Raw genomic sequence first — 242204 nt, forward strand, 5'->3', positions numbered from 1 at the left:
CCGTACGGCCGCCGTAGAGCTATGAACGAGGTATAATTTTTTTCGTGCGTCAGAGGCAAATTGAGTAGCACTTAGCCAAGAAGCAGAATAAGCTTACTTTACATTTTAAGAAATGAAAAGAAAACTGAAAAATTAAAATCCATATTTTATTTTTCGAAATGAAATCTGACATATCAGTATTCCTTGTGCCCAATTGATCGTGGGCCCGGCAGCCACTGTGCAGCGCCAGTTCGAAGTGATTCTATCCCTTGACTTGTTTAATGCCAAACAGGGTAGCAGGAACTCCCATCCTTTATTGTTTTGCCCCCCCAATAATTCCGCATGTGCAAAAAATAAAATAAGATTGTAATGTTACACGAAAATCAGCAAGCGAGATTGAGATACACAACTCGTTCTTTATTTAAAATCGTGCTCAAAATGTCAGATTTTCAGATTGGAATATAAAAAAAATTTAGCTCGCGCTTCGCGCTCGCATCATTTCTGTAGCAAAACCCATACTTTTCATGATTAAATAGGTGAATAGAATGTCCCTTTTTCAGTTCTAGACCTCAAAAGAACTCCCACTTCGATTTGCAATAATCTTTTGTTGGATATATATCTTGTTCTTTATTAAAAACGTCCATTAAACTCAATTTTTTCAGATCGAAATATCAAAATTTTCAGCTCGCGCTTCGCGCTCGCATCTATTGTTTTTTAGATATCCATCTTAATCATTAGTACCAAAAATGCTTAGAATATCAAGCTTTCACGTCAGAATATAAAGAAATTTCAGCTCGCGCTCGCATTAATTTGTTGGTGAAATATGTGTCTCTATCTCATGAGTCATATATATATATATATATGCCTCATTAATATATATATATATAGGCATATGTGTGTGTGAGTTTGTTTGTTTTGTGTGATCGAGTGCCTTTGGAAAGTTGATTCATGATTTTGCCCCCCCCCCCAATCTGAAAAATGGATCGACGCCCCTGCTAATACCACTTGGTCTACCTATCAGATCGTCCAACTTCACATAGTCTAAACCCATTTCGTCTACAACCAGTTCGTCTAATATCAAATTCGTCTAATTCGCACTTGGTCTAATATCCAATTCGTCTAATTTGCAATTGGTCTAATATCCAATTGGTCTAATTTGCAATTGGTGTAATGACCAGTTGGGCTAATTCCTACTTGGTCTAATATCCAATTCGTCCAATTCCTACTTTGTCTAATATCCAATTCGTCTCATGAGCAGTTGGGCTAAAACCATTTAGTCTAATTTCCAGTTTGTCTAACATCACTTGGTTTAATTTCCACTTCGGCTAATTTCTACTTCAATCCTGAAATGTTTTCTATTTTTTAATTTTTTCCCCTTTTTTATTATGCTTTGTTTTGTATTTTATTTCCATTTGTATATAATATGTACAATGTATAATGATTATGTTTGTTATATGTATATGAAGTTATGAAAATAAAAAAAATCATTGAAAGAAAAAAAAATGTATGCAAAGGGGATCATCTCAGAAGTTCAACCATACATAAAATACGTACATCAGGAATCCGTACGAAGAGATATGGATGTTGGAAGTACAGCAAGTCGTGTTTCGATTTTGAAAAAAAAATGAGCTCGAAGAGAAGTATGTGGGAGAACGTTTACGGTGGTGCCTCGCAGGGACCTTAAAAAAATCTCTGACCTCAGATTTTACGAGCGGGCTTATCGCGTTATGTAAGCGGGCTCTAACTTTCGCCTCGCGGCTCGCCGATTGATGTTAGATATCGTTCCTTCGCCCGAAGGAAGCGATGACAAAGGATTAACAGAGGAATTGGAAGATGGTTCTCCTTCTGTAATAGCTCTATGATTAGACCAAGTGATATTAGACCAACCGTCAGTAAACCGAGCCAACACATCGGTTGAAATGGCGATTTGATACATGACTTTAGAAGATGTAACCTGATTTTCACATTCGTTTTACATGTAGGCCTTGTTACAACCGATAATGTCGCAGCAACGCATAATGTCGCAGATTGCGACATTATGCCAAGAGCGTCCAACGCATAATGTCGCAGTCAACGCATACGTCGTAACTTTACTAACGCATAACGTCACATGTCGCAGCAAATTGCTAACGCATAACGTCACATGTCGCAACGCATAATGTCACAGCGGTATTTTCTCCAGGACTCGAGTTACAGATAAGATATAAAATATGCTTTCACTAAGCATGCTACGTATTTTGAGACACGAGAAAGAGAATTAAGTGATTTGTAAATCAGGATTACTCTTTGTATGGATATTTATCGGTTATTGCCATTTCGTCTACTGCCTTTTTTCACCACTATCTCATGGTCTAATATCATTTCGTATACCATTAGTTAGTCAACTATCAACATAGTCCAATAACCATTTCGTCTAATTACCATCTCGTCTAATAGTCAGTTGGTCTAATTGCCATTTTGTTTATTATCATTTAGTATTTTTGTATTTTTTCAATTGGTCCAATATCCACTTTGTCCAATATCATTACGTCGATTAACTTTTGGCCTAATAGCCATTTGGTCTAATAACCACTTGGTCTACTTTTATTTCGTCCATGGTCCATTTGGTCTAACTTCAGTTGGTTCACTAGCTATCACTTTGTCAACATCCATTTCGGCTAATTATCATTTGGTATCGTTGCCATGGATCCAATCACCAATAGGTCCAATCACCGGTATTTTCTTCAGGACTCGAGTTACGTAACTAAACAATTGACGGCATTTTATTTACTGTTTTCCGTTTCACAATGTTGTTTATAATAAGCATATCATAAAAATAAAGAATATAACAAAACATAACATCTAATAAAACATAATAAGGCTTATAGATTTGATAAACACAGTTTAATAACATTGAGCTGCCTTAAATGACTTTTTTGGTATTTAGAGTAAAACGGAGGGGCTGCCGAAAAAAGCAAAGCTTGTATGTGAGGCCAGCCCCTAATCTTAGTTTCATTACCTAATTTCACACACAAAGTCATGTATAAATATAAGTTCGTACTAGTAAAAACAATAATAGTAATAATTATCGATGTACACTTTGCAAAAACAATCAGAACTGAAAAAACATTAAAATATAAAGGGAGAGCGAAGCGCGAGCGAAAAATACTTCATATTCCAGTCCGAAAAAGGGGTAAATTTAAGCACCTTTTCAAGCACTATGTATGAAAATTCTGAAGTGGATGTGGATGCGAACGCGAAGCGCGAGCGAAAATTTTAGGCGATATAGTACATGGGGATTTTTTTTTTACCTGATTGCTAAGAAAGCATGAATGCTTGTAAGCAAGCAACCAGAGGACAGACGGCTTAAGGTCCTATCCGAGGGACCTATCTGAGGGACCTGGTAGGCGCAATTTAAAGACTATTATGCCTTACCAAGGGGCACTGACGCACCAATTGGGAATCCTCTTCTTTTCCCCTCCTCTCTTTCCCCTTCTTTTTCCTTTTCTTTCTTTCTTTCTTTCTTTCTTTCCCCTCCCTTTTTTTTGTGATGGGGGTGGGGGAGCCGGGCTCTTACCCTGGATCCGCCTATGCCCTATCGGCGGATGGTAGAGGGTTTTTTTTGCGCGCGAACTGATCTGAGCCACAAATCAGGAGTAGTACTACAACAAGTCGGCAATGATACATAGAGTCACCGTAGGGGTCTAGTGCCAGTAGACCATTATGGTTATAAGATGAATGAATATGCCTATTGGACGAAATGATGATTGGACGAGATGGATATTGGACCTATTGGGGATTGGACCCATGGCAATGATACCAAATGATTGTTAGTCGAAATGAGTTTAGACAAAGTGATAGTGAACCAACTGAAAGTAGACCAAGTGGTTATTAGACCAATTGGCTATTAGACCAAAAGGTAATAGAAGTAATGATATTGGACAAAGTGGACATTGAAAAGCGGACCAATTGAAAAAATACAATTGAAAAAATACAATTTTTCAAAGACTATATGATAATAAACAAAAACGGCTATTAGACCAACTGGCTACACGAGATGTAATTAAAGACGAAATGGTTATTGGACTATGTGATAGTTGACTAACTAATGGTAGACGAAATGATATTAGACCATGCAATAGTGGAAAAAAGGCAGTAGACGAAATGGCAATAACCGATAAATATCCATTCAAAGAGTAATCCTGATTTCCAAATCACTTAATTCTCTTTCTCGTGTCTCAAAATACTTAGCATGCTTAGTGAAAGCATATTTTATATCTTATCTGTAACTCGAGTCCTGAAGAAAATACTGCTGTGACATTGTGCGTAAGCAATTTGCTGCGACATGTGACGTTATGCGTTAGAAAAGTTACGACATTATGCGTTGACTGCGACATTATCCGTTGGACGCTCTTGGCATAATGTCGCAATCTGCAACATTATCCGTTGGTGTAACATTATGCGTTGCTGCAACATCCCCGACCTTTCGTGAACGCTTATTTACGACGGCAGTTGATTTTGGAAGAGACTTTTAGGCCCGTCGTCATGGTCGTAAAACTGTCCTGCAATGCAAATTGTGTGACATGATATTTTTTTCGTTTCGCATCTGGAACGGAAACATTTAATCTGCGTTTCGTGTGCAAAATTCTGGTTGTTACTATGGTAACAGCGATATATCCGATTTTTGACGACTTTCCAGAGCCACATTTGGTTCCTCCCAGAGCTCGAGAGGCCGCCCGTGGGGCCAACTTTCATTGAAGAGTGGATACCAGGCGCGACCACGCGTAAAAAGGGAAAGAGTGGGCAAGCACGTTACGTATAAACCTATGTAACATAAGGGTGTCAAAAACGATGTTCAAAATACTGAAAAGGGGGATATGTTTTCAATACTTGTAGGGTTTCACAAGCTTAATACTTGTTAAGAGATGCGTTTTCATGATCTGGAAAAGACTTGCTTCCCTTGTTTAGGGTGCTTTTCGAAACCCCATGGTCGCGCCTGGTATCCACCTATCAATGGAAGTGGTCCCCCCGGGAATTTGAATCTAATCCCCCATTTCTGGGGAAAGTAAAACATAATGCCCATTACATTGTGTGCTAGAGGCATATCGTTTGTGTAGGAGTAAGCAAAATAAAAAACCCCGCAAATTTGGCTGGTGTTCAGACGCGTTTAATAGCATGTTTAGGCCTATTGCCTATGCTGTGTACATATCAACGCATGCGAAATGGTTTCGGCTGGAGACATGGGAGAGGTGATCTGACCCATGGAATCGATTGCCAGTGATCCACCAATAATCCACATTAAATGCAATATCGATTCGATGGACTGTGGAGGTGCCGTGGCCGAGTGGTCTAAGGCGCCTGGCTATACATGAAAAAGTCCGGGGTTCGATCCCCGTCCGCGGCAGCTATGCCCGTGAGAAAGGCATTTAATCTACAATGCTCTTTTACCCTGCTTTCAAATAAATGGAAATGCTATATACAATAATGGTAACTAGGTGTGAACTTGTTTATTAAAAAAAAAGTAATGATCTATATCAAAGCTTTTTTCTCACTCAATATGTACTCGATCTGTTTGAAAAACCACTTTCTTATCCATGTCATAATCTATTGTAGGCCCTGCATTTCGAATAGCTCCAGCCAGCTGTCATAGTAGAGGCTCGCCGCCGGCTCAGGGGGCATATACGACATAGGCGGATCCAGGGGGCCCGGCCCCCCCCCCTATTGGCGGAGCAAAAAAAGAAAAAGGGGAAAGAAATAAAAAAAAAAAGACAAAGAAGGGAAGAGAAAAGAGAAAAAAAGAAGGGGGAAACAAAAGAGGAAGAAGACTAGTGAATAGAATAAGATGAGGAGAAGATTTGGAAAATAATTAAGAAAATCTTTCATGTCATTAAATAAAATTTTCGCTCGCGCTCGCATTGCATTTGAGGTGATTTACATATCTTGATCAATATGGAGTTTAAATATCAATATATAATATACAAAACATATTTGATCTCGGAAATCGAAATTTCATTATTTTGTGTGATTTACAAATTGACTTTTAAAAAGTGCTCTATAAAAATGTCAGTTTTATGGTCTGAAAGCCGGGAAGCCTTCGCGAAAGACGTTGCTGAGAGTGACATTATACCTTCCTTGTTACAGAATGTCGACACTGCAGTGAGCAATTACAACTCGATTCTATCTTCTCTTCTTGACAGCCATGCTCCTGCTAGGACCCGTAAGATCAAGAATAGGGTTGACAGTCCATGGTACACTCCTGAGATCACTAATGCTAAACGAAAACGTAGGCAACTTGAGCGTAGATGGCGGTGTAACGGCAAACTTCAGTCTGATCGTCTGACGTACTCGGCACAACGCAATCTCGTGAAGCATCTAGTGGAAGAATCCAAGCGTGCGTACTACACCAAGTTAATCACGGACTGCGGTGATGACGCCAAGAAACTCTTTTCAACAGCTAATTTTCTCCTGAACCGGAAGCAGTGTTCTCCTCTTCCTTCACATGTCGACAGTGAAGAGATGGCACAACGCTTTATCAACTTCTTCCACTCCAAGGTTCATTCTATATGTGACTCCCTTATTCCTGATGAGTCATTACATGATCCTCTTACAGCATCATCGTTTGAGACGATTCAACCAACCACGCAAGATGAAGTTCACAAACTACTCCGTAGACTTCCTGCCAAGTCATGTCTACTCGACCCGATCAACACCATTCTTATTAAAGATTGTTCTTCATCTTTGGCATATATTTTTTCTCAGATTGTAAACCTAAGTATTGATCATGCTCATGTTCCTTCTGTGCTGAAAACTGCCCACATCATTCCTGTACTTAAAAAGCCTAATCTTGATCCAGAAATTCTGTCTAACTATCGCCCTGTCTCCAACCTTCCATTTTTGTTTAAATTGCTTGAAAGAATAGTTTTTGCTAGATTAACAGACTACTGTCTTGAAAATAACCTACTCGACCCAGTTCAATCTGCCTACCGTCCCCACCACAGTGTAGAGACCCTCCTTCTTAATGTATCTAGTTCCATTCTCCATGAAATGGATGTGGGAAAGGTAACTGCCATGATACTCCTCGATCTGCCTTATGCCTTCGACACTGTTAACCATAATGTTTAGTTGAATTCTCTTAAATCTCTCGGAGTAAAAGGTAGAGCCTTAGAGTGGTTCAGGTCATATTTGTCATGTCATTCACAAGCAGTCATGATCAATGGCTGTTCTTCTGAGTTTTTACCTCTGACCTGTGGTGTTTCGCAAGGCTCTGTGGGCGGGCCGGTCCTCTTCTCATTATACCTGATAGGACTGAAAAACGTTTTCCGGAATTACTCTCTGCATTATCATATTTACGCAGACGATATCCAGATTTTTGTATCCTTCAAGCCCCATTCAGCCGCTGGCGCGATTTACAATCTTGAAAGATGTGTAAGAGATGTTTATACTTGGTTAAGTTCACATTCTTTGAAGTTAAACTTTGCTAAATGTGAATTCTTATTGTTCGGTTCGAAGAGTCAGTTGTCTAAAATAACTGTTACATCTATTAACATTGCAGGTCATAATATTGCCGTATCTCAAGCTTGTCGTAATCTTGGCGTGTTCCTCGATTCAAGCATGACTAGGTCAAAGGTCATTTTGAGGTCAATGATATGACACATATCTCTGCAACCGTAAGTCACTTATATACCATACTGGGGTTGTAGGTGTACTTAGGATACCTGCATCTTATTGTGTTCGGTATGGTCATAGTTCATTTTGAGGTCAACATTAAAGTTTACGTTAAGACTTATGAAAAGTGTTATTTCATCCCAGTCATTTCACAATGAAGTTTCGATACAATTCTGTTGCGTGCCCTCGCAGGTCACGTTATTTCTGGTTATTTTCATAAGTGGGCGAGACACAAAATCGCTTATGCTTTGTTTTAATTTTTTTTCCGGTGAAATTTGCCAGGGGGCAGCTTGCCCCTTGCCCCCCGCCTGTTTAATACGCCACTGGTGCCTTTTTTGAACTTGTGGAATAGTATCTTGCATTCATTATTTTTCAATATATAAATATGGCCTTCTTTTGGGACGACAAATACACGAACACTGCTGCCATAATATGTTTATATGTAACCGAAAATAATTTCAAATTTCACCCAGCACTTTTATAGTCTTTTCATTATATCCTGTCATAGGTTTTTTTTTGTATAGTTTTGGGGTGATGTATTCGTATGGCCCAACTTGTTGTTTACAAGCAGAGTTCGTCCGGCTCGAAACCAGATTTAAAATTAAAACAGTTCCTTCTTTCTATGTACAACATACACAGAATCACTTGTATAGGAACTCACCGTGTTCAGTGATGTGCTTTTTGCCCAAATAAAAAAGTTTCTCTATAAATACCCCCTTATACGGGAATCATCCGTGATACGAAGTATCTGATCATTTGGGGGAATTCCAAGTCTATGGCCCGTATTCTGAAGTCAGGTTTGATTTAAACTCTGGTTTAAAGTTGTGGTTTAAGTATGGGAAGCCATTTGTGGCATAATTATAACAGTAGAGATTGAATATATCAGCTCATTATAGTCTCAAAATAATTCTTTATTGTCTGGGAAGGATGAATATTAAAGATAGTTGTCTTCACCATAAAAAATAGGAAACACAGTAAACAGAAGCATTCAATGAAAACATAATTTTGACATATTTGGCCTCCCATAATTTTAGCACAAAATTAAAAGTTTAAAGTTAAACCTGACTTCAGAATACGGGCCTATACCTTTAATCCCACTATTCATATCTGTGTATGAGCGCATGACTAATGCAGGGCCCCGTAAAATGAAGCCTAGCAACAAATCGTTTGGCTGATTTCTACCATTGATCGCATTGGTTATTATGTATGATCAGTCGTAAAAAATAGCCCCACGATCAATCACCAAGCTTTATGTTACCAGACCCATATGTGTTTTTCGCTGAGTAAATACATCCAGGTGTTCAGCCACGAACAGTGAACAATACAATATTCATTCAGAAACGATGACTATGAGTATGATAATGGTTTCTACACAGTCATGCACGAATAACGGTGATAACACACAGCGTAGATTAGTGCATGATTATAATATAGATGCAGGGTCGTACAAACTGGGGTGGGGGTTGTCGGATTTGAGAAGGGAAATGCTACCCATGGTATCTTTATGGGTCAACCCTCTTCGTTATTGATTACCATTTTTGAAAACTTGTTCACGTACTCAGACAAAAATCACGCTGAGAATTTCAACACTATGCATTTTCAAAGTTTATTTTCCAAGTTACATGTATGATTTTTCACACGTTAATCATGATGATTACACGTTAACACTAATAAAGACGATTCTAATAAATTCGGAACAGATATGAATTTCCAAACATAACAAACTTTTCGTTTTTAGCTTTTTAATAATCAACATACAGTAGGCCTAGGCAAAACCAAATATTTCACACACAATGGGTGACTTCGTGAATGTAATTTATTTTCGCAGTTATTTTCTCTTACAAAATTATAAGATTTCGCCTATTTACCCCATAGTTACATGCACAACACAGTGATATATGCAAATTCGTGAGTTGATGATGTCATTCACTATTCCTATTTATTCTATTATTTGAATCAAATAAAAAAATATTTGTTTCAGATTTGACAATAATGAGGTCCTTTATCAATTTATTGACAATATTGACAATTTCCTTACATTTAGGGAGAAATAAAATAACTTGGTTTTACATTATAATGGTAGAAAAACAGTCATAGAATAAAATGCAAAATAAATAGTGAGTGGATGACATCAAAGTGCAACTTTAGAATGGCATAACTTTGTCACAGGAAATACGATTCCGATGATTTCTTTTTTTCCCCTTTTAATGATAGTTTGGGGGTAGACTTGACCTTTAATATTCATGCCATGCGTTTGAAAGAGACGAAAACAAATCTCGTTTTGTAAAACATTCAGATTTGTGGACTTTACTGTGAATCTCTGGATAATAACAGTACAGGTTAAACTCTGTAAACAAAGAAACCAACGCGGCATAAGTCTCAAGGTATTGTTCAAAATGGCGCGGCACTGCCTTTACACCTATTGTCGACAACGCAAGATATATATGATTGTTATTATTGTGAGTACAGTTCATTCCTATCCCACCTTTCAAACCGGATCAACAGTCATGCATTACTGAAGTTGGGCGGTTTGTGTGCTGTATTTCAATATTATGTATTGTGATTGAAAGTAAAATGCTATTAAAATGTAGTACCGTAGTGTGATACGTACCGAGGAATTGTGGCTAACCGGTCGACACGGTGGACTTGATCGTCCATTGACTTGCAGCCTGGCTTGATTCAACATGGCGGGGCTGTAAAAACGGAACTATTTCCTGTACAATTGGACTTAATTCGAATGGCTTGTTTTCTTTATCTAAAAAGGGGTGGGTGCATGATTTTAGTTTTATACAGCTGATCTGGATTTATTTCATTTTTTTAACAATTCTTTATGAACCTGAATATTTTATCTTACCGCAAATAAATAAATAGTAAGCCTGCAATTATTTAATCCTTAGCATTCTTTAAACTTAAATGTTTAAGCACCAATAATAGCTTCAGAAGGTAAGATTTGCATTTTTGAAATGTGACCTTCGAGGTAAATTCAAGGTAAGAAAAATTCAATATTAAGGTTATTGACATAATTAAGAGTTGAAATGATGACTAATTGACATTTTGTAGGTGTGGTCACTCGCAGTCCTTTAAAATACTTGTAGTGACGATATTTAACCATGAAGGTTCCATGATACACACTTCGGAGGTGACCCCCTTATGCACCTCAGTTATATTCACAGCTAGTTTCATCTTAGACCTGGTATAGCGGCCATAACGGGGGATGGCGGGGAGTTGGTGTGGCGGCTTCCAAGAAGCAACGAATTTTAGCACACTTTGTGTGAGCCAGGTGCGTTATGTCAGTGCATAACATTTTGGGTGTGACATCATTGAAACCCCGCCCCCTCACAGTTGAAAATTTTACCATAAATCCTAACTGGTGCATAGGACTACTGCTGGGTATGATCCCCCTTTCACTTCATCCGCTCACCATGTATTTTGTAAGTAGTGTATGAAACATTCCCATTCGTGTCATTGCCTCATCACATGAGTATCTCTCCGCCATGTGAATAAGCTAGGTCCCTTAAAATAATGTTTAGGCTAAGCTCAGCGAATTCAAAAGGAATTCCAATGTTCAGTGGTTCGAAACATCGATTTAATGATATTGAAAACTGTATGCTGCTCTTAACTACGACATGATCGACATTCGGCATTAAAACGAGATATTTGACATAATAGCAATACACGCTTTGTCGGCATTAATCACTGCCACTCTGACGTCATTCATTTTCATCCCCCGGCCTGGAAATTCTCAAGCATTCGCATAGCATGGGCTTAATTTACAGTACGTACATGTATCTAACTGTAATGTTCAAATTGAATGACAATCTTCCTTTCGCAAAATACTCGATGCTATTCATTTCACTCGGACATGATCTATGTTTAGATACATGTAGATGCCGATTGTCAGGAATGTCTTTGAGCAGAGGAGTCTGATAAATCAGAATAGACGGTGACGTCATGATCCATGTACCAGCATCGTATAGGATTTCCATTGATGGTTTGTGATCACACCACGTACCCTGAGGATGACCTCACTTCAGGTTCATGGCCTACATTGTGAATGCGTTTTCTCGCTCTTGGTCTTGAAGCTCATGCCATTTGACAACATCTAATAGAAATGGGAAACAACAAAACTGTGAAACCGGCAAAGTAATGAACTCATATTTCGTTGTTGATGTTTGGAAGCCAATTTTGTATCCGCAGAGCAAATGTAAAAATTTCCACAGGAAGTAATGTATGCCCATGTTCTTTAGTAAAATGTATTCAATCCGTAGTATGACTGAGGTAAAAAAACAATACAATTAGTTTTTATTATATTGAGTGTTTGTCTTCAAACGACAATTAGTCGAAATCGACATGAATTGTATATTGACCAACTGTAATGTCTTGATGAAACACAAATACACACTATTGTCATCTACAAATGCTTCCTATTTCTTGATTAACTTTTTAGAAATATTAAATACATCATTTTCATATAAAAACAATAATGGCCCCACTGAACCTTTGGGCACTCAACATCTTACTATGTCCTTTTGAGACTGAATTTATCTAATAATACATATTGCTTATGATTATCTTACTGACTTTTAAATCATTCCATTACAATAAATATAAATAAAAAATTTCCATTCCAATAAACTATATGACGAAGAGAATAAACCTAAAAATAATCCAATCGTTATTTTTTTAATCTAAGGTTTATTGTAATTTATGTATAAATTAAGAAATGACAGAAGATGTGAAGTGTCCCGCATCCAAACCAAATATTGTGGGAGAAATAATACTAAGTATTGCATTTATTAAATAATGTATATACACGCATATATGATTCCCCCTTAAATATGCCAGGCTTGAAACGAAGTCTGTTTCATCGGGTCGTGTTGAAGGCTGTTGGTGTTTTGAGGCAACATAAACTCAGTCACAACACTCAACTTGACGCGAAGCCGGTGTTAGCCAAATAATAAAGTTTGCAGGAACCTCATTGGTACATTTTGTTCAATTGACATTTCATTTCTTCTAGTAGGATAGGCACAATTCAAAGCAATATATTAGTTAAGCAGGTCTGACTTAGCAGGATACAGATATTGCATAAACCAGGTGACTAGAATAGCGCATCATTGAACACTTTATGAAGGTATTGATTGCATATCTACTTTCAGGGCATAAGCATTCCCTTTTAAAATGTACTTTGAAAAGTGTTAAAAACAGTAGCTAGTGGATGCATTGTTGTTTACAGTGCATCTATTTCATGAAAAGCACTTCTGAAAAGAATGAATGAATAATCAAGACATCAAAGCTGGTGATTATCTCATTGAATATTAAACCAAAAGTTCAAATTACCTCCTTCTGGTCATGCGCAGAATGGGACTACGAACCGACCCATTTAGTCAGATGCATAGAAAGTAGCAATTGCTTTTGCTAGGCTTTTGCTTGGCTTTTGCTTGATGCCATAAGTATAAAAATTAGTGAGCAAATGCTTTTGCTCCTAAGTTCAAGCAATGGAGTCAGGTCAGTGGAATCCAATTGTCAATGGAAGTGCCCCCCGGCCCCTCGGGCTCTTGGATGAACAAAATGTGGCTCTGGAAGCTCGTCCTAAATCGGATATATCGCTGTTACCGTAGTAGCAACCAGAATTGTTGCACATGAAACGCAGATTGAATGTTTCCGTTGCGGATGTCACACAACTTGCCTTGCAGGGCAGTGTTTTGCGACGCGCCCAAAAGTCTCTTTCAAAATCAATATACCGTCGTAAAGTCCGTCCGCGTTGCACAGCGAAAGTGGGGATTATAATTATAAAACATGAACGCCTCGATCAAGCAAACGCTCTAGCTGATCTGACGTAGCTTGAAAAAAACCCCAAGCAAATGCTTAAACTCAAAGCAAAATGTTCGCTTTATGCATTCGCTTTTTAGCAATAGCTTAATCGTCAAGCAAGTGCTACCAGGCAGTTAGCAATTACTTGAGCTTACTAGCAAAAGCATTTATTTGCTAGTTCATTTTTATGCGTACGGAATCAAACAAAAGCCTAGCAAAAGCAATTGCTACTTTTTATGCATTTGACCCATTGATAAACTGTCGGGTCACGCAGGACTGTTCCAACTGCTCCATGTACTTTGTTTTTGCCCGGTCTTTGAGTTACATTATTTTTGCTAAATTTGTCAAATTGCATGCTGTTATCGTTAAATTGTGTTTGGTTTTTTCGCAATGCGAATGTGGGGAGCTCTCTGTATCGACAGTGATTAGTATGTCTCGATCTGAGGTCTAAATTAAACAAAATCAGCTTGCGCTTCGCGCTCCCATGAGATGCATATCTTCTCCACAGGTTTCCTTCAAGTTAGACAGTGCATACAATTTCCCTTTCGGGTCAGCATACAAAAAATCAAAAGATTTTAGCCCGCGCTTCTATACCGCCAGCGAATATTACGTCCCGGTTTAAGGTCTAAATTTCCTAGACTATATATAAAAATATAATTACTATTGTTGTTTTACTTTATATTCATTGTTGTTGGGGTTATCATTGTAATAATTATTTAAAATACTCTCTCTCAATTTGTAGTCACTTATTCGTTTTACTTTGATATTTTGTAGAATACTTATTTTAAGCTCATTTTCCTTCCGTCTCCATTTTTGCATATACCGAAGTTTTATTAATCAGGTATTGGAACTCAGTTATAGGGGCTTGCCTTTCTTATATGCTTTGCTTTTCTTGGTAAGTTCCATATACTTTTTACAGCCAAAATAATTGCAGCTCACTTAGTTCCTGTTTAATTTATCTTCAATATCTTTTTAATGTAATATTACTCAACTGCACTGTAAGAACGCTGTTTAAAATTTCAAGCGCGTTGGTCAAGCCCATCACTCTAAAAACTATTGTTTAAACTTTAAAAAAAAATTGTTTAAAAAGTTTAAACAATTACAAAAAGTTTAAACAACTTGTTGTTAGAGTGACAGACTTAAACAATCTGCTATTTTTTTTACTGTGTGTTTTTTCTAATTTGAATAAGAACTGTTACTTCGGCTATAATTTGTTTATTTTGTTTAACAGAAATGAATGAAATGATAATCCAATCTAAAAATCTGCTCGCGCTTCGCTTGCGTCATATATTTAGTGAGATCCATATCCTCTCCATAATTTTCCTTCTTGTTGGGCAGTGCTTAAGGCAGTAAATCAAATATTTCAGATCGCGTTTTGCACTCGCATTATGTTTATTGACATACACAGCTTATAGAATTACAGACGCGGAATCTGAGTTTGTTAATTCTTTATATAAAAAACTATGCAAAAATGTATAGTTTTCAAGTCAAAATATTTAAAAAAATTCAGCTCGCGCTTCGCGCCTGCAATTTTGGATTGGTGAGATATTCTATTCATGGATCACTGCAAACAGTCTTAAACATGTCTTTTTGCAGGTCAGTACATTTTATTACATATATATTATACAAATTCTATTTATCCATATTTTCATTTTTAGGTTGTAAAATGAAATAAAAAAAAATCAGCTCGTGCGTCACGCTTGTTACTGGGTGTTTTTTATTTATCCATACAAAGTGCTTAGAATGTACAGTGTTCTGATCGGAATTACAAATTTTCAGCTGCGCTATGCGCTCGCAATTTTGGAGAAAGGTGAGATATTATCCCGTTCATAGATCACTGCGAACAGTCTTTACCATGTCTTTTTGCAGGCCAGTATATTATATTTTTCAGCTCGCGCTTCGCGATTGCATGGATCATTTAGTTAGATACGCATCTAGTTCATGATTACAAAGCTGCTCAAAATGTTCACTTTTCAGGTTTAAATAGATGAAATATCCACGTATTTTGGCTAGCGCTTCGCGCTCGCATGGTAATATATATTTAGACCACATGAAATGCGTGTCTTGTTTCTAAGAATTAAACTTTTGTAAGGACTTACCCCTAAAAAAGGAGAAATCCGAATTTGGCGGCCGCGACGGGGAAAATGTGAATGAAAATATTTTTTCGCTCCCCCTCTTGATGAAAGCTGAAACTGCCCCCTGTCGTATTCTACACCACCACAATCAGTTTAATCCCGAATTGAAAATATACCATGGGAAAGAAAATTACACGATATTCTATTATTTCATTATTAATGAAAATTAAACAGTACTCACCTTCATCGCATCCATCATGAGCAACAGCGAATATTTATGCCATTCATGTTTATTGCATTCGCGGCTCCGTTATGAACATGCCATTGTTACCTAACTTGCCTAAGATACCATTTTGAACATGTTGAATACTGGTTGCTACGACACTTCATAAGCAGATCCAGGGGGTCGAAGCATAAAGATTCGCACCAACGCTCGTGTATAATCATGCACAATCCTGTTCACATTAGGATATGACCGGAAAATGTTTGTCTCTTGCCACCCCCCCCTGGCTACCTACCCCTGTTAGGCCCCTTTCCCCAATGGCGGCAAAAAAAAAGGGAAAATAAAAAAAAGGGAGGAGAGGAGAAAAAACCTCACAAATATAGAAGAAAGATGATGAAGTAAAGGGATGATAATTGGAAAACGAAAAACTTTCAGGTCATTATGTAAAAATAACATTTCACTCGCACATTGCCTGATGTGAGAGATAATGATCTACTCAAAGGGATAATACGGGACTTGAATGTCCCGTTTTACGCTGAATATGCACAAGCTATTCTGCTGACGATTCGAGTTTTCATTATTTTTTTTGAGGGAGATGTGCATCCTGCTCATCAATAAAAGCGTGCTGAACTTTTTCACCATGTCATCAAGTTATCCTATTCAAGGTTAATGTCAAGGATCACTGATCGTTTTGCACGGGTTTTAAACTCATATGTATAAGTTCAAACGTCCTTTAGGACCAATGAGCTTTGACCATAACATTTATTGGGGTATCAATATTGAAACGTTAATCAAAGATTATTTTTTCACAAGTTTCAGGTCAAATGAGCAAGGTCAAAGGCCATGTAGGGTCAATGAACTTAGTATTTTATTGTGGATTTGGCCTCATCGCGCCGCCGCAGAGATTTCCTTGTGAGCGCTCTACCAGCTGCATTTCTTCTCCGATTATCTTCAATTTTGGCATGAAGGTCCATTATTGTAAAGCAAAGCCGCCTATCGATTTTGGTGTGGGCGGACACATCGTTGCCATGGTAACGAGTTTTTGTGGAGATAGCAGAGATTTCCTTGTGAGCGCTCTACCAGCTCCATTTTTAGCTCCGATCATCTTCAAATGTGACAAGAAGGTCCATTATGGTAAAGCAAAGCCGCATTTTGGTGTGGGCGGGGACATCATTGCCATGGTAACAATAGTTTTTTTTTTGGAAATAAAAGAGATATGGCCTTGTGAGCGCTCTACCAGCTGCATTTCTTCTCCGATCATCTTCGAATGTGGCATGAAGGTCCATTATGGTAAAGCAAGGCCGCCTATTGATTTTTGTGTGGGCGAAGACATTGTTGCCATGGTAACAAGAGTTTATGTGGAAATAGCAGAGATTTCCTTGTAAGTGCTCTACTGGCTGTGTTTCTTCTACAGTCATCTTCAAATGTGGCATGAAGGTCCATTATGGTAAATCAAAACCGCCTAATCATTTTGGGATGGGTGGTGACTTGGTTGCCATGGTAAACACATTTTATGTGGAAAATTTGATTAAACCTGTAGCCTCTGCTTTTTTCAGTTTGTCATAAGAGTTGGCACATAGAAGCAATATCAGAAGGTACATGTAAAGCGAAGATGCCTATCATTTTGGTGGGGGAGGGGTGTTCTTTATTGCCATGGTAACAATCCAAGTGAGTGTTAACAATAACTATGACAATCCAATTTATCATGCTTACTTCATTCCAAAGTACATGTATCATAATACCTTGCTGTTCCCATATAGAAAGTTTGTCATAGCAGTTGGCACACAGAAGCAATATTAGAAGGTAAAGCGAATATGCTTATCATTTTTGGTTGGGGGGGGGGGTTTTAGAGTTAGGTTTACAAAATATATCCAGATTATTCCCCAACAGGTGCTACTGGAGAATACTTAAGGTTTTGCAGAGTCACGCTGCTGCGTCATATTATTATCATCAAATTTAGTACCCAGATGCAAAATGAGGGCAGGGTCATTGTTGCCATGATAATTGTATAAATAATGTGTCACTGAGCTCTATATATCGCATTGATGGATGATGCGGTGGGTTCGGGGGATACGTCTGCTCGGCCGCGCCACCCGCCGATCATTTTTAGTTATCACATGAATTTTGTTTTTTGTGAATATTATTCATCTTAGTTTTTTTTCAAAGTCATCACTGCTGCTAGATGTACATGTATAATTATTCACCTAACGCAGGCGAGACTGCCAGAGGCGTCATCTTATTTGAGAAATTTCTTATATCAATAATGCCTAACATGAAAGTAGTACTACATGTTAGTGCCATTCCCTAGTATTTTCTCAAAGAGGCGAACCGAAAAGTCGATATCCTTCGCATGTCATATTTATCCTTCGCTTACCGTTCGTTGATAACATTTTACAATAGTTACTGATCGCATGTTTTGACTGAAATTTTATTTGAAGTCATTGAATTCGCGTGCATTTTGTTCATTTTTCCCATTCGTCACCCTTCGTCCGCCTACATTCGGTCAGGTGTGAGGGGGCTTTTAACTTGTATATAGTTGCAAAAGAGTATGTAACTGAACATAAATGTGTAGCCAAGGTAATAAACAAGAACGAGTTTCTGAAAGTAGTCGCAAGGTTAAAGCATGGAGCTATAGGTTTGAACGTCACTGGAAAGGGAAATTGAGAAGGGTTGAGGATAGTAATACTTCTGGAAGTAGATGCAAGGTCGCAAAGAAGGGAGCGCTGTTAGAGATTTCTGAAAAACGAATGAAAGTCAGAATGAGGAGAATACCGAGTGGACAGACCAGAAGAGTTTGACCCTGAGCAAGTTAGATTACAGTACAAGAGGGTGCTTGGCTGTGTGAAGGTTACTGGGCAAGTTGGAATTGACATTCACAAGTGATCTTAGCAAGATAATCTTTACCTAAATGAGTAGAATACAATTTAATATGAATAATAATTAAAACAAAAGAATGGAAACATATACATGAACATGATTAGAGAATATCGATCATCATAACCAAAATGCGTGACAAATATGCTGTCCCCTGTTCAGCTCTCATAATATTTTTAGTAGTATCATTCTGTTATGATCTATATATAAAGTCTAACGATGGTACAGTGACTGGAATTAATTATTATTTTACCTTTGTCTCGGCCCTTTCCTTCGAAGCTTCAGACTCTCCGGGTGTTCTCATGACGATTTTGATATACATGTATATCAAGACAAATTAAGAGCGTGATCCGAAAACGGGCAATAAATTATGGTATGTATAACTAATTGTTAAATACGTTTCCTTTATTCACTTAACAGCAAAATGAATAGAATCGAAAGACAAACTTAGATGGAAAGTACTTTACTGCAACATAATGTTATGGACAGCGCTTAAGTATGTGGGGGGGGGGGGGGGGGGGTTGCATGCCCTATTAAATGAAACATTTTTTTCTCCTCATTGCTAAGGACAATGGTTTTATTTAAGTTCATGGCCCATTCCTTATTTTCAATATCATTCTTTGTTATCTTCCTCTGACTTGTTGATTTATTTTTCATTTATGTTATTAACACCGTGCTGCTCCTACCACACTCTGAAAATATTGGGTAAAAATATTCCAGTGTGATGAAAATTTTGCCCATTCTAAAGTAAGAGCTGCTTCTGTTTACCTTACTGCCAAAAATTGGTTGGACACATAATTACCCTCGTGCTGGTTAAAATATTATCACCAAGTTTTCTACATAATTTTGTTTCGTATTGTCTACTTCTAGAATATGATTAAATAATAAAACTTAAAACAAATCATAATTTGCTAGAATACTTTGTTTCCTGGGGAGGGGCCCCATTCTTCCCCAACTTTCACAGACATGGTAGATTTTGGTTTAGTTATGTAAACAACACTTGAAATCATCATCATCATCGTCATTTTATTACTTTACGCCCTCTCTTCAATATGCAGATAATGAAGTACGTACTTGTGAAATATATACACATCATAAACTGAAACCAAACACTTATAGTTGATGTTTATCAGTTCTTAACACAACAATATCAGTTTAACCCCTTGCATTTCATGATGATGAGTGGATATTGCGTAATAAGATTGGTTTCATAATTCTTTTTTTTTTTGCTTAATGTCGCAGCTCAGGGAAGAGTTAATACAAATTTGGTATGAGTTTATTAAAAAAAAAACGGCCGAGATTTCATCTACGAGCGCATTATTTTCATTGATTAATGTTTCGTAAATCGTATCATTCAAGAAACTCATCGACCGTGGTCAATTCCCGCTGAAATCATAATTTATTCAAACAGTTTTTCCTTTAAAAAAATATTGGTATAGGCAAGCGTTTATAATCGTAGATAAAAAATCAGTCATAGATTCAGAAAGGTTCAATCAAAGATCCTGAAATTAGTGAAATCCAATCATTTTATCGAAAAAATATCTCAGATACATACTTCTTCCAGAATATATTTTCAACATTTTTGACAAGCTAAGAAGTTTATGACCCCGTTCATATATCAGCAAAAATCTGAATATGCTACTTTCGATGACGTATGCTCATATAAAAAATAACAATACATGTACTTTGCTTCTTCGTTTAAAGAGGCAAATTTTAAATATATTTTGGTGAATTAATCAAGACGTATCAGCTCGTATAAAATTAATGCGTATTTATCTCTTCCCCTTCTTTGAAGGCCACCTCCAGTATATAGGCCTACACTTTTTTTTTCAAAGGAACAGATAGATTAGTCCAGTTTGACCCATCGCGACCTATCAACCTTTCTCATAGCCCAACAATTACAGTGGGCGACTCACAAGACTCCCCACCTAGCGCCAATGAGGTTTAATTGGGATTGATTGGTTGTCTTTTTAAAAAATCTTAATTTGCAGGGGATAGCATATATAGGAACATAGAAAGAATGAAAGCCAATAAGCTCTTACAAACTTTAAACTTTATCTCCATATTCCCTGTCTGGATGTCTGTTCATGCCCCCCCCTTCTCTCTCTCACTTAAAAAAAAAAATTCCTTCCCTTATAAAGCGTAGTAACTGTATATATACTTTGCCTGCAAAACACCATTTACAAAGTGTATGTGTTTTTCTTAATAGATATAACATATATGCATGTAGTAGAAAAGGGGATTAAATAAAATGGTGTCAACTTACCTCTATTATTAAACAAGGTATGAAATTAATCCAAATATATGATATTCCTCCTAGAGTATTTTTTTATACAATCATTCGTTCCTTTGGCCAATATTGACTTGTACTTTTCATACATTAACACACCACATGTTGAATCGAGAACTGCCAAAACTGGTTTCATTGTTACCATCGCGAGTTCGTTCTTCTTTCATGAGTAATGTACGACCATAATAAGCTGGGGAACAATTTAATTTACCGCCAGTTACTTGCGATGTACGTAGAGCGCGCCAGACAAGTTTCTAATCACCTGCCGTTTGATGTAAACAAACCAAACAATAGAATATTGCTACAAATTCACCGTGCATGCTGTCCAAACAGGTGATCTCAAGAACAATGGATTAAAGGTTGATGATAACAATACACGCTCCTTTTGTAACAACATGAATGAACGAAAAATTCATCTGGGGCCTGTCTTAGCTGTCTTACAAAGAGTTACGAGTGATCCAGTCAATCGTAACTCTATGGAAATCCATCAGTGTCATAAATTTTCCACAGGAAATTTTCACAATGTCCTTTGTAAACAAAGAGAAGGCGAGAAGCGCAGTGATTTTTTTAAAGAAAACAATGCATGAATATACATCATAGCTAGAAAATATTTTGAACAAACATGCATAATACATGTAGACATTGCTGGCCGTCCATAGTTGTGATTGATTTGATCAATCGTAACTCTTTGTAAGACGAGGCTCTGTACAATTAAAGAAATTGTCAAACTGATCTTTCTAATGTACACGCACACAGGCATTTGACAGTAGATTTTGAACGCAATGAACCGTATTTTGAGAAGAAAACAAGTGTACAAATAATTTGCCATTGCTTGCCATTTAATTCCATACGAGGCATCAAAACACATAGGCAATATGCCTAAATAACATAAAAGGTAATGAACATCAACACAATCTGAATAATGTCGTGAGACATAACAAAAGACTACATATGCATTAGAACTGTGGCATACTGAAAGATATGGTCACGTGAACACCAGGAGGGTAGTAACTCCTCCCTGGGGCTGTTGATCACGTGACCCACCCGCAGGATAGTAGTTCCCACGGGTATTTCCCCTAAATCTTGGTAATCAACATCTTTGGAGCATATACTTTGATATTAATATTGGTGATCTGTCAGGTTTCAAACAATTTGTTTCTGAACACAAACCTTCTATATATTGTATAAGGCTATCCTTTCATGCTTCTTACCATTTACGTGTAACAACCAAAATTAGCCACATTATGTAATATGCTTCATTAAGTCTGAAAATACATATGACATGTATATCTATATATCCATACTATGGTTGTATCCGCAACTATCTGTGCACGCTTTCTTGATAAACGCTGTAATTGCCTGCCCAACCTTCCAACCTTATGCAGGCCAAAGAGCTACGTTCAGATTTCCTGTGCTCCTAATTATCAACATAAAATCAATATCTCTCCCAACCTCCCAACCAATGCTGACATAATTCTTCCCAACCTCCCAACCATGTCCTGTTTCACAGGAGTATCATAAATCTTGATAGACAAAATTTCCTAAATATTTTCCATGTAGCTTATTCGCATCATAGAGCTCAAGGACTCAATGTCTCTCCCAACCTCCCAACCATGCTGACATAATTCACCCCAACCTCCCAACCATTAGGTGATGTCTCACAGGAGCATCATAAATCGTGATACACAAAATTTCCTAAACATTTTCCATACTCCTAATTTCCCTCATAGAGCTCAAGGACTCAAAGTCTCTCACAACCATGATGACACAATTCTGCCCAGCCTCCCAACCATAATGCAGAGCTGCCAACATGAACAAGAACATTTCAGTACTGTATTTTCAAGGCTGAAAATCATTATTTTGGTGAGGAAATTAGTATTTTCACAGGAATACCATAGGACAACACATAAACTGAAACTTAAGAAATCAGTATTTTGCATGAAACCACCAGTATTCTTCTCTATTTTCAGTACTAAATACGGAAAATCAGTACTACTTGGCAGCTCTGAAAATGTAACGTCCCACAGGAACATTATAAATCTTGATACACAAAATTTCCTAAACATTTTCCGTGCTCCTTATTTGCATCATAGAGCTCAAGGACTCAATTTCTCATCCAACCTCCCAACCATGCTGGCATAATTCTGCCCAACCTCCCAACCATACATTAAAATCTCACAAGGATATCATAAGTCGTGAAACACAAAATTTCCTATTTATTTTCCATGCTCTGTCGCTCCAAACTTCACAACCATGCAGACATAATTCTGTCCAGCCTCCCAACCGTGGTGTCTCACAGGAACATCATAAATCCTGATACACAAAATTTCCTAAACATTTTCCATGCTCCTTATTTGCATCATAGAGCTCAAGGACTCAATGTCTCTCCCAACCTCCCAACCATGCTGACATAATTCTGCCCAACCTCCCAACCATAGACTTAAATCTCACAAGAATATCATAAGTCGTGAAACACAAAATTTCCTAATTATTTTCCATGCTCTGAATTCCATCAAAGAGACTCAAAACTCAATGTCGCTCCAAACCTACCAACCATGCTGACCTACTGTCGTAATTCTGCCCAGCCTCCCACCCATCATGTCATATTTCTTATGAATATCGTAAATCGTGATACACAAAATTCCTGGATATGGCTATTCTCAACAGTAACTCAGCTCTACGTGTAATAGTCCGGTCTGTTAGCGTCAAAAATGCCCTACTTGTGGACACGGTGGACAAAAGCATGATTTTTTCTCCAGACCTTTGTTTATGTATAAGAATTAAGAATGGGGTATGCTCCAAAAAATCTGGCTGCAGGAACAGTGAAAAAAATGGGTGAAAATGTCCAAATTTATGAGTCTAGATTTGTCTGATATATAGACTAGCGCTAGTGCAAAACTCAATAGCAGTGCATTATTTTGCATTGGATTAGTTCTTGAATTCAGACCCTTCTTGAACAGATCTTCTGTTTGTCCTCACATCTCAATGCACCAAATATTTGAATGCAGATGCTTACCAAGCCGAAGGGTGACGGTGGAGGGGGTTGAATGTTGGTGTGTATGTACATATTTTGGTCTCGGGGTAAAGATGTGCGATACATATTTTTTGCATGTGTTGGAAATTGTGTTGCCATGGTAACAGTGTATCATTGCAAAAATAAGGTAAAAATCTTGCTGTTAGAACTACTTCCTCTGTTTTCATCCGATTCTCATGAAATTTGGCACACACATTGGTCTTGAGGTGAAGATGTCTAAGACACATATTTGTGTGTCTTTCAGAAATCTTGTTGCCATGGTAACAACATATCATATGGTGAAAATTGGGAAAAAACTTACAATTCAAACTGCTTCATCAGTTTTCAATCAATTGTCATGAAATTTGGCACACACATTGGTATTGAAGTAAAGATGTACAAGGCACTTTTTGTGTGTGTTTCAGAAATTGTGTTGCCATGGAAACAACATATTATATGACAAAATTTAGGTAAAAACCTTGCAATTTGAACTACTTCATCAGTTTTCAGTTTTGAACCAATTCTTATGAAATAATTATGGCTCACACATTGGCCTTGAGGTAAAGGTGTGCAAGAATCTTTTTTGCATTTGTCAGAGAGTACATTGCCTTTGTAACCACATATAGCCAGAAAAATGGGGATAACTCATTGTGGATCAATCTACTTCTCAGTTTTCAGCCTGTGCTGATAAAAGTTGACACAAATATTCATTTTGGGTAAAGATTCATATTTAGTGTTAAAAGGGAATTCAGCCTTGGTCATAATGTTATGTGCATGGAAAAGGAGAAAAATAAGAATGGTGAAAGTTTGAAAGAAATCGGACAAGCAAAATAAAGTTATGGCTGCTTTAAAATTAAGATCCCTAAGGCTATTAGTATGTAGAATTCAAATTGGCAACTGGGTAAGTATAAATTATGACAAGGGATGAAGCCGCAAGGAAAACTTTCCCATAAGACGTACTTGTACTTAATTATTAGGATTTTTTGTTTTCTCCTAAATTCCTATTCCATTGGGGCTGTAATATAAACCCGGTAGTATAATGTTTTATGTCCTCATGAAAGAAAGATATAATTTGAAGTAAAACTTTTGAAAAAAGAAATTTTAGCCAATTAATTATTCCAGTACATGGAAGAGTGGTCCTTGCCTTACATCACTATGACATCACATATGCGGTCAATTTGAAGTCTTCATGGGTATAGTGATTACCAATGTTTACAACTTTTATATATTCTTATGGTTTGTCCGATATTGTTCAGACTTTGACATAAAAACTTGTCTGATTTTTAATTTTCCTCTAAAAAAAAATGTTTATTTGGGTTGGATTCCCCTTTATAACGTCATATAATAGCGAAGCGTATTAATCACCTTCAATTGGGGGAGGGGGGGGGGGGAGCGGAGAAGGTCCTTAAAAACTGACAACATAAAAAAATAGAAGGTTAAAGTCCATGAATATTAGGAACTTAAACACTCTTAAAAAAACACCCCTTCCATTTTTTTTTTGGGGGGGGCGGCTTTAGAAAATTGCCACATAAAAGAGTAAAAGGAAATTATTACGACTAGGAACTTAACCCCCCCCCCAAAAAAAAAAAAAGGGGGTGAAAAATCCTTTACACTTCAGCATATCAATTTAAAGCCTAAAACATTCTACTTTGAAAAAAAAAATGTTTCCGGTGTCCAATTAATCAATGGGTTATTTAGCTTCTTCTACTCAGTCTTTGTTCATTTCAGTTCCTACTCTGACTGTCTTTCATCACCTTTTGCACTCTTGAGCTTTACCATGCCTTCTTGTTTTGTTCCCCCCCCCCCTCCTCTTTGCCTCCCTTTCTCAGTACATTTTTCTTTGCTATTTTAATTCATTATTATCTAACAACAATTATTCCATTCTGAATGCTTACACCTACACCTAAATATAATACCATGACATTTGTTTTCCTTCATAATCATTTTTGGCTACACTCTGTCGATACTATTAGCAATATTCAATGTCTAGTTTTGAAGAAATGACTGTCATGATATTATTTTTTCGGGGGGATTAAGTTCCTAGTCATAATCCTTTAACTTTTATGAGGTCATTTTCTAAAGACCCCCCCCCGCACAAAAAATAAGAGTAATGTTTAGCTCTAAAAGTGCAAAGACCCCTGAGGGGCAAAGGTGTAGACTGGTTTGAGCATGGGGAGGTAGAACTACAAGTGGTATGGGGAGGGGTGAACATCTTGAGGAGGTAGAACTAAGGTTTGGAAAATCAGCTGTTGAAAGTAGAAGGGGTGCACATTTCGTTTTGCTTGCCAGTGTTCTGCCTCAGCGGAAGGTTTCACATTCACCCAGTGTACTTCCAGCCTATGCCTTGAGGGGATGCGTTTTTTAAGAGTGTTTATCATTTTTATGTTTCTAATGGCCACCGCCTTTGACCTTCTTTATTTTGATGTCAGATTTTAAGGACCAATCCCGCCCCTCCCTCCAAAACCTAGAAATATTAATGAAGGTGATTAATACCCCCACACTCTGGCGTGAACATTTTAATGCACAGAAGACATTTAGAATTTAAAATAAATCTTTACCTCAAGATGAATATTTCTTCCAACTTTTATGAGCACTGACTAAAAACAGGGGATGACCGAAGTAGTTTGATCCACAATGAGTTTTCCTGCATTTCTGGCTATCATATGTGGCTACCCTGGCAATGCACTAGTCTGACAAATGCAAAAAAAAAGGTTCTTGCTCATCTGTACCCCAAGGCCAATGTGTGGGCCAAATTTCACGAAAATTGGTTCAAAACCTAAATTTTGCCATATAATATGTTGTTACCATGGCAACAAAATTTCTGAAACACACACAAAAAGTGCCTTGTACATGTTTACTTCAATACCAATGTGTGTGCCAAATTTCATGACAATTGATTGAAAACTGATGAAGCAGTTTGAATTGTAAGTTTTTATCCCAATTTTCACCATATAATATGTTGTTACCATGGCAACAAGATTTCTGAAAGACACACAAAAATGTGTCTTAGACATCTTCACCTCAAGACCAATGTGTGCGCCAAACTTCATGAGAATCGGTTAAAAACAGAGGAAGTAGTTTCAATCTCCAAGATTTTTACCTTATTTTGCCATAATACACTGTTACCATGGCAACACAATTTCCAACACATGCGAAAAATGTATCTTGCACATCTTTACCCCATGACATGGGGTTGGTGTGCATGTACATCCACACCAACATTCAACCCCCTCCACCGTCACCCTTCGGCTTGGTTAGCATCTGCATTCAAATATTTGGTGCATTGAGATGCGAGGACAGACAGAAGATCTGTTCAAAAAGGGTCTGAATTCAAGAACTAATCCAATGGAAAATAATGCACTGCTATTGAGTTTTGCACTAGCGCTAGTCTATATATCAGACAAATCTAGACTCATAAATTTGGACATTTTCACCCATTTTTTCACTGTTCCTGCAGCCAGATTTTTTGGAGCATACCCCATTCTTAATTCTTATACATAAACAAAGGTCTGGAGAAAAAATCATGCTTTTGTCCACCGTGTCCACATAATTTCGCTAACAGACCAGACTATAAAGTCAGTTGGTGTGGTAACACACAACAATCAATTATTGTTACACTGCAATGCTCACAGTCATGTAGCCCCTACACACTGTAACCTCGTGTTTCTATATTTTGTACTGACGTTAGGTCCTCTCCTCTCGATATTGTAAAACCCTGATATTATAAAACAAAAATACATAGGGTGGGAGGGGAGGGAAACTTGTTGCCTCGATGGGATTTCAAACTGCAATGGCTTTATACGAGCACATGTCATTATAGAGCCGGGGTAATAGTATGGAGCGCTTAGAATCATTTGTATTAAGCGCGATATGAATGCTGCATATTATAATGCAAGTTCCCCGCTGTGATTAATTTACATGATATGCAACTAGTGATCAGATGCACGTTCTAACTCAATTTAAACTATTTACATAGTTAAGCACCTGACTTATTCTTCAATAAAGCTAACACTTGTCTCTCTCAAAATTTTACTGATCACTAACAATGATCATTACCTTTTAAGAGAGGTTTTGTTCAAAATAAGCGGGAAAAGGTTAAATATAGGTTTTCCCGTCCAATTTCGTCAAAATTTCAACCGATTTAATGATGTAATAATTCAATTTGCAACTAATTTGAATGACCTATGAGATCAGCATTTAAATAGCCTAATAATTAATTCAATTTAATTCTATTGGCACGCGATTTCATAGTTATCTCATTTAAACATTTATAAAGAACAATCAAATTAAAATAGCTGAAGAAGTGTTTTCAAATTCGCACCGGTACCTTCCTTGCGAACGTTTAGGAATTCAAAACCATTAATATGCAATCACTTATAAGATAATGACAGTGCTTTTCGTTGTTGTTGTTTTTTACTTCTTTTGAATAAATATGGAAATGGGTTTTACTTCTAAATTAGATGTTAAACATTTTACTGAAATGTATCATCCATCTGTCAAACCATCATCGGAACAACAACTCGTTTTTGTTCCACTTTCATAACTATAGACTGTGGTCAATACCATGTTTCTTATCCCTTCCCCAAAACGATATAAATTATAAAGAACAAGATGATGAAGAAAAATTACCTATCATTGGCATAGGCCACCCACTCACTCACTGGCGGATCCAGGGGGGGGGGGGCACAGCCGACTCGTGCCCCCCACCCTTTGAGAGGCACAATTAATTTTTTATTCGTGGACGAAATACCCTTATTCTTTAGTTAAAACGCTTTTTTTTTGCTCGTCAAATTCCTCGGGAAAATGTGCCCCCCCCTTTTGGGAAATCCTGGATCCGCCCCTGCACCAAATCATCAATCACTAAAAGAATAAGCGTTTACAACCATATCCTATAAGTGTTACATGAATTACGTCTTTATCAAACATAATGGAATAAAATGATTCTAACTGAAAAGATCCGGAAATAATAGAAAGAGGTAAAGTTTGAAAAAAAATTGTATAAAGTAATAAAAAATGAACACAGAAACATGTTATCTGAATTTGGACGTTTAAAGTGCAAATATGTGTGCCGATAGATGAAATTGAAAATGGTATTTTAGGCGAAATTAAACGATCAGTTCGTCGTCGCGAAATTAAATGACACCTTTGGGCCATTAATTTGAACGAATTTCTCTCTAAATTGCATTTCTACAAAATTCAAAGGAATGATATAGAACGGAATTGAATGCTAAATAAATGAAAATGAACTATGTGTGCAGAGGGTGGACGAAATATTTCGAATTTGAACGTCCTTTCATTAATTTAAATGAAACTCTGATGAAATTGGACTGGAAAACCTATATGTTCTCTTTGTTCGACCATTATTGATAATATACTTCTCTTAAAATGTAGATATATTTAGCTGATTCGCTTCGCCATTTCGACAATAGTCCTCCTAGATTAAAATAAATCAGTTCCTCAAACAACTGGATTTGATTATGAAGCACCTTTATTTCAAATAGTACTAACAGAAAAGAATTGTACGATCACACGATAATAATTTGAGTAACCAGGATCGTCCTATACCATGCACTTTATCAAATTTTGTCTGACACTTTCTTTGGTTTAGATTGGCTAAGAAGCTCAGATACCCGGTAATTGTCGGATATTAAAAACAGAGTTTGTCGGATAAAATATCCGACACCTCTTTTAATAAAACGCTCCCCAGGTAATAATTCACAACTGCGAAACATACAGAATAATACAGATGAAAATAAATGACCTTCTCACAGCTATGGAAGTAAAATGTGTTTACGCCACCCCCCCAAAAAAAAAAGCAAAAACTATATATGATACATGTATCAAGCGGAATGGCTATTCAAATGATAATGCTGATTCCGATGGAAAATGTCATTGTTATATTTGAGAAAATATTTTGGTGAACTTAATCATCATTAAAACTATTATAATGCAGTTGTCGAAAATATTATATTACCAAATGAACACCACTGTAAATAACATCCCGTCATGAACGTCTCAATGTTGACGGTTATTCATAGTTATTACAGCCTTGCCATGAGCAATCGCCCTGAAGACGGACAGTCAACCTGCCCGAAACGTCGAGTCTCTCTACTACTCATCATCTCTACTCGCCGACTCAAGCCAGCATCTCCTCACTAGCTCTACTACTCAAGCTGTTCTCAACTCATCAATCTTTCCTGGTTTACAGTCCTTTTCAGGACTACTTTCAAGAAAGAATACTCTACTCTCAAATCTCCACTTTCTCGCCTATCCATTTCTTCTCTTCTCCTATCCACTGTTTCTACAACACTTCACATGGTGTACCGTAAACCACATCAGCGATTGTACATACCACCATGCAAACCTTCAAACAACATCCAATCGCCCTTTGTACTTTATGGACAAGAAAGCATTACAAAAGTGCCAATTTATCGAGGACCCCCGTAAAAAAATCCTTTATATACAGGCAGCCCTGAATCACTATAGTATATGAGTGTTTAACTCTGAAAAAGGGGGGAATCCCAAAACGATGGAACCTAGTGCTCCACAATGTTGATTTGCCATTGTCTACTCCAAGTTCAATAGTATATAATGTCAGTTCACTGAACTTAGTCTTTATATTCCTCGGGTTTCAACAAGTTGAAAAAAAATCGTAATCATATACTGACATGAAACATATTAGTAATTATTATCAAAAGCTTCTTCACCATAATTATCATTGTTCTAAACATTATAATTTTAGGTATTTTCATTATTATAAATATTATTATTACCATTATTATTATTATTATAGTTATGCATTATTATCATAAAATTTATTATTATAAATATTATAATCATTGTTATCATTATAGTTATGCATTAAAAAATTCAACCAAGTCAGAAATGTTGGGTTTTTTTACTTCCTCGCTTCGCTTGCTCTCGATATTCTTCCGTTAATATATTTCATAAAAGTTGGAGGGTATAACACATTTACATTATTTTATGTTCATTATGTTTAATTGTTTTATATTGTCATAAGCATCATTTAATTTTGTTACATAAAATCCAAAAAAATTGTTTAGTTTACGTAGACAAGTGTTGACAGAGGAAATGTGATAAATGATGTTTTGAGTGTTTTGTATAATACATTTAAGAGAGAGAGAGAGAGAGAAATGATGTAAAGCTACTATGTTGACCTTGTGATGGCAGTATTTCTATCTGGGTACTGGCAAAAGGCCTGTGGGTTTAGTTTGTTCATGGCCTTAGTTGAATTGGGAGGGGTTATATAATGTATTTAACTCTTTCAGGTCCTTTTGTTGTCGGTCCCAGATTCTTGAAACAGGTGGAATAAATAGTTCCGCCCGAGGTCTATTGGTTGTAATGGCAACTGATTGCTGTGCGCAAAACATTTCAAGAGTGGACTCACTTTGATTTTGTTACTGCTCTTTGAATGCCTGTATTCTGCAGCGCAAGCAAGACATCACCCTCTTTTTGTTAACTTTGGAGGACTTTTAATACCCCAAATAGCGGTGAGTTTAGTTAATAATCTTATCAGTTTTATTCGAGTCAGAAAATGAGATTTCTCAATCTAAGTCTATTTTGATATGGATTTTTAGTCCAAATTTTGTCTGTACTAATCCTGATAAAAAGTGCATGTTTTCTTGTTATTAGTAAGCTAGGAATGATATGCTGTGATTTTTTTCAGAGTGATTTACAGTGATGCAATGAATGTTGTATTTTAATATTTTACAGAAGTAGATTAATGTGTAGACTGTTCATGGTTGATACAGTATGCTGCTAAATTAATACTGTTTTGATAGATGCTTAATAAATGATAAGGAAGACAGGTAATATACAAACACGTGCTTAAACAAATTAGCCTTGAGAACTTCGTGATCATATTTTTTTATGATTTTGATATTGTCATTTGATCAAATGACAATATCAAAATCATAAAAAATATGATCACGAAGTCCTCAAGGCTATAAACTATTTAAGATGTTGATAGTTAGGAGTTGGAATTTTTCATAATGGGAATTTATTCGATTTTCAAGGGTCCATTGGTCAGGGAGGTCACGGTACCCATGGGCAGCCCTTTTATTTCCATATAGAGCTATACTATAGACGACTTCAGCAATCCTGGACCATGACCATGTTAAGCTGATGTTCTTCAACGTTTGAGTTCTTGTAATACTGTAAGCTATTTCATACAGCGTCAAATATTAGGTTGACAACATTGGTGACGTGTTCTTCGACAGTCTCCGGACATCGTCAATTTTTCGTCATCGGTCACCGGTTCTCCGATTCAGTGGGAGCCATTTTTTGTCATCCTTTGGAACTCCACCCATTTTTATTCAGGGAAGTCGTTTAATTTGATCAACCCCCTTAATAATAATAATAATAGTATATATATATATATATATATATACACTGTTTATCCACCCACAAACACGCCTGTGCGCAATGTTTATTCGTTGATTTTTGTTATGCTTGTCAAGTCTTGTTTTCATATATGATCAACATGTTGAAGACAAGGAAACTGTTAGTTAATGCTAAATTTGTTGATGTGTCAATATTTTTGGCATATGTTTACGTTTTACTGAAATTTCGACGTGATTTATCGCGCAATAAGTGACAAACTACCATCTTCCTTATCTCTCTATGTAAATAAAGAATATCAGAATGGAATATGAACTTTGAAATCACAAAACTTCATTACACTACATGTATTTCAAAGATGGAGATATCTTTATAATGTAGTTACCTGCACATAGCTTGGATTTGCAGTTTAAAATCGGCTCAACCACTTAGGATTACTGTTCACGAGGCCATTCTTATTAGTTATAACTGCAATAATGGGTAACGGCACAGTGTTCTTCCAATTTTGTATTTGATACTATTGCTTTTTTTGTCGATATTCCAACAGAGGAAATGTTACATTTGATGATTAGATAATTGTGAATCCATCTTTGCGATGAAAACAGTATTATACGCCTATTGTAATCGTAGGTGTGCTACGTAAGTCTATTTAAAACGACAAACCCCCTTCAATTTGCTCATGTATTTCTGTATATTCTTTCTGCTTTAATGCTTTTTGTCTGCAGATATTAAGTTTGATGTTTCCCTGCCGCTCCTTCGAAAAGTTGACAAGGTAATAATCAACTTCAATTACCCTGTGTTATTCAGAAAATGTTTAAAAAAAAATTGATGTGGATTCTAGAAGAAGGATTTTATTTGTCAATTCAAGTGTTCTTTATAATATAGAGGATAGCCTACAATGGTAAGAAATAAGAACAATACCTTTTTATAGCGTTCATGTTTGTCATACTTATGCAATACTTATATCGCTCCACAATTATTAATATAGGCCCTGCTTTTTACTTTTCAAAATCTTTTTCAATGGGGAAACATATTTCTTTAATAATCCAAACATCACAAAACCAAAAGGGAAAAAATAATCGACCCCATATACGATTGTCAATATTATTTAATTAATGTCTAAATCGAATAGACGAAGGTAAATAAATCGTGCTGAAGAACACATATTAAAAGTGCACTTCTCGTTAACCAATTAATTTAGGGTGTAGATTATTTTACGCCCTCCAAGATATAGAGATATTGATCATTATTCGACTATATTTGATGAAGTCACCTGAGTTGGATTGGCCTGGATCATAAACCGAACTTTCATAAGAAATGGAGTCTTCTCTTTGCCCTCAAATTCATGAATACATCCACACCCACCTATATCTCTTTCTACTATAAATATATACACACACATATGTATATGTCCAGACCAGTTAATTTCTAGAAAATTTAAAAAATCTCTGTATGTCCAATATGGAATTCGTTCATATATTTTTTCATTTATTTCAGACATATTTTTGGGGTTGGAATTCCGGGACATAAATTACACACAGGATGAGCTCTTGCATATCCAACAATATTCCATATTTAACTCAAGAGGTGGACTTGGGTCGATCTTTGATTTGATTTCCACCATATCAATCACAATAGTATACAAGTATTATAATTTTTCAAAATAACAATAAGCAAATATTCTTCGTCTAGTTCAAATACAAATTATACATGAAAATGTTGATGTTGGATACAAATATGAACAAATGATAGTAATATTGTAACACTGTAAGGAGCTTGATAAATTTATTTCAAAATTGTTTCAGATTTTACAGAGAGATATCATCTTGAAGATAAGTCATTATTCTTTGATTCTTGAAGTGCTACACACATGCAACCAAGGCTCTAAGAAATTTCACTCTGAACGTGGAGCGAGGCTAAAGAAACCACCGACCAGAAGTGTAAGTCATTCTAAATAAAATTGGTACATTGCTTAAAAAAAAAATCGTACGAATATTTCCCTTTTCTCCAAGAAACTGAAATAAATTTTCAATAGAATTCAAGAGAAAGGATTCGTAAAGGAAATCAACCAGTGTATGGCCGTCAAGGCATTTTCGTTTGAAGAGTCACCCTCCACCCATTTGGAATACATCACTAATGTCAGCGGAATTATATATGAAGTACGCATGTCATGAAAATAAGATTTTTGTTTATTACGTCTTCAAAATAGACTCGATCATATTTATATGAACAAAGATGAAACCTTAAGTTTATGTATAAGTGTACCTGAAAATGTACCGTTTCGTCATTTCAAAGACTTAAACAAATTGCATGTGTGATTGCAGTTTCTAAACTATTCTTTCAGTATGTAACTAGGGCAAAAAAGGCAGGACAATATTGAGATATTCACAATATATGTTGGTTTATTATGCCCATGTCAGAGGTCCAAGCTACATCTTCCAATGAAAGCAAATGAAGGGTTTTCATCACTGACGGATTATCAAACCGGTACTCAAAATCTTACCTTTAAAATCAGAGATCACTTCTCAGAGGTAAGCTTGGGCTTAGTATTTTAATGTAAACCATATCTCAAGTCTTACCCCAGCGGTATAGAAAGACAATCGTCTCCGAACACACTCTGAATGGCTAAAAGTAAAGTTATGGACAATTTGTCTCGTTCTACTATTATTATTATTTACTTTATTTGTTATCATTATTATTACTTTTTGGGGGTGGGGGGGGGGGGGGCTATCGCTAGGGACAAGTCTTCAGATGCAAGTCCAAAAGTTGTTGGGGTGCGTGCGTATGTAGACTAAGACCTCTTAGATGAGAGGCAGCATTTGAACAATTAAGTGGAAAATGGAGTTTAAAATATGGCTGCGAGTTTACTCCAGCGTTGGTGCAAGATTTTGATAGTAGGTACGGGCATCTGACTTGAAGGTACATGTAGTTATAGAGGGTGTGTGTGTGTTTGTGTGTGTGCTAATGCAGAAGAAATTTATCAATTCTTCCCACAGTGAGTGGTGACAATCGAGATGATGTTTGTAAACTGTTCATTTTAGTCTGTTCATGCGAATTGGTTATTGCTTGGCGAGTAGGTTTCTAAAAACCCAGTTCTCTCTGATGTTTATGCAATTGTTCCAACAATAATATATATCTGTCATTCCGTACATACATTAATTCTTTCATAATGGAAAGGCCAATGCTTATCACTCAGACTGGATCTATTTTTTTGCAGGACTTTCTGCATTTATTGTAAAGCCCAAAAATAAATTAACAATACATAAACATAATCGTAGTATGACATGAAAGTACATTGTAATGTGACAAATTTATAGTAGTGTCATAACAAAATTTAGACATGAATACAATTTAAGGATAATACAAAGTAGTGAAAAACAAATGCAGTGGCAAACTATATAAGTCAAATATATGCTTGAGTAATAGCAGCCAAAGGGGGAAAGGGGCTACATGGAAACCAATTATTCTATAGGTCTAGGTCTGGAAGAAAATCTTACGTCACAAATCATCAGAAAAGGAGACAGAAGAAAAAAAAAATGAAGAAATGTAGTGTGCGTGTGTGTGCAAGTGGGTGAACGTGCAGGTGTGATATAAAGAATACTTCGATAAAAGATATTTTTTCAATGAAGCTTTAAAAGAAAAAATAGATGCAGTGAGTTTAATATCATTGGGCAAATCATCCAGATGTTTGGGCCGTGATGTCTGATCGTTTTACGTGCTAATATTGTTATCGGGTTTGTGAGGTGGATGTTGGATGAGTGGCGTGTAGGATATGAATGAATGTTGCTGTTGTAAACAAAAATATCTTGAAAGGGTGTAGGTATAGATTTAGTTGAGAACTTGTACTTGAAAATGGCAGTTTGGAAAGTATGAATGTAATTAATTTTTAATGTTTTCAGGTTCCGAAAAATAGAATCAGTATGTGCTAAAAATTGCGAGTGGGAGCAAATGCGGAGTGCTTTCTTTTGGAGGCGTAGAATTGAGTCTATTTTCGTTTAGTTGCAATTACCCCACAATATGTTGCAATATGATATATGTGACAAAATAAAAGAATTGTAAAGCATAAATAGTGATCTTTGGGAAAGACAATATTTCAATTTGAATAGTATGCCAATACCTCTGGCAACAAGTGTGCTAATATAACGAATGTGGCTATTCCAAGTTAAATTAGAGTCAATTAATACACCTAAGAATTTCGTTTCTTGTTTTTCAGCAAGATGGATGTTATCAATGTTAATGGAGCCACGAAATATATGCTCAGAATTGATGTGTTTAAAGTACATGAAATAAGTTTTGTTAATGTTTAAGGAGAGTTTATTTGATTTAAACCACATGGACAATTTATTTATTTCATTATTGAGTACTGCTACAAGCGTGTCGAAGTAACTGTGTGAAAAAATACATTGGTATCATCTGCGAAAAGAACATAAGTAAGGGTGAAGCATTGATGATATCATTCATTTAAATTAAAAATAACAAAGGGTCTAAGATAGAACCCTGTGGTACTCCACACTTTACATTACAAACTTCAGAAGATTTAGAGTTAAAATTAAGCAAATCTAGAAGCATTTCGTAGTAAATAATTTACATTCCCATCAATTTTTATATTATCAACTTTAATTTTGATTGTTAATTTTATATTATCGACATTAATTTTGATTGTTAATTTTATATTATCGACATTAATTTTGATTGTTAATTTTATATTATCAACATTAATTTTGATTGTTAATTTGTTCAGGTGATTGGAAAGGTGACTGAATATCTGGGACAAAGTGATGACCAAAGTAAGCCAGAAATCTGGGCATCGTATGAAGCCCTGTTCTTCTCTTCAACAATACCAGATATTGAAAAGTTTTATGTGGTGAGTTACGTTATCCATTATTTTTATTTGAGGGGGTGGGGTATGTGCACATAGTTCTGTCGAATGGAGAGATGTTCACATCAATTTAAACATAGGTCATTTAAACTAAACGGAAAGACGAAGGGAAATGACGTCCAATGATCATTTCGATATCATGAACTTAGTACACAGCCACAGACCCAGTATTAATAGTGCACAATACACGTTAAAAACATTTGGTAAAAATGCTCCATGAGGGTAATTATGTGACCAACGAACATTGGGCATTTCTATTGGGCATTTTTAATTATCCGGTGTGATGAAAATGTTGCCCATTCTAAAGTAATTGCTGCTTATTTTTTAAACCTTACAGGACAAATGCTTTCCGAATTGGGTAAATTACTGCCCAAAATTGATTGGACACATAATTACCCTCGTGCTGGTTAAAATTTTACCAAAAATATGTTTTTTTACAGTGTCCAGACAGATCCTGAATGAGACGAAATTTATTAATGTATTGTGGCTGCTTCTTCCAAGGAAGCGAAAAACACACTTTCCTGATTCTAACAAAGAAACAGAGAGTTCGGAGTCTAGTCTTTTCTCATGGCAAAGTGTAATATTTGATTCCGTGCTTGCAGACTCTCATGTACTCATGAACTTCAAGAAATCTCATTCGACAATCCCAATATATATATATATTTTTTTTAGCTCGCGTATGATGGTGAAGCCAAGCTACTGCAGATGCTCCTTCCTACGGCCGATCCGAGGAACATGAAACTGAGAGGTGAATGGGTCATTGATATCCTTGATCCTGCAAAGACCTCTACACCAGGAACTGCAGAAAAGGGTACTCAAACCGATCCAACATCTTCAGATGAAGACGATTCCAGTGTGTCAGGTAAAGACTGGACCTCGATACCAAGCCACGTGTTCGATAGGCAGAATTTCTACGGACAGATAAAGTCAGGGAAAGATCTGGATACGGACTGGTCGAAACATGATCAAGATGAACGCGGTAACCAGGTATCCAAGAGGGGTACAGATGCCGATACCTTAGTGGAACATCAACTTGAATGTGTAGGTAGTGCCTCACATGCATCTCTGGCTTCGAATCTGGTTGAGGAGATGGAAAACCTCTATCCATTCCTGCGTGATGTGACTCTTGGTTCGGTGGGTCTAAGCAATCTTCCTGCCATTACTCCAAAACCCCATATCGACCAACCCGTACAGAAGTCCAGAGCCAAGTCTGGGAAAGGGCGTCCCTCTACTAGTTCCAAGCCTCAGAAGAATCACAATAAGATTGTCTCACAAGGACCCATTAGTTTTGAAGACATGTTCAGCCGGGCATATGGGTGTTTAAGGATGGTCTTGCAAGAAAGGTTTCCTTTGGTAAAGCTCCGATGGTTGGTCATGTGTCTTCAGGCTCTTTCTGACTCAGTCAAAGAACAGGTCTCAAGTGAGTGTTTTGTGATATTATTTGGCATTTCGACATTTCAGTGATATCAAAACAGTATTGACCAAAGTTTTTTTTTAATACTACAAGTGAAATGAGAGCATTCATCTTCCGTCCTGACATTAACAATTCTTCTCATACCATGAACGTATGTCTGAACGTTCACCCCTTCAAATTAACAGAATGAAATGCCCTGAAGAGGGCTGAAGAGGTAAAGATTACGATATTTATATAAAGTGTAGGATGTTATCCAGTGATTACACAATACTTTGGAACATCCACTTCTTGAGTAAAGGGTTGTTGGTTCGATCTTGGCCAATTCTAATTTTTGATTCAGAAATCCCCCCTTCCATGTGTTTGTAGCAATTTCTTCAGTATGTTTTGGGGTATTAGACAGTTGGTAGTAACTTAACTGGATTGATCCCCAAAGCTGGTATTTGGATGAAAATCATAACTACTACTATTTTCCTTTATCCTCAATAGGTAAATTGTCTGGTGAAAATCGTTCAATTGGCACAGACGATCTGCTACCATCCCTCATATTCTTCCTCATAAAGGGAGACCCAGGACAGGTTACAGCCTTATACCCACAGCTCAAATTCCTCGAAGACTATCTCCCCGACATCGTTGCAAGTGGCATCATCGGTTTCACTGTAGCTCAATTCAGCACAGCATTTGCGTTCATTATTCAGACAGATGATGGCGAATCCTAAGCATGATATTTTATACATGTATTGATTCGATTTACTACATATACAGTCAAATACTAAAGGGAGACGGGACAGATTGTTTTCACATTCATACATGTTGTCCTACTGAAAATTAATCTTTATTGAAAATCAGTTGCTATATAGTTATGGCAGATTAAGTTATTCATGATATCGAAAGGGAAGCGTGCTGTCCGGAGGCCCGTAAGCATGGAAGTCGTCAGTGGAGTAATATTTGGATACTTATACATTTTATAAAATAGAATGTTAATATTAGTTTTGCGGTGATCTCATATTATAGTCTAATGAAATATGAATGAATGGAGGAGTTCTGTAAATTGTTCCTTCATGTAACTAATGTTGGGGTACGGATGCTGCAAATTCGCAACATCGTATATTGATTACAATTGATTGACTTTTTATGTCCATCCAAGCTGATGGATAATAATGCAGCGTTGACAGCTTGTTTGTATATCGTGTACTGGATCCTGTTTCATAGAGTCTTTTTTATTTACAACAAATACATCATTTCTATTACATGCTTAATATAAGCCAATCAAAATGTTCTCAGTAGTATTAAACTGTTATGGTAACAAGATTTATGAAACGATAACCTGATAATCAAGATGACCAAGATGCAAAGTGATTTCAATCTGGTCTTTTGAATGTGGAGGCCTATCGATATGTATCAATAAATAGATAGATAAATAACTGAACACATAAAAAGATTTAGTTTGGCCTATTTCATCAAATTGGATGAAAACTTAATAAACAAAACAGCTGTAATGCAAATGAGAGCCGATAGTGTCACTACTCACTATTTCTTTTGTATTTAATTATAATTAGGCCTAGATATAGGACAATGCACAAATGTAAAGATTTTGATCAGGAGCTGCGAAACTGCCTTGAAAGTGTGTTAGGTTGTCTGTGTGTGTATTCAGTAAATGCAATGAGCCAAGCATTTTGAAGGATACAGAACATATGTCATTTCAGGTTAAAAAAAGTTTCTTGAGAGCGAGCGAAGTGAGTGAGCAATCAATTGGCCATTTTAAAATATAAAAAATATCAGTTTGTGACAGATTCTGACAGAGAATGCCCGAATAATTTTGAATAAGGACTATCTTACTCCCAAACATGGATTGTTGTCTACACTCAAATGGCAAACAATGGAGGAACGTATTAAGTATCAATTTTGTGTTCTTGTTTTCAAAATACAAAACGATTTAGCCCCAGCCAATTTGGAACCACTTATCTGCAAACGTAATGTAACTTATAAAACACGATATTCTGAACCATGTCCCCTTCAAATACCCTGCCCTAGGACAGATTATAAAAGAAAATCTTTTGAATATGTTGCTGCCGTCGTATTTAATATCTCCCTTGCAAAAATGCACGTCCCTCCATGCATTCGAAAAACACTGTCATTAAAATTACATGTAATTACACTGAATAACTTGATGTAAATGTGATGATTCCATGAATAATTGTTGATTTCACTCTATATGTATATGATGTGTTCTGTTTTTACTTTATTATATGTTGCATACATTGAATTGCTATGATGTTGAGTTATTTGTTAAACTACAGGGCGCCTTTGGAAAGCAGTTTTGCATAACTGAACAGGCCTACCCTGCAGTATAAAATAAATAAAACCAATAAATAAATAAATACATAGATAAATGAATAAACAAATAAATTGCAAGAGAATTGCAAATTTCACTGATTTTTCTTTTCGTTTTTGTCTCACCTGCAAAGCTGAGTGAGGCGCCGCTTTTCCGACGGCGGCGGCGGCGTCAACATCAAATCTTAACCGAAGGTTTAGTTTTTGAAATGACAGCATAACTTAGAAAGTATAAATACCTAGTTCATGAAACCTGGACATAAGGTTTATCAAGTGCTACTAAATATCCTGCCTGAGTTTCAAGTCACATGGTTAAGGTCAAAGGTCATTTAGGGTCAATGAACTTAGACCATGTTGGGGGAATCAACATCAAAATCTTAACCTAATGTTAAGTTTTTGAAATTTCATCATAACTTCGAAAGTATATGAACGTAGTTCATGAAACTTGGTCATAAGAGTAGACAAGTATTACCTATTACATTGCCTGAGTTTCAAATCATACGAACAAGGTCAAAGGTCACTTAGGTTCAATGAACTTTGACCAAGTTGAGGGTATTTGTTGAATTACCATCATAATTTTGAAAGTTCATGGATCTGATTCATATAACTTGGACATGAGAGTAATCAAGTATCACTGAACATCCTGTGCGAGTTTCAGGACACGTGATCAAGGTCAAAGGTCATTTAAGGTCAATGAACTTTGGCCAAGTTGGGGGTATTTGTTGAATTACCATCATAACTTCGAAAGTGTATTCTAGTTCATAAAACTTGGACATGAGAGTAATCAAGTATCACTGAATATCCTGTGTGAGTTTCAGGTCACATGACCAAGGTCAAAGGTCATTGAAGGTCAATGAACTTTGGCCATGTGGGGTTATTTGTTGAATACTCTTCATAACTCTGAAATTGTATAGATCTAGTTCATACAACTTGGACATATTAATCAAGTATCACTGAACACCTCGTGCGAGTTTCAGGGCACATGATCAAAGTCAAACGTCATTTAAGGTCAATGAACTTTGGCCAAGTTGGGGGTATTTGTTGAATTACCATCATAACTTCGAAAGTGTATTCTAGTTCATAAAACTTGGACATGAGAGTAATCAAGTATCACTGAACATCCTATGCGAGTTTCAGGTCACATGACTAAGGTCAAAGGTCACTTAAGGTCAATGATCTTTGGCCATGTGGGGGTATTTGTTGAATACTCATCATAACTCTGAAAGTGTATGGATCTAGTTCATGCAACTTGGACATAAGAGTAATCAAGTATCACTAAACATATAGTGCGAGTTTCAGGTCACATGACCAAAGTCAAAGGTCATTTAAGGTCAATGAACTTTGGCCATGTTTGAGGTAACTATTAAATTGCTGTCATAACTTTCAAAGTTTATGTATATAGTTTATGAAATGTGATGGGGGTATATAATAAAGTATCACTGACAAGTCTTAGGTCACATGATCAAGGTTAAATATTTAGGGTCAATGAACGTAGTATCATTGTATCATTATATGAATGGTTTTTGTGAAAAATTATTTTATAGTAGTTTTCAAAGTCAGCACTGCTGCTATATTCAATCGCGTAATGCAGGTGAGACTGCCAGAGGCGCTCCCCTTGTTTCTTGGTTTTGTCACTTCTTTGTAAAAAGACGAGTCAACATTGCATGCGGCTATAGCATGCAGTGATGGGTTCAGTGAAGAACTCGGAGAAAAAAAAAACGGGAGTGAGATGATCCCGAGATGCTTTGCCAGTAAAGCAGTAGTCCAGATGCTTGTTGGCCCTTCGAGACTTTTTTATCCCTGCGCTCCATTAACTGCACGCTTTGCCTCCACACTGCCATTTGAGGGTCGCGCTATCAGTGGGTAATTAAGTGCAATGTGGAGGAAAAGAGCGTGCAATGGATGGCGCGCAGTGAGAGTGCAGGATTAAAAAATCTCGAAGGGCCAGCATCTGGACTAGCATAGCAGGCGCCGAACCATCTTGAACATTGAACTGAACTTTTATATTGTTAGACTATCGATATCAAGAAACTGGATACAACAAACAACCCTTTTGAAAGGTCAAGCGCTCGCACAAAATTCCGCACCTTTTCTCTTGCGCGTGCTTGTGTGTGTGTTATACCATAAGCTATGCCACATCGTTCAGAGTGAGCCTTTCGTGCAACTTGTGGGTAACTATTTCTGCTACCCACAGGTTGCCCGCCAATTTCTCGCATGTATCTTTCATGCGGCGGCGGCAGCGTCGGCACCATTGAAATCTTGCCTGAGTTTCAGTCCACTTGACCGAGGTCAAAGATCATGTAGGGTCAGTGATCTTAGACCATGTTGAGGGAATCAACATCAAAACCTTAATCAAGGTTCAGTTTTTGAAATGTCTTCATAACTTTGAAAATTTATGGATCTAGTTCATGAAACCTGGACAAAATGGTAATGGTGTATCACTGAACATCCTGCCGTAGTTTTAAGTCACATGACCGACGTCAAATGTCATTTAGGATCAACAAACTTTGGCCATGGGGGGGGGGGGGTTGGGGGTAATGTTGATTAACCATCATAACGTTGAAAGTGGATGGATCTAGTTCATAAGTTTTGACATAATCGGGTATCATTAAAAATCTTGCATGAGTTTCAGGTCACATGTTCAAGGTCGAAGGCCATTAAGGGTCAATAAACATATTATATTTTATCATATGAATGGTGTTTTTGTGAATTACTATTCAATAGACCTGTTGTTAAAGTCAGCACTGCTGTTATATTGAATCGCGTAATGCAGGCGAGACTGCCAGAGGCGTTCCGCTTTGTTTTTAAATAAATAGGGGGATAAGGGGGAAAAATCATATTCTACCTTTTTAAAATCATTTTTGTCTCGCCTGCATTATAGCAGAGCGAGACTATAGGCGCCGCTTTTCCGACGGCGGCGGCGTCAACAATAAATCTTAACCTAAGGTTAAGTTTTTGAAATGACATCATAACTTAGAAAGAATATGGACCTAGTTCATGAAACCTAGACATAAGATTAATCAAGTATTACTAAACATCCTGCCTGAGTTTCAGGTCACATGATTAAAGTCAAAGGTCATTTAGGGTCAATGAACTTAGACCATGTTGGGAGAATTATTTTCAAAATCTTAACCGAAGGTTAAGTTTTTGAAATGACATCATAACTTAGAAAGTATATGGACCTAGTTCATGAAACTTAGGCATAAGGTTGATCAGGTATTAGTGAACATCCTGCTTGAGTTTCAGGTCACATGACTATGGTCAAAGGTCATTCAAGGCCAATGAACTTTGGCCGTGTTGGGGGTATTTGTTAAATTACCATCCTAACTCTAAAAGTTTATGGATCTAGTTCATAAAACTTGGGATATAAGAGTAATCAAGTATCACTGAACATCCCCTGTGAGTTTCAGGTCACAAAACCAAGGTCAAAGGTAACTTTGAAAGTTTATGGATAGAGTGAATGAAATGTGGACATGGGTGTAGTTGACAAGTCTTTAGTCACCGTTCAAATGTCATTTATGTTCAAAGATCGTGATATCATGTCATTATATGAACGGTGTTTTTGCGAATGATTATTTTATTGTAGTTTTCAAAGTTAGCACTGCTGCTATATTAAATCGCGTAATGCAGGCGAGACTGCCAGAGGCGTTCCACTTGTTTTTTATTTTACTAGGGGAAAAACTATTTCCATGGCAACGGTTCAATTCTAACTATGGTGATGACTTTAAATATATCTGTATTATCATTCATTGAATTTGAAGTTTAAAACTGTAAGACTGGGGCATTGTTGTCATGTTTATTTACCACAATAAGGGAATGTATGTTATTTGTTTGAGAAATTATTCCTTTGCCATTGCAACGACCAAAGACGTCATTTATATATTTGGTAACGAGCATATTCGCGCTCAGCACCCTCAAAATAGCGGAAATGAAAAAAAAAAATCAGACTCTATAGAATTATTAAAGAACTTTAAAAAAAAAATGACTAGGAGCTGTTCTTGTGACCGGTCAGGTACAGTTGCCTGGTTTGGTAATGGCGGACGGTCTCTGGGGTCGGCTCGCGATTTGCCTTGAGTCAGCGCTCTAGCTTTAATTTATCCACCTCTATGGTTCAACCCTTCCAGTTCGCGCGTTTCTGGATAATTATAAAAGATGACAATAACATACATAATGCAGATAGATTGGCGCGATAGAAAAAACAACATCACAAACATAAATCCAGTAAAGTACTTCCGAATGAGAATAACATTATTGGAGAACATGAAACATGAACAAAAATACAGTATAAAAACACATACAGACTATCAATAAGGCAGGGGAAGTTTTTTTTAAGAGGAATAAAAGAACACTTACAATGAAATGAAACTTCAGAAGAAAATTAAAAAAAACAAAGGTGTTATACCAAAATGAGCAAATGGGGATAATCAGCCGAGATTTGTTAAATGAAGAATTATTTCCTCACTGGTTACAGCTGACATGAGAATGGAAAAGAGGGATCATATCATGGGGAATATGACAAAAGTGCCTATTGAAATTATTAATATGAATTGTAATACATCAAACACCACAATATAAACTTCCAAAAAATAGAAATTAGTTCGATGATGCATTTGAAAAGGAAAAGATGACAGGAACGAAAGATTTTGAATAATCTTCAAAGTCATATTCAGTGAAGATGCAAAATTAGAATTTTGGACAAAATTTAATTTAGCTTTATACGTTGTGTGTATACGATTTTCATTCCCCTCTAAGATCGTGTTGAGAAATGGGAAATATTACTATAACGGCATTGATGTGATCAATATCACCAGCAACTCATTTTAAATTTAATTAAAGTATTGGTAGACATGTATTGGTACAAATTACCCCTCGCCCGTTCCACTAAGAGGCCAGAATATGACCCCCCCCCCCACCTAATTCACGCCGGTGTCTTTAAGTCACTGGAGTCATATAATAATTATCTGAAATCGACTAATTATAACCATAGTCCGCGGATGTAAGCTTTGTAATAAACCCGAACGTGGAATATGTCATGCAAATTACCCTTGTAAGATTGAGATGAAGACCAAGTTCATTGAAGTCAGATTCAGTCCATTGCAATTAAAATTTCCCTTTTTATAATTTTTTTTAAAGTAGCCAGTATTTGCGGGAGATTTTCTCTGACGTTTCGATTTCATAGGGGTTTAACCCTTCTTATTTTTACCTTTACCATTTTTTACCCCTGCAATTTTCACCTCAGTCATTTTTACCTCTGCCAATTTTTACCTCTGCCATTTTTACCTCTTCCATGTTAATCTCTGCCATTTGTACATATGCTATTTTCTCTTCTGCCATTGTCACCTTTTGCCAGTTTTACCTCTGCCATTATTTACCTCTTCCAATTTTTCCTTTGCCATTTCCATCTCTGCAATTTTGACCTTCCATTTTTACAGCGAACCGAGAAAAAGAGAGGAGGGGGGGGTGGACTTGACATTTAGCTAGTCAATTAATTTTGGTTAATCCAATCCACAATCTCGTGATCACCTCAAGTTAACAAACTTATATCCGATATGTCTGTGAAACACTCTTTGCGATTTCTGCTGGACGTTTTTGCTTCCTAATAGGCGATCGATATCCTCTCGAAAGCGTCTCTAAGAATATCAAAGCAGGTCGGCAAGGTTAACACTACCAGTGAGATTACCATATTTAGGCAAAGACGACCGAAAATTAGAAAGAAAATCATTTTTTCTTTAATCTATCCCAAACAGATTTTTATTTGGAAAAGGTTAAACATTTTGCTCGCTTGCTTTAATCTCTCGCAACTGTAAGGAAAGTTTGCTTCATATGTCTGATTTTCGTTATTGTATTCATCATAATATACATTTTACAATTTCCAGTCAAAGAAGATTTCAAACTGAGATTTTAATTCAAATTGTGTCCCCCATGCCTTGTTTGTACCACTTAAAATGTTTAGCTCTTTACTTGAGGTGTCTGTATATTATTTAAATCTTTCATAATGACGACTTCTCTCACTTGCCTATAGATGAGGGGGGGGGGGGGTGGTTTGGGGCCATGCTTCCCAAAAAAGTTCCATGATCATGAACAGAAAAATCACAAATGTAGCATTTCATTTTAAAATAAAAAGATGACAATTTTAAGTTTTATTAACTTTCATGAAAAACATATATATTTACATCCCTGTCGGTATACAAAAGTGGGAATAGATTATATTTTTATCATATGAATGAAACACGCCAGTTGTATCCTCAACAAATGCCATTGTTGTAATATTGTGATTTTATGAATTGTAAAATCTGCAAAAAAATAAAAAATGCATAATTCGTACAATAAGATACGAGCGAAAAGATGAGGTAGTAACTTTATCGATTTTATTATTTGTATATCACTGGGTTGTGCATAATAATTGTTTTGTAAAATTTCTTTTAAATAAGTTTGTTTGATTTTTCTCTTTTTATTCAACTTATTTTCGGGTCGACTTTACATTTAGGTAGCCAATTAATTATGGTAAACTGAGTTAATTTACTTCACAATGGCGTCGTCACGCACATGTAGCATGTAACCTTCATTCGATATGTCTTTGAAACACTCTTGGTGATTTATGCTGGATGTTTTTGGTTCCTAAAAAGCGATCATTGTCCTCTCGAAAGCGTCTCTAAGAATATCCAAACAAGTCAACAACGTATGCCATTACCAGTGACATTGCCCTTATCAAGGCATATCGATTCTTCGTGAGGTAGGATTCTGCCTTTAACCCATAGCATACTGGAACCTGATGATTCCTGAATAAAACCTATGGGAATAACAAAAATCAGTAGTCAACACGTTAAAGCGGAATTCAACCCAAATAAAAACTTGTTTTTAGAGGGGAAAGAAAAATCAGACAAGTTGATAGGTGAAAGTTTGAACAATAACGGACTAACAAAAAAAAAAGATTTCTTTACAGTTGTAAATATTGGTAATCATTATACCCATGGAGACTTCGAATCGGCAGCATAGGTGATGTCATAGTGATGTACGGCAAGGACATCTTTTCCATGTAGTCCAATACATAAAATGGCTAAAATTTCAAGTTTTACTTCAACTTATATTTTCTTTCATGAGGACATAAAACAATATACTTCCTGGGTTTTATTCAGAATACTGCCCCAGGGAATGGGTACTTATGAAAAAACGACAAATCCCTGAAAATAAATAGCCTGTGGGAAAATTTTCCTTGCCCCTCGTCATAATTTACTCTGTTGCCAATTTGAAATCTACATAGTCTTAGGGATCTTGATATTGAACAAGCCAGAACTTTCTAGTTGCTTGTCCGATTTCCTTCAAACTTTCTCCATTATATTTCATTTATTTCAAAGGCGCGATTCCCCTTGAATCTATTTGTGCTCTTATATTCAATCTATCACAAACTGAGATTTTCTTTTGCTCGCTTGTCTGGAACGTCCACACCCTCCTATGACGACCTGTCTCTGCCACTGTTTTCCAGTACAAAGAACCCCTGGCAGCGTAATGTAATGAATGTTTCTTCCCCATAGTATTAGGAGTTTCCCCGTCCAATTTATCGTAATTTCATCTGATTTAACTATGTAATCATCCAACTTATAAATAATTTGAATGATTTTTGTATATATATATTTCTTTATTTCAACACGGCAAGACCTATTCAGCAAAAGCTGTTTTTTTTATTGGTCCGTGCATAAAAATCACAAACATTGAAACATAAGGTCACATATTATAACAGATAAACATCCATGAAAATAATTATGATATCAACATTTTAGAAAGCCAGATACTGTAGTACATTGAATTTAATCGTGTAAAAGAGCGATAGATTAACTGTTTTAAATTTCGCACCGGCACCCTGTTGCACCCACAAATGTAATAACGCCCACAAATGTAATAACACTTAACCCACAAATATAATAACGCCCACAAATGTAATAACACTTTACCCACAAATGTAATAATTTCACCCACAAATGTAATAATGCACTTTACCCACAAATGTAATAATTTTTGATCGCCCACAAATGTAATAATGACTTTACCCACAAATGTAATAAATTTGAAGGGATTTTTTGGCGAATCCGTTCTAAACTAAAATCCTATAGTAATGCGTTCATATAGCACAAATGTGCAAAGTCTTTTTTCCAGACCCAGTGAATAAAACATTATAGTACAAGTCCAAAGTCTTTTTCCAGACCCGGTTGTTTCAAAATTATAATATACGTCCAAAGTCTTTTTTCCAGACCCAGTTAATTCAAAAATTATAATGCAAGTCCAAAGTCTTTTTTCCAGACCCAGTTGATTAAAAAATTATAATATACGTCCAAAGTCTTTTTTCCAGACCTGGTTAATTCAAAATTATAATGCAAGTCCAAAGTCTTTTTTTCAGACCCGGTTGTTTCAAAAATTATAATATAAGTCCAAAGTCTTTTTCCAGACCCGGTTATTTCAAAAATTATAATTTAAGTCCAAACTAAGATACGATAATGATATTCCAGTGGAAAAAAGAGAATTGAGCTTAGTCTTTTCTCCAGACCCAGTTAATTAAAACTGGCGGAATTAATGTCTTTGTTGATGTTTGAACTTATACAGCGTATATTGTGAATATATGTGTTAAGAGTAAACTGAGAATCAAGGGTAGTCTTTTCTCCAGACCCGGTTACTTAAAACTAAAATCTAAACCCTATACAATGCGTCCATATAGCACAATAGTGCAAAGTCTTTTTTCCAGACCCGGATAATTAAACAACTACAATATAAGTCCAAAGTATTTTTTCCAGACCCAGTTGTTTAAAAAATCATAAGATGTGTCCAGTCTTTTTTCAGACCCGGTTGTTTAAAAAATTATAATATAAGTCCAAAGTCTTTTTTCCAGACCCGGTTGTTTAAAAAATTATAATATAAGTCCAAAGTCTTTTTCCAGACGCGATTATTTCAAAAATTATAATGCAAGTCCAAAATAAGATAAGATAATGATATTCCAGTGGAAAAAAAGAGGATTGAGCTTAGTCTTTTCTCCAAACCCAATTGATTAAAACTAGCGGAATTAATGTCTTTGTTGTTGTTTCAACTTATACGGCGTATATTGTGAATATATGCGCTCAGAGTAAATTGAGAATCAAGCGTAGTCTTTTCTCCAGACCCGGTTACTTAAAACTAAAAACTAAACCCTATAGCAATGCGTTCATATAGCACAAAAGTGCAAAGTATTTTTTCCAGACCCGGATAATTAAAAAAATTACAATTTAAGTCCAAAGTCTTTCCTCCAGACCCGGCTATTAAAAAATGAATAAAAAAACTTAAAATCTAAGACCAATTTTCAAAAGTTTCACCCAGTAAAAAAATATGTCTTTACCCCACACCCAGTTTTTTTTTTTTATAATACTACGACCCCTATAAAACATTGTAATAATGCATGGGTAAAGCAAACATCCTTTCTCCAGACTTGGTTATTATTTGAAAAAAATAAAACAGTTTTTACAAATATTCTAAAACGAATACCTAATAATCTAATTACTGTGGAATAACATAAAGACCGACTGTCAAAGATCGACTTTCCTTCAGACACAATTATTTCAAGAATAAAAAATCAATAAAACTCAACCCCCCAAAAACGAATCTTAGAACCAACAATCCTCCAAATTAAGACCATGCATGTAGAAAAGCACATGTTTAGAGCGTTGTGTTTATTCCAGACCCAGTAATTAAAAAATGATTTAAGCAATCTTAAAAACAAAAGACTTTGTCATATTCTTATGCTTGTGGAATAACACGAGTATTATGCTTAGTCTTTCGTCCAGACCCAGTTATTTAAAAGATAACCAAATATTGAAAAAAAATCACAGCTAAGACCAATCTTCAAAATTAAACCCACTTAAAATGCTTGGGCTTAAAGTGTTGTCTTTGCCCCTCACCCAATTCTCTTTAAAATACAAATTAAACGAAACATTAATCTTAAAACTTAGACCCCAGCATCTTCGAAACTTGTGATAACGCATACTTAATTTGACCAGACCAGTTTATTAAAAAAAAAACAGAACAAATTTTTTTTAACCCTCTTCCAGCCTAACATTCTGTAATAAAGAAATTTATAATAAAAAACAACATCAAAACTTAGAGCCCGGGGAGCATTTTATGAAAGTTGTCTGACGTTTTATCCGACACTGGTAGCACTGCTTCTTAGCCAATCAACATCAAGAACAGTTGTCAGATCTGACAACTTGTCGGACATAAATGTTGATGAAATACTCCCCCAATCATCTTATTCATGTTGAACAGGCACACGAATATGATTGAGTCTTAGTTATGAGGATTTAATTTATCTTATTTTTGAAATGACAAGGTCTGGAATAAAGAAAACTCTCTAAATTTTTATTCATTGAAGGTTCTTAGTTTGAAGGATAGTTGGGCCTTAGATTCTGTTATTCTTTTTTTAATGATTTTGGTTATTTTGAAATAATTGGGTCTAGAGGAAAGACTACACCATATTTCCATGTTATTCAATGTTGATAAGATTGCAGGGTCTTTGTTTTGTTGTTGTTGTGTTTTAAATGACTTTTATAACTGGGTCTGGAGGAAAGACTACGCTATATTTCCATGTTTTCAACACAAAGAGGATCGTGGGTCTTCGTTTGCTTTTTTTATTATTACTTATTTATTATTCATAATTTCTTATTTGAAAGATCTGGGTCTGGAGGAAAGACTACGCTATATTTCCATGTTATTCAACATAAACAGGATCGTGGGTCTTTGTTTGCTTTTTTATTATTACTAATTTATTATCATTATTATTCATTTATTTTAAAGATCTGGGTCTGGAGGAAAGGCTATGCTATATTTCCATGTTATTTAACATTTACAAGAGAGTTGGGGTCTTTGTTACTTTTCCACCAGTTTTAATTGACTGGGTCTGGAGAAAAGACTAAGCTCGATTCTCATTTTATTCAACTAGAATATCATTATCTTAGTTTGGACTTATAATAATTTTGAAACTACCGGGTCTGGAAAAAAGACTTAAGATGTTGTAAGGTATGTGATTGTCATGGTTACCGACATAGCACCAACAGGTGTCCGCATGATTGAATTTACTGTGTAGCGTTAGCGAAGTCGCATTGCGCATTAAACACACTTGAACTGGCAGAGCTTGTGTCATGACGTGTTCTTCTGAGTATGTTACAAATTGGCGACGAGGATGCTCAGAAAAGAGTCTACGAAAGCCTTAAAGTCTTAATTTTGCTGGTCAAGGGACTGCTAATCTGTGAGACGAAAGTTTGATCCTAATTTTGAGGTCATAAAGTGACATTTTCTGGTTAAAGTTACCGTCGTACAGTTGATGGAACTAGGAAGGAAGTCTTCGTGTATTCGCACATGGTATTCGCACGTGTATTCAGTCAATGCGTGATACAACATGGCGACGCCCAGTGGCTATATTGGACGGTTAGGGAGCTTTGAGAAGGCTCGCGAACCTTTTACTTCATATGTAGAACGTATGGAACTGTTTTTCATGGCCAATAACATCGTTGAAACTTCCCAGAATGCTGAATTCGTGAAGGAACGGAAAAAGGCAATTTTACTAACTGAAATTGGAACAAAAATCTACGTAACTCTCGCAAATTTGTTAGCGCGCAGCAAGCCGAAAGATGCAACATTTGACGACATCATCGATAAGTTGAAGAATCATTTCGATCCTAAGCCGTTAGAGATAGCTGAAAGTTACAAGTTTGGAACAAGAAATCAGAAACAAGGTGAAACAGTTGGTGAGTTCATCATTGCCTTAAAGAATTTATCCTTACATTGTAACTATGGATCTTTCTTGAATAGAGCTTTGCGAGACAGATTTGTTTGCGGGTTGGCTGATGAACGAATTCAGAACAAACTGTTGAATACTCAAGATTTAGATTTTGATAAAGCCTGCCAAATTGCTTTGTCGATGGAGATGGCATCAAGAAATGCTCGTGAACTTCTTTCTGTTCATAATGCTGGAAGTGTGAATAGTCAGAAAAGTTACACCCGTAAAGCTAAACCAACTAGTCGTGAAGGTAAACCCAAACCCTCTAATGCTGAAAGTAAAAAGCATGGAAACTGTTATCGCTGTAATTCCAGAAATCATCCACCTCAAGAATGTCCATTTAAAGGTTCACAATGTTTCAAGTGCGAGATGAAGGGACATATAGCTAAAGCTTGTAAGTCAAATAGAGGAAAGGCTAGTGTACCGAGTAAAGGTAAATCGCGTCGAACTGGCGGTAATGCTGAAGTTCATGCGTTGGATGAAACTGATGATCTAGAGAAATCTATGCAGCATAATTTGAATTTGTATTGTATGTATGCTACAGATTCGATCAATAAGTTTGAAACAGAAGTTGTAATCAACAAGAAATACTTGACTATGAGGATTGACACCCAGGCAGATTGTTCTATTATGAGTAAGGACACATATGAGAGAAACTTCAATGATGTACCTTTGAGACCAAATTCATTAGAACTCAGAACATATTCTGGTCAGCAGTTGGACTTGTGTGGTGAATTTGAATGTGAAGTCACCTATGAAGGGAATACATTGTTGTTGCCCATGATGGTAACAAGCTACCCGAATCGTCCTACACTGATGGGTAAGAACTGGCTGACTAAGTTGAAGTTAGATTGGAATAACGTGTTCCATGTTGAGTCTTCAAAATTGCAGAGTCTACTCCGACAGTATAGCGGAATGTTTGAAGACAGCTATGAAGGGATTTCTGGTGTGGAAGCGCACGTAAGAATCAAGGAGAATTCAACTCCAGTCTACTGTAGACCGCGACCAGTACCGTACGCACTGAAAGAAGAAGTTGAGAAAGAGTTAAAAAACCTTGAGAAAAACAAAGTCATCGTAAAGACAAACTACAGCGACTGGGCAACTCCGATCGTAGTGGTGCCGAAAGCCGATGGAAGTGTTCGTCTTTGCGGAGATTATAAGACCACAGTCAATCGAGCAGTTGATGACGAGTGTTATCCTCTTCCCACATCGCAGGATTTGTATGCAGAGTTGGGAGGTACCAAAGTTTTCTCGAAGTTGGATCTTTCTCACGCGTATGCACAACTCAACTTGGATCAGCAAAGTCAGCAGTATCTTACTATCAACACGCATATGGGATTATATTCCTACACAAAACTACCATATGGAATTAAGTCCTCACCGAAGATCTTCCAAGCGACAATGGATAAGATTCTTCAAGGTATCCCCCATTGCTTGTGTAATCAAGATGATGTATTGATAGCTACAACCACAGTGGATGAAAATCTTGATGTGCTCGCGCAAGTATTGAAGCGTTTGAATGATCATAATGTGAAGCTAAAAAGGAGCAAATGTGCCTTTGTGGAAAGTGAAGTAGTGTACCTAGGGTTGAAAGTAAGCTCACAGGGGCTTCAACCAGTCAAAGATAAAATTGAGCCAATCAATGCTCCTAAGCCAAAGAATGTGACCGAGCTAAGATCATTTTTGGGGATGGTTCAGTTCTATTCGCGATTTCTACCGGATCTTGCGTCAGTGTTAGCACCGCTCCATAAGTTACTACAGAAGGAACAGAAATGGGAATGGTCGAAAGCCCAACAGGAAGCATATGAGAAATGCAAGCGAATGTTAACCAGTGATGCACTTCTCGTTCACTATGATAACAGGCGTGAATTGAAGATGTCTTGTGATGCATCTGGCTACGGTGTCGGAGCAGTGATAAGTCATGTGATGGATAATGGAGAAACAAAGCCAATCGCATTTGCATCACGCACCTTGACGAAGAGTGAGCGTAATTACGCTCAGATTGAGAAAGAAGCGTTGGGTATCATTTTCGGTATCAAGAAGTTTCATCAGTATCTGGTAGAAACTTTACGCTCATCACTGATCACAAGCCGCTACTTCATTTGTTGGGTCCTAAGTCATCGATTCCGACGATGGCAGCATCAAGAATGCAGCGATGGGCAATACTTCTTTCGCAGTATGACTACAACATAGAGTATCTCAGTTCTAAGGAGAACGCTGTCGCAGATGCGTTATCTCGTTTGCCTCACGAAGATTCTGAAGATGGTACAGAAGGTAGTATCTATGTAACTGATGTTGTAGACAGTAACTTTCCAGTAACAGCAACAGAGATTGCTGCAGAAACTCAGAAAGACTCTGCTTTGAAACAAGTGTATGAACAAACTTTATATGGTTGGTCAGAAAGAGAACCAATGAATGATGAGTTGAAACCATATCACAGTAGAAGGTTTGAGTTGTCATGTGATCAGGGTTGTGTCAAATGGGGACATAGAGTGATAATACCCAAGTCATTGAGACATAAGTTACTTGATGAACTTCATTCTCAGCACTCAGGTGTTGTAGCGATGAAAGCAGTTGCTAGAGGATTTATGTTCTGGCCTGGTATTGATAAAGAAATTGAGCAAATTTCTAGTAGATGTTCTGTTTGTCAAAATGTCAGAAGCAAGAGTACCGTTAGAAACATGGCGTTGGCCAGCTAGACCATTTCAGAGAGTCCATGTAGATTTTTGTGAGTTTGATAGTGAGCATTTTCTTGTTCTCATAGATAGTCACTCTAAGTGGATAGAAGTAATTCATATGGGTACTAACTACTAATACAACAACTGAGAAAACAATGAATGAACTCAGGTCCATTTTTGCTTGTCATGGTTTACCCGAACAGTTAGTTTCAGACAATGGGCCTCAATTTCGTTCTGCAGCATTTCAAACTTTCATGAAACTAAATGGAATTAGGCATATTTTAGTTCCCACTTACCATCCAGCATCTAACGGAGCTGCAGATAGAACAGTAAGAGTAGTGAAAGAAGCTTTGAAAAAGCAAGTGTTTGATGGTAGTTCTAAGTTTAGTATGAAGCGAAGACTAGCCAATTTTCTGTTGAAGTATCGTACTACTCCTCAATCAACTACTGGTTTTACACCAGCTGAGCTTTTGATGAAGAGAAGGCTTAGAACAAGACTAAGTTTGATTTTACCAGATCTATCTCAAAAAGTAGAAAACAAACAATCGAGTCAAAAGAGATATTTCAAGGGTAGTCGTAGGTATCGTTCATTTGATGTTGGTGAGAACGTTCGTATCCTTGCTCCCCCACACAAAGAAGGTAAATGGGAGTTGGGAGAAGTTGTTACTGTTTGTGGAAGTAGAAGGTATCTAGTTGATATAAGTGGTAGAGTTCGAAGTGTTCATGTAGATCACATGTTAAAAGCAAGTGATAACCAAGAGTGTTTGCCAGAGTCTAGTGATCATGCAGATTTGGATGATAGTTTTGATTTAATTTCATTGCCAGACTCCGCACAGTCTCGGCAGTTAAATTCTGAAGTGGGAATAGAAAAATCCCCAGTCAAAAGTACAAGCGGCCCAAGTACAGATGTACAGCCAGGGGCTACACCCGGGGCTACTCAAAAACTTTCACCACATCCACCTCGAAGATCACATAGACTCCGTAAACCAATCGAAAGGTTAATTTATTCAAAATAAAGCATGAGTTAACAAGTGTTAACACGTGTAATTTATAACACGACATGCAAGCAAGGTGAGATAATTATATGTGGAATATTTAATTTCAAGTACATACAACAGTATGATTATTTTCCAATACATACACAGACTTATATCTCTGTTAAAATGTATTGATCTATTAGAAGGGAGGATAGAGAGGTTGAAAAGTTAAAAAGTTTTATTCAGTATATTATTACTATAAAGAATTAACCGTGAAGTACAATGCATTTATACATGAAACTATGATTTATTTGATACTCATAAGCATTAATGAAGAAATGTCAGATTGCGGATATTATAGACTTTAAAATAATAGAGAAATTGAAAAACCCTTTTGATTTGCAAAACTACTTTATCAGACGAATCATACTTGCTACTTTTGAGTCATATTACCCTCAATAACCAAAAGAAACTATTGCTCTTCATGTTAAACATTTTCTAAAACAAATAGCTATAAGATGCATAGCCTACTTAACAAAAAAGGAAACATGATATTGAATTGTGAAATTTACTGTTGAGATTACTTGCTGGTATATTATGTTATTTTCAAAACATTGCGAATTTATACAGTGTCAGGGAATCCACTTGTTAAAAGGGGAAGCAGTGTAAGGTATGTGATTGTCATGGTTACCGACATAGCACCAACAGGTGTCCGCATGATTGAATTTACTGTGTAGCGTTAGCGAAGTCGCATTGCGCATTAAACACACTTGAACTGGCAGAGCTTGTGTCATGACGTGTTCTTCTGAGTATGTTCCAGATGTATATTATAATTTTTGAAACTTTGGACGTATATTATAATTTTTTAAACAACCGGGTCTGGAAAAAAGACTTTGGACTTGCATTATAATTTTTTAATTAACCGGGTCTGGAAAAAGGACTTTGGATGTATATTATAATTTTTGAATTAACCGGGTCTGGAAAAAAGACTTTGGACGTATATTATAATTTTTGAATACACCGGGTCTGGAAAAAAGCCATTGGACGTATATTATAATTTTTGAAACAACCAGTTGTTGAAAAAAGTCTTTGGACGTATATTATAATTTTGAAACAACCGTGTCTGGAAAAAAGACTTTGGACTTGCATTATAATTTTTGAATTAACAGGGTCTGGAAAAAAGACTTTGGACGTGTATTATGATTTTTAAACAACCGGGTCTGGAAAAAGACTTTGGAATTGTAATATATTGTTTTATTAACCGGGTCTGAAAAACAGACTGGACTTATATTATAATTTTTTAAACAACCGGGTCTGGAAAAAAGACTTTGGACTTGCATTATAATTTTTGAAACAACCGGGTCTGGAAAAAAGACTTTGAACGTATATTATAATTCTTTAAACGACTGGGTCTGGAAAAAACACTTTGGACTCATATTATAATGTTTGAAACTACCGGGTGTGAAAAAAGACTTTGGACTTGCATTATAATTTTTGTATTAACTGGGTCTGGAAAAAAGACTTTGGACGTATATTATAATTTTTTAATTAACCGGGTCTGGAAAAAAGACTTTGGACTTGAATTATAATTTTTGAATTAACCGGGTCTGGAAAAAGGACTTTGGAAGTATATTATAATTTTTTAATTAAGCGGTTCTGGAAAAAAGACTTTGGACTTATATTATAATTTTTGAAACAACCAGGTCTGGAAAAAAGGCTTTGGACGTATATTATAATTTTGAAACAACCGTGTCTGGAAAAAAGACTTTAGACTTGCATTATAATTTTTGAATTAACCGGGTCTGGAAAAAAGACTTTGGACGTGTATTATGATTTTTAAACAACCGGGTCTGGAAAAAGACTTTGGAATTGTAATACATTGTTTTATTAACCGGGTCTGAAAAATAGACTGGACTTATATTATAATTTTTTGAACAACCGGGTCTGGAAAAAAGACTTTGGACTTGCATTATAATTTTTGAAACAACCGGGTCTGGAAAAAAGACTTTGAACGTATATTATAATTTTTTAAACAACTGGGTCTGGAAAAAAGACTTTCGACTCATATTATAATGTTTGAAACTACCGGGTGTGAAAAAAGACTTTGGACTTGCATTATAATTTTTGTAATTACCGGGTCTGGAAAAAAGACTTTGGACGTATATTACCATTTTTTAATTAACCGGGTCTGGAAAAAGACTTTGGACTTGAATTATAATTTTTGAATTAAGCGGTTCTGGAAAAAAGACTTTGGACTTATATTATAATTTTTGAAACAACCAGGTCTGGAAAAAAGGCTTTGGACGTATATTATAATTTACCTTCAAGTTCCGACGTCCATTAATTCTGTATATACACTACCATGGCGGCAGCCCGAGGAGGGTACATCACTGGCGGATCCAGGAAGGGGGGCACAGCTGGCCCATTAAAACATAGGTGTGGCCCTGTTACACCCACAAATGTAATAATCGCCCACAAATGCAATAATGCCCACAAATGTAATAACACTTTACCCACAAATGTAATAACACCTTACCCACAAATGTAATAATTTCACCGACAAATGTAATAATGCACTTTACCCACAAATGTAATAATGACTTACCCACAAATGTAATAAATTTGAAGGGATTTTTGGCGAAATCCGTTCTAAACTAAAATCCTATAGTAATACGTTCATAATTTATAGCACAAAAGTGCAAAGTCTTTTTTCCAGACCCGGTTAATTAAAAAATTATAATATAAGTCCAAAGTCTTTTTTCCAGACCCGGTTAATTAAAAAAGTATAATAAGTCCAGACCCGGTTGTTTAAAAAATTATAATATAAGTCCAAAGTCTTTTTTCCAGACCCGGTTAATAAAAAAATTATAATATAAGTCCAAAGTCTTTTTTCCAGACCCGGTTAATTAAAAAGTATAATATAAGTCCAAACTAAGATAAGATAATGATATTCCAGTGGAATCAAAATAAGAATCGAGCTTAATCTTTTCTCCAGACCCAGTTAATTAAAACTGGTAGAATAAATGTCTTTGTTGTTGTTTTAACTTATACGGCGCGTACTGTGGATATATGCGCTAAGAGTAAATTGAGAATCAAGCGTAGTCTTTTCTCCATACCCGGTTACTTAAAACTAAAAACTAAAACCTTTTACCCACAAATGTAATAATTTCACCCACAAATGTAATAATGCAGTTACCCACAAATGTAATAATTTTTGATCGCCCACAAATGTAATAAATACTTTACCCACAAATGTTATAAATTTGAAGGGATTTTTGGCGAATCTATTCTAAACTAAATCCCTTTAATAATGCGTTCATATAGTGCAAAGTCACAGTCTTATTTCTCCAGACCAGGTTATATAAAACATTTAAACAATCTTCCAAATAAAGATGCCAAAATTAGTTCTTCTTAATGTTGAAAAACATAGAAGTTTAGCGTAGTCTTTCCTCCAGACCCAAATATTTAAAATACCAAATAAAAAATAATAACTAAAAAAGGCCCCACGATCTTATTAATGTTGAACAAAATGTAAATATAGCGTAGTCTTTCCTCCAGACCCAGTTATAAAAAAAATCATACAAAAACAAAACAACAACAACAACCAAAAACAGACCCCGCAATCTTTTCAACATTGAATAGCATCGGTGTAGTCTTTGTTCCAGCCCCGGTTGTTTAAAAATAGCAAATCATAAAGAACAATATTAACAAAGACCCCACAAACTCATTGATGTTGAGTAACGGGGGGGGGGGGGGGGTTCTTATTTTTATTTGGCAACCAGTCAAATTTGACTATTTTTGCCATCATAAATATTATATTATTAACGTTTGTTTTCTTTAAAAAAAATATATATATGAGTAAAGTAAAATTCAAATATTTATTTCTTTTCCTTTCTTTTTTTCTTTTTTCTTTTCTATGATGACAGAGAAAGAAATTAGGAAAATCACAGCTCCAATCCTACACCCGTACCGGAGTATGGGGATACGTCTGTCCCGTTGATGTGAACATCAACATCAGTGAAGTCTCGATCTTTCCCGGAGACAAGACGCCTTTGAATCCTACCTACTTTGGGAGACAAGCCATTGTAGGATGGAATGTGATTTTGGGTGAGTTTGGGAGAAAAAAAAAATTTTGTATGAAAAAAGAAATATATATATATATATATATATATATATACATATATACACACACATACATATCCATATGCATACGTATTCATCATTTAAGTATAAGTAAACCGTAAGGCAATTATCTGAAGGCTATACATGTTTGGTTAGTCATGACCATATAAAGATGTAATTGCAAAATTAACAGTACTTGGCTATAATATAAAGTAATTAAAAGTAATCAAGAGCAGTCCAACTTGTACATAAAACTTTTTCAATTTTTTCTGTATTCTTCTTTCTCAATTGGCTCTCTTGTAATTTTTTTTTCTTTTTTTTTGATCGTGAGTTTGAATAACCCCCATGAAGCTTGGCATATGGATATGGCAAAACTAAGCAAAAAAGCTCAATTTTTTAACTGCTCCTCGAATAGCTGGGTAACTGATGAACTAGAAGGACATGGTGCTTTCATCGGCCGTTTTCCTCGAGTCACCTATGACTAATCATCAGCCGAGAAGGAGACTTTTTCCAACCGTTGACCAACATAAAAACATTGGCCCCAGTATCCGATTTACAGAATTAATTGAGGAAAGCATCCGGGCTTTCTGTGCATATTGCAGTGTTTTCCAAAGCATTATAGTATATATTTTAAAACAAACTAGCCGAAAAGGCATGCAAATACATATTATATATACATAAAACATTCTTCCTTCAATATTTTTTCTTTTGTAGTATATTTTTCAATATTTTTCTTTTGTTCTTTTAGGTAAATTTTGAGAAAATCGAAAATACCATAATTCATGCCATTCTTTAAAGGGGCCATGTTTATTGTTTCAGGATTGTTAATTTATTTCGCATAATTCAACGAGTTGTACAATTCAAACTGTTCTGAGGAGAAGATATATGTATTACTGTTTGTTATATATTCGTTTCGTTCTAAGGACGAAACGTACGAGTGATTTTTGTTTGTCGATGTCTATGCTTTTTAGCAGGGAGGGAATCTCTAGAGGTTCCGTCAAATTTGTTTCAGCGAGCAGCATAGCTCTTTGAATGATATAACGTGGGCATTTCACGAGAAAATGGTCAACAGTTTCCAATATTTTGCAGGAATCACAAAAACTAGTGGGATGTAGTTTTAATCGGAAAAGATCAAAGTTAAGACCTATTATTCCGAAACGAAGTTTATGTAGTAGACTTTCGGCAAATCTGTTCAGGTGGCATTCGTATAAAGAAAGATTCACTTGTGGTTGTATCTGTCTCATATTACAAATGGAATACTTCCACCTGTTTTGCCATTCCTGTGTATATTTTTTTGTTATCAATGTTTTTGCTTCATCGGAACCTAAACTATTTTGAATTTCGATTCTCTTCGTTAAAGCTACTTTTGCATGAAAATCTGCTGTTTCGTTTCCACTTATACCACAATGGCTTGGTATCCATTCTAGAAAGATTTCTTTACCCTGGTATTGAAGCTTAGTAGTTAAAGTTAGTATTTCAATTACAAATTATATGTTTTTCATATTTTGTATAGCTAACAGCGCACTTTGTGTGTCACTTAAGATAACTGTTCCTACATAAACATTAATATTTTCTAACCACTCTAAAGCAAGTACTATTGTAGCCAACTCAGCCCGGAAAACTTAAGTATTATAATTCAGTCTTTTTGATTGGTGGTAAGACCATGTGGGTACGAAGAATGAAGCCGCAGAAGCACCTGTATTGGGTGCTTTTGATCCATCTGTATATATGTGTAGTTGATGAGACCATTTCTTGTTAATTAGTCTGAGACTTTCTTGATATTTATAATTTTGGAATAACAGGGTTTGGAGAAAAGACTAAGCTCGATTTTCATTTTTATTCAACTGGAATATCATTATGGTATCTTAGTTTGGACTTATATTATAATTTTTGAAATAACCGGGTCTTGAAAAAATTACTTTGGACTTATATTATAATTTTTGAAACAACCAGGTCTGGAAAAAAGACTTTGCACTTTTGTGCTATATGAACGCATTAATATAGGATTTTAGTTTAGAACGGATTCGCCAAAAATCCCTTCAAATTTATTACATTTGTGGGTAAAGTCATTAGTACATTTGTGGGCTATCAAAAATTATTACATTTGTGGGTAAAGTGCATTATTACATTTGTGGTAAAGTGTTATTACATTTGTGGGTAACGTGTTATTACATTTGTGGGCGTTATTACATTTGTGGGTGCAACAGGCCCCTCTTTTGAAATTGAAGATAATGTGAGTTAAAAAAAAACAGGACGTGATAAGAAAATAAACTTAATTTTTTTTCTTCTGAATTTGGACGTTTAATTGCAAATGTGTGTGCCTATGGATGAATTGAAAACGGTCTTTAGACTGAAATTGAATAACCGTTCCGTGAGCAAGGAATTAATAGGGAGTTTTCGCTCTTACTACGGGGAAAATCTACAACGCATCGATTTCGTTGAAAATGCAATTCAAATCACAATGGAAAGCAGATTATCCGAAAATTTGCACAGTACGAACAATTGCAAATATATCGTTGTCCAGAGTTAAGAGATTCCGATGCTGTCCCGGTCAACCAACTTTCGACAAAACCCTTTCAGCTCTCCATTGTGATTTCACTTGCACTTCCAAAGGAATTGGTGCGTTGTAGAGAGTTTCCCCGTAGTAAATGCAAAAGGTCCAGAATGACAACTTTTGGTCATCAATTTGAACCACTTGTTCTCTTTATTTATTTTGAAAAACGAATTATACGAAACGGAATTGAATGATAAATAAATGAAAATGAATCATGTGTGCAGAGAGTTGAAAAAGAAACAATCGTTAGAATGTGAATACAATAAATTAAATGCACATCTGATAAAATCGGACAGGAAAACCTACAATGATCTGGACGTGAAGACCTGTTTAGTAAACGTGTAATCAATAAACTCATCTTAAACGAGCCAGAAATTTATTCTCGATTGCATGACTTTTGATAACCCCCCATACACATCAACCATCATAAGCTTGCATGCAGCCCTTTGGTTTCTGATGTACCGGCAGTGTTTTATTGCATGGAATACACGGGTCGTGCGGTCCAGTGGTTAGAGCATTGGACTCATAATAGCAAGGTTGCGTGAGTTCGAATCCACACTCTGCCATTGTCTCTACTTTGATGAAAAGGCCCGAGAGTAAGAGCTGTCGTCTATAAGGTCACCCAATATGAATGATAAACCTAGACGTAAAATGATTCCTAGGTAATTGGTTTTATACCAGCTTTGCGTTTTAACCCGCAAAACGCTGTACTGCCGAGTTCCCGCGAGAGTTAGCATAAACAAGTCCACAATTGGGTGGTTTCCACAGTTAAATTCACCTTCCATAATTAACACGTATGCACTTACAATCATATCAAATCACAATCGCACAAAAATTATCTTTTATCCTTTTTCTCGGCAGAAGCATAGTCAAATGTATATGTAAATACTTTTGTAACATTTATTTTAGTATCTGTTATTAAAATCCTTCCGTCATCGGATGAGTAAATGGCATCACTATTTGGGTATTCTTTCTCACTTAAATTGAAACAATTCTACAATGAATGCTACAAAAGTGGTAATATTCCAGTCTCTTCTAACAATGCGCCTTAGATTTTTCTATTTTCGACCAAAATAAAATAGTAACCCTTTTCTTTTCCCTCTTACATTGTGGGACGAAAGTGAATCGCATTTAAATCATTTATTTCTTGCTCGTACCCTTCCCATGCCTTGTATTGTTTTTTTTCTTTTACCTCTTTTCCCTCTGACTACCTCTTGAATCATTTAATTGGTCGGAATTTAATTCAAATGCTTGGCGATCATCGGTTGAATGATCTACTATGCGACTTCTCTTCTTAAACTGAAACTTGTAATGCATTTTCTCGATAGCATAAAATATCGAAGTATGAATAGCGTTCACAAAACCAAACATATTCACAATCGGGGGATTATGTTTCGATATTTAAACTACGAGGAGTGATCAAAAGAATACTTCTGTGTTATGAAATATAGCAAGTCGTAACAATAATTTGAATTGTATCGGAAATGGAACCAGTAGCCTTTTGATTAAATGTCGGTAGCTTGTAACCACTTGACCGTTTTGCGTTGAATTGACACTCCCAGTACTGGATAAATGGTCCTGGTACAAGGGTAGTCAAATAACCGTTTCGTAGTCAAATCATGTTAGTAAAAAGTTTAATTATTATTATTTTTTTTTTTTAACACTCCAGACCCTGGCTCACCTTGCAGATACTTATATCAATTTCAAGTGTTTTACACCTCCGGGACGCCCTTACGTCCTCGAAACATGATTTCATTTCACTTCTGCCATATCCGCACAAGCATGCTGGTAGCTCTTAATCTTGATCGCAAGAGGCAAGTGTTTTGCGAGAGTCTGGATCTTACGGTTTTTTGGAAGACCCGCTAAGAAGATAAAATGACGCGTTCGGCTCGTGAGGTTGTCATAGTTGGCATTCATCGAGAGAGGTTTGGCGGAGCACTACTTGGCCTACGAATAAGCTACTGTCAACTACAAAGGTCTTCTCTTCAGTCTCAACCTGTGGTGTCATCTCCACATCAAAATGATGTTTGCAGCTTATCTAGTCCTGTGCTTTTTGGCAGCATCAGCCAGAGCCCAGACTGAAGGTGATGGTAAGTAAATTGATATTAATTCACTGTGTCTTTTGATTAACACTCATGTATTTGAGACGGATGGATCGAGGCGCGTGGGGCCGGGAGTGTACTACATGTAGCTTCATCTTCGAAAGCTGATAATTGAAGGGGAAGTTCGCCTGCTGTAGATATTGGTTTTATCAAAGCAATATATATATATATATATATATATATATATGTATATATATGCTCCAAGGGGGCCGAGGGGCCCGCCCCCCTCCTATTGGCGGAGCTAAAAAAAGAAAGAAAAAAGTGAGAAAGAAAGAAGAAGAAGGGAAAAGATAGGAGAAAAAAGGGATAAATATGGGAGCATAAAGACGAGTGAATAAAATAAGATGAGGGGAAGAATTGGAAGAAAAAATGTCACTACTTAAAATTTTTGCTAGCGCTTCGCGCTCGCATTGCCTTTTATGTGATTTACAGCTTAAAATATAAAATATTGAAGTCAATATACAAAACATATATCAGCTCGAAAATCGAACTTTCGTTATTTTGTTTGATGAACAAATTCAATGTTAAAACGTGCTCTGTAAAAATTTGATTTGTCAGGTACCTATTATGTTATTTTCCTGTATTTCATAAAGTTCTCAAAATATCCCTATTCAGGACGGATTGTCAAAACATAATCAGCTAGCGCTGCACTTTCGCATTTCGATCGGTGAGTTATGTATGTCTCAATATTAATCCTGTAACAAACTACTTGAAATCCCAATTTTATGACAGTTTATCAAAAATTTTGTCTCGCGATTTGCGCTCGCATTGATTGTTGAAACTCATGCTTTTTATTCATTATTACAAAAGTGCTTTAAATGTCCAGTTTTCAGGCCATAATATTAACAGATTTCGCGTTCTCGATAGGCTTATTAGATTAATGAATAAGATAGTAATTTGATAATCAAATTGTCCCTTTTTCAGAATGGAATATTGACGAATTTCATCTTGCGCTTAGGAAGAGAAATAGTAGGAAGATAGTCATCGTTTTCATATGATGTCATAATATTCTTAGAATGTCCCGGTCCTATGTCAAAATAGTAATAAAACATATCAGCTCTATTTAAACTGTGATCCATATCCATCTCACAATTTTCCTACAAAGTGCTTGAAATACAGAGCTTAAGTTTATCCCTTTTTAAATCAGAATATTAAATGAGCTTTATTGATTTTCATGATAAAAAAGGCATTTAGAATGCCAAGATTCTAGGTTGAAATCTAAAACACGCCCGCGCATGTTTATTTCAGGTACGCAGCTTGTTCTCTATTTAAATCGTTATCAAAATTTTTCTGCTCGCGCTTTAAAGCCCCCTCACACCTGACCGAATGTAGGCGGGCGAAGGGTGACGAATGGGAAAATGCACAAAATGCACGCGAATTCAACAAATTCAAATAAAATTTCCGTCAAATCATGCGATCAGTAACTATTGTCAAATTTTATCAACGAACGGTAAGTGAAGGATAAATATGACATGACATGCGAAGGATATCGATTTTTATGTTTACCTCTTTGAGTAAATTGCAGCCGAAGGCGAGCGAAGGGTTGATATAACCCAATAAGACGAACGAACAGTGAGCAATGGTTTGATATGGCGTGCGATTAGAAACAAAGACGAGGGAATAGATCGGGCGCTCATGTACGTTTGTGCCATCGTGTTCTTTCGAGATCGGTCCACTTTGGCAAAAGCGCGATGAGGGACTATGCGCGATAATTACATTGTTTACACGTGGCTTTTGGTTCAGAACAAAAAGCTGATCACATGTAAACACGGTAAAAAAAAACACACGAACGATAACCGCAGACTAAATAAGCAATGCGAATTCAAACAGATGACCAACGATTTTTCAATTAGTCGGGAAATTTCAAAAAAAAAAAACTTCCGCGCGAATTTGAACAATTGCAGCTGTTATTTCAGAAGGTTTACGAAACCCAAACACGAAGGGTAAATATGATTTACTATCAGTTACCATCGTAAACGATTTTTTTTTTAAAAGCCTTTCGCCAGTCATCGCAAGGCATATTTCAGGCAATTCGGTTAGGTGTGAGGGGGCCTTTACGCTCGCATACGTTGAAAGATATCCAATTACTCATTTTTTATGATTTACAAAACGTGAATAGAGTGTCCCATTTTTAGATGTAAATCTCGAATTTTTCCGCTTGCGCTTAGCGCTCGCATCAGTTGTTTAGTTATATACTTATCATTTTCACGATTACAAAAAAATGCTTAGAATTACCATTCTTTAGGTAGAAATGTCAAAAGCAGCCAATAACAGATTATTTTTTTATCATATCAAAACGTATATTAAAAGCTTATGCTCTCGCTTCGCGCTCGCAGTAATTATTTAGTTTGATACACATCTCTTTTAGGATCACAAACATTGCCCAGAATGTTCAAATCTAGGACAAAATACATGAAATAAAAAGTAGCTCGCGCTTCGCGCTCGCACTATTGAAATTTTAAAGAATAAAGCTTAAAAGTGACTATTAGGTCTACCCTTTCAAAAAACAAAAATTAACTTCGAGCTGCAGATCGGGGAAAATGTGGATAAAAAAAAGTATTCCGGGCCCCCTATTGGCGTAGGCTGGATCCGCCCCTGTAAATATATATATATATATATATATACATATATATATATATATATATATATATATATATATATATATATATATATATATATATTGGTTAAATTTATAGCAAAAGTCTGTCAAAGGTGAGACACCCCCACTCATGTGAAATAATTTCAGTAAAGTGCATTTTTATTTGAAGAGTTTTATTCCAAATGGAGATAAATCCACTAGACATTTTTCTGTAAATCAAGTTTTTTTTTTTAATTCACCACTTTTCCCTTATCCACTGTTGGTTCATTTTGATATATATGATAGTGCTATCATCCTATATTAATTAAATCATGTTTTCACAAATCTAGCATTCATAATGATTTTTTAGATTTTTTTTTTGTATAATATTTTTCATCGATTTAGCTCCTTTTGGAACAAAACCATAGTATATTGCAAATTTTTTTATCAATTTAAACATGTTTAAAGGACATGTCCACCCCACCAAGAATTAATTTGAATAAAAAGAGAAAAATCAAACAATCATATCACTGTAAATTTCATCAAAATCGGATGAAAAATAAGAAAGTAACAACAGTTTCACTTAATTTTACAAAACAGTGATATGCACATCCTGGTTGGTATGCAAATGATAGGGCTGATGACGTCATCCGCTCACCTTTTTTGTATTTCATTGTGTGAAATACGAAATATTTCAATATTCTCATTGTGAGAAACAAATATATATCCTCCCCCCCCCCTGAACATGTGTAATTACCATTATGTGGTGCAGTCAATTTGGTCCTTATTGTCAAATCTGTACAAATTGAAATATTTTATAATTAAAACAATAAAAAAAAACATGGAAAATAGTGAATGATGGACATCATTGACTGTCTTATTTGCATTTCCCTGAGTTGTTCATATAACTATTTTGTGAAAAATTAGGGAAAGTTTAAAATGTCATAACTTTCTTATTTTACATCTGATTTTTATGAAATTTTCAGCGTTAAGCTTGTTTGATTTTGCTTTATTCATTCAAATAAACATTTTTCTGGGTTGGACTTGATCTTTGATATTGAAAATTGAACACGAACCACATGAACATGGGTAGCAGAGTGCATATCACATATTTTCTGATGTTATCCATTGGAAAAAAAAAATCAACTTTTCTAAGGAATGTGACTTTTCAATATCTAATTGCAAAAGGAGCTTAATCCTGAAATATTCATAAACAGTAAAATTCTGTTTATAATTTCATCAAATTTGCAGTGATGGTGTGAAATTGTATCCACATTATACCTTAAAGAATTATTGCATAATTAATCAAGTTTAAATAATCATGTAGTGGATTTAGCTCCTTTTGGAATCAAACTGTTTTGGATTTAGCTCCTTTTGGAATAAAACTCAAATTTGCAATCAATTTTTACCAAACTTCCAAAATAATTCAAATGCGATATGGTAAATTTGATTCCCACGTCTAAGATACATATATTTATATCAAAAATAAATTTTGGTCAAAAGTTGATTTAGCCCCTTTTGGAATATTTGAACTCTTCATTTACAGAAAATAAAGAATGGTTTGAATTGGGCATTCATTGTATCATCTGACACATCGTTTTCATGATTGATTGTTTAAGAGAAAATATTACGAAACATTACACAAATGGATCGCTTTTTGTTAAAACTACTGCTCGCATTTGACGTCACAAATATTCAAATCTTTAAGATAAAACTCTCTTAAATTTGAATTCCGTTAATCCTTCACCCATAGCCCACTTTATTTTGCTACTTTTATAAAAAAAAATATGGTTTTGGTTGAATTTTAAATACGTACAGGATCTTAATTTTGTAATCATCAATGCAAATCATCACTGTCACTGTCGATTAGCTCGGAGCTCCGAGTCTGATTTATTATTATTTTTTCCAAATAAATTGCTTGTTGAATTTCGGAAAAAAAGTTTTTTTGTGTGACATCAACAATACACAGTAAAAAATAGCAAGTTGTTTAAGCATGTCAAGTTATTCAAACCTTTAAAACATTTTTTTTAAAACTTTAAACAATTTTTTAAATAGTTCAAACAATATTTGTTTGAGTAATGGGCATAAATAACACACTTAGAAAAATAGGTTCAACTTTCCACCTTTGCAGACCAGGGTCCCGTAACACAAAGGTTAGCGATTAATCGTACGCTTGATTTCTACGATTGATTGTACATTGTAGCCAATGGAATCAATCGTAGAAAAATGTTCTACGATCATTGCTAAGCTTTGTGTTACGGGCCCCAGATGTCACACTGGGCGCACGTTTAAAGTACAACTTTGTACCTTTTTTTGGAAAGGTGCACATTTGCACCTCTCTGAAAGTTGCAAATTAGGGAAAGAGTTCTATTATGTACCCCCTCCAAAAATAACAAAAGATAACTTTCTATGGATTCTTAAATGTTGCTTACCTTGCTTGGGACTCGAACTCACCTCGTTATAATTGCAGCCAAGACCTCTTCCCCCTATGCTAGCGAGAAGCGCTGATAGTTTTTTATGCGAATATGTGCCGAGAGTTTGACTAGTTTAGACTTAAAGGCCCTTTAGGGGCGCACCATTAGATACCCAGGGGGAGGGGGCTGGAAGATTGGGTTGATACATTATTTATTTTGTTCTTCGAGTAATTTTTCCCATTATTCCACTGAGACAAGTTTTTTTTCTACACCTATCAGATGATTTGTCAGTGGACCAAGTTTTTTTTTTACTCAGATGGTGAGTCATTTTTGTTGTTGCTCTAATAGCAAGTCAAGTTTTTTTTCTAAGAAATGCCAGCCCAATGGATATCTAATGTTGCGTCCCTTACTGACTAAATAAACCGATGTCTATGGACAATTACACGCACTCGTTCTTGCTCGAAAATTTGACGGAATAAACCCATATTTTGGTATTCAGTGAGAACCTCAAAAATATGGGGAAAAAGTCGTTTAAGTTCGGGGTTCAATCAAACATTAAATGTGCACGCTTTGCAGTCTCTATATGAAACTTCCAAGTTGTCCGGGGGGAAAATAGTGTCAAAATCCTATATTTTATAATATTATTACGCAATTTCAAATTTTGACAGTATGGTGAAGCTATTTCAGCTATTGGCTAATTTCCTTATTTCAGACACCTTTAACTAATTCTTGTTACGTCTTGACACTTGATAAGTTTTTTTTTCTTCATTTCATACCCAATTTCACAATTGCTTCTACACGCGTTCCCAAGCATTTATTTAAGTAATAATAAACAAATAATCCCCGTTGGTGAAGTTGGTAAAGGTGATGGACAAACTATCACTTACGAGGCAAGCTGGATGTAGCTATCTTTCCGAAGCGAAGCTGAAGAGAGATAACGAGTAGATCCAGCTTGCCGAGCAAGTGATATAGTTTGCCTCGTCACCCGAAATCAAGAAGCGATTATATGCTTTATATTCCTTATCGGAAATCGCTAGAAAACGAAGAAACCGATATCAGTACATTTCTATAATAAGAATTTCGATTAAAATAAAAATCAAGGTAGGCTTTGAAAAAAATCTATCCAGAAGTATCTTATTTAATGCCAGCGCCTCTGTAAAATGTGCGCAATCATCCGAGATCTTGCTCCAAGAAGATTTACTGTGACCTCACGAAGGAATTTTACCGTCACAACAAAACAACCAAGGGGCATGCAATGCACTTTTAATTTGCGCAAAGTTTAATGCTGTTGTTAATTATCTATTATTACCGTGTTTACACTAAATCGGCTTTTGAATCGGCTCGATGCAGCATCGGCTTTCTCATAACGTGTAAACGCGATTAACTTGCATCGGTATATGGCTAGCGCGTACACTGCACGCGCGCATCTCGATCTTGCACGATCGCCATTGCAGGTGATGCATGGTATACAAATAATGAATGTTTATGAGTGCAATGGATAGAATACTTCATGAGGTGAAAGATGAATGATCCATTCAACGAGGCTTAGCCTCGTTGAATGGATCATTCATTTCATCTTTCACCGAATGGAAAGGACGTTCAGTATTTGGTTTATATGACACCTACAAACGGATTCTCTTTCATATGAAATTCATGAATTTCGATGCAAAATATGGTCATGCAGTGCGACCTCGGTCTGCTGATTATCACGTACATACAATATGCAATAAAAAACGAGTGGTTTGTGGTGCCTGCTGCGCTGTCTCGGTGCGCCCGTGCAATGACAAAAAAAGTTGTATGGATTCAAAATTGCACGATAAATGGATCCAAAATTGCACAGTTGATGACGTCATTGTAAAATGGGCGGAGTGATTGTTATCAAACAACCAATCAAATGATAAGGATTTATCTAGGTGTCATAATATACACACGATGCATGTACATGAGTTCATTATGCGATCTATATGACTCGAGTTGCCTTTGAGGCTCTGTTCGATCCATTGCGTGAAGCCGTTAGGCTGAATGCAATGGGTTGAACGAAGCAATGAGAGTGGATAGGTCGCATAATGGACGAATGAAGACATGCATCATGTGTATATCATATTTCTATATTTTTTTTTAAAAAAAGAGGTACATTATTATTCTATTTTTAGTATATATTTTTTCTATTATTTGAATCTAGCGTTGTCATAATCTTTTAGTTTATCTCTATTTGTATAGTAATCACCAACGAACGTAGAGGGCAGCAACACACAAGCGTGTTGCTCTAAGGAAGGTCAACTCCGCTCGAATTTTGTGACCACTTTAAAAATTAAGGTGGGGTTTTGGGAAATTTGTCGAGTTGATTTTGTTTCATTTGTTAATTTCAAATATTTTTTAATGAACAATTATTAGATCGGTTATTCTGGGTATAAATATTTAAAATATTACTTTTATTTTTAAAGAAAATATTTAGCTTAAATAATCATGATTTTGACATTTTTCCTCATTTTGGAATATTAAGCCTGTGACGAGGATACCTCATATCTTTTATTTTCTTCTGCTGAATTTCGCTGCACCACTAATAAATGCATAGACAACCACCGTAATAATCGAGGTCATTTTTCTGGCCTGGGTGCGCCGAGTCTGGGCCGGTCGCGCAGCTAGCTAGTGACGTTGATGATGCGCTGGGGCTTCAGGCGACTCGTCATAGATCTAGCAACTTAGACAATGACGTCTAATTTGCCTGGCCTGATTTGAAGTGTAATGGCTTCAGGGCTGATGTTTATCAACGATGATTGTTCAAGGTTAGATTTCAAATTTTAAATGTCATTTGACTTTTAAGTCTATAAATCTGAAATAAAGGCGCTGTATCCCCGAAATCCGGGTCTAAATTTCAACTCTGAGTCCGAGACCATGGCATGGACGGCGAAAAAACAACCCATGCATCGGATGCATTGCATTGGCTGCGCGCTGCGCTGCAGCTGCACTGTGATGATGGGTTCTGCGAAGAGCTCAGAGAAAATAAGGTGGTTATATTCAATCCCGAAATGCTTTGCGAGTGGTCACAAAATCGTCTCGACGCAAATCACCTAATACAGCCGTCTGGTGAAATCGCTGATAACAACAATCACCGATTTGGTAATGATTTTAGTTTCCTGAAACTTATATTTGTAAAGTTTTAAATATCAAAGTATGTTTTTATATGTATGTATATTCCTCAACATATTTTTTAAGTTATCTTTGATATTGTTGTAGTCATATTCTTTCATATTCGTTTTTTGATCGCTACTAATTTGTTGTTGTATTGGATCGGCATTTGATTTCGTTGGCATGAACAATAAAATACGCGCGCAGCTCAGCTGCATGCGCGTATCGAGTTGACCTTCCTTATAGCAACACGCTTGTGTGTTGCTGCCCTCTACGTTCGTTGGTAATCACTGAGTGTATTATGTCGGTTCGTAGTTTCGTTGGCGTGCCTACCAAATTGTGCGCGTACATCAATTGTATGCGCGTATCGAGTGGACCTTCCTAAAAGCAATACTACAAAGTGTTGCTGCCCTCTAGTTACCAATAATGCATATAGCATTTCCATTTATTTGAAAGATAAAAGAGCATTGTGGATTAAATGCCTTGCTCACGGGCATATGTGCCGCGGCCGGGGATCGAACCCCGGACTTTCCATGTATAGCCAGGCGCCTTAGACCACTCGACCACGGCACCTTCATACATACCTCCATACACACATACATAAACCCTCTCACACACACGCACACACACGCAAAATGTACATACACATGCCCAATGGTACACACTGAGGAAGAGAGCTCACCGTTCAATTGAAATATAAAAAATGCACAGTCGCCGTGCGGTGGAAAATAGAATTTTCATGCAAAACAAAATGAATCAAATATTGAATGGCTTTCAACCAACCAAATTACAAGAATCGTTGTATGAGCTTTATAAAGTAAGATGGGCCAAAAAAATCGAGTAGCAATGACCTCTTCATTTCGCGCGTAATAAATTTAACTCATAACCCTATGGGCTGCAAAAGATCAGCGAAACACGAAAGTTCCATCACGGCGAGTGATAAATGATGGGGGAACTACCCTTTAACACGTGACCTACTTCTGACCAATCCCATGGAAAGATTCTTAGTATGCGGAATATAACAAGAAATAAGTCCTTTTTCATTTCGTAGTTCAGGGTACATGTAGAACATATGCTTTTTGATTGATGGTCTAGGTGTGAGGGAGGGGGTGGGGTGCAATGGGGCTTGAGCGAATTTGTAAAGTAAGGATCAATGCTTTAATAAAAAGGAAAACATTTCTTCAAATCAATCTTTTAAAATAAATGCAATTGCTCTTCATAATGATTTGCATTCCCTTGCATTATAATTCTTTGTTTTTTTTTGCGTAAGTCATATTTTACAAACTTTATAAAAGGAAGTGATGCTCACTGAAGCGTTTGTCTTTATCCTTAGACCTCTGATATATGCGTCAGGAGTTTGAAGCCGGTTCTGACGCCGCCTTCACGCAGGTGTTGCCAGGTTGCCAAGCTGAAGGAAATCCTCAAAAGGCATTTGAAAAATCCCTAAATTGAACCCCATATCCCAAAGATTTTTTTTTTAAGGTTTCGATGCAATCGATGTCGCTTGGCAACACTACCATTATATTGTACAACTAACATGACTAAGTTCAGTTTTAATACTAAATTCATCGGCTGAATTGCGTAAGACATGCGCTGAAGTACACTATATGCATTAACTATCTACAGTAGATCGTATACGTAGAGATACGTTATACTTATTATAATAATAAGGTGCAACATTTATATAGCGCTTAATACAAATGTTTCTAAGCGCTGCATATCTCTATAATCTTAATTTGTTAGCGTTATATTACTGAAAAAAGCGAATTTCACTGTTTTTCACCAAAATCTTTAAAAAAAATCCCCGAAAATTGACAAATATCCCAAAATTTATGTAAATCCCCAAAAGGATTCTAAAAATCTCAAAATTGTTCTAAACGTGGGGATAGAAATCCCCAACTGGCAATACTGCTTCACGCTTGCAACAATAATATTAATCAGTGACAACGGCTCAAGCATCTGCTTAAACTCTCATACCACTGCGTGTCTGTCACTTTCGTATAATCATTTATGTAAATGATCATAATCATACATCTTTTTATGTAAAATTTAATGTATTTACTTTTGTAATGGTCACATTTTGTACATTTTCATGACATGCAGAAACGACCAAATGAATAAATAGATAAATAAATAAATAATGAAAAAAAAATATTGGAAGCCCCCTCGAGACCATTATATCCCCTTTTACACATGGTCTTAGGCCTGCAATAGTGTGTCTATACCTAAATAGCCGGCGTCACGTCGCCTACTTACGTTTCACGTGTCACCCGACTTCAGGTGAACATTTTTATTGTTCTTCCATCGTTAGCTGTATGTCATGTGTCATTGTACCCACTGAGACTGCATTTAAACATAGTTGTGCATAGGGGACATCCATGTATATTGCAAAGTTTCATACTGATTATTTTCAATGCATTTTCAGTGCAATATTACAACCAGTTATTGACTTCGGTATTATCATGATTTTACACTGTAGTTGCTTTGTTAAACGTGCTTCTTAGTGTTACTATGGCTGGTTAAATCCATTGATTGGGTCAGTGTAAAACAAATGCTTCAGATGTCAAGATATGGAAAAGGAAGTTTAAATAACACGGTGGAATGTGGTTGCTAAACATATTCATGGTAATGTTTGTCACCTCGAAACTGTTGTTATAATTGGGAAGCTAAGGTTTCAGATCACCCTGCTATTATGTGAAGCAGTGCGTAAAATAGGCCTACCCGTCAGCCATTTTTTTATTATTCTTGTACCATGTTATGAACAGTTCGTATTTGTATTTTTGCACCGATTACCTACCCATTTTGTTCAATGTTTCATTTAGTGCGACTTGTTGATGGAAGTGCTTCAAACGAAGGAAGAGTTGAGGTCTACGCCGACGGAGGATGGGGTACTGTGTGTGATGATTCGTGGGATGATACAGATGCTACAGTTGTTTGTCAAAGTCTCGGCTTTGGGTCTGGAACAGCACACTCTAACGCTCTCTTCGGAGAAGGTTCAGGTGATATCCTGCTCGATGATGTATCTTGTGATGGAGATGAAACTTCTCTTCTGGAATGTTCTAATTTTGGAATCGGCGTTCATAACTGTGGACACTCTGAGGATGCGGGAGTCACTTGTTCATTAGCAGGTATTTCCAGAATTGTTTCACATACTTTGATCGAAGTTGATAAAAATTAAGATGATGATAGTTTATTCAATCAATTACTGATTAGCCATTATGATATGTCCAAAATAATCCCCAATGTACTGTTATAAACTAACTCATCGTACATGATCCGAAGGGGGGGGGGGGGGTAGTAATGTTTTACATCTAGGAAAATCAATTATTGGTCCTAATTGTCAATAAATAAATCAATCTAAATGCAAGACATCCGTTTTGGGGGATGCGCATGGCTTGTTGTGTTCTGTCCAATTGCCCCCCTCCCCCGTGTGACGCCCTATTTGTTGAAACGATTGTCACTAATTAAATCACTAGCTGGAAATGACAAGGGTATTATATAAAAGAGAAAGTGGCAATGCATTCCCTAAAAAAAAAGCATTTAGGGGATATTTAGAAGATGGATGATAAATGAGCCCCTGGACCCTTGATGCAATGTCGTTCTTTAATGTGTGCCTCTTTCATTTAGAATTAGTACGACTGGTCGATGGAAGTGCCTCAAACGAAGGAAGAGTTGAGGTCTACGCCAACGAAGGATGGGGTACTGTGTGTGATGATTCGTGGGATGATACAGATGCTACAGTTGTTTGTCAAAGTCTCGGCTTTGAGTCTGGAACAGCACACTCTAACGCTCACTTCGGACAAGGTTCTGGTGATATCCTGCTAGATGATGTATCATGTACTGGAAGTGAATCTTCTCTTCTGGAATGTTCTAATAATGGAATCGGCGTTCATAACTGTGGACACTATGAAGATGCGGGAGTAACTTGTTCACCAACAGGTATTTCCAGAATTATTTCCCATACTTTGACTGAAGTTGATAAAATAAGTTGATAGTTTATGCAATTAACTGATTAGCTATAATGATGTGCCCAAAATAATCTCCAATGTACTGTTATAAACTAATTGGACACTTAACTCACTTTTGTAAACATGAAAAGAGAGCTCTTCTAATAAAACAATGAGGCCGCTATGTAAGTGTTATTTTTTGGGGGAAATACTTACGTCTACTGTTAACGCATAAAAGAATAGAACAACAACATTACATACGTATTTTTCAATCAGACATTTCCATTTTATTCCTTTTGTAAAACGAATTCTTATGTTATTATGTATTTTAATGTTTAATGATTGTAATCGGTGTGATATAGGCTACTATGGAAAGCGTATGATGGTAATTATAAAAAATGAAATGTTTCGAAATCTGTTTCTAGGAATTCATCACGAAGATACGTGTCTCACAAGTCAAATAATGCGAGCGCGAAGCGTGAACTTATTTTATTTTGTAGTCAGCCATAAAACAGTTTGTATATCTCACTTAATAGATAATGCAAGCGCGAAGTGCATGAGACTTCTCATACTAGGTTCTTACACGACACGAACAATTGAGCTTTAAGTATTATTTGACATGTAAGAAAATTACTATCTGGATGTATAGCCGATGTCAGTAAATGAATCAATCTAAATGCAAGACATCCATTTTGGGGGATGCGCATGGCTTATTGTGTTCCATACTCTATGTTTTTGTGTGACGTGTCCAATTGCCCCCCTCCCCCGTGTGACGCCCTTTTTGTTAAAACGATTATCAGCAATTCAATCACTGTCTTGCTAGAAATGACATGGGTATTGTATTAAAGAGAAAGTGGCTATGTATTCCCATAAGAAAAAAAAAACATATTGGGGATATGTAAAAGATGGAGGATAAATGTGCTCCTGAACCCTTGATGCAATGCCGTTCTTTACTTGGTGCCTCTTTCACTTAGAATTAGTACGACTGGTTGATGGAAGTGCCTCAAACGAAGGAAGAGTTGAGGTCTACGCCAACGGAGGATGGGGTACTGTGTGTGATGATTCGTGGGATGATACGGATGCTACAGTTGTCTGTCAAAGTCTCGGCTTTGAGTCTGGAACAGCACACTCTAACGCTCACTTCGGACAAGGTTCTGGTGATATCCTGCTCGATGATGTATCATGTACTGGAAGTGAATCTTCTCTTCTCGTATGTTCTAATAATGGAATCGGCGTTCATAACTGTGGACACGCTGAGGATGCGGGAGTAACTTGTTCACCAACAGGTATTTCCAGAATTGTTTCACATACTTTGAAGTTGATGAAAATAAGCTGCTGATACGTTATGTAAACTAATGTGAAATTTCGATATAATGCATATCTATTTATGTAAAACGCCTTTGCACATACCTCATTATATTGCTATTACGAAGGGACACAATACATTGCGTAATTTCATCATTAAATGAAAATTACTTTGTATTGAAAGAGAAAGTGGCAATCTATTCTCACAAAAAACAACACATTAGAGATATTTACAAGATGGAGGTTAAGTGTGACTCTGAACCCTTGATGCGCTAGCGTGCTTTATTTGGTACCTTTTTCATTTAGAACTAGTGCGACTGGTTGATGGAAGTGCCTCAAACGAAGGAAGAGTTGAGGTCTACGCCAACGGAGGATGGGGTACTGTGTGTGATGATTCGTGGGGTGATACAGATGCTACAGTTGTCTGTCAAAGTCTCGGCTTTGGGTCTGGAACAGCACACTCTAACGCTCACTTCGGAGAAGGCTCAGGTGATATCCTGCTCGATGATGTATCTTGTGATGGAGATGAAACTTCTCTTCTGGAATGTTCTAATTCTGGAATCGGCGTTCATAACTGTAGACACGCTGAGGATGCGGGAGTCACTTGTTCATTAGCAGGTATTTCCAGAATTGTTTCACATACTTTGAAGTTGATGAAAATAAGCTGCTGATACTTTATGTAAACTAATTTGAAATTTTGATTTAATGCATATCTATTTATGTAAAACGCCTTTGCACATACCTCATTATATTGCTATTACGTAGGGACACAATACATCGCGTAATTTCATCATTAAATGAAAATTATTTTTTATTGAAAGAGAAAGTGGCAATCTATTCTCACAAAAAACAACACATTAGAGATATTTACAAGATGGAGGTTAAGTGTGACTCTGAACCCTTAATGCGCTAGCGTGCTTTATTTGGTACCTTTTTCATTTAGAACTAGTGCGACTGGTTGATGGAAGTGCCTCAAACGAAGGAAGAGTTGAGGTCTACGCCGACGGAGGATGGGGTACTGTGTGTGATGATTCGTGGGATGATACAGATGCTACAGTTGTTTGTCAAAGTCTCGGCTTTGGGTCTGGAACAGCACACTCTAACGCTTACTTCGGAGAAGGCTCAGGTGATATCCTGCTCGATGATGTATCTTGTGATGGAGATGAAACTTCTCTTCTGGAATGTTCTAATTCTGGAATCGGCATTAATAACTGTGTACATGCCGAGGATGCGGGAGTCACTTGTTCATTAGCAGGTATTTCCAGAATTGTTTCACATACTTTGAAGTTGATGAAAATAAGCTGCTGATACTTTATGTAAACTAATTTGAAATTTCGATATAATGCATATCTATTTATGTAAAACGCCTTTGCACATACCTCATTATATTGCTATTACGTAGGGACACAATACATCGCGTAATTTCATCATTAAATGAAAATTATTTTTTATTGAAAGAGAAAGTGGCAATCTATTCTCACAAAAAACAACACATTAGAGATATTTACAAGATGGAGGTTAAGTGTGACTCTGAACCCTTGATGCGCTAGCGTGCTTTATTTGGTACCTTTTTCATTTAGAACTAGTGCGACTGGTTGATGGAAGTGCCTCAAACGAAGGAAGAGTTGAGGTCTACGCCAACGGAGGATGGGGTACTGTGTGTGATGATTCGTGGGATGATACAGATGCTACAGTTGTCTGTCAAAGTCTCGGCTTTGGGTCTGGAACAGCACGCTCTAACGCTCACTTCGGACAAGGTTCTGGTGATATCCTGCTAGATGATGTATCTTGTGATGGAGATGAAACTTCTCTTCTGGAATGTTCTAATAATGGAATCGGCGTTCATAACTGTGGACACTATGAAGATGCGGGAGTAACTTGTTCACCAACAGGTATTTCTTGAATTAATTTCAAATTAATTCATTTATTTATTACTTTCATTAAAATCAAACATTTTTAAGACCCAATATCATAGACAAGATATAATATACAAATCATTGTGACATTGAAAGTAAGCAATTGATCAAAGACAATGAAGAATAAACTTTTACTCGGACAGAAATGAAAGTATAAGGAGTGGCATGAAGGCTCAGCCTTATATAAAGCCAAGCTCCAGATGTATGAATTCTATCATGCATCACCGATTTAGATAAGATTTAAAAGGTACACGTATACATACAACGCCTATTTAACATTTTGGACACACACACCCCCTCAACCCACCCCCACTCACACACACATCTCATATACAGTGGCAATTATAATGTATACATATGTATTTATAATGTATTATATTAATGTGCAGTATGCTTCATGGTAAATCTTTACTAGATACACGATTGGTCCTCAAAAGGACTACCCCAAAACTTGACGGTTTGACAAACCGTCTTCAGTCGGCAAGCAGAGGCGTAAACAGTAGTTGAAAAAAATGTACTGCATTATTTTGTAGTTAGGTGGTTAATAATAATTAATAGATAGATAAATAAATAAGTAATAAATATGTTGTATTGTCATCATCATGCCCCTATAGGCCTAATCATTAATTATTGTTGTTGTTATAGTTCATTAAGTGACTGGATATAATCGTAATACTACTCATATTGTATTTCATGCGATTAACGGTTCTGTTTCAAAATACAATATTTATCTTATTAAAAAATACACTCCTGTTAGGTCCTTACTTTCGTCCAGTTCTCGTTCGCCATACGTCGTTCCCAAATCTAAAGAAGGCATGGTAGTTCTATGCGGGCCTTTTCTCACACTGGCCCTGTATGATGATTTTCCTCTGGTTAATACAGTACAGGGATGTAATAAAAAAAAATTATAGAAAAAAACCCCGAATAAAACTTTTAAAGACTGTTTTTAAACGGTTTAAATCGTTTAACTAAACGTATTTCCCCCATATATGCAATTTTCTGTAAGTCAATTAAACTATAGAGTATGATTTAATCTCTTGGTGTGTTTGATACATTTTTGGAGCAATTAAGAGATGACTACAATTTTTTTTTTTACTGAACTTCCAATAGAACAGTTAATATTTCCCCAAAATTACTAAATCACGGAAATTGCATACATAAAAACACACCAAAGTATGTTGACATTCTAAAAGTTCAATCCTCATACATGTAAATGTAGTCCCGGGGTAATTGGTAAATCTAGGGGGGGGGGGGAGGAGAATTTGCACAATGGTAGAAAATGACATAATCCATGGGGTCTTAAAGCTTGATTTTATTAAATCAACATGCTTTATTTCATTTGAATTAATTACGCAAATTTTAGTGCATGAAATAGAAAGTTAGGTTTGAATCTATAAATAAAGCCTTTGATCTGATCAAATGCATATTAGAAAAAAAATCAGTTAAAAAAAAATGTTATGTAAATGTTTTTTTAACTTTTTAAATATTTTTTTATGTACGTATTTTTTCTGTACTTTTTATGTTTTATTATTGTTCAACGGAATTATTGTCAACAATTTTCCAATCATTAACAAAAAGTACAAAATAATGATACAAATACAAGTTTTTACAAGTTTTTGAGCAATTCAGGGTCTGTCATGCACTTGTGTAATATCATGACCGCATATCCATGCATGCATCCCAAATATAGTCTTGAGCGATATAATGTCGTGTTATATGGATTTACCACAGAAAATTTTTAGGGGCCCATTAAGGTACCCTGGTATTGTTAGGGTTAAGGTCTGCTAGCTGATTATGTTGTACTGTTTAAAGTACTTTTCTTCATCTTTACGAAGTGCAAAGTTTCACCTGCTTTCATGTGTACCTCAAGAGTACGATGTCAGTTTTACAGAGTCTATTTGTAAAATATTATGATGCTTTGTGCAACACTTCCATTTAATTCAAGTATAATGGGGGGACCTAAAGCTACGCACTTTGTTTTCAAACAATAAAAACTATCCCAAATTTATATTTCAACAAATTATCTTTCACTAATTTGTGGCAAACATTCTTCAGATCATTAACCAAGAATAAAATATTGCAAAACTCACTAATACGAAAATCCCGCCGTGTTTTCCGAACACCTCTTGATTTCGCCGCCCGATGTAGAAGAGGTCCTAAAGCTACGCACTCGATTTATCATGCAAAAAAATAGTATTTCCTGTGCCTCATTTTCTAAAATATATTCATACTACTATTACATGTATTTTGAGCTGATTTTTAATAGTGTTTCTTTCCCTGTCCCCAAAGTAAGCAGAACATTCAGATATGCTTGTTAAAATGAGAATATTCTTATGGATTGATGTGCGCTATTGAACACGGAGGAAAGGAACATGACGAAGCAATGGAGAAGGGGAGAATAAAGAGGGTAGGAGAAAGGGGAGAAAAGGGAGTGTTGTTGAGAAAGAGTTTCAGTTAGTTAGAAGAAAATAATACACCACTTAAAAGTATATTTAAAAAGTATTTAAAAAATTCATCTAAAATCACATCCATGCAAATTTACAACGAACAAGCCTGTGCGGTGTTTTAAAAACACGTTTAAAAAAACGAATGTTTTAAAACGCGCTTTAGAATACGTCTTAAAACGTATTTTAAAATACGTTTTAAAACACACCATTCAAACGTGCCAACCCTGATAGAGAATGCACTTCGGTTGACATATTATACTCTGTCTCTCCTCTCTTTCTTACTCTGTCTCTCATCTGGAGCTGAAAGTAAAATTAAACAATGGGAAATATAATGAACTACATAGAGCAACATTGTAGGTTTTATTCATCGCTTCACAACTGAGTTTTTTGCCTGCTTGCTTGAGAGAAAAAAAAAATCAAATTACGGCTTAAGACAATTGGCTTTTATATTATCGGGATCATTAACGGCTTGAATTACGTGACGTCACTGTATCAGGAGGATTGAACGTAGAAAAAGTTTATATACATAATCTCCAGATTAAGAATTCGTTTTTTATTTTTATTTTAGAAGAAAATGGCACTGACCATTATTCAGTGCTCGAAGCCTGCACTTCTATTCATTGGGTGTTTGGTCTTTTCTCTGTTAGGCTCTTATTGGGTCTAAATCGCTTTGTCAGGAAGAGTTTGTTGCGTATAATCTAAATGCAGATAAAATTGGACAGCTACACCAAATAAAGAGGAAAGGAAGTATGGTACAAATTAGTGCAAAGCTGTAAATTTCTTCAATTCAAGCTTGCTGGAAAAGAAATTTATGATGTCTCTTTGTGTGATAGTGAAGAAAATAAAATGCGTATTCTGAAAAACAGTGAAAATCACCTCGTTTTTCTATGTACAATCCTATGGAATCAGAACGCTTTTAACACATGACGTCAAGGTCGGTGAAGAGCAATAATAAAGCCTATTTTCGAAGTACTCAGCCTGTAAGCGGTGAAAATGCACCAAGCTTGCATCGATGTGTTTATTATTTTAGCTTTCGATTGGTATACGATTTGTCAATATCATGGATAAGCGTGACCTAAAAATGCCAAGAAATTTCTTCCTACTCTAAATTGTTGATTACTCTTCAAGTTCTTTAATTTTTCATTGCATAATGTATACTTCCTTTTATCTATCACCCCGTCTCTCTTCCTTTTTTCATCGCGATTTGACACTCTACACTGTAAAAAATGAAGTGCTAATTTAGCACTTAAAGTGCTTGTATAGTGACTGCACTTCGAGTGCTGATTTTCTAGTTTAAATTTGAACTAGAAAATCAGCACTGGTAGTGCAGTCACTATACAAGCACTGCAAGTGCTAAATTAGCACTTCATTTTTTACAGTGTATATACAGGGTGGATTTAGCGCAGTATAGATTATAGCTATGATTATTATTAGCATTGTTATTATTATTATAATCATTTTCATTTTAGTTGTCATTTCGTCATCCTCAACATCGTCGCCATCATTATCGTTGACTTATTTTGTTTTGTTCATGCATAATTCATAATCCTGGCAGGAACCGAAGTACGTCTGGTTGATGGTTCCTGTTCCGGCGAGGGAAGAGTCGAGGTTTTCTATGACGGGGTCTGGGGGACTGTTTGTGACGACTTATGGGATGATACTGATGCGACCGTTGTCTGTCAAAGTCTTGGATACACATCAGGAATCGCGGTAGTAGGAATTGCAGGATTCGGAGAAGGAACTGGGGAGATACTTCTTGATAATGTACAATGTACCTCCACTGATACCGACCTCTTTGACTGCCAGAGCAATGCTATCGGATATCACAATTGTTCCCATGCTGAAGATGCGGGAGTGATGTGTTCGTAAGGAAGGTAAATGCCAGTGACGTATATAATGAACCAAACATTTTTAAGGGCACAGGCATGGCATGTGGGATCCCATTTCTAAAACGCTGCGATAAAAAAACTTACCGTTATGACAAAAAAAATCATAATTTTGTGCTAGTTCTTTGGCATAATATTCAAAGAATGATACATATTTCACCCCTTTTCATTTCATTTGCTTTCTTTTTCTTCTTTACTTTTTCTTGTTCGTGAACAGTTAAGGGAGTCCACAGACCCAATTCCCCTATCTGTATATATCATATACGCCAGTTGTTAAAGGTCAAGTCCACCCCAGAAAAATGTTGATTTGAATAAATAGAGAAAAATCAAACTAGCAGAATGCTGAGAATTTCATCAAAACCAGATGTAAAATAAGAAAGTTCTGACATTTTAAAGTTTCGTTTAGTTAGTCTGTGATGTCCCTCACTCACTATTTCTTTTTTTATTGTTTAAATTAGACAACATTTCATTTTTTCCAGATTTTACAATATGGACCAATTATACTGATCCAAACAGTATTCAGCAATGCTAACTTCACATGTTCAGGGAGGAATTAATCATTGTTTCACTTGACAATGAAAATAAATAGTGAATGGATCATGCCATCAGTCTCCTCATTTGCATACCGACCAGCATGTGCATTTTAATGTTTTATGAAACTAGCGAAATTTTAAAATGTCATAAGTTTCTTATGTACGCGATTTCATTTGATTTAATATTACGTAAATATTCTTCGTATATGAAATTGTACGCATTACCCAAGGTGTCTGAAACATCCATGTTCATAAAATCTTTTTTTTTTCTTTCTTGATATTGCAGATGATTGATGCTGGAAGATCTTGTGTCTATTGAACTCAAACCAGATTTGTTTGAAATCTTCAAAATTGGTGCCTAGATTTTATCAATTTTAAAATTCTAGAATGTTTCTTTATATTTGTTCTCTTCCGCATGAACTAGGGCATACAGTAAAACATACGCTTCATATTTACAGGTTTTTAAATCTTTGGTGCACGGTTTGCTGCAGATTTACAGTTAGGCTTATTTTGATTTGATTGCATCTTGTATAGGCCCCTACAACTAAACCCTAAGCTGGCCATGTATACATTTGATGCATGGTCATTTAACCTATAGGTTCGAATCTTATGGCATAATTAACAAGCACCGTAGATCCTTGTAATGAAAAACTATGGAGGTTATCATTGTTATGATGCCCCAAGTAAGTTAGATAATGATTTGATAAATCAATCAATAAATATTAATCATTACGTAACAACCACAATGAAATATATACACATTTATGACCAAGTACTTTGCCTTTCCATAATCATCACGTGACGCAAATGATAGAATGAAAAATGTCTGTTTTATTAGGTTTAAAGTTTTATCGTTAATCATTTACATAATGTTCATCTTTCCATGTACAAATCAATAATCGTTAACGTTATATTCAAGGAGCTATTGACGGTAAATGTGTATAGAAATAATTGAGTGAAATATTACTCAGATGAAATAACTAACGAATTAAAAAATCAATGAATCAAGGTGGACCTGGGCACAAAGTTTAGTAATTAATCGCTAATTTGAAAGAACAATTTTGATTAATTGTCGTCAGTTAGTCATAATGCAACGAGGATCTTGATATGCCATTTCATTAAGCGATTCGCTATGTTACGGGGTCCTGATATATAAATTTCCGAATCTTAATATTTGTCTTAATGCTATGAGATCAAATTATTATTCATTTCGAAAGCTTAGATATATCATTCTTTGTCATTTTATTTCATGGAGATGTGCAATTATGACGTCCAAATTGTAGGCATTTTTTTTTTCTTTGGTCTGACATTGTTCAGTTAAGGTCATCGTAAAATCTTGAGTTCTTGACTTAATAATTCGCAAAAGTTGTTGGTAAAAATATCATAATTATATTTTCTTTCTTCTGTAAATTCGGTGTTACTTTTTTGTTTACCGCGAGTGTTTGTGTGGTATCTTATATAGAGTTGAATAATAAAATAATTGCTAAGTGGAGTATGTCTTATGAACGGGAACGAATTTTTATATGACCTTATGGTATCTTTGGGAATAAAATCTGTCTGCATTACATATTTTTTTGTCTATATATATTTTTTTTCTTTATGATCGTATTTGTTGTCGTTGTCTCATCTGTTTCTTGTGTGATGGATAAAGAAATGCGCTCGTTTAAGTCTGTCAAAAATTCACCCAACCCATGTTAGTGCCCCGCCCCCGTTCCAAGTTTCTGTCATAAGCTAGTGAAATCTTGTAATTTGATTGGCTGATAGGAAATTGATCATGTAATCACATAGGCCCGTATTCTGAAGTCGGGTTTAACTTAAACTCAGGTTTAAAGTTGTGGTTTAAGTATGGAAAGCCAAAAGTATCAAATTTTTTATTAAGTTGTATGTTTCTTACGTTTACTGTGCTCTTTCCTGATAAATCGATATTGAAGACAATCATTTATTTATACTTCCTACACAATTATAAATGATTTGAGAGCCGATTGAGCTGAAGTATGATGTCTCTACTGTTAGTGATTTATGTAGCAATTGGCTGTCCATAGTTAAACCACAACTTTAAACCTGAGTTTAAGTTAAACCCGACTTCAGAATACGGGCCATAGAAACAAAAACAAATCTGCGAAAGCGGGCCCCGTTTTCTATATAATAGAAATATACTTTTCTTTTCTTGTGACGTGGCAAACTTTTCATAGACAATGACATCCAGTTCGCTTTACGTCCACAATATCCACGTGTCCGTGCATTCTGTGTGTGGTGTGTGTGTGTGTGTGGGGGGGTGGTTAGAGTGTGTCTGTTCGCGTGTGTGTTTGTGTATGTGTGAGAGAGAAGGGGGTGAATAGGATGTGTCGACTGTGGTGTGTCCTAGAGAGAAACTGTGAAAGGGAGAGAAATGGATGGAAGAAAAAAGATCGATTCGTTTAGAGTAGGATGGAAGGGGAGGGGAGATAGTAATATAAATCAGTTGAAATGATTAGATGAAAAGATCAGCAGGATGCAACTATTACATTGTTCATATTTCACTATTTTGATCGGAAAACAGGACATGATTAAGAATGGGGCGATTTAGTCTGATTCTTGAGCAAATATAGTATAAACTGACAAACGAAACAATGAAAATTTCCATCGAAATTGGACAAGGAATAACCAGGTTATGGCATTCAAATGTTTCACATTATTTCAGTGAAACAGTTTGGTGCATGTCTCAAAGAAGATATGGCTCATCCATGTTAAACTCATCCGACAGTTACCATAGTAACGGTGCTTCTAAATCAATTAAATTCAGGCTAGATAAAGTCACTGGCGTGCTGGTGGGGGTTACCCCCCCCCCGAAAAAAAAAATAAAAAAAAATATATATATATCACTAAAAAGGCTTTAAAAAATATATTGATTGTACTTTTTCAACATTGCAGAGCAGCGCAGCACCCCCAAATATATATATATATATATATATATATATATATATATACATTGCTCATTATGCCACTGGACATAGCTACATTGTATTTCACTAAGAGATATCCACAAAGTACAATGATTGAATGAGCTGGGGCGTTATACTTCAGTTAAAATTCCTATGCTCTGATAAAATAATGCCTTGACATCTTCAGCGACTATTATGAGAACAATTTTTCAGGCGGATCCTTAATTTTTATAAGAAAAGGTGGGGACGAAATAGTATATCTGTAAACAAAAAATGAAGTCCACCATCACTTTGAGTACTTATACTTTACCTCTATACCTCTTTTCTATTGAAGAGGAGGCCACTCACTGAATGGGGAAGGAAAACGAAAGGAAATTAGGGAGGAATGACACCATTTTCATCATCTCCCTTTCATAATTATGGATGAATGAATAAATCCAAGGAAAATCTTGATCTGCAGCTTCATGGAACTATTAAGTAGTTGAAAGTAAATATATTATATCTTCTTCCTATCAACCAACCTTAGAGAAATATATTGGAAATGTCATTTTGTAACGTTACCAAATCCAAATACTGGCTTAAATTAGATAACATGAAAGAAAGAGGCTGACTTTCACTATAGTATATACGAATCCTATATGTGATTATATTTTTTTCTCATTCATACACAATTTATAATTTATTCGTAAATCAACTAAACGAACACCTCATCCTTTTAAAGAGAATACAAGTCCTCTTGAAAGAGATGTAGAAATAGGATCATGTACCACAATGTACATTAAGCAAGGCTTCTCAATGATAGTTTATCACTTCTCCATAATAATTATGAGGAAGGGATTCCGCTGTCCCATCCTCCCATCCAGTGGCATATCCGGCACACCTCGTCAGTGGGGGGGGGGGGGGGCAAGCGATTTGAACCAGCAAGGGGAGATGTGTGGGTGTGGGAGGGGGTGTCCCAATAACACAGTAGGGATCTTGTTGATATTAATATTTGCGATCGGGCGATTGCATATCTTTTGTCTATTTTGATTTAAAAGAAAAAGTTATCATTACAAAAAATGTTAAATTATTGAATTTTGACAAAATCAGTGGTTAACTTATCACTGGTAATGACAATGTTTCTATTAACGTAACTTACTTCTATTATTCCTCTTTGAAGAAGCTATTGACTTATTATGTTCCCAATTCTGCATATTTGGAGATGTAAAAAAGTGTATTTGACATTTAATTTAATTGTCATGATTGTATTGATTTGCATTTGTTTCATTTCCATATGCACAGTTATACAACTAAAAAAGAATATTCAGAATATGCATCTATATATTCACTCATTGAAAATAAATGTAGTAAAGTGAGAAAGAAATGAAACGGTAAAATGATATATCACTAGATATACATGTAGGAGAAATCACTCACTGGGAGGAATGTCAGAAGATTTTTGAGGGAAATGATATTGGAGGAAGATATATAGGGGGACAGAGAGATAGGGTACATACAGGGGCGGATCCTACCGGCGGCGAGGGGGGGGGGGGGCGATTCGTGATGAAATATTTAGCGGCGTTCCGTGCTTGCACGGACAGAGAGGAGTCTGAGGGGGGATGTGCCCTCCTGGAGAAGCTGAAGAAAAATCGAATGTTCAAACTCAATTCGTGCGATTTGGTGTATACTTTTTGCCAGGATATCATTTAAATTCTGTGACTTTTTCCAGCATAACATAATGATCAGCCTTGGATTTCTAGGAGGAAAAGACTGTAAAGACAAAAAGCGGAGCGTAAATTGGCGCGGGGTCCGCCCCGGAAGCTCAGGGGTTTTAACAGGCCAGGGGCGGTGGAGCGTCATTCAAAGGGGGGGGGGGGGGAGCACCAACAATAAAGGGCACCCTCCGGGAAAAGGGGGAAACCAAAGCGAAAATATACAATTTTTTCGGCATTGGTATATACCCCTACATTGAAGTACATTATCAGGGATTACATTACCGTCTAAACATGGCTAGAGGCTTGTCAGACATAGCAGCAAGTAATGTATGCAAACTGGATTCCTCCATTATTTAATGGAATGCCTCGTTACTAGGTCCCCAGGAAAGAAACATCCATGAATTTGAATAAGTTTGTAAACAGGTCTATTGACCCCGACTAAGCCCCGACTAAGCACGCTTTGGCAATGAATATGAAAACGGTGTAAGTAACTTATAAATTTCAAGTGGAGGTTTAGCGGAAGAATGAGACCTGCCTATATAGGACTTGATGAGTCCGTGGTTGGGTAACTATGTTTGCGTTGTACAAACGTAGCAAATATCACAGCAAGAAAATATCACGGATTGTTTTAAACACGTTTCTGAATACAAATCCCATTCTTTGTGTGTTGATAAGGAATGAAAGATATTTAAATATCTACCGTTTGACCCAGCACAATTCTCAAACTTTAACCTGACCTGACTTTCAATTTGTGACTTCGATTCTAAAAACAAAACAGAACGTTATCTGAGGAACCTCCACAAACCCTTCATAAACGAACTTTATGATAAAGTATGTATATCAAATTAAATTAAAAAAAAATAAACTTTAGCAGTAATTTCACCTGGTAATTATCGGTAGAGGGGGGCGGGTTGTCCTCGGGGGTGGTTGTCCATGGAGGGGGCGGGGATTTTCCTGGGGGGGGGGGGGCTAATCTACCAGGGGGTCATTATCCTGTGGGTATTTTTCTAAGGGGGGGGGGTAACTGCCCTGGGGGTGGTTGTTCATGGGGTAGGAGGAATTTCCCAGGGGGTAATTGTCCTTGAGTGTAGTTTTCCTGGTCGGTGTTGTTGTCCATGGGGGGAGTTGTTGTCCATGGAGGGGGGGGGTAAATGTCATCGGGGGTGGTTGTCCATTGTGGGGGGGGGGGCGGTTAATTTTCCGGGGCCAATATCTTCCAGGGGGTAATTGTTCTTGTGGGGGGGGGGGTAATTTGTCGGGGGTGATTGTCCAGGGGGTAATTGTCCTCGAATCCTTTTTTTTATGTATAGGAATATGGAACAAAAATATACTGTAACTTTGTACATGTATTTTGTGTGCACTCTTTTGTGCAAAAAGTCGAGAAGACGAGATTTGAAATCTCGCTTTCTCACCTTCACATACCCGAGAAGTCGAGAAGACGAGATTCGGAGTCTCGCTTTCTCATCTTCACATACCCGAGAAGTCGAGAAGACGAGATTTAGAATCTCGCTTTCTCACCTTCTCATACCCTAGAAGTCGAGAAGACGAGATTCGGAATCTCGCTTTCTCACCTTCACATACCCGAGAAGACGGGAAGACGAGATTTGGAATCTCGCTTTCTCATCTCCACATACCCGAGAAGTCGAGAAGACGAGATTCGGAATCTCGCTTTCCCACCTTCACATACCCGAGAAGACGGGAAGACGAGATTTGGAATCTCGCTTTCTCATCTGCTCATACCCGAGAAGTCGAGAAGACGAGGTTTGGAATCTCGCTTTCTCACCTTCACATACCCGAGAAGTCGAGAAGACGAGATTTGGAATCTCGCCTTCTCATCTGCTCATACCCGAGAAGTCGGGAAGACGAGGTTTGGAATCTCGCTTTATCGCCTTCTCGTATCCGAGAAGTCGAGAAGACGAGATTTGGAATTTCACCGTCTCGCCTTATTCGACAAAAAAAGGCTGAGAAGACGAGATACCGGATCACGCCTTCTCGCCTTCTCGGACCAAAAAAGTCGAGAAGACGAGGAATTATCTCGTCATCTCGGTGGCACGTTTAAGCTTCCGTACCTGGCAGATACTGTTCTAGGCACAAAATCCGCCGGCGGATCGTGTTCTACTCCGGCGGATTCAGTACCAAGAAAGGCCACTCTCTTCGGAAGATATCGTTCTTGCGCTATCGCGATATCCTTCATTCACATACGTCACGTGGTACAAAAAAACTAGTCAAAAGCGGTAGATTTCATCAATTAAAGCTTGCAGAAAAAGATATTTATGATATCTCTATGTGATAGAAGTGAAGAAATAAAATGCGTAATCTGAAAGGGGAAAATAACCCATTTTCTTGTTACAACTCTACGGGAATTACACCACTTCTAACACTACATGACGTCACGGTCTCGGTGCGAGGCCGGTGAAAGCATATTTACAAGAAAGTATATTTTCGAAACCCGATAATTGGAGTTATTCTTAAGCAAAATATTCAGCTGTAAGCGATGACTGCATAAAACTTGCATTTCTGTTTTTAGTTTGAATTAATAGCTTTCGATTTGACTGATTTGTCAACTTTTGGGATCTGGTCTGGGTCTTTAAATAATTTAGTCTTCATTCAACTTTCAATGTCTACTGCACTACTAGTATACAAAGAATTTACCCCATGATATGATAATACTTGTAGTCTAATAACATGCATTTGTTAATTTATTTTATACCTATTAATTTATTGCAGTATGAAAAGTCCTTATCACAATTTGGGGGATAAATTGGGCACAATATGCATCAATTATGATTAATACAGAGTATTAAATAAAGACAAACAATGGCAGTTTCGATAATTAAAATCAGTATTCGTATAAATTTGTATAAATAATGATCACTGCAAATGAAATTCTTGAATTACGAAATTCCAATGTATTACTATTATTTCCTCCACATTTTCTCGTATATTTTTTTCTATTTTTCTCTCCCTCCCCTTCCTCTTTCTATTTCTCCTTTTTGGTGCTATATTACCCACGCGTATACGCCCCAGATATATTCATAATGTGGAGGAACGATATAGGAAACTGGAAAAGAGGCAAAAGGGGCGAAATGAGCAGGGACAGAAAGAAAGGCAAAAAAAAAATAAAGAGATGAAAACCAGGAGGGGGTAAAGTAAAAGAAACAAAAGATATAAAGGAGAAATTATATTTCACTAAAGATCCCATATTGATCTTAAAATTAGATGACTGAGAGGTAAATTAGGGAGCACCAAACAGTACTTGGCGTATCTAACTTTTGTCAGGGTGATCTTCCGGTCCCCTTCAATCATCATCATCATCATATCACCGTCACCCTCACCTTTATCCTCTTCATCTTCATACTAAAAATATTGCATGAATTGATGTTTCGTATTTAAAAATATATGCCCATTCTGCTTTATAAATGCATAAATTAATTTAATTAGTTTTAGTTTGGGATTGTCATTTTTCTTCAAGCAATCTGCTTATGATGACAATCCTTCTCCTGCAAATTGTGAATATCATATAATAATTTGGTAGCTAATCATTTTTGTCTGGAATAATTTTTTTAGTAAACTTTATTTATGATTCATGCCAAAAATGCTAACATAATATTATGTTTATTATGTTATGGAAAATGTATTATACGAATGTTCCATGGATGCAGAAAAAAACAATAAATCAAATCAAATCAAATAAATCAATTCAGATTCCTTAACATTGAAAAAAAAAAGAATAAAAAAAAAACAAATAAAAAAAAATACATGAAAATTTAAAAATAGGCCTTCAATAAACTACATAAGAAATTAATCATGTTCTGACATTCCTTTTTTATGTTTGTTAGAAATAAAGAATTTATGTTTTCACCAAAAATTAGCATTCTACAAGCAATAATATGAGTTAACAGCAAAAAAAATATTTTCATACACTAATTTGAATCATTTATTTGAAATATGAAAATTTTAACTTGTTGAAATTTTTCTAAAAATTTGTAGTTTCAAAAACCTATAGGCCTATATGGGGGTGCAAATTTTCGCCAAACAGTCTGGCAAACTGACACTAAACATGGTGTGAAAAAGCACAGTTAAAGAGATCGATGCATACTGCGGACTGAAAATAGTATAAAAATTCACAAAACAAAATGATGAAAATTTCATCAAAATCTTATAATAATAAATAGCATAGTTTTGCGTATGTGTCAGCTAGGTCTACGTAATACATATCGAGACATTATTTCTCCTATTAATCCTCACCCCCATCGAGCCCTTTGTCAAAAGCTGTATGGATCCGCCCCTGAATAAAAATTCACTAAAGCGCATAGAGACATGATTTTATCATCGTTATATGCGCTATATATAAGCAATGTTTTTTTTATTATTATTATTATAAAGGCGGACGAAAATCCCCCCCCCCCCCATGCATTGCGATCGACATTGCCGAGCCGCGCATGCGCGCGCTGCCGAGGTTGTCTGTCCAAATCAATATTACACGTATAATCAATAGAACCAAATCCGCCGAGGAACCAAATCTGCAAACATCAAGCCGCGTCAAACCCGGCGGATATGGTTCCGATTAAAAACGATATCGGCCATTTAGAACGATATCTGCCGGCGGATACGGTATCCGCCGGTGGAACCAAATCCGCCGCTACACCGGCACTGGTCTGGGGCGGAGCCCCCGGAACCTCGTGACATTTTTAAACATTGCAGATGACAATTTTTCTATCGCGCGGGTAAATACACCTCATATTATTTTAAGTTCAACGCAGGTGCTGATCGATAATAAATAAATATGTTGCATGAGGCAGCACAACATAGCAAATGCAGAAAAATTTGTAAAGGTCGCCAGCGAGCGAAGCGAGCCAGAAAATTTTTGCCTTTTAAAAGGATTTTGAAATTGAATTCTAATTATGTTATAGTCGCTTTGGAAATTTAGCCAATCAATCAATAGCTTTGAAATTAGTGACGTGATATCGTCTAAAAGAGACATTTTAGTTCATGAAACGTTTATTTTTTAGGGGTATAACTCCTTGTTGATTAATTGAATTGAAGGCTACACATGCAAAAGAAAATGTCTCCTGAGAATCATTCGAAGATTAGAGGAGCTTTATACTCATATTTTATATTTTGACAATACGTTTTCTATCAATATACGCCCCCATCTTTTTTTTTCAAGAAATGACGATCTACAATAACAGACGGCTAAAGATATTCATTCGACCCAACCCATTCTCATTTTTTTGTGTAAGCTGATTACAAATAAGAGTATGTATAATGATAAGACTGATTCTAGAAACGAAGAATGGGCAACCACTGAACATATTTTGTGCGAATAAAAGAAAAATACATGTATCACTCAGCTTTCGGAACTATTTTAGTGGCGGACGAATTAGGACTGAGTATAATAGATGAATAAGATCTGCTCATGAGATGCTTTACCGAGTTGCCCCCTAAATGTGCATGCGCCGGGTCAAGCTAGTGTTTATCTGGTTGCCCGAGTCGAGTTCCGGGGTCGAGTTCTACAAGTTAGGATACGTGGTTACCCCGGCTATGCCGTCGGGATATTCCTGGGAGCCCCTTGACATTTCTTTTTGAATAAACAAAATGCGATAAATAGCCCTTTATTCCTTTAATTTTGTTAATTTGAGCCCCCTAAATGTGTATGCACCGGGTCAAGCTAGTGTTTATATGGTTGCCCGAGTCGAGTTCTACAAGTTAGGATACGTGGTTACCCCGGCTAGGCCGTCGGGATATCCCAGGGGGCCCCTCGAAAATAAAATAAAAAAATTAAAATGTCATGCCCTTTTATTCACTGACGTTTGTCCCCTAAATGTCCTCGTACTTGGGCGAGCCAGTGTTGTTATGGTTGCCCGAGACGTGCTGCACCTGTTAAACCCCTTAGCTTTCAAAACCCCTAATATTTGAATAACGAATATTGGTCCAGCTTCACAGGCGTTTGAATATCGAACCTAAATATCAAACCAACTGCACAGTTTGAATATCGAACATCCAACTAACTTCGTGCCTGTACGTTCCGGTACAATACTCTGTAGTCTCAGCTCTTCGCATTGCGCTCATATAACGAACGATCTCATTGGTTGATTTAACGTCACTACACTAATTCATTTAACGTCATGACGTTAAATCGTTGAGCAGTAATCAGGAATTACGTCGTGTAGTAATTATTTACTACACGACGTAATTCTTTAGGTAGTGTAGTAATTGGAAATACTACACGACGTAATTATTTACGTCGTGTAGTTATTCGAATTGCTACACGACCTCAATTATTTAATGTAGCGACACTAATTCATTTAACGTCATGACATTAAATCGTTGGGCAGAAATTCGGAATTGCGTCGTGTAGTTATTCGAATTACTACACGACGTAAATGATTACGTTGTGTGGTATTTCGAATTACTACACGACGTAATTATTTACGTCGTGTAGTAAATTGAATTACGACACGACGTATATCCGTGTTTTTGACGGTCTCCTGCTTCCATATTGTTTAGGTGTCCATGTAGAAAACATGTGAAAATACACGTGCAAACATAGGATTGTAAATTATTAAATGGATCATGAGAAGTCTTTTATGTTTGGTAAACTGATTTAATCAAGGAAGAAATCATTCAAAAGCAGGGGGATTAATTTGATACATCAGTATAAATTATAAAACAAAACCATACATCGAAATTACATTTTTTTTTTCATTTAGGCATATGAGTATTGGTGAACTAAGCCCTAGCACAATCAATTTATGATGTTTTAAGAAGAGATGAAATGATTTGGTTAAGTTTCATTTAGTAGATCGATTATATAGGGCAGGGAACTGATCCAATACAAAGGACTCTGATGGAGACTTTGGTAGTGAACTTATATACAGGTTTATTATACAGGCCAGCTAGGCAGGTCAATCAACAGGCTTAGTATCCCTGTTGCGGGAGGTGTATAAAGTGCTTAGATATCAATACTGATATCGTAACATCCCCCTTCTTTTGATAAGACTGAGAATTTCAAATTTCAATGATATTGTTTTCAAACAATACTTTTGGTAGTCTGCAAATTTTGGTAATTTGGCTTAGTTATGATATATAATAATATAGAAATTGTTTGGTTTGTGAGAATAATATCAATTTGTGATAAACTGTATGCATCTTCAATTTTACATAACTTCAATCTTGTGCAAAACTGATGATAATTTGGATAACCGGATTGATCCTGAAATCAATATTTCCAAACAATAAGTTTTGGCTATAGTGTCTTTTTGATAATTTCGTAAACACTATCTTGACATACCAAAAATAATGTACAATGATTTTACATGCATATAATAAACTTTTAAACTACACTAATGTCTTCAGTGTTGTTCTTCTTTCTTCTCTTTCTCTTCTTCGTTTGAGAGTTTAGAGTGTTCATAATGTTCAATCTTCAAACATGAATCTCTCTGGTTTGCGAATAGTGCGTCCAGATCTCGTAGTTTGTGAGTATGTCTGTTGAGATTGATTAGCGTTAGAGTTGGACATTGGTGTTCGTTGGACGTTGTCTTCCTCTGGTTGAGTTTCTGTGGAGTGGTCTTCGTCGAACCTCACACGCTTCGAAGTTGGGTTGGTGGATGGAACTTCCCTCAAGTGAGATCTATTTCTCCTCAAGATTCCTCCGTTCGGCGTTGAAACTTCGTAGGATCGAGGTTCTTCACAGACCTTGGATACCTTGGCTGGTATCCAAGTGTGGTCTCTTGGATGCAGAACCCTCACTGGCTGTCCTACATGCAGTGGTGGCAGATCAGAACTTGCATGTCGATCATGCCTTCCTTCATTTTGTCTTGCCTATTCAAGAGAAACTCGGTGGCAGCAGAATCTCTCGAAAGATAGTGACTTGGCAATGTGGTTCGGATGGGTCTTCCAAACAACATCTCTGCTGGTGATCTCAAGTTATTGTCAACTGGTGTTGCTCTCAGGTGCATCATGGCTAGTTGACTGTCTTGGCTAGTTTGAGAACACTTCGTCAACAGATTCTTGATTGTACGAACCATTCTCTCAGCTAATCCGTTGGATCTTGGATAGTGCGGTGAAGATGTGATGTGCTTGATATTCCACTTCTTGCACATGTCTTGGAATGGTTTCCCGACAAATTGTGGACCGTTGTCGGACACAATCTCTTCTGGTGGACCGAACAGACTGAAGATTCCCGTCATCTCTCTTGCTATAGCTGCACTGGTTAGCTTAGCAATGATCGGATACTTGGAATAGTAATCAGTAACGAGTAGATACTCTTGTTAGTCTATTGAGCATGAACAAATCGGTTCCCAGTCTGATCCATGGTGCTGGTGGTACATCATGGGGATGCAGTGGCTCTTTCTGCTGTCTTGCTTGGTGTTTCTGGCATGGTTCACACTGCTTTATCAACTGATCAATGTCCTTGTTGATGTTTGGCCAGAACACTGTCTCACGAGCAAGTCGCCTTGTGCTTTCGATTCCCATGTGTCCTAGGTGAAGCTGTCTAAGGATGTCATTCCTTAGTGTCTTCGGTATGATGACTTGACTTCCCTTGAAGAGTACTCCGTGTGATACTCCGATTTCATCTCTGTAAGACCAAAATTGACGAAGGGATGTCGGCAATTCTTGGATGGTCTCAGACCATCCCTGATTGACTATTTGCCATAGTGATCTGAGAACAGGATCATTAGCTGTTTCTCTCTGAAGCTCTGTTCTCTTGTGTTGTCCGAAGTATATCAAGTCAATCTGGTGCGAATCTTCGGCTTCAGAGCAGATGGATTCCACTCTGACATCTAGCGGAACATCGCGTGCTTCCTTGGGATTAGAAAGTCGGCTCAAGGTATCGGAAAGAATCATGTCTTTTCCTGGTCGATACTTGACTTGACATCGGTATCCTTGGACTTTGATAAGCAATCTCTGTAGACGTGGTGGTGCACTTCTAAGAGGTTTCTTCCATATCATCTCCAATGGTCTGTGATCTGTTACGACGGTGAATTCCTTCCCGAACAGATACGTATGGAAGCGGTTGATACCAAACACTAGGGCTAAGGTTTCCCTCTCTATGTTGGAATAGTTGGACTGTGCAGTGGAAAGACTTTTGGATGCAAATGCAACTGGTTTGCCTTGCTGGAGCAGGCATGCTCCTAGCCCTTTCATCGATGCATCTACCTCAAGAGTTGTCTCTTTCTTTGGGTCATAGAATTGTAGACATGCACTTGAATGTTCATGATCATCGTCCCAGATGAATGGTACTTCCTTGTGTAGAAGTTCTCGAAGTGGCGCTGACTTCTCTTATAAGTTAGGAATGTATGCTGCTAGGTATGTGAATAATCCTAGGCATCTCTGAACATCTTCCTTGTCCTTGGGTGATGGCATTGATGTGATAGCTTCTACCTTGCTCGGATCTGGGTAAATACCTGATCTAGTGTACTTGGAACCAAAGAAGTTGATGGCTTCCTTCTTGATAGTACACTTGGAGCTGTTGAACACTAAGCCTTCTTGCTTTGCCGTCTCCATGAGTAAGTAGAGATTCCTATCGTGTTCCTCCTCCGTTCTTCCTACGATCGCTATGTCATCTGCGATGCATATGCAGCCTGGCACATTTTGGACAATCCTATCCATATGCTGCTGGAAGATATCCTGACTAGTACATACCCAAATGGTAGTCTTTGGAAGCAGTACCTTCCAAATGGTGAACGGAATGTGGTGAGATCCTGGCACTCCTCTGATAGGTGAACCGACCAGTAACCAGCCTTCGCGTCTAACTTAGAGAAGTACTGAGCTCCTGCGAAGACAGGTTGGACCTCTTCCAAGGTACCTTGTGCGGGCATATCTTCAAGGCATCATTTAACCTCCTGGGGTCAAGACAAATCCTGATGGATCCATCTTTCTTCACAACAGTGGTCATGGAGCTGCACCAATCGGTGTGGTACTCGATTTTTCTGATGACTCCTTGCTGCTCCATATTGTCCAGTTCCGCCTTGATTTTGTCTTTCAAGTGTACGCTGCACTTGCGGGGTGCATCTATGGTAGGTTTAGCATCGTCCTTGACATGAAGCATTGCCTTCCCCCGGAAACTACCAATAGCGTCAAACTGATTTGGATATGCTTGTTTGAGATCCATTACACTTGTGATAGGTGTTTGTTTAGGTTTAGGATTGGGTGTAGGTGATTTGTCGTGCATTGAGTGAATTGTGATAATTCCAAGGTCAGTGCAACCTAACAACCCTAGGATCGCTGGACCATTGATATCTGCTACATAGAATGTCTGTGTTGACCATTTTGTACTATTGTATCTACACTTTATGTCTAGTGTACCCTTACATGGAATTGATGTCTCTCCGTAAGCTGTAAGTTTTATTGTTGTTTGTTTCACTACTGATTCCCACTTTGGACCGTAAATTGCTTTGGCGGTACGTACTGTGATAGTGTTAGCACTTGCCCCCGAGTCCACTTTTAGGTAAAGCTTATGTTGACCTACTCTCTGTGGGCATATTATGTCAATGTTAGCAAATGATACAGTACCTTCTGGATTTACAACTGTGTGTGGTCCACTAGTGTGTATGGTGTCGAATTGTGCTACGTTGAATGGACTATCTGTATATTGATAATGATCATGATCTGTGGTAGTATCATGTGTTATGCCCATTTCGCTTATTGGTTTACTCTTTTGACTTTTCGACTTTGATCGTGATTTGTTTTGTTTTGGTTTCCGATCATCAGATACCGTGTCGGATCTTCAGTCTTCTGATCTACGATTCTGTTTACGACTACGATCATTTTTCGATTTACGACAGAATTTGGCCCAATGGCCCTTGGTGCCACAGGCACGGCACTCATCGTCATATACAGGGCACTGACGAGGTTTGTGGAAACGTCCGCAGTTACCACACGCTTTTCGTCCCTGGTTACGCTTGAATGAATCGATATTCTGTTTAGGGTCTAGTGTCTCAAGACATTGTCGGCTCGCAGCGACTGCCTCGTATTTACGACCTTCTACCAAAATTGGTTCGACCTTGTAACCTTTCGGTTGATCTAGCAATGACTTTTGGAATTCGAGACTTGGAGTTGACGCAATCACTAGCTCCATGATTCGCTCATTTAACTCTGCTTCCTCGAAATTTTTAGCTTTGTCCCTACACCTGGTTACGAATTCATCGATCGTTTCATCTGGTTTCTGCCTGTACTGCATTAGCTCTAAGCGGTGTATGCGAAATATTGACCTTTAACTCTGCCTCTAATAGTCTTCATAGCTCTTGCGGTTTTTCTATATCGGTCTCTGATAGCCCCGATGCATTGATTCGACGCAAGCCTTCATTGCCTCCAGCAATCTTGATTTTTATAGCCACTTTTCTCTGATCAGTTATGTCTTGGTCTGCTAGAATCAGCTCCATTCTTTGTCTGAAAAGCTGGAACTCTTCGGGTAGGTCTGTTGCCTCCCAGTTAATTTCTGGATATTTTCCACTACTCATTGTGTATGTTCGCTGTACGTATTAGGTATTTAAACGAATTAGTGTATATATTAATGTCTGATTATATCCACGTGTGAACGCTCCTTACAGTCACAGGTCGACTGGTGATGATACCTGTAACGCACTCACAACCCTGTGTGAATGTCATTAGGTGTTTCATGCAGTGAAAATGCTGGTCACTCACACTCACTTCTCACAATTCAGATTTACAATTAATATTAGGAAAATATTAATTCATTGTTCACACTCCAGTCCAGAAAATTTAGTAATTTAGGTTTTATCCACTTTTAGTGTATGTTGATCTTCTGATGCAGACCTCTGTGCCAGTGATTTAACACAGTTATAACTTATTCAGGCTATATTTGATTGTTTACAGTCACCGTTAGCATCTCGCTCCTTCTCACAACACGGTTTCGTTTGCTGTGACAGTGCATTGGGTATGCACAGTACGGTATTCACGTTCAGTAGCGATGCGATAGCCGGGGCGAGCGGGCACCCGTTGGGTTAGTATTTAGGTTATGAAGCATGCGAATTTTGGTTAAAAAAACATGCAGTTTACTTCCCAACAGTAGCTGGTTATTTGATCCTTGTCAATTCAAAGGCGATCACTGGTTTCAGCTGCCACCATGATCCAATACAAAGGACTCTGATGGAGAATTTGGTAGTGAACTTATATACAGGTTTATTATACAGGCCAGTTAGGCAGGTCAATCAACAGGCTTGGTATCCATGTTGCGGGAGGTGTATAAAGTGCTTAGATATCAATACTGATATCGTAACAGGAACTATTACGAAAGCGGTTTGTTTTGCATTTGAATTGTTGAAATTTGGCTGAGTGCTTCTTAGTGCCATGTAAGTTTTCTGTTTAGGGGGTACATGTACAGCAATGGGTGTTTTCTGCCAGAGATTTGACAAAGTCAGTGCACAGTCAGTTTTCTTCTAGATTCTAAGGTATCAAGGTTACAGAGTCGACAAGCATTTGCATGTGTAGTGTACAATGGTCCAAGCATAATTCTACAGACTCGCTTTTAGATACGTTTGAAGTTATTGATATGTTTCTTAGTGAGAGATCTATTGAAATCTGGTACACAGTACTCCATGAGTCGGCGAATATATCCGACATGCACCGTTTTCATATCAGACAAAGAAATGCCATATCGTTTTACCATCCTGAACATGTACAAGTTCTGATTACACTTTTTGAGAACTTCTGATAAATGTGAATCCCATTTCAGATTTTACTGGATTATGATTCCAAGGATCTTCATTGACTTGTCTTCTTAAGAACTGATTCGTAGATTTGTAGGAAGATTGGGGGTTTTGAGGAAGTGTACGTCCATAGTAAGACATTTTGTTGGATTAAGACTCATATGGTTTTGAGTTGACCAGTTCTGAAGGTCGTCCAGTACAATGTGTAACGACTGTTTACGGCAATCCAACAAGGTTAGGTCATCCACATACTTAAGTATAAATGTTTGCCAAAGTTAAAATCATATTTAAGTCAATGGAGTCATATAATTCATAAATTGACTAATTATAACCTTAGTCCACTTGTGCAAAGGATGTAAGTTTTGCAGTCAGACCGAACATAGGAATATGTCATGGACAAATTACCCTTGTAAGATTGAGTTGAAGATTACGTCCATTTAAGTCCGTTTTAGTCCATTGCAATTAAAAATCCTTTTTTATAATCTTTATTTTTAAGTAGCCAGTATTTGCTGGAGATTTTCTCTGGCGTTTTGATTTCATGGGGGTTTAAAACCTGCACATTTTACCCCTTTTATTTTTACCTCTACCATTTTTTACCTTTGCAATTTTACCTCTGTCATGTTTACCACTGCCATTTCTACCTCTGCCATTATTTACCTCTTCCAATTTTTCCTTTGCCATTTCCACCTCTGCAATTTCGATCTCCTGTTATCTTTGACCTCTTCCATTTTACACCGAACCGATAAAAAGAGGGGGGTGGACTTGCATTTAGCTAGCCAATTAATTATGGTTAATCCAGTCCACAATCGCGTGATCACCTCAACATGCTCAAGGTAGCTAACTTGCATCCGATATGTCTGTGAAACACTCTTGGCGATTTCTGCTGGAGGTTTTCGCTTCGTAATAGACGATCGATATCCTCTCGAAAGCGTCTTTATGAATATCAAAGTAGGTCGACAAGGTTACCACTACCAGTGACATTACCATAGTTAGGCAAAGACATCCGAAAGAAAATCATCTTAGTTTTATCTGTCCTAAACAGAATTTTATTCGGAAAAGGTCAAAAATTTTGGTCGCTTGCTTCAATCTTTCGCAAGTGTAAAGAAAAGTTTGTTCTATACATGTATGTCTGATTTTTGTTATTGTATGCATCATAATATGCATGCATTATGCAATGAAATCAAGTCAGATAAGCTTGCAAACTGATGTTTAAAGAAAATTGTGTCCACATGCCTTGTGCTGTACCACCTTAAACGTTTAGTTCTTTACTTGAGATGTATATATATCTAAATCTTTATTAATGATGATTTTCTCACTTGCTTATAGATGAGGGGGTGGGCGGCTAGAGGGCCATGTCTCCCCAAAAATGTTCCACGACCATGAAAAAAAAAACACTTTATTTTCTGAAATCAATGTAGATATAAATCACAAATGTAGCTTTTCATATCAAAAGAAAAAGATATGACATTTTAAAATCATACTCAATTTATGAAAAAGACAAACATTCACATCCCTGTCAGAATGCGAAAGTGGGGATCGATTATGTTTTATCATACGAAATCAAGATTGCATCCTCATTATAAATAAAATGAATGAAAGTTTGATTCCTCCCTGAATGTGCTGAAATGCCATTATTGTAATATTGTGATTTGATGAATTTTAAAATCTGGAAAAAGTGAAAACTTGAATAATTCATTCAACAAAACGCAAACGAAAAGTCATGTAGTAACATTATAGACTTTCATTTTTGGATTTCACTCTTTAAAAAAAAGTAAACTAAGTTTGTTTGACTTTTCTCTTTTTTTTCAACTTTTTTTATCGGGTCGACTTTACATTTAGCCAGCCAATTAATTATGATAAACCGAGTTAATCTACTTGACCATCACGTGATGATCACACTCTGGGAAGCACTCTTGGTGATTTATGCTGGATGTTTTTGCTTTCTAAGTGGCGATCATTGTTCTTTCGAAAGCATCTCTAAGAACTTCAAAGAAAGTCAACAAGGTATACCATTACCAGTGACGTTGGGTCAGATTGATTGATTGATTGATTGATTCTTTATTTCCATGCAAAATTAAATCATACAACAGAAAATATATTGACAATATCTCATGGTAAAATAACAATAAACAATCATTGCATGGGAGAGAACAGTCATAAGCACAAGGCTTGAAAAGGACGCCCCTCAAGAAAGACTACGGCCCTGAATAAAATCAATATAAGTCATATTTACAAATTACAGTAAAAGCAGGGCCAAAAGGAAAACACATCAAGCATGTCAAGAATAAATCAAATGATAATAACACACCAGCCGTGTATCGATTAATATTACTATGTTTAACATAGATACGTCGTATAAAATAATACAAAAAATAAAGTATGCAATATGATGAAAGTCATGAAACTGATGATAGAACAATATCTTAACTCAAATAAGTGCTAATAATGGAATGCTTAAACTCAAACTTAAATTTGTTCAATGTAGGAGCACCACGTATTGTTAAAGCTATATCATTCCAGGTATCTGGACCAGTATGTCTTATTGACCTATGGGCTAAGGCAGTTAGCGGATTTGATAAATGTAAATTTGTTGAGGTTCTCGTAGGATAATTGTGAATAAACGAATTCAAAAGGAACATATGATCAAATGTTAATGGTAATTGGCGACAGTGAAACTTAAAGGGGAATCCAACCCAAATAAAAACTTGTTTTTATAAGAAAAAGAAAAATCAGACAAGTTGATAGGTGAAAGTTTGAACAATATTGGACAAACAACAAGAAAGTTATGATTTTTTAAAAGTTGTAAATATTGGTAATCACTATACCCATGGAGACTTCAAATTGGCCGCATATTGGATGTCATAGTGATGTAAGGCAAGGACTACTCTTCCATGTACTCCAATACATATTATGGCTAAAATGTCATTTTCCCAAAAAGTTTTATTTCAAATTATATTTTTCTTTCATCGTGAGGACATAAAACAATATACCTGGATTATATTTAGATTACTGCCCCAGGGGAATGGGTACTTAGGAGAAAACCACGAATCCCTGATAATAAAGTACATGGCCTATGGGAAAGTTGTCCTTGCCCCTTGCCATAATTTACTTACCCAGTTGCCAATTTGAAATCTACATACTATTAGTGATCTCAATTTAAAAGCAGCTATAACTTTCTTATCCCTTGTCCGATTTCTTTCAAACTTTCGCCATTCTGTTTAATTTATTTTTCTCCTTCCCAACACAACATTTTATGTCAAAGGCTGGATTCCCCTTTAAACATAAACAAAGCAATTTGAAATTTATGTATATCATCAATTTTTAAAGCCTTGAAACGGTTAAAGAGGGGACCAGTATTTTCATAAAAACCAGCGTCGGCACACAAACGAATAGCTTTCTTTTGAAGTAAAAAGATATGGTGATTTTTTTATTTGAATGAGCCCCATACAATATTGCAATAAGTGATATGTGGAAGTAAAATAGAATTATAAATTGAGAGTAATGCTTGAGGAGGTAAATAGTGTTTAACTTTAAACATTATACCTATACATCTTGATACAGACGTCAATATTTTAGATACATGGTCATCCCATGTTAAAAACTCATCTAGAATGACACCTAAAAATCTCAGATTATTTTTTTGTCCGATAGAAATCCCACTTATCTTTATTTCTTCTGTATAATGATCAGCTATTGTTTTGGAGTTCTTGAAATCAATATAATATGTTTTTTTGCAAATTTAAAGACAATTTATTACTTTGGAACCATGTGGATATTTTGGGCAATTCATTATTCAACATTTCAAAAAGCATTCTTTTATTCGAATTTGAAGAAATAACTGTTGTGTCACCAGCATAAAGAATATATTGTAATAAGGGTGAAGAATATACTATGTCATTTATATACAGAAGAAATAAAAGCGGGCCCAGAATTGAGCCTTGAGGCACACCACAATTAATATACTGTGAATTAGAACTTACTGAATTTATACATGGAAATTGTTGCCTATTTGAAATATAACTATTAAACCAATTAAGAGTAGTACCTCTAACACCAAAATATTTTAATTTGTAAAGCAATATAGTATGATCCAGGGTATCGAACGCTTTACTTAAGTCCATGAAAACACAAATTACATGTTCCTTTTTTGCTAAAAGAGAAGAAATTTTATCATAAAGATCAACAAGAGCTAGATCAGCAGAATGAAATTTGCGAAAACCATATTGGGATGGATTTAATAAATTATGTAATGACAAAATTGAAACTAATCTATTGTAAACAAGACGTTCAAGTATTTTTGAAAATGACGAAAGAATAGAGATATGGCGATAATTCTCAATGAGTGTCCGATCGTCCTTTTTATAAATTGGAATGATTTTCGCAATTTTCATATGAAGTGGAAAAATTCCGGTTGACATTGAAATATTACATATATGAACAAAAGGAGTTATAATGCTTAATATAATCTTTTTAAGGAGAAAATTACTAATCTCGTCATGTCCAAAAGAACGACTGTTTTTAAGATTGTTTACGATTTTCAATATTTCCTCAGAATTTGTTGGATTAAAAAACAATGTATGTTGACAAGAATTGCGTAAATAATCTGCAAAATTAGTTGTGGTATGTGGTATTTTTAATGCTTGTTCCTGCCAAACATTAACAAAATAATCATTAAAACCGTTAACGATATCATCTAATGATTCATATACAAAATCACCATGTGAATATTTATGATTTAAATTAGCATCCTTTGCTTTCCCCAATAATTCGTTAATATTTTTCCAAGTAGCTGACATATCTCCTTTAGCATTTTCAAACTTTTGTGAATAATATGTTTTCTTTGCATTTTTGATGATACATGTTAAAAAATTTCTATATCTTTTATATTTACTAATATTTTCAGAGGAAGGATTCTTCAAACTAGTTTTATAAAGTTTGTTCCTTTTTCGAATTGACTTTACAATCCCAAAAGTAATCCATGGTTTTCTAGGAGTTTTTGATGACCTTTTTCGTCTAACTTTTGGAATTGTATGGTTTAAACAGCAATGCAATTTATCAATAAATAATTTATATGCTATATCAACGTCATTACAGGATAAAACATCAACCCAAGATTCGGCTTCAAGTTCGGTTATAAAATTTTGCATATTCTCAGGAGACATCTTTCGAATATAAGTAATATTTGTAGCAGGCTTTTTACTTTGTCCAAGTGTAGTGATAATAAATATAGGAAGATGGTCAGAAACATCAGAATATAATATACCAGATGAAATATGTCGCTTGTCAGTGTTGGAAAAAATATTATCGATTAAAGTAGAACTTACAGCAGAAACACGTGTTGGTTTATCTATAAAAGGATATAATGCATGAAGAGTAGCAATAATTCAGGGGCGGATCCAACCTTGCCAATAGAGGGGGCGGATTTTCTTTCAGCCATATTTTCCCCGATCGGCCAAATTGATGTTCGACATAGGGGAGCCGAATTGATGTTCACGGGGGGGGGGGGGGGCGCGCCGACTTGATGTTTTACCTAGGGGCGCCGAATTGAAGTTCGATATAGCTGAAAATTTGTTTATTTTAAAACATGCGTAAGTTTCCCGTTGTCAGGTTAGAATATCGCAAATTTTCAGCTCGTGCTTCACGCTTGCATTAATTGTTTATATACGCACCCTGTTCCGACAGTTTTTTGCGAGCTAAATTTTTAAATATTCTAACCTGACAAATGAAATGTCCTTTTTAAAAAAATTGAATATGCATCGTGTTCATCATAACAACTACTTAAGTTTTCAGGGTAAAATACATGAAATACTAAAACAATCAGATCGCGCTTCACGTTCGCATTATTTATTTAGGCCTTGTGAGAATAAATCTCAGATTTTCTTAAGCTTCGGTCTGTACTCCCTCCCCCCAAAATATTAGTGCCCTTACACCCTTCAAACCGATCGGCCGCTCGAAGAATCAAATTTCTGTTAATAGCTTTAAACGTTCCTTTCGACTATTTTTATTAAACCTGTACTCAGTAACTTGATATTATACATGTATGTTTACCACAACTTTTTCTTTTTTGTCCCCCCCCCTTCTTACTATGATGTATTTGTTTTGGGGTCAACGCTCAACAAGGCAAATTGCTCTTTTTTGTTGACCCCTCATTCGACATAAATTTTCTTTGTTCTCTTATGTTATTTTTTCTATAATCATGTATTTATATGTTCATCATTGTTTTTTACTTATATGTATTGACTTTTATACAGTGTATGTGTTTTTATGAAGAATGAAATAAATCAAATCAAATCTTTTTTTAAAAAGTCGATTTTTGTATGTTTCTCTGAAGGGGTAGTGCTAATATTCGCTTTTTAGCTTTATTCTTATAAATCAACATAATTATATAATAATCTCATAATCCTTATTTAAATAGTGCGAGCGCAAAGCGCGAGCTAATCTTCTTTTAAATTTTATGTATTTTGACCTAAAATTTGAACATTCTGGTCAATATTTGTGATCCTTAACAAGATTTGTATACAACTAAATAATTACTGCGAGCGCGAGCAAAAAAATTCAATGTACGTTTTGAACTGATCGAAAAGGTTCCTGTTAATGGACTTCTTGAAGTTAGTCATGACGACGTCACATATTTAAACAATCGCATTATGCGAGCACGAAGCGCGAGCCGAAATTTCTTTAAATTTCTACCTGAAGAATGGAAATTCTAAGCACTTTTTGTAATCGTGAACAGGATGGGTATATTACCGAACAATTGATGCGAGCGCGAAGCGCGAGCTGAAAAATTCGAGGTTTAGACCTAAAAACAGGACACTTTATTCATGTTTTGTAAATCATAAAATGGATGAGTAATTGGGGATCTTCGTACATTGATAATGCGAGCGCAAATCGCGAGCAGAAAATTTTGGACATTCTAATCTACTTATGGCATGTATGGGGTGCCGAATTGATGTTCGACATAGGGGAGCCGAATTGATGTTCACGGGGGGGGGGGGGGCGACTTGATGTTTTACCGTAGGGGCGCCGAATTGAAGTTCGATATAGCTGAAAATTTGTTTATTTTAAAACATGCGTAAGTTTCCAGTTGTCAGGTTAGAATATCGCAAATTTTCAGCTCGTGCTTCACGCTTGCATTAATTGTTTATATACGCACCCTGTTCCGACAGTTTTTTTGCGAGCTGAATTTTTTAATACTCTAACCTGACAAATGAAATGTCCTTTTTCATTTCAATGTAAAAATTTTCATCTCGCGCTTCGCGCTCGCATTATTTTTTAAAAAATTGAATATGCATCGTGTTCATCATAACAACTACTTAAGTTTTCAGGGTAAAATACATGAAATACTAAAACAATCAGATCGCGCTTCACGTTCGCATTATTTATTTAGGCCTTGTGATAATAAATCTCAGATTTTCTTAAGCTTCGGTCTGTACTCCCTCCCCCCAAAATATTAGTGCCCTTACACCCTTCAAACCATTGAATAGAAACCAAATTAAAGCTACGTAAGTAAGTAATAGATTAATTGTGGATTTTGAGCCTAATGCCGCCATTTTTGGCGCCATCTTGGATTTTTCAGGTACCCTGGAGTGATTATATTCACTCTAACCTGTATCAACACATTATTTAACCTCCTGGACCGTGGAATATGAACTTGTATTCTAGGGTGGATAATGAGTGAGTTGTATCCATTTTCACTGAATGGTGGTCATCTTGGGTGCCCTCTTGAAAAAGCCACTTTCCCGGATTCGGATTTTGGTAGATTCTTAGTATGTTATTCCTGAGGTTAACTAGCACACAAAAAATAGTTGAAAATCATTTGTTGCAATTTGTTCCGGGTAACGGTATTTCAAGCTGTATATTGACCCGTCTAGGCGGCGTCTACACTGGAAATGGAACCAGTAGCCTTTTTGATTTAGTGTCGGTATAGCTTCTAAACCACTAGACCGTTGAATTATCATGCATTGAATTGACACTGCCAGTACTGGATAAATGGTCCCGGTACATGGGTAGTCAAATCATGTGAGTAAAAAAAAGTTAACTTTTCTTTAAAAAACACCCACTGCAGGCCCTGGCTATTACCTTGAAGATAATCAATTCAAGTGTTTTATTACACCTCCTTGAGACGCACTTTCGTCCTCGAAACATGATTTCACTTCTGCCATATCCTCACAAGCATGCTGGTAGCTCTTGATCTTGATCGCAAAAGGCAAGTGTTTTGACGGTGCCTGGATTTTACGGTTTTCTGGAAGAACCGCCAAGAAGATAAAATGACGTGTTCGGCTCGCGAGGTTGTCATAGTTAGCCTCCATCTAGAGAGGTTCGGCGGAGCACCAATAGGCCTACGAATAAGCTCTAGTCAACTATACGAGGATATTCTCTTCAGTCTCTACACGTGGTGTCATCTCAACATCAAAATGAAGTTTGCAGTTTACCTAGTCCTGTGTTCTTTGGCAACATCAGCCAGAGCCCAGACTGAAGGTGATGGTAAGTAAATTAATATTTCATCCAATGTGTCTTTGATTAACACTCGATTTCCATAATTTTCGTTTATTTAAGACTGGATCGAGGCACGCGATGGGGTACCAGATTCATCTTTGAAAACTGATAATTGAAGGGGAAGTTCGCCTGGTGTAGAAGTTGGTTTTATCATTGCAAAAAAAAATTATATTATTTATATTAAAGTCCATCAAAGATGAGAACAGTCCCCACTTAAAATGCATTTTTTTTGTTTACAGACGTTTGATAATGGTTTTAATTTGGACGTTCATTATTTCATCTGACACATCGTTCATGACCGTTTGTGTAAGAGAAAATATTACAAAACATTACAATAATGGGTCCCTTTTTATTTCAACTACTGCTCGCATATTACATCACAAATTCGAATCTTCAAGATTCAAACTCTATTAAATTTGATTTTCGTTGGTCCTTCACCAATATCCCACTTTGTTTTTGTATGTTTAACTTTTATCAAAACAAATATGGCTATGGTTGAACTTTGAAATACATACAGGATCTCCATTTTGTAATCATCAATGCACATCACCACTGTTACTGTCGATTTGCTCTCTGTGCTTGATTTATTTACAAAAAAAAAATAATAAATTGCCTATTGAATTTCGTTTTTGTGAACTCAACAATACACAATAAAAAAAAGAATGGAAGTTGTTTGACCCTGTCAAGTTGTTTACACTTTTAAACAAGTTGTTTAACAACTTTTTGAATATTTTACGCAATATTTATTTGAGTAACGGGCTTAAACGACGTGCTTGAATGCTTGAGTGTAACAGCCGTCACTATACGGGGAATGAAAAGTTTTTTGGGTAAATTGCACATTTTGGTAACAGCATATTTTGGTAAATTTACTAAAGTATGCAGGACATTGACGGTACATTTTGGTAACTCCAGTGATTATTTGCTCAGTTTTCTGTACTTAGGCCTATTAGGCATTTAACAATGCAAAACACAAGGAGGTCATATCAGTTAGTCTCTATTTTCTAAAACCACATACTTAGGCTAAACCCATATTGTTTACCATTAATTTTGTTAATCTCGAGTTGTTCTAAGATCTAAATGGTCTCATACCCCAGTACACACTAAGCTCAATTCCATTTCGTCGAATGACCATGCCGTCTAATGCAGTTTAGTCCAATATCATTTCGCCCAATAGCCACTTCGTGCCAATTCTTTCAATGACATTTTGTCCAATTGCCAGTTAGTCTAAGAGCCACGTCACCCAAGAGCCACTTCGCATAAGATTCATTATGTTATAATGCCACTTTGTCTTAGATTCACTTCGTCCAAAAATCACTTTGTCTTTTGAATAGCATTACTCTGCCCAATTTCATTGGTTTTCATTTCAATATCAGTCATAAAATACATCCATAGTAAAAGAAGTCAAACGAGGCAAAAGAAATAATGAAATCTCTAATATTTGATTACGTTCTTCGGATAACTAAAAAAAAAACATAAAACGTAAAATAGGGGGAGAAATCAAAGATTGTTTTGTTGTTATTATTAAAACTTACAAGACTTAAGCCACGGGTAAACAGATAGGACTTAAATTTAAGTGTCAAATTTGCAAAAGCATGAGCCTTGGTTTCACATTACTTGACGGTAGTAGCGTACGCAGGATTTTTTTAGGGGGAGGGGGGGGGGTTAAATTAAAAGAAATTTTGATATCCAAAAAAAAGTCTTCATCACAAATTTAACGTCCTTTCGTACCTAAAAATATTGACAAGCAAAAAAGAAAAGTCTTCAAAAAAATTAAGGGGGGCGAGATTTGAATTCTTTTGGGGGAGTGGGTATCATAAAAATTTAAGGGGGGTTTGAACTCCTGTAACCACCCCCTGCGTACCCTACTGCATGACGGACAAATTTAACATGATTTAATATTCATGACGATAATAAACTGCATCACTAAAAGTGATTAAATTTGAGAAAACTGGCAATAAACTGAATGGTCGCATAGACGATTATCAAATCAGGCTAATAAATCGCTATTTGCGTCTAGATAATAGCTGTTCATCCTTATTGTGATGGGTTTATATTTAAACTACCGGTTTTTTTTACCGGGGGTATGCCTACGCATTCACCCCCTTGACGAACCCGCAATTTGACCATTGGCAAGTGGTCGTTGGACTTACTATCAATTGGACCGAGTAGGTATTGGATCAAAGTGTCAATTGAGCCAATTTGCAATGAAATTAGACGAACTGGCTATTGGACGAAATGGCTATTGAAAGAAGTGTCTTTTAAACGAAGGTGCATTTAGACGAAATGTATCTTAGAGGAAGTGGCTATTGGACGAAATTGGACGGAGTGGCTTTGCACAGAGAGGCTCTTAGACGAAGTGGCTATTAGACGAGATGACTCTTAGACGAGACGGAGTGGCTCTTAGACTAACTAGCTATTGGACGAAATGGCTATTGAACGAAATGATGTTGTACCGAACGGCATTAGACGGCATGGTCACTGGACGAAATGGCATTGGACGGAGAGGCAAATCGCCCACACACACGACCCCTGACATTTGTTCTCACCTGATACCATAACTATCAATCTTTACTCCATCATAGCCGTCAAATCTGTTTTTTAAGCTGTTACCAAAAATGTGCATATTGTCCAAAATGTGCAGGCACATCATAACTGCACATTTTGGTAACAAAAAAAATCCTGTCAAGTATAGGTGCTACCGGCAAATTTTGGTAACAAATTAATTTTACCAAAATGTGCAGTTACCAAAATGTGTAATTTACCAAAATGTGCCGTGACAGAAGCTTCCATAAGTACCCCTGTGCTTACTTAATCACGAAAGTATGTTATCGAAACTTTTTGTGGTGTAGTTAAATAGATAATGAATAATAATAAGGAAAATAAAACCCCTAAAAAATACCACAAATTTCACACAACCCCCAAATAAATATCATGACTTTTATTTTAAATGGTCATTAATAAAACTACAAATAAATAAACAACAAATAAAATTTATTTTGTTCTTCGATCACCCATGCATGCCACAACCGACTAATCTCATTTTTTTCACTAACGCCTATCCCGTTGGATGTTAAAAAATAAACCTGCGAGTTTATACATTGCGTATTAAGACAGTTTACACTTCGAAAATGTCATGACAATGAAAAAATTACAACGCGGGAATGTTTTTTTTTTGTATTCCCTGCGAGCACAAAACCAACGACAAGTTGCCCAAAGTGAAATTAGAGTTATCACATAACTTATGACGATTTACCGACGAAACCTTACAGAGTCAAGCACTTAATTGAATGTAAAATAATGCAGTGAGCCTCAGAAAATATGGGGAAAACAATGTTTTAAGTTTGAGGTTCACTCAAACATTAAATGTGCACGCAGTGCAGTCTCTATGAGGCTGTTCACACCGCAAGGGGGGACCGTGGGCGGACCGTGGATCGCGCTATCGTAGCGCGATCCACGGTCCGCCCATTGGCATTCGCCGGATTCACACCGCAGTGAGATAGCGCGGTCTATCGTAGCACCCCCTTTTTTGAGAGGTCCTGTTGCCATGACGCATTACTTACTATATTTCTATTTTCACGATGTTCCGACGCGTTTTACTCCATAAAATTAGGAGTGTTGAGTTGTACCGATTCAGATTCAGATCGCACCAAAATAGAATGAGTATAAAATTCCCCGCGTGTAGATGACTTCCGGCGTGCTATCGTAGCTCGGGTTCACACCGGCAGAGATAGCGCGATCTAGCGCGCGCTAGACCGCGCCATCTCTCGTGGACCACCCCCAAGAGGTGCTCCAGTGGCACGCCGTTTTGGCTCGCCGTGGCTCGCTGTTGGGCGGACCGAAACGACGTTGTACCTTCCACACCGCAGAGATAGCGCGATCTAGCGCGCGCTAGATCGCGCTATCTCTGCCGGTCTGAACAGGCTCTATGGAACTCCCTAGCCGTTCAGAAAAAACAGTGTAAGAAATCTTAAATTCTAAATAATCACGCAATTTCAAATTTTGACAGTATCCCCCTCCGCACTCACTCCCCTGGTGACGTGGTGACGGTCACGATATTGCAAGCGCGAAGTGCGACAAAATTCTTCCGGATGTATTTGTCAGTCAATAAATCAAACTAAATACAAGGCTTCAATTGTTAGGGATGCACATGACCTACTTTGTTTCATACCCTTATTAGTTTGATTCACGTGTCCCCTTCACTGATCTCTCCACTAAGTGACGACTGCCGTTACATGCATGGTTACCGCATAATAGAATGGAACAATGGCACTACAGATCAGTTAAATAAATTCATAAAAACATACCTTTCAACCTTTTCAATTAGTCATTTCCATTTCATCCTTTTTGTATTATGTATTTGTACTGTATTTATGTATTTTGATGTGTAGGCCTAATGCTTGTAAACAGTGTGATATACATGTAGTTTTTTTTTACTAAAAAGAGCGTACTAAATGCTGGTAATTCTTAAAAAATGAAAATTTCGTAGACTGTTTCTGTTATTCAGAGCGAAAAACAGAACAATTTTACCAATTAATGAAATCATAAACAGGTTATGTATGTCACTAAATAGATAATGCAAGCGGGAAGTGCGAACTGTGATTTCTCATACTGCATGACCCGTAAAGGCGAGTTGTAAGTATTATTTGATATGTGAAAAATATGATGCGGATATGTTTGCCAGTAAAGAAATCTCTATGCAAAACTTGCGTTTTGGGGAGAAGTGCATGGCATATTGCGTACCATTTCCTTAATATTTCCATGTGACGTGTTTCCTTGCCCCCCCCTCCCCCGTGTGACGCCCTAATTGTTTAAAAAAATATCAATAATTTCATCAATCAATGGAAATGACGTTTTTATCAAAAGAAAAATAAAAGGCAGATACTTAAAACCGGGGGAGGGGGGGCAGTCAAATACATTGCTGTACACATGCATGACCCTCCCCCCCCAAAAAAAAAAAAAAAAAAAAAAAAAAAAACGCGTTTAAAGGGGTGTTTTTCGGTTTTGGACGCGGGCCGCGCGTGCACTCGTTAAGAGTATCAAAAACACAAATTTTCAAGAAAAAGAGTGGTTCTGAAAGACTGGTCAATGGTCAATCGTGGGGTCGAACGTATTTAGGGTATTTTTCCAAACCTTTTTTTTTTCAAGACTAGCCAAACTTGCTTAGGGTATGTTTTTCCTCAAGCTTTTTCCCCGCGGGGTAATAATTCTGGCAACAACTTGTTTAGGTGCCAAAATGTGTAGAAAAGGCCCGCGAAAAGCCGTTTAGGGGGCTATTTTGCACACTGAGAAAACAACTTGTTTAGGGGGTGTTTGGAAATAATTTGGTTACGCATGTGAACAGCAATACATATGACTGCCCCCCCCCCCCGGCACTTAAAAGATGGATGATAACGTAGTCCCAGACTAGTCCTTATTGGTGTCTATTGCATTTAGTGCGACTGGTTAATGGACGTGATTCATACGAAGGAAGAATTGAGGTTTACGCCAACGGAGGATGGGGTACTGTATGTGATGATCTGTGGGATGATACAGATGCTACAGTTGTTTGTCAAAGTCGCGGCAGTGAGTCTGGAACAGCACGCACTAACGCTTACTTCGGAGAAGGCTCAGGTGATATCCTGCTCGATGATGTTATTTGTGATGGAGATGAATCTTCTCTTCTGGAATGTTCTAATCCTGGAATCGGCGTTCATAACTGTGGACACTCTGAGGATGCAGGAGTCACTTGTTCACCAACAGGTATTTTCAGAATTATTACCCACTATTTTTGAAGTTATAAAGGTTACTGCTGATTGTTCATGAAAGTAATTGACAGGCTATTACAATTTATCCAGAATATTCCCCAATGTTCTAGGATAGAAAGTGATTTTGATAGAATGCATATCTGTTTATGATAAACACCATTTGCGTCACTCCGAACATGAGCTTTGGGGGACACAATCTATTGCCGCCATACCTCATTGTATTGCTATGAGCACCACCCCTCTCTCCTCTATTGTTACGTTCTTTCACGCTGGCAAGTTTCATTGATGACCTGTTTATTTATTGTACATTCATAAACGTTGCAAGCATTATTTATCAATAATTTTTATCACGTCGTGGAAATTTGGTAGCCGTATAGATTATTTCATTTTAAGTACCTTTTTAAAAGAAAGTTTGATAATAATTACGTTTAAACAAATAAAAGTGGCAATATTTCTTACCAAATTAATAAAGATAACATTATTTGTTTATTTCATTCAAAATATAACAAAAAGATTACAAATACTTTGGTATCAATGGAAATATTTATTAAGGAAACCCTGCACTTAATAATCTGAGCGCGAAGAACGAACTCAAATATTTTCCACACTGACCTAAAAAATTTATTTTTGTATGAACTCAATTGTCTCAATAACCAAACTACGGGTGCAGAAAGCGCGAGCTGAAAATAATCAGTATTCACACCTAAAACTGAAGATTTTAAGCACGTTTAGAAATGACTAACATTATCCGAATCTCTTTAAACATGTTAGATAGATCATGAGAGCGCGAAGCGCGAGCTGAAATTCTATATTGGCCTACACTAATCAGAAAACTTTTTTTAAGCACTACATCTAAAAACCACGAAGGGGATACGGATGTCAGTAAATGAATATGCAAGCAGAAAATGTCGGGTATATTTTGGAGATAAAAATACCTAGAAAATGGACATTTAACCCACTTGTGTAATCATTAAAAGAGACCTTATCTAATTAAACAGTTAATGTGGGCGCAAAGGGCTATTTTTCCGAAATACTGACGACTGCCGTTACATGGTTACCGCATAATAGAATGGAACAATGGCACTACAGATCAGTTAAATAAATTCATAAAAACATACCTTTCAACCTTTTCAATTAGTCATTTCCATTTCATCCTTTTTGTATTATGTATTTGTACTGTATTTATGTATTTTGATGTGTAGGCCTAATGCTTGTAAACAGTGTGATATACATGTAGTTTTTTTTACTAAAAAGAGCGTACTAAATGCTGGTAATTCTTAAAAAATGAAAATTTCGTAGACTGTTTCTGTTATTCAGAGCGAAAAACAGAACAATTTTACCAATTAATGAAATCATAAACAGGTTATGTATGTCACTAAATAGATAATGCAAGCGGGAAGTGCGAACTGTGATTTCTCATACTGCATGACCCGTAAAGGCGAGTTGTAAGTATTATTTGATATGTGAAAAATATGATGCGGATATGTTTGCCAGTAAAGAAATCTCTATGCAAAACTTGCGTTTTGGGGAGAAGTGCATGGCATATTGCGTACCATTTCCTTAATATTTCCATGTGACGTGTTTCCTTGCCCCCCCCCCCCCTCCCCCGTGTGACGCCCTAATTGTTTAACAAAATATCAATGATTTCATCAATCAATGGAAATGACGTTTTTATCAAAAGAAAAAAAAAAGGCAGATACTTAAAACCGGGGGAGGGGGGGGGCAGTCAAATACATTGCTGTACACATGCATGACCCTCCCCCCCCTCCCCCCCCCCCAAAAAAAAAAAAAAAAAAAAAACGCGTTTAAAGGGGTGTTTTTCGGTTTTGGACGCGGGCCGCGCGTGCACTCGTTAATGGTATCAAAAACACCAATTTTCAAGAAAAAGAGTGGTTCTGAAAGACTGGTCAATGGTCAATCGTGGGGTCGAACGTATTTAGGGTATTTTTCCAAACCTTCTTTTTTTTCAAGACTAGCCAAACTTGCCTAGGGTATGTTTTTCCCCAAGCTTTTTCCCCGCGGGGTAATAATTCTGGCGACAACTTGTTTAGGTGCCAAAATGTGTAGAAAAGGCCCGCGAAAAGCCGTTTAGGGGGCTATTTTGCACACTGAGAAAACAACTTGTTTAGGGGGTGTTTGGAAATAATTAGGTTACGCATGTGAACAGCAATACATATGACTGCCCCCCCCCCCGGCACTTAAAAGATGGATGATAACGTAGTCCCAGACTAGTCCTTATTGGTGTCTATTGCATTTAGTGCGACTGGTTAATGGACGTGATTCATACGAAGGAAGAATTGAGGTTTACGCCAACGGAGGATGGGGTACTGTATGTGATGATCGGTGGGATGATACAGATGCTACAGTTGTTTGTCAAAGTCGCGGCAGTGAGTCTGGAACAGCACGCACTAACGCTTACTTCGGAGAAGGCTCAGGTGATATCCTGCTCGATGATGTTATTTGTGATGGAGATGAATCTTCTCTTCTGGAATGTTCTAATCCTGGAATCGGCGTTCATAACTGTGGACACTCTGAGGATGCAGGAGTCACTTGTTCACCAACAGGTATTTTCAGAATTATTACCCACTATTTTTGAAGTTATAAAGGTTACTGCTGATTGTTCATGAAAGTAATTGACAGGCTATTACAATTTATCCAGAATATTCCCCAATGTTCTAGGATAGAAAGTGATTTTGATAGAATGCATATCTGTTTATGATAAACACCATTTGCGTCACTCCGAACATGAGCTTTGGGGGACACAATCTATTGCCGCCATACCTCATTGTATTGCTATGAGCACCACCCCTCTCTCCTCTATTGTTACGTTCTTTCACGCTGGCAAGTTTCATTGATGACCTGTTTATTTATTGTACATTCATAAACGTTGCAAGCATTATTTATCAATAATTTTTATCACGTCGTGGAAATTTGGTAGCCGTATAGATTATTTCCTTTTAAGTACCTTTTTAAAAGAAAGTTTGATAATAATTACGTTTAAACAAATAAAAGTGGCAATATTTCTTACCAAATTTAATAAAGATAACATTTTTTGTATTTTATTTGATATATAACAAAAAAGGTTATGAATACTTAGGTATAAATGAAAATACATCTTAAACCTTATAATCTCAGCGCGAAGAGCGAGCTCATATATTTTCTACACTGACCTAATAAACAGTCTAATGGCTTTTTGTATGAATTAATCATTACAATAAACATCTCAATAATCAAACGACGGGCGCGGATCGCGCGAGCTGAAAATCCTCAATATTATGACCTAAAACCGAAGATTTTAAGCACTTTTGAAAATGAAAAACATTGTCCTTTTCTATTTAGATATATCATGCGAGCGCGAAGCACGAGCTGAAATTCTATATTGGCCTACGCTAATCAGAAAAAAATCTTTTGAAGCACTACATCTAAAAACCACGAAGAGGATACGGATGTCAGTAAATGAATATGCCAGCACAAAGTGCCAGATATATTTTGGAGATAGACAGATTTAAAAAATTGATATTTAACCCACTTATGTACTCATGAAAAGAGAGCTTATCTAATTGAACAATTAATGTGGGCGCAAAGCAAGGGCTATATTTTTCGAAATAATGACGACTTACGTTACATAGTTACCGCATATATAGAATGGAACAGTGACATTACAGATCAGTTAAATAAATTCATAAAAATATCTCTTTTTTCAATTAGTCATTTCCATTTCATCTCTTTGTATTATGTATTTGTACTGTACTTATGTATTTCGTTGTTTAATGCTTGTAAACGGTGTGATATATTTTACTTAAAAGAGCGTACTAAACGCTGTAAATTATAATGGTTAGTCGCGTGCATTTGAGTGTCCGAAAGTCCACACACACAGCTTCAACACAGGGAACAGTGTTTTCATAAACGTAATATTGCAGAAATCCGGGTACATCTTCATAACTATTAATAATCTCACACCAGATTGCTAATGGTGTGAAAATTTTATTACAATTTATTCACTATTTACGTCTCGCTATTCATTTGAAAGTGTCAATGTTCACAACTCTTGCTATGGCAAACATTGTGACCACCCATATTTTCAAGACACTGGCACCTTTGTTTTCCCACTGGAATATCCCTAAGGGTAAAAAAGGTCGAGATTGATTGTTATCTTAATGCTAAATAGATTACCTACAGTTTGATGTATAATATTTTATGACTGGTATAATGGTTACATCTCATTTTTCTCCCAAACTTTTAGATCGAGCAGGCAGAACGTGGCACATTTCTGTGTACAGCGTCACGTGACTGACGTATGATAGTTTCCGTTGCTGGACCCTTTTCATTTAAAACAATTAATACAGTCCAAATAAACTGAATTAACGCATTTAATGTTGAAAGTAACAATGTTCATGTACCATAAAGCTTTGCCTACTGATATTTATAATATAGCTACAGTTTGAGGAAGCAAATATCGAGTCCGGAATTGATTTTGATTTGCAACAGGGTCTGCGCAAGTATACTATATACTAGCAGGCTATCAACGTAAACCAAATGAACGAACATGACCGAAACTAACCATTATGTCTTGTAAATTGAAAATTTCGAAGACTGTTTTTAGTAATCAATCGCGAGGATACATATCTCACTAGTCAAATTAAGCGAGTGGGATGCGCGTACTGATTTTTGTCTCACCTGCATAGCAGAGTGAGATTATAGGCGCCGCTTTTCCGACGGCGGCGGCGGCGTCAACACCAAATCTTAACCTAAGGTTAAGTTTTTGAAATGACAGCATAACTTATAAAGTATATGGAGCTAGTTCATGAAACTTGACCATAAGGTTAATCAAGTATTACCTAATATTCTGCCTGAGTTTCATGTCACATGACCAAGGTCAAAGGTCATTTAGGGTCAATGAATTTAGACCATGTTGGGGAATCAACATCAAAATCTTAACCTAAGTTTAAGTTTTTGAAATGTCATCATAACTTTAAAAGTTTATAGATCTGATTCATGAAACTTAGACATAATAGTAATCAAGTATTACTGAAAATCCTGTGCAAGTTTCAGGTCACACGATTAAGGTCAGAGGTCATTTAGGGTCAATGAACTTTGGCCAAATTGGGGGTATTTGTTGAATTACCATCATAACTTTGAAAGGATGTTTGGCTAGTTCATGAAACTTGGACATAAGAGTAATCATGTTTCACTGAACATCCTGTGCGCATTTTAGGTCACATGACCAAGGTCAAAGGTCAATGAACTTTGGCCATAATGGGGGTATCTGTTGAATTACCATCATAACTTTGAAAGTTTATGAATCTGACTCGTGAAACCTGGATATAAGAGTTATCAAGTATCACTGAACATCCTGTGCGAGTTGCAGGTCACATGATCAATGTCAAAGGTCGTGTAAGGTCAATGAACTATGGCCATGTTGGGGGTGTTTGTTGAATCACCAACATATCTCTGTAAGTGTATTGGTCTAGTTCATAAAACGTGGAAATAAGAGTAACCAAGTATCACTGAACATCTTGTGTGAGTTATAGTAGTTTTCAAAGTCAGCACTGCAGCTATATTGAATCGCGTAATGCAGGTGAGACCGCCAGAGGCATTCCACTTGTTGTTTTTATTCATAGCGAAAAACAAAACACTTTCACCAATTTTTGGAATCATAAACAGGTTGTGCATGTCGCTAAAATAATAGATAATTCAAGCGCGAAGTGCGAACTGCAATTTCTCGTACTGCATGACCCGGAAAGGCGATTTGTAAGTATTATTTGACATGTAAAAAATATCATGCGGATGTGTTTGCCAGTAAATATATCTAAATCTATTTTAAGCGACGTGTCCACTTGCCCCCCTCCCCGTCCCCCGTGTGACGCCCTAACTATCAAAAAGTTATCACTAATTCCATCAATTAATAAAAATGACGTTCATGTTAAAAGAGAAAATGGCAGATTTCGCACAAAAAATAAGGATACTTATACGTTGGATGATAGCTGAGTCCCAGACTATAGTGTTGATGCACTCTGCGTGCTTTATTTTGGTGTCTCTTTCATTTAGTACGACTGGTCGATGGAAGTGCTTCAAACGAAGGAAGAATTGAGGTTTACGCCAACGGAGGATGGGGTACTGTATGTGATGATTCGTGGGATGATACAGATGCTACAGTTGTCTGTCAAAGTCTCGGCTTTGAGTCTGGAACAGCACGCACTAACGCTCACTTCGGACAAGGTTCTGGTGATATCTTGCTAGATGATGTATCTTGTGATGGAGATGAAACTTCTCTTCTTGAATGTTCTAATCCTGGAATCGGCGTTCATAACTGTGGACACTCTGAGGATGCGGGAGTCACTTGTTCACCAACAGGTATTTCCAGAATTGTTTACCATACTTTGGAGTTAATAAAAATAAGCTGCTGATAGTTCATGACATTGATTCACTAGCTATTATGATGTATCCAAAATAATCCCCAATGTTCTATAATATAAATTAGTTTACATTTTCATAGAATGTATATCTGTTTATGATAAATGCCATTGGCGTCATTAGATCCGAACTTGAGTTTTGTGGGACACGACACATTGTTGCGATACCTCGGTATATTGCTTTGTAAAAAATATAACTAATTCATGAATAGATGGAAATGACGTTTGTATAAAGAGATACAGTAGGTGCAATTTATTAGTATAAAAAATCGTTTGAGGGAATACTTCGAAGGTGGATGAAAACTGAGCTACTGACTTTTTGATGCACTCCGTGTGCTTTTTTGGGGGTGTCTATTTCATTTAGTGCGGCTGGTTGATGGAAGTGCTTCAAAAGAAGGAAGAGTTGAGGTCTACGCCAACGGAGGATGGGGAACTGTGTGTGATGATTCGTGGGATGATACAGATGCTACAGTTGTTTGTCAAAGTCTCGGCTCTGAGTCTGGAACAGCACGCTCTAACGCTTACTTCGGACAAGGTATAGGTGATATCTTGCTAGATGATGTATCTTGTGATGGAAGTGAATCTTCTCTTCTGGAATGTTCTAATTCTGGAATCGGCGTTCATAACTGTGGACACTCTGAGGATGCGGGAGTCACATGTTCACCAACAGGTACTTTGAAGTTGATAAAAATAAGGTGATAGTTAATGCAATTAGTTGATTAGCTATTATGATGTGGCCAAAACAATCTGCATTCTAACTTAATCATGAACACGATGCGTATTGCTTTATAAAAAAAAACAACTGTTATAGACCTACTCGCCTAAATGGGGACATTTCAAGGACTCTTTGTGGGAATTTAATGAAGATAATATGTATCTGGTAATCAAAATGAGAGCGCGTGGCGCGAGCTGTAACTTTTTATGTTTAGTAGTTTTTAAAATCATAAACAGGGAGCCTTACTCGAAACAAAATTATTATAACTCGAATCATTAACAGAATAATTGTGCATGTTGACTTGAAAATAGAATACAATAAGCCCCTTGGTTTAATATCCTCTTGAGCAGATTGTTATCTCCATCAAGGCAATGCGATCGCGAAGCTGGAACTTAATTTGTGTTCAATAATGACCCGATCTCCCCCCCCCCCCATTATTCCCCTCACCTTGTTTTATTCACTTTTCTTCCTCCCCTTATTTTTTCCTCCCTTTTCCCTTCTTTTTTCTTTTTTTTTTCTTTCCGCATTTTTCCTTTTTTGCCCCGCCAATAGGGGGGGGGGGGGGACAAAACAACTAACATTAGCCCCCCAAGATCACACACGTTGCTGCTGTTGCATTATTGAGTTAATGTAGGCTTTTGCTAGCGGCGCACTATATAACTTTATTACGGCGATGGGTACGAGCTTCGATGCACATATGACTAGCTGCTCATGTAATCTAAAGTAGATAAGTATGCGAATAACAAATCTAATTCTAATAATAGGTCGCCGTACGTTCTCAAAAAAAAAACTCCTCCCCCTCTGCACCCCCTCCCCTGTGACGGCCGCGATAAATGCAATACTATATGATCCGAAAAAGAGAGTTTTATTTGACATGTAATAAAATTATCATCCGGATGTGTCTGTCAGTAAATAAAACTAAATACAAGGCTTCTATTGTTGGGGATGCACATGGCCTATTGTGTGTCATACTCTTATTAGTGAGTGTCACATGTCCCCTTGCCCCCCTCCATCAGTGTAACGCATTGTTAAGAATCTATCACTACCCAGGTAACAATACAGCGTTGGACCAACGTTGGATCAACGTTGGGATTTTTTTCCCAACGTTGCCTCAACGTTGGCAGGCAAACGTTGCATCATCGATTGAAGTGCACGCGCATACATCGTCAGACCAACAACATTTCCAACGTCAGTTCAACGTTGTCTGGCAACGTTGATCCAATGTTGGCTAAATAGTCAAATACAACGTTGCTACAACGTTGGCAAGCAACGTTGCATCATCGATAGAAGTACACGTCCATACATCGTCAGACCAACAACATTTCCAACGTCAGTTCAACGTTGTCTACCATCAATTCTCCAACGTTGGTCTCATGTCGGCTGAGTCATCAATAACAGCGTGGCTGCAACGTTGATGGGCAACGTTGTAGCAGCGATGGAAGTGCACGCGCATACATCGTCAGTCCAACTATGTTTACAACGTTGGTTCAACGCTGTCCAGCAACGATGCTCCAACGTTGTCTGGCAACATTGCTCCAACATTGTTACAACGTTGTCACAACGTTGCTCCAACAATGCTCCAACATTATTCCAACGTATGACAATAATCAACAAAACATTAATGGGTTTCAAGGTGAAGTCCACCGTTGCAACTCTACACTCTAGATAATCCTTATCATCATATCTTATCCTATCCTAAAAATCCTACATCCTAATCCTACATCCTATTCCTATCACCCTACACCTATCCACTGAATCCTGTCATTGATTCCTGTATAAAGAGCAACTTTTCTACACTTGGCAGAATACAGTTAATATCATTTTCCACATTTAACCTTGAAAATTTCCCTTAGAATAATATGTTTCGACTATAAATGATATGGTAATGGAGCCACATACTTTTCTGAAACTTTTCATGGTGGAAATTTAGAATAAACATATTCTTTAAGTATTATAGCAATATTACCTAATTTTGGTCATTTACTGATGTAATGAATATTCATGAGTGCATAATCATGTCCAGATGAGGCAGGTATGGCAGCGTTGTTCCGATGTTGGTCCAACGTTGGGTAACGTTGATCCAACGTTGGTCTAATGTTGGTCCAATGTTGATGGAAAGTTGATTCAACGTTAGTCCAATGTTAGTCCAACGTTGGCGTAAACGTTGATTCAATGTTTGTCTAATATCGGTTCAACGTTGGTGTAACGTTGCTTCTTTGTTGGTCTAATTTTAAACAAATCCAATGATGCGCCATTTCCATAAGTTTTCAACACTGTGCCATCATCATCTGTAACCTGTTCATGATTCTGTCAAAAAACATTACAACTATTATTACAACTATTCATTTCTTTTCATTCTTTCTGAACATTACAAGAATCAAGAGAATTACGTGTGATATTTATTGAGGCCTTTGTAGCATTTAAACATTTTTGACATCCTCTTTTTCTCAAACAAGACTAATACCAAACATAGGCATATGTAATAAGAATTAAGATGTATTACATTTTCTTGCGAGTTGCAATCTCTGTTTCTGTCTACAATTGTTTGATGACTTGGTATGCAATGCCAATTGCAACGTCAGTAATCATCACAAAAACTCACATGTGTAATTGCAGTCTCTCAGTATTTACAAAATCTAAAAAGGAGGTCGCGTAACTTGGCCCAGAGTAACGTAGCTACTGCCTGCTGTAACTTAAGAGCGCCTCTTTTTTATTAAGATAGAAGTCAACTGAGATCTCAATATGCAAGGCCATAGCCTAGTCTCGCTCATGCCATAACTCTTAAATGATATTTCAGCGTTAAGTGTCTAAGCATGCCTCACGTAGCACCTACAGGTTTGACTGCAGTTGGAAAACACTCCGTCTAGGCTAGGCCAGGCACGACCGACCAGGTCAATTCTTCAAGGCAGCGTATATTATAATAAATAAGGCAGGAATGCCAGGAAGCAAGTCATTGGGTGATTTCAAGTACGGCCGGTGTTCGGTGTTGAGAGCGTGAAAGGGCTGCTGAACTGAGCTCCAATTACACCGAGTGTAATATTTTTTCATTAAAATGTATTAAAACTCTAATAATTTGCTCTCATTTTATCTGTAAAAGATAATTTTACGGGGATGGTTCGTTGTGTTCGCCCCCTGTCCGTAAGCTACAGGAGGCCACTCATTCAATGAACAAGGTTATGATATAAGGAGGCAGTGCAGTGACTGGTGTTAAGTACTTACACGAAAATAGTAGCGTCGGACTGTATGCACACAGAAGCTGACTCCGGGATCTTTCGGAGGGGATCAACAGTTGCAGTTACCGACTATCTGCAAGTGCAAAGAAAACTTCACTGTAGTTTGTAGGTCCTAAATATGCAGCTTATTAGTACTGTGCCAGATCACTAGATATTCGGGAATTTAATTGTCTTTATCCAGTTCAAATTCTGCCAGATTCTTCAAGTTCAAAATTGAAGGAAGCAGACTACACAGAAGAAGGAGTCTGACGTCGACGCGTCGCGACTAATTCTGCGCATCAGAATAGTATGGTATTTTTAAATAGGCACATTTGATGCTTGTATTTCCTTCAATTTCTTCTAGCTATGTGCAGTAGGCCTATATCTCGTACTTACTGTGAGAGGCCTAGCCAGCTGCAAAGGACGAGGGCGTTTCTGGAAATTCTGGTCTTGAACTGCATTTGTTTTCTTGTTTTTCTCCTTTATTTTCTATATATTAATCGACACATTTTCAGCCCCCGGTAGCCTGATCTATTCTATCCCGTCTTTATTTTTGTTTTCCCCTTTAAATTCCTCTTTACCTTCCCATTATTTTCCTTCTCTCTCGATTTCTTTTCCCCTTATTGCTGGGAGGATACAAGGGTGACATATAGACAAGCAAACTTACTTGATGCCCCCCCCCCGGCCCCATTGGATTTTATGCGAGTAGTTGTCGTCTGTATATCAATTCTCCAATGAACCAGTTCTGTTAATTCTCAACACTGTATATTATGCCGGGATATTATGTTGACTGTCAAACAAATATCCACCAAACTATATTTTCCAACATTGTGTCAATGTTAACTGTCAACAATTCTCCAATAAACTAGTTTCCAATGTTGTCAACGTTGTGCCATTGTCGGTTGTTCAACAACTCTCCATCGAACTAGTTTCCAACATTGTCAACATTGTGCCATTTTCGGCTGTTCAGTAGCTATCTAATCAAACATGTTTCCAACGTTGTGCCATTATCGACTGTCCAACAAATCTCCAATAAACTAGTTTCCAACGTTGTCCACGTTGTGCCATTTTCCGTTGTTCAACAACTCTCCATCTAACTAGTTTCCAGCTTAATTGTCAACATTGTACTCATTGTCGACTATCCAACTAATCTCCAACCTACCATTTTCCAACATTGTGCCATTGTCGACCGTCCAACAAATCTCCAACACACTAGTTTCCAACCTTGTGTCATCGTCGACTATCCAACTGATCTCCAACCTGCCAGTTTCCAACGTTGTGCCAGTGTCAGTTGTTCAACAACTTTCCATCGAACTAGTTTCTAGCTTTGTCAACGTTGTGTCATTGTCGACTATCCAACTAATCTCCAACCTACCATTTTCCAACATTGTGCCATTGTCGACCGTCCAACAAATCTCCAACACACTAGTTTCCAACGTTGTGCCATCGTCGACTATCCAACAAATCTCCATAAAACCAGTTTCCAACTTTGTCAACGTTGTGCCATTGTCGGTTGATCAACAACTTTCCATCGAACTAGTTTCCAACCTTGCCAACGTTGTGTCATCATCGACTATCCAACTGATCTCCAACCTACCAGTTTACAACGTTGTGCCAGTGTCAATTGTCCAACAAATTTCCAACACACTAGTTTCCAACGTTGTGTCATTGTCGACGATCCAACTAATCTCCAACTTACTAGTTTCCAACGTTGTGCCATTGTCGACCGTCCAACAAATCTCCAATAAACAAGTTTTCAACTTTGTCAACGTTGTGCCATTGTCGGTTGTTCAACAACTTTCCATCGAACTAGTTTCCAACGTTTCCAACATTGTGCCTTTGCTGGCTGTTCAACAACTATCCAATCAAACGTGTTACCAACGTTGTGACATTGTCGACTGTCCAACAACTCTCCAACTAACAAGTTTCCAACGTTGCCAACGTCGTGTCATTGTTGATTGTCCATCATCTTTCCATCAAACTAGTTTCCAACGTCGATTCAACGTAAATCCATCAAGTTTTTCCAACGTCCAACGACTTTCAAGTTTCCAACGTAGAGCCAACGTTGGCTTGTTACCTGGGTAATTTAATCAATAGATGAAAAAGACGTTTTTATTAATAGAGAAAGTGGTATTGTATTCTCACCAAAAAAGGAAGAAAGAAAGAAAAAAAAAGAGACCCCCCCAAAAAAATATATTTGGGGGATACTTCGAAGGTGGATGAAAACTGAGCAACTGACTTTTTGATGCACTCCGTGTGCTTTTTTGGTGGTGTATATTTCATTTAGTGCGGCTGGTTGATGGAAGTGCTTCAAACGAAGGAAGAGTTGAGGTCTACGCCAACGGAGAATGGGGTACTGTGTGTGATGATTCGTGGGATGATACAGATGCTACAGTTGTTTGCCAAAGTCTTGGCTTTCAGTCTGGAACAGCATACTCTAACGCTCAATTCGGACAAGGCTCAGTTGATATCTTGCTAGATGATGTATCTTGTGATGGAAGTGAAACTTCTCTTCTGGAATGTTCTAATTCTGGAATAGGCGTTCACAACTGTGTACACTCTGAGGATGCGGGAGTAAATTGTTCAACAGGTATTTCCAAAATTGTTTCCCCATACTATAATGGTTCCCAAAGTGACGCAAGAATGCGACTATTGTCGTATTCGCGTCACAGAAGGGATCAAAGTTCCACCAAACCTCCGATCGGAGGCTGTATTTATTTGATTTATATCCGTCATCGGAATTAAATACATTAGGATAGGAATATAGATATAACTGAATGAATAACGATCTTTGAGGCCTCTGGCTTGATCACATACGCGCATTGTACGTGCACATGAGTTTGGGTTAAGGACCGCCCACCCATCATCATCATCATCCGTTAAAGTACAGTCCACCAGGTTGGTGTATCATCGTACTTGTAGAATTATGCAGGAGTATGTACAGTGCTGTGGAAGATCTATTCTACGTACACGTGCGGTTAAAAAAAAATCAGCGCAATCTTAGCGCAATTGGATTTTCTGCACCTCAGCCTTGAAGCTGGCTACTGAAATAGTAAATAGTTTTTGAACTATTTACGTCTGACGTCACGGCTCGGGGTACTATGCCGGGATTCATGGCATTTTTGCCAATTTCGTGACATAGGTTATGACGGACCATGCTTTAAGGACGTTCCACAGTTATGTTTGTGCGCATCATGATTGCGTATATTTTACACTCTGCGCGGAAATGGTAGAAAAATAACAATTTGGCACCCCGGATTATCACGGACTGAGATCATTGATGATCCGTTTTGCATCCTTGAAGGTGTTAAATGGTCTTTTAAGGTATTGACCAAGATTGAAGTTTCTTTCCTTGCTGCAATGTCTGATTAGCGTACACACACATGGCCATGAACACGGAATATTGTTCATATACGCAGACAATAGACAAATTTTCGACCCCGGAATGCCGTTATTAAGGACATCTCGGTTCTTACAAGGAGCCTCCCAGATGCTTTCGCTAGGTACACGGATGTACAAGGTGGCTACAAGGATGAACACGGATGATTATCCTTCCATGTACTCCGTACTCCGGGATGAAAAATTGAACATCATGACATGTTTTTCCCCCTGATATGCCGGTACATCAAGGGTGGCGCCGGATGAGTAGCCGGTATTTACGGCTTATACTAATCAGTCGGGTCGCGTGCGAAATCCCTCGGGGTTTGGATTTTTGGCGATTTTTTTCTAACGATGTCTTCAATGGGACAAACACGCTGGGAAATAAAATGAAATTGAAATTCGAGTTTCGTTTTAAGCCGGCAAGTGCCTTAAATAAAATGTACTGGACTATTGTTTTAACCTAAGTGTTTTAACATAACAAACAAGCAAATCAGCCATTAGTTCAACTAACTTAGAATAGATCCGCACTTCTACTGTGTCTTATACGAGGACTCCGAGTCGGAACTTGCCATATCTGCCGCATTGATATTACATGTATATCATTCCATATGCGGACATGCCTGCATGCCTGGCCCCATGGCGGGACCCGGCCGCGGTCGGACACGACGTGTATCAGTAGCATGGAGCAAGCTAACGTTAGTCAAGCCGAGGTAGATCCAAAGTTACAGTGCTGGCTGCTTCATCCGTGAATAAATTCGAGAGAGAGAGCATAAACAATGCAATGTAAAACATGAATAACAAATAATATTGAGGAATTTTTTATTTCCCGTCACTCTCTGAAGCCATGTCTTCTGTTTGCTGTATGTTTCCCATCGGAGTTTAATTTAGACTAGTTTTCAGTACGGTATGATAATTTGCATTTGCAAAATCCAAAACCCGAGTGATTTCGCACGCGCACGCGACCCGACTGATTAGTATAAGCTATATTTACACAGTACATGTAATCTCGGACTGTACACGGACGACCCCGGATTGACAATCCGGACGATCCATGCTGCATTCGTAAAGGTGAAAAGGGGGCTTTAGCGGTAAAAATGCACAAAACTCGCATTGCTGTTTATTTATTTTGACTTTTGATTGATATATGATTTGTCAATTTCATGTTTGGGCGTGACCGAAAGCCGCTAGGATGCTTTGTTATTTACGCATCAAGTTCTTTATGCATAATATACTTCCTTTTATCTACATCTTCCCGTCCCCCACCTTTTCTTCCACTCTTCATTTCGATTGGGCACTCCACAGTGTGGATTTTGCGCATTATAAATCATATCTATTATTATTATTATTATTATTAACTTTATGATTATCATTATTATTATTGTCACTTGTCATTTTAGTTGTCATTTCGTCATCAACACCATCGCCATCATTATCGTTTAATTTATTTTGTTAATGCATAATTTCATAATCCTCGCAGTACGTCTGGTTGATGGTTCATGTGCCGGCGAGGGTAGAGTCGAGGTTTTCTATGACGAGGCCTGGGGGACTGTTTGTGACGACTTATGGGATAATACTGATGCGACCGTTGTCTGTCAAAGTCTTGGATACACATCAGGAATCGCGGTAGGAAATGCAGGATTCGGAGAAGGAACTGGGGAGATACTTCTTGATAATGTAGAATGTACCTCCACTAATACCGACCTCTTCGACTGCCAACGCAATGATATCGGAGATGATAATTGCTCCCATGCTGAAGATGCGGGAGTGACGTGTTCTTAAGGAAGGTAAATACCAGTGACGTACCAGTGGCTCATTTTAATGAGCCAAAAAAATGAAGGGTATAGACATGGCATGTGCATGGGACAATCAGAAAATTGACCGTTGAAATTTTTTTTAAATAATACCCAAAGAATAATATATATCTTTCACCCCTTCTCCTTTCCTTTGCTTTCTGTTTCTCTTCTTTCTTTTTTCCGTGAAAACATAGGGGGTCCACAGCCCCAATACCCCCATCTGTATATACGCCAGTGGTGAATGATACATACTTTTTTGTACTAGGGATTACTTAAAGCTGAACGATTTGAAAGAAATACCGGCGTTTCGAGAGAGTTTGCACTGTCATATACATCAGTTAGGGTTTTTTTCTTCTTCTTGTCAATGTTTTGGATTATCATGAGTTTGATGAACACGGATGAAAGATTTCTTTGTTTCGTTGGCCTATGTTTTACATTGTACGCGATTTTATTTGATTTAATACGCGGTGGGCATTTCCATTGACGATTGAATACCAGGCGCGACCAAAGATACGCGTAAAAAGGATCTCTTTTTTTCAAGATTGGGCACGTTACGTACAGTGTTAGAAAATTTATACTTAACAAACAAAAAATCCTGCAGCAGAGTCTCGAGAACACCTTTATTCTTACTGCACTGTGTAGTCTTACATGCATTGTGACATAACAATTAAAATATCGCTGTACTTGTTTAGGGGGTCAATTCAGGGAATACTTGTCGAGGGTAGCGTTATGTTTCCAACACTTGTCAAAGGTATGGTTTCACTCACCAATACTTGTTAGGGGGTGTATTTTCAGAATATGGAAAATACTTGTTTAGTGTACTTTTCGAAATCCCATGGTCGCGCCTGGTATCCACTCGTCAATGGGAGTGGCCCCCTGGGCTAATATTCTTCGTATAATTACCCAAGGTGTCTGAAACGTCAACGTTCTTAAATCTTTTGTTTTCTTTCTTGATGTTGCAGATGATTGATCCTGGAAGATCTTGTGTCCACTGAACTCAAACCAAATTTGTTCGGACTCTTCCAATTTGGTGCCTCAGTTTATCAATTTTAAAATTTTAGAATTGTCTCTCTTTTTCCTTTCTCTTCTGCATGTACTGGGGTATACAGTAAAAGATTCGCTTGATATTTACATTTGGTTTTAATTGTTGGTACAATGCTTGCTTTAGGTTTATAGTTATGCTTAATTGAATTGATTGCATCTTGTATAGGCCTCTACAACTAAACCATAAGCTGGTAATGCGTACATAATGATCCATGAACATTTAACTTTAAGTTCGAATTTCATTAAATGATAAACAAGCAGGCTAGATCCTCGTAATGTAAAACTATGGAGGATCCAGGATTTCCCAAGGGGGGCACATTTTTCAGAGGAAAAATGTTACAAGCAAAACAAATATGTAAATAAAAAAGTTTTTGTCAACCAAAAATTAAGGATAATTCGTCTAAGAAAAAAATTGACAAGTAAAGAAAAAAATGCCTTCACTTTTAAAGGGGGCACTGCCTGGCTGTGCCCCCCCCCCCCCCCCACCTGGATCTGCCAGTGGGAGGGTGTCATTGTATGACACCCAAAATAAGTTAGACGATGATTTGATAAATCAATCACTGATTATTGATTATAACGTAACACGATGAAATAGATTTACATTTATGAACGAGAACTTTACTTTTCCCTAATCGTCACAGTGACCCAAAATGATAGAATAGCTTTATTAGGTGTAAAGATTTCTCATTTACATATCTTCATCGTTACGTATACAAATCAATCATTAATGTCATATCCAAGGAGCTATTGACGGTAACGTGTATTGAGCACGGAGCAACATATTACTTAAATGAAATAACTATAAACGAATTAAAGAATCAATGAAAAAATGTGTAATCTTTTGAAGTCAAGGGCCCCGTAACACAAAGTTTAGTAATTAATTAATCGCTAATTTAAAAGAACAATTTTGATTCATAGTCGGTCAGTCATGCAACGATAGTCTTGATGGGCCTTTTCATTTAGCGATCCATCGCTAACATATCCGTTAAGGGATCTTCATGATACATTTCCGAATCTAATTTCGCTTTATGCTATTAAATTAAATTCTTATTCATTTCAAATGGTTAGAAACGTCATTCATTGTCATTTCCATTAATGGAGATGTCGAATTATAACGTCCAAATTGTCGGCATGTCTTTTTTGGGGTCTGATTTCGATTAATTACATTGATCAGTTAAGGTCATCGTAAAATCCGGAGTTCTTGACTTAATAATTCGCAAAAATTGTTGGTAAAAAATATCAAAATGGATATTTATTTCTTCTGTAAATTCCATTATACTTTTTTTGTTTACCGCGAGTGTTTGTGTGGTAACTTATAGTTGCATAATAAAATAATTGCTAAGTGTAGTATATCTTATGAACGGAAACGAATTTTTATATGATCTTATGGTATCTTTGGGTATAAAGTCTGTCTGCATTACATATTTTGTTGTCTATATATTTTGTTTTTGTATGATGGATATTAAAAGAAATTGCGCTCGTTTAAGTCTGTCAAAAAAATCACCTAATCCAAGTCAACCGCCCCCCCCCCCCGCTATCAACAATGGCACTTTCCAAGTTCCTGTCATAAGCTGGTGAAGTCCTGTAATTTGATTGGCTGAGAAGAAATTAATCATAGAATCACACAGAAACAAAAACAAATCTGCTATTAAAAAACGAGGCCCCGTTTTCTATAGTAGATATACAGTGCGTATAAAAAAAAATGTGGTTATTTCTTTCACATAATCTTGGGTTTGGGTCTCATCTATCCAATGGAAGTAATAGTTTTGACAGAATGTTACACTTGAGTGAGCACTGTCCATTTTCGTAAAGCTCGCAGAAATGCTCATTTTCACGCCGTGTCAAGGGGAAAGGGCGAAATCAAACTTACCCTGCGAAACATTTCTCATACATTTCCATTGCACTTTTAGTCAATTGAAATAAAACGGATACATTCAAGCATTTTGTAACAATTGTTCCACCCAAATTGAAATTTCAACACTTAGTAAGCACAACCTTTACCTTTTTTGTGCCAGCTGGATCTGAGGACATAACTGAATCTGAACAAAAGTTTACATCAGACATCTCGAGCATTTTTTCACTAAGGTTTTATCATTTAAAGTGGGTTTACATTTCTTTTTTCATTTAATACTTGTTTCTCCACACCTTTTCCAAGCTTGACAATGATTAACAAAATGAAAATCAAGCCTTAGCCATTTCATGTAAATCACAGCTCGGTGTAAAGCAAATATCGTCACGATGGCCTCGGTGTGTGGGGCGCAATGCACTCTTCGAAGTGTTTTGGGCAAGGAAACAAGTTAAAAAGGTAAAACGATATCTTCAAATCAATTTTACTAGCTAAATTATATGTGTTCTTCATGATTAAGGTTTTTAATTTTATTCGCATAACTATTTCAAAGTTCTGCGCAAATCATTTTTCACTAACTTTTCTAAAGTAAGTGGTGCTCACTCAAGCTGAAATATTTTTCGACAGTTAAATCGTCATTTGCTTAAATGGATCTGTACCAATGTTAAAATGTGGAAAAATTTTCAGGATATTACAAATGTATAATTTTAGAGGATTTTTTCTAAGTGTAAACTTTTTTTGATACGCACTGTATACTTTTCTTTTCTTGTATGTAAGTTGGCAAACTTTTCATAGACGATTAATGGCATCCAGAAGTGCGTCCACGATATCCGCGCGTCCGTTCCTATCGTGTGCGGTGTGTGTGTGTGTGGGGGGGGGGGTATGTGTGGCGCGAGGGTGTGTGTGTAAGAGAGAGAAGGGAGATGTGAGCGTGTCAGCTGCGGTGTGTGCGCGTGTGTAAGAGAGAGGGAGGGAGGGAGGGAGGGAGAGAAAGAGATGAAAGAAAACAAAAAGAGGGATTCGTTCAGAGGAGGATGGATGGGGGTGGTGGGGTCCAGGCACTGAACTGGAAATTTCCAGTTCACTTACAGCCTAGTGACTGCACTACGAGCGCTGATTTTCTAATTTAAATTTGAACTAGAAAATCAGCACTGGTAGTGCAGTTACTATACAAGCACTGTATGTGCTAAATTAGCACTTCATTTTTTAAAGTGCATGCACTCTTGTACATGCATGATCAATGGTCTCCATCCATCCCAGTCTCCCCGCTTTCTGAATTTTCGATTTCTCTCTTCCCCTCTCTTTTGCAATCTCTCTCCCTTCCTCTCTCTTAGAACTCTCTCTAATGATTCATGAATGAATTGACTCGCATTATGTTCTCGCAACCCCTCCACCCATATAAATCTCCGTTCCTAACTGACGGTCAGCCAAGTTCTCCCTCTCTCTGTTGCCCGGGGGGCCACTTCCATTGACCAGTGGATACCATGCGCGACTATGGGGTCTCGAAAAGCACCCTATATAAACACGTATTTTCAATATTCTGAAAATGCACCCCTTAACAAGTATTTGCATGTGAAACCCTACCCTTAACAAGTATTGGAAACAAAACGATACTCTTGGCAACTATTCCCTGACCCCCGTACAGCGTCATATTACTGACGTCGGTCGTCGGTACCTACATCATTGGGTTTAGTACAGCCCCACCTCCCACATCTCGCGCAAATCGTACTCTATAAACACGTAGTGTTGAATCTTGGGGAAAAAGTACATCCTTTATAAAACATTTTAGTCTTAATTTTTTACACCCTCGCAAATTAAACCCTGAACACGTAGTTCCTAGCGAAAATAAATACCCTTTTTTCATTAAGTGATTTTGACACCCTTATTACGTTACGTACATAACGTGCCCGATCTTGAAAAAGACATCATTTTTACGTGGTTTTTTTTTTGGTCGCGCATGGTATCCACTCGTCAATGTAAGTGCCCACCGGGCTCTGTTGCTCCCCCTCTCTCCCCTCTCTCCATTGATTAGCTAGTAGGCATATAACTTTTAGAAATGCATTGATGCCCACTGGCGTAAATCCCGGGGGGATGGGGGGGATATATCCCCCCCCCACTTTTCGAGGAGGGGGGGATGGCCTGTACAAACATCCCCCCCACTTTTTACGAAAGAAATGAAAAACAAAATCACAAGAGATAATTGTTTTATTAGTGAAAATTCTTCCAAAAATACCGCTTAACAAATAAAATAATATTATTGAATCATAAAATGCAAATAAAGAGCCAGTTCATCATTTCCAAACGAAATACTTATTTCCTTATTATAACATTGAAGAGAAACCCCTGTTTCTTCCAATTCATCAATGTTGGGGTCTTTGGGAAGGGATTAAGATGGAATTTTTTAATGTAATCTCTAATAAAACCAGTAAACCATCATGGGGTAAAAAAATAGTAATATTGGAGGGGTATTTGCCATATGGACATATAGTGGCGTAACTACGGGGGACATGGGGGGCACATCCCCCCCCCCCATTGGCGGCGGAGCAGAGGATTATCTTTTGTGTTTGGGGGGGACGCAACAATAGACGTCCCCCCCCAAACACAATAGATAATCCTCTGCTCCGCCGCCAATGCCCCCCCCCCCCATCGGCTGACCAAAAAAGGGGGAAAAGGAGAAAAGAGGGAGAAAGGAAGAGAAACGTAATGGGAAAGAAGAAAATATTATTCATTATAATGTTATATTATATTATAATTATGTTAAGTTACATTACATAAGAAACATTTTTGTCATAACTTTATGAAACATAATTTGCCCAGGGCCTACGTCTTCATTGTTCCTGGTGCTCGCATTGTCTGTTTAACGAGATATATAATCCTGTTGTACTAAAACATCCCGTTTTCAAGTCAATATAAACCAAATATATTTCCTAGCACTTGAGTTATCATTGTTTATGTAGTGACATATGCTTCTTTTTCATGACTCAAAAGTGATTGCCCCATGTTAAGGTCTTCGTATATATGAAACATTTCCTGTCCGTGATTACGTTCGCATTAGTGGATTGGTGAGATATGTCTGCTCTTCATGAATTCCTAAAATCAGTCCTTAAAATGTCCCTTCTTCTGATCTGATTATCAAAAATTTTCAGCTCGCGCTTCGCGCTCGCATCATTTGGTTAATGAAATACGTATGGTCCTAGTTAATTCCTACAAAGAAACCTTAGAATGCCCCACTTCAGGTCTGAATTATCTAAGTTTTCAGCTCGCGCTTCGCGCTCGCATTGTTAAGCGAGACAGGTACCTATCATGATTACACAAATTTGATTATAATGTCCCTTTTTAGGTGTAAATATACAAAAATTTCAGCTCGCGCTTCGCGCTCGCATTATTTGATCAGTGAGATACATATCCGTTTAATGACATTGTCCTTAAAGGGGAATCCAGCCTTGGCCATAAAATGTTGTGTTGAGAAGGAGGAAAATAAAATAAACAGAATGGTGAAAGAAATCGGACAAGCAATAAGAAAGTTATAGCTGCTTTAAAATTGAGATCACTAATAGTATGTAGATTTCAAATAAATTGGCAACTGGGTAAGTAAATTATGACAAGGGGCAAGGACAACAAAGTTTCCCATAGGCCATGTACTTTATTATCAGGGATTTGTGGTTTTCTCCTAAGTACCCATTCCCCTGGGGCAGTAATCTAAATATAACCCAGGTAGTATATTGTTTAATGACATCATGAAAGAAAAATATAGTTTGAAATAAAACTTTTGGGAAAAATGACATTTTAGCCATGATATGTATTGGAGTACATGGAAGAGTAGTCCTTGCCTGACATCACTATGACATCCCATATGCGGCCAATTTGAAGTCTCCATGAGTATAGTGATTACCAAAATTTACAACTTGTAAAAATTCACAACTTGCTTGTTGTTTGTCCAATATTGTTCAAACTTTCACCATCAACTTGTCTGATTTTCTTTTTCTTATAAAAACAAGTTTTTATTTGGGTTGGATTCCCCTTTAAAATGTCTCTATTAGGTCACTCACTCAGTCATTCAAAAAATTTGCTGGTGCCCCCCCCCCAATGCCGTGACCCACGGTACGCCACTGTGGACATATCAATGACAATTCCTTGCATATCTAAAAACATGATTGCAAAAAAAATGCCAAAATATTTCAGTCATCCCCCCCACCCATCAACACGGATTTACGCCAGTGTTGATGCCTATACCTTCGGAGAGGCCCTAAAAATATACGAGGGAATGTCAGACCAAGGGGAAAACGTTTGAAGTAAAACCTTGCATTTAGAGCACTTTATGAACTTTATGTTTGAAAAACATCTGAAAGCGCAATAAAACCACCAAACTTGACATAAAAATACAATTAAAAATATAAAATTGTATTTCTTGTATTGTATAAATTTGTATTTCGTGTGCTACACGTGCAAAATCTGCATTACAATTTTGTAATTTTCAAGAATATATATATATATATATATATATATATATATAATGTATATATATATATATATATATATATATATAATGTGATGACAGGTTTACTTGCGGTTTACTTGTATACCACCAAACGCTCTTGAGATGTGAGTATGAAACATAATGAGATGAGGTCAACTCAAAAGATGAGGCAGGACACCTAAGAATGGTGTCCTGTGTCATCTTTTGAGTTGACCTCATCTCTCTCTCTATATATATAATAATAATAATAATAATAATAATATAGGTATATTTACCCAGGGTAGCCACTTCAGTTTCGAAAACTGTTCTACCAGCGGGCCCTGCTGTTATTATTGTATATCTTCTTCTTCTCCTTAATCTTCTCCCTAATTCTCCTTCTTCTTCTTCTTCTTCTTCTTCTTCTTCTTCTTCTTCTTCTTCTTCTTCTTCTTCTTCTCCTCTTTCTCCTCCTCCTCCTCCTCCTAGATCCTCCACGCCTCTCCTCTTTCTCCTCCCAGCGCCGATCGATCTGCTTTGCGCGGTGGATCGGAGCCTTCCGTCCCAGGCGGCGATTGCATAATCAACATGTGTTGGTGGAAATAGTGAAATTGCTTTCTGTAATTCTGTTCAGCGACACTCACTGAGGAAAAGATGTTGCGAGGAGCCATCTCTGCATATGGGTCACGTACAATACGAAACAGGCATCTGAGGTCAAGATTGTCCAACTACAAGTTAGTCATATTTTAATGTCTGCTACTAGCAGACTTTTTTGCTTAGTCTACCCTCCTTTTCACTATTTCAATGCAATGGCCAATGCGAATATTTACTTAGCTTGAGCTCAGTCCCACTTACGTCAATTTCTGCTGGTTATTAACAAACGTGACAAACGGAGGCCTTTTTTTGGAAACGGCAGCGTCAATACTAACGTTAGGGCCTATTAAGAATTTGGGTATCCAATTTCAGAGACAGTCTCCAGTTTGGGAGACCAATTTCCTTTGTTTACATTTGCTGCAAAAGGATTAGCTTGGCGGCAAATAAAAATGTGATGAGCAGATTCCTCATTGAAAAATTACCCCTTTTCACTGTCTACTTTGAAAATTCACCGTCTACTTTGAAAATTCACCGTCTACTTTTGTTTTGATAAGGATTTTTGTTGTCATCCACACACAAAACAAATGGGCTTCTGACCTCAGTGAGGCAAAATTTTTGGTGGAAAAAAATCTGCTTTTGTTGTAGACAGCTGGCAGCCGTCTGTTTCGAGGATTTTTTAACATTTTTTTATTTTTAAAATTTCTCCTCATACACAGACGGCTCGCTATCGTGCAGCCACCATTACTGGGCATTAGGGGACTTACAATGCAAAATCCCCCCGTCGGGGCTCTTCAAATTTTGTCTTTAATGAATCAAGCTTTTGAAAATTAACTCGACCGAAATGCAAATTAATATTCCCTCTTGGCATTTATTGCCAAAAAACGGGGAAAATCAAGTTAAAAGGAACAAAAACAGTGACTTACCTCGGCTGTCGCGCAACTTCACTGCCCTGTTTTATCCGAACTTAATACACATATGGCCATTGAGTCCCCTGTACAGATCGCGCTAGAACTTCGGTCTCTGTATTTGGTGAGTGAAGCCAACGGAGTTCAGCTGAACAACCAACATAACAGAGACCGAAGCTTTTGGTCTACTGTTGTTGGTGTTGTTTCTTTTGTTCTTTTGCAACACAAACCAGTTTTCAACCCACTGTCGCCTAGTATGAGGTATACATAATGTTTGGACCTCATTGGTACTAGGACTAGGAGTAGTCGTGGGATTGACGAGCCTTCGGAATAACGAACCCTATTTCGTTTTCGGACTAACGAACTTTATTTCGTTTTTGGACAAACAAACCTTCGGAATGACAAACGCTATTTTGATTTCGGATAACGAACCTTCGGAATAACGCCACAAATATGTAGATTAACGAACCCTTTTTCTTTATCGAATTAACGAACATCGAGGTTTAGGCAATTTACGTGTTTCGGAATTACGAACCTTTGGAATAAAGAATCTTCGGAATTACGGATCTTCATTATTACAAAGTGTAACAAAAAAAATTTCATATCTTAATTATCCATGTAACTTGCGTGACTCAATGTGTAACTTACACTAAAGGGAAACTATTGAATATAACTTTACACACACATTATCATTTGCGCCCTTGATGGTACTTGAGATTCGTCTGGCAAGTTGGAACTCATAATTGATGAAAATATTTTCTGTGTTACAATCAGATATCTGATATCAAGAAAACGCATTATCACAAAATGAATTATAATTGAATAAAATGTGACTCGTTATGCTTTTATTATTATTTATGCTCATATACATGTAGGTCATTTGTCACCCGTTTCATCTGGAGGCAACATTTACAAACCTGGCAGCCGATAGTTTACTGCATTTGTAATGCATTATGATTTCAATTATAGGCTGCAGTCGCGAAGCATTTGAACTTAAATGATAGCGGTAACGTATGTTACATAGGGAAATTTACATACTGTGAAAGAAATAATCACACAATGATAACAAAGTAACATCATGTGTTCATATTTATATAAACTTAGAGTAGACATATGTCTCTTGAATTGGTAATGAAATAAATTTTGTTTGGACATTATTTTTCATTTTTCTGATTTTCCAATTGTGCCGAAATAGTGGTTTGGCTCTGAGGCGAGCAATAAATCACTCTACCTGAAATGGATTAAGGCAAGTGGTAGCGAGTGATCGCTCTCGCTCGCGTTTAAGAGTAAAATAATGATGTCATAATCCTACACGGGTTAGTGAACATATTTGCAAATCCCTTTTCAATGAAACTTACTTGAGAATTGATACTTAAAAGTGTTTATTATTTTTTTATTAAAGGAGAATGAAACCCTTGAAACCAGCTGAATCCATATCAAAGAGAAAAATCAAAGAAACATATTGTTGAAAATTTGAGGAAGATTGAATGAATAATAAGAAAGTTATGAGCATTTGAATATTGAGATCACTAATGCCATGTAGATTCTCCCATTGGCAATGCGACCAAGATCTGTGATGTCACACACGTACAACTCCCTCATTACTTTAGTACTTATTTCACTTATATTCTCACTTTTATAGAGTCTATCACAAGGTGAGGTGTTCTCTTTATGAGAGGACAAGTACAGAGGTTTCACAACATTATATCATTGATGAATCATTTTGTCATATGATTAGAATGAGCAAAAAGAGATGTTTTGGGGTATATTTTCAGTGTCCAAAAGGGGAGAGTTGTTCATCTGTGACATCATAGATCTTGGTTGCATTGCCAAAAGGAGGATCTCCATAGCATTAGTGATCTCAACATTCAAATGCTCATAACTCTTCTATTGCTAGTCCTATTTTACTCAAACTTTTGTTGATCTTATTCTTTGATTTTTCTGCTTTCACAAAAGCTAACTTGCTCCAAGAGTTTCATTCTCCTTTAAACAATTATAATTTTTATAATGTAAATAACTTTTAAAATGTGCTTTTGAAATGGAATTTAATGCAACCCTTGTAGGATTATAACATTAACATCTAGATTCATTCATTGTAGTCATGCCTTAATTTGGTGCAAACCTCCTGATCATCCAAGCATTAACACGTACCACATAAATATGGTATCAAATTATTAGAACATACTCATTCAGGCCATATTATATGTGTTCATGACATATACATTTCCTGAAATTGGGGATTTGTGAGGTGTCAAGTTTTTTTTTTAATTTACATGGATATATGTATATATATCAAGGTAAGTATACTATGATACTTTATAAAGCCGGGGTAATAGTATGCAGCGCTTAGAAACATTTGTATTAAGCGCTATATAAATGTTGTATATTATTATTATTATAATCTATTTTTATTAACTAAAAAACAAACATTGAAAATGGATTTAAAAAAATGTTTGTGTTATTTTGTTTTTGAAATATTATTTTTTATTTCTCTTTTTGAAATGTTCCTGTAAGAATGAATTTTTTAAAAATGTAGTTGAAAAGAAAAAAATAATTAAACCCTTATCCAATTTCTTCAAGGGGAGGTCCTCAAACGACCCTGCACTTGACAGTTCTAGGCTGTACAATTTCGTCTTTTTTATGTGACCCAGAGTGAATGCTAGTTTTTTCAGCAAAATCATTTCCTAAAACCAACTACATCCTACCACATTGACTCTGAAACTTTTTATGAAGACTTATGATATATCTGTTTCAGACATGGTTGCAGGAGATGCTATTCTGCTGTAAGTAAAGCCCAGGAAAGAGTGAAGATATACCAACCAGGAGACAGGGTTCATGGTTTCTCAGTTGAAAAGGTTTGTTAAATTTTACACATTTTTTAGTATGTTTCATTTTATATTTGTTTTTAATGAATTGCCCTGCAGGTGAACTTGAATTTAGTCAACCTTGAAAAGGTCCAGTATTTGCCAAGTTGAAGCAGATTTGAGACCAGATTATTTTGGGTATGCAAATCCTGCATGTAGAGTCGTAAAGGGATGGTCCAGGCTGGAGATATTTATATCTCAATAAATAGAGTAAAATTCACAGAGCGAAATGCTGAAAATTTGATCGAAATCTGATAACAAATAACAAAGGTATTGAATTTTTAAGATTTGCATTATTCCGGTGAAACAGTTCTAGGCATGTCTTCATGAATATTCATTAGTTGCGCTGATGATGTCATATCCCCACTTCTTCTTTAGTATTTTATTATATGAAATTAGGTATATTCAAATTTTTTCTACCAAGAACTAAAACAATTAGATTGACAACAGATTAAGTGCATAAGTTATTAATTCCCGCAACTTATTTCGTCATAATGGAGACACATCATTTTATACACATGTATAAAAAAATGAAACATTTATGATTTCATGTAATAACACAAGAAAAAGGAAAGTGGGGATATGACATCATCAGCCCACCTAATGTATATTCATGACGATGTGCATTTAACTGTTTTCACAAAGTATTGACAAACTTTGAAATTCAATTACTTTGTTATTTGTTATCCGATTTTGGTGAAATTTTCAGCATTTTGCTCTGTGAATTTTACTCTATTTATTTAGATTTAAATATTTTCAGCCCAGACCATCCCTTTAATACACAAGGTAAGAGTGTACCTGATTCGATTTCAATATTTGTCCAGACTATTCCTTGTAAATTTATTTTTTCACTAGGTAGTTCCAGTTCCTGAATTGTACCTGACCGCTGTCCAGTTACGGCATGAAAAGACTAATGCTCAGTATCTACATGTGGCTAGAGAAGATACAAACAATGTTTTCAGGTAAATGTACCCGTAGGTTTTCTTCTTTTGTAATGTTTTAAAGAGTGATTTGAAAATTAATTATGGGAGGGGGTGCTTAAATATCAACAAGTGTGTTGCTTAATGTATTGTGATTCATGACAACCGTTTTTGTTTTGCTTATTGATTAAATGCATTCAAATTTTTCAATGAATTATGAATGAACAAGGGTTAGAATGTGAAAGTTACTTTTTTTTTCATCAGTCAATGCTGCTTTATGACAGGTATGTTTGTTTTGCAATGTTGGGATATTGATGAAGGTTTTATGAAAATGCATCAGAGAATAAGAGAGTTATGATTTTTTGATTTATGACGTCATATGCGAGCAGCTCCCCCATATATCATGTGATATAAATTCTGTAAATTCCAATTTTCTGAAGGAATATGATGAATAAAAGTATTTTTCTTATAGAAGGGAGTATGAAATGATGTGTCAGACTAATGATATGTTCAATACACAAATAGAGTCATTTTCAAATTTTTTAGGGAAAAGCATTAAAAAAAATTCTTATTACATGTACACAACAAATGGAGGAACTGCCTGTCTGCGACATCACAAATTTAAAATGTTGAAAACTCAAAACTCCATTATCCTTCGACGGATTTTCATCAAACCTCCACCAATATTGTTCTCTAATTTTTATCCTGTATGACATCCAACTTATCGTCATGGAGAACTGACCCTTTATTTCCTTGACGTAACCCTAGTCATTGTTTTATTGTGTTTCTTTGGCAGTGTCGGGTTTCGGACCACCCCAATGGATAGCACGGGCGTATCTCACATCCTAGAGCATACAGTCCTGTGTGGCTCACAGGACTACCCAGTTAGAGACCCGTTCTTTAAGATGCTCAATAGATCACTATCTACATTTATGAATGCATGGACAGGTAAGGAATAGGAAGCTGTAGCAAAGTCAATCAAACTTTGATTCGCTCCCTTATTTTCCCTCTCTGGCTCTTCCTATTCTCTCTTTCACCCTCTTCCCATTCTTTTTCCCATTATCTATTTCGTGTCGTGTCGTGGTCTAGTGGTTACGACTTTCGTCTTTCAATCAGAGGGACCTGGGTTCGAATCCCAGCCATGGCGTGTTTTCCTTCAGCAAGAAATTTACTGACATTGTGCTGCACTCAGCCCAGGTGAGGTGAGCTACAGCTTGGTATAAAATGATAATAAGTATCAAGTGCAGTATAGTTTATGCAATTATCGTAGCTGTGCTATATAAATGGACCATATTATTATTATTATCTCGGTTTCCATTTCCTTCTTTTTCCCAAGTCTATTTTGCCCTCTCCGTCTTTTCCCATTATATCTCCATTTCCTCTATCCATTCATCTATTTTTTTCTCTCCCTCTTTTCCCATTCTCGCTGCATTTCCCACTTTTCCACAGTAGTATGGTCTATTTTTGTTTAGATTACCAATATTAGAATAATTTGTGTGATGAACTGCCCAGGTGAATACAATAAAAAGAATCATGCCAGTATTGGAAATACTGGCACTGGAAGAAAGACTTTCAAAATAAATGATTTTCAATGCTTTATTATTTATAGTAATGCAATAAATAATCATATTTCAGATTTATGGTGAAAAGTCAAGGGGAGGGGGAAGCCAAAAAGGTAAATTCATTATAGGTCTATGAATACTCTCTTTAATAAAGAAGGGGTTTTGTTTGGCTGAATCCAGAGGGGAAAAAATGTTTCTTTAGGAGTACTCTTTTAAATCACTAGCAAAACTTTGCTTCATTGGTTTATTGTATCATTGTATTATACTTAAAGGTCAAGTCCACCTCAGAAAAATGTTGACTTGAATAAATAAAGAAAATTCAAACAAACATAACGCTGAAAATTTCATCAAAATCGGATGTAAAATAAAAAAGTTATGGCATTTTGAAGTATCGCTTATTTTTCACAAAACAGTGATATGCACAACTCAGTGACAGGCAAATGGGTCAGTCGATGATGTCCATCACTCACTATTTCTTTTGTTTTTTATTGTTTGAATTCTACAATATTTCATTTTTTACACATTTGACAATAAGGACTAACTTGACTGAACCATATACATGTAGTATTAATGAATGCTAGTTCCACATGTTCAGGGAGGAATTAATTGTTGTTTCCCTTGACAATGAAGAGAAAATTAGAATATTTCATATAATAATATACAAAAGAAATGGTGAGTGGATGACGTCATCAGTCTCCTCATCTGCATACTGAACAGGATGTGTATATAACTGTTTTGTGAAATTAAGCGAAACTTTTAAATGTCATAACTTTCTTATTTTACATCCGATTTTGATGAAATTTTCAGTGTTATGCTTGTTGGATTTTTCTCTTTTTATTCAAATCAGCTTTTTGTTTGGGTGGACTTGTCCTTTAACTTCAGACTCTATGATTTTCAGGTTTTCTGTTTTAAGTTTTCCAAAGGGATGTTTCACAAAGATTTGAGTGTGACTGTGAGTCGCACTTAAACTCCAAGTTGCGTGCGTTATAAAACGCATCACTTTTTGGACAAATCTTGCTGAGAGGACGCATGCTACTGCATGTTAATCAATGAGATTGGGCGTTACATATCATGTGCGCATTGACTCTAAGTCACTATTTGTGAGATAACCCCCCCCCCCCCCTCCCCGGGGCTCTTCGGACATTTCAGGGATCTGATTGGTTGAGAGCTATGCAAGAATTTTTACTGGGCTGCATGAACGATATCCACTGTAAACAAGCTATCACCAGAAAAGGTAATTGTGATGTCATCGCGCATGTACTGTTACACTTGTTTACGTCAAAATTTTGAATTTTCGATCAAGGCAGAATGAATCAAATAAAGGATGCAAAATGATCTGTAAGTACAAATACGGTACTGTAATTGTCATAGGGATTAAAACTGCCCGCATACTCGTTAGTTGAGAAGTCCAGACATACGATCTAACGTTAGATCTACTGCCCTGGGCTGGCTGTGCACAGCCAAATCTCCACTGCAGGCCTAGGCAGCCGTAGGCGCTGCCCCCCGGCGCGGCCCGGGTATACACACACAGCTATTGGAGGTCTGAGGCTGCCTCATAGATCTAGTCAATGCCAAGCTGTATCTGGCATTTTGGGTATAATAATGCCTTTGTGCCAACATATTATCAAGTTAGGCATACATATTTACGTTGTCCATGGTTATCAAAGGGTCTGCATTACATTTTGGAATTTTCATGCATCCGGTAAATAAATCATGCGTCCAGTAAAAAAAATCATGCGTCCGGTAAATTTTTTCATGCGTCCGGTAAATTGAATTTACCGGATGCATGAAATTATCATGCATCCGGTAAATCATTAATTTTTGTGGTTTATTCAATAAATTTTTTCCATTCTATAAAACAGATGATGCATGGGTTTCTTTCGTGGGTCAGTGGAACTGTGTGCACGCGGTAACTTTGGCATTATGGTCTAAACCATGCCAAAGTTTAATACCTTGTGCACACAGTTCCTACTGACCCACTCTAACCCATGCATCATTTGTATACTACCATAAGATCTTCTATTCCATCAAAATACTTCTTGCAGCTAGTGACTATACGATGTACCCCTTCTCGACTCAGAATGCCAAAGATTTTGAGAATCTTCTTTCCGTCTACCTTGATGCTGTATTCTTCCCAAGATTGAGGCAACTTGACTTCATGTAAGACATTGTTGAAATTTTATTTCAACTCTTTCAGTGCCCATGGCAGGTACATGTACAGACCAAAAACGTACACCATTTCTTCACTTAGAAAAATGTCAAACTGTCAAGGTTTAAAGTAGTATTTAAATACCTATCACTCATTACCTGCTACATGTACCTTTCGGTATCTTTAAAGGTCAAGTCCACCCCCGAAATATGTTGATTTGAATACTGTATACATAGAAAAATCAAACCAGCATAGCGCTGAAAATTTCATCAAAATTGGAAGTAAAAGAAGAAAGTAACTAAATTTTAAAGTTTCGTTTATTTTTCACAAAACAGTGATATGCACAATTCAAAGACATGCAAATGAGACAGCTGATGACGTCCTCTAATTCACTGTTTCTTTTGTTTTTTATTGTTTGAATTATACAATATTTCATATTTTACAGATCTGATAATAAGGACCAACTTGACTGAAACATGTAGTATTAAACAATGCTGATTCCACATATTCAGTGAGGAATTAACTGTTTCACTTGACAATGGGGAGAAAATTATAATATTTCATATTTTATATAATAAACTACAAAAAAAAATAGTGAGTGGATCACATCATCAGTCTCCTCATTTGCTACTGACCAGGATGTGCATATAACTTTAAAATGTCATAACATTCTTATTGTACATCGGATATTGATGAAATTTGCAGTGTTATGCTTGTTGGACTTTTCTCTTTTTATGCAAATCAACTTTTTGTTGGGGTGGACTTGTCCTTTAAAGAAAATTGCAGATTTGGTGAAACAATCCATTCTTGTGTCTGCATGAAACTATAGTAAACAAAACTAGAAATAACAACAGGAAATTCATAGAGGGAAGCTTGTTTCTGATCCAAAATAGTTTCAATCCATGACATTGACTAAATAGAAATTTGGCATTTGAAAGGGTAATAATTTTGTAATGCATCTGTATAGAAATTACTGTTGAAGAGAAATATGTTTCTGAAAATCTAGTATACATGATTCTGTGGTTGCATGCTATAAGATGTAAAGGGGAATGAAACCTTTGGAAGAGGTAGGCTTGTCTCGAAACAGAAAAATCAAAGAATAAGAACGAAGAAAATTTGAGAAAAATCGAACAAATGGTGAGAAAGTTATGAGCATTTGAATATTGCAATCACTAATGCTATGGAGATCCTCACGTTGGCAATGCGACAAGGATGTGTGATGTCACATGTGAACAACTTTCCCTTTGATGGACTATAAAATACCCCCAAAATGTCTCTTTTTGCTTTTTCTTATGGTGATACAAACTCTTTATCCATGATGTATTCTTTAAAAGTCTGTATTACATGCCCTCCTATAGAAAGAACACATGATCTACTGATAGATGTGATAAAAGAGGCAGTTTAAGTGAAATATATACTCAAGTAATGGGGAGAGTTGTTCACAAGTGACATCACACATCTTTGTCTCATTGCCAATATGAGGATCTCCATAGCATTAGTGATCGAAATATTCAAATGCTCATAACTTTCTCATTATTTGTCCCATTTTTCTCAAACTTTCGTTGATCTTGTTCTTTGATTTTTCTGTTTTCACACAAGCTATCTTGTTCCAAAGGTTTCATTCTCCCTTAAAGAGAAATTCCAGTAGTTGCAGTAAACACTGATTTCATGAGAAAGTCTGTAAAACCAGGCTTAATTGTCAGTATATCATCGAGGATCTAGATCTGGTACAGTTACATAAACTGAACTTTGTGAAATCTTGAAATCTACGCTGAATAATGTTCAGACTGAACTTCCCCAACACAGATAAGCGCACGTGGGACAGTGTATAATTATTGCTTTGAGCGTCGGGCCCGACGCTCTACCCGAATCCTGTGCTTATTTGCTGATTTCTCAGCAATTACACAATTTCTTCCAGAATCCTTTGGCACATGCATTTTATTTATACAAACAGACACTTTGGTGGTCATTTCATTGGATTCTGTACGAACTCATTTTGATATCGTTACCAAAACTAGCATTTACCTTTAAGGCATGCTAACAAGGTTTAGACTGTTCATTACTGGTATAAGCATACATATCATTTTTTTTCTTCAAATTCAGGCAAGAAGGTTGGCGATTGGAACATGAGGTGACAGAGGACCAATCTTCACCTATTGTGTTTAAGGGAGTCGTCTTTAATGAAATGAAAGGTGCCATGGTATGTATAAAACCATGATCTTTGTATTTGATTGTTAGATTGAAATAAGGAAAGGGAAAGGAAACAGTTGTATTTGTAATAATAATGATAATAATGATGATAATGGTAATGACAATGATTATAATAATGATAATGCTAAAAACAATGATACTAATAATAATACTACTCCTACTACTACTACCAATAATGATAATAAGAATACAAATGATAATAATAATAAGAAGAATAATAAGAATAATAATACACGGCTTTAGGATGGCTACCCCAGTCAGACGCTCAAGCATGTAAGGAATTTCTTCCTACTGGGTACCCATTTTCTACACCAGGGTGGAGAGTGGCAAATGTAGATAAATGCTTTGCCAAAGGACGCGAGTGCTGCGGTGGGATTCAAACCCTATACCTTTTAGTTCAAAGTCAGGAGACTTATCCACTGAGCCACAACACCTCTAGACAATTTGTACAATGTTAACGAGGCAAGGCAATACTAGACTCGTTTTCGGCTGTGTTTTACGCAACAAGACCCTTGAGCGTTTCTTAAATACGTTTCAAAGCCCAAGCAGTGCATTGTTGATTTTGTATTCGATGAAGAAGAAGAATTTTGATATGTTAAAAAAAGATCCAAAGGGGATACTGTGTTTGCCAGCATTAAAGTATACATCCAAAGAAAATTCACGAAAGTGATGATTATAGACAAATTATATATGAATGGAAAGGTCTTGTCTTTTTATACACAAATATGTCACTAAAAAGTCTTATTGATGTCGTGGAAATGCAAGAAATGAAATTATTAGAGACCCTTCTCAGCCCCCCAGCCGCCCCCAGACCGACAGTTCACGCAGTGAAAACAGTCGAGAATAATGACGTCACACAATCATCGAGCTCATTATCCCTCTGTGCATAATACACTGAATCACCTTACTGACCTCTTCAATATCTTCCGAATTTACCGTTTTCTTCATGTAATGTGACATCCGAATTCTGTTTTCGACAACTTCAGACTATAAGGGAACCAGAACTGTGTTATTTTGCCCGTTTTTTATTGAATTGTGAACTGGAAAGATCGATTTTGTCCACTCGACAGTCTTCGTTGTGTTGCTCTACTAACTATTGAAAAACTCCAAGCTGCACGGTCCCATTCACTTGCTCCCGATGCATGTTGCAGGCTACGCTGTTTGATCTAGTCAAAAGTCAAGGTAAGCATGTTTGGAAACTGTACTTGTTCTGACGAGGCATTCAGGTCAGATGACAGATACAGATCTGATATAAGTTTAGAATCATGCATTTTGGCATAACTACTATTAAAATTAAAAAGTTTTTATTTTAGAAATAATGTTTTTTCACAATTCCACCCAAGCCAAGGGTTCATTACATGCCGCCACGCACAGAAAAATCAAGCCATAGAAGTCGTGTGTTGTGGACCCAAGAAGTGAGATCCCAGACGCCTCCAGGCTAAGCACGCGCGACCCACTAGTTAGAAATCCACTGCCAAACGCGGTTCGTGGTGCGAGGTTAGTATACTAATACGTGTGAGTGGCACAATTCCAGCAGATTTTTTCTTCAGATTTCTAAAACTGGTCAGGACTCAGGCAGGCGATTAAATTATTTAAATTATTTAGGAGCACTGAGTGGTATGGACCATGGCTGAAAATCTGCTGTTTCAGAGGAATGTTTAAGTTTTTATTATACACAGAATTATATCACCATGATGCCGATGTCATGAAGCCAGACAAATTTTCAGCAGTGATTACCCTGATTCCTGGCCAAAATCACTCACACGTATTGCGAGGTTAGTATACTAACCTCGCATGTTGTGTGAGTGAGTATTAGTATACTACTAGTAGGTATTGCGAGGTTAGTATTAGTATACTAAACACGAACCGCGTTTGGCAGTGGATTTCTAACTAGTGGGTCGCGCGTGCTGGGATCTCACTTCTTGGGTCCACGACTTCTATGGCTTGAATTTTCTGTGCGCGGCGGCATGTAATGAACCCTTGGGTGGGCCAAAATTAGAGTCTGGTGTTTCTTTCTGATTAGAGTGTTGCTGCATATATGTATGCGTAATGCCTTCAACAATGAAGATAAATGCAATCTTTGTAATGACACAGAGACTCAGAGAGCACCGTACCTCAAGTGATGTTCGTGTAGTCTCCACTTCACTACTGGAGTACTGCTACAGCCTACACTACGCTACACACCTACCCGGGTAGGTGTGGCGTACATGTACGGTAGTGTAGCGGTAGTGAAGTGGAGTGGGGCCTACACAAACATCACTTGAGGTAGAGCACCAGTGTTCTGAGTGGAACTTTTCAGGTGTCTAAACCTACTATCGTTTGTTGTTGACCGGAAATTACATGCCACCGCAAGTCATCAATCATCACGATAATTAAATTCATACTTTGATTTGATTATTTAAACTATTTCTTTTTTTCTCTCTTCTACACACAGATCTGCACACTTGCTGACTCTGGTGACTTCTGGTCTCTGCTTGCTACCTCAATCTGGGAGGTTCCATCATGTCCTTTTACTATGATTTGGGTATAGCCATTTTATTCTTCACTCTTTCCAGGACCTACGGTTTGCAAGTTGTGGACTGATAATGATACAAAAGAAAAATTTTCTTTATCAATCTTGGAAACAATTTTGAGCACAGTTTTGGAGAGAACTAAGAAATTTGACTTGGACAGGAATATAGCTTGTCAAAAATTATAACACACAATTTAAACGAAAGAACAATTTTAATGTTACTCGGGCATTTTGCGAGAAATGTTATACTCAATCACACGTCCCAAATCAAGGGTAAGTCCTTTGATTAAACATGTAGTTGAATTGCGATTGCAACTCGACCTTATTACGCTTGAATTTGAATTTAAGACTTACGCTTGATTTGCAATTGAACATTAGTTTCTTGCAGTGCCCCATAATTATGTTTTGTTATCAGATATTTAACGTGCTGATTTTTCTCGAAAGGTATAATATATTTGTCCTTTTAAACGCTATTTGAATATGGGTACGCCTTTTATTTGTTTTCCACAATATTTATTGCATGTATGAACAGAAGTGAAATATTTATTGTGAAGCACTGTGAATGTTGTGTGATGGTTCATCATGTTTGTTATAAGACTGAAAGCCTGGTGGATGTGAGGAAGTGGCCTGGATGAAAGAAAAGTGAACATGTGTCCAATTACTGATTTGCATATTCTAAGACAATTTTGTTTCTGGATAAATTTTGCTATGCATTCCCTACATTAAGAGTAAAGGAGAAGTCCACGCAATCAAAAATTCATTTGAATTTAAAGAAAAATAACAAGATATTGCAGGAAATTTCATAAAAACTTTGTTTCAAATTTATATAATTACTATTTTAACAGTTCCATAAATATAACCTATTGTGATCAGATGAAGAGTTTCCTATCGTCAAATCTGCAAAGAATAAAAAACAAAATGCCACAAAAAATAGAAACGAATGTGATGTGAGTGACAACTCTAATTTGCATATCATTGTTTTGTGTATATGACTGTTTTGAGTAAAAACAACAAGGGAAATTACTCTATTCAAATAATTTTTAGTTGATGTGGACTTGACTTTTAACTCTACCCCTCCCATCCCAAATAAGAGTAGAAATAATCTAATCAAGAACTTGAAAATCAAAAGCAGCAATTAAAAAGCAAGATTTGATAAATACAGGTCTGAATAGAATTTCACAAGAATATAAAAAGAGAAAAAAAAGATGGGTAGGGACGGGGAAGGAATAAAAAAAAAATACCCAGAAAAAAAAAATCCGAGTTTCGAACCAGGGTCCTCGCACATGACAAAACAATGGCCAACGCATTTGGCCACAGACCATCGCCCTAACGGGAAGGCATTTTTAAGATATATGAAAGAAAGTCCGCTCGCCGCTGTTTCCTAATAATGCTTCGGCAATTCAACTGCAATTTCAGTCATTTCGCGATGGATATTGCCGTGTTTTTTTTTGTGGTTCCTGACTTTGCTACTAAATGAAATTTCATAATTTTTGTTCAGTCATAAAGAAGAATATCTATGCATTATATTGACTATAACATTAATGTGACGCAAGTGTGATTTCTACGTGAAAAAAATATGCTTTGTTTATTCACATATATTTCTTTTAAAAAAAAAAATTCTAAGCTAAATATCGGTTACCAAAATACGTTAAATGTGCACTTTTTTTCACTGTTCAGTAAATTCAAACTTTTATCTGTATAACAAGACCAATCTTAAGAGGAATAAACAATTCTAAGAGCAAAAAACGCTGATTGGAAAGATCGTCTCCAATGGGCTGCTGTCAGCTCAGCTGCTCACTGCTCATTGTGTGACGTCACTCAGCTGGAGCTCGCAAGAGGACCGGTGGAAGGCAGAAATATGGCATGAAAATCAATCATTTTTGAGAGCTGATTTCTGCAATCTCTGATCACTATTTTGAAAAGTGAAGTTATATATCTGATCAGTAATACTTCCCCTTTACAATGATGACCACATAAAGTCATTATAAAATACTTTTGATTCTTTGGATGTATACTTTATTAAGGCAATGATGCCATGCAGGCTGCACCCCCAATCGATGGATACAATAGATATACATGTAGCTATGGTATGCTGCTTCATACAACAAAATATGAACCCATTGTGCAGATTGAGAATTGTGATTATACTGTTAATGAATATATCTTGAGTGGAAGAAGCATATTTAGTTACAGTGATTTTTCATTTTAAAATACATGCATAGCCTTTTCCATTTCTGAAAACTTATGCATGTAATTCTGTTTCAAACTTGATCTTGAAGGGAAATTCTGTTTCGTGATAGAAAATGCACACAGCTAATACATGAATTAAGTATTGCAAAGGTATATTTAATGACTATTCACCAGAAAAATAAGAACCAAAACAGATCTTATATTTTAATTTATTGGTAAAAGGAAAATCACTTTCCCTACATGTTCCCGTAATTTGTGTTGTTTTTTACTTAAAAGTTTTATATGCTAAGGAGACAACCTATGCATATTCTATCCTTCATGAAATTGTGAAATTCTATCGTAAATTAATGGCCTTGTAATTCATATATTGGTAATGATAATAACAATTATAACGGCAAGAATAAAAATATACTAATTTGGTCGTTTGCTGCGTACATTTCTAAATGTGTTTTATTTCTAGTCAAGTCCTGATCAGCTGTTTGCCCACAGCCTACAGAGTAGCCTCCTCCCATCTCATACATATTCACACAATAGTGGAGGTGAACCAATCAGGATCCCCGATCTAACCTGGGATCAACTCAAACACTTTCATGCTACCCACTACCATCCAAGCAACTCCAGGTGAGAGAAAGCAGACCTGGGTCCCGTAACACAAAGGCTGGCGATTGATTGTACGCTTGATTATCACGATTGATTGTACGTTGTAGTCAATGGAATCAATCATAGAAAAATGTTTTTCGATCATTGCTAAAGTTTTGTGTTACGGGCCCCTGGGGGCTGTTTCATAAAGCTGTTTGTAAGTTAAGAGCGTCTTTAAGAACGACTGGTGATCCTTTCTTACACCCTAAACCATCGCCAATGAACATTTTGGTATATACTATTTACCACAAGAAATGATAACCAGTCGTTCTTAAAGTCGTTCTAATAAACTTATGAACAGCTTTATGAAACACCCACCTGCCTTTTTTTTGCTGAAATGATTATTGGCATTTATTTCCCACATAAATTAAATCTTCTATTTATAGTGATTGGTTCAAAAGGCATCATGTGACCATACATATTCTAGATATGCCCTTGAAACAAAATGCCCACTCAAGAAAATTTGCTATTACATGACTTGTATGATTTAACAGTGCATTAATCCATTGTTGATGTCACAGATCATGCAATCTCTCGGGTGCGCCGGTCAGCGAGGTGTCTCTTCCGGGCAAGTCCCGTGAAGGGACGGCGCAGGCACAAATCCGCATCCCGCTGAGTGCGTGGCTTCAGGAAAAGTAGATCAGTCAGCGCAGCGCGTTATCCATATTATGGTTGAGATTAAAAAAGGATGAACTAAGTGTACAAGGACTAAATTATCAAGATCTATTGTTCTAACTTATTAAATGTAGGATATAAAACAAATATACAGGGCCTTTATATCAAAAGAATAGAGGGGATTATTCATCCTCAGTTGTACTGGCAAAATTACTAATTTTCCCTCAGGGCTTTTTCTCCCCTCGGGAAAAATAGTATTGCAAGTCCAACCTCGGACAAAATCATTCCTGCTATACTACTCAAAGCCTGGTATATTTGTATAATATTTGCCTAGTTTAATAAATAGGACATAGTTTTTCAGTTCTCGTATTTAACAAAGATAGCCCCAACCCGATGGAATTACCAAAAATTGAACCAAATGAGTATTGTTATAGCAATAGACATATACATGTATTCCAAGGTTTTGAAATATAGGTACAGGTAGTAGCAATAAGATTGAAATGTGAAATGATGCTGTTCATATGTGTCATGCTTTCTAATTTGCATGATCTGCTATACATGTACAGTGTACATGTCAGCAGGCTAGATTACCCAGCATTCATAACAAATTATGGTCTAACCAATATCCTGTTAAGCATTTGTGCAATAATTTTCCAAAATGAATTGCAAGTATGAGAATTCACACTAATTGTCCCTATTCCTTGATAAGTATTTGGCACAAGAAAACCAACATGACAGTGTAGCCTTGAAAAATCAACTCCCGTTTCGTTTTTTTTTTGGAAAAAGATGAATGCAGGAAAGATCACGAGGACTAAGTCTAGATAGATGAACCCTTGGGTCAACACGGCCATGCAATTAGGATATATTTTGACATTTGTAGGGATACTATTAATAGTATCAACAGTGTTGATCATTTATTGCGTAGCAGACTGCCTGAGTTGTTGGAGTACGTTAAACCTGGTTTGCCCCTCACCGCTAGTTTAACACGATGAACGTTTTCATCTCAATTATCATCTTGAAGTATTTCTTTTGCAGGTTCTATACTTACGGTGATCTACCCCTTGAGCGCCATCTAGAGTTGATTGAACAGAAGGCATTGTCCCGCTTTGAACGTCTGCAGCCACATACAGAAGTACCGAATGAAACGAGATGGACTAGTCCAGTATGTAATTACTTTGAAGCCAATTACAGCTAATTTTAGACCTGGATCCCTTTTCATTAAGACTTGTCATAATAACAAATGCACAATTCCATTAACAAGTTCACTATCACCTAACTGGATCGAAGAATTTCAGTGGCTTTTATTAACTGTAATTGCAAATTTGGTATCATAACAAGTTTAATGAATAGGGCCAATGATGTAACGAAGCTCAGTGACATTTTTCCATAGTTTACAGAGGCAAATTGATTACCTGTCGCAGCAAACAATGATTTCATAAGAAATTCTTTAAAATCATGGTCAATTGACACCATTTCCAGAGCTTGCCAACTAATGCTGATTTTCATTTTGCCTCCGACGAAGATTCTGCTAGGATCGAAAGCTTAGGCCCCTTTTGACTTTCTAATTTACTCCATTGGCTCTCGTTTATTAGATAAGCAGTTTTCAGCAGCTTCTTTTTGTCATTAATTAGTACTCAGAAATGAAATTCCATTAGTTCCTCTCATGAGCAGCTATTTACAAGCCCATGTACCAGACTCAATGGCCGGTATTCTCAAAAGAGGTTTCAATTGTGCCATGGTACAAAACCATGGACTATGCAGAGTTTTTAACATAATTACGTTTATTTCATCACATACACAAAGTTAAATCCAATTAAATGCGCGCGTTTGGCAAAGTGCGCTTAAAGTGAAGCGTGTTAGTGAAACATATCTGCATAGTCCATGGTTTTGTACCATGTACAATCGAAACCTCTTTTGAGAATATGGGCCTTTATTTGTATGTTTATATACATGCCATTCCTTATAAACCAATATTGCTATAACAAATAATACATGTGTTTGGAATTTATTATCTAACATTAATGATATATTCATTCATTTTCCTTTCTGCTGACAAAGAAGTAATTATACAAATTGTCACAACTTAATAATATCTTGAACATTTACTGCTGATATGTGAATGTTGTGCCTTTTTAGAATTTCAATTCCCTGACATCATTTTACATATTGTCAATGTGGTACATGTATAATACTTTTCCTGTAAGTCATGGCTCAATCTAGTTTTTGTTTCACCTATTAAAAGAAAGTTTGGCAGAGACCTACATGTAAAGAAATCACTTTTCCTGTTGCTCTGTTGCAAGAATGTTGAATTGTTTGTTTAACTTGCTCTCATTTATTTATTTTTGCATCATTTACATGTATGTACACACTTGGTATAAATGGTCCTTGGATAATACTGTATGTGTGTTCATGAAGATGATGGGTTCAAAGGTCATGAAGGGGGTCAAAACATCAAATGATATGAGACCATGTGCACCAATAAAGATTGTGTTCAAGTTACTCTCATTTCTTGATTTATGCATCAATTGCATTCACACTTGATACAAATGATATTTTGGTAATACCACATGTGGATGATAGGGCCAGAGGTCATCTGAAGCTCAAAAGATCATATTGCAGGTTATTTTGATTGCAAAATCAGGCAAGACTTGTGGTTTGTGAACCACTTTGTTAAAGTTTTTGGTCAACTTGTATTCATTTTTTTATATCTGCATCAATTGTGTTCACACTTTGTACAAATGATTGTTTGGTAATACCATTTGTGTGTTCATGTGGGTCAGAGGTCATCTAGGGGTTAAAAGATAAGGCAAGAGTCACCACCTTGTTAACTTCTATGCATGTAGAGGTATGTACAGTACATATATTTGTTTTTTATCTACATGTATCTATCTATCTATGTATCTATCTATCTCTATATCTGTCTATCTATCTATCTGTCTGTCTGTCTCTCTCTCTCTCTCTCTCTCTGTATCTGTCTATCTATCTACCTATCTATCTAATTATATATCTATTTATCAATCTGTCTATCTCTTTTTCATCCTTTAGCGTGAACATACTGTGTACTGCCCGTCAGATCCCATGGCACCTGATCAAAATAAGCAGACCACTTTGACAGCAAGCTTCGTCATCAAAGAGTAAGCAAGAACTTTCCTTAATTTTTCTGGTATTTACTGTCATGTCTGCATGCTGAAATGATTTCAGTGGAGTGTGGTATTCAATTGTGTTTGGAGAAATTCACAGATGAAAGTAAAGGCCACCGCACACTTTACAACTCTACAGGTCTACAACAGAGTGAAGAGAAATGTGACGTCACAGCTCTTGTCGGCTTGAGAGTCACAGACCAGTCAGAGACAAATTGTAAGGATTCGACATGTCAGATCCTTACAACTGGATTGCAAGCTCAGTCCAACTTCCAGCCAATCAGACATGCAGAGTTACACTTAAATACTGATGCATACATGTACATGATATGGAACGCGCATACGCAATAGACCCTCTAAATTTCCATATCTTTTGGATAATCACAACTATCACTCATATTATGTCAAACCAGTAAAAAAAACAGTGGAAACTGATGTAAAATCAGCGCCAATTATCAATAATTTATCGCCAAGTACCTCGTTCGAAAACCTTGACATCGCATCCTTAGGTTCTATGTGTGCAATAACTGCAATTTTGCCGATGCAACCCCCCCCCCAAAAGTGGCTAAAATTTCACATTTTGCGAAAAACCATGAAATGGCCATCTATTTTCCATATTACCTTGAAATTGTTTTGATTTTTAATAGTTGGAAACTACCGAAAAATGAAGAACATTCAGCTCTTTCTTGACTCTAATGTATGATGATGTTACACTCGTTAAATTTTTATTTTATTGTGGTCCCACATGTAGACTTTCATGGTGTTGACCAAGTGTAAAATGATCAAAACGGTCAAACGATCAACAATCGTTTTCTGTTAATGTTGCAACACCATGAAAAAAAACATGAAAGTCTACATGTGGGACTACAAATTTTAGTACAACATGTAGAGTGCAACATCATAAAATGATGAAGAAAAGACAAGAGAGAGGTGAATATTCTTAATTTTCTTGAAGGTTTCCAACTAATAAAAAAAAAATTCAAGGAAATATGGAAAATAAATGACCATTTCATGGATTTTAATAAAGATGCAAAATGTAAAATTTTAGCCACTCCACTTCTGATGATTTTTTTTTTTTTTTTACATCATAAAACAATTTTTTTCAGAGTTAATAAAGAGCTGAATATTTTTCACTGGCTAAGTTCTTTATAGTTTCCAACTAAATGAAAACAATTCTAAGGAAATACATGTATGGCAAACAGATAACCATTTCGTGGATTTAAAGATGCAAAATATGAAATTTTAACAACTTTTGGTGAAGGTTTTTTTTAAACCTTAAACACCCATAAAATAGCAAAACATTTTTCAAAATAAAATGTAATGACTCGGGCCTACGTTGCTGAAAATATCCTTTTTAATGTGTGTTCTTTTATACGGTACACGATTCTCAATTGTTGTTATTTTGTATGACCTTTAAAAATAAGAGTAGTGCCATCATAATGAAAAATTATAGAACAAATTGGGCAAGCAGTCTTTTTTTCTATCCGGCAAGCAAAGTGCATACGTGAGTCACCGACAGCAGTGTTGTCGGATTGCAAGGTGTGCGGAGTCAATGCTTATGACTACATGTACCTTGCGATTCATCTCCATTCACTCAGTCGCAGACCAGTCGTAGACCAGTTGGGTCGTAAGGTGTGCGGTGGCCTTAAGACATCTTTGTAGTCGTCAGATGAATAGTAATAGATTAGATTATTTCTGTATAGATGTCTTGTAGTATTGTTACTAGCGAGTGTTCGCAATCACAACAGGAACAGATTCCACAACATAGTCTATTGAAAATGCCTGTCAAATCAGAACGAACAGCGTAGTTGAACATTGGTGAACTTTGGATAGCAGATCCTACTAAGATTTGAGGCGGACAAAAATTTGTCAAAAATATGCTGTATGAACAGAGTTCAGGGTCCCGTAACACAACGGTTAGCGATTAATCGTACGCTTAATTTTCTCGATTGATTGTGTATTGTATTCAATGGAATCAATGGTAGAAAGGTGTTTCTACGATCATTGCTAAGCTTTGTGTTGCGGGCTTCAGGACAACTCTGTTGTTTTGTTTCACTTATTTTTGACAAAGGCTGCTTTGTCTCGAAGTTTTGATCACTATATTTGTTTGATAGGTGTTGAATCAAAGCAATAAGTATTTTTTTTTTTCATTATCCTCCACTCTATACATTGTAGCAGTCACCTTCCTACATAATAAGTAGTAACAATACTGATCCCCAAGGTTGTGTGTATAGATCCAGCCATGTTTTGTGTTCCACTTGGGTGTTTACTAGACTATAGACAGGTTTCACTGTCGTTAAGAAAAGATGATAAATAAAACCAGTTATCAAAAGAAACTAGTATAGGTATAAAAACACCATGTTCATTTGTTATTTGTTATTTTCAGAACACATGAGAAACAAGATTTACTATCCAGTGACATCTAATTATGCAAAATAGGAAGCAATGATGACAAAATGATTCACAACAATAAAGATTTTGAAACACACATGCCCATATTATGTACTCAGGTTTGAACTGATAAAACTCTGGTCTAAAATTGTGATTTAACTTTGGAGAGTAAGATGTGTCACAAATCTGCACATTGCAGCTCAATTTATCAGCTCATTTTATACTCAAATCCTTTATAACTCTCTGGATATAATAATTGAAATAGGTTTTGCAAGTAAACATAGTAAACATAAGGTACAATGCAAACTATTTCTTGACATCTTTAGCTTCCTTTAATTTTAGCACTGAGTTATTATTATTTGTTTGGCGTCACCTGTGCTTGGGAGGCGAAAAGCAATTCACTATGACCCGCACGTCTCTCCTCCCGATATAACTAATTGGGGGCATGCAGGTGGACTACTACACTGGGGTTTCCCCTATTCCTATATGAATGGTGCAGTGGGTCCTTAACGTGCAAATGTGGTGACTCTCCTCTACACGGGACCTCCATTTAACATCCTAACCGAGGTACAGAGTGTTTTCCTCTGTAACGTAGCCTGCATCTATGGAACAGGGGAGAGACGTTTACACACAACTTGGGCTTCAGTCATCCGCCCGGGGTGGACTTGAACCCACGGCCTTTGGTTCGACAGGCAGGCGCTTTACCGACTGAGCCAACTGTGCTCTCTAGACCATGGTCTAGGTTAAACCAGACTGCAGAATGAGGAGCCACTTTGACTTTACTTTTCAGCTTGTATGGAAACTTTAAACACCTGAACTCGACCAAGAATGTACATACAGTATGTACTTTGAAAAATAACAAAAACTTGAGTAGTTCTACATTCCTGGCCAGTGGTTGCTTGGCCCCTTTCTGGGCGTTATGGGTAGTACTGTTACAATACTTGAGAACATCATCTGTGTTCGATGCAGTGTAACATGTTTCTTTTCTGCTCCCCTTGCCAGTGTGAGCGATCAATGAGCTGAGTGTCTCTGTACTGATTTGAGTACCTCTCCTTCCATTCTAAACACTCTCACAATCTGCATTGCTATGGAAAGTTACCATTATAGCTGTCATGTCTGTAGAAAGCAGTTGATACTTCTTTTGTCCAGATGTTGGATCTATTATCTGACTAATGTGATGTCATTTCTGGTTGATCCTAATGTCTTCGTTTTGCTGTTTCTCTCTGTCAATTTGAAAGAGATTGAACTCTGATTGTAGCTCATCCGTTGCTTCTTTCTCTACCACACTGAAGTGTTTGGCAAAAAATTCTACGGACTCAAATCCAATATTCATCCTGTCTTTGATGTTTAAGACCTTTGCATGAATTAGAGAACATCATTTTTCATAGGGTAGTGTTCCATTGTGTAAGCTGTAGAACTGTTGATGTAAATGCTTTTCACACTCTTGAAAAACTCATCTGTATTCATCCCTTTCTTGTGATTATTCAGGAATGTGCGACATTCATAGCCAATTTGAATGTCCCGATCATCTTTGTGATATGCAGTATCGTTCAAGTTCAGCTTTGTGACATCCCCATGTAGAGCTTTTTCACCAGGCCTGATGAATTTGCAAAATTTAAATTCAGGATAATTCACAATTGAGGCTTTGACATACACATATACAAAGTAATCTAAAGGTATTTTAGATATGTTACAATCTTATAGCTTTCATTTAATAACCAGCCTTCATCACTATATGCTTAGATTCTCTCAAAGTTTATTTCTTGAGCATTGAAGAGTTTCCTGTGAATTAACAAATCAAATTCTATAATGATAATAATGACCCTGGAGTCACACTTTTGCACAAACATGTGGCATTTCACTGCCAGTTGTAAATCTTTATCCTAAATCAGAAACTTGCAATATTCAAAATAAAAACCTACACATAAGAAAGATATGATAACAAATGATTTAAATGAACACTGGACTTCACAATTATGAAAGCGTGCAAATAAATGGTGATAGAATAAAAACTGAAATTTTTAAATTGAATTTGAAATTGTGCAAAAATAATCAATAAAAATTATACACAAACAAAAAATTGAAATGGTGAACTTGCTTGGATAGGGTTTTCAGAAAACTATCACAGCTTTCAAGAACAAAGCAGAATGTTGGTAGTCTGGGTTACTTAATTGCTGATTAATTAAGTACAACTTCTGTTGTGATATTGAGGTATTTTTAGCCCTTGACGGTTGACTAGTAGACACGTTCTTGAACAAGGTAGATGCAGATGACACTTTGCTTGTAACTGCCATCTTCTGTTTCTTGTTTGGACAAACTTCCTCAGATCCTTGTTGCCTATCTTTTGTATCTAGTGGCACTTTTACTTTCGAAGAACTCCAGCAGTACATCCCTATTGTCCAGTAACCGGCACACTACTTTGTGGAGTGATTGCCACCTAAGTTGTGAAAAAACCATACATATATAATTAATACTCAAAAAATTATCTGTCAGAGCAAAAAATAATTTCACCTTGTTTATAATATAACTTATTTTTTCTTCATAATATTATTATTGTTTATTTAGCACTGTCATCATAATATGTTTTAATATCATGGGGCCCATTGCATGTAAGTTACTATATATTATGGTAACTTTGCAATCCAATGGTAACTTCCATGAAATTCTTGGTTTTGATTGGCTGTCGATCATCATTACCATGGTAGTTCCCATTGGATGGCAAAGTTACCATATTAAAATGAACTTTAATGCAACAGGTCCCTGGACAGAATAAAATCAAGTAGAGTATTTTTGAATGAATATTTACACATTCTAACAAATTCATTAACCAAAACCAGTCTGAGTTACCTTTTTTCCTAAAAAAAGTCTCCCCATCCCGCACATATGGACATACAAATGAATGTATGGCTACATTAATTTGACAATGCCGCTGCCACAGTTGTCAAAATGGCGCCTGAAGTCTTGCTCTGCTAGAATAATAACAATGATATGCAACATTTATACACCCCTTATTACATTAATGTTTCTAACCGCTGCATGGTATTACCCCAGGTTTAGCACGGCTACCCTGATCGGGCGCATTGAGCATTTACTTCCTACCAGGTACCCATTTAGTACACCTGAATGGAGAGTGGCAAATGTAGATAAATGCCTTGCCAAAGGACACGAGTGCTGTGGTGGGATTTGAAACCCGGACCTCGTGGTACAAAGTCCGAAGACTTATGGTGCTATGCACACAAAACAAAACTGCTGTAGGAAATAATTGATCTACAAAATTTTGCAATTGGGCTGTAAATCAAGTGTAAATTTGTAATAAAATACTTGTCACACCTTTTTGTGCAATTATACACAAACACAACCTATTGAAGGCCTCCATGTCAGTTCTGACACTGTCGAGTCATTCATCGGAAAATTGATTCAAAGTGCAAGGGAAATAGTTCTTGGATTCAAATTAAAAGTGCAATGCAATGTCAAAACCAGCATCTGTCTACTAAATGGAAAAAAGAAAGAAACTTACCCTAATAAAACTTTGTCCATGATCCCTGCTCGATGATGTGTGGAGTCTCATACAATGGCAGTAGGCCTACAGACTAAATTGGCAAGTCACACAGTCTCTCAAATCAGTCCATTTAAAGATGATCTAGAATCCAACTAGATTTATTTTTCTATCGAAAATCCATAGCCACATGTTTGCAATCAAACACATAAAAATTGGAAATGTGATAAATGAACATGGAATCTGCTTCAATATTTGTTGAAACCTCACAGCAGATAGTTTGCGCCCAGTATCTTTTCAAAACCATTCTGTACATCATGACCAGTGTACAATGTACACACTCCAAACCAGCCCAGCCCAGCCCAGCCCTTATATTATGAGAGAGACCACTCTATACACCCAGCTAGCCAATAGACCCCAATGGGAAACGTGTGCGAGATACAATTTTCAAGACGTACGACACATATATATGTGCACTATATCCTGAATACATACATACATGTAGCAGTGAGGTATTAAAACTAAATGTGTTTGAGTACTAAAATATGATTTCCACTCTCCAATGTTAAAAATTATATTGCTATGATTTATTCCACTTTTTAATTCATAAATCATAAAAAAATGCCCCAAAATACAATTTTTTCGAATGGGTTTGCAGGTATGTGGTGGTGACGAGGACCATGATGATGATGTTACATATTTATTATATCATTTATTTTTTCTTGAGTAATTTGTAATAACCAGAATCACATATTTTTGCCTTTCATATGGTTGTTCTTAATATGCTTTATATCATAATGATGATATATAGATCTGATTAATGTGTGTTGATAGTGCTTTATGTTTGAAAATATCTCTCATCTGCGGACTGTTATGTCATTCCCTTCCAGTGTTACTGATGCAGAGGAATTAGTGTTTGGTCAGATTCTTGGCTCCCTCCTGGTAGATGGTCCAACGGCGCCCTTCTATCACTCTCTTATAGGATCTAGTATTGGATCTGATTATGCTCCCTGTATTGGGTAAGTCACCATGGTCAGCATTCTTAACACTTCCAAGAAAAGAAGAGATAAAAGCTTATTGTATATATGTAAAGTCATCTGTAAATTATATTTTCAGTCTGTTTTGCTGAAGTCAATATTAGTCTTGTCAAAGTAAATGGGACAGTTGGAATCAAAATGAAAAAAAAAAACATACAGAACATAACCACCACCACCAAAAACAGTGGAGAGTAATGGGTAGTTGGTGTTATTGCCATATTTGTGAAGTTTGAACAGAAAAAAAACGTGACTCGGGAATAATCACCGCAAACTTGTTTTGAATGAAACCCAGTTAAGATTCATCGTGTGCAATATGAATTTACCCCGTTCTCATCTTCATTCCTTAACTGCTGTGAGTGTTCTAATTACATGTACATGTGAAACTGGTTTCCACATTTTTAAAACTGGTTTAAGAAAGTAGATGAGAATGAGGTCTACATATATGTTGCATAATTCAGCAGTTGCGCTTTGGTGTCAAATCATTCAAATACCATAATTCTAATCTACAAAGGTTTTTTTTTTTTTTTTTTTTTTTTTTACTGTGGTTTGAAATGCATACATTAGATATGCATAATGTAGCCCATTGTTAACCCTTTGCGTGCGGACCCGCGAATCCCGTTACCTCTCCCTGCGGCGGAGCCGTTTTGGTACATTGCTGGTATTTGGATCTGTGGCGGTATTTTCCCAATCAATTGCTAATTGCGCCAAACTGATGTATTTTCAGGATTTTTAGTAAATGTAAAGATGAAAGATCAGACATTTTTCTTTCTAGAAATACAGGTTTCGCTTCTCAAATCAACAGAATAGTTAAGAAATTTATGAGGAAAAAGTCGTGTTATTTTGTAAAATCTTCGCTTTTCCCCCAAGTCAATAGGCGCTGTGTACAAAAATGCGTAAGGGCAATCAGCACGCGCGGACAGGTCGGGTTCGATCGATACCGCTTTGTTGTCTGCTCTAGTGCTTTTTTTCATTGCCTATTGTCCTGCTACTCATGAATTGTCTCTTTACCTCCTTGTAGAGAGATCATTTGCAAAGTGTATAATTACAACGATAATCCGTTTTGGGTGAAATCACAGCATACCAAATAACTTTATTTTCCAGAATGAATAAAAAAGCGCGAATTTTCCCTTGCAAGTGCGATGATGATGATTTAACACCGCGCAACGAAAGTCCGAAACTATTTTGTGATTTTTGGGGGGCCTTCAAGACGGTGGCCTCAACGTTTCACTAAATATCGTCTTTGGTATCTTTTCATAAATTATGGTTTGTATTTTTAAAAAAAAATTGTTCCTGAAGATTACATACCAGTATTCGATATGTTTTCCGTTGCAATTTCAAAGAGTGAGGGTGTAAATAAGTTTCAAATTATATAGTGGGTCTGAAATCATACCTCCCAACGCTCTCCTCGTCTCGCTCTACGTTTCATTTTTCTTTATCTTCTTTTTCCCTCCAAAATAACCATGCTACCGACTACTGTTCGTCACAATGAGAGAAAGTAAATTATTTCCATCAAATGAAATTGTAACATCTAAATTAAAAGTGTTTTATTATGTTCCTCCATTTTATTCATTTTTTTAACCGTTCTGGGTTTTTTCAGTCGAAAACAAAATTAATAAATAAATCATGAAAGATTTGTATCCCGTTTTGTCTCTTTCTTTTTAATCGTTCAATTAAAACAGAACAGGGGTGTTGGAGTCGGTAGGAGGCGGCAGTATACACCCCCCCCCCTTCAGGAAACGTATACAAAAAGGCGAAGTATTTCTTTTTTGATAAAGTGCTGTCATGCTCAAGAAGAAAACGTTCTTGCCATTTCTTAAGCGCCTGCATGTTTTGTCAATAAACAAGTAGACATTTACATTGTTTAAATGTTACTGTCGTAATATGAAAAGCAGTATTCCTAAGAGCTTTTTGTACTGCTAAATACGAAAAGCAGTAGGTCATCCTGACGAAATCACTAATCTTCATTTTATTCAGGGCGTTGGCTATTTGTTCCCTGCTCTTTTTATAAGGGATTTGTTTGAGCGTCCGCCATTACTTTCTTTTGTTTGGGGAGTGCCGAGATCAAGAACTACAAGGACGTTTTCATTTTCGAAAGAGTAGAGGATAAACGGTGTTCTAAATTGCTTTATTCTCTGTTTATTTCCTTTGAAATATAAAGAAGACAAAAATAATAGCAATAAGATGAGAGAATGAAAGAACGTGGGGGGGGGGGGTTTCAAAGTGCACCAGGGGCACTGGAAAGCTACTGAAATCATTTTATGTGACTGGCGGATGTTTTTTTTTTTTTTTTTTTTTGGGGGGGGGGGGGTTATTGCGCATTTGTCAATATAAAGTGTAGGCTACATGTATTGAAAAACGGTACCAAGGCATTTTTTTTTTCGTTTTTCCTTTCCCTGGTTTCTAACCTGTAACAGAATGTATTATCTACCGCTTTCATTCCCTTTCCTATATCTAAAGTATTTCTATATCCCCTCCCGTCTACACCTTTTTTCCTCTTAGTTCTTCTCATTTATATGTATCGTCTTCCTTCTCCCCGATTTGGATTACGAGGTATATACCCGCCCCATCCCCCTCTATCCATTCTCTCTGATTTATTTCTTCTCGGTACCTGTCATTTTACATTACTTCTAACCCCCCCCCCTCTCTCTCTCTCTCTTTCTCTCTCTTCATCGGAAATTGTTCCGAGAATATGCCTCCATTTTGCCAACTTGTATTGATCGGAGATTGTTGCATTTGTGAGCCTCTCATCCTATTGCATCGTGGCCATCATGTCGAAAATTTAGGGGAGGGGGGGGGGGGGTTTCTCCCAGATTCTCAAAAAAGTCCCAAAAAACCTTTTAAAACTACTATTGTAACTGTCATTTCACAATAAATTCTATATCATCTTCCATTTTCAATAACGTGGGTAGATATCTATCGCAAAAGAAAATGCACGACTAATCTATTTTTTGTGAACTTGGGGCTTAGGGATATGGCAAGACAGAGGCCTCCATCTTTCACTAAAAGTCATTTTTAAAAAGATTTTTTCGTAAATTATATGTCTCATTTAATTTGATTTGCCACGCAGCTATTGTAATAGTAAAATAATTTTCTTTCTGAAGTTTGCTCACCAGTATTCGATTTGTAATATCCTGAAATTATTTCAAAGTTACACGAGTAAGAGTGACTAAAATTGTAAGTCTGAAATCATACCTCCCGACTCTCTCCTTGTCACTTTCTACGTTTCTTTCTTTATCTTACTTTTCCCTCAAAAAGAGCCATGCTAGCAACTACTAAAAGTAAGAGAAATAATTTTTTCTTGAATAAATTATAACATCTGCAATTAAAAGTGTTTTTTATTTGTTCTTTCGTTTTGTTCTATTTTTTATTTGTCTCCTTGATTTCACAACCAAAAACACATGCAGTAATCATGGTAATAAATAAATCATTAAAACAAATCATAATAGTAATAGTATGCAGCGCTTAGAAACATTTGTATTAAGCGCTATATAAATGTTGCATATTATTATTATTATAATAGAATTCATTTTTGCCTCTATCGTTGTAATCGTTCAATCTAATAGTACAGAAGCGGCGGAGTTGGTACGAAGTTTCAATCCTCACCCCTTCAGCAACATGTACAAAAAATCCGAAGTCTATATAAATTTGTAATTTTTCTTTTGGCCGGTCTACTCCCTCCAACTATCCGCTCAACCCCTCCATTATCAAAAACGCTCAGCGGCCCCTGTTTTTTTTATGTAAGAAATCATATATTTTGGTTTTGATGCTAACCAGGGTAAGTGACCCAAATGTTTGTTTGCAGTAACGGGAACAAAAACGGGTGGGTCGGATTTTTTTTTCTAAATGAATCTATTCTACCACGCTTTTCGCCGGTTAAAAAAAAAAGAAATTGGAAGAAAAAAAACAGAAAATCGGAGAGAGGAGACAAACAAGTAATATTAGAGTGCAGGTCAGAACATTTCTATCTGGAGGGGGAAGGGGTATGTCAAAGAAGAATAATAATAAAAAGTCACCAGTTTGACAAGGGTCTGAGGACCGAGTTGCGACAAACAAACGTTGTGGGATTTTTTTTAGTAATCTATAACCAAAAATAAAGTCATGTTGTTATTCGTTTAAGTGGATATTCATGGATTTTAGCAAAGCGCACTTGTCTATTAACCCTTTTATCTCTGTCTCTCATTCTCTCTCGTTCTCCGTGACATCTGAACATTTTTTTTCTATAATTTCCCAAAATGGTTCTTCTTTCATCCTTTATATGCATCATAACCAAGGGGAAGCGCTTTGAATCACTGACGGATGTCATAAGCACCTACGTGTTGTTGGTAAATGAGACAAAGTTTGTTGCTTTTAGTTCCGGTATGTTAATCGAAATAAAATAAAAAGTATTCATAAAAGCTTTTTGTATTGCTAAGTGCGAAAAGCATTCAATAAGTCATCCTCTCGATAAACACTAATCTTCCTTTTGTTCGGGGTGTTGACCATCTGTATCCTGCTCTTTTCGGAAGAATTTGTTCGAGTGGCCGCCCTGACATTCTTTTGTTCGGGTAGTGCGGATATCATGAAAAACATGGACGTTTCCCTTTTGAAAAGAGCATAAGATGAATGGTGCGCTAAACTGCTTCCTTTTCTCTTTTTTTTTACAGAATAGTAGACAAAAATAATGAGAAGAAGAGAGATGATTATATTATGGGGAGTGAAAAAGTTCAAAAGTGCACCGAGATCAGCTCAAAGTACTAAGACATTACTCTCGTACAAGCTTTTTTGTTTTTCTGAAAATACAATCGATCGATGAAACCGAGGAGATATCATTCTAGAGTGAAATCTCCTTGATGAAACAAATAATAAGACGAAAATGGTGAATAAACGCGTAGCTTATTACGTGACGTTCTTGCAGAAAAGATGTTAGTGTACGATGTGGATCAAATCACGTGATCCGAACAAATCACGTGATCAGGCCTTTTGCGCGCGCGTACGTGCTCGTCACCAAATTTATTTGTCCCCGTCTGAATCCAACGAAAAAATCGAGTAAAGTTGAAATGATTTCCTATTTTCGGGATTTTTCCCCACGTAGCTGTATATTTTTTTCAGTTTATTATCGAAATAGGTTTATAAAGGAAATAGTGGCAGAGGTTTTAGTACATTACAATTACGAAAAAGCTAAAAAACTTCTTCGAATTAGACCAAAAAAATCTCGGCTTCTGTAGAAGCCCGTCGTAGCTAAGTGAACGACTCGCTGGGCTTCTGTGGAAGCCCGTCGCACGCAAAGGGTTAAACAAAGAATGAATAGTAAATGCCCAATTTTTTTATAGGGTGCTCAATTTATACGGGCTCCACCGCTGTGTGTCTACTACATTATGATACACCCTAACCAGGCCAGGCTTTGTTGGGTGTTGGCCGTGGGGGGGGGGGGTTGAATCAACCCCCCCCCCCCCATGAGATCACGTGCCCTGCTCTCATGAATGCCGTGAAAATTGGTATGATGATAGTGTGGGATGTAATGTACATGTACAAGGCTGTATGGATACATGTAATTTTCCCAAAATATCTTGATATTAATTAATTATGCTAATTTATGCTTAAATCATACTTTTTTCTCTAATTCGCTATAAAAAAACTCATAGAATGCTCATTTTTGTCTCACCTGCATAGCAGAGTGAGACTATAGGCGCCGCTTTTCCGACGGCGACGGCGGCGGCGGCATCAACACCAAATCTTAACCTGAGGTTAAGTTTTTGAAATGACAGCATAACTTAGAAAGTATATGGACCTAGTTCATGAAACTTGGCCATAAGGTAATCAAGTATTACTGAACATCCTGCCTGAGTTTCATGTCACATGACCAAGGTCAAAGGTCATTTAGGGTCAATGAACTTTGGCCGAATTGGGGGTATCTGTTGAATTACCATCATAACTTTGAAAGTTTATGGATCTGATTCATGAAACTTGGACATAATAGTAATCAAGTATTACTGAACATCCTGTGCAAGTTTCAGGTCACATGACCAAGGTCAAAGGTCATTTAGGGTCAATGAACTTTGGCCGAATTGGGGGTATCTGTTGAATTACCATCATAACTTTGATAGTTTATGGATCTGATTCATGAAACTTGGACATAATAGTAATCAAGTATTACTGAACATCCTGTGCAAGTTTCAGGTCACATGATCAAGGTCAAAGGTCATTTAGGGTCAATGAACTTTGGCCAAATTGGGGTATTTGTTGAATTACAGCCATAAATTTGAAAGTGTGTTGGTCTAGTTCATAAAACTTGGACATAAGAGTAATCAAGTATCACTGAACATCCTGTGCGAGTTTCAGGTCACATGATCAAGGTCAAAGGTCATGTAAGGTCAAAGAACTTTGGCCACGTTGGGGGTATTTGTTGAATTGCCATCATATCTCTATAAGTGTATTGGTCTAATTCATAAAACGTGGAAATACGAGTAACCAAGTATCACTGAACATCTTGTGCGAGTTATAGTAGTTTTCAAAATCAGCACTGCTGCTATATTGAATCGCGTGATGCAGGTGAGACGGCCAGAGGCATTCCACTTGTTGTGTTAATATTCTTTATACCATTGCTAACAATTACAGATGAAAAAAACCTGGTTTCAAAATGAATTTTTTATGTATTTTATTGTGTTATGAATATCTTATGTATTTCTTTGGGGGGGGGGGGTTTTGCCTAATTGACATGTACATTACATGTATAGCAGAATCTTCTTTAACCATAATTATGCGAAAATCAATTTATTTCAGCTGATGAAAGTAAAAGTAATCATATCTTTATGAATAACATGAGAAAACACAATTTACATTGATTTTGTATAAAAATTATGTTTTGGTTTTTGGTCTGACATAAGAGAAATTCCAGTAGTTGCAGTAAACACTGATTTCATGAGAAAGTCTGTAAAACCAGGCTTAATTGTCAGTATATCATCGAGGATCTAGATCTGGTACAGTTACATAAACTGAACTTTGTGAAATCTTGAAATCTACGCTGAAAAATGTTCAGACTGAACTTCCCCAACACAGATAAGTGCACGTGGGACAGTGTATAATTATTGCTTTGAGCGTCGGGCCCGACGCTCTACCCGAATCCTGTGCTTATTTGCTGATTTCTCAGCAATTACACAATTTCCTCCAGAATCCTTTGGCACATGCGTTTTATTTATACAAACAGACACTTTGGTGGTCATTTCATTGGATTATGTACGAACTCATTTTGATATCGTTACCAAAACTAGCATTTACCTTTAATACGTAATGTTGCATAAATTTTTATCCGCATACCTGGGCATCATAAATTTAGTCACAAAAGATATGCAAGATATGCAAGACTTCAAAATAAAGTCAGCAAGCAGCGCGGTCAAAAAATTCGCGCAGTGGAATGGTCACCGAAAATGTTGAGGGGGGGTTAATTAACCCCCCCTTGCAGTTTTAGGGTTAATGTGATAAAATAGTGGACTCATTTATTTACTCTGTGGTTCATTCAAATAACTAATGGACTTAAACTATAATAGCAACAAGCATGCTTCTTGTACTAAGTCATTCATTCATTATTGTACCTTAGTCAATAAAGAGACAATATACATAGCTAAATTAAGAATTATTTTTCACCTGAAATCTGCGTAAAACAACTTAATCATAATCACCCTTCAAGTTCCATGGAGCTATAATATTTAAAGTATGTTTAGTTAAAACTTTTCATACTTCTGTGTGTAATTTCCAGGTACAGCAGTCAAACGAGAGACTCAACATTCAGTATTGGCCTTCGAGGATTAGCTGAAGAAGATGTGGACAAAGTAAAAAAGATAATTGAAGACACCATAGCAAAAGTTATCAGGTATGAACTAGCCTATTTGTCAGTGTACCTATAGATCAAAAGAGATTGATTGCTAGAAATATACCATATTTTGCATCTTGCCTTCCAACTATATACATGATGCCTTTTTGTTTTGTGAACTTGAGATTTTGTGAGACTTCCTCTTCCATTTGTGTCGCAAATATATTAAAGCCAATTGATCGTACAATATTTGTTTGATTTGCAAATAATTAATTTACAGAGAGGCCAACATCCAATCCCATTAAAGTTGCCGAACTTGGTGTTCACCCGCCTTTTGATTTTTTTAGTAGAAATGATGTGAAAAATTTAAGTGTACTTGAATGATGTGCATCACATTTATTGTATAATGTCATCTTTTTGCTTTCAGTTCAAAATTTATCTCTTATAAGAATCCAGAAAGGAAAGCAATTGATATTCTTTCAGCATCAATTTTACTTTCTTCAAAATTCTAGTTTAAGTGGTGGTAGAAGTAGTAGTAGCAGCAGCAGCAGCAGCAGTAGTAGTAGTAGTAGTAGTAGTAGTAGTAGTAGTAGTATTAGTAGTAGTAGTCGTAGTAGTAGTAGTAGTAGTAGCAGTAGTAGTAGTAGTAGTACCAGTAGTAGTAGTAGTAGTTGTAGTAGTAGTAGTAGTAGGTAGTAGTTAGTAGTAGTAGTAGTAGTAGTAGTAGTAGTAGTAGTAGTAGCAGCAGCAGCAGCAGCAGCAGCAGCAGCAGCAGCAGCAGCAGTAGTAGTAGTAGTAGTAGTAGTAGTATTAGTAGTAGTAGTCGTAGTAGTAGTAGTAGTAGTAGCAGTAGTAGTAGTAGTAGTACCAGTAGTAGTAGTAGTAGTTGTAGTAGTAGTAGTAGTAGTTAGTAGTAGTAGTAGTAGTAGTAGTAGTAGTAGTAGTAGTAGTAGTAGCAGCAGCAGCAGCAGCAGCAGCAGCAGCAGCAGCAGCAGCAGCAGCAGCAGCAGTAGTAGTAGTACCAGTAGTAGTAGTAGTAGTAGTAGTATAGTGGTAGTAGTCGTAGTAGCAGTAGTAGTAGCAGCAGTAGTAGTAGTAGTAGCAGCAGCAGCAGCAGCAGCAGCAGCAGCAGCAGCAGCAGCAGCAGCAGCAGCAGCAGCAGCAGCAGCAGCAGCAGCAGCAGCAGCAGCAGCAGCAGCAGCAGCAGCAGCAGCAGCAGCAGCAGCAGCAGCAGCAGCAGCAGCAGCAGCAGCAGCAGCAGCAGCAGCAGCAGCAGCAGCAGCAGCAGCAGTTGTTGTTGTTGTTGTTGTACAGGTTTGAATTTGGTTAAGTCCCTGACTATGTGAGTGGCCGGATTCAGCTCAGACTCACAGGGATCACCCTCACTCCCTCCCTCCTCTTTAACATATTCAGTGCATGTTCCTCCCTCAACCCAACCCTCCTACTCTTCTCCACCACTTGCTCCGACCATGTTTTCTTTGTTTGCCCACTTTCCCTCCGACCAGCCTCCTCGAAACCCAAGCACCCTCCTCAACAAATGTCCATATGGAACCTTTGATAAGCATTGATGGTGTTTATATTATGAAGTGCATAGATATATACACTTTAATTAAACAATCAAGCTTTACATCCAGTTTAATAATCTACAAACATCTGGTAACCAAGCATTTGCATTTTCAGCACCAGCACTATGTTCTTCTAAGACGTATATCTTGCCATTCTCAGTTTAATAAACTCTAAAACGCCCACCTTTTTAATTCCTAATATTATATGTATGCTGTTTTGTTATTTAGATGTATAAATGCATTTAAGCAACTATTAAGTCATTATTGTAGCTCTTGTAGATGTGTAATAGAGCACATAGAGAATTTAGTTTTAGATATGCGTTTTATTATTATTATTACTATTATGTATCACCATTCTTCTTGTAACTAGGAAGGGGTTTGAAGCTGAAAGAATTGAGGCCATCCTTCATAAGATAGAGCTCTCTAACAAACATCAATCCACTCATTTTGGCCTTGGTGTAGCTGCTGTAAGTACTCCTTTATCTCTTCCTGTCTTCCTGTAAAATAGATGTTGATGGCAACAGTATCTATTTCACAAGGTATACATGTACTACATCGTACCTTGGCTCAAAGTCTGTCTGAAGTTTTGATAAAGGGTCAACAGTGTGAATTAGATGACATTGCTCGAGTATCTTCTAGCATCTCAATTTGACACATGTTTAGTGGCCATTGAATATTTTTGTCAACTGTTATTCTTTGTGAAAATGAGAATTGTAGCTTTCATGAGAAATTGCACATTAAAAACTTATCTGGCTAACTTTACGTATACAAAGAAGAAATCCTTATTTTCAGACCATTCCATGTTAAAAAAGTGGTTTACAACAAAGTTTAAAACTCCTGTACATTCATGCACAATAATATTTGTTTAGTGTGAGAGTGTCTATTAGTTCATTCCAGTGCGGGGATCGGTCTATCTGATTTTTCTTTTTATGATTCAAAATATTTTGGTCGTTGACAGGATATTTGGACAAACTTTTTTTTTACATGAATCAGGAGGGTATACTTTTGAATCACAGCAAACTTGATGGTTTTTATGCAAAATGAGGTTTCTATGATTTTGGGATATTGATACCTTCAATTGATATAAATGTATAATACTTGTAACCTTGCAAACATGATAAATAGTTGGATAAAGCAAACAAAGCACTAACCATGAATTAAAGAGCCTTTCAACCAAATTGATGAAATTTAGGCCGTCATGCCCAGTTGGAACCATGGCAACGACCCATCAACCAACCTAAAGGTCAATCAGCTTGTTGATAGCTTCAAAGCCAAGATGGCCGCCGACCCCAATTACCTGCAGTTAAAGGTCAAGGAATACTTCCAGGACAACCAGCATAAATTGTGGCTTACCATGAAACCCAAGGAGGATTATGTGGAGGAACAGGAGAGGGAAGAGAAAGAGAAACTAGATGGGATGGTTGCAAGATTAACAGAGGCTGACAAGAAGGATATATACCACAGAGGTAAGATGGTGATGGAGATGGTCAAAGACATTCAAAGGCTCATTTTTGGAGGAGCCAGCCAATCTGGGTCGCGTAGAAGGGCGCGCACACAGAACTGTGACCTGCAGGTCTCTCCTCCCGATATAACTGGTTGGAATGCAGGTGGACCACTACACCGGGGTTTCCTCCTACTCTTATTCGAATAGTGCAGTGGGTTCTTAACGTGCAAATGTGGTGACTCTCCTCTACACGGGGCCTCAATTTTTACGTCCTATCCGAGGGATGGAGTGTTTTCCACTGTAATATAGCCTGCGTCTATGAAACAGGGGAGAGACGTTTACACACAAGGCACTGGCTTCAGTCATTCGCCCAGGGTGGACTCGAACCCACGATATTTGGTTTGACGGGCAGACACTTTACCGACTGAGCCAACTTCGCTCTCATATGATTCTAGTCTGCTCAGTTCTGAAATTGTTGTCAAAATTACACTGATTGCTCTCTAACAAAGGGGGCAGGGGGACTAGTCAGCACAATGCCTTATACAGGACCAAGATAAAAAAACTGTGTCTCATTCTGATCTTACTATCCTGTCAAAATACCGGTATATTTGAATAGATATATAGGTCACCCTCTCCTTAAAGGTATGTCTCCCCCTCTGCATAACATTCAATGGGGCATCTTTGTAACTCTCATTAATAGGCTTAGAATTGGCTGAAGAACAGGAGAGAGAGGAAGACATAACCTGCTTACCCAGCTTGAAGATCAGTGACATCGATGCACAGGTCAAAAGAACTGCTGTTGAATTGAGGAATATAGGTGAGAAAACTAAATCAAACGAGTATGGAAGTGTATCCTATTACCAAACGCTTTCATGTATGCAATCTAAATATTTTCTTCAAGCACAACATTTTTAGATGATTAGATTATCACCATGATGAATACAAAATTAGCTTTAGAAAATGAAAATGAAACAATCATGTTCATCACCTTCTAATTGCATCCCATCTTTTTATATGCAAGAAATTTTAGTGATTTGAGAATCATGTGAAATCAATCATGTGGAAAAAAGGTTTGATTTCTATTCAAAATAATTGACAATTGATTACATTAATGATGAGCCATTTTTTGTAAAGATCTTTCTTTATTTTGAGAAACAAAGACATCACAAATTTAATTTTGACTCTTTCTTTTAAAATTCCCTGTGTTAATAGAGAGATTTTTTGCATATTTCTAACCTGTGTGTATTCATATTGTCCAGGCAATTCTTAGTGTCATGATTGTTTGATTTTTCTCTTTTTTATTTACATAAACTTTTTTTGGGTGGCAGGTCACATGTGAACTGTTTTGGTTTTTGTATTTGCATCTTTCCCATGCAGGTGGTGTTCACACGCAGTTGTGTGAGCAGCCAATCAATGGGATTACGTACTTTCGGGCCCTGTTCACACCCGACAACATTCCAGATAACCTCCAAATCTACCTGCCTCTCTTCTGCAATGTCATCACAAAGTGAGTATTATCAAACTATTCATAATCAAGGCATCTTTAAGTTGCGAATAAGTCTCCTTCCACCCCTGGCCAGTACTAAAGCCCTAGATTGTGTTTCAATTTTTTTCAGAATATTTTTTTTTTTTTTTTTTTCAGCTTTCCTTTAATGCTTTTATAGTTGAATTTAGAGTGGTTTTATATACTTTCCATACTGGGATCCATTTTCTTTTACAACAAATAATGCTCAGGTTTTTAATTTTGTGATCAATTAAAAATGATGGAGCTTACCTGTAGATCCGCAATGTTGTGCGAAAGCAGTCTGATAAATCCTTGTACTTGATGTACATGGTACCCCTGTGTGTGCATGCATATGAGTGTTTGACAAGCAATTCTGAGACTTTGGGGAATTATGCGTAATTTATTAATGAGCTAGTCATAAGAAAGTTTTTAACTTGTAAGGAATAGCCAATGGCTAGCCATGAACCATTCGTGAACTTGTAAAATGTGTGCCAAGTATGCCAGTGTACTTCACAAGATGGCGCAATAGGGCATGATGTGCAAACTAGTCGGTCTCTGAAATCGTGCTAGTGTCGTAGTATCATTAGGTTTTATAGTTTGGACAGAAAGAAGACATTTTTGTTTTTGTGGACTTAGCTTTAAAATCATCTTTGTGCTTTAGAATGAAATAGCTAATTTATGTGTTTGAATGACATAGGATGCATGCAGGAGAAAGTTTGAGTAACAGTATTCCCAGCTTTTTGAGGTTCTATGAGTTATGTCTGGTATCCATATGTGCAGGAGAGCTAGATTTCATTGAGTTTGCTCAGAAGAAATGTAATTATCGAGTGACATAACTTATTAATGTCCTTCAATGTCGCAGGATGGGTGCAGGAGAGCTGGATTTTATTGAGTTTGCTCAGAAGGAAGAATTAAAGACTGGCGGAATCACAACATCAAGACACATAGCTCAATATCACAGCGATATCATGCAGTATGAACAGGTAATTAATGTACATGTAAAGGGGGATGGAACTGATTAACACTGGGTGTATTCAGACCACCTCTAAAGGCCACCGCACACCTTATGACCCGACTGGTCTACAACTGGCTTGCGACTGAGTGAGTAGAGATGAATCGCAAGATAGTCATAAGCCTTGACACTGCACACCTTGCGATCCGACCATCTGACTACCATGCTGTCTGCGACTCACGAATGCACTTTTTGCTTTTTGCCATAGCAGCTGAGAAAATGGCACTGACTACAGCGTATGCGCGTTGTATATCACATATGCATCTTGCAACTCTGCTGTCTGATTGGCTGGAAGTTGGATTGAGCTTGCAATTCAGTCATAAGGATTCGACATGTCAAATCCTTACAATTTTCCTTGCGACTTGTCTCTGACCGGTCTGCGACTCTCAAGCTGACAAGAGCTGTGACATCACATCTCCCCTCACTCAGTCGCAAGCTAGTCGTAGACCAGTCGGGTTGTAAGGTATTACCTTATCAGGAATTAACTCTGATCTACCCAGATCAGAAAATACCAGGTATTTTTGGCAGTGTAAAAGCAAAGTACTTGTCATATTCCCAAATGAATATACCCGCTTAACAGTTGGTTATTGTCAGAATTTTGAGAATTTTCACAGGGTTTTTTCCAAGGTTGCAGGTATTCTTGCAGGGTGAGAGCAAATAGCAAATTACAGGAACTTTCTCAACCTAGCGTGTAGTTGTATGTGGGCACCATGGGTGGCTGCTGAGCTAGCAATTTTGAATCGTGCAATCATTGACAGATGTTTTGTTGTTGTGCTAACTTGTTTTTTTTATAAATTGTAATTTGATATTAAAAAACATTTTTTGGTGGAAATCAGTGGGTTATCATAGAGCTGTGCATACAGATTTACTGATTAACTGTAATTTTGGATTATCAAGCTTTGATGACATTTGTTGAGAGAGAAATACTGGTTTTCTAAAAGAATCTCTGTTACATCACTCCTTACGAATGTGTTTTGTATATTTGAAGAGCTTGATACAAAATAGCACTTCATTCTCCTTGTTGAAAATTGGGGTATTGATTTTGGACTGCTCATTAGACAAGGGGTCTGTTTTTCAACAATATTCTGCTGGGGTGTTCATACTTGTATCTCAAAATTTCAAAAGTTTGAGGGCAGCTCAGAAAATGCTGTACTTTGAAAATATGACAGTGGTGGCAACTGCATTCTTGTGTAGACTGCCTATTTCATCTCGAGGACTCGGTCTAGTCCAAAGAAAAGAATATCATTAAAAAAAACATACATTTTGAGAAACAAGCGATGAAAAGTCATATCCTAAATTAGGAAACTAACCATGAGAAAGCACACTATTATTTCACTTTTCTGTATGCATGTAGATGTGGAGCAGTGTGGTCTGGTGGTTTGAACCCTGGCCTTTGAAACAGAGGTTTGTGGGTTTGAAATCCCAGCCATGGCGTAATTTCCTTTTGCAAGAAATTTATCCACAATGTGTTGCACTCAACCCATGTGAAGTAAATGGGTGAGAGTAGGGACTAATTCCTCAAGAATCTGTGAACACCGAAATCTGTTGACTAGGTAAGCCAGGGTTATATACATGAGCACCTAATGAGATGGATATGTACTTATTATATATATAAATACCCTATATTTACTGTTATTATTATCGTTGTTGTTGTTATTGTTAGATGTCAGTACAATATATTGTGAATAACATTTCTTTTGTAGAACGAAGATGGATGTAGTTATTACATTTGGAATTGAGGTCTGGACTTCTGTTTTTTCATTTTTGCAGGGTATCAGCCTATTCTCCTTCTGTTTGGACAGGAATTTGCCAGATATGTTTGATCTTCTTCTCGGAGTATTCACAAGGTTAGTGTAGTCCCCATAATATTCACTTTATCTACATGTAGTTGGCCTTGTTCTCTGATAGTCTAATACCACATGGGCTAAACCCAATTTGTCTATATCAATTTGGTAAACTTGCAGTTTGGATTTCACTACATTTGGTCTAATAATTTGTCCAGTTCTCATGTTGTCTATCACCCAGTTTTTACTAATTTCCACTATGCCTATGTATTTTGGGTGATTTTGTCGAATGGAAATTAGGTTCTTAAATAGTTCATATAACTATATAGCCTATTTGTTAGAGGGAGCGAGTTGGATCAGTTGGTAAAGCGTCTGCCTGTCGAACCAAAGTTTGTGGGTTCGAGTCCACCCTGGGCAGATGACTGAAGCCCGCATTGCATACCTGTCCCTCCTCTGTTCCGTCGATGCAGGCTATTTTACAGAAGATAACACCACCTTTGCACGTTAAGAACTCACTGCTTTATTTGATTAAGAGTAGGGGGAACCCCGTTATAGTGGTCCACCTTCTTCCCCCCCTAATCAATTACATTGGGATGAGAGACCTGTGGGTCATAGTGATTCAGTACGCTTTTTGCCTCCCAGGCACAGGTGACATCAAAACAAATAATAATGACAATAGACCAAGCGGATATATAACGAAACGGGTATAGCCGGACTGAAAATTGAACAAAATCTCAAATGGGCTATTAAAGTGGCAATTGGACTTCATGGTAAGTAGACAGACTGGTTAAAAAGGATCTAGGATTAGACTGTGTAGGATGAGACCAAACAGAAAGTAGATAAAAATCAGCCCATATTCTGAAGTCAGGTTTAATCTAACTCTGTTCTAAAGTTGTGGTAAACTATGGATAGCCCATTGTAATATGAATATCTAACAGAAGAGGTTTGATTTATAGGCTCATTTGACACTCTGGGAAAGATAATTGTCACCATTATAGAACTAGGAAAGAGAGCAGAAACCATAAGAAATATACTATGTAAAGAAATAATTTGACATTTTCAGCTTCCTGTAATTTTAGCACAGAGCTGGACCATGGTCAAGTTAAAACGGACTTCAGAATACGGGCCAGAGGGCTTAGACAAAGTGGAAATTCATTTTCCATATTAATAGAGGTATACTTATTCCCTAAAGAGTCTTGGTTCATAAAAGATATATATTTTCATTTTAAATTTTTTTAGCCCAAGGCTGAATGACCTGGATCGATTGGCTACCTTGGTACGGATGGAAGCAGCAGAAATAGCCAACTCTATCACACACATGGGACATGCCTTTGCCATGAAACGAGCTGGTAGTAGTCTGTCGCCCTCTGGCAGGCTCCATGAGATAGCAGGAGGAATGACCCAGGTACTTAAGGTGTCCTTCTACAGATTTTGTCAGCTGTTGAGCTGTTGAATTGTATGTGTACATACAGCATTGTTTCTCACAAACCTATCGAGAGTAACATGTTTGCTTTTTTTCCTGTAGAATAATGTTTAGGTCAAACTTGTTCAGCCCAACCTAGAATTTACTCTGAATAATTATGATTAAATACTAATGATTATGATAAAAAAAAGAGTCTTGTATAGCACATATGAAGATAAATAAATATCATAAATGCTCCATGGTAAAGTCAAAGTACATTTCAGTTCATATTTTGAAGTCTAAAATCAAGACTTATACTGTACATGTAGCTTGGCAAATGTCTTTATAATCATGTTATTCTGTATGAAGTACTCAAACTAGCAATTCTCTTTATTTCTGTACAAATTGTAGGTATCATTTTTAAAAGGACTCGCTGAGTCCGAGAACCTGGATCCAGTCTTAGCCAACCTTCGCACTATCGCATCTTTAGTACTCAACAAGACCAACATGAGGTAACTGCTTTGGAACTTAGACAATATTTCAAATCTACAGTGTATTCTGAAATTATAGAATTCAAAATGTTAATACTCTTTAGTGCACTCTTTATATCTCAGGGGCCACGGAAGCTGTGTAAAAAAAATTAAAATCACAATTTAGGATTGTGATTTTTTGCATGGTCACCCCCCCCCCCTTCTTTGTAAACCGTTCCGCGGCTATCTTATGATTGTTTGTTGAAATTTCACATCTGATTTCATGAAATTTTCAGCATTATGATTGTTTGAAATTGAATTTTCCCTTTCATCTTTGCATATATTATTTTTGTCTGAATGGACATGCCGATTTAATGTTCAAGAAAGAGTTTATCCCCAAACAAGTTCTAATAGTTTGAATGTAAAATGTTCTGTTGCATGTACATTGAGCACTGACTAAAATGTTTGGGTTATATTTAGCTGTTCAGTCAAGCGCCAAATTTAGATCAGAGTTCATGAAAAGCGAAGTATCTGAACATGTCCCATACCCTTTGCGGGGAAATTCTTCAATCTTTTCAGACACCACCAAGAAGAAGCGACCTTATACTATCACACTAAGCATTCAAAGCTCTCAGGAGCTAGTCTGCAGGCACAGACCCTGATTAAAACTTTGATCAACAGGTGGGTCTCCAGCCAAAGGCTAGCACAAATAAAACTTGCTGTTTGAGTGAGTGGGACTTCAGCACAATAGGCATTGTAGGCTTTACATTCAGACCCTAACCTCGAGTGAAGGGGTTTGCACAGCAGACTACTCAGGAGCCACAACTCTGTTATCCATTCATGTCTATTCGTTTTTTATTTGCCTTCTATTGTATAAGTTAGACATATGAAATAAATCAACTTTCTGACAGAATATAAGTGGAGGGTGACAGTAATTTTGATTTCACAAACCAATGGATTAATGACTTAATTTGTCTTATATATATTGATGCGTCCTGTAGGTGTGCATTGAACTCTAGCCCTGAAGGTATGGATGAAGCGGCCAATCAGCTGATGAGATTCCTAGATAACCTACCAGGATCACCTATAGGGGATAACTTACATTTAACCCAGGTATACTTTTTAGGAATTGTATCAGGCAAAAAATTAATTTTCAATTTTTCGGGGGTACTTTCCCAACTTGCTACCTGAATCTTCAACATGGGATAAGCTTTAAAATTGTAATGAATGGGGATTTTCCAGAGCTCTTACGAGCGTTTCGGGTGGGGGGGGGGGGGTAATTTTTACGCCGAGTCATTGTACATGTTTGTATTTTGAAGTCATGCTCTTATCTTTTCATTGCAAAAATGTCATTTTGCAGAAACGGTCATGTTTGAATGCACGAAAAAAAATCATTCACAAGTCAAAAATGCTTGTTTTTGATTTGATGAAAGTCAAGTTGTGTTTGATTTTTAGGGTTGCATTTGATAGCAACTCATTCTGCATCAGGCCCCTGGTATTTTAGATATGTCTCTAAAAGAGCTCTAATGCAGAATGTCTTTTTGGTACTATCAGTGTTTGTTCTAAAACATTGATTTTTTTTTAGAACAAGAACATACATGTAACATGAAATATACACTATTGAGCTATATCCTGAGCATCCTTTAGTTCCAGATTGTGACCATTTAATTTTTGCAACTTCAGAAATTTTGAACGCTTCTGCTTTATTTGCCTGGCCCTTCCATTTCAAAACCAAAATCTATAATGATGTAAAAAGCATACATGTATGTTGGAAAAATAACTTGAGAGTCCAATTGTCCAAGGGAGGGGGGCAATTCAAGCAAACGTGAATACCTACCATTTCTTATATCCTGATCATTTATGCATCAGACTTACTGCCAATGCCTCGTAATTTGTATATATTTTTATCTCTCATGCTGACCAGGAATGATATCTCAAAGCGATTTGTAATGGTATCTTGTGGAAAAGGCGCTTTAGAAATTTCAACTTTTACTATTATAGACTATATATATACTACTCATTGGAGCGTTGGACCCAGTGGATTAGAAATACCCATTTATTTGGCCTAGTGTATTATTAGTCTCCAAACTTTGTAACAGGGTTGTGGGTTCAAATGCTAACCATTGTGTAATTTCCTTCAGCAAGAAATTGAAATTAGTACAGCAATATGCTGTACAAATATAAGCAAGTATAATAATATTTGTTTTTATACGCCCGTCCTAGACGGGACGTATCATGGTATCACGCTCGGTGTCCGTCCGTTAACTTTTCCTTGTAAGCGCGATAACTTCAGTTTGACGTAACCTAGGCTCATATACTTTGGTTTGTTTGATACTATCATGGATCACAAGGAAGCCTATCAATTTTGAGGTCAAAGGTCAAGGTCACAGTGACATGTTTTCATCTTACCCTTCTGAAGTCCTTAACGTGATCATTTTAGTTGAACTTTACCTAGGCTCATATAATTTGGTGTGTATGATACTAGCATAGATCCCAACAATTCTATTGATTTTGAGGTCAGAAGGTCAATGGTGAAGTAGCCACCTTCCACTTTTCTTGCTTGACCAATGACTCCATTTTCCGCGTTACAGGCAGGCGTATTATCTGCTCGCCTTAGCGACACTCTTGTTTTATTACTGTTTGGTGTTCTCCCGTAGGTATCAGACTTCAGTCCTTTAGAAGAAAGAACACATTATGAACTCCCTTTCCCTGTTAACTACATGAGCCATGCAGTATGTGGAGTGCCTTATACACACCAAGATTTCCCAAAGTAAGTCATTACATCTACTTTAGGAACATTGATTTTCTGTTTACCAGTCGATCAACACAGAAAGTCTGTTCGGGTTCTTTACTTTTTGTGTATAAATTTATTGAATTTATGTTTGTCAATGAGAATTTTTTTTTGGCTGTGTACATTAAATATGACAAAATAAAACCGCAGTTCTAAATTTTATTTGAATCGGAATTACAGGAAAGGGAATAAAAAGTTGTTTTTAAAGGAAATCACTGTCCCTAATTCTGCATTGCAAACTGAAAAAGCTGAAATTCTGTGAAAAATTGATGTTGGCGAATCAGTGCTTTGATCTTTGTTGAGTATAATAATAGTTTTTTTTTTCATTTGACAGTAGGATAATGATGATGATAATGATGATTGGATAGCGCAGTACATGTATATAAACTTTATGTATAAAAATGATGATGATGGTGATGATGAAGATAAAGGTAAAGGTGATGACGATGATGACAATGATGATGATAATAAATATGATGATGATGATTATGATCCTTCTGCCACATATGGTATATAGGGGTTCAGCTTTATTATAAAGCACATTGCAGTTGTTTATGTTTGCCTTCTGCTAAAAGTAGGTAGGTAAGTTTAACGTGATCAGCACTGTATCACAGCTTTTGCAATACCACCTGTTTTAGCTATTTTTAATGTTGTCACTCACAGCCCTGTATTGACTTACAGGTGTGAACAATTTGCACAGTCCTGAATATTACATGTATCTGCATCTTCCAATCAGCTTCTCTGCAGCAATTTAAAGTTAATTAACCTTTTCTTTTGCAGGTTGAGGGTTCTTGCCCGTTTGATGTCTGCCAAATACCTCCATAGAGAAATCAGGTGAGAATTGATCCCCATAGAAGTGAAGCACCTTCATACTGATCTCGTCAAAAGCAGTATGTTCGATCTCCTTGATTCCATTTACCCTTATTTCGTATAGCTGCATGGATTATGCCTTCTTGTCAGGTGCGTGATGTATAAAAATAGAGAAGGGCAATAATAGCATTACAGTATGTTATGCAAGGCCTGCTGGGAGAACAGTTCATAAGAGCTGGAGTGGCTTCCCGAGGTAAACAATTATGATTTTTTTTTCATGTAATTATAAGAGGATTTGTAAAATATTTAGATCACTCAATATTTACATACATTGTTTATACTTTAATGTACTCTATGTAAGCTGTACATTTCTGCATTGTTTATATTAACCCAAATGTAACTCTCATTGTGACATAGGGAGAAGGGAGGAGCATATGGAGGCGGAGCATCGATGGGTACGGAAGGAGCTTTCAAATTCTATTCATACAGGTTTGTACCATTTCCTATTTGTACATGCTTCTTTGAATCTATAACATTTGAGTTTTCATTAATGCTATTGATGGAAAATTCCATGAAATAATCAACATTGTAGTGCAGCCGATCCCTATTTCTAAAGATTTTTTACTCGTCTTTGTACTTTGTCAAAAGTCTTTTGCCATGTGTTTCAGCAGGAATCTTGCGAAAAAGGAAATAGCATCTTTTCATATTGGCTTTCCTAAATAGGTCATGACATCATCATTTATGGCGATTGATTGGCTGACATTTTTAAAAATTGTAGAAGAATTGCATGAACATTCCTGGCATGTCAAATGTCTGAGATTTGGTGTGCGATTCTCCTGCAACAAATCAAATGGCAGTTGCAGCTCGTGGCAGGTGAACACGCACATTGCTACTTTGCTGCAATCGCATATTGTGTGCTGGGCTTTACATCACTGCTCAAGCCTTGATAATCTGGGAGATCGGGGTCCCGTGTTACAAAGAGTTGTGATTGATTCGATGGATCGCAACTATGGAAAGCCAGCAACATCAACATCTAAAATACATGTTTGTTCAAAACATTTTCTAGAAATGACGTATATTCATACATTCACTGTTTCTTGACAAATCAGTATGCTTCTCTTTGTTTTCAATGGACATTGAGCAAATTTCCTAAATAAAAAATTATGACAATGATGGATTTCCATATATTTGAAATTGATTGAATCAGTGGTATTTCTATGAAAATCCATTTTCTACAGGATATTTGCACAATGTCCTTTGTAAACAAAGAGAAGCACAGTGATTTTTCAAGAAAACAATGAATGAATGAATATGTATCATAGTTAGATTTATTTTGAACAAACATGCATAATACAATTCACATGTCTGCTGTAAATTCATTTCTTTCTGGCTGCTACCCTTTCAGTAATAATGATAATAATATGTTCCATTTGTATAGTGCAGCTACTATAATTGCATATACTCTACTGTGCTTGATACTTGGTATCATATTACTACCCTGGCTGTAGCTGAGCCGTTGTATAGGCGCTTATTAAGCATTTAAGGAATAAATCCTACCGGGTACCCATACACCTCACCTGGGTCGAGTGCAGCACAATGTGGGTAAATTTCTTGCTGAAGGAAACATGCCATGGCTGGGATTCGAATCCACGTCCCTCTGATTTGAAAGACGAGAGTTGTAACCACTAGACCACGACGCCCCTAGTATAATATTTAATTGATGTTCCTGTTTGATATATGTCCTGTTCTAGTAATTTTGTTTTTATGCTGAGAAAAGTAAATTGAGTTGAATTAAAAACGTAAATTTGGTTTCTTGTCTGATAAATTTCCAGGGACCCCAACACAGTTGATACAATGTCAGCCTTTGAATCATCCGTCCAATGGGCCATAGATGGCAAGTTTACCCAACAAGATATCGATGAAGCTAAGCTTTCAGTCTTCTCAGTGGTAAGTCTATTGACATAAGTGTTTGCAGACTCTTAACTATTCTGAATTGGAGGTAGGGGCAGAATATCAATTTTTACCATTTTGAGCTCTTGTTTTGATATGACTTTACTATTTTTCATGATATTTTACTGCAGTTCTAAGGGAAAAGCTATACAATTTCTTTCCTATTTTTTTTGCAAAATCATCCCTTTTTTTCCAGTTTGATTTTGATTCAATTTGATGATGTAATGGAGGTTATGTTTATGTACAAAATTTGTCGATGGAATCATTTCTGAATGGCTAATTTTTGCCCCCCTCCCTCAACCGGTTAGCGACTAATTGTAAATCTAATTTGTTCACCTGAATCTCACCTACATGTAGAAACATTTATGTATATCTCAAGGGTACTGGTATGTAATTTTTATTTCTAAGGAGTTTTATTTTCATTTCATCTACAAGATATAGTAAATAAAATAGGAATAGTTACTTGTTTCTTTGCTATCCATATTTTTTTTATTGGTTACGCAAAAACTGATTGATGGTATTCAAAATAAATGTCATCTGAGGAAATAGTTACTTGTTTCTTTGCTATCCATATTTTTTTTATTGGTTACCCTAAAACTGATTGATGGTGAAATTTGCGTATATCTAAAGGGCACTGATGTGTTATTTTTATTTCTCGGGAGTTTTATTTTCATTTCATCTACAAGATATCATTGGAGATAAAATAGGAATAGTTACTTGTTTCTTTGCTATCCATATTTTTTTTTTAATTGGTTTCGCAAAAACTGATTGATGGTATTCAAAATAAATGTCATCTGAGGAAAGAAAGACCATGACTTTTCTTAAAACCCATTGATTTACATGAAAATGAAACGTAGATTGGAAAATTGCTATTTTAAGACATAGGGCACAAATATGTGCTTTATGTCTGTGACGGCACGATTGATTTTCGTAGGAAGAGCCATAAAATGGTGCAAGGTATGAAAAAAACATTCCTCAGAATGTGAACATCATGTAAGATGGAAGGCAAGTCTGTTATATTCATCTATTTGTTTTACACTTGGTAATCTATCCCCCTCCCCCTCTCCCTTGCTACTCATAGTTCTTGAATCTAATGTCAGTAAGTAATGTCAATATACCATGTACGTCTATTTCATACAGGTGGATGGTCCTCTTTCGCCATCAGAAAAGGGTGTAACTCTCTTCACTTCAAGCATCAATGATGATATTAGGCAGGCCCATAGGGATGCACTCTTTGCCGTCAGCAAAGATGATCTCAAAGATGTTGCAGAAAGGTAATTACAAAAAATTTGGAGGGTACCTTTAGAACAATCTTATTTCTCATAAAGTGCTTCTTTGAAGTTAAAGGGAGTCCAGCCTGGTTAAGGGTTTATGTGAAGGCAGAAAAATATGAAAATAGAATGATGTATATTTGAAAGATTTTGGTCTTGGAAGCAGGAGTTTGAAAGCTGAAAATGCCACTTGAATGATGAAGAGCGAAAAATCTGCAATGACTGAGCAACAATAATTATATATTGTAAAGCACTTTGAAATGAAGTAGTAATTGTGATTTAAATGTGACTATTATCATTTTGTGATTCCATCCAGGTATTTGTTGGCTGGTAAGAGGACCAATGCCTCTGCTCTACTAGGACCAACTACCTCCATGACAAGTCAGGGGTGGAGTATACTTAAAGAATGAGCTATCGTTCCTTGGAGTGGAAGCTTTCACATCCGAGGCAAAGAGTGAGTTATTATTGCTCAAACTGGAAGCTTTCGTATCTGGAGAAATCTGAAATTGATGAGGATTTTTTAAGCTTAAGCATGCCATATTAATTTACCCTGTTACTATAATGATGAGACAGTAATGGATTATACCCAGAGTGAGTTATCGATTCTTAGAAAGGAAGCCTTCGTGTCTGAGGAAATATGAAATTGATGAGGATATCTGGACATCCAGGACGCCATCTTGATTGACCCTGTTATCATGATATGAAATGGTTTATACTCTAGAGTGAGTTACCATTTGGAGTGGAAGCTTTCATATCTGAGCAAATCTTATTTTGATTAGGACTCTAATAAGGATTTCTGGATCTTCAAGACGCCATGTTGATTGACCCTGTTACCGTAATGATAAGACAGTCATGGATTATACCCAGGGTGAGTTATCAATTCTTGGAGAGGAAGCCTTCGTATCTGAGGAAATCTGAAATTGATGAGGATATTTGGAGCTTAAGGACGCCATATTGATCAACCCTGTTACCATAATGATAGGATATGAATGAATTATACTCAATGAGTGAATTATCATTCCTTGGGGTGGAAGCCTTCATATCTAAGCAAATTTGTAATTGATGAGGATTTTCGAAGCTTCAGGATGCCAAATTGATTAAACCTCTTACCATCATGATAAGACAGGGATGAAATGTACTGAAGCAGTGAGTTATTGATTAGGAGCGGAGGCTACTATTCCCAAGGGAATATCATATTAATGGGCATTCCACATCCTGCCGTTGCTGTAGTCATCAAAATGTGAAGGAAACAAGATCAAAAACAATTTTTCAAGAGAGAGGAATGAACATCTTGACCTGTATTTCTGAGAATATTAGCTCCATTCCATTCTATATGGAAAAAAATAGATGACAAGTATCTAACTATTCAAATAGAATGTTCCAATCCTCTCTCTTTTTTGTAGTGATATGATGTCATCTTATTTAGAGTCCATTCTTTATAAGAAAATTGCATATTTCATATCTATATTTATAATCAAATCATATTTATTTTTCAATCAGATTGAAATTCAATTTTTTCATGCATATGAAATCCAATCTTTCAAAGCAAAGTCGAATTTGAACCGTTGGATTTCTATCTTTCCAACCAAATTGGATTCCAGTTGGATTTCAATCTTTTTTCAAAAAAATTATGATGCCCAACTGCCCCAACAGTATAGTTTCTATCTCCACAAATGAAGTCAATTCTAAGCAGTTGATTTTCTTTTCCTTTAATTTCATCTTTATTTCACAAGCCAACTGAAAATGCTCATTAAAATACATAAAATACAGTATAAACAGTTATGAAAGACGGACAATATCCAAGATTTGCTTTTTATGTCTTTATTTCAGGATGTTGTATTGATCAGGGGCCAGTCTCAGAGGCTCAGCAGCCAATCACAATCCAGGTGGGTGTTTCATAAAGCTGTTCGTAAAGTTACGCACAACTTTACGAACGACTGGAACATGTTCTTAGGTCATAAATCAATTATACAAGGAATCATCTAGCATAAGAAAGGATCACCAGTTGTCCGTAAAGTCATTCGTATCTTACAAACAGCTTTATGAAACACCCACCAGGCCTCCCTGGTAGTTACAATGATGATAAAGATACCTTAATCATAATTTTTTAATGAAATTGAGCCCACAGTGTTTGACGTTGATCTTAAACGAGTAAAATTACAAACTTTGTAAGGAATGTAAGCTCCGATATCTTGCCTATCACTTTGGATACATGCATGTCTACTTTCATATCGATTTTTCCTATGAAGTGAAAAAGAATAAAGCTACTTCTTGTTGTCAATAAACAAATCGCAATGACAGAGAGTTGAAGACTGGTAATGTTAGTTCAATAAGAGTGGTAGGAAATGTATGTGTAGAATTAATGACTATGCATCTTTATCAGGATGTGAATTTGGTACTGAAACCTGGGGATATTTTCTTCAACATTTTTTCTGACAAGTTGTCAGATCTTCCTTTGATTCTGGTTTGGCTAAGAGGCACTACTACTGTCATGGTATTACTGTCAGATAAAACAGGACTTGTCAGATAAAAAGTCCGAAAACTCCTTTCATGAAATGCTCCCCAGAACCTCTCACTTTCCCATGCATTGTCAATCAGAAGAAGAGGATCAGGGGTCTGTTTTATAGAGTCTCACAAATATGGTAACTATTGTTACTACCATGGAAACCTTAATTGTGATTGACTGATGGGTCCTGTTACCAAGGTTGTTGTCATAAAGGCACAGTTACCATAATTGTAGCTGTCAATGAAGCAGGTCCCCTAAACTGTAACCTTTCCAAGTTATTGTTAGTGGTTACGGTACATAACTTTGCCCCTTTCTGTACTGAATATACACAGATGAGATATGAAATGCAGCCATTTTATGTACTCATTTTTCTGCTGAAAGGTGGTATCTTCCTAAGCTATGAAATATAAAGTTATTGTATGAATTCACAATTTTTTTTAGTACACAAATATATATCATATTAATTATGATACATTCATAAATCGTTCATAAATTTGTGTGGAATTTTATTTATTTTAAATGTTAAAATCATATGGAGCGTAAAGGTGTATGTTTTTTGACACATGGCATGAGCGTGTTCAGTGACAAATGTCAGCAATATTTCTTTGTAAAATAAAATGAAATTCAATGAATTTTGAACAGGCAAGAGACATTCTTTTTTTTTTTACTGCAAAACTATAGAAAATGATATGTGTTAAAACCTTGTGTATTTTTCTTTGTCCAAACTCGTGAAAAAAAATTCATGGCATCACAAAAAAAAACATGATGTGATGAGTGTTTTCCCTGCATGAAGCAAGGTTAACTTGCATTGCTTAAGTTACCCCTAGGTAAACTTGCATTGATAAGTTTACTTTGGCCAAACGTTTATCGAGATAAAAAGTGACCTGTTAGTAAGGACCACTTATCCGCAGAGATGATATTTACTATTCTCCTTGAATATGTGATAAATGTATATTTTGAGCAAGTTTGCAAGAACCTGTCTCTAATGACCACCTGCCGTAACGTAAAGGCAAATTTAAATCTTTGGGGTTCTTTATAGACAGTTTCAACGGCACCTACAAAGTTAGAAATCCAAATTGTTTTCTATGTAATATATTACAAAGACCTATTGCCTACATGTATGTACTTGTATCGGCGCCATCCATCTGAATAATAGTAGAAAATGCTACAAGGAATTGAGTCAGGGTGAAACCGATGATGCCACCTGCGACAGCGTCCGGGAGATAGTCTTCAAGGAACTTGAGCTGTGGGTATAAGGATGTAACCTGTCCTGGATCTCCCTTAATGAGAAAGAATATGAGGCATGGTACCAGGTCATCTCCGCCTACTTGGTAATCATCGACACCCATTTTACCTGTTGATCATAATGAAAGTATCAGGAATAATGATTACCAAAACCAGACACCAAATCGTCTTGACTGATATAGGAATTAGAGTGTGCATGGTAACTATATAGAAGGCATGGTCTTGAACTAGAAAGAGAAGTGAGGAATGAAAAGAGGACTTATTTGATAATCAGAGAACAGATAGATTGCTTTAAGCAATGTGGTTGCCGTTTGAATTACCGACCGTACATCAAGTTGGTGAAATTGGAAAAGATATCATAATACAATATAGTTATAATATCAGTGAATAACTTGTAACACTTACGTGAGACCTGTTCTTTGACCGACTCAGTCAGAGCTTGAAGACACATGACCAACCAGCGAAGCTTTGCCAAAGGAAACCTTTCTTGTAACACCATCCTCAGACAACAGTATGGCTGGCTGAACATCTCTTCAAAAGTCAAGGGTCCTTCCAGCAAACTGTTTGTGCTATACCTCTCTTGTCCAGGATTAGGAAGGGTGCCCTGTCTTTCAGAATGCCCGTTTCGGAATTCTGCCATGATGACAGAGAAATCATCGATATCTGGCGAAAAAAGTGTCACATCACGCAAGAATGGGTACAAGTTTTCCATCTCCTCAACCAGATTTGATGTCACAGATGTAAGTGAGATACTGTCCGCATTTACGTCACGTTCCCCTACATCTTCACAGCTGGCATCCTCTTTTACCTTCTGGCTACTGACCTGACGAAGATCTTCCACTGTCGTTGATTCTCTGTTAAATTCATGTATAGATGATTTGTAAGACACTGGCCTAGTGGAATCTTCATCAGTTTGGGTAGTCTTTTGTGTGATTTGTGATGTAGAGATTTCGAGAGAAGACTGGTTTATCTCAATAACTCGTACACTTCTTTGCTTCCTTTTCCTGGGATCATCTCGTGAGTGGCGCAGCTTTACCTCGCTGTCATATTCGAGCTGCATGAATGTGGTATTGGACATTCATGATTGCATAATGCATTTGATATTTCTAAACTTTATCCGTCACAGCATGCATAGAAATATGACCCTAAGTTGAATATTTGCCTTACTTTTCTCTGTCCGCTTTCCCCTATTTCTCATTCTTTTACTTTCGTTTCCCAAAAACTCCCCTAATTTTGTGATTAGTCATCACAATAGAGTGGTAAAATATGAATTTCAGTGGCGGCACCTGGAGGAAGGGGGGGGGGGGGGACGGTCAGAACCTTTGCTGCCTAGAAAAAATATGTATAGTAACAAGCATGTAGTCTTTAACCCTAAAAGTAGAGGGTGGGCTGAATCCACCCCCCCCCCTCTACATTTTTTCACGATAAATCCGCCGAGTGAAAATTTTTCAACCGCGCCGCTTACTGACTTTTTACTTTCAAATCTTGTTCAACTTTTGAGACCAAATTTGCGATGCCCGAGTACGCGGTTACGAAATTATTCAACATTTTGTAAGTGCACTGCATGTCAGACTCAAAACTGCTCAAAAACGTGAATTCTTGAACAAATTCAATGCAAATCGCGTATTTAGCCAAAATTCGTAAATGTATCATTATTTCTACTTTTATTGATTAAACTGAATTACTTTTGTCTTGTTTATCATCAGGGTCATATTTACCAAGTATGATTATAACTGATGTAGAAATAAAGCAAACTGAACAAAAGACTAACAATTTTGTAACAGACTAATACCGCTTTCAGTAACTCACGATTCTTCGTTCCGCATCAAGCCCAAACTTACATAGTCGGCACCACGTACATGATGTAATAAAAATCGCGATCAGTAACTATAGCAGAGCCGCTCTACCTTTATGATCACCCATTCTAAAACTTGGGCACATAAGGGGTAGCTTGCATCCTCATTTACCTTCTGGCTACTGACCTGACGAAGATCTTCCAATGTCGTTAATTCTCTGTTAAACGTGTGTATAGATGATGGGACAGACAGTGGCCTGATGGAATCTTCATCAGCAGCCTTCTCTGTGATTTGTGGTGTAGAGATTATAAGAGAAGCCTGGCCTGTGTCAATGACTTGTAGACTTCTTCGCTTCCTTTTCCTGGGATCATCTTGTGAGTGGCGCAGCTTTACCTCGCCTTCATATTCGAGCTGCATGAATGTGGAATTTGACATTCATGATTAAATAATGCATTTGATATTTCAAAAATTTATCAATCACAGCATGCATAGAAATATGACCCTAAGTTGAATATATATGCCTTCTCTCTGTCCGTTTTCCCCTATTTCTCATTCTTTTACTTTCGTTTCCAAAACACTCCCCTAATTTTGTGATTAGTCATCACAATAGAGTGGTAAAATATGAATTTCAGTGGCGGCACCTTGAGGAAGGGGGGGGGGGGGTCGGTCAGAACCTTTGCTGCCTAGAAAAAAAAAATATGTATAGTTACAAGCATGTAGTCTTTTAAGCTGTCACAAGCAGCTGTCAAGTAATTTAAAAATTCACTACTGTTCAAAGCTACAAATTTTCTCATTCGATTGCTAAGCTCTCTTGGATTAAAAAAAAAATGTTTCAATCATAGGGGCATTAGGAGAGCTCCCCAGTTTGAATCTCTGTCCTATATTTGTCCACCCTACTATAGAAATCGTGGTGCCTCTACTGATGAAGTTGTGTTGGGATACCCGACCCCCAACTACGGAAAAAGAATTTAATGGTTTTGAGTGAGTAGCCAAATATCTGACAACTAATTTTTACCCCTACATATGATTACGATGTTTATATTTTTAATAATTTTAAATGACTGAACACCTTCTGCAGCTGGGGACTAGAAGGGATGCACTGTTTTCCAGATTGAGACTCCTGTACAGGTTGGTCATCAGGAATATCTCTCTGATCCGTTGCTTCAAGATCCACATCATTGAGGAATGGGTAGAGGTTTTCCATCTCCCTAACCAGATTTGAAGACACGGATCGATAGAATGCACTATTCTGCTCTAAATCTTCACCACTGAGAGCCTCACTTTGGTCATGATCTTTATGCGTATCAGCTGCAGCTCCTTCTGCTTGGTTGATGGAGCCTTGCGTTGATATTGAGCTGGTACCTCCGGTAGATGTACCATAATATTCTTCTATAAATGATATTGGATCAACTTCTGGAATTCCAGACTGAAGAATATCAATGACCCTTTCACCACTCAAATTCATGTTTCTTGGATCAGCCGAAGGGAGGAGCATCTGAAGTAGCTTCGCTTCAGCATCATATGCGAGCTGCAGAGAATTAGAATTTGTTCATAGAATAACATCAACAAATGTTATTCAAAAAAGATGGTTCATGAACCACATTCTTGCCTGATTTTTTTCAATCAAAATATGCGAAATTATCTTTTTACGCATAGATGGCCTCTAACTTAATGATCCTCATGAATACACTTGTATTACCCAATAATTATCTGTACCAACTCTCATCAAAATTGAACTAGAGACAAAGAAATTAGAGCAAGTTTATACAACCTTTTGACCCCTAGATGACCTTTGACCCCATCACACTCATGAACACACATGTGGTATATACCCAGGATCATATGTACCAAGTGTGAACATAATTGATGCACAAATAAAGAAATGAGAACGAGTTGAACAAACACTGACCTTTTGACCCCTAGATGACTTTTGACCCCATCACACTCATATGTGTTATTACCCAAGGATCACATGTACCTAGTGTGAAGATAATTTATGCACAAATAAAGAAATGAGAACAAGTTTAACAAAACCTTGACCTTTTGACCCTGGATGACATTTGACCCCATCATCGTCAACAATACACATGTGGTATTACCATGCAAGGATCATTTAAACCAAGTGTGATAAAAAGTGATGCAGAAATGAATAAATGAGAGCAAGTTGAACAAAAACTTCAAAAAGGATGGACAGACCTCATTTGACCTTTTGACCCCTAGATGATCTTTGACCTCATCATTCTCATGGGTCTCACATGTAATATTACCAAAGGGTCATATTTACCAAGTATATCATAACTGACGTAGAAATAAAGCAAAATGAACAAAAAACTAACAATTTTGTAACGACTAATACCGCTTTCAGTAACTCACGATTCTTCGGTCCGCACCAAGCCCACTAAAATAGTCTGCACCACGTAATAAAAAAATGCGTTCAGCAACTATAGCAGAGCCGCGCTACCTTTACGATCACCCATTCTAAAACTCGGCACATAAGGGGTAACTGTCAACACGCCATTTATCTATTTGACATTTTCTGAACCTAGAAATGTTCTGATTATTTTTTTTTCTTGATTCGTCTTCGCATGGGGTCCTAGAACAAGCTCAGCTTGGTAGCTCAAATGCCAACTTTGGGCAATTTTTGTAGTTTGCATAAATCCTAAATGGCCGCCAGATGCAATCTTGAAAACTTAACTTTCGAACCCCTTGCCCCAGCATGATGAGGGATGCCTCTTTTTAGGGGTTCTGTAGTGTGTAGAATAAATTTCTATTACTGTTTTCGCAATATAAGGTTATATTCAGGTCAAATCCAAGATGGTCGCCAGACGTACGCCATCTTGAAAATTGTCTTTTGAAACCTTTGCCCCAGAATCATGAATGATACCTCTTTGTATGTATGAGTTATTTGGTGTGTTGATTCAATTGCTGTTCTTGATTGTGCAATATATAGGATCATCTTAAGATCAAATCCAAAATCCAAACAATTTACTATCCGAGTGTATTAGCTCATATAAGGATTTTTTTGGTAAGAATGATTATGGTTGCCAGATTTCGTCATTAAGCGCTCATATTCAAATGAAACCTCTATAGGTCTGCATGGGCTATGGTAAATTTTTGGTGATTTTATCAACGTTTTCTGTCCATCCATACTTTTTTAGGCACTACTGAATAGACCTCAAATTATTATTTGAATTAAAAAGTGTTTTATCGATATTTTTCAGAAATCAAAGTGTCCAATGATAGGTATAGGCATACGTTCGTCTCGAAAGACGATGGTGTACCGCTATAAAGGTCTTACACATTTTTAGAGTAGTTGTAGAGCCCCACTCTAGAGTGGCAATCTCTGGCAGATGAATGAGGATGGCGCTGAGATAGGTTTAGATAGGGATGCTGCCCCGCCTTCCTCCTAGCTCTTTCTGTTTATAGTTCTGCCATCTTGACACCTACAACAAGAGTAACTCTCCATAGATACTACAATGAGCTACATCTTCCCAAGTGTTAAGTTCTATGGCGGCAGGTTTCATGTCACGTTTGCAAGTGCCTCTATAACGGAGGTGTGGTCTACCGATGGCGAGACCCATCACGCAGCTCATATTACAGCATGTCTTCTGGGATACGCCCAGGGTTCATGCGGCGAACAAGCCCCCAACCAATTGATCTTAGGCAGGCGCGTAGCCAGGGGGGGCGGTGGGGGCGGTCGCCCCCCCCCCCAAAACGTCCCCAAAAAGAAAAAAAAAAGGGAAAAAGAGGAAAAAAGGAAAAGGGAAGGGAGGAAAGGGAAGAAAGGTAGCTTTGTCGGTTTTTTTTTTCTTTTTATTCTTTATTTTTTTTCTCAAAAGAGAAACTCCTTCACTCTTGCTTTCAATTTATATATGAATTTTGCTTCCGCGCTGCGCGCGGTTAAATGACAATATTGAAGTTCTCCATTGTTTCCCCCACCCTTTCTCTAACTCTGCTTTTCCACCTCAGCTATATGTGTTTGTTGCCAGTTAAAGTTCAAATGTATAGATTAGGGCATGGAATTAGAGTAAGGTTAGGCCGAAGTATATGAAGTTATCTTTTTTTTTATTGATCGCGCAACTTCTGGTCGGGTCGGCTCCGGCGGGTAAAATCTTTATATCAATTTCTGCCGTCACCTCCATAAAGTCAACTTCTCCCGCTTTTCAGGTCATTACTAAACAACCATAATTTGGGGCAAACAGGTTCCTAATTGAAGAGGAATGTATAAAATTCGTGTCGTATTAAATAAAAAAGTACAATATTTTTTTTCAAATTCTATTAATCTTCATGTTATTTCCCTGCACATTCATCTCCTGTCCTGTTTTGCGCCCTCAGTTTGAAATTTTGAATGACACTTAGGTTTCTTTATAATTAAAAATGAAGCGCTTCAGGATAAGTCAAAGAAATTAGGCATCCTTTTTTATATTATTTTAATAAATCACAGAAGTTTCAACTTTTTGCGCACTATTTTCCTTGTAATGAAGTTCAATAATCTTAGGAAATCAATTGAATTAGAGCCGATGGGGTATTAGATATATCTGCATTTGATGAAACGTCCGCCCTTTGAAATTTCAGAGTTTTATTGCTCTGCGCGGGGAGGAATATCTTCCTCCCGGCATATACACTTCTTCTCCTCTGTTTTGCGAGTTAAAGATATGCACTGTCGCTAAATTGTTTGTAATCAAATCTGATATTTCCAAGGAAGTATTCAATATATCTTTGAGAATACCCTTTTCTCGGGACCCTTTTCATGGCAAAAAAAATTGATAAAACGCTTTAGCTTCCGCGCTTCGCGCGGGGTTATAATTTCCTCCATTGTATTCCTTTTTGTGCGTTCACAATCACTTTTAAAAACAAGTTCAAAATCACAATAAAGTCAACTGAATTGGAGCTGATATAGGTACTAGAGACAAGAGAGACGGTTCCTTTTCATTTTAATTTATGAAACACCAAAAGCTTCGCGCGGGAGGGGGAAACTCCCCCTCCCTGCACCCACCCCCTAGGGAGCGCGCTCTGTAAGTGTTGGCACGCTTCGCGTGCATTTACCGCCCCCTCCAAAATGAAATCCTGGCTACGCGGTTGATCTTAGGTGCCTTTGACTAAGGAGTGAGAATAAGCTGATGACACCAGCTCGCTGAATGACCGCTATAGGCCTATTTGTCACTCTGTCCTGTCACTTAATGTGCTGGAGACGTTTGCGGTAGCTGAAATGGAAGGTGTTTAGCTGATTTTCCTAACTGACGTACGTTGTCCAGGACTCACTTCCGTACAAGATGATGCTCAAGGGACACTGTTCCGCTGAGTGCACAGTTTGGTATTCTGGGTCAGCTGGTTGTTGCTAAAAACGCGTTTATTAAACTTGGCCATGACTTTGGCAGATTTCACTGTCTTGGTGCTTATCTCTTTGTCCAGTGAGAGGAAGCTGGAGAAAATGGTGAAGGAGTCCACCACCTTTAGACGAGTGCTGTTGGTAGAGATATCTGGGGGAGAGTCACAGGGACCTGAAAAGCGGGGGTGCTGAAGCACCCCCAGAAATTTTCATGGGGGTGCTGCGTGTATTATCTTCCATAGGCAGCACCCCCTACGAAATCAGGTTCCTCCTGAATTTTTTTTAAATATGTTATAATGTACATAATTATCACATCCGACAATCGCAAATAATTTACATAGTCTTTCACATATTCCAATAGCATCCCTCCTATAACGCGACTCAATCAAGCTCCGGCACTCCGATACAAACGTGGTCGCGCGCGATACGTGATAACTATAGTTTACACACTACTCGTTAGCAGGAGGGACATATGGGATATGGGTGTGGTTGGACTTGAAATTGAACTTCCAGGTTTTATGTCGAGTCAAGTGTGCGCGCGCCCGACCGCCCGTGTTTTGCATAAACAATTACAAGTCAGACAGTAGAAATCAAATTTCACAGTCTTTTTCACCCTGCCCCATGGCCCTGGGTAGCGGGGTGCTGGGGGTGAAGCACCCCCAAAATTTGGGGGTGCTGCATGTGTTATTTTCCATAGGCAGCACCTGGAAATCTAGTGGTAGGTATAATAGATGACAGAAATATAATGAAAATGAACGATGTTTTGTAGACCCCCCCCCCCCCCACTACAGAATTTTCCGACATAGTACTTAAAATATTGTTTAAATTCACCATTTTTTCAGATCGGAATATCAAATATTTTCTGCTCGCGCGTCGCGATCGCATTATTGATTGTTATAATAAAAAAAATGTATTTAGAATGCCCAGATACTGGGTCTAACTCTAAACACGCGCACGCATGTTTATTCAGATAGGAGGGCTTATTATAATCACTCGGGTCGCGTTCGCGTTCGAAATCACTCGGGTCGCGTTCGTAATCACTCGGGTTTTGGATTTTTGGCGATTTTTTTTATTTCGATGCGATTTGATGTCTTCAATGGGACAAACACGCTGGGAAAATGAAATTAAATTGAAATTCTAGTTTCGTGTTAAGCTGACAAGTGCCTCAAATAAAATGCACCCGCCTACTGCTTAACATAACAAACAAGCAAATCAGCCATGTGGCTCAACTATCCTAGAATACATCCAGACTTCTACTATTTTTATACGAGGACTCCGAGTCGGAACTTGCCATATCTGCCACATCGATATGACATCGCAGGGGCCGCGGAACAGTTTTCAAAGTGGGGGGGCTGAGCCAAAAGTGGGGGGGGGGGGCTGACCATGCAAAAAATCACAATCATATGGTAATTTTTACGTTTTTGTACACGGTTTTGGAAAAAAGTGGGGGGGCTGAAGCCCCCTCAGCCCCCCCCCCACTTCCGCGGCCCCTGCATCGTCATTCCCATGTGCGGACATGCATGCCTGCATGCAATGGCCCCAAGGCGGAACCCGGCCACGGTTGGACACGGCGTGCATCGGTAGCATGGAGCAAGGTAACGTGAGTCGAGCCGAGTTAGATCCCACGTTACAGTGCCAGTCAGTCCGCAGCTCGTCCAAAAGTATTTAATTCAGCGGTATGCATAGCCAGCCATCCGTGGTTTAATGCATATATACGTAATTAGACCAAGAGCTTCGGTCTCTGCAATGTACGTTGTTCCGCTAAACTCCGTTAGCTCCACTCACCAATACAGAGACGGAAGTTCTAGCTCGATCTGTACAGGGACTCAATGGCCATATGTTATGCATTAAGTTCCAATAAAACGGGGAAGTGAAGTTGCGCGACAGCCGAAGCAATTAGTTACTGTTGTTTCCCCTTTTAAGTTTATTTTCCCTTTTTTTGGTGCATTTTAGGACAAAACGGAATAATAATCTTTATTTGATACAGTTCTTTTCATATATTTTTATGAAATAAAGACAAAAATCGATGAGCGCCGTCTGGGGGATTTTGCATTGTTAACCCCGTAATGATGGTTGCACCATAGCGAGCCGTCTGTGTACGAGGAGAAATAAAAATGTTAAAAAACTCGAAACAGACGGCTGCCAGCTGTCTAATACGTAATGAACTTTGAGGACGATCTTTCCGATAGGCGTTTAAAAATTCTGCTCTTAATTACTGTCCATTTCTCATAAAATTTGTCTTATTTTATAGATAAAATGGCCATATCATGTTTTAAGTAACTGGAGACTTAAAAATTTCCCTACCTAAATTCTCGAAACATTGCATTAGGTGATGTGCTTAATTGATCTTCTTTGTGCTCGCGTGCCAAACGTATACGTTGAGCTGAACGGGGATCAGTCTTTCTCTCTCTCTGTCTCTCCTACCTTTCCGAAATTAAAACGGTCCCTCGATCGGACATAGTTATTTAGACGCAGGACAAATAATGCTCTGACAACCAAACTAACTTTTCGTCAGCATCAGTAAAAATGTGAATGGGCTTTTAAAAACTAATACTAAAACTGATCTAAAATTGATCTTAGATCGATCTTAAAATTGATTTTGGAAATCGATTTTAAATTAATTTTAAAATCGTAATTGTACCTGTTCTAATTAACCGATTTTAAAATCGGCTCCCGATTTTACCACAATCGGCGATCACCTGCCAATCTTCGATCATGCCCCTTGAAGGGAAAATCGGATATAAAATATCGGCGTAGATCACGTTACCTTGCTCCATGCTACCGATGCACGCTGTGTCCGACCGTGGCCGGGTCCCGCCTTGGGGCCATTGCATGCAGGCATGCATGTCCGCACATGGGAATGATGATGTAATATCGATGTGGCAGATATGGCAAGTTCCGACTCGGAGTCCTCGTATAAAAACAGTAGAAGTCTGGATGTATTCTAGGATAGTTGAGCCACATGGCTGATTTGCTTGTTTGTTATGTTAAGCAGTAGGCGAGTGCATTTTATTTAAAGCACTTGCCGGCTTAACACGAAACTAGAATTTCAATTTCATTTCATTTTCCCAGCGTGTTTGTCCCATTGAAGACATCAAATCGCATCGAAATAAAAAAAATCGCCAAAAATCCAAAACCCGAGTGATTTCGAACGCGAACGCGACCCGAGTGATTATAATAAGCCACGCAGCTTGTTTTGGGGGTACTCCGGGCTAAAAATATTTATATCAAATACATTTTATCAAAATAAATAAATTTTATGAAAATCTGATAACAAATAGTTAAGTTATTTAATTCTAAAGTTTAGCAATATTTTATGAAAATGGTGATATGCATGTCGTCATGAATATTTAATAGGTGGGTTGACATAGACGGAAATCTGTCTCCAAAGGTAGGGGGGACCAGGGCCTGGAAAATTTGACAAGCAAAAAAAAAAAGGTTATCACCCTAAATGTAAGGTCATTTTAACCCTAACAAAATTTGACAAGCCCCCCCCCCCCCAAAAAAAAAAAAAAAAAAGGTTTTCACCCAACATGTAAGGTCATTTAGTCCAAAATACATGTATTTTGATTGTGAAGTGATGTATTTTTCTCCATCATGAAAGACCAAAAATAGTAGGGGGACATCTGACATTGTGTCCCCTACTATTTTTGGTAGGGGGGACACGTCCCCCTGTCCCCTCTGGGATTTCCGCCCATGTGGGTTGAAGATGTCACATCCCCACTATCCTGTTTCTTGTTTAATTACATAAAAATTGTTTTAATTGTTTCATACCAGTGTGAATGATATGTCTCCCTTATAATGAAATAAGTTGCAACAAAGAATATCTAATGGACTAAATCAGTTGTCAATTCAACTGTTTTTGGTTCTTGAAGGGAAAGTATTGAATAAAACTAACTTTATATGATAAAATACAAAAGAACAAGTGGGGATATGACAGCATCAGTTTGCTCAATGAATATTAATGAAGACATGCATAAAACTGTTTTCACCGGAATAATGCTAACGTGGCGCTCAAAGAGTTAAGGAATCGAATGGGAGGCTTATGCAGTATGTGAACCAGGCCAATACCTTCAATACTATCATGATTAAGTCACACTCAAGTTACAGATGGCAGGCATGAACAAGTAGGTTGTTGGATTTGGTGTTCTGCAATGTTGCCTCATACTCCGGGATGTGATATAGAATGGCTGCAGCAGTGTATGCCATAAGAGCAAATCGGCGTTCATTGAAGAGGCTGTTCTTCTTGTTTTGCCTGCAGATGCAACCTCACACTCGAAGGTCTCCCACATGGATGACTTGTGTCCGGCATAACTTACTAGTTATGTCAGTGCCTGTAATGCTGCTATGACCACACTCTTCTTGAGGAAGAATTTCAGGGCATGTATGCAATTAACTTTTCACGAAGCCCTAACTTGACTTCATGCAGAACAAGGGTAGAGATATTACTTGCATCAAATACCTCACATGTGTGGCTCACAGACAACAAGTGTAGAAGGATGTGCTGACTGTTAAGGGATGCTGATATTTTATGCTTGTAGTAATGAGTAGATCGAGTGGTAATAGTGATACATGTACATTACATGCGATGATGAAGGGAGCTGTGCTGTAACTACTTGTCCATACTTTCAAACAAAGCAAAGTGGATATAAGATTTGGGATAATGGGCATGAGACAAGAAGGGAAAAAAGGAAGGCTTAAACTGTTGATTGTGATGCACACGTCATCTATAAGAATCAATATTGTAAGAATTCGCATAAATTGGAGAAAATAAGTAGAAATTTGATTAAATAATAATATAACATGAATATTAACACTAATATATGAAAATGAATACTATAAATGGGTTCAGTGACCCCCAAAACATAGGTTTAGGCACCAAAACTAGGCTAAGGGATGAAAAAATGACTGAGTTATGGCCAAAAACATGTTTTTTTTGGCAATCCGGCGGCCATCTTGGATTTTCGGGTTTTTCGGCCAGGGCACCCTGGATTTCGCATTTTTTTCATTTTTTTTTCTGATTATGGTGTCAGTGTGCACTAATTCATCAAACTAAGGTGTGATGAGCATGTTCTGAAAATGTCACCCTCTATAGCCCACCTCTATTGAGATGTCCCGTTTTTAGGTCTGAAATTTCATTTTTATTTCAGCTCGCATCAATTGTATAGTTATACACCTATCCTCTTCATGATTAGAAAAGTGCTTAGAATGTCTCGTTTTTTAGTATGAAATCTCAATTTTGTTTCTGCTCGCGCTTCGCTCTCGCATCGATTGTATAGTTATAGTTATATATCCTGTTCATGATAACAAAAAGTGCTTAGAATGTCCAGTATTTAGGTCGGAATGTCAATTTTTTTATTAATAGGAAAACTAGGAATTACAAGCTCTGCTTTTTAATAGTTTGCCCTTCATATCCTCATCTAATTGATATATCTGTCTCCAATCCGAACGTAATTCAGTTGTATAACATTTGTCTTATTTATTATTATGAATAATGGTGATGTATTGTATTATTTTATTATTAATGATTTACTGTCTTTCGATGGACGTTACATCAGCACAAAATACATTAAATCCATTTAAATACATTTAAAAAAATAGCTCGCGCTTCGCGCTCGAGTTATCTAATTATGTATCTATGTTATTTTATAAGAAGAAAGCTAAAAAGTGACTGTCATATATATATATGTGTGTGTGTATGTTGGTTGGTGGGTGTGTGTGTGGTGCCCTTAGAGGTGTGTGTGTAATTATGGAAAACTCACTTGTGCCCCCCCCCCCACCTCTGAGGAGAGATTTCAGCACCCCACTGACAAAATCGTTCCCAGGTCCCTGGAGAGTCAGTGCCCGGAGCCAGTGCCTTGAGTCAGGATTTCTGTCTCCTTCGGGTTAATGATTAATCCAAACTCATTACATGTACTACAAGACATAAGCCTGACTAGGGCTTGCAGTCCTGCTTCTGCGTTAGAGGCAAGGGTGGCGTCATCGGCGTACATCTCACTAAATGAGAACCTTCCTGGCCATTGTTCTGGCACGGAGTTGGGCAATATTGAAGAGTTTCCCATCTACTAGGGTAAAAAATAGCTGCCTTCTGTGCAATCGCCAAATGCATACTGGAGAAGAATGGATGATATCCCAAAGAGTTTCAGCCTTGCTTCACGGCAATATGATCTAAGGGAAGGCATCAGATGTTGCAGCGTTGTAGCAAACTGTGCTGTGCATGTCCTCATTTAATGATATGACCATCTGTAACAGTCTTGATCGGGACAGCCTTTCTTCTGCAGGAGACTCAATATTCATTTCCTGACCAAATCAAATGCTTTTGTCAGGTCTAAAAGTCCAATGATAGAAAGGAAGGTAATTAAGAAATTAAAATACACCATATTCCTACCTTATTCGAGTTTTCGTCTTAGTTCTAGAAAGTTATTAATTCATTAGTTTATTATTTGAAATACAATAATGGCCGGATTCTATGTAACTAGTCGTATTGGTCCCCAGAATAGCCAGTAAACTGTGTCACAAAGTGAACAGGAATGTTAATCTCAGAAGCATTTTAAATAAAGGGAATAGGAGTCTCAGAAATCCGACCAATCCTAGCTAGCCCAAGGGAACAATAGGCTCTCAGGTTAGAGTGCTCTGGTGGAATATGAGAGGTATATGTTGTGAATGTTGTGTGCTGGGCAGTGATACATGGTACAATGAGCCATGCATGAATGCTTGCTGTATGTTGTATGGGCTTGCCACTCGGCAGAGCAGCTTTGACACTGGTCATAACCGGACCTATGCGCTGAGTGAGTGAATGAGGAGGGGTTGAGATGTGCAGCACCTAACTACTTATACCTCGGTCACATTTGCTCTACGGCGGCCGTACGGCGAGTCGAAAACAGCCGTTTTAACATTTTTCAACCAGCTAAATATAGGTGGTTTGAATAAATATGAATAAAACGGCTGTTTTCGACTCGCCGTACGGCCGCCGTAGAGCAAATGTGACCGAGTTATCACTTTTGGTTGGCATCGAAGTTGAATTCGGGCAAGACAGGCCAGGAGAAGACTGCTCTTAGCTCCACATCATGACTCTGAGACCAGTAAGTTATATTTTAGTAATATACATGTATCTCATGATTCATAAAAAAAAATTATATGATATATACCACTCAGAATTTAGGGTGTGGCACCTGAACTAAACTCAAGATTCATTATGGGCAATTGTTTAAGTTTATATTTTGCTTATAGATAACTGGAATTGATCATCGGATTAATTCATATTTTTGATCATTTGATGTATTTTATATTTTTGCTATACATGTATATATTTATATCCTTTTACCATAAAGAAGTCAATTGACCGGCTTAATTGGTTGATGTTCTGTATTAAAAATAAAAAAGAGATAACAATGTGCCCTGATCATAAGTAAGAACGGGCTCTACAGCAAATGTTTAGTTTTCCTTCTTAGATATTGGAAAATAGGGTGATTTAATTTATCAATTATTGTCTCGCCTGCATAACAGAGCGAGACTATACGCGCCGCTTTCCCGACGGCGGCGTCGTCAACATTGAAATCTTAACCAAGGTTAAGTTTTTGAAATGTCATGATAACTTAGAAGGTATATAGACCTAGTTCATAAAACTTGGACATTAGGGTAATCAAGTATTACTGAACATCCTGCCTGAGTTTCAGGTCACATGACCACGGTCAAAGGTCATTTAGAGTCAATGAACTTAAACCATGTTGTGGGACTCGGTCGAAATTTTAACCAAGGTTAAGTTTTTGAAATGTCATCATAACTTAGAAAGTATATGAACCTAGTTCATAAAACTTTAGACCGAAGGGTAATAGTGTATATCACTGAACATCCTGCCTGAGTTTTAGGTCACATGATTAAGGTCACGGTCAACAAACTTTGGCCATGTTGGGGTTATTTGAGGAATTGTCATCATAACTTTAAAAGTTTAGAGATCTAGTTCATGATAAACTTGGACATGAGAGCAACCATGTATCCCTAAATACCATGTGCGAGTTTCAGGTCACATGACCAAGGTCAAAGGTCACTTGGGCTCAACGAACTTTGGCCATGGTGGGGTTATTTGAGGAATTGTCATCACAACTTTAAAAGTTTATGGATCTAGTTAATGAAACTTGGCCATAGGAGCAACCATGTATCCCTGAATATCATGTGGGACTCGGTCGAAATCTTAACCAAGGTGAAGATTTTGAAATGTCATCATAACCTAGAAGGTATATGAACCTAGTTCATAAAACTTAGACATAAGGGTAATAGTGTATCACTGAACATCCTGCCTGAGTTTTAGGTCACATGATTAAAGTTACTTACGGTCAACGAACTTTGGCCATGTTGGGGTTATTTGAGGAATTGTCATAACTTTAAAAGTTTAGAGATCTAGTTCATGATAAACTTGGACACGAGAGCAACCATCTATCCCTAAATATCATGTGCGAGTTTCAGATTTGAATATATATCAATGCATTGAATTTGATTTATTATTGTTGTGTAAATTCTTAGCCAACATATCTATATAAGGAGAGGAGCATCTATCGCCAGACATTGCAAAACCGTGCATAGATCTGACAAACTGAGACACTCTAGGAGCACACAAAAAACTCATTTATGTATACCCCAACTAAGATTTTATTTCACAGTCCATCTCGAAGCACTCATTGGACACTCTTATTTAAAAAAAGTATATAGAGAAAACATTTTTGTCTCGCCCGAACGAAGTTCGGTCGAGACGTAGTAATCACTTTTCCTGTTGGTCCGTTAGTCTGTTCCAAAATGTTTAAGTTTCTGTTCAACTTGCTCTCATTTCATTATTTCTGCATCAATTAAATTCATACTTGATACATATGATCCTTGGGTATACATCATATGTGTTCATGAAGGTTATGGGGTCAAAGGTCATCTATGGTCAAAAGGTCAAATGATATGTGGTCGTGTCTGTTCTTAAAATGTTTTTTTTTTCAACTAACTTATTTCTTTATTTCTGCATCAATTATGTTGCCACTTGGTTCATATGATCCTTGGGTAATACCACATATGTGTCTATGAGGATGATGGGGGTCAAATGTCATCTAGAGGTCAAAAGGTCGACTATACAGAGCGGAAGTGCTTCGTATTTTTACCTTTGAGAGGAATTTTGATTGGGGCCTAGTGTTGAGTACTATCGTTAAAAAACTGTTTGGTCAGCCCCTAGTGCGGGTCTGGCGCTGGCCTTGTGCTGATAAAAGACGCACCCAAATAGCCCGCGCCATTCATAAACTCAAAATTTTACGACTTAGCCCGGGCCTGATCTAGACCAGCGAGTTACTGAAAGGGGTATAACAGACTAACAGGAAAAGTGTTCACTTGGTCTCTGCCGAACTTGTTCAGGTGAGACAAAAATTGTCATTCGTTTCCTTTATCTTCCCCTTCTTCTTTTTATTCTCCTCCATCACTCCTGTTTCTCATCTTTCTCTTCCTCTCCCCTCCTTCCCATTCTCCTCCTCCTACTTCTGCTTCTTCTTTCAATTCTCCTCTACCTCCTGCTCGTCCTCTTCCTCTCCCCCTCCTTTTTCTCCTTCTTCTTCTTCCTCTTCTTCTCTTGCGTTTTCCCTTTTCTTCTTCCTCTGGGAATGATGATGGTGATGATTATGATATTGATAATGGGCCCCCAACATATTGGCGCCCCTCATCATAATCCCAATTGTTGTTTCGCCAACCGGACGTTAACTCGATCGAGAAGGATACCGTTTTCCGTAACTTTTGTTGTTGTTTTTTACTCGCACCAAGCCCGCGCTAAAATTGTCCTTACCATTGCGTTCAGTAACTATTGCAGATCCGACGCTAATTTCACGATCACCCATTAAAAAAGTCGGGCACGCGAGCCTGGCGTTGGTCTGGTGCTGATAAAAGCAGCGTAAAAAAGCCTGCGCCAATGATGGCCAATCATAAATTCATTTTTTTTTACTTAGCACGAGACTGGTCCGGATCAGCGAGTTACTGAATAAAGGGGTATAAGGGATCCACGTGTCGATCCTACCGCCACAAACATTATGACGAATAACTTTGCATCCGCAAGTCACTTTTCAAACAAACTTAAGTTGTAGATGTCCTTGGGTACCGGAAAGCTATGTGTGCAGTCGGAGCTAGGTAACATGGTAAGGTCATAGGTCATTTTAAGTCAAACGTTAAAATCTACCTGCAAGACTCTCGTGACACGTAATTCTGCAACAGTGTCTCACTTTTCAACCTAACAGTGGTTGGAGATGAACTAGAGGACCTGCAGGTTTGTTATAGTGTAATCTGAGGTCACATGGTAACGTCAAAGGTCATTTCTAGTCAAACGTTGAATTCACCTGCAAGACTCTCTTATGACACTTAACTTTACAACCACGCTCTGCTACTGTGTCTCACTTTTCAACCAAATTTAGGTTGTATAGATGTACTAACGGGACCGACATACGTTATGGTGCAATACAGAGCAATGTTTTATACATAGCAATGTTTTCCCGGCTTTCAGCCAGGAGGTCAAATGTCATTTCAGGTCAAATGTTAAAGTTTACGTGCGAGACTCTCTTATGATGCATAACTCTGCAACCATGTCTCACTTTTCAACCAAACTTGGGTTGTAGATGCACTAGTACGTGACCTACGTGTATGGTACAGCCAGAGGTCACATGGTAAGGTCAAAGGTCATTTCAGGTCAATCTTTAAAGTTTACCTGCAAGACTTTCGTATGACAAATAACTTGTCAACCGTCACTCACTTTTAACTGAACTAGGGTTGTATGCACTAAAGGGATCTGCATACACGATGCCGTAGGAGTTCATGTAACAAGGTCGAAGGTCAATTGAGTTCATATGTAAAAGTTGTTTTGAAATGTTGAGTTTTCCTTTTCTCTAAATTACACTTAGTAGGTGTGAATATCCAACTCCTCCCCTTTTATGGTATTTATCTATCCACGTTTAAAAGAAAACGACACAATCATGACATTTCCTAAGGAATTTTATGGAACGGTGACTCACCACATAAACCTTTAAAATATCTGATAGCGTTGAGGAGAAGAATAAGGCTTCATACGATGCCCAAATTTCTGTTTCAATTTGGTTATTCCATTGGCCCAGGAGTTCAGTCATCTTTTCAACAACCTGATATCCAATTAAGAAAATCATGAAATCATGGCAGTTATATTCAATTGGGTCATATACAATCGGCAATTGGGTAATATATGAGTCAGAAAAATGTCCCATAACTTGAAGTTATGAACATTTAATCATTGATTTATTGATATGTCCTGGTATAGACTTATCCTCTCTGCATAATTTATGTTGGTACCATTTTCATAAGGATCTTTGCAGGAATGACTGACTACGAGACAATGTCCTAAAGGTCGTAAAATTTCAGTTGCGCCAAGTTGCTGGTGAAGATGAAAAACAAGTTATTGCATGCAGAAAGACACCCATCATTCTAACCCTCGGACACATGACACATTACCTCTATCGCCCACACACATTCACCCATCCATTCATACTCCCTCCCCTACCCACAACGCTTTCTAAATACTTCATGAACTCTTCATATAGCAGTGTTTAAATTTCGTAATTTTCTCTATAATCTCATTGGTTATTGGTCTTTCGTTGATCAGAAACGGCCGTTGCCCCATTGTTTAGCTTCAAAATGGCATGTCTGGTATGGAGGCACTTACCTAAGTTGAGCCCTTCACAAGTGTGGGTGGGTGTGTGGGAGATGTCGTGTGTGAGCCTGGTGATGTGTTGTTTAAGGGTGTGTAACGGTAGGTGTCTTTCTGTCTGCTTTGTTTCATTCTTTACCCAACAACTTGGCGCAACTGCGATTTTACGTACTTCTCTTTTTATACATATAAATATATATATATACACACACACACAAACACCTCACACGCATACCCGCTCACACACACGCACACATGTATATATGGTTTTCTTTCGGCACTATTGCTTTTATAGGGGAAATAAATTAGTTCAAATTAGGCTTAGGCTCATAGTTGATTCATTTGAATAAACTTACGGTGGACATCACCTTTAATTATAACTACCTCACAGCTCCCACATGATCTGATGGACTCGGCGACTATTTAGTGGTAATAGAATATTATGAAATAAGGACCATTATATTTGCTTACCTCTGAGAAGTGACTCCTTATTTTGAAGGTAGTGGTTTGGGCGCAAGATTGATAATTCGTTAATGATGAAAACCAGTCCTTAGCTCCAGATGAGCGACGTTGCTTTGATTTCTAGTATAAGCATATATAATTAGGAAACATCACTCTTATTCAATAATATACACATTTTCATTTACTGTAAGAATTTAAAAAATGTAGTCATAGTCTGAAAAAAGTCTTAAAGTTGGAAAATGTTTTCATTAAAAGATTAGTAAGTTGCGCTTTCAAGTGAAAGTTTTGATTGTTGCAGGTGCTACATGTTATTTAAAAATGGCCCTTTCATCTAGTTATTTTTACCTACATTGTTTTGAACAATAATAGTAATAATAATAATCCGCGTTTATATAGCGCTTAACACATCGGAACGACGTCACTAATCGCTTTGCAGAAATATTATTATCACCCCGGTCATCGGATCCTTGCATGCCCGCATACAATGTATGTACCTTCTCCACTCCCTGGGGAGCATTCCAACAAGAGTTCCAAGACCAATTGCTAAGCGTACTACATAGGCTTTCACATTATACCAGGTACCCATTTAACACCTGGGTGGAGAGTGGCAAATTGTAGATTGACGCCATGCCAAAGGACGCTAGGCCAAGGTGGGATTCGAACTCACGACCCTCTGATTACAAGGCAAGAGTCAGAACCGCTACACCACGGCGCTTCCAAAGAGTGCATTTTCATGAAAGCTGTTGTAAATTTTAGAATTAAAATGCATTGTATTTCTTCCATTTTTCCTTCTCAAAGGAAAAGGAACGAAGGGGGAGAAAGGGAAGGGAAAAGGGAAAGGGAGAGAAAAGGATAAGGGAAGAAAGGAGCGGAACAAGAAGAAAAGGTAGGAGAGGAAAAGGGAAAAGAAAAGGAACGAAAGGGAAGGGAGAAAAAAGAGAAAAATATAAAAGGAAAGGAAGGGAAATGCGAGAGAAAAACAGAAGAAAAACAAGGGGAAAAGAGAGAAAGAAAAAAAGGGGAGAGAAAAAGAGAAGGATATAGCGAAAAAGTGAAGAGAGAGAAGAACATTTTAAGGCGAGAGAAGGTAGAGGAGAGAGAAAAGGAAGGGAAAAGAAGAGAAGGAAATGAAAGAAAAGGGAAAGGGGAAGGAATGGATACGATTAGAAAAAGGGAGAAGAAAGGGGACGAAAAAATAGAAAGTGAAGGAAAAAATAGGAATGGGATAGGAAAAAAGGGGAAAGCGACAAATAAAGATGGGAAGAAAGAGGCCCAAGGAGAAGTGGACCCCCCCAAAAAAAAAAGTTTTTCTTTTAGTGATGAGCTCTTGCTTCTGCTTTTTTCCAATCTGTTGAATGGAAACTCGAAATGTAGACTTGAAACTCAAACTGTTGACTTGAAACTCCAAAGTTAGACTTGAAACTCGAACTGTTGACTTGAATCTCGAAATTTAGACTTGAAACTCGAACTTTTGACTTGAAACTCAAAATGCAGACTCGAAACGCGAAGAAATATAACACTTTCAGAACTGAATCACCCAACTTACCAGCCTTGGTCTCGGTGCAGTATGTTCGGATAAAAAGTTTATTGAGGTTTGATTGCATGTATCCAGCACTTCAAGAATCAGAGAATGATGTGCCATCTTCATGGTGATATCGCTCTGCAATTTCTTCAACAAAGTGAAAAAATAAGAGATAGGTTTGGCTTTTGAGCTTACAGTTTCTGAAGATTCAAATTCACGTGTTTGGAAAATGAAAACAAATTAATTTCAGCGATTATCTGAGTCTTAATTGTTATTCAGAGGTCCGATTTAAACCAGGTTTTTGCGATGCCTGTCTATCTGAGTCAAAATTGATAAAATGATTTGTATTAGGTTGCTTTATCCTAATGAAACTATCGATTCAGCTTTTGTAACAACATATTACACCTATAATTCATAGCAACCACATAATTTATGTAGTAATTATAAAAATAATTTGAGAGCTGGTACGATATGATGGAACTTCGCCTTTTTGTATGAGAGATTTTATAGGCCTTAAGTGTAAGTGTATTATGTAGGCATGGGGGGATGGGAGGGAGAGGACTTGTCTCGGTATGAAGTACTATACTGTCGAAATCTGTGGGGGAGGCCCTATATCCCTACGAATTAGTCAACTGCTGTGCATACCCGAGTATAAAAACATGAGTTTGGATTTCAAAAAGAACAATGATATTGATAATCCATGCGGCCCCACCAATAAATATACATATATGTATATATATATATATATATATATATATGTATATATATATATATATATATATATATATATATATATATATATATATATAAATGAGTATTTTGCTATATATATATATATATATATATATATATACACTCTCACACACACACACACCCTCACACACAAACAAACAAATATAATACAAATATACAAATATACAGTTTCAAAGCGCTAAGAAAGAAGGGGGAAAATACAAGATATCTCAGAAAAACAACAGCAAAGGAACCGAAAGTGAAAACACCATTACGAACAATTAATTATACGTACAAATAAAGAGATAATCGGTGAATACACAACTTAAATATAACGGGTCGATAATCATGTATGTAGATTTAAATAATCCTAATAACTAAGCTTACAATCCGACTTAAAAAATCTAAACACAATATGATAATGCAAATTAACTAAGGGGGATAATTTCATACATAACACAAAAGAAGCGAAAAATAGGCAAGTGAAACTTATTAAAAGAGGTGGGTTTTAAGGAGGGACTTAAACAGTTCTAACGATGATGCCTCACGTACATTAATGGGAAGATTGTTCCAGAGCTTCGGGGCAATAACTGAGAAGGATCTGTCACCGTAGTTGGTTTTAGTTCTTGGTCCGGTCAGCAGTTGAAGATGTGCAGTGGTGCGGGAGCGGAGACGTCTGGATGCGGATGAAACTGATGAGGATCGGAGGGAGACGAGGTTCTGTAGATAAGAGGGAGCTTGATTATGGATACACTTGTAGACTAGAAGGAGAATTTTGTAGACAATGCGTTGCTGAACTGTTAACCGATGTAGAGAATTCATGATTGGGGTGATGTGTTCTGGATCCATTAAAGGGGAGCAATATGGGATTGGGGAAGACCGGCTAGGAGGCTATTACAGTAATCCAGATGGGGAGAAACAAATGCATGGATGAGCTTTTCAGTAGATGTAGAGTTGAGGTACTTGCGGATTCGGCCAATCCTAGCTATACCCCTAGAAGCAGTCCTGCACTTGTTGCAGATGTGTTGTGCAAGAGAAAGGTGATTGTCTAAGATCACACCGAGATCACAGACAAAATCCGAATTCTGAACGCACGTTCCAGACAGATCAAGGGGAGAGAGATCACCACGCTGCTGCCTGAACCGGGATGATATATGCAGCATTTCAGTCTTTGCTTCGTTGAGCTTCAAGTTGGTGATTACGGACCAAGACTTGATATCACGTAAACACTCTGTGAGTCTATATATGGCACCATTTCTGTCGTCGTCATCTGCTCTCATAACAAGATACTCATCAGCATACATAACGTGATGTATGCCATGATGGAAAGCAATCACATCGCAAAGAGGTCCAGTGTAGAGGGTGAAAAGCAAAGGGCCCACAACCGACCCTTGTGGCACACCCCATCGGAGAGGGAATGTCTGTTACAAAGAACCCCTTACTGTTACTTTCTGGAGACGATCACACAAATAAGACTTAGTCCACCCAAGCGCATAATCCCTTTATGCCATAAGTGGTTTCAAGTCGCTTGAGTGTTTTGTGATCCAGGCAGTCGAATGCAGACGAGAAGTCTAATAGTACCAGACATGCTTCAAGTCCATTGTCAGCTGCTAACAAGAGATCCTTTGCAACCTTTAACAAGGCTGTTTCAGTCGAATGATGGTGCCGGTAGGCCGACTGGTTTGCTGGAAACAAGTCATTGGACTCCAGGTGAGACCTAAGCTGCATGGACACAATCCTCTCTAGAACCTTGCCAAGGAATGGGAGGTTGGCGATTGGTCTGTAATTCTTGAAGTCGTTCCTGTCGAGTGATGACTTCTTCAGGAGAGGTGATTGAGGTTTTCAGTGCTTCAGGAACTTCGCCAGACATGAGGGGAAAATTAATTGTTGACGTAATGATAGGCAGGAGGTCGTCTAGACAGATTTTTACAAGCCACGTTGGCAACGGATCCAGGCTGCATGACTTAGGCTTGAGTGACTCAACGAGTTTCTTCACTTGATTCAAGGAAACTGGTTTAAATGCTGAGAAACATTTGCCTGGTTCCAGGTCACGAGCTCGACTGGCAGCTGGCGGAAACCGAGAGCATGCTGCTGAAGACTGAACTCCAGACACAATGCTAGCAATTTTGTCCATTGAAGTAGTTGCCAAATTCATTGGCCAGTGCCACATCATTCCGATGCTCAGGTAGGAAAGTTTCCTGGCTAGAAGGAGACGTAAGTCTTTTAAAAATACGGAAAAGCTATTTGGTGTCTGCCTCTGTAATCTCAGCATTGAAGTATAGATTTGGCTTCCTGTAACGTCGTGTTATAAGCCAAACAACTTTGCTGATACAGCTGTCTGTCGATGGAAAGACCAGAACTCTTCATTCGCCGTTCTGCCTGGCGTCGGATTGTCTTAGCCTCTCTCAACTCATCTGTGTACCATGGAGCAGAAGGCCTAATTGTGATAGTCTTGCTCTTCATCGGCGCATGTTTGTCGATGAGTTGACTCAGGGTTCGTTGTAGATACCAACCGCTTCAGAAGAGTGTCCCGGTGTAGACGTTGCTAAAGAAGAATTACGAATATCTTCTGTAAAGGCAGCAATATCAATGTTCCGAAGTTGTCTATACTGCACAAGTTTCTTTGGGTTCTTGGTCGCTGCAAGATTCACGTCAGCAACGATGGCTGAATGATCGAAAGGATTGATTGATTGATTGATTTTATTCGTCAAAAATATCACAGGAGATTACAATGAAATTGAGGAAATACCTTGACAGGATAGCCCATGAAAGCCGAAAGGCTTATTTCCAATGGGGTCCTATAGTAAGTATAAAACATTAACATATTGTAACAAAAAATATAAAATACGACAAGTACTGGAATATTGGGGGGGGAAAATAAAATACATACAAACATATCCATCAGTCATATAATTTGCAAACATCTGAAGATACCCAGACATTATACATGTTATACGAACAGATGAAATGATATCGTCTATTCTTTTTGTCAGGATCAAGTCCAACGTGTGACCACCCCGATGGGTCGGCCCATTCACGTGTTGAAAGAAGCCCAACGAATCGATGGAGTATATGAAGGACTTGGCCTGGGAGTCGTTCACATCGTCAATGTGGATGTTGAAATCAAGAATTATGGGCATATTTTCTGAAATTCCTGCAGTCTCAAGAAGGGTAAGAAACTCCTTCAGGAATATACTAAAGGTGAACTTGTTGCGTGCTGAAGGTGGAGGCCTGTATACTGCATAGCATCTCAAAACTGATCCTACGAAGAATCGGATAGTAACATCCATGAGTTCAAAAAATTTAAATCAGTCCTATTATTCAAGGTCACTGTCACCGAAGAGCGATACAAAATGCAGATCCCACCTCCTTTGGTTTCAAGGCGAGGGCAATGCAGAAAATTATAATTCGGAAGTGTGGACTTGATATCACCGATAACCAGATCATCTCTTTGGTTTCCTGATAACCAAGATTCTGTCAGGAATAGGACATCCAATTCATTGTCCATCATCATATCACATATACTTGTAGTCTTATTTGACATGGAACGAGCATTTTGTTTTGCAAGGGTTTCGCCGCCGTTACCCAGATGTTCGGTGTCCCAGCAGAAAGACTGTTCTCCGGAATGTTCAGAAATATCACCGAACAGGAACGAGTACCAACCTCAACGCAGTAATTGTGTGCTTGTGTGTCTGTGTGCGTGTGTGTGCGTGTGCTTGTGTGTGCATGTTTGAGTGGGTCTGCCAGTGCGTGTGTGTTTGTGTGTGCGTACGTGTGTGTGTGTGTGTTTCAGTCTGTCGGACTGTCTTTGTTCAAAAGAGTGTTTTATTCCCCACCCTGTAACTTGGCGCAAGTGAGATCTGACAGTCTTCTAAAGATTGTCCGCTGTTCAGTCATGCGTGCAGGGGATCAAATGAAAAAGGTACCTGAATGTACTGGGAGGATACCTCTATCAAGACATATCATGAAACTAATGATTAAATATTCATATTTTAAACAATTCAACTTTACAAAAGTGGGACATTTTCTTGGTCGCGGCAAGATTCACGTCAGCAACGATGACTGAACGATCGGAAGGATACCCAGACATTATACATGTTATACGAACAGATGAAATGATATCGTCTATTCTTCTTGTCAGGATCAAGTCCAACGTGTGACCACCCCGATGGGTCGGCCCATTCACGTGTTGAAAGAAGCTCAACGAATCGATGGAGTATATGAAGGACTTGGCCTGGGAGTCGTTCACATCGTCAATGTGGATGTTGAAATCAAGAATTATGGGTATATTTTCTGAAATTCCTGCAGTCTCAAGAAGGGTAAGAAACTCCTTCAGGAACATACTAAAGGTGAACTTGTTGCGTGCTGAAGATGGAGGCCTGTATTCTGCATAGCATCTCAAAACTGATCCTACGGAGAATCGGATAGTAACATCCATGAGTTCAAAACTTTTAAAATCAGTCCTATTATTCAAGGTCACTGTCACCGAAGAGCGATACAAAATGCAGATCCCACCTCCTTTGGTTTCAAGGCGAGGGCAATGCAGAAAATTATAATTCGGAAGTGTGGACTTGATATCACCGATAACCAGATCATCTCTTTGGTTTCCTGATAACCAATATTCTGTCAGGACAAGGACATCCAATTCATTGTCCATAATCATATCACATATACTTGTAGTCTTATTTGACATGGAATGAGCATTCAAAACGCCAATATGTGAATAGCTTTGCTTATAAGGACGAGGGAATCCAACAGGAGATCGCCGACGGACATAATGATCACTTGGATGAGTAGGAGTTTCAATCCAAAACGTTTCAACACGGGGAATTGCAAACTTTCTAGCGGTGCGTCCACCTCGTGTACCCCTTTTAGTTTACGGGCGATGTCCCAAGTTTCCAATAGATCCCATTCATCGCGAGAGAATGGCATTAGACGACCATGACATTGGGAAGAAACGCTCTGTCCAATACTCAATAGCTCTTCGCGAGAGTAGTTAATCCTTGTCATGGTGTATGAACACAGCATAAATCACGGCAAGGGTGTATAAGACATAACAATCAAATTTGATGAAAATGGACCCTAACCCCTTTTGCAAGTGAGATCTTCATATATACATATATATATATGTACATATATACATATATATATATGCATATATATATATATGTATATACAGTGCGTCCCAAAAAAAACTATACACTTTTGAAATGGCTGCCAAATAAAAGATTTAGCACTTTGGGGTAAAAGACTTATAGATATGGAAAGCCAATATAGTCAACTTTCAAATGACACCAAAAAGTTGAAAAACTATTCATGCTTGAGCGAGTACTGCCCACTGAAACAAAGGGTATGAAAATTAGGGTGGGCCGGAATTAGCCTTCCAATTTCTCTCAGGTTTTTTTGTTTGATACTTGCAAAGTTGAGGGTTATTTGGTGAATAAGAGATCAGATGTGATCAGATTGTTGTTTGTGAAAATGTAGTGCATTATTAAATTGAAATGTAATGCATGAGTGATCATGAATTGCAATTTTTAGTGCGGCATTTTGTCTTTATCATGTGGATCTCAACAATGTATTCATGACAGTCAGAAGAGGGGGGTAATATGACTTACATGTAGGTAGGTGAAGTACGTTGATGGTATAACGGTCAACAGAACATTTAGCAACCCCTCCCTCCATCTCTACCCCCTCCCCCCACTTCTTGAGAGACTAAGCTTGACTAGGCTGGGCAGGAATTAGCCTTACAATTTTTTTGAGAGGTTAGTCCTTTGGAACTTACAAAGCTAAGGGTGTTCTGCTATTTATGAGTGAGATAAGGTTTGGTTTCTTAGGCAAATTTCATTAGTTACTAAATTGAAATGTTATGCATGAGTGAACAGGAATTGTAATTTTAGTGTAGCATATTCATCTTGTGGACCTCAGAAGTGTATTCGTGAGAGTCAGATTAATGTGATGGTACATGTTACAAGCAACAGGCCGAGATATGCTAACTTGCTAAGACTTGGTTAAAAGGGCATTCCTCTTCATTTTGTCCTTTTACAAATTAAAAGTCATATGTACCCTCCCCTCTCCACCTCCATTTCCCAGCCCCCCCCTCTCTCTCTCTCTTTCTCTGTCTCATTTCATGGATTGTAGCCTATTCAAAACTTAACTGCCAAGTGACCGGTGGCTGATGGTCAGTTTTTTTTATTTAATGATTACCAAGAAATTTAATGATTATGGTGATTAATGAAGTAATTTATTGAAAAAACGAATGTTTGATTGGTCACATTGCACATTGAATGAGTTGATTTACTGATGAATTGTTGATTGAATGATTGATAGGAAAAAGTTGATGCCCCAATTCAGAATTAATCATTAAATCAACATTCTGCTCTGGACTTCACTTGTACATGACAATAGCCATCAGTCTCTCAACAGGAGGTGAGGGCGGGAAAGAGGGAGGGGGCGGGGGCTGAATGTTCTGTTGACCCTTGTTCCATCAACCTACTTCTCCCACTTAAGTCCTATCCCCCCCTATTCTTCCGACACCCATGAACACATTGCTGATATCCACATAATAAAGTTGAAATGCTGCCCCAAAAGAGATCCAAATGATAAAGTTGAAATGCTGCCCAGAAAGTGTAATTTATGTTCACTCATGCATTAAAGTTCAATTTAATAATTTAAAAAAATTGCTTAAGCAACCAAAACTGGTCACGGTTGATCATTAATTTATCACAACGCCCTTAACTTTGCAAGTTCGAAAGGATTTGCCTCTCAAAAACTGACATAAGTTGGAAGGCTAATTCCAGCCCACCCTAATTTTCATACCCTTTGTTTCAGTGGGCAGTGCTCGCTCAAGCATGAATAGTTTTCCAACTTTTTGGTGTTATTTAAAAGTTGACTTTATTGGCTTTCTATATATGTAAGTCTTTTTCCCCCAAAGTGCTACATTTTTTATTTGGCAGCCATTTCAAAAGTGTATAGTTTTTTTTGGGACGCACTGTATATATATATATATATGTATGTGTTCTCACTTGCAAAAGGGGTTAGGTCCATTTTCATTTAATTTGATTTTTATGTCTTAATGTATAGAGTTTTACTAGCTCTATAAGATTTTTTTCTTTTATCCTCTTAATCGAGGTATTTATTGACAATAACATGTACATATATATACAAACATAAAAAAAAAATTAATTCACTTCAATAATGCAATAATTTTTTGAATATCACATTTTTTCAAAATTCCGAACTTGCTTTTTTGTTTACATAAACTTTCTAAATAAATAATCATAGTAAGCTTGAATTCAATCCATAAAGAATTCGCATCATATCTTTTTCCTTTAAATATGCTTTTTATGTAATTTCGATAAATAACAAATTGAGCAATAACACAAAATAAATTACACATAACATTGCTGGAACTTTGCAGATCATAACCTATGATTAATGTTTTTTCATCTATAGAAATAGTAATCTTAAAAATATAAAATACCAACCTTTCTATAATCTTCCAAAAAAATCGAACATATTTACAATACAGTATGAAATGAAAAGTGGTATCAACTTCTCCACAAATGTTACATGAGTTGTTTTCTACTACATGCCACTTAAATAAATTGTCTCTTGAGGGTAAAATCTTGTTCAAAAATTTAAAACTAAATTGTCTAATTCTATTATCCACAATTAAATGCAACTTAAAATGAAATACATGGTTCCAACTAAAGGAAAATGGTAATGAAAAAAGATTAGACCAAAAAGAAACAATGCCTGGTTTTTCCGATACCTCCGAACATAATAAAGAATATATCTTTCTTGTTGGTAAATAATCTAGAGTTATTTGTTCTCCACTTTTTAATGAAATTACGATTCGTTCACTTTTTTTTAATTCGAGTGGATAATTTTCCTTTAACAACTTATTCAACCAATAAACAGGAAAAGACTTTATTAATTTAGCATATTCTTAATCAAATAAAAGCTGAGAAGAATAGACAGATTTATTTAAAATATTTGGTGCTAACCACTGACGATTTCTTATAACATCTTTTACCCTAATTATACCTGCATGCTTCCATTTCTCAAATACCAACATACGTTTATTAAAAGTAATATTGCTGTTATTCCAAATGATTTCATTTTCAATGTTTTTTACTCCGAATATACCAATATATCTTAACTTAGACCAGCTACAAAAAAAATCATGGTAAAAACTAGGTATATTTGCTTTTGTACAAAGAAAATTCATATCTTTTGTTGATATATTGTATTCAAAACATAAAGGAATTTCACCAATCTTTGATAACCAATAATTAAAAAGAAATTTCCAACTACGTTCGCCTTGCTCTAACAACTTGCTTATCCACGAAATCTTAAGCGATTCAATTTTCGATTCCAAGTGGACCATACCAAGACCACCTTCGTTTGTTTTATTTATACAAACATTTCTTTTAACCTTTTCTTTTGAAGAATTCCAAATAAAAGTATATAACATTTTATTTAGAGATTTGATTACTTTCTGGGGAACTCTAATCACTTTTGCAGGATACACAATTTGAGACAACAACAAAGTTTTGATGATAATAATTTTTCCGAAAAATGTTAGATTTCTTAGTTTCCATACTCTAATAATATTTTGTATCTTATCTAGTTTATTTTGCCAATTATAATCTTCAACATCTTTCTCATTTTTCCCAACATATATACCTAAATATTTTATCGGTTCTTCAGTACATTCTATTTGTCCGGGGACAATATCAATATTAAGCTTCAGCAGCTTGGTTTTTTGCAAATTAATCCTTGGCCCAGCATTTGAACCAAATAGTATTAATTCTTCCATCAAAATAGAAAGAGAATTTTTATTTTTCATAAATATAGTTGTGTCATCTGCAAATTGGGATATTTTTACTTCTACTTGATCATCACTCATCTGCGAAATCGGTAAACTGAGACCTTCAATTTTATGATTCTGTTTAATTTTCGTCGCCAAAACTTCTGCAACAATAATAAAAAGTAGTGATGAGAGGGGGCACCCCTGCCTTACACCTCTTTTAATTTGAAAAGTTTCAGAGATCCAGCCATGATTTAACACACGGCCTTTTGCGTTTTTATACATCGATTGAATCCACCGAATGAATGAATTTCCAAAATTTAATCTTTTTAAAAGGTAAAATTGAAAATTATAAATTATGTTGTCATAGGCTTTTTCAAAATCCAGAAACATAATTATGCCCGGGGCTTTTATGCCCTGATAATAATAAATTATATCTTGCACCAGACTTATATTTTCGGCTGAAGACCTTTCTCTAATAAAACCACTTTGATCGGGAGATACAATGCTCGTTATTACATTTTGTAGTCGTTTGGCAAGAACTTGTGCAAGAATTTTGTAATCAACATTTAGGATTGATATTGGTCTCCAGTTATGAATGATATTTTTATTTCCTTTTTTAAACAATAACGCCAACATGGCCATGTTTTGACTTGGAGATAATTGCTGCTTTCTATGTCCTTCATTTAAACTGTTCATTAACATTTCTTTTAGCTTGCTCCAAAAGCATTTATAAAACTCGGCTGTGAGGCCGTCGCTACCTGCTGATGTATTATTCTGCATTCTTGACAGAGCCTCAGCACATTCCTTTTCGGTTATATCACCTTCACAACTCGATGCTTCATTATCATTTAGGATTTGTATATTTGTATGAAATAAATATATTTCGTACTCCAAATCACTAATAGAATTAAGGTCTTTATATAAATCATCATAATATTTACGTAATCTCTGTAATATTTTCACCTTATCGGTGATGGTTTTACCGTTGTGTTCTAGGCAATCAACTTCTTTCTTTTTTCCGTTTCTTTTTTCAAGGCCAAGAAAGTACTTTGTTCATTTTTCATCTTCCTCCATCCACTTCTCTCTCGATCTTATGTAAGCTCCTTTACATTTATAATTATACAAATCATCGATATCTTTCCTTATTTTATTGATTTCTTCGATATTTCTATCATTAGGTCTATAAGATGATACCAAAGAAAATTTAAAAGTGAACTTAAATGGCAAAGAAAAATCTCTTTTTTTCAAAAGGGGTTAGGTCCATTTCAGTTTAGTTGCAAAAGGGGTTAGGTCCACACAGAAGTTTTTTGAAAAAGAATATCTTAAAAAAATATGAAGACATGTAGATTTCTCTTATACCCAATTTTATGTTCTCATGGTAGGGTATCGTGAAAATTCAGTTTCGCATAAGAATATTGCAATATGGGAGAATAAAAAAAAAGATTTTCTTGGAGTGGACCTAACCCCTTTTGCAACTAAACTCTTCTGAAAAACTCATTTGTCAAAAGGGGTTAGGTACATTTTTCATGAATTTTATTGTTTTCTGTCTCTAAACCTCTAAATTTTTTGTCACTCTGATGAAACCAAAGACAATTTGAAATTCAAATGAAAACGTGAATGAAAGTGGCAAAGAAAATTCACCTTTTTTATCAAAAGAGATTGGATTCATTTCAGTTTACTTGCAAATGGGTTAGGTCCACAATGATAATTTTTTTGAAAATATATAGAAAAAATTAAAGACAGATAGATTTCTTTTATACCCAATTTTATGTTCACATGATAGGGTAGTACATCATGACAATTTAGCTTTTCATAAGAATATTGCAATAAGTGAGAATAAAAAACATGGTTTTTCTCGGAATGGTCCGACGTGGACCTAACCCTTTTGCAACTAAACTCTTCATATATATATATATATATATATATATATATATATATATATATATATATATATATATATAAATGGCTCTTTGAAAGCATTTGCTGTTCTTTCTTCTCGATCTGCAGCAAAAAAAGAAATTGATTACCTCGTCAATCTTCTGAAGAAGTGGCCGAGAAGCATCCGACTTTGTATCTACAGAGAATAATACAGGGAACCACAATTGTTACAGGGATTGTAACAATTGGAGGGAGAAATGGGCATTGTTGAAAATATATAATTAAGCTATTCCTCATAATCTGGGTCAACAGCAAGGTTTGGCATATTAAACCTGCTAATCGGTACAGGAGGTACCCCACCCCCAATGACAGACAATAGTAGGCCATGAACTTTATGGCGTATTAAGCCACTCACATATGGAAGGCCAAGACGCTCATTAACGCCAACTACCTTTATACGTATGCTCTAGCAACCGAACGTAAGCTTTTTCTTAACCTTGTGTGGACCAATCGGCGAGCTTGATTTTTGGTGTCAATCACGCGTATACTATTACCATAGGTCAGCTTGTATAGCATACATATGGATTGAGCATGCGTATGCTAATATCACACGTCACACTGAGTTCACTCAGTACATTCTGAAATTCGTTCTTATAACTTGCTCGCTCGAGCATGAATAGTTTCCAAGTTTATGTTGTCATTTAAAAGTTGACTTTATTAGCCTTCCATATACAGTGCGTCCCAGAAAAAACGAAACCGAGATTTAGCGATGATTTATCATAACTTAGTCATAAATAAAATAGACAAATGACCTACCAATCTAAAGCTTAGAATCTCCTCTTTCATCTGATATTACTTAGATTAATCCTCATTCACGCATGAGTGAGCAAAAACAATTCGAAGAAAGGATGCCAAAAACTCATTTGGCGGGGGGTATCTGAATTTCAAAAAGAAAATCACATGACTAAAAAGTTCAATATCTGCTCTTTTGTTTGATACCTTAATCACAAAAAACGATCAAGAAGTAAAACAGTTATGTTCCCTCGAAACAATGCGCTTGTATTTCCATAATTTCATTAAATAATCGTGTTTTCACCGGTTTCCCACAAAAGCTATCACATGGTTAACAAAAGACTTAATGCATGGCTGATCGTTAACAAAACGGAGTGTCGAGTGAGTTTGAACGCTAGCCTGTAAAACCTCTTCATTTTATGAAATTATTGAAATTCAAGCCTTATTTCAAATAACCAGAACTTTGTTATTTCTTGACCATTTTCTGTAATTGAGGTACCAAATTAAAGAGCAGATATTGAACTTTTGAAAAATGTGGTTTTCTTTTTAAAACCCAGATACGGCCCGCCAAGTGACTTTTTGGTATCCCCTTTTCAAATTGTTTTTGCTCACTCATGCGTGAATAAGAAATAGTCTTAGTACTGTCAGATGAAAGAGGAGATTCTAAGCTTTAAAATGGGAGGTCATTTGTCTATTGTATTTGTGATTAAGCTATGAAAAATCATTGATAAATCTCGGTTTCGTTTTTTGTGGGACGCACTGTATATATACGTCTTTTCCCCCAAAGAGATATATTTTTTATTTGGCAGCCATTTCAAAAGTGTATAGTTTTTTGGGGACGCACTGTATAGCATACGTAAGTAAGTTGGCGTTAATGAGCATCTTGGTCTTCCATACTCCCACCCTTCTGCAATAAGACGACAGAGAAGTGATCCAGTCAAATTTAATGTCATCATTCATTTCCCGTATGAATTGATATTTCCCAATATTCAAATTTACACCTGTAAGCAGTGCATCCAAGATGAAATAACAATACTCCGGAAAGTAGTGATATTTGATCATCTCATTTCATCATAGCTGTAAGTTTTAAATATGTCAAAATTATGAAAAACTATTTTAAAAAAAATTGAACGCTCTAATGAAAATCTAAACACACCCGCCAGTCACATTTTACCACGTTCTCTCTTGCAACAACACATATTAAGAAGCGTCACTCGGATAATACACAACTGAACATGAGCATAAGTATATACAATTTTAGACGGCGATCTTTACTAGGATGCCTTAAACAGCAATTATTATGAGAAGAAACCTCTTACCATCTGACGGGAGATCTGGGAATGTTGAGTTTCTTTGGGGGCTATTGTCCATGTTTCCACATCCGATATGTACGATTTCGCAATGTGAGTGAAAAAATTTTAGTCTCTGATCGACTCCGTTATTGTGTAGTGCGCGGGTTGCGGTACACTATTCAATTTTATTATCATTTAATCATGTGAAAACAAAACAAAGTTCACTTATCGTAATAGAATGCGAAGAGTTGAGCATATTGTCTGCAGACATTGACCCTGACCCGATTAAATATATTGACCAACAAGATACGTCTTGAGCCCGATGGACTTATTAGAGTTCATTGACGAAAGTTGGTGTCCCAGGTCGTCTTCAGATTCGGACCGGATATAAAAATGAAAATATGTCGTTTGTTCAGAGTCCAGGACGATTCTCGACAAAGGCTGCTTTTGACAAAAGATTCTATGCGTTATACTTTTGAAATGGCTGCCAAATAAAAAAATATATATCACTTTTGGGGAAAACACATATATGGAAGCCAATAAAGTCAACATTCAAATGACACCAAAAAGTTGGAAAACTATTCATGCTTGAGCGATCACTGCCCACTGAAACAAATGGTATGAAAATTAGGCTGGGCCTAATTGAGATGGAGATGGAGGGAGGGGCTGCTAAATGTTCGGTTGACCTTTATCCCATCAACATACTTCAACTATTTTAGTCTTATCTTACCCCCTATTCTCCTGACTCTCATGAACATTTTAGTCTACCGATCGACTCATTATGTTTTGCTCAGGTTGCGGTACACTATTCAATTTTATTATCATTTAATCATGTGAAAACAAAACAAAGTTCACTTATCGTAATAGAATGCGAAGAGTTGAGCATATTGTCTGCAGACATTGACCCTGACCCGATTAAATATATTGACCAACAAGATACGTCTTGAGCCCGATGGACTTATTAGAGTTCATTGACGAAAGTTGGTGTCCCAGGTCGTCTTCAGATTCGGACCGGATATAAAAATGAAAATATGTCGTTTGTTCAGAGTCCAGGACGATTCTCGACAAAGGCTGCTTTTGACAAAAGATTCTATGCGTTATACTTTTGAAATGGCTGCCAAATAAAAAAATATATATCACTTTTGGGGAAAACACATATATGGAAGCCAATAAAGTCAACATTCAAATGACACCAAAAAGTTGGAAAACTATTCATGCTTGAGCGATCACTGCCCACTGAAACAAAGGGTATGAAAATTAGGCTGGGCCTAATTGAGATGGAGATGGAGGGAGGGGCTGCTAAATGTTCGGTTGACCTTTATCCCATCAACATACTTCAACTATTTTAGTCTTATCTTACCCCCTATTCTCCTGACTCTCATGAACATTTTAGTCTACCGATCGACTCATTATGTTTTGCTCAGGTTGCGGTACACTATTCAATTTTGTGTCATGTAATCATGTGAAAACAAAACAAAACAAAGTTCAATTATCGTAATAGATTGCGAAGAGTTGAGCATGTTGTCCCCAGACATTGACCCTGACCCGATTAATTATATTGAACAACAGATACGTCTTTAGCATCCACTTCGCAGACGCTTCAACGTTTAGAAATTATTGAAAATGTCCGTCAAATCCCAATGGACAGATAAGAGTTCATTGACGAAAGTTGGTGTACCAGGTCGTCTTCTGATTCAGACCGGACATAAAAATGAAAATATGTCGTTTGTTCAGAGTCCAGGACGATTCTCGACAAAGGCTGCTTTTGACAAAAGATTTCACGCGTTTTAGATAGCGTATATGCGAAGTGATTACTGAAATGCCTTAATATCCTATCCCCATGCAGCACCCCGACTACTCAACGACCACAGTGACAACAGTGACAACCTGACAAATTTCTTTTTAAATATACACTCATTTACCGGTGCATTATTCTCACATTCATATTTTTATTTGTTATTAATTCCAAATCTTATTAGGTTTCCTTTTTTTTTTTTACTGCTTATACATCTTTTCCCAATACAATGTACTTCATTTTAAAGTTTATATTTACCTGGCCAATTTAAATGTATATCTAAATACCAATTAACTACACCTTCTTTAAGTTGTCCTGTAATTACGTTTCCAATCACACTATATTTGATTGTTCTTGTACATATCAATTTCAATATGCTTTTTCTGTATGAATTATTGTTTGTATTAATATAATAATCTATGTATGTGTTTTTATTCTTTGGGTGTTAACATACAAGTCCAGGTCGGGGAGGAAAGCCTGCGGGCTACAGTAATTTATTTAACTTTTTCCTTTTCCAGGCAACCTGGACTTGTTCTGTAAACATCCCTTTTCATTTATAATTGTATATTCTCTTGTAAATTGATTGTAAACTGTTTTTGTTGAAATGCCGAATAAAATAATAATAATAATAACCTTGTCTTATCATTAAAGGAGAATGAAACCCTTGAAACCAGCTGAATCCATATCAAAGAGAAAAATTAAAGAAACATATTGTTGAAAGTTTGAGGAAGATTGAATTAATAATAAGAAAGTTATGAGCATTTGAATATTGAGATCACTAATGCCATGTAGATCCTCCCATTGGCAATGCGACCAAGATCTGTGATGTCACACACGTACAACTCCCTCATTACTTTAGTACTTATTTTACTTATATTCTCACTTTTATAGAGTCTATCACAAGGTGAGGTGTTCTCTTTCTGAGAGGACAAGTACAGAGGTTTCACAACATTATATCATTGCTGAATCGTTTGTCATAATGATTAGAATGAGCAAAAAGAGATGTTTTGGGGTATATTTTCAGTGTCCAAAAGGGGAGAGTTGTTCATCTGTTACATCATAGATCTTGGTCGCATTGCCAATGGGAGGATCTCCATAGCATTAGTGATCTCGACATTCAAATGCTCATAACTCTTCTATTGCTAGTCCTATTTTACTCAAACTTTTGTTGATCTTATTCTTTGACTTTTCTGCTTTCACAAAAGCTAACTTGCTCCAAGAGTTTCATTCTCCTTTAAAGTATGTCAGTGTGATATTTCCAATATAGGAAGAGTCCATCATTTCCATTCTACCCTGTCTTGAGCTTTCGCTTTAGTTTCCTGGTAAGTGGTTCAATTACAACATCTTTGTTCTTTGGCCTCCACGCATTCTTTTCCCATCCATCCTCTTACCTCGATCATGTCACGCATCCTGTTGCCATGTCTCAGTAGGCCTATGTGACCGATCCATCTACTTTGTCTTTAATTGTAGGGCCCTGTCCACGAAGGATTATGCTATTCTTACTGGAGGGTGCTGAGCATTGTCACAGCACCCCCGTCATAATAGATAACCCCCCGTGGCCAGGTCCATGTTTAATTGTGTTCCCCTGCAACTAGCATCTCTTCATTTGACAGTCTCTCTGACCACTTGATTTTCAGCATGCGTCGCCATATCCACACCTCGATTGCTTCAAATCTCTTACAATCCTCCTTTCTCAGAGTTGCCATGTTTCGCAGTCGTACAAAGTCAGACTCTACACTCGGCTTTTCACTAAACGTTCTCTTTGGGAGATATATAGGCCTGCTGATGCTCGTGCTGAGTAGCTTTCGATGTCTGAGGAATGCATGCTCCCCCCATGGCTATTCTAGCTGTTACATCTTTCGTGCAGTGTCCAATGGTCTTTCATAGTCTTATAATGGTTCCATGGCATTTGCTACACTGCAAATTCCACACATTAATGGAATGACCAAGTTCAACCATGGATTTAACACTATACCTTATCCTAAACCTAACCCTTTTTCTTAGACGAAATGGACCCGGAGCACATGTCGTGTCACCCTTATAATAAGGGTCTAACTTAGGTCGCATTCACTTGACTTACTTTACCCCCATCAGTGGGATAACGCTCATTATCATCACTCTATATACGATGAAAGGTGAATGAAATTACAAGTAATCAAATGTTTTATCTTCATTGACGAACGTGATTTGATTCCTCGGTGTGAGACATTTTCTGCGTTTTTGAATCCGTCCCGGTTGCAGTTGTGAAAATTCCCTAATTACTGCGATGCAACTCTCATGGCAGTAAGTAACCTTAATGCGTATAGGTGTTTAGCATTTTTATTGCCAACTGATAACCGTATCAGATAAGTTGCTTCGCATATCTAATATTATATTTATTTATATTCCTTCTATGAATATTCTTGCGTATACTTTACTTAATAAATTATTGTTAAATTGGTCACGGTGCTCGGGGTATAAACTATAATTCAACACTATTCTGCATGAATCTGCAGTGCCTTTTGCTATTCATTGATGAAATGTGAACGAAGTATCGCAAAAATATCGTTTAACATGAAAATGTTACCGGTTTTTTTTGGCCACATCTGTCAGCCTTTAAAAAAAGGGGCGGATCCAAGTTTTTCCAAGGGGGGGGGGCACATTTTCCATAGGAAAAATCTGTCAATATAAAAAGATTTTTAGGGTTTCAACCACAATAAAAAAAAGTACATTTCAACGAACAATTTTGACATTTTGTATTTACTGCAGTAGTTCTTCACGGGGCCAATATTGCCATTAATTATCGAAAATTATGAAAGTAATCATAAACATTGTCTTGAATGAATGTTCCTATGAAAATGGAAATTTTTAGAAAGTTGAAATCTTATAACTCTACCTAGCAATTTTCTTATCAACTATTCAGTTTTGCTTTTGACTTTGGTTAAAGGTCGAATAATTGCACAAGACAAGTTAATATTCAAAAATTTCAGCTCGCGCTTCGCGCACGCATTGTTTGTTTAGTAAGACAAGTACGTATCATTATTACAAAAGTTTGCTTATAATTTCCCTTTTTTGGTTTGAATATAAGAATGTTCAGCTCGTGCTTCGCGCTCGCATGATCTGATTTGGGAGATACATATCTGTTTAATTGCACAGTCCTTAAAATGTCTCTATTATGTCGGTATACCTGGCAAGTGAGCGCGCTTAGAGCGCCCTCTAAGTGTGACTCAAAATATTTACTGGTGCCCCCCCCCCCCCATGCCGTGATCCCAGCTTGTGTTGCACCTTTTTATCAACCACGTATGTTCACGGCCTCAACTCAGTCGAGCGCGCCATTGAAAGGCCTTTTCGCCTAGCAATATTGTTAGCGACGTTTGTTAGCATCACTTTGCTCACTCTCCAAAATGTCTGCGACATTAAAATTCTAAAAACAATGGATTTGTTCAATTTTTAGTGAGGCTATGAATGTTTATCATTTACATTGACTATCAGTGTACCAACATATACCGAATTTACAAGCAAGTGTGGGTAAGACTTTGAATTATCAGTCATTTCGATGCAATCCCAAAATTGATGAAAATATAACAGAAATTTGATATAGCATTGCAAAATCCTTATTTTCATATCCCCTTAATTTTTAATCATTTGCAAAAGCATCTTAGTACGTTTCCTAGAATTTTTCACAGCTGATAACGGTGGTGGCTTATTGATTCTAGTTTTTTTAAAGAAATGGCAGGCATTTGAAATCAGGTAAATTGTTGTTATATTTTTAAAAGAAAATCGTTAGATTCGAACAACTTACTAATAGTTCTCCAAAAGAAGGGTTATATTCAATTATCTGTGTGTAAATGATACATGACGACAAATTTTACGAGTATATCATTGCATGTTGGATAACCTTTTCCACGATGAGTTTCGTAATTGAGAGAAAAATCAAGTTCATTCCTAGCACGCGAGCCGCAGAATGATAAATTTTAGCGTGCGCACACGGGCTGATCGCCGTGTCTGCGGGGACGGATATCTAGTCCCATACTGGTGTAAGGTGGTATTTTCCACGTACCTTTTCCCCTTGTAATGACCACTTCGCACTTTAATACTTAATTTTGACACTTAATCTGTAAAATTAATGGTTTAACGATTTTGGAAAATGTTCGGAATATACCTAACACATAAATGATTTCATTTTCTAGAATTATTATTTCTTTCCTGAATTACCAAAAGGCAAATTTAGGTCAAGATTGCATATACTCACATTGACTGTTTAGCATAGCGCATATCTATTACAATTTCTATTATGTGTGTCTATATTAGATAAATTGTCCTGATGTAAATATATGTTATAGAATCATATTGGATACAAAAATCATGACGGGTGTCATGGTCTGAGTTTTCTTTGTGTATAACAAACAAAATACTGCATGATTCCAATTTTATTTGAACATATCATCGTATGCAACGGCAATTTCAATCAGTTTATAATTTTCTTTTGCTTAGTCAGCGTTTATTTTTCAATGAGCAGAATTGGTTCGCAAGCGGTTTTTACACCAAAGAGCTTGCCAAAGAGCTCATTCCTGGCACTTCGACTAAAGATGGATATGATTATTTTGTTTCTCATGGTTATCCATTTTTAAAAACAATATTTATTTACTGCAGCCAACGAGTTCCTGACACAATATAATTTTTGACTTAAAACCACATTATGAATGTCCCCCGAGCGGTCTTAAAATAAAAAAGAAATACCCTTTTTCGCAAATGAATCATAGTTGTAGCTGTAAAATTACTTTGTCTTAATTCCTTTCCTCTTAATTTAATATTTTAGTATTTCATTTACATAACCTAAATGAAGGAGGATTCGGAACGATTATTGTTTGATGATTATGGGTGTGAAAGGACCCCTCCCCAAAAATAATAATGAGTAAGAATAAATAAATAAATGAATAAATAAATTAAATTAAATTAAATTAAATTAAATTAAAATAAAAGTCAGTAATCTTTAACAGGATAGTTCGAAAGCTTATTTTCAGTGGGGTCCTCAACACGTATAGAATTGTAATTATAAAAGGTAAAATCTGTTTACACTATAAATATGAATATGAACTACTATTAAAAATAAATAAGATCTTGAGATGGTATGTACAAGAAATATTTAAAAAAGAGAACGAAGAAGAAAGTTGAAGGTATAATGTTGTCTCAAGCGGATCGGGAGAAGGGGGTGCTCATTTCCCTCTCTTTTCCAATACACCGGGTGAGTTATGTATATCTCAATATTGATTTTATAACAAACTACTTAAAATCCCCATTTCATGACAGATTATAAAAAAATTCGGCTTACGATTTGTGCTCGCATTGATTGTTGAAAATATATTAAATCGTGCATCATAATTACAAAAGTGCTTTAAATGTCCATTTTTCAAGCCATAATATTAACAGATTACGCGCTCTCATTAGGCTTATTAGACTAATAAATAAGATATTAATTTAGTCATCACTATGTCCTTGTTTTCAGAATGGAATATCGACAAGTTCTATTTCGTGCTTAGGAAGAGAAATAGGAAGACAGTCATCATTTTCATTTGATGACATAATGTTCTTAGGATGTCCCGGTCCTAGGTCAAAACTCAAAGGAATAATATTGAAACATATCGGCTTTTTTAAAACTGTGATCCAAATCCACCTCACAATTGTCCTACAAAGTGCTTGAAATACAGAGATTAAATTGTCCCTTTTTCAGATCGGAATATCAAATACTTTAAGCTCGCGCTTTTTGCGCTCGCTTTATTGATTTTCATGATGTAAAAGGTATTTAGAATGCCCAGATTCTAGGTCGCGCATGTTTATTCAGATACGCAGCTTGTTCACTATTTAAATCATCCAAATATCAAACATTTTGTGCTCGCATTATAAGATTTCCAATTATCATTTTCATGATTTACACAAAATGATCAGAGTGTCCCATTTTTGGGTGTAAATCTCGATTTTTTTCCGCACGCGCTTCGCGCTCGCATCAATTGTTTAGTCATTTACTTATTATTATCACGATTACAAAAAGTGCTTAGAATTTCCGTACTTCGTCTACAAATGTCAAAATTTTCAGCCCACGCTTTTCGCTCGCATTATTTGATTGTTGAAAAATGTAAGGTAGTTGCGGTGGATACACATCTGTCTTAGGATCACAAACATTGCCCAGAATATTTAGATTTTAGGACAAAATACTTTGCACTCGCACTAATCAAATAAGGCTTATGAGATTATTATATATTTATGTTGATTTATAAGAATAAAGCTTAGACTATTATAATAAAAGACTACCCCTTCAAAGATACAAACAAAAATCAACTTCGAGTGGCCGATCGGGAAAATGTGGCTAAAAAAATTCGGCTCCCCCCCCCCCCATATTGGCAAAGGCTGGATCCGCCCCTGTCTACTGATAGCTCTTGAAGGGGGGGGGGATGAGTTACCCTTGAATATTATTGTTGAATATTCAGCTCAATATATTGCTTTGACCCCCATCCCTTCACACACGTTTTGTATATCCCCGTCTACTAACAGCTCTGGGGGGGGGGGACCATTTTTTTTTTAACTCAACATAATTATTGCTCTCACCCCCCCCCCCCCGATCAGATGAATTACGCCACTTGACGTGCGTGATTTCAATTGCAATATAGCCCCAAGATCCACTGACTATTTATTTAGCTTACACATTAAAAAAAACTGGAGAGTTGTCAAACTCAACACAAATATACAATAAAATAACAACAAAATAACATACTATAGAAAGAAAGTATTAAAAAAATTGAGAACTTAGTACAATAAAGATAATAAAATGTTGAAATTTTCTACCCCCGTCTCCCACACTCGATCTATTACGTATTAGACAATGATATGAAATTATGCTGATCTGCCTTTATTTGCGCACGATATTCTTAACTAAAGTCATGATATGACCATTGATATAATGGATTATAAATTTTCATAGTTTGATCACACCATATCCACTTTAAATCCCTGGAAATTCCAGCAACAATACATGTTGTCATGGTACGACACACATTTTCTTTATTGAAAAGTATCACGACACCAACGTTGAAACTGTGCAAAGGCCTTTAATGGCGAACTCCACTGGGTTGATACATAGCCTATGGGTGATGAACATACGTGCAACGTGAACGTCTTTGGATATAAGCTAATTGCACCCCCCCCCCCTTGGTGACTCCACTTTTAACATTGCTGATTATAAAGATTGTGTATTTTTCCCCGATAATGCCTTAACATATGATTCTAGAGTTACTATTACTATATTACTATTACTATCCATATCATTTTTATTTTTGTACATTTGGACACCAAAACCATCTACAAACCGTGTTTTCTTGCTGAAATACAATTGTTAGTGGCACAGGAATGACCTTGACAATGATCTTTGTCCTAATTTTCGGAGGTCAGAATTTGGTCCTAATGTTCAGTAGTCATTGCTTATCAACCAATTATGTAATTCTATGCATTTTGACACACAAATCATCTATATATCATATTTTATTGTCGATATACAAATTTTAATGGTTAGAAAAAGATCATTGGACTTTATTTATTATTATGTGTTTAATGTAGTTGTAAAATCAAATCTTTATATTACACATTATTTATGCACTCTTGTATACATCTATATAATCTGCATAAACTGTACACTTGTGCATTGTTTATAATTGCACCTTAACTGTAAATGTCATTGTGACATAGGGAGAAGGGGGAGCATTATGGAAGCGGAGCATCGATGGGTACGGAAGGAGCTTTCAAGTTCTACTCATGTACAGGTGCGTTCCATTTGCTGATTGTATAAAGGGCAGTTCCGTAAAGTAATCGAACTTTGTTCTATTCACTTCACTTCATTTGAATATAAACTACTCCAACCGTGATCATTTAAAAGCAATACCACCATTCATGTGAACTAAAAAGTAAGAACTCATTCAAGGAAGATCCCACAAATGGTAGACAGACATGTGAATCTTATAGAATTGCCCAGAAGCTATTACATTTGAGCAGTCATAGCAATCAACATGATGATTGTGGTTCTAAATTCCATGAAATGAATCAGCATGTTTGTGCATCCGACCACCATTTTTATTCACTCTTACACCACTGTCATGAAATGCATCAACAGATAAAGTGGCAAGAGTGTTAAGTTTATCTCTTACAAATCCAAACTCGCTCGGCGTAAATTAAAAGGATCTAAAGTAGTAGTATTAGAGGACTTGACGAAAAGGAACGCCAATTCGCTATCACAAATGAAAAAGTACGTTCGGCCTGGACAATGGATGGAAGAATATTTGCCTTAATCAAAACAACAAATGGCAAAGAAATACGTAAACTCATTACATCTCACACCGCTCTGTCAAACTTGTAGTCACAGGACTTTGAAATTTTGTAGTCCCAATTTGCTGACACTAATAATCATCTACATGTATAATCTATGTAATCTACATCAATATTCTGCATCTGAAGGTTATTTTTACCTTGAATCACTGCATCCATGTATTGTTTGTACATGTATGTTATGAGCTTTGATATTTATTGATAATTTTGTATACATACATGTATACATGTATACATGTATATATTTACATGTATATCAATATCAATATGTATATATCAATCCACATCTATCAATATCAATATTTTTGCACAGGTTGTGTGACCTTGATCCAGTACATTCATGTACCGTTAATTGTTTGTTTGTTCTTTAACATGTATAGTATAGTATAGTATTTATTTTTCCGATCCAGAATACATAAAAAACAAGACAAATAATACCTATATAAGAGTGAGAGAAACAACAAAATGGAATCGGCTGGATAACCCATATTGAGCTGTGCCAGGCACGACACTGCTGGTCTTCCATGGGGTCCAGAAAAGAAGCTAATTAAAACTGTTATATTTACAAGCAAATAAAAAATAAATAAATAAAAGGATATGAGTGTACACGAGTAATCTATATAATCTAAACGATAAAAGACATGATCATAACTATGCTAGCAATATAATAAAAAGGTGATTGTTAATAACATAATGATTACACATAATACAAATAAACAATAATCAGATGACCAAAAAAAAAAAAAAAAAGGGACAACCCCGACACCCGCCCCCCCCCCCCCGGGACAGAATGGGCCTATAGTTTTAGAAATCCCAAAGTTGAAAATTATGTAAGGTGAGACGTTGCGTCTAATGTCATAAGGCAATTTTTGAAAGCATGTAAATTTGTTGCAGATCGGGCACAAGCAGGAAGATTATTATATAAGCTGGCGCCTCTATATTCAAAAGTTCTTTTCAAGAATTCAGTATTAGGTTTAAGAGTACATAACTTGTCTCCAAAGCGTAAGTTATACCCGTGAGTAGATGTTTTAAAACAGTCTGAAATGTAAATCGGGGTCATTTTATTTAGTGATTTAAACATATAAATTAGCAAGTGTTTGTTTCTTCTGGTATAAAGGGTGTTCCAATCAAGGGCATTGTGGATTTCAGAATTGGATGTGCGAGATGAACGATTTATATATAAAATTAAACGACCAGCGCGGTTTTGGAGTTTTTGAAGTCTTTCCGTTAGGTATTTACTGGCCGATCCATAAATAATATCTCCATAATCAAAGTGGGGAAGAATAATAGTTTTATAAATGAGTTTGAGAATAGTTTCGTTTAGAAAGCTTCTTAACTTACCAAGAAATCCAACCATTTGACCTATCTTTTTGATCATTTTATCAATATGAGTATTCCATTTGATTTGGTCGTCACAAATTACACCTAAGTATTTAACATCATTAACCTGTTTGATTTTGTTCGTGCCTGGATTTACATTCAGGCATTTGTCTTTTGACAACATATGACGACTGCCAATTAACATGCAGACTGTTTTTTCGTAGTTAACACTTAATCTATTTTCAGTCATCCATTGATTTAAAATAAGTAGATCGCTGTTTGAAGTAGATTCAATTTCATGGACTGAGGCATTGCAATAATATAGTACTGTATCGTCAGCGTACAATTTTAGTTTACTTGACTTTATTTTGATGCTAAGGTCGTTAACATATATGATAAATAAAAGCGGCCCTAATAATGATCCTTGTGGGACCCCACATGAGATGACTTTGGTAGATGAAAGAGAGTGATTAACGAGTGTTTGACATGTTCTACCGGTTAAATATATGCCTGTGAGGCGCATGATAATATTGTATTTACATCTGTACATCAATATCTACTTGCATATCAACACCGATAAAATCCATGTACATCAATAACTACATCGACATGTATATCAATATTTTAAGCCTGAGGTTATATTTATTGATTGTACTGTATTTACATTTATCTATCTATATCAACATTTTTGCATCCAGTACATCTTTCTATTGGTTGTTTATGCTTTACGCCCTTGAGGTATGAATTTTATTGATAGCACTGTATTTACATCTGTACATCAATATATACATGTATATCAACACCAACATCAACATGTACATCAATATCTACATCTATCAAATATCAATATTTATTGCATATGTTTGACCTTGATCCAATACACCTTTGCATTGTTTGCTTGTACTCATATGCCTTTGAGGTATGTTATTCATTGACTGTATTGTATTTACATTAATCTACATCAACAGCTACATGTATATCAAAACCAATACCCATGTACCTCAACATTTACATCTATCAATATCAATCAAGTGCATCCTCGTATTGTTTGTTTGTTCTTGATTGCATTGTACCTACATTTATCTACATCAATATATCAACACCAATTTTTACATACATCAATATCTATATCTTTATCAATATTTTCTTCATATGTTAAAACGCTGTTTTACAGTGTACCTTGAACCAGTATATACTTGTAATGTTTGTTTGTACTTACATGTCTTTGAGGTATTATATTTATTGATATGTACATTTATCTACATTAACAAAATGTATATCAATACCATCTGTACATCAATATCCACATCTATCTACATCAATATTTTTGCATCCAGCACATTCTATTGGTTATTTGTGCTTTATGCCTTTGAGATATGATATTTATTGATAGTAGTGTGTTTAAACTTATCTACATCAATATTTACATGTATTTCAGCACTAATATCCATGCACATCAATATCCACATATAAATATCAATATTTTTTGCATTTAATGCGTGTTTGATCTTGATGAGGTACATTGTATTATTTGTTTGTACTTACATGTATACATGCCTTTTGAGGTATGATATTTATTTATAGTATTGCATTTACATTCATCTACATTAATATCTCTGCATACTTTATCAACACCAATATCCATGTACATCAATATCTACATGTATATCGATATTCTTGCACAATATATTAAAAGGCTGTTTGACCTTGATCCAGTACATCCTTGTATTTGATTGTACAATATATGCCTTATATATCAGTGTATTTCAAAACTGTATACATGCAATAATAGTATTGCGTTATTGCAAGCTGTGTATGTTATTTCCAGAAGATTGGACAGTCTTATTGATAGTTCCTTTTAAAAAAAAAATATTTTGCAGATTCTAGTCTTATTTTTGAAAAGACACGTTGTTATAATTCCTATTTTCCATGTTATGTTCCTTATAATTCTGCATTTTTTTTCTTTAAACAAGATTGTTATCTTCAACTGTTGTTGCCCCCCTCGTAGTTAGGTG

The 242204-nt window shown here is 36.9% G+C and overlaps 8 protein-coding genes across 13 annotated transcripts; 5 read left to right on the forward strand and 3 right to left on the reverse strand.

Moving 5' to 3' along the window:
• Window positions 1-31332: 31332 nt before the first annotated feature.
• Window positions 31333-40984, forward strand: LOC129266104 (uncharacterized). 2 transcript variants are annotated; one of them, XM_064105605.1, is made up of 7 exons: window positions 31333-31420; window positions 32996-33042; window positions 34076-34210; window positions 34691-34801; window positions 37012-37134; window positions 37822-38569; window positions 39050-40984. In XM_064105605.1, the coding sequence occupies exons 4-7, from the start codon at window positions 34712-34714 to the stop codon at window positions 39277-39279; spliced, it is 1191 nt and encodes a 396-aa protein (XP_063961675.1). In that variant the 5' UTR covers window positions 31333-31420; window positions 32996-33042; window positions 34076-34210; window positions 34691-34711; the 3' UTR covers window positions 39280-40984. The 2 variants fall into 2 exon arrangements, with proteins under 2 accessions (XP_063961675.1, XP_063961666.1); XM_064105596.1 differs by lacking the exon at window positions 31333-31420 and adding an exon at window positions 32606-32750 and having other exon boundaries at window positions 39050-40912.
• An 11320-nt stretch (window positions 40985-52304) lies between these two features.
• On the forward strand, window positions 52305-61221 carry LOC129266113 (uncharacterized protein K02A2.6-like). Its single transcript, XM_064104344.1, has 5 exons — window positions 52305-54743; window positions 54863-55076; window positions 55667-56271; window positions 60267-60447; window positions 61211-61221. The coding sequence occupies exons 1-5, from the start codon at window positions 52305-52307 to the stop codon at window positions 61219-61221; spliced, it is 3450 nt and encodes a 1149-aa protein (XP_063960414.1).
• A 14722-nt stretch (window positions 61222-75943) lies between these two features.
• Window positions 75944-86840, forward strand: LOC129261270 (deleted in malignant brain tumors 1 protein-like). 2 transcript variants are annotated; one of them, XM_054899330.2, is made up of 8 exons: window positions 75944-76367; window positions 76867-77178; window positions 78161-78472; window positions 78798-79109; window positions 79435-79746; window positions 80072-80383; window positions 84410-84728; window positions 85560-86840. In XM_054899330.2, exons 1-7 carry the CDS (start codon window positions 76049-76051, stop codon window positions 84721-84723), a joined length of 2193 nt encoding a protein of 730 aa, XP_054755305.2. In that variant the 5' UTR covers window positions 75944-76048; the 3' UTR covers window positions 84724-84728; window positions 85560-86840. The 2 variants fall into 2 exon arrangements, with proteins under 2 accessions (XP_054755305.2, XP_054755328.2); XM_054899353.2 differs by having other exon boundaries at window positions 76028-76367; window positions 80078-80383.
• A 10808-nt stretch (window positions 86841-97648) lies between these two features.
• On the reverse strand, window positions 97649-98080 carry LOC129266124 (uncharacterized protein K02A2.6-like). The gene has a single exon (XM_054903974.1). It carries the CDS (start codon window positions 98078-98080, stop codon window positions 97649-97651), a length of 432 nt encoding a protein of 143 aa, XP_054759949.1.
• Window positions 98081-98138: 58 nt separating this feature from the next.
• LOC129266135 (uncharacterized protein K02A2.6-like) lies at window positions 98139-99038 on the reverse strand. The gene has a single exon (XM_054903984.2). It carries the CDS (start codon window positions 99036-99038, stop codon window positions 98139-98141), a length of 900 nt encoding a protein of 299 aa, XP_054759959.2.
• Window positions 99039-101815: 2777 nt separating this feature from the next.
• On the forward strand, window positions 101816-134782 carry LOC129261357 (deleted in malignant brain tumors 1 protein-like). Of its 2 annotated transcripts, none has more exons than XM_064100862.1 (8): window positions 101816-101856; window positions 110736-111046; window positions 116492-116797; window positions 119061-119366; window positions 122851-123156; window positions 123580-123885; window positions 132001-132307; window positions 133279-134782. In XM_064100862.1, the coding sequence occupies exons 2-7, from the start codon at window positions 110830-110832 to the stop codon at window positions 132300-132302; spliced, it is 1743 nt and encodes a 580-aa protein (XP_063956932.1). In that variant the 5' UTR covers window positions 101816-101856; window positions 110736-110829; the 3' UTR covers window positions 132303-132307; window positions 133279-134782. The 2 variants fall into 2 exon arrangements, with proteins under 2 accessions (XP_063956932.1, XP_063956925.1); XM_064100855.1 differs by lacking the exon at window positions 101816-101856 and adding an exon at window positions 101879-102205 and having other exon boundaries at window positions 110628-111046.
• Window positions 134783-140232: 5450 nt separating this feature from the next.
• On the forward strand, window positions 140233-193825 carry LOC129266156 (presequence protease, mitochondrial-like). 3 transcript variants are annotated; one of them, XR_010293872.1, is made up of 27 exons: window positions 140233-140393; window positions 143914-144013; window positions 144878-144984; window positions 145739-145890; window positions 148550-148664; window positions 150757-150853; window positions 156027-156187; window positions 157856-157982; window positions 159866-159954; window positions 166738-166866; window positions 174617-174730; window positions 176606-176702; window positions 177428-177701; window positions 178380-178496; window positions 179057-179186; window positions 180046-180166; window positions 181966-182042; window positions 183219-183384; window positions 183793-183893; window positions 184853-184964; window positions 186509-186621; window positions 187423-187476; window positions 187870-187941; window positions 189285-189399; window positions 190543-190676; window positions 190990-192559; window positions 192732-193667. XR_010293872.1 is itself a non-coding variant. In XM_064100880.1 (27 exons), the coding sequence occupies exons 1-26, from the start codon at window positions 140314-140316 to the stop codon at window positions 191081-191083; spliced, it is 3048 nt and encodes a 1015-aa protein (XP_063956950.1). In that variant the 5' UTR covers window positions 140233-140313; the 3' UTR covers window positions 191084-191127; window positions 192504-193667. The 3 variants fall into 3 exon arrangements, 2 of the variants coding, with proteins under 2 accessions (XP_063956950.1, XP_063956939.1); XM_064100880.1 differs by having other exon boundaries at window positions 190990-191127; window positions 192504-193667; XM_064100869.1 differs by having other exon boundaries at window positions 190990-193825.
• LOC129261368 (uncharacterized) lies at window positions 192302-198238 on the reverse strand. Its single transcript, XM_054899437.2, has 5 exons — window positions 198130-198238; window positions 197290-197748; window positions 196407-196631; window positions 194830-195478; window positions 192302-194533 (listed from the first exon to the last, which is right to left on the reverse strand). The coding sequence occupies exons 2-5, from the start codon at window positions 197713-197715 to the stop codon at window positions 194292-194294; spliced, it is 1542 nt and encodes a 513-aa protein (XP_054755412.2). The 5' UTR covers window positions 197716-197748; window positions 198130-198238; the 3' UTR covers window positions 192302-194291.
• Between the last annotated feature and the right edge of the window lie 43966 nt (window positions 198239-242204).

This window comes from Lytechinus pictus, chromosome 1 (assembly GCF_037042905.1).
Source record: "Lytechinus pictus isolate F3 Inbred chromosome 1, Lp3.0, whole genome shotgun sequence".
Lineage (NCBI taxonomy): Eukaryota > Metazoa > Echinodermata > Echinoidea > Temnopleuroida > Toxopneustidae > Lytechinus > Lytechinus pictus.

Coding starts and splice junctions, on each gene's coding strand:
- LOC129266135 (XM_054903984.2), bottom strand. CDS start 99,038: ATGAAAGGGCTAGGAGCATGCCTGCTCCAGCAAGGCAAACCAGTTGCA.
- LOC129261357 (XM_064100862.1), top strand. CDS start 110,830: ATGACGTGTTCGGCTCGCGAGGTTGTCATAGTTAGCCTCCATCTAGAG. Junction 123,157..123,579: donor AGTCACTTGTTCACCAACAG/GTATTTCCAGAA, acceptor TATTTCATTTAG/TGCGGCTGGTTGATGGAAGT. Junction 123,886..132,000: donor AGTCACATGTTCACCAACAG/GTACTTTGAAGT, acceptor TAATCCTCGCAG/TACGTCTGGTTGATGGTTCA.
- LOC129266156 (XM_064100869.1), top strand. CDS start 140,314: ATGTTGCGAGGAGCCATCTCTGCATATGGGTCACGTACAATACGAAAC. Junction 183,894..184,852: donor CTCAACAAGACCAACATGAG/GTAACTGCTTTG, acceptor TGCGTCCTGTAG/GTGTGCATTGAACTCTAGCC. Junction 186,622..187,422: donor ACACACCAAGATTTCCCAAA/GTAAGTCATTAC, acceptor TTTCTTTTGCAG/GTTGAGGGTTCTTGCCCGTT.
- LOC129266104 (XM_064105596.1), top strand. Junction 34,802..37,011: donor TCAGAGATCACTTCTCAGAG/GTAAGCTTGGGC, acceptor TAATTTGTTCAG/GTGATTGGAAAGGTGACTGA. Junction 38,570..39,049: donor AGTCAAAGAACAGGTCTCAA/GTGAGTGTTTTG, acceptor TATCCTCAATAG/GTAAATTGTCTGGTGAAAAT.
- LOC129266124 (XM_054903974.1), bottom strand. CDS start 98,080: ATGACGGGAATCTTCAGTCTGTTCGGTCCACCAGAAGAGATTGTGTCC.
- LOC129266113 (XM_064104344.1), top strand. CDS start 52,305: ATGGCGACGCCCAGTGGCTATATTGGACGGTTAGGGAGCTTTGAGAAG. Junction 54,744..54,862: donor AGAAGTTTCATCAGTATCTG/GTAGAAACTTTA, acceptor CTTCTTTCGCAG/TATGACTACAACATAGAGTA. Junction 56,272..60,266: donor CAAGCGGCCCAAGTACAGAT/GTACAGCCAGGG, acceptor CTATGATGACAG/AGAAAGAAATTAGGAAAATC.
- LOC129261368 (XM_054899437.2), bottom strand. CDS start 197,715: ATGCTCCTCCCTTCGGCTGATCCAAGAAACATGAATTTGAGTGGTGAA. Junction 196,632..197,289: donor CTAGTCCCCAGCTGCAGAAG/GTGTTCAGTCAT, acceptor ACATTCATGCAG/CTCGAATATGAAGGCGAGGT. Junction 194,534..194,829: donor GGTCAAAGAACAGGTCTCAC/GTAAGTGTTACA, acceptor TATGATCAACAG/GTAAAATGGGTGTCGATGAT.
- LOC129261270 (XM_054899330.2), top strand. CDS start 76,049: ATGTTTCATTTAGTGCGACTTGTTGATGGAAGTGCTTCAAACGAAGGA. Junction 78,473..78,797: donor AGTAACTTGTTCACCAACAG/GTATTTCCAGAA, acceptor TTTTTCATTTAG/AACTAGTGCGACTGGTTGAT. Junction 80,384..84,409: donor AGTAACTTGTTCACCAACAG/GTATTTCTTGAA, acceptor TAATCCTGGCAG/GAACCGAAGTACGTCTGGTT.